Consider the following 246,787-nt stretch of genomic DNA (forward strand, 5'->3'; position numbering starts at 1 on the left):
TTCCTCGAAATTTGTATCAATATGCACCAAGTGTTCAAAATTACGCATTTTAAAAATTTATTTAAATTAAATATTTATTCACAAAATGGAATCAAACTCGAGTAACACAAATGAAGAAGGCTCTGTCTAGGAGCTTTTAGGGCTCAGTTAGGTCTAAAACACCAAATATCGTCCATATGGCTTCCAAACGCAGGTGGCTTCCATTTGTGGCTTCCATTTGGTGTTAATGAAGGAGGTTAAGCAAAGATTTAACATCTCCTTGAAGGAACCTTCTTCATTTGTGTCGCTCGGGAAACCCTAACAGGCAAAGAGATCGCTTTTAGGTACCGAGTACCATGAAAGCACATTCTTTGCTTGTTAAGGAAAGGGATAGGCAATATTTCTATTTGAACCCAACAATTCGAGGCTGTTTGCCAATTTTATTGCAATCTTTAATTAAGTTTCTCATAGAAAAATATTAAAGAAATTATTTTTATATCCACAGAAGCCATGATTCAGATAGAATACTGTCTATACCTTGAATATAAATCACTATGTGGATATTAAATATGAAAAAAAGCTTTTATGTGCATTATTTATTTTGTTATAATGTTTCCTTAATTGTTGTTTTGTTATGTTAAATAAAACGAATTTATAAGTTTTTTTTAAAAACTTTTTTTTATGAAAAAAAATGGAATTGCTTAAAAATTTAATCAAAAAAATAGTAAAATCATGCAAATTTTTTTAATTCAGAGACTTATTCTAATAAGTTAACAACCTTGTGGTGGTTTATAAATAAGCTAAATGAGTTTTTAGTGCCGTATTAGTCAGGGACGTCTTGAAGGAATAAATGAAGGTAGCAATTCTGCAAGAAAATTTCAGTTACATCCGTACGGCACAATGTAAAAAGTTGGCTGTAATTGTTCCTGACACCGAGAACGGAACTTCACAGACAGTAGGGACCCCGGTTAGGATTGATCAAGGGTAGTTTCAGTTTCGGTCGTCGGGAAATCTTACTTGCTACCATGACGACCCGGTGGTAGTCTACTTAGAACCAAGTATATTTAGAATGAGAACTCAAGTTGACTCGAATTCATATGAAATTTAGGTCAATCAAGTCCTGCTTAGAATTAACCATTTGTAAACTTTGGCTGTTTTTGTCGAGAGGCTGTCTAGTAAATATGCTGCGCCTCATCAACGAAGTACCAACACTTCAATATAAGCCTATCCAGACAGTATTTAATGATTTTCAATTTTCTGATATAGCTTCTGTTTTATGGCACTAAGTGTTAGGTATAAAAATTGAAGGTTTAATTTTATGTCTTTATTACTTTAACAACAATTTAAGCACAGCAATAAAACTACCAGAAAATGCAATAAAATTGAAAACGATAAAAATTTCACTCATATAGATCAACAGCCCACACTTAACAATATTGAGACATTTATTACTAAGTAGAAAGGACTAAGGTTTCTCGACTCAGACTTACTTGACTCTAAGGGTGTCAAATGCCGAGACCAAGACTTCAGGTCTTGGTGTGGATATCAAAAAGTGGATATCAGTGAACAAATCCTGCTATAATAGCAAATACAGCTCCTATAGAAAGCACATAGTGGAGCAACAATGTAATAAGTAACATCAAGTCTTGGGGTCTTTACTGGTAGTCTCGGTCTCGGTCTCAAGAATTTTTCGAGACGAAAACTTCAGGAAACCTTACTTGTCTCAGCCTGAGATCGGATTTCATCAAATATGCATAGGAGTCAGAGTCAACCTGACCCAGAGCTGAATTTCCATTCCATTTCTCCTCCATGAGCTTTCAGGGTCAGAATCAACCATTAATGACTCATACTCTTAAATCCACGAATATTTTTCCTTAAAAGTATCCCAAAAAAGGAACAAAACTGCAATAAACCTTGTCGATATAATGAGCTGCTACAAGTACAAGCCATTAAAATTTGAACTCAATAAATTATAGAAGTTAAGAGACATTACAATCAGATATTGTCAGGCAATTAGCATATTGTGGCTCAAGAGAGTAAGTATACGCAAAGTGTGCTAAAAATATCTCGAATTCACTAATTAAAGAACACATTTTATGAGTTTGTGTCTGTTATATTATTTTAAAAAAAATGTTAAGTAATCAAGGTACTTGTTAAGCATAAACTTTTACTTTTTACATGTTTTTTAACGCGCTCGAACATTTGATGACAATCAATCCGCATGTTTTTTTGTCATTTGAATAAATTTTCAATTTTCAGCCATCGTTGCATGCAAGTTCTAGTGCTTATGCAATTCACATTTCGAAGATTATGCATTTATTTTACTCATTGACGCCAAACACGGATAAAGCAGCTGCATACGATGCAATTTATCATTTATTTATATTTGTCGTACCAATCATGTTCTACCTTTAACGCACATTTTTCATTTGCGAGATAATAAAATTTGCAATTAATCATTATCTACTTTATTAGATTATGGATTGGAAAGATTGATAAGTTTTGAGATTTGAAAGTATTTTATTGGATTTTTTCTTGGAATTAAAAGCAATTTTATTATGATTGATTAAAATTGATATTTGGTTTGCGGTGGAAAATTGCAGGATTGATTGGTTTTGTGGCAGAATTGGGAATTGGAGCTTGAAGTTGATTAGGAGCTAGAGTCAGACACTATCGTGTCTGGTGGGAATTTCGAGTAATTTTTGCTTTTACTTAGTTATGGGTTGACATCAAACAGTTTACGGCATAATACTGAGTCAGTCAATCTAAATCCCGAGCCATACATTAGTGCCATGTCGCAATGTTGCGTACGAGTCATATAATTTCATGCATATTCCATGTTGCAGTAGTGGAAATCATTTGCCTTGGAGGAGCCATGAGACCGGTATACTTTAAAGCATATAGCTGCCAAATGAAAATTGATCATGACAATCGTGTACCAGATGATAGTATCATATGGCTGCCATCGTCACGATGAGCTTCTCGGAAATCAAATCTTGGTAAAATTCATCTTCAGTTGAATCCGTATCATTCTTCTAATTTGTAAATATTCATCAAATTGCAGTCAAAAACTTCTTAAAACACAACAAAATCCACAAGACTTGAAGCAGCGATATAGGAGCAGTGGGGTAGTGGCTAGAGTGTTGAACAATCGATCCTAACTCCCCAAGTTCCAATCTCAGAGAAAGTCTAGTTGAATTTTAGGTGCTTTTTCCTTGTTCTAGCCACGCCAACTCTATTTATGTCATTCACGACGCACAAAGGTTGTGGCTAGATACATTGTATTGATATACCCTGTATCATGCAACATACAAAGTTGGGAGTTTATCATCTCCAAAAAAGCCACAAAACTCTACATCAGCCTATCCAACCCTGTTCTCAATTGATGGCGCTTTTGGTAAAAAATAAAATTTTTTCACCTACAAAACTGAACAAAAATTTTCAGGTCAATATGGAAAGAGAATCGACATTGATTGAACAAGAGAACTTGAGAGAATTCAATCTGATGTATATGAAAAAAAAATGCAATTCGAGGACATCGTCATAAAAGAAAATACAAAAACCACAAATTAGGCATTCTGTTTCACGCTGCAATTCTATTTAGACTTTAAATCTATGTGAGTCAGCAAAAAATTATTTATGGCAATTTTTCGCATTTATTACATTAGATGAATGGATCATGTTCACTTGCGCGGAGGCTTCGTGGGAGTGCCAAACAAAAAAATGTGTTTTATAGCCGGTGGACATATATGAGTTGCGTGACATGAGTAGCACAGCCGCACAAAATTTTTATCTCATCAATAATCGTGTTGAAGGTAATACGATATATGTTTATGATTAAAATCAACAATTAAGAGAGATTATAACAATGCAAGGCATTTAGCAATTATCTCATTATGTTTATAAGACACGATAATGTCGCGGCATGTTGTTCATTAATCATAAAATTCATTGAGACATGGATAATAAATTCAAGGAGTAAAGTTATTTGAATAATAATATTATATGATGAATGAAACAGTGGGTAGCGATCAAACAGTAGTTAGCTGCTTAACACTGTACATATTTAGCATAGTAACAAGACACACGAAAAAAATAGCTTCATGCTATGCGTTGATTATGCATTTCAAACATTTCAATTAGTCAATGAATCAATTAATGAATATCTTTGCTGCTCTGACTCTTGTCTTTACGAGTTTGATGTGATAATTCAGGGTTGGGATGATGTTTTGGGATGATACTGTTGGTTTTTTGATGATTAAGTGACTGCATCGAGTGTGACGATGAAGCAACCTGCTGTTTAAAAGATTTCTATTCCCAGCGAAGCAGTCAAAGTTAAATTCCGTCCGTTTCTCATTGTTAATGTTTCAGTTGTAAATGAGTATCAGTTAGTGACATTACAAGTGCCACGTAAGCTAGCTTGGAGCTGAAGTTGCCAGCTAAGACATCCATACACGTCTATAAAGCCATCTCCATTTGTTCCAGTTAGAACAATCATCGGGTTCAACCGCAAGAAGGTCGAAGATTAGCACTTAGGTACTAGAAGCTATTTGCAATTGGCCGCATCATACCATTGGACTCATACTCTTATAGATTCTAATAAAAGCTCCTCGGAAAGGTGTGACATCTGATTGTAATCAAGAGAGATCTAGTTCAATTCTCACCTAACTTCATGTGATGCATATTAGGAAATTTGATAATAAAACCAATATTTTGAAGCATTCTGGCTGCTAGGAAGACGTGTGTTGTAGCCGGGGATTGAAACATAAGCTTGCTTATACCACCAGTCTGAGTTAGATGTCAAAACTGAGAATTTGTACAAGCTTTGTGACTCGGCCAGAAATAAAGTCAGATAGAAAGCCTTTTGCAGCAACATAGACTCCAAGTCGGTCCAAGACCTGCCAAATTCAATTTTAGATCTCACCAATTTAGCAAAATTCTCAATCATATGTACAAAGGCATCAATTAAATCTTAAACAAATATCGACTGCTATTTTCTTGCGTATCATTTTAATTACATGGATATCAAAATGGTATGCACAAGTTTTGACTCTCTCCATATCCATCAAATAATTACATAATAAAAGCACTTAATTAATAAGCATAGAAAAAAAAGTTTGGAATGCAGTCATAAAAAGTCCTAAAACAGCAACTCTGCTCCCACATTTGAGCAAAATATCAATTAACGTCGAGATATTGGAGATAATGCATAGCTTTTGCTCGCTCATTAATTTGTCCCACATTTTTTGAGATATTTTTTTTTAATTTTACAGTGAGGGTCTCGAATTTTTCTCATATTTAATCAGCATGTAATGAAACTTTTTTTTTTGTGCTGCAAAATTTTTAAAGGCTTCAATTAAGCCGCTTAAATATTTTCCAAGTATTGTCATCCATCAATCATAAGTTTATGCAATTTATCATCAATATATCACATTTAAAGTGCCTTAAGAAAGATACTTGAGTATCGGTACGAATGCACTTGCTATTGGTAACGCACATAAAACAATTTGTTACATATATTTTTAACACATTTTAGAGATAAAACTGGATTGTTGGCAGTATGTCGGTCTGTATGGGTGTTGGTCAGTTTTGAGTATTTTGTTGTGCATTTATTGGTCCATGTTTATGTCAGGCTGTACATTTTGTGTCTTTTTGAGTCTTAAGTTACTTGATGCTACCAAATCCGAGCAGCATAATGCGACAAATTGCATATTTTGCGGTAAAATAGCTCAAAATCCACAGTCACGGTGTCATCAGGGCATCTAAGCATCTTTCCGCTAATACAGCGATACATCGGTGTCCTAGCGAATACGATGTGCTGTTTGGGTAAGTTCTGAATATGTAGTTAGGTACCAAATGATATATTCACACCGTGCCATAAAAACCCTCCATTTGGTACAAATTTGAGTATTCAAGCTCTGTGAGTAGAATTTGTACAATTGGCATTAACTCGACTTCATCGACTAGCCTTACCCATGGTTGCTGCCATGCAAACTCAAAAAGCTCATCAGTCATGCTTTGCTCCAAAATCACATAAAAGGGAATTATGCGCCATCATCACCCACCAATGATCAGTGCTGTACTAAATTTTTATTTCTATAGGTTTCTATGTCATAAGCAAAGAACCCATTTTCAGTCACACACGATTTTGCTCTCTCTTATAGTCAATTTTCATTTTCATCTCATGTTTGAATGCAAACAACCTTTCAAATAGACTTAAAGATCGCTTACTTTTTTATGTTGCTTTTAGGGATTGGTCAATATTTTTATGTGAAAGAATAGTCATATAATAATGCTTAACGCGTGATAACTTATGGTTCAATATGTGCTTTACGTTATGTCAGTGATGGGCAACCTTTTTGATGCGGTACGTAAGTGGGAAGACAAGATCTTTTGAAGATGCGATGAGCTCCGTTTGTGGTCTTGGTTGAGGCTAATAATCAAGGTATACCCCGACAAATTACAGGTTGTCCACCCCTGCATTATATGTATGTAGTTAAAGTTAAACTTCATTTTCCAGGGACATGCAGTTTGCTCAAAGAATGAATTAAATGAATTTAGAATTAGCAAAATAAATTAAGTTGTGATGTTGTTGCATTTATCACGAACTCTTAAGGTTAATTATCAACAAAATGTGTCATTTCGTTAACTTTTTCATGTAGAATTTTTAAACGCTTTGATCTGTGAAATATTTACAACATAATTTAAGGAGACTTGACTATCATAAAATATGAATTTATGTGCGTTGAAGTGAAATAAATTATTTATTAATCAACAGCTCGAGGGGGGCTTTGGGTGATTGCTAATTACCTAGTTGAAAATAAATCTTTTTATTTTCATGCAGTTGCATTAATTTACGTTTACAGGTACAGATTGATTTGCTACTGGGTTTTTAGTTTTAGAATAATTTAGATAGATTCTTACTTCATAGGAGCTTATGTATTAGTGTTAAAAATGAGAATCTAAAGCCCTGCTCATCTTATATGGTTGCTGTTTCGGGGTGTGCTTAAGTCAATCGGCGGTGTTTCGCCTTAGTAAGTTAGTAATTGCTGCAAAATCTATGAAGGGTTCAAGACTAGAGATGAAAGATTACCCCATGATGCTTTTTTGAACCGTATGAACTGAAAACAAAGCTCATAATCTTTCTTAATAGTAGTGGTGGGCAGCATGTGTGTCGCAGACTTTATAGCTGTGACATCATCACTGATTTATAGGATAGAGTCAGTAATAACATCAGAGAGGATGATCATAATGTACTATAAGTTCAACTGGAAAGCATATGTGGAAACGTTAGAAACTAGATTGTTGATAGACAGATATGAAGTCGGACTTAAATTAGAACTGAATCGAATAGCACAAATAGGCTAAACAAATAAAAATCCGACTTCAGGATAGGATGACCCTGTCGTGACACCTGATTCTGTTTAAATTTTGAAATTGTGGATCAATTAACTGATTTATTCAAAGAACTCTTGGAAGTAAGCTGTCGATAGAGACAGTATTGCACTTGGTATTGGAAATTGATAGACGAAAACCAGCAATAGAGTCAGCTTTAGGAAACATCTGTGGGAGGCCATGGATCATAATTGACTTATATGACCAGCGAGGTAAGTAAATAAGTAACAAACTGATCAAACTGTGACTTTGAACATTTCAGAGCTGTGACATTCGAGAATAGATCAAGGTTTAATCGTGATAACTTAACAAAGACTTACAAACACTGGAATTCTTAGGAATTTGCCACTCTTTAGCTTCGTGAAGAATTTGTTCAAGCTTTGTGATTTGGGCAGCAATAAAATAAGATAGAAAGCATTATGCAGAAACCTATGCTCCAAGTCAGAGCATGTTTCCAGTAAGTAAGCATTCTTTAACTTCAAATTGAGAATATTTTAAAATTAACAGTTACGCGACGTATAGAAAAGCAACATAACCTCAAACTCGAAAAGGGATAGGTCATTCTCCTACATATTAAACAGCACTTTTAGTATTTTGAGTATGTCAATAAGAAAAAAAAAATATCTTAAAAGACGACAAGGTATGCATATTTGATTGCACTTTCCCATTCATACACAATTGTGCACCTCATTAATGAAATTAACAAGAAAGCAAGTAATTGTCACACGATTTGATATTTTTCACATTATCAAACAATATTACGCATTTTTATAGTACAATGTAATGTGCTATTACAAAATAATCAATCCACAGTGTCGATTGCCAAGTATATTATTGAATAATTCAACATCCTGAGCGTAAGAGTGAAAATAGTTTACGTTTTGTTATCTATTTTCTCATGGTTACCTCAATGACCCAAATTGCAATTTTTTCTTTCTCCATTTCCTCATATTGATAGTCAATGCAACGACATCCAATTGAGTTTATTATTAAACATCACAAAATTATTATGCAATTTAATTTGACACATATTTTTATGGAGAAATATATATAAAAAATTGTATATGTAGCTGCATGTAAGCTACTCGATATTTAAAATTAATAAATTAAAATGCGTGCATAAGAGACACTCTAAGATGTTGAGCTATTGAGTGAAGGAAAAAAATATCGCGTATTTTTCTCATAATTTATGCTGCTTAATGTTATATATTTTTCATATTTCTTTTCTTTTTTTTTGCTAGACACAAATGTTGCAGATACTATTATTAAAATACCTATATCTACTTTTTTTGTGCTACACCATGCAGATATGATCACGATTGATAGATAGATCGATTGAGAGATAAAGAAAAGGCTTGAGAGATTGAAGTGTCACGAAGTAATTAAATTGATATGGATCATAAATGCATTAAACTGTGTGAAATTGCCAAGTGTATTTGCTGTCTTTCTAAGATGAAAGCAAGATGTAAGTTGGAGTCGATTGCTTATGATGTCAATTTATGTGTACGAACCAGAACAGACATGAATATGGGCATAAAATTGAGGATGCTCAATTAGATTGATTGGGTATACTCAAGAACTCCTGGAATGAAGCTATCGATAGAGACAGCATTGCATTTATTATTGACAATTCGCAGGCGGAAGCCGGCGAAAGAACCAGTTTTAGGCGACATCTGAGGGAAGCCTGGATAACAGTTGATCTGTACGGTCATCGAAATAAGTAAGTAAGGTTAAACTCAAGAGAACACTCATTTTGCTCATTGTCTGTAGGGGAAAATTTGGTTTTCATAACTTTTCAATCAAATCTCTACAAAAGGCATCAAACTGTAATGGATATGACTCATGACATTTCCATAAATATTTGACTCCACACAGATTAACCACCACTGCTTTGGAATCTTAATATCAAAAAGTATGAACAAAAAACCAGAGTTGCAAAACAGTCCAAAATAAGTTTTTCTTCCAAAACCGTACAAATCATCAAGTATTTGGACGTTATTTGCTTGTCATAGGCACCTGTTTTGCAACTCTGCAAAAAAACGTTGCGACTAGTTAATGTTAAGTTAATGTCCAATTCAACCATATTATTGTCCACTCGGATGCTTGCTGAAGCTTAATGTTTACCCTACTTCAATAATTAGCTGTTGCTACATCAAATTATAGATAAATTAGATAAATTATAGTCAAAGATACATCAAACTCAAACTACCAGGTTAATCAGTAGGCCTAGATTATAATCCCGAGCAATGCAATGCGACAAACTGCATCATTACTCTGTAATGGGCTGAAATCAACCGTCAGAGTGATCATCAGTTCCTTCATATTTCCACATCAAATCATTTCAATCGCTTACAAAAAGTCAATCTCACCTATTAGAAGAAATTTATAGAGGATATAAAGCTTTTAATCTACATTTCATAATTTACTGTAATTAAATTGCTCATGTTATGCTTAATTGCGTACACCAACAAGTGATAAAAATGTTAAACTTTAAATTAATTACTCAACTTTTTTTTGCGTACTTTATGAAAATGAATTAAGTCCTTGGTAACCTGCGGTTCATAATTAATTAATTAATTTGTTGAGTCACATTGCCATAAGGAAATCTTGTTGCGCTTGAATAACACTTTGGAAATTGCATTTGAATTAGTTATTGCTAATGCTCGTGGGTGCTTACGTTTGTATTTTGTTGCTGTCTGTGTACATGTTGGGTTCGGAGATGGTAGGTTTTAAACCTTTCCATTCGTATGCTGATTGTGAGGCTGCCACCTCTCATTGGATTGCTGTGTGACCAATGATGCAAAAGTGCTGAGAATTAGAAACTGGCAGAAATTATCTAAAGACAGATCCAGCTTTCGATGAATTCTAAATGCGGCAATGGACTTCCGTGCACCTTCTCCAAGGTACAACAGCGAGGCTGTCACCATGCATCATTTTAGGTACAGAACTCGGTCGACATCGATGCAGCTTCGGTCAGCTTTGGCTTCCCCAATTCCTAGTTCGTGAGTAAGATTGGTTTTAAGTTGGTTTAAAGCACTAATAAGGCAGTTCTGACTAAAAGGATGGATTTTAAGGAAGTTCAGACCAATGTTTAGTGTTTTAGTCTAAAGGAATAAGGATAAGAAATGAAAAATAACCGAAAATATATCTTAAAATGTATTAATCACAGCAATCAATTAAAGAAACCATCAATAAATTTTGAAAAAATTCAAACTATAGAAATTTAATGTGAATTTTATTTAATTTTCAATCATGGAAAACGATTTAGTTCCATCAACAAGCAGACTGTATGATCGCCGAAATCGAAATCAAGAAAATGGTGAAAATAGGACAAGAAGGAACCGATCAAGTAGACGTAATCGTTCTCGTGCTCGTCGTCACCGATCATTAATGTCACGTTCACAATCATTATCGCGAGAGCAGTGCCAAAGAATTGCAAAACCATCACGAGAAGAAATTCGAGCCATTGAACAGTGTCCAATTTGTTTAGACAATTTGACAGAAAGTCAAGCTAATCGAAAGTTGATTTGCAATCATGTTTTTCATGAATCATGCATCTTCCCATGGGTACAGGGAGATATTGGAAATTGTCCAGTCTGTAGACGGAATTTGATGTATTCTTATTGAATGAAGCTTTTGAATAAAGGATTGTGTAAAGAAAAATTGCATGTGCATCATAATTTAGCATCTCCGCTAAAGCGCGATTTCGTTATGACGAGAGATATAGTGACATTTTATAGGATTAACCTAGTATTGATGGAAATTATATCATGAATCTAATGGAGTAATTTTTTTACACCTTTTTTTGCAAGCTGGAAATATTATTTCGATATTGTAATGCAGTGCTGTCTAATCTGTGTGCTGTCGTACACCAGTTTGCAGTAGAAATTTCCTGGAAATGCCATTAAACCCATGCTGTTTGTGGTATCGGTCGTGACGTCCCACCAAACCTTGAACTCGACTCAAATTTCATATGAAGTCAAATCGACTTGAGCCGACTTTTCCATAAAAAATCCAAGTCTTCTTTGAGTTCTGCCAAGTGTGCCGTGACACAAATAGAGTTTGTGCAACACTGATTTATTGGATGACTTTAAGCAATATAGTTAGCAGTTGCCAATGACGTTTGATGGCGGATTTATGAGCATGACTAGCACTTCATAAACTTAAAAGCATTGCGTTGCATTTTGAAGAGTCATTTTTCAGCTTTTTTAACTTTTTTCGACCTTTTTCTGAAAATTCCAGCTCTTAAATTCACCATCAATTCCATTTTCCAATCTAAGCTTATAATTAAATTCAAAATCTCAAATATTCCACACCCGGATCAGAATCGATCATTCATTCTACCTCGTTATTCGTCAAGGTAGATTAAAATATCGAAAAAACAAAGCTTAGAGTGTATAATTTTAAGCAAATAATTCAAAATCTTTTTGACAGAACTTTGCTTATAGCACCTCTTCAACTCATTTGTCGCCACCTCCTCAATAATAGTGCTGGGTTCAATATCAATTTAAATGTTTTTAATATTTATTCTTTATTGGCTTCAACTTTACATTATATTCAATTGTTATTATTAATAGTACAATGTTGTGTGCTTTTGACTTAAATTAATGGATTTGGATTAAAGTTAGAAATGACTTTTTAGAAACAATTTTCAGTGTTTGTTTCTGATTTGAATGCTTAGTCAAGCTAAGCTAATGATCAGAATATCTAATGATTTGATGGAATTGAGAATCAACTTTGAATCCTTTTTCCAAGTTTTAGGGACAGGAACTCTTTCAATATCAATTCTAACTAAATTTTCTTTCAAAATCAACTGAATTAGTTATGAAATCCAATCCAATTTACAGAATTTTGTAACTTTATATAATTATAATTAGTCTCATGAGTATAAATCCACTTCATTATTGACAATTCCATACTTAGATGGTCTTCTGGATATAGCAAAAGACACAAAAACAAGATCAGTTTTTGCGTGTATGAAAGTAAAAATGGTGTAGGATGATTAATTAGTCTGATCAAAACAGTAAAATGAATAATGACCCATTGTATGACAAATGTTGAGTCAGAACAAGTCAAAGCAAAGTCAAAAAGTAAATCAATGAAATTTAAATAAATTCACAGATAATAAAAAGGCAAAAAAAGGCAACAAAATATGCGCATATATCACATGACAGCTTAAGATTAACTCTGAGCCAATAACGTTTAATACTTTAATGACAGAAAACTACAATTCTTTCATGTTTCTGTACCGACTGTTTCTCTTACATCTCCGATTTCATATTTTTTTTTTCTTCTTAATTTAAATACACAACGAATATATTTAATATAAATGTGCGATTCGATTGCCAATTATTTTCACATTATCAGATATATGATATTGAAATTAAATGCGAAAGAATCCACGCATCCTTTAAGATCCGAGTGAAAAAGAAGAATAAACAACGACAGAATCGACAATAACGACCGGAGTCGGTCGACGACAACAACGAAATGAAAATAAAAGCAAAGATATGCATTACTGAAGGACGTTTGTCTGATTAAAATGAAACACTTTTATGTTATGGCAATTGCATTATCAGCTTACATTTAAAGAACTTAAAGGATTGAGGATGAAAAAGTTGAATGGAATGAGTTGGGCGCATTTTAAAAAATTTAACATAAATTTAGAATTTGAACTGAAGATGCGAAACATTTGTGACGTTTCGCATCATTTTAAAGGCAATTGTAGCGTTTTACTTCAAATGTGCAAATTTGATAATTATTATTTAAATATACAGTGAAATAGAATGAATAAATGTCTAAGTAGGTGAGTAAACAGTCAATTACACACGTTAAGTTATGTCAGAAGTGAATAATAAGGAGTTTGAGTACAAAGTAACTAAATATTTACGGAAAATCAATCAAATCACCATTTTAGAATGAAATTCAAAAAACAACCATAATTAAATCAAGATGCATCCATTTCACAAAGCATGTAAAGCTCCACTTAAGGCAAGAAGAATTCCCCAACAAGTCACAAATGCATGTGCGACACATCATTTTAGGAATAAAGTTACAAACTATGCAGACTTGATGATTTTTACAAACAGAATTGATAAAAGGTCAGTGACGAGCGACGAATGAAGGAAGTAATGGAAATACACAAACAGAGAAGTCAACCTTTAACTCCTTATTTAATTTTTTTATTTTTCCTTCTTCACGCTGTTATTTCTGTTGTTGATTTTATTGTTACGACATCGCGCGACTCACATTGTGAATCAAAACAAAAAGATAGAATCAATTGTTATTGTTCTAGATTATTTTCAGCTATGCTAAAGAAATTGTCCATAGATATGTATACGAGCAAGTTTGTTGCATACATTGCCATGTGGCTTGTTAAAATAATAATAATAAGAAAAAAAAAATTGCACAATTTCAGGTCATGGTCATGATTAAGGAGAAAGAGATCGAATTAATTAAATGCAATCATATCTTTATGCTATAGTAAATATAAACTAGATTAGTTTCGGTATTGCTTTTATGTTGTTACTTGTTGTGCTGCATTTACGTTACTTATAATGAATAATGATAACGTGCTAAAAATATTGAGACAATTTTTTTTTTTTTTTCATTTTCGCGGTAATATAATTGAATATGAAAACGCTTCTGTAAATTCTCAACTCTGTTCAACATTAAACATGAATATATGAAGGCGTCTGGCTGTTGAACTCTTCTCTGTTGTGCTCTCTTTCCTTCTCCACCATTCATATCCTTTCACTTTCGTTGTCAACATGTTTTCTGCATTTATTTACCTATAAACCATTGGAGTACTTTTTTTTGTGTTTTCGGACCAGCTACTGTTTATTTGCACAGCACATGAAACAAAAAAAAAAATTGATCTTGAAATGAGATCAGCTCTTTTTTTTTATTTCGACGCTGTTGTTTCTTACATCATACCTGATTTATTATCAATGACTCATTTGTCGTAATTTCTCATTAATTGACATTTCTACCAAAAAATTAATTCCTCTTGACTTCTTTTTACTCTCGTTCTGTCATGCTGAGGTTCGATTATTTATTGGAATTAATGTGATATAAATTTTTTTTATTTTTTTTTTCGTAATGTGAGGACATTTGTAAGTACATAAATGAGTTCATGCTACATGTATGCTAAAAATGGACTTAACGACAACGAAATTATTTTAATTTGTTATAATTCTGTTATCAATCAATCAAGTTAGTGATATTGATGACTGTGAGGAAAAACTTACAGGGGATGGGAACTATTTAAGAATTTGACGAGGTTCGACCCTTAATAAGTTTTGATTTGTAATGATTTACAAGATCTATTAAAGAATTTCTTGGAAGTAGGCTATTGATAGTGAAAGTGTAGCACTTGGCATTGGTAATTGGCAAAGGATAGCGAGCGATATAGACAGATCGAGATAAAAACTGAGAGAGGTCATGGATCACAGCTGATCAGTGCAGCTAACGAAGTAAATAAGTAATTATTGACGAAACTTGTGTGGATTTAGGTTACAGATTTCAGTCTTCTGGAACCTTTACCTCTTGCTTATCTTCTTCGCAACCCATAAAGTGATTCATGACCTTCAAAGGATGTCATCTGAAGCTAATTCTAATCACTAACTACGTAAAGCTTTCAAACCAATCTAAAAACTACTCTTTTATTGACATTTCTCTCCATAAACTACAATTACCAAAAGATAATACGTCTAATTCCTTGAATAATTCAGCATATTTATTACAGGAACTAACACATAATAGGAAATGTAATACCTTTAATTAAAGGTCTTAGAAATATTCATGAATTTTTTCTGACGTAATATGACTCATAAGATATGAACTAGATTTCAATTTCAAGGAAACAAGCAATAGATCCTGTTAGCAAATATGGTAGGCATGGAAAAAATTCTTTATGAAACTATTCATAATTTACGGATCTTAGGTGATTCATAAGAATTTTGATAGAATTAGTAATTAGCTTGGTTGAATAGCACAAGTTGGTTAAGCGTTGGCATGGTGTGACCCTGGCATGGTGTCGACCGGATTAATACTGAAATTCGGCACCAGACTGGCCTCGTACTGATCAGATTTTTGATCTATTAATCGATTTGTACTATTTTAGTTATTAATTGATAAAAATGTAAGTATCAAAAATTTGTGGAGAAATTAGAAAGACAAGATCGATAATTTAAGTGTTCAGAATTCTAGTCCAACAAAAGGTATCAGAGAAAGATGTTGAAATCATGATTTCTGTAAGGAAATTAAAGTATATGTTGACCAGGGTTACAATATTCTAAAATATTTCCAAACATTAATTCCTTCAAAACTTGATCAAAAGTGTGGGAATCACATCAAATTCTAAGTAAAGTAGTAAGATAAAGTTAGACAATCTAAGAATAATAAATTAATGCAATTGATATTATTTTGAGTAGATCTTGAAATCGATCCGAATTTCGTATGGAGTCGAGTTGACTTAAGTCGACTTTTTCATACAAAATCTGAATCGACTTCGATCTCTGATTCTGAGTTTCGATGTCTGAGTCTTGACCACTGAGTTGTATCAAGCTTAATTAATCCTATATTAACTTGTCAATAAGCCAAATTCTTAATTCCTTTCAATTATCTTAAGAACCAGCTTATTCACACCATCAGCGTCAAATTCCCGCGCGAAACAACAAATTTGCATCGCTTGAGAATTTTCTTTCTTCTGTGATTTATTGATAAACATTTTATTATTTCTTCTCACTCATGTTCATATCAGTATTCGCATCATATAAGTAAGCAGCATTGACTCTAATTATGATTCACATATCCTTCACAGTTGCATTGATAAATTTTTTTTTTCTAGATTAAATTAATTCTCTCTTTTTTCAAATATTTTTTATTAATTTAATACTTCATATTCGGTAAATAATTATTAAATTGCTTGAGAACTGCCAACTACACTTTGCCAAGCAGAAAAAATATTTATTTTTAAGCAGCTCAATAAGCGGTCGGCTCGTCAAAGTTGTTGAGTTCGACAGACACAGATAATTAAATTGAATAAAAAAAAAAAATGTGTATCAAATGGATAGAAATGAGAGACAAACACAAACACTTAAAGGTGTTTCAAATAGTGTGCAGCAACCACCCTAGCTGCCTGCAAAAAAAATTCATACATACGAGTACAACGCGCGTACATATAATAATAAAGTGGGGACAATTAAGTGGACGGTGTTGCGTAGATTGAACTTAACTTGCTTCATACAAACAGGCATAAAGAAGTCTTATTTTTTTTTGTGTCTTTTTTTTAACCCAAATGAGAAGAAAAATTGTAAGAAACAAAAAAAAATATGTGAATTGATTTACTTTTTCCAATGATACAATAAATAATTGCTTATAGTATGAGTGAGTAGAGTATCTGGGGTCATATATGTTTACAAAAACCGATCAACACGGGTATATCGGATGGAAGAAAAAAAAAAGCATGTTTTTCATGTGAGAAGTATACTTACTTAGTGGTTTTAAACAATATTTTTGCTAAATAATATATAAGAGTGTAGAATTTAAGCACTCAAAATATCAGTCTCGTGATTTTGCTCTACATTAAGTGGAACTTTAAAAAGCTTGGTGCATAGCGTAAGTTCACTTATTGTGCGTTTGGTGCTTGAACAACGTTGACGATCTTAAATTCGCGTCTAGCTCGAGAAAAATATAAAATAAAATAATTTGCAAACTTATTTAAAGGATAGAAAAATAAATTAATAGTGAAAAATGAAGGTGAGTTATGGATGTGAAAATTCTGTGAATTACAAAAAAGGATTAAATGCTTATGGACACTTAAAAAATATATCAAAATGGACTTAATAATATCGAGTGATCTAATATCAAGCTGTTTATTGAAAGTGAAATTAAAATAGCCAATAATTAAATGAGACGGAAAAAATCTAGTTATTTTACCTACATTTTATAAAGTTGAATAATTATGCAATATTGCATCATATAGCAATAAGAAAAAAAAATAATAATAAGAGACTGAATGAAAAGTTGACAGTGATTTAAAGAATTTGATGAATATGACAAGACATGTTGCATTTTTGTGTCATGCGTAGTTATGAAATTCTCGCGAGGATTGCAGAAAAAGCTTTAGCTCGATTTCGGAATTTGTGTCTGATTTTTTAATTGAATTGAAAATTTTGAGCACTTATAAGGAATAATAAATGATTCTGATCAAGATTTTTCTAAATCACTACAATGAGGATACTAAGGCAATTTAAGAATCATACTTAATATGGACTAGTCAATTTAATACTCGATTAAATCAGACATAAGAAGTATATCTAGGCAATTAAATTCTAGTTTCTAAATTTATCCAAGTTTAATCAAGAATAATTTCATATTTTTCGAGATTCTGACTTGAATTCTCATTACATTCACTATATAATATCACCTATATCAAGTATCCAATATTAGCTTTTGTTGGAGCTGTTCATAATAGATATAGATCTTATTACGCCTAATACAGGTGTTCAAACTTCTAAAAGTCATCAACCAATAATATTACTTAATCTATAGCTTCAAAAATCCTAAGAATTACTAAGCGATTTATTGTGAAAGTATAAATCAAACCTAGCAAACACGGAAAAATGAGATATTTCTAAAATTACAGTGTAAAGCTACTTACGTCAAACAACTCCCATGCATTTTCTAAAACTTAAATCACTTCCATTTGCGTGGAGGTTAGAACCAAAACAAGCTACAGCGATTGAATGAAATATTTTTTAATTACAGACCGTCGCTACATTATTATTTGTAGCATGCGCCGTTGTGGCAGTCATGTCAGCACCTGATTGTCCACCAGAAGGTCATGCTTATACATATGAGGCTCCAGTTGCTGCTAAATTTGTAGCACAACCAAGTGTTGCTTATGCAGGAGATTCATATGGATATGCTAAGACATACTCAGCACTTCCAACTGTAACCAAGGCTGTTCTTCCATCAGTAAGCTACGCTGCTCCATACAACTACGCAGCTGCTGTTCCATCATACTCAGCCGCTAAAGTTGCATATGCTGCTCCATCAGTCTCATATGCTGCTCCAGCTTACACAAAATCAGTTGCCTATGCTGCACCATCAGTTTCATACGCAGCTCCAGCCTACACTGCCACCAAAGCCGTTTCATATGCTGCCCCATCAGTTTCATACGCAGCCCCAGCCTATGCTGCCCCAGCTTATGCTAAATCCGTATCTTATGCTCCATCAGTCTCATATGCAGCCCCAGCTTATGCTAAATCAGTCTCATATGCTGCTCCAGCAGTCTCATACGCTGCTCCAGCTTATGCCAAATCAGTCTCATATGCTGCACCAGCAGTCTCATACGCAGCTCCAGCATACACTGCCACCAAGGTCGTTGCTCCAGCCGTTTCATATGCTGCTCCATCAGTTTCATACGCAGCTCCAGCCTACACTGCCCCAGCTTATGCTAAAGCCGTATCTTATGCTCCATCAGTCTCATATGCTGCCCCAGCTTATGCCAAATCAGTCTCATATGCTGCTCCAGCAGTCTCATACTCAGCTCCAGCATACACTGCCACCAAGGTCGTTGCCCCAGCCGTTTCATACGCTGCCCCAAGTGTAGCTTACTCAGCACCAGCATACGCAGCCCCAGCTTATGCTAAATCCGTATCATATGCTCCATCAGTCTCATACGCTGCTCCAGCTTATGCCAAATCAGTCTCATATGCTGCACCATCAGTTTCATATGCCGCTCCAGCCTACGCTGCCACTAAAGTCGTTGCCCCAGCCGTTTCATACGCTGCACCATCAGTCTCATATGCCGCTCCAGCTTACGCTGCCACAAAAGTCGTTGCTCCAGTTTCATATGCTGCACCAGCAGTCTCATACGCCGCACCAGCCATCTCTAAAGTCGTAGCTCCAGTTTCATATGCTGCACCAGCAGTCTCATATGCCGCACCAAGCTACCAAGCATATGCTGCACCAGCTGCCGCTGTTTCATACGGACATGCAGGATATGCATCCCCAGCTTACTCAGCCGTACCTTATGCTGCCGGATATGGAAGTTTCGGAGTTGCCGCACCAGCTCACACAATCGTTAAAGCTGCTCCAGCTGTCCTCAGCTCAGTAATCAGCAAACAACACGGTTTATATGTAAGTCAGTCATTAGTGTCTAAATTGCATGAAAATACATATTTTTTAATTCCCATAGGATGATCATGGAGTCTATGCCAACTCATACGCTAAATATGCTTTCGAATATGGTGTTAATGATCCAACAACCGGTGACATCAAGCATCAAAAGGAAGAACGTGATGGAGATATCGTACGTGGTCAATACTCACTTGTCGAGCCTGATGGTAAGTCGCTAATTAAATTTGAAAATAAAATGCGAATTAATCAATTGAATATTCCAAAATAGGTAATGTAAGAACTGTTGATTACTACTCAGACGAATGGGGTTTCCACGCTGATGTCAAGAACTCAAAAGATAGAGCCCATGCCTAAATATAAAAATTTTGTATAAAAAAAACAAAAAAAGTTTTTGAGACAACACCAAAATGTTATTTAAAAAATAATTCTATATCTCACAAATTAAACTCTATCTACCCCTCCCCCCTCGAAACGATACTGAACTACTATTTTTTGAGGCAAACAACTTGGATTTTCATTAGATTATTAAGATCAATCATCACAATTATAAATATGATATATATATTTTCTCATGTTACCTTCAAACAAAATGCTCCACTTTATTCATCTACCTTCTATATTTTTTTTTTGTATGTAAAATTTCTTTGTGATACAAGAATGTGTTAAATGTGTAAAAAAAAAGATATGACGAGGAAAAGAAATAACAAAATGTATTTAATTGATCTTGAAAGAAGAAATTAAGATAAATTTTTTCTACTATTTCCTTAAAACGAAACAAAAAATACGACAAATAATTAAAAGAAAAAAAATAAAAAGAGATTTATTTTAAAATTCAATTTATGTCATTTACTTTTCACTTCTGTTACAGTAGGAAATAAATTAGCATTAAATGTGTTTCATGTCTGGAAGGCTTGGTGCCCGAACTGTGCACTTATTAAGATGTATTAAATACTTATTGTCATTAATATTCAGAGTCGGGCTGGCGATTCGCGACTAATTATTGTCTAATGAGTTAGGGTGCGTCAAACCTCTACACTCATAAGTTTAAAGTAGGTATTTATAGTAATTAATGCAGAATTCTTTCATCAGTATACGCATACTTGCATGCAATTGTCGAACCCTAGTTGAAAGTAAGATCAGAATCACTCTTTAGACGACATTACTGTCTGGAGTCTACAAAGAATGGTTGAAACCCACGTTTCTATTACATATGATTCGAAAAAGGACAAATATATTCAACCGAGTCTTAAACTCATGATTACAGGGTCGACATTGAAATAATTAGGCACCGAAGTACTAAAACATTAACCACTGAGCCACTTCGACTAACTCATATATAATCTCAATATAAAGTTTTCGCATGCGCCAGTTATACATAATTATGTCCTTTTTAGCTTCTGCAGCAGATAAAATCTTTATGTACTTTTAAGTTCTTTAGATATACTTTTCAGCAGAATTAATTTTAGATGGAGTTAGAAACTAGAACTTTTCCATATAAAAAACTCAACACTAATTATTAACCTTAATTCTTTCTGGATGTTAGATGAAAACTTTTAATTAGACTCAAATTTCTTTTAATTAACCAAATTAACAATCGACGTTTTATATTTACTCACTTTCTCTTTGCTTTGCTCATCTTTAGTGTCTTACTGTTCTTACTTACTTAGTATTCTTAACACTGTAATTGATCAAAATTCACTTAAATGTTTAAAATTGCTGTATTTTCTTAATTTGCAGACTGAAAATCTGGATCAACTTGAAGACTTCAGAAGTTTCGATAAATTTAACGAAATAAAATTTAAATTTCTAAAGATCGTTATCAATTTTCATTTTCTTATTCTAAGTCATTAAATAGAATTTCGATTTAAATTTCAGTTCATCAATCAAACAATTTCTGTGTACATGTACACAGCAAGCTTACCAAGAGAAGAAATGCAGCACTCGGGCAATAATTTTATTCCATACCGGTTAAACTTCAATTTCGCAATATTTTTTACGTGCATAATATTCATTAGATATCTCTTTGTAAATACGTGCGTAATAAGACATCTCTTGCTGGCAATTTTATAGCAAAATCTACATTTTCAATTCAATTAAGCCATTTTCCGCACACGTATTTTTGTCATCGATGAATGAGCTTCTGTTTCATAATAATCATGATCAACTGAAGAATCCTTGTCGTCAATAAACAATGGAACGATGACACAAGACTATTGAAAGTGAAATTATTTCTTCTTTTCTTGTACGCGCCTTGTAAAAAAGTTTCAGTTTCGTTTTAGAGAATTTAAAAAAAAAAAAAGTAAAACAAGTTCAATTGGTAAGCTGAAATGGAAGGTCACGAATTTTAAGTAAATCAATAAATGAATGAAAATAAAAAAAATGGTAAATAAAATCACCACACCATGACGCTCGTGCCGTGAAGTAAGAAGGCGACAAATATTAAAACTCGTAAAAAAATCTCTTTCAGCATAATTAATTGGGCAATTAAAACACTTTAATGACTTGTTAATTGGTATGTATGATTTTTTTTGTGTAGGTCAGGAATAAATATTATGCTTTTTTTATGGATTTTTGAAATTTTATGCTTTAATCTCGTGTGGTTTTTAGGGGTATAAAATAAGAGCAAAAAGAATTCAGTTTGAAAATTTCGGATTTTTTTGAGTTGCAATTTTCAAGGTCATTAGAGGTATCAAGGGTAGCTAAAAATGAATCTAGAGATATGTTTATACATATGACCAGAATTAGCCATGGCTGTTGACTTGTAGGATACTCTTCTTAGTATTGCTAGCTCGGAAACCACAATTCATAGAATTGGACGAATGTGTGTCTAGAAACAGCGAAAAAGGACGCCAATTTCACTAGACTTTCTTTCATGAAAACTTGCGCTCACCCTGGGCCAAATTCGATGATTTCCGACCTCAGACGTTTTTTTGCTTTCGGGTATTCTTCAATGCAATTCTTCGGGTACTTTGACCTGAGGGCAGATTTCATTAAATTTGGTCTAAGGCGAGAGTCAAGTCCACATGAGGGGAAGTCTAATGGGATTTGGGTACTTTTTCGCTGTTTCTAACCACATCAACTCGATTTGTGTATTTGCGACACTCAAATTGTGACTCTCTATGGAGTCATACTCATCCCCACTAATCTAACAACTAACTAGCTAGAACATTTCCTATGCTTCATTTGGTTTCTGAGTTAAGAACTCAACTAACTTAGATGGAGTTAGCTAGAAGAGCAAAAGAATTGTTCTCGGTCATAAAAATGCAATTCTTTTGACAGTCATAACCAACTCCAAAACTAGACAATGAAATCACAATGAATATCAAATCATTCCAACCTACAAAGCACTTCATATCCCTCCATCTAAAGCAATATCTGCAAATATCCTTCAATATATCATAAATAACTCCAAAATCAATACTCAAATCGCATTAGATAACTTTCTACCATAAGTATGTCACAAAACATATAAAATTCCTTCAACATTCTCAAATTCACAAACATAAACCATAATTAATGTACGCGATTGCACATAATTGTATACTTTAATTTATTATTTTCATAAAAAAATCCATTTTCATTGCCTATCAATGGGCAAAAATCAATTTTCTCATTGAACAAACTCTGCAGGTTATGTTGATTTGTGCAGCATAAACCATAACATTGTAAGGCATAAAAAAAAAGGGGAACGAAAAAACAGAACCGTCACACGACGCATATATAAATATTTAATATGAGGGAATATGCATAAATAACTCAACTCTACATGGAAACATTCCATTGCGATGAGTTCCTTGATATTCATGCCTACCATACTCTTGTTTGATCGATAGACCTTTATTTTTCTAGTTCAGTTCTCGTCCCAAGTTGAATCGGAGTTGAACACAAATTTTTCATTATTAAAAGTCGAATCTTTACAATGGCTGCAATACAATCGGTTGTAACATTTGAGAAACCACTAAAGCATCTCTCGCTCAATGATTGGAACCTGAGAATCGCACAACTAAGCAGTAATTCTGAAACGAAACGTTTTGATGCCTTCAATTTAAGGCAAGCATCGAGAAATTTAAGGAATGAGAGTACTGTCGAATCCTTCTGGTCAACATACTATAATAATGAGAGATTTGCTGATCGTGTTGCTGAACTTGATCGTTGGCATCAAACGATGGTTGAGTGCTATAAGCGTATCCAAAAAGAGATTAAAATGTTGCAGGATGAAAAGGAGATGACCGAGAAATGTTTGGAATCTCAAATTACACCACTTATTGTGGTGTCGGAGTGTATATCACAACGTGATGTTCGTCTACCACCTGAACTTACTTATGACAGTGTCGATGAAGAATTGCAAACGGAATTGTGTATTGTGGAAAGCAATAAACGATTATTAAGAGATCAGTGTCAAGCAGGTTTGCTAATTTGCTTTTTTTTTTGTGAAATTATCACTGGTTGTCGTGTGAAGCTTAAGACGCCCACAAAAATAATTACTTAATTAAATTGTAATGAACTGTCCATTTCTCAATAATAATTTTCAAGATGCCCGAGCTGTACATGAATTTTTTTAAGGGAATTTTAGTTGGATCAATAATTTTATTTAAAATTATGGCAGTTGACATCAAATGCTTGTACTTATTATTCGCGAATAGCACTCCGAGTGGACAAAAATTCATTAGAACTGGACATTAACTTGCCATCATCCAGTTATAACGCATTTTTGCCCACTTGGTTACAAATCAGTTAATCGATCAAAAATCCGGTTCAAGGTCGACGTGACTCTTGAGTTGGCTCAAACTTGATACCATGCCAATGTTACCCCGACCTGGTGCCGGATGTTGCACCGATTAACCAGCTAGGGATACAAAATTTGTTTGAAAATTGCAATTGTTGTTCATAATTGGAATATGATGATGATTTCTTGTTTGGCAGCTTTAGAACTTGCTTAGTCCTTCCTTTAATTTACTGCATCTGTGGTGAAAAAGATGAATTCATGATTATTATATATGTAAATTCTTATAGAGTGAATAATAACTTAACAAATGCAACTAACCTAAAGCAGAGCTTAAGCAGGTTAAGAGTAAGAGGGTGTGGTGTCTAAGCAGAGTGGAATCTGGGATATCAAACTATATAAAGGCAAATCTTCCAAAGCGAGAGTAAGGTCTTAGTTGTCGAGAAGTTAGGTATCACACCGGATATATGTATGTTCCACTCTTTTTAAACGATTTTTATTGAGTTGCTCTTGTTGGTTGGTTGATTGGTCATGATCAAATCTTGCGATCGATTTTTCTACAACTTCTATTTAAGAATTTATGTTGGATTCTCACTAGAGATCAATATTTGAGTTATTATATAAAGGAGTGTAGGGCAACCTGTATGTCGGCACGGTGTGTTGGAAACGACATGAATCGGAATGCGTGTGATGTTTCGATCATGGTTACCACCACCAAGGTGCGCCGAGGAACAAAAAATGTTGGACAATACTGATATAGAGTATTGTTGATCTGACATGGATTCACATAATGTCTACGACATCACCAAGGATTAATATAAAGCAAAAGATTCTCAAAAGTGAATGCAACTAAGATAAAACTTGTCATTTCATAAAGCACTTCTCGGGTGACTTGAAAAATGCGCTAAAAATCTACTGATTAGCTCAAATATAGACACATTAAGCCATTAAATGAAACAGAAATCATTAATAAACTTGGAACGAGATAACGAAAGTAGCTTTTTAGCCATTTTTGGATTTTTTTTTTTTTTGCATTCACTCTCCTCACCGACTTATTTCTTCACATTACAGTCAATTGGCACTACATACCAATGCAATTCAACCATAAAGATCATTCACTCCCGTGTGTCAAATTTGCTCTCATTTATTTTCATTAAAATTTATTTATTTACTTACTTCTTTCTAGCATGGAATAAATTAAATGAATTAATTGAAGTCCGTTTCAAGTTAAATATCGATATAGAGGATAAACGCGAGGCACACGACATTGACAGTGAACAAATGGCATTGAATAAGGAGTGCTCGTCTATTACGTATAAAGTTGATCCATTGCGAGTTCCTCGTAATGCCTGTACATACAATGGATGGCTTGAAAATTGTAAGGAACTAAAGCTCTTATCCGACAAAGAATTAAAGGAATCTTACGCTGTACGTGAGTCTCTGTTTGTGGCACGAGAAAAGGCTAAAAACTTGTTGCATGCACAACAGGAAAAGACGGAGCATACAATTCGTAGGCGCATATTTGAAACACAACGTCAACGTAATGAATTGCAATGGCAAAAGAATAAGGTATGCATTGACCTTGGACTGAAAGATCTTTGTCATCGACCGTATGTCAATTAATTTAATTTAATTTTTTTTTTATTTTTATTTCTTCTTTTTTAATTCAATTTACTTCCGTACATTGACAATTTATTTTATTTATATCTGTCTATGTGACTAATAATAGACCCAAGATGAATTAGAAAAGGTAGCACGAGAGATAAGTGACTTGCATGAAACGCTGAGAGTCAAGGACAATGCTTTGAAATTAACTGAGACACGTTTGGAAAATAGAACAAATAGGTACATGAAACTTATTAATTAGTCAAGCTTTATACTTGAAATTGTTTTCCTTACGATTTTTGTTTGGTGGGTGAGCCAATGGATGGAGGTTGATATTTTTTTGTGAATTTATGGAGTTTTTGGTGGATTTTTTTAAAGTCTTATGGATTTTAGCCTCTAGGTCAGTGGTGGACAACCTATGTGAGCTTATAGGAGCTTATACGAGTTTCAGGATCTTGTCCATCATACTTTTGTGATTGAAATAAGTATTGGAATTGAACTCAATCATTATTCTTGTTCAAGAAGGAGAAACTGGAACTCTATGACTTGCTCGGATGTCAAATGGCTCCGAGTAATTACCTGATGATAGTCTTGTACCAACATAAATCAAGCTTGTTCCCAAATTTACTTTTCATGATTTTGTGTTGTTATTGGTCTGTTGGCTCACCCTTGAAAATTGCTAAAATATTCAATTTTTTTGCAGAATTTTAGCCATTTTTTCCACTTTTCTCTTAATTCTTTAATTTTGGTTAGTCTATTGGCTCACCCTCAATATTACCTAATTCCTTATAAATCTATTGACCTACCCTAACCTCAACTCAACATATCTGACTCATTTTCTATCACTAAACTTATAGATCCGGCATGGAACTTGTCCTAGACTCCGTCTATGATGGCTTATGTGACGAAGTCGTACAATTACGTGAAATTCGTAAGGTATTGAAGGAGAGAATTCTGAATGCCAAAGGTATGCACAACTATTTGGAAATTCAACTGGCTAAAATTGATCAAGATCTACAAAACAAAGAACATTCACTTGCCACTGATGTTAAAGGCCTCGACATGAGAATGCGATTGAAACAAAATTCCTGGAATACTTCAGATCGTGCCATTGAGTTTAGTAATGTTGAACACCAAATTTCAAGAAATTGAAGAGAAAAAAAAGCTTTTAATTGATAAGGAATTTTAAAAATCATTAATATTCAATTTATGTCTAACTTTTAATTAATTTATCATGTTTTTATCTATCTAATTAATTTATTCATGAATTGGTCGCGATATACGAATTGTTTAGTGCATATTTTGCAAGGCAACTGCAATTCCATGTTAAATTGTGTGCTATAGATGGGGAATACTGTGACATCGATGTCCATTGGACATAATTAAAAAGTTTATTATTTTATGGGAAATTTAATTAATTTAAAACTATAAAATGCAAGAAGTTGCTCTATGGCAACGACTATGATGTCACAAGATTAGATAATTTAATTAATTATTGAATTGATGGCATTTTTAAGTTTTAACGGCTTTTTAAATTTCAAATTAACAGTTCAAACTTTGAACTTTGATTTTTAAATTTCAAAAAACCGTTTAAAACATATATTGGAATTCAAAGCAGCAAATCAAGTTTATTGCCCTTAAAATCTCTCATTACATTCGCATGTTGCAACCAGTTCATTATATACACCCAATAAGAAGAAAAAAATAATTCACTGCCAATGTATTTTGAAACAAATTTTTTCTTATCACGATCTTAAATCTCGTCCCGAAGTCAATGGCACAACGAAATATGAATAGCACATAGTCTAGTCAATGAATAAAGAAGAGTGTGAGTGATTTGTGAACAAAAATTTCCTTTCCTTTCACCTTATTCTGCCCACATGTTTACAAAACATTGCTTCATGACACGTGCTTTCACTTCCAATGGAAAGCTTTCTTCCTTACGTCGACGTTGTTTTCCGTAATGGGAAAAGGATTTTTCATTTCCAGGAAAATTTTCACTGTTGATGAAAAAAAAAGCATTTTTAGAAGAAAAAGTTGTGTTTATGTATTTTTTGTGGCTATTTTGAAGCTTATATTGACTTTTAAGTCTTATTGACCAGCTTTTTACTCTAATTAATTCTTTCGATTGTAAAAGTAAAAGCTTTCAAGCTTCAAAATGAACTTTTCAGCTTTTGGGAGTTTTCCGTCGATTCACCATCAATTTACGACAGCTGCAGTGACCTCAACTCCCTCAACGCAGGTAAATGACTTCATTCTATCCATTTATTATAATTAAAATATTGTTTTCATTCAGGAAAATCGATATACAAGCTATCAGGCGCCAACATCATCGTCTACAAATCCAGTAAAGTTTCGTGCTGAGGATATGGCATCAACAAACATAAATAAATACGTCACACACTATCCAACAACATCAACAACACATTTACAATATGGATATAATACAAATCAACAACAGGCTGAGAATCCAAAGACAAGTTATGTCCATACGACGAGTGCACCAACGTCATCAATAACAACATCACATACGACATCAGAATTATCACAAGATATTACAAGTTTGTTGCTTAAAGAACAATCAGTTGGAAATGATTCGACTAAAAGAGTTTTACAGACATCATCCGTTGCTGACTATTTAAGTCATTTGCCAACACTACATCATTTCCTTAAATATTCAGCGGAAACAGCTGCAATTAAGAAGGAAAATGTTAGTACGGTGAGTATTGAGCTTACTTCCATATAATACCACTCGAATCCCTCAAAAGAGCTCAATTTTTCAGACGCAGCCTGTCTCTTCACAGAGCTTGAATTTAATTCCAACAACGTCATCAATCGCTAACATCATACAGCCAATACAGCAGAATATTCAAACAAATCAGCCTATTATCCAAATTCCTACTCAACCTCAGCAAAATACAGCACCTCCAACAGGAAATACCACGACGTCATCAAATCCAACAAGTACAAAGAAGAAGAAGAAAAAGAAAGCGCCAAAAGAGAAAAAGCCACGACCGAAAGCTGGAGAAATTCGATTAAAATTCGCACTTGATGGATCCATGCTTTTTGTCTGTCCTGAGTGTCAAGTTGCTTATCCGGAGAAGTAAATTTGGATTCTTAATTTTGTTGATTGTTGAGTTAAATATTTTGTTAATGATTTTTAGGGAAATTCTCGATCAGCACATGATTGGACACCAAAACATGGAAAGACGCTTTGTGTGAGTTTACGACTTTAATTACTTTAATGAGCTTTTACCACTTTTAATCTGTAACGGATTTGAAAAATTCAAAATGTCAACGATTTTGTACTATTTGAATTTCTATCGGTTTTCAAAATTTTGAATTTTGGGCAGTTTTCTAAAAAGTTGAACCTGTAACGGATTTCTTAATTTTGAAATAATCCACAATTCCATTAAAACCTTACAAATCCCAAACAATTGCACAGTTTTAAACGTTTCGAAACTTCACAATTCCATTTGAATAATATAATTTGTAAGGTTCTCAATCACATCTCAATTAATTCTGATTGTAATCAAATTCCCATTACAGATGCGAAATATGCAACGCAGCACTAAAACGTAAAGATCATTTGACACGACACAAACAATCACATAATCCGGAACGTCCTTATTTATGTCATTGCCTCAAAGCATTCAAAAGAAAAGAACAACTGAGTCTTCATGCTGTTATACATTCCGGCAATAAGAAGCATTCATGTAGTGAATGTGGCAAAGGATTTTATCGTAAAGATCATCTACGTAAGCATATGAGATCGCATATTGCGAGACGATTAAAAGCTGGTAGGTGATGTGGAATTAAAATTTATGACACTTGATTCTTACTGGATTCCATTTGCAGAATTATCACAACAAATGAGCCACAATCAAAATAATTCACAATCAAATGGACAGGATCAACAGCAACAGCAGCAACAACAATCGGAAGCACCAGGGCAATCACAAATCATGCAAATTCAACAAAACTGTTAAGTCACTAAGATATACATTATTAAGGAACGAATCTCATGCCATATCGATGTAATAAACTCTTTCATCCGCTTTATTTATGTTTTTTTTACTTTTTTGTCCATTATTATCATCCATGGAATGGATACTCATATTTAAATTAATTTAATATTATTATAATATTCTCTTCTCAATTGATCTTTAATGAATAAAAAATATGAGAAAATCTTGTGTTTTTTTTTAGGAAAATTAAAATTGGATAATTTCATTTCATTTTAATTAAGGATTAGGTTTATAGGAGTCTTAACAAGAAACACATACAAAAAAAAAGATATTATTTTATATGAACTTAAGCTTTAGTGAACTTTCCCCAAATGTGAAGCATGAAGACGGAAGCAATGAACAGTAGTGACATCACAAGTACTGGAACTGGTCCACTGCAATATTAAAGTTATAATTAGGTCAAATTTATAGTTTAAGTCATTAGATGTGTCATCTTACACTTTAATTCCGGGGCTATCGTCAGTGTAGAAACGCCACATACCACCAGCAGATCCAGCAGTTCTATTGCTTCGTGGAGCGGTGGTTGATGATGTGGATGTTGTTTTTCTCTGTTTTAAGTTTCCTCCGGAACTTGGTGCACTTCCTGCGCCTCGTGGTGCTGCGGATTTTGATCCTACATTAGTGTTTGATGCTGCTGGGCCAGCCTATTGATGACACGAATTCGAAAGTTAATTGGATTTTTGGCTAAATTGAGCAAACTTAATATCTTGTGAAATAGGCAGTACTTACCATGTCTATTGATTATTTATTAATGGAATTAACTTCACAAGACAGTTAAATGCGAGTTTAATAAATGATTCTAATGGTTTAATTTAATATTTCACGATTGAATGTTCTGCTGTTATTGAGTGACAAAACTCCACGTCTATAAGCGGGGTAAAGTACTTTGTTATAATTTTTTGAAAATATGCCGTTATGCATTTTTCTTGTCAGTGATGTGTTGATGTTTTTGGTTTTTATTCAGTAATTTCTCTGTTTAAATAATAATTGATTAATTGTGGAAGTTTTTCATTAGAATTGAGAGCAAATTTATTGTTTGTGAGTAGTTTAATTGGGTTATTCGATGATTTTCATTGAATATTTACATTTTGTTTCATTTTCCGATAGAATTTTACGTACGTAAAACGTTGATTTCCCCTTACGTTTTTATTTGTTTTTAGCATTCTAATCGTAATGCTACGATTTAAATCGTTAAATGTCTGTCTGTCTCTGAAATTTGTTTATAAAACTAAATTTAATGTGAAAAAAGAGCTGTGTTTGTAGACATAATACTGAATTTTAAGAGATAGCATTAGATGGTCGTGAACAGGACACGTAAACACATTGGATTTTTAAAAAATGCGCTTCAATTTTATAATCAAGTAAACGTTTTTAACTTGTTCAATATTTGCGTGGGAAGAATAAGTTTTGTTTTGAAATATTTTTGTCTTAATTAACTTAAATTAGCGTAGTAGTGAAGTGAATAATGTTATTAATGTGTTAAACATATGGAATACTATCATATAAACATAAATCAAATTAAAATCATGAAGCAACAAGTGTGAAAAATACAAAAATATTCAAAAACTAAATTGACAAGAAATGAACTCAGCGAAATATCTTAATTAATTACACTAATACAGTGATTTTGATTCAATACATCAAACTGTTATGCATAGATGAAAGATAACAATGTAAATGAAAACAAAAGAATTTGGATTTGCTGCAAGGGCTAATATTGGAAATAAAAACATTTTCAATTAGTTTATAAGCAAAATAAGAATATCAAAATTACATAATTAATATGTATCATTGTGTAAATAAGAGATAATTACTGAATAGCCTATATAGTTCCCAATCGTATCCTTATTAAAAAATATTTTTTGCGTAATCCAGAAGGACAGAACTAAGCAAAAAAGACTAATTTTGCAAATTCATTATTTCCCAATAAGAATTGACACAAAGTTGTTCGAGATAAATCCAACAAAGGAAATTACACACAGCAGAACATGATGACGGAACTTGGTGAGTAATAATAAACGACATTCTAATTAATTTAACATGTCTGGATCTTTCAAAAATTAATATTTTTAATAAAATTATCTGTTAATCACTTTTGCAGACACAAGAAAATCTGAAGACGTGAAGAATGAGCAAGAAGAGTAAGTATATTAGTAGACAACACAAAAAATATATTACGTGATATAAAAAGATGTAAGTGTGTCCAATACATTCGTCGATTTCTCTTTCTGCACAAGACTTTACCACTCAACTTGTTTTTCCTGAGCTATGCCACATAAGTCAAGGCAGTTTTAGTCATTTCTAAGTTTGAGCGAAGAGCGAAAGCAGAGCAATAAAAAAGTAAATCAGTTCAAGTTGGCGCTTTTAACAGATTGTATCGTGTTGGAACTGACTTCTTGGAATTCCAATATAAATTTGTGGATAGTTCCAATGCCATTCACCTTCCTCATCAATCATAATATTGTGAATTTAATTGAGATTAAAAATCAAAAATCGTGAGAGAAATTAACCCGAAACCTTATCTTATCAGCTGTTTATAGTGCCTACAAGCAAAGGAACATGTGAAAAATAAAACAATTTTGAGTGACTTTAGTTTTTTTCTCTTCTCGACAGTATTGATTTCGTGTTCGGTGAATGAAAACGTTCAAATTAAGTGCGGTACTTAAAAGTAATTTATATTAAAAAAAAAAAAACAAGCATGAATTCAAAACAAGAAGAAAGGGAATTATTGTTGCATCGGTATGTTAGTTTTTTGCTATACTTTCTCTTTTCCTCGTTCTCTGCTTACGTCAAAATATGTTTTATATTTTTTGGAAGTACCTACGCTTAATAATGCAGTTATTGAACAGTATACGAAAAGTCTCACGTTCATAAGACGAGTGAATGAGGAAAGCACTCTAGACATTTTTTTGTTATCGGTATCGTTAAGAATTTATATCATTTTAAAATCTCTATTTGAGGGTATAATGTCTGATAAGTGTCAAACAACATCAATATTTAGTGATAAGAGGCTCTTTTTCGTGTCAATATAAGACTTAGATATTGCCAGTCAATTTAAAACAATATTGCAACCGTTCTCAGGCTATTTCTTTGTTGAATGGAGTTTTAAATACGGAACTAAATTAAATTGCATGATGTAAAGCAATTAATAATGTGATTTGTGTGAATTATGCAAAGTTCTGTGAAAAATCTTATTAACGGATGAAATAATTTTTGAAAATCGTAGCAATTTTGAACTTTAAGTTCAATTTAGTTTGTTTAAAATCAAAATGCCCGTTATTTTATTTAAATCTAGTACTTCATTTTAAATTCAAAATTTCCGTTATTTTCTTACTCAACTTTTGAACAACAATACAAAATCAAAATAACCGTTATTTACCAAAATTCTAGTACTTCAATTTAAATTCAAAATAACCGTTAAAATTGACCTTTAATTTAATTCAATTCAAATCTATTTTTCAGAGATGCAATGGAAGAGAACCAAAGTCTTTTCGATTTCAGCGATACAGCCACAACAACGATCAGCATATACGGCATGAAATGCAACAATTGTGTGAAAAAAATCGAAGAAAATATGCGAAAAGAACCAGGCGTGCTAAATATCAAAGTGCATTTAGAGGACAAACAGGCAAACATCAACTATGACTCACACGTAACAAATCCATCACAATTAACAGCTGCGATTAAAAAATTAGGTTTTCATACAAATCCCGATGATGTAAAGAAAATTAAAGAGACGACCGTGTACATAAATGGAATGAAGTGTAATAATTGTGTTAATAAAATAGAATCAAATATGAAAGAAAAGAAAGGCATTGAAAGTATAAAAGTTGATTTAGCCAATAAGAATGCCTTAGTGAAATATGATGAGGCAGTAACAAATCCTGAAGATATTGTATTAAAAATCATCGAATTAGGATTTAAAGCAAGTGCAGATCCATTTGATGATAATAGCCATAATGATTCAAATGGTGCTGTTACATTTTTACCAGTGGAAACGACCGGTAGCATAAATAGTAGAATAGTTAAAAAAGGATATTTTCACGTACGTGGAATGACATGTGCAAGTTGTGTGTCGGCAATTGAAAAGCATTGTATGAAAATTATCGGCGTTGAGACTGTGCTGATATCACTGTTGGGTGCAAAAGCTGAGATTGAGTATGATGAGAGTCTAACAAATACAGATGAGATTGCAACATCACTAAATGGCCTTGGATTTCCGACAGAAGTAATTTATGAACCCGGATCAGGATTAACAAGCATAGAAATTGAGATTCAGGGAATGTCATGCTCGTCGTGTGTCAATAAAATAGAACAAGCCGTACTTGGAATTCCAGGCGTAACAAAAGCCAGTGTAGCGTTAACAACACAGCGGGGAAAGTTTGAGTACCGAAATGATGAAACTGGACCGAGAGAAATTAGTGAAAAGATCATTGGACTTGGATTTGATGCTGTTGTGATAAGCAATCGGGACAAATTATCTTACGGATATTTGGAGAATAAACTTGAAATTAAGAAGTGGCGCCAAACTTTCCTATTCTCATTAGCATTTGGTGGACCGAGTATGATTGCAATGGCTTATTTCATGATTATGATGGAAATTGAAGGACATGAGAGTATGTGCTGTATTATTGGTGGATTATCATTAGAAAATTTAGTTATGTTCATTTTGTCAACGCCTGTTCAATTCATCGGTGGATATCACTTTTATGTACAAGCTTATAAGGCTCTAAAACATGGATCGAGTAACATGGATGTGCTTATTAGTATGGCAACGATAATCAGCTACCTGTATTCATGTATTGTCCTAGCTATTGCTATGATTGAGCAACATCATACATCACCATTAACATTCTTTGACACACCAGCTATGCTGTTCATTTTCGTCTCACTTGGTCGATGGCTGGAAAATATAGCGAGAGGAAAAACGTCTGAAGCATTATCAAAATTAATGTCCCTAAAGCCAGTTGATGCCATTATAGTAACATTAGGTGAAAATAAAGAGATTCTTAGTGAGAAATTAATATCCGTTGACTTAATTCAACGTGGTGACTTCCTTAAAGTTCTACCTGGTGCTAAAATTCCAATTGATGGTAAAATCATATCTGGATCGAGTTCATGTGACGAAAGTTTAATAACTGGTGAATCAATGCCAATTTTGAAGCGTGAAGGATCAATTGTGATAGGTGGATCGCTAAATCAGAATGGATTGATACTGATGATTGCTACGCACACAGGAGAAAATACAACATTAGCACAAATAGTTAAATTAGTTGAAGAAGCACAGACGTCAAAAGCACCGATACAGCAATTGGCTGATAAGATTGCTGGATATTTTGTACCATTAGTTATAATTACATCGTCATTGACATTACTTGGATGGGTGATTGTCGGATATATAGACGTAAATTTGTTGCCAATATCAATGCACGAAAAAGGAGATTTTACAAAAATGGAAATTGTACTGAGTTATGCATTTAAATGCGCCATAAGTGTTCTTGCTATTGCTTGTCCATGTGCTTTGGGTCTTGCTACTCCGACTGCTGTGATGGTGAGTTATTGATTGCCATGATTTTTGTAATCCTAAGAATAAATCTCGGGATTAAACTTGGGATTAAATTTAAATCGTAAGATTAAAATCTAAATTTTCTGTTAAATTACAGGTTTCGACCGGAATCGGCGCACTAAATGGAATCTTAATCAAAGGTGCAGCACCATTAGAAAATGCTCATAAAGTAAAGACAGTAGTGTTCGATAAAACCGGCACAATCACTTACGGCAAACCGATGACATCAAAAATCGTCATGTTTGTAAAACCGAATTTATGTTCCTTAAAACGAGCCTTGACTGTAATTGGAGCAGCCGAAAATAGCTCCGAGCACCCAATTGCACGATCTATAGTAAATTACATCCGCGATTTCTTACAAATTGACTCATTCGGCACGTGTGTTGATTTCATGTCCGTACCTGGGTGTGGAATACGCTGTACAGTCACAAACTTCGATAATTCACTTAACAAGGCTTCAAGATCTGAAAAAGTCATTAATTTTGAGAATGCATACGACAGTAACAGATCAAATGAGAAAAATATGCAGACAATCAACAACGTTATCTATGAGGAGCATTTACCATCCAATAATCATTTGTTACTCGAAAATGAAACAAGCAATTCCGAAAATGATAATTTGAGTAAAGTCGTAAGTTTATCTCAATTACACGCCTGATTTCTTTTTTTTATGGCTAATTGTTTTTTTTATATATTTTTTTTGTGTATAGACCAAAGTGAAAGTACTTATTGGTAATCGCGAATGGATGCATAGAAACGCTATTATAATACCCGCAGACATAAACCAAATTTTACTTGCTGAGGAGTGTGTAGGTCATACAGCAGTTCTTTGTGCTCTCAATGACATTCTCATTTGTATGATTTCCGTGGCTGACATGGTAAATATCCACTTATATGCTTCAATAATTTTTATATGATTTATGGACATTAATTATTCATTTAGATCAAGCCTGAGGCACAGTTGGCAATTTATGCACTCAAGAAAATGAATATCAACATAATTTTATTGACGGGTGATAATAAGAATACAGCAAGTAGTATTGGTCAACAAGTTGGTATACGAACAATTTATTCTGAGGTACTTCCGTCACATAAAGTAGCCAAAATTCAAAAGATTCAAGAAAATGGCATTCGTGTTGCTATGGTTGGTGATGGTATTAATGACAGTCCAGCATTGGTACAAGCTGATGTTGGAATTGCTATTGGAAAAGGAACTGATGTTGCTGGTGAGTTTTGTGAAGTTCGTTAAAAATTCAAATTTTAAACTTTCGTTAAAAAAATTCAAATTTCAAAAGTTCGTTAAACATTCAAATTTCTAAAGTCCGTTAAATTTACTTTAAAATCCCTTCTTTAAATGCAGTCATGACATTTCACACGGTCTGATCACGACTATTAATCGATTCTATTCTGTATTTTCCCTACTCATGATTCATATTTGTTTTCATTTTATGGCATTTTATAAGTATTTGATTTCAATATGCAAAATTTATTTACGTATCTTTTATTATATTTATAGCTGAAGCAGCTGACGTTGTACTCATGAGAAATGATCTTTTGGATGTTGTTGCATGTTTGGATTTATCAAGAAAGACAGTCAAAAGGATTCGATTAAATTTCCTATTCGCCAGTATGTACAATCTTTTAGGCATTCCAATTGCAGCCGGTGTTCTTAGTCCTTTTGGTATTTTATTGGAGGTAAAGCTTGATTTTTTAAGTTCATCTATGCATTTGCTAAAAAAAAATATTAATTTCTAGCCGTGGATGGCCGCAGCAGCAATGTGTGCAAGTTCAATTACAGTCGTGTGCTCATCACTCATGTTAAAATTCTATCGAAAGCCAACAGCTGCATCGTTAACAACGCCTGAATTTAATTCTTATCTACAATCTCTCAGTGACCTAGATGACATATCTATACATCGAGGTTTAGACGATATTCCACGTCCCGTGTTCAATAGATCAAATAGTTCAATTATCTCAAGGTGACATAAAATTTTTGATTATATTTTTGTAGTATAATTAATCTAACACAAGTGACGAAAACTAGAAATGCAATTTCCAATGTGGAAATATTATTGTGCATTTATGCTGGATTTACAAACTAATCGAGTTTTTAACGGTTTCCTGAAATTCAAAATTCAACGGTTTTTTTGAATTTCAAATTTGGTTGAAGTTCAAATTATCCTTTTATGAAGCAACGCTTTAATTTCAAATTTTAACGTTTTTCAGTTTTTGATAGAATTTCTTATAATCCAGCATAAATGCACATTAAATAATGTTAAATGGTTCAAGTCTATATCTATATATCATGCACTGGATGTTAATTATCGGCGTAAAAAAACTTATTATTTAAAACCAAAATTTTTACTTTATTTTCAGTTTATTAAGAACCTCAATTAATTAAATGGCATGTAAATACACTCAAGCATGACTAACCTATGTATTATAAGAAAAAAATCAAATTGGTTTATTTAAACACAAACAAACAAATTAGTTAATCTAACTTAATTTACTTACTCATAACTGTTATGTATGTATTATTATTATTTGATCTCATTTAACTCACATTATGCTTTAACCAATGCACCTGCACATGTTTTGTTATTACGCTTATTGCTGTTTATCATCAAAGTGGTGGAAGTGCTTGTTCATCAAAATCTTCCATTTCTTGCTACTTCATAAATAATTCAATTAACCTGAAAAATTATAAATTAACCTCAAAAATCTATTTTCCCATCCCAGAATCATCACAACTCTCAAAAACAATAGCTCAATGAAGGACCTCGAGTACGATGCCAAACGACAACGTTTGCTAATCAGCGATGATGACGATTTAAATCTTAACGCGTGATACAGACTTTGTAGTCCAACTCTTATTGTTTATTGATATTCCATAGTTTATTATTATTTTATTTTTTTTAGTTAATAAATTTGTTTATTACTTATATAAATTTTTATAAAGAAAAAAATGTTAGTCTTGTCAGAGAATTTTACATTCAATGGACCATGATATGAATTTATAATAAAAAAATGACCATATTTGCAATGCCAAAAAAGGTTACTATTTGGAATTCTGTTTATGGCTTATCAATGATTCCTAGACGGCGAATTTGGTATGACCATTATGCAATCTTATGGCCTTTATCTATTTTTACAAGAAGTGACGAGTTGAAGGTTTAAATCCGCAAAGTTCAAACTAGTTCAAACCCTAAATGCACTCATCGCTTGCTCGGAAGCTTTTGGAACTGCAAATCTCTTAGTCAGCAGTCTCTTGATGGCTTTTCTGAACGGTATTTCAACGAACATATAAAGGAGAATCGCGCACTCAAATGATAACATGAAATCGCTGACATTATCGATGTACTGTGGAGAAATGAAAAGGAAAATTTAATATATTAGGGCAGTATTCATAAAGGTAGGTAAGATATTCATATTCAAGGCTTCCAATTGTCCAAAAATAAACATTTGTTTGTTAAAATCAACTTCATTGTTCTTAAGTAAAGTTCTACCTAGAATTACAGGTCTGCATCCTAGACGGCAGGCCTTTAGTTTGCGGGCGTACCTAATAACTCGTCCAAGGCTGCAGGCTTTCAATCTTGGACGAGCTCCGATCTTAAGCTGTAAAATCATTTTAAGTCAGATTCAACGTTATCGAATACTTACAATATGAACCATATCAAATGTCTGAGGTTGCTTCCGTATTACTGTGCTTGCGATAATCACTGCTGAATGCACAACATATAACGATAGTCCAACATTATCAATTGCCACCCATATTTTGTTTGGTTTTTTGGGTGCTGATTTTGAGTTCTTTTTGCCTGAATCCCAATAATTACACAGAATCAGAACACTTCCAGCGAAAAGGGCAAGGAGAAGACGATCCGTGGTGAACAAGAAAATGCTGGGTTTTAAAGGTCCAAACACAAACCTCCATCCAAATAGTTTGAAGAACATGAAGATTATGAAGGAAAGAAGTGCTGATTTTATGAACTAAAATTAAAAGAAGCTGATTAAGGCTTGAAATTATCTAAATTTGAATAAATTACCCAATTCAACTCAAGCTTCTTATATCTATGGAATATAACACCAACAAGCATGCCAATAATCCAAGCTGACGCTAAATAATGCGAATGTAGATAATATTTGGCGAATTTTGGATCAGTTATTGCGAAGCTACAGGAATAAATTAACCATAAATAAACTGTCTACAAATGACTATTTTACGAGTCTTACAAATTCATCTGTTTTAGGAACTGCTTGTGCTCCATCGCAAATAAGTAGATAATTCCTTGAGACATGCCTAATAGTGCTGGGATTATGAAATAGACTGACTTCTTCCACTTCCATATTGGATAGATGACCAGGGGTGTTAAGAGGAAGAATTGGAAGTTTGCGCTAAGGAACCAACATTGTGGAAGGCACTGGAAGTAAAATTTGTCAATTTTTAAAGACTTTTGAAGATGTCTTGGACTCACCATTTGAGAGGTCGTTGGATGATAATAATTTGAAATAAACAGCAGTGTCGTCCACCAATATTCTCGACATTCTTTAGACTGCTGATCAGGGAAATAATAAGGAGCCTGATACAATTCCAATCCATTAACAAAAATATTCACAAATACTAAAGCTGCAACCACAATAACTATTCTGGTATATCGATCAATCAGCATGAAGATAAAGTTGAAAGACTTCCTGGAAATAGAGTCCAATTAGACAGATTGCCTGAATATTATTACCAAACAACTTACTTGTCAAGCAAATCAAGTATCTTCTTTGTAGTAAGCACACTGCTGATTACGAAAAATCCAGTAAGTGCGAATGGAAACGTAGATACAACTTTTGAGTACGAACCTTCCTCAAAATTCAACATTTTCTCGGAGTTGCTTAAAGGGAAGTAAGCACGAACAAAAATTGAATGAAATAGGATCAGTCCCATATAGAGGATAGCTCGAATAGGTTTTAAAAAGTAAAATGAAGAATTTTCAACAGCAAAAAGTGATTTTAAGCTTGACGAAAGTGAGAATGAGGATAAAAGATCGTTGTTGGACTTCCTATTTTTCGTCTTCCATGTAATGAACAGAACACCGAGAATATACAGCAACATTAAAGATCTAAAATTGATAGGATTTTAAATGGATCTGAAAAATTCAGGAACAACTCACATTAGTATGTAGTCACCAAGTTTGATATTAATTGACTTTTGAACTTGACAGAAATCTTCTTGATCATAATCAGTCGACAGCTTTAAGCTTGTTCCATTGAACAATCGGTCTGTTATAGTTCTAATTGTATCACTTCCACACTGGTTTGGTACACAAACAGCACCTCCAAAACTGGTATCAATATTCTTCCATTTGAGATTCCGTAGACTTGAAGCTAAAAATAGTTGTTTTGTTAACAGAACTGCTGGCTTGAACTCAAATGCAACAAATTGTACAACTTACGTGGATTGACCGGAATCGCATTTGGAGACTGAAATTTGATCATACAATGCTTCCCCACAATGTTTAAGTTATCGTCTCTTGTTGATATGCAACTGTCAAAATCACCAAAGTCGTACGAGTTTCCGTACACAAATTTCTTGTCAAAATTCGAAAATGAAGATCGCACTGGAATTAACATTTAGAAAATTAAGAAGAAGCTGCTGATAAATATTGGAATTCTTACTTCTTTGTATCCATGGATCACCATCGTCAGACAAATTTTTGTAATTCTTAATGAATAAGTCACAAATATCCATTTTTCTTAGCTTACAATAGATCAGCTTCCCGCGAAAATCAAAATGCAACTGATCATATTTCCAACTAAGTTTGTCAGTGAATCTTCATGTCCAAAACTTTATCCCACAATCAATATGCGTTGAATACATTATTAATTCATAATTGGGCACTAACTATATTTGGCACTAATCATTTTAGAAGGAAATTAGACCGAAATATATTTGGAATGTCTTCGAAATTTCACTAGGTCAGTTATTGCTGAAGGTTATTAAACAACTTTTTAAACTAAATCAATAATAGATTGAGTGCAAAAAAACAGGTCAGCAAGACATCAACAAGGAGATTAAGATGAGGAAGTATTGTTGTATTAGACACACGCTTCGTCAAAAGAATGTCAATGCTGGGACAGAACACACAAGTTTGCTATATCTCCCTTGTTTAGAATCCGCAATGGTCAAGACGACCTGAAGCTCCAAAAGCTACATCGCGCAGTACGGAGTTATGCAAGAATGTCAGCTCTACTTGATGATTAGTTCCTATTGATCCACTATGAATCGTATGGTATCAGCTCTACTTAAGGACACATAATTTGTATGAACTAGGTGATAGACTCTGAGTCTAAGTTCCACAAAAGAACATGGTTCCAGTAAGCAAGACAGTAAGTAAAAAGGGTAATTTCAGTCTTGATTAAATTTTATTGATAATATTATAATAAGTCCATTAGATTATATAACAAATTTCAATTATTAGCTTCAAACAATTATGTCTATTTCCTTTATTCATATGCTTTGTCCATATCTCTAACAATATTCCTATCACACCTTTGGTTCAATTTTATTATTGGAAAAATTTAAGTTTAAAAATCTTTTCGTGATGTTTAAAAATGGATTTTCAATCAGGACAAAAAGAATACAAGCTAATATCAGTGACAGTAAGAAGTCTCCGAATGCAGTTATAGTCTGAAAGGCAACATCAAATATTAAATTAAATCATTCATAAAACCAATTAAAAATCTTACAATTGGTATTATATCAAAAGTCATCGGTTGCTTAAGAATCACAGTACTTCCAATTATAACTGCTGGATGTACAATATATAATGATAAACCAACTCGATCAATCACAGACCACAGTAAATTGATCGGAATGTTGGCTGAAAGTTTTGCTATTTCAAATTCTCCATGGATGAAGTTGCAGAAGAAAAGGACACTTGCAGCAAGAAGTGATATCAACAGTCGATCAATTGTAAACAAGAAGATGTTAAATTCAGGCTGTCCAAAAACAAAATTCCATGCAAATATTTTGAAGAACATGGAGGCAATGAAGGCAATGAGGAAGACTTTGAGGGTCTAAAATGTTGAGAAAATACATTAATTAATCATTTTGGATATACAATTCAAAATAAGCTACCCAATTCATTTCAAAGTCCTTGCACTTGTAGAATATGTAGCCAAGAAGTATGCCAATAATCCAAGCGGATGCCAAATAATGTGATTGTAGGTAAAAGCTCGAAAAATGATTATCAGTGATGGCAAAGCTATGGAAATAAAAATATCTAAATTATCAAGTGATTTGCTTAAGGAATTGACATTTCCAGATTAATTTTGAGCTTCATAAGCACATCCATTAGCTCAAGAAGATAAATGCAAGATACTCACAAATCAGCTTGCTTCAAAAAGCTTTCATTTTGAACAGCATATAGAAATATGAATGCTTGAGATGCAGCAAGTAATGCTGGAATTATGAACCAAATTGATTGCTTCCATCTCCATATTGGGTAGATGACTAATGGTGTCAAAATAAAGAAATGGAAGTTCGCACTAAGGAACCAACATTGCGGAGCGCACTGGAATGAAAATATAAATCTATTTATCTGTATTCGTCAACGATATAGTCAATCCAAACAGCATGAATCAGCAGATTTCATTTTTTTGCCGTCAAAATCAGCTATCTTGTCTGCTGTCAATTTATGGAATTCTAGCAACTACATCAGTGTTGTCCAAACACCTTATTGGTAAGCCTCAACCGAAACTGCACGTGGCATAAGATTCATGTCTCGACACTCCGTTTGGACAACACTGAACATCATTGTGCTGCGTGCTGCTCAGACTACTTAAATCTCAAAACCCTCACCATTTCCGCAACACCAGGATGATAATAATTCTGAATGAGCAACATTGCCGTCCACCAATACTTCCTACATCCTTCAGATTGTTGATCAGGAAAATAGTACGGTGCTTGATAAACATGCAAATTATTAATGAAGATGTTCATGTAAATAACAGCAGCTACAACAAACATAGTTCGAGCGTATCGTTCAATCAATAAATTGAAGAAATTGAATGATTTCCTGTAAATGTTGACATTTAATACACAACAATATCAACAGTACTGAATTTCATACTTATCAAGTAAGCTAAGTATCTTCTTAGTAGTAAGGGCGCTGCTGATGACGAAAAATCCCAAAAGTCCAAATGGAAACACTTGAACAAATTTTGTCCAAGGACTTTCCATAAATTTAAGCATCTTTTCAGAGTTACTCAATGGATAATAAGATCGTAGGAAGTACGAGTGAAATGAGACCAATCCAATGTAAAGAACAGTTCGTATTAAGCTTAGATATTGAAGTGATGAACTTTTGACTTCAAAAAGTGACTTCAGATTCAACAAAATTGAGAATGATGAAAGGTATGAGCTGGATATTTCCTTTACACTTCTCGTCTTCCATGTGATTGCAAGTATAAACAGTAAGTACAACAGAATTATAGACCTATAAAAATATTTAATTACTATTCCCTTAATAGAATTTCTAAATTACTTACATTATAATATAATCACTATAATTAAAATTAATTGACTTTTGCACTTGACAGAACTCCTCTTGGTCGTAATCAGTCGATAGACTTAAAGTTGTTCCGTTGAATAATTGATTTGTTATAGTTTCTATTACATCATTGCTGCATACACTTGGGATACAAATTGCGCCTCCAAAACTTTCATCAATATTCTTCCATTTGAGATTGTGAAGGCTTAAAGCTGTAAAATATTAAATATGCATATTTTATAGGTATTGCCATAAATCTTTAACTAATTTCATTCTCACTTGGAGGAACTGATATGACGTCATCAGAACGATACTTGATCATGCAGTATTTTCCAGTAACGCTTGATTGCTGATCGATCTTTGTGGCTAAACAGCTATCAAAATCACCAAAGTCGTAGGAATTTCCATAAATTAATTTTTTGTTGAAATTAGAAAATGATGATTGCACTAAAATTAAATATAGTAATTAGGTATTTTACAAGTATTTTATAACAATTAGGTATGAATCATGCGTGTTTTTAAGAATGTGAAGAATCTTCAAATTGATAGATTAAAAGCCTTCATTTAAATCAGTATTGTCCAAACTTTCTAGTCTTGGATATCGCACCCGGCATACCGTTCATGACATTCACAAAGGATTTTGGTGGTATACAGTTAAGAAAACACCGATTCCAACAAATAGGTGTAAAACTAACTTAAGATTAATTTGTTGGCACTGAATTAACGAACATTGTCATAAAAATTGCTGGAAATTCCCTAATTTTTATAGCTAGCATTGACATTTTTTGACATTTTTTTTAAAATGACAAACAATTATGATTTTAACAGAGACAAACTTTATATTGTGATTTTTATTCTTTTTAGTAAGAGGACATTCATTTATTACGTAACACTTTTTGACAGTCCTGAACTACATTCACTTCCCCTCCTTTGCAACAAAATTTTGATGAATTATTGTTTTAATTTTTCAAGCAACATCAAAATTCCTTCTTTATTAATAACGAAGGAGGTTTCCGGTGATACGATATGGAACTACACGAATCCAAAAACCGAAGCATTCCTATCCCGATTCGCACTACGTAATAAATGAACGACTCCCAAAAATAGGTTCTTGAAGATGAATTTTGAAAAAAAAAATCGAAACTTTTAAACTTCCGATCCCAAACAGTAAACAAACATGATCACATGGCCATCATATGCGCGTGCTACTGTAAATCAAAAGTCGCAGTATTACAATTCAAAGATTAACATTTAATAAAATTTCAAGTCATGATTGGGGTGACCATCGTTGTTATTATTTTGAAAGAATCAAGATACACAATTTTAAAATAACCAATTTTAAATTTTAAATTTTGCAAATCAAAAATAGAATTTTTGAAATTTTGACTAATTAAGCTTAACAGACTTATTAGTTTCTTCACTAATTAGCACTACAATTATAGCACAATAACACTTAAAAGAAAGGAGATGGACACACTAAGCATGCCATTAATCTATTTTTTCTTCTCCTCTGCACACGCTCTTTTGTCTCTTAATTACTTATTTTCATCCATTTTGGGGCTTCCCTCGATGTATTCTTAAAATTCCGAACATAATACTCGCAAATATCCATTCTGCTTATTAACAATTTTTTTAAACTTCTTAAATTTTCACTATTTATGGATTTTGTTTATTTTTATTAAAAAGTCACTTCAAGTTCATTGCTTCTTCACATAAATAAATTAAATCGATTATTCGGGTTGATGCAGAACAAAAAATAATTAATCCTTTTTATTTCTCTTTCACAACTGAAACTTCAAGAACTTTGAGTCAAGCTATCAGTCCACACGTCTTTTCTCTTAGAACTCAACAAAACTAATAATTTTTTTTTGCTCATTGCATCTTAATTTTATATCTATTGAGATTGTTTGACTCATTTAACAGTTCTACTGTATATCTACTGTTGTATTTGATTGAGATGATTTCTCACATGCGAGTGTTTTTGTTTTTAAAACGCACATACTTAGACATAGTTATTAAGGAAGTGCCTTTTTGTGTTATTCCCTGAAATGTGCTTTGATTGACACACCCGAGCGATGTAAATGAAGAAGGGTATATGGCCACATGGCTGACATATTAAGATGTCAATAAAAGTGTTTAGTGCCAATAAAAGAGCATGAACGCAGACTTAAATGCTCCATGGCGGAGCTTTCTTCATATGTACTGCTCGGGACAGAACTTAGATGACAAAATGTTAGAAAATTATTTATTGAGCAATTTTTGTTGACACTGGGAAAGAACCGGTTAGATGATACTATTGTTATTTTAAGGGTGTTAGTTCCTTTTGCCTAAAGCACTTTAGCTATATACTATAGTTCTTTTTAGTTTAATAGGAATCAAATAAAAAGTGTTAAACTAACAATTTCGCATTTGTATGAATGAATTTATTATCCCTCACGGGTAGTTATACTTAAAATGTACATAAAGTTAAAGTAAATAATAAAAACACAAAGAATACTCATAAAAAAAGCAAATTAAAATTATGCAAAATTAAAAAAAAATAAAACAAAATAATTATAAATTCAGCAAATTAGATTAGGAACCGTAATAATAAAAATTATGAATATAATGTACGTACGCGCACATCAATATTTGAAAATCTAGCAGTAAAGTGAATAACTATCTAATAAAATTTAAAATTTGGCTTCATTTCATGGAAATAAATTATTTATGTTCAATTAATTGCCCCTCAAAAAAATTTGTTCCTAGAAATAAGTATTTAATTAAATTTTGAATACTTAGTTCTAGCGAAAGTTGATTGTAGGTCATCGGACTACTGGGGTAAGCCACTCCAATTATAGCTAGGGCAATTGTTGCTGATTTGGTGTATAAATCCTGAAATTTGAAAGATCCTGGATAATAAGACATGGAAATGGTCGAAAATCGGGCCGAAGCAAACTTTACTTTCACCTTAGATCATATCCAATAAAATCCGGTATCAGGTAAGACTTAAATCGGTTTGACATCTAACTTGACAATCTAATTTACCAAAATATAAACAAGAAAACTATCACTTAATATAAAATCACCAAAAGACATGACAAACACTCATAAGTGGAGTGAAGCAATAAACTTACTCAAATCGAAGATGAATCTGTTCTAATATTGATCTTATAATTATTCTGTGGGAAAATAATATTCTGAGTAATTCAATTTTAGAATGGAAATTCCCATAAAAGTTGATCTATTGGAATTATATGACAGATGCTGACAGATGATGTGTAAAACGTGTAATTGTAGATAATAAACTAATTAATAAGCGCGGCAAACATGCCTAATAGTTATTATTAATAATATTGCGTAATTTTATCAGATGTAAAATTAAGGGAATATTTTGTTTACAAGATCGATGAACTCTTAGCCAAACATTGAATGTTCCATATGCTGACCTTGTTTACCATTATGACAAAAGAATTTGTCTGGAGCAGGAAATAAAATAGAATTTAATTAATGCGAAAGATCAAACGAAAATCAAAACATTTGACAAATAATCGATCGAAGTAGGCCGGTCGCCGAAGACACCTGCCACTCGCCGATGTCTGTCGATGGTAGTTGATTAGGCAAGTTTATGCCGACTGTCTTCGGCCAGCATTGTCAACTCAGACAGAATATTACAAAATCACATCATAAAATTGATTCAAATCTCATTTCATAGAAATTAGATTTTGAGTCTTCCAGAAAGAACTTAATGATAGAGAGCAGATCGTTAATCGGTTTATAAAAATTACCTAGCTAATATTACAATTACGTAATGAAATTACAACTTTCTCAGACAATATAAAAGACGTTCTAAACTATGGAATATTTACTGAATTAAAATTACAATTTATCGTGTAAACAGTTTAATTATCTGTGATATTCGCAGTTGCTTCTACATATTAACAAAACGAATGTAAATTTTATTACAAATTAAACAAATAATTATCTTTTTCTCATATTGTCATGATTTGATGTGAGATTAAAATTTTAACAATAAATTGTGCTGTCGATCATGGAATTTAGTGATGATTGTAAACAGCAGTTAACAGGTTGACTGAATTTTACATCATAGGCATAATAAGCATATCATCAATCTAAAAGAAATTAGTCAAATTAAATTGTAATAAGCATTAAGTGAAAATTGTGTACGAACCCTGACACGATCCGGTGTGTTAAGCACATACTTAACAGCTTCTGTAACATCTTCAACCTTTAACTTTGGCAGCATTGCAACAAGTTGTTGATTAAATCCAGACAGAATTTCAGTTTCAACCATTCCTGGTGAAATTGAAGTAATTTTGATTGGAAGCTTTAGATAACTTAATTCCTGTCTTAGTGACTGTGCTAATGCCAAAAGTGCATGCTTAGATGCTGGATATAATCCAAATGGTGGTCTCATATTTGGTGGAATGTCTGGAATTCGATGACCTAACATGCTGTTCATAATAATCACATGACCCTTGCCAGACGTTACTTTCATAAGATTCACAGCTTCCTTTAGACATACACAAGACGCAATAACATTGACTTCAAATAGCTTACGAATATTTTCCGGATCATCTTCAGTTATAAAGCTTGTCATGAGAATGCCGGCATTATTTATAAATACATCAAGTCGCTCATATTCTCTTCTTATCTGTAACAAGTAAGGCATAAGAATGTGTTGGAAATGAAATTGATATGAAGTCTTACAAATGCAAATGCCTCTAAAATTTCATTCTGATTCTCAACATCGCATTTAATGCCGACGATTTTGCCAGTAGTCTCATCTGTTAATCTGGTTGATGATTTTACAAATTTATTAAATTATTTACAATACCTGATCGGCACTAGATTTTTCATAGCAGTCAAATGGCAGCCAAATGAAATTCAATCCCAACCTAATATGAAAATTGTCAACTTGACGCTACATAGCAGCCAATTGGCTGCCATGAATAATTTGTGCCGACCGGGAATAATTCAAACAAATTCCAAACCTTTCATTTAATTCCGTAATTTTGTCAACACGCCTTGCTAATCCAATGACAATAGAGCCATTCTTCGCCAATTCTACACATATATCAGCTCCAATGCCGGATGAAGCACCAGTGACACAACTAAAAATAATAATTTTTCATCTTTTAATCCGACAAATGTCAGAACACAATTTACATACACAATCTTTCCTTCCATGACGCTGCGAGATGACTGAATTGATTCCGAATAAATAACAAAAGCAAACTGAAATGAAAATTGATGCATGTAGTACTTTTTATATCGAGAAATTTAATATGTTGTGAAATAAGAGTAATAATGATCTTTTGTTGTAAATGTAACAAGAATCAAGTCAAGTGGAAGCCAATCGTATTGCTCGACTAATTTAAATCATCTACTCGACGTCACTGGGTGCATTCATACCGATTTAGACAAACTAAGAGAATATAAAGAACTTGCTGGGCGTACAGATCAATTGTGACCCATGTTTTTCTTCAGATGACTCCAAAAGCTGGTCCTTTTGCTGGCGTCGTCTGACAAATTTCAACACTAAGTGCTGTCTCTATTGATAGCTTCTTTCCAAGAGTTTTTTGGTCGTCCAACAGATAAAGACGTGTTTAAAGCAAAATCCATACTGACTATCTCAATCCCAACTCTGTACTTCACATTCAAGCGAATTGATAAAAGGGGTTAAGTTTCCTTTTTGTAAGATTTATGCAAATTGAATGGAATAAAAGTCAATATAGATATTTAAACAATTTGTGGGAATGAATTAATTAGATTATATCAATTGATCTCTGAGGTTAATTCTACTTTGTCGTTTGATTGCTTACTATTTTGCAGTTTACAACCAAGTGAATTTGAGTTTTTATGAATTAAATCTTTGTTTGTAAGAATTTTGCTTGTGTGAATATTGTAATCGCTTCTGCAGCTTGTAAATGTAGTATCTAAGAAGGAAGAATTAGATGAATTGTGATCTTTATTGTTTGAAATTAGTAAACAAAATTAACTTAAAAATTGAGGGGACTAACAACCTTAAAAGGGAGAAATCAACCACTTGAAGTTGCATTCATAATTTGAAAACAAAATAACCGTTGACATATTCTTAACAATGAATCTTTATTGGTATAAATTTATTCATCATCACTGATCTATGTCAACAAATAATTTGAAACACACTCTTTCAAAATCAAATGTTTAATCATTAATCTTCTTTATTTCTTTAAAAATATTATAGAAACTTCAAAATATTCATTTTTATCCTTAATTATAATTCAAATTTAATTCCTGAAATAAATCTTAATTCAATGGAAAGTCATCGCTGGGCACGTTTTCAACCTTAGCATTTGATACAGGTTTTCCTTCAATTTTAGCCAAAATCCTTTTAGTAAATTGAATAAGTGGTTCTTCTATGATCAAATATAAGACCATTGCAAATACTATAGATGATATTATATCTCCAATAAAGTCGAGGAACTGAAAATTGAGAAAATATGTCAGAAATTTAGATTCAACAGAGCTTAAATCACTTACAATTGGAAATGCATCATAAGAAATAGGCTGCTTCCTAGTGAACATTGCATTGTATATAATTGGCAGTTGAATAAGATATAAAGACAATCCAATACGATCAATAATAATCCACAACAAATTAACAGGTGTTGATTTTTGCATTTCCTTTAACGTATCATCAATGTGCATGTAATTACACAGGAACATGATGCTTCCAATAAAAAGTGATATTATAAGTCGGAAGAATGTGAAGAGATAAGTGTTGAACTTTGGCGGTCCAAAAATGACATTCAGAACCATGAGTTGAATGATCACATAGTAAATGAAAGCTTGAAGTATTATTTTTACTGGCTAAAATGGAAACGATTATTAAAAATATTTGAATTGTGTGTTGTACTGAAAACTTGCCCTGCTTATGTTTATTTTCTTGTACCTATGGAATGTTACTCCTAATGCCATTCCAACTATCCATGATGATGCATGATAATGTGTTTGAGAATAAAAATTCGTAAAATTTTTATTCGATATTGAGTAGCTGTGAAATGATATTGTAAGATTATTGAGATTATTTTCATACTAAATACGAGTCGATATCGAGCTGTTCTGCTTGATAATTATCCAATTAGGGCGACTAGGTTAATTGATCAAAAACCCGGCTCCAAGCCGATGGACCTCTGATATGTATTTGGTATGAATTCGATGACATGCCAGAGTCAAACCAGCCTGATGCCGGACTTAGGATCGAGTAATATTGTCGACTTTGAGCTATACTTACAAATTAATATGCTGCAAATGAGCTTGATTATCCACAACATAGAAATAGTTGATTACTTGTGCACCGACAAGTAGTGTTGGAAGAATGAACCAGGCAGATTTTTTCCACTTAAAAATCGGATAAATGATGAGAGGAGTAAGCACGAAAAAGTGGAAATTTACACACAAGAACCAGGAATGTGGCAGGCACTGTCAGAATAAATTAAAATTAGTAAATTTGTAATTAAAATTTAAAAAAAATGGTCCAGCCAAGAAACGCATGGTGACATTTCCAGCGTCATAAATCTGCATGCCTACAGCTTTGGACAATACGTTACAGTTCGTCCAACGCTGCAAGCCTGCAGTTCTTGACCGAACTCTATAACAATTACAACTTACCAAATTCTCTTCCTCATAATCATAATAGTTCACAATTAACAGCAATGTTCTCCACCAATACTTCTTACATCCGTTAGTCGTTTGATCTGGTAAATAGAACGGTGCTTGATACAGCCTTAGATGATCGAAGAATAGTGAAAACAGCATCACAAACAAAAGTACAAACATAGTTCGTGCATATCTTTCGATCAACATCGTGAGGAAGTTGAATGATTTTCTGCGAATGTGAAGGAAGTTTAAGCTTAAAATAGTAAATTCCTTAATTATTTTCATACCTTTCCAACAATACAAGAACCTTCTTTGCAGTTAATGCACTGCTGATTATGAAAAATCCCAGCAATCCATGTGGCAATACCGATATCAAAGTCGTAAGCGGACTATCGAGGAAATTCAACATCTTTTCCGAGTTCTGCAATGGATAGTAAGCACGAAGGAAGTACGAATGGAAGAAAATCATTCCAGTATAAAGACAAGTTTGAATAAGGCTGAAGTACTGGAAAGATGCATTAAATGACGAAATTTTCACTTCAAAAAGTTTGTCGAGATTTTTTCTGACTGAGAATGCAGACAGAAAGCCATTGGATTTCTCATCATTTCTACTGGTTTTTAGAGTGCACATAGTAAGGAAGAGCAGGTAGAGTAGGAATATAAATCTGCAAAATATTGATTATTAAGACTTGACTGTCCACAAGCTTGTCTATAATCACTCACATAACTAAATAGTCACTAAACTCAAGTGGAAATTCTTTTTGGACTTGACAGAACTTTTCCTGCTCATAATCAACTGAGAGCTTCTGATTAGTTCCATTAAATAGTTGATTTGCTAGCGATGGAATGATGTCGTTGCTGCAAACATTTGGAATGCAAATAGCACCGCCAAAACTTTCTTCTGGTTTTGTCCATTCGTGGCTATAAGGGCTTCGATCTTTAAAGAAATTATTGATTAATTTTTAGCCATAAAGCTACTTAAATGTTTCATCTCACATGGTGGAACTGGAATTACGTCATCAGATGTGTATTTTATAAGACAATACTTTCCAACAGCATTTGAGCTATTGATTTTTGTCTCTAAACAGCTGTCAAAATCACCAAAGTCAAAAGAGTTTCCATGAGTCAATATTTTGTTGAAGTTTGAAAACGATGAACGCACTAGAGTAGAATATTAATGATAAGATTTATAAGTTGAATTTTTCTAATTCAGCTAATTTGGTCTAATTAACGAATTCTAGTTGAATAGCTCTTGTTTTGCATTATTTTTGAGAATAAGCTATCAAAAATTGAAAACCAAACATGGTCAGGTAACGATTTATCCGGTGATGTTACGGTACCGGGTGGCACATTTCGGTATATGTATATCACTGGGACGGTGCAGTAATACACTTGGTATGGAAAAGTGGCATATCTGCACCCTATCATTGTTACACCATTGATAAACCGGTGCATTATTGGTACAGTGTAACAATGGTGTATTACTGAACCGTCCCAGTGGTATACCGCGCTGTGTTTTGTCAAACCGTATTACTACCGGAGAAATCGATCTCAGATATAAGCCCAAATATTAATTTCTATCAGTTTAATATAAATATACCAGTTATAGGGTTCATAACATTTTGTTTTATTGATTCGATGCTGTTACAGCAACCGATCGAAGCATCTTTAACATTTCCACTTGACGCACAGATATTTGTTGATATCTGTAGGCCCTTACGTTGTCGTAAACAACCGATATTAATTAAATTTGCATAACTTGAATCAAAACCCTTCATGGTTATGTAATGCCCTTTAGTGTTACAAAATTCAAAAGAATCAAGTATTTTTAGATTTAACATTACTTTTTTGCATCCATGGAGCTGTTCCTGTTGATAAATTTTGGAAATTTTCCACGAAATATTCACAAATATCCATATTTGGGGATATTTAAATTGTTTTGGCACTTTAGGATTGACTATTTCCTTATTTTTTTGCACAACTGTTATCCTAATTCCCGAAATTATTCAAATTTTACAAATTTTTCTGATTAAGAACACATTGCTGTACATCTAGTTAAACTTCATGCACTGAAAATGCCAATTTATTGTCACAAAAGGTTGAAAAAGAAGATGCCAATACGTGTGATCACTGAAAACTCAAGAAAACTAATGAAATATCAAGTTTTGATCAAGTTTAATATTTTTTATATGTTTTAAGCTATTGATGGACCTAAAAGAAAAACTGAGAGTGAGCGTGAATCAAGAAATCTCTTAATTTTTGTGCATATTGATATTTATAGATTTATGTTTGACAAGGACGATGATACTCAACAGATTCGAATAGAATTTTCCAAAAATCATAAATTTAAATCAACTAGCACCTGATATCCGGAGCGATACAAATGAAGAAGGCCCCAACACGAAGTGCTCCTTTATTAGCAAGCTATTAATTATTAGAAGTTAAAGCTTCTTTATTAGCAAGAAGGCATATTTTCGATCCTTAAATACTAAGTTTCTTCGGATTCTTTTTCAATTGTGTCGCTCAAGAAGCCCTAGTGGACCCTTAAAGGATCCATAACGGAGTCATCTTCATTTGTGACGCTCGAGATCGAATATTCTGTTTTGCGACAAAAAACAATGAATTTTATTCAAACTTGATACAACAACCTACGAGTCTATAAATAAATCATAACTTTATAACCGTGCGTGACATGTTCGTCACTAAAATACCGGTTTCTGAACTAAATCTCTCAAATGTAAGAAACATTCAATTCAAACACCAAAAATTTTACATAAAAAATATTCAGACATAAATAAAATTATGCAAATGATGATCATCTTCTTAACAAGTCGTCACTGGAATCCCCATTGTATCCACAAAAAGTTATTGTCGTTGGTCATGAATGAACTTCATTTTATAAATCATATGATTCAAGTTTAATGTTTCCTTGAAAGGTTATTGATTCTTATTTTTAACATATTCAATAATTGATACGGAATCAAATCATACAACATGTGGTATTGTCATTAGTCTAAAATAGGGCAATAAATATGTATTAATTATCGTTTGTTCCATTTTCACCTTGACTTACCTGATTTAAATTCATTAAAAATTCCAAGCATATTTATAACATGATGATAAACCAGCTGGTTCCATCTATCGACTAAACCATACATCAACATTTACATTCAAATCTAAAAAGTTCGTTGAACAAGTTCCAAAATAATCGCTTAAAAGTCATCAAATCCTTAATTTATTCATGCAATTTACTAGCAATTACAAATTAATTGAATAGATAAGAACGTTTTATGGTGCTTATAAATGGACATGACGTTACAACATTTTATTCTAAAAATATTCAACCAACAATAAACAATTTATTTGCAGATTTTGATTATCGTACTTATGATGATAACGTAAAAGTACCCACATAATTGTTTTGAGTCAACCACCACAAAAATCTTTAGACAAATTTGTGTTTGTTGTACTTATCAAGTGTTTTGAAAGATCTCATGTTGCACAATAGTGGATGTATGAGTTTATGGTTTAACACAATCAAAATTCTCTCATTCCACACACATTTAAGTGACAAGTTCATTTTAATATTTTAAAAAAATTTATTCAGTCTCTTTTTGTCATTCATTCTGGTCAGCTTTCGCTCAATTCCTCTAAAAAATGGCTACAATAATTAAGAAAATCATCACAACCGCAAAGGCACCACTTCCAGTCGGTCCATATAGCCAAGCTGTTGTTGTCGATCGTACAGTCTACTTGTCTGGTGCATTAGGAACTGATCCAGTAACTGGCAAATTAGTTGAAGGCGGTGCAATCCCAGAAGCAGCAAAAGCACTTGAAAATATCATTGTCCTCTTAGCTGCTGCTGGATCAAAGATTGACAATGTCATTAAGTGTACTGTTTTATTGAATGATATGGCTGATTTTGCCGGTGTCAATACGGAATATAAGAAAGGTGAATATAGGAAGGGGTTATTTGTAAATGCCGTTTTTAATGAAGTTGGAGGTTTCAAACCTGTGAATGTGGTTGAGGTACACAGTACTCATATCCTAAAGCCCAGAATCACCTCTGACTTGAATGATTGACGTCATACTCGAATAGCTCTCAAATTTAATCGAATCCATAACATTAATGATTAAATTTCCATTAAATATTGCAGTATTCACAAAAGACCTTCCAGCCAGAACCTGTGTACAAGTCGGAAAGCTACCACTCGGTGCCAATGTAGAAATTGAAGTGATTGCTGTTGTTGGTGACTGTACAGTTGAACATGTAAATGTTGACTAATTAAGTGATCGATCCAAATTATGAACTTCCTATGCATTTCCACTCAATTTCTCATAAACGTAAATTAGAATCATCCAAATGTTAAAATTGACTGCGACTGACTGAGAGCATTTAATTTATTCAAATAATTTACAAGCCATTACTAAGTAATTGAATTGATAAAAGACGTTTGATGATGCTAATAAAGAACTATTTTGTCATAAAATTGTGTACCAAAATAATCGATTAACAATAATCAATTTATTTGCAGCTTCTGATTATCGTACTTATGATGATAACGCAAAAGTCGTCCAAATATTTATTTTGAGTCAACCAATACAATAATATACAGACGTATTCGTGTTTGTCGTACTTATCAAGTGTTTTAAAAGATCTCATGTTACATAATGAAGCATGTGTGGGTTTATGACCCAAACACAATCAAAATTCTCTCATTCCACACACATTTATTTGAGACATTTTTAAGCTTAATTAGTCTTTTGTTGTCATTCATACCGGTCTATTATCTCTCAATATTCTCCAATTAAATGGCTCACACAACCAAGAAAATCATCACAACACCAAAGGCACCACTTCCAGTCGGCCCACTTAGTCAAGCTATTATTGTGGACCGTACTATCTACTTGTCTGGTGCATTAGGAGTTGATCGAACAACTGGTAACTTAGTTGCAGGTGGTGCAATTCCAGAGACAGCAAAAGCACTTGAGAATATTGCTGTAATTTTACAAGCTGCTGGATCAAAGATTGATAATGTCGTTAAATGTACTGTCTTGTTGAATGATATGGCTGATTTTGATGGTGTCAATCAGGAATATAAGAAAGGTAGGATATGCTAGGGAATTCTAAGTCTAGGGATGAGGGTGAGTCACAAAATGGTCATATCCAAAAGTCCAAGATCTCCTCAGACTCGAATATTAGACGTCATACTTGAATAATTTTCAAAAATTACCAAAATCCATATCCAATAATCCATAACTTTCATTCAAAATTTACAGTTTTTACGAAAAACTATCCAGCCAGAACATGTGTACAAGTCGGAAAATTACCACGTGGTGCCAATGTCGAAATCGAAGTGATTGCAATTGTCGGTGACTGTATAGTTGAACATGTCAATGTTGATCGATCCAAACTATGAATTTCCTACGCATTTCCTTTGTACATACGTAACTAAGAGTCATCAATAAATTATTGAACAGAAGTAATCTACTTCTCGATATATGTGACATGTAAATGTTTTCATAATTGATTATGGATGAATGAGAGATAAATATGAATTACAAATAAATTATATTTTGAATACTTTAGATTATTTTTTATTGCATAACATTTATTGGTTGATTTATTAGAGTTGAGATATTGATTTTGTTATTTTTAGAGTTGGAAGACTTGAATGTACTATCAATTCTACACTTGTAGATTGGAGAGATTATCATTCTAGTAAGTAGTAAGGAGGTTTATTGTGTACTGCTTACTACTTCATTCTGATTGAATTTTGGAACTATTTCAAATGTTAAATGTAAGGATGGAATCAGAATAAAAACCCAAAATCCAATCCACAGCTCAAAGTAGACTCGGATTTTGTATGAAAAAGTCGACTAAAGTCAACTCGAGTCCATACAGAGTTCGACTTCGAGTTCTGATCTAAACAAACTCTAAAAAATCCTTACTTACTGCTGACCGTACAGATCATCTGTTGCTTCTCTCAGTTGGCGTCTTAAACTGGTTCTAGCCCTGGCTGCCCTTTGGCAATTATCAATATCAAATGTTTAATTGTTTTTATTCCTAACAGACAAAGAAACTGGTTTTAGGTTCCGAAAAGGTCTTACTGTATCACGACTCTTAGCCTGCATCAATAGGTCAGGCTCATATCAATAGATCAATCCCTCTAAATATTCTTTGACCGCCCTCGTGCTCCGTTACCATCTGCAATCCAATTTGCGAATCCACCCTCAAGAAAAACAATTTAACTTCAATCGATTAAGTTCAAATGATAATCAAAACTCTTTAAATATTATGACCTTAATTCCTTCTTATTTTTTCAATTTTTATTGCGTGCAAAAACGATTTTTTCTGTTAATTTGTAATGAATCAATCAAAGAAATTCGATTTATATTCGATATTATACACCCCTATGCCTCTCTATATTTACAACCTGAAATAGAATAGACTAATTTCTTTCCTGTACGTGATCACAAAACAACGGCCATTCTTATCATGATAAAAAAAGAAGGGAAAAATATGAATAAAAACAGTCAGTCCTATTGGGGACATGAAAATCATGGTAATTATGTGAAAATAATAATTTAGCATTGCAACACTAGTTCATTGGCCGTATGCGTCTGCTTATTCCATCATTGACCTCTTTTTCCCTATTGCTCGGTCGATTCCTTTTTCCTTTTGTACTTACATTGTTATTAGCAATAGCTTTGGACAAATTCTGTATGAAAAATTATTGTTTGCCTGTGAAATCGATTTAGATGGAAAAAAATTCATTTTGAGCGTGTTTTTGATCAATAAGTGGTGTTTTGATTCTTCCAGTTGATGGCTGGGTCGTTGACATATTTGAATTTGATCCTGTTTTTTATTGACTAGGGAGTGAGATTGCTGATCTTACCTTTGAAACGTCGACTTAACCGTGTCTTGTTCGGGAAAATCAATTCCTGAAGTTTTTATTAGTGTCTATCTGAAATCTGGTTTGATGACTTGCACGCCCTTTTTTATCAACATGACTAGTTGATCTGATGAAGTTAAGGATATAGCTAATATCAGAGTTCAAAATCAATTTGACTTTATTATGGAATCGAGTCGACTTGAATCAACTTTCATACAAAAAATTGGAGGCGATTTCAAGTTTTCGTATCAAATCCATCCTTAACTTCTCCACTTCAACCCTTCATGTTGATGAAAAGTGCGTCTTAGTCTTCAACACTGCTTCAATTTCCTAAAATTCCACTTGAAAACATTCGAATCACGATAAATATTTACCTGCAAGAAAAATACTTGACAGAACGGCAAACAAAACTGACTGAATAGGAGGAACAAAAAAAAAAAGAACTTTCTTACTCTTCACTTGGGTTTTTCGATACATTTTATTCAACATAACTTAAACAAAAAAAAATTTCCTTCTAAAACATTATTTTGTTAGTTCTTTAAATATTTTATATGCATGTCAAGTGGTGTGAAAACATTATTTTTTTTTTCATATATTTTCTTCAAGTTGCACAATAATTTTTTTTTAATAAATATTCAAATTTAGTTGTTTTTTTTTATATGTATGGTAAATCCTTAGCTCTTAGTCTCAGTGTGAATCGTGTAAAACATCAAATGTTATGTTTAAACATTAAAGGAATTATATTTATATATATTTTTGGATAGTTGCACTTTGATATTAAAAAAAATTCTTTCATTTTAAGTGGAAAATATCACGTAACATTCACTTTTCTTTTTTATATTGGACGGTTATGATCAAAAGCTACTCATTGTTATTTATACACAAAAAAAAAGAATTTTACATCGAAAATGAAGGAGTTTCCCTTGTTGACTGTGAAAATTCATGATAAAAAAAATTAATTACAGTTGTTACGAATTTATTGTGTTAAAATATTTCTTATTTGCAGACATACATGCGACTAGCTTAATGGATTTTTGTAATTTATGATTGAGTTGGCTAAGCAATCATGCAAAATCTGATTGGCTTTAAGAAATCTAAATTTAGTATTTTACGGATTAACATAAACATTTGGTGGCTGTCTGCTGGAGTACTTGATTATGACTGAGTATTACATTTTGAGGGGCCATTTGGATGTTGAGTAACGGTTTAAGAGATTTAGTTGACTTGAATGGACAACATGACATATTGTCTAATTAATAACTAGATCTTAGGTCAACTAATGATATTTTCTTCAGAACGATCCATAAAATATCCTACAAATTGACTTTAGTTCTATGCAGGATTCTATAAACTTATTAATTGGATATGTCTTGTTGTCCACTCGGTTTTGTATCGCTTTATCTGAATTTTTGGATTTCTGATAGATCAGATGGACTTGGAATTGGAAATTTTAATAAAATTTTTTTCTTTCTGATCCAGAACGTAATCTGACCTACTTCATTTGAAACTTGATATTTCCAATAAAATCTTAAAGTAAATCGAACTAAAAAACAGTCAAATTGACCCATTTTTAACGCTACATACTATCCAAATAACCCCACACCATTCTTATGTTAACCATCAACCTACAACTTCTTTAGAATCTTAACAGACTTATTTTAGTTCTATATTTAACTTTCATGCTAGCAGTTGTCTGCTTAAAAAGAAGTAAAATCAATTAAAGAACTTGATACAAAGTAAACTCTTTCATTTTCGACTTTTTTTTTGTTGATTTCAAATTTAAATTTTTAATTGCACTTCTTATGCCTTTTAAAGATAAACAACAGACTTCAATAGGAAGTCTTAGTTATGGTTAATAAGAAAATATGTTTCAACTTAATTTGATATGAATTTGAATTGTTGATTATTTGTTAATTTCTTTTTCTCAGAGCTCGAAGTTGACTCGAATTTTGCATTGAAATTTCGACTTAAGTCGACTAGATTTCATGTAAAATTCGAGTCAACTCCAAGCAGTGCTTGAAGAAAAAGTTAATATAAATTTCTGAAGACAATAGGAATTCTTAATTACGTCATCTTTAGATCAATTAAGTAGTTGAGAATAGTTAATAGAAGTTTGCTTTCTTATAATAATTATGGATAACCGATTGCTGTATGTATTTATATTCTAATGTAAAAAAAAAGTTCAATCACTGTTTTGTAATGTTCAAAGTACTTTTAATTTCTGCTCAAAAATCTCTAAATCTATGTCAAATAAATCTAAAAATTATTAATTAAATTTCAATAATAAGAGAACAATTTGATAAAATTTCAAATTCAATTCATTGCCCGAGCAGCACAATGTAGTCATTACATCGATTCGTTGACGGCAAGACATCAAAGTGCCATGTCGACAACATAATGTATCGTGCTTTTCGAGTTACATTCCAATTATTATTCAACAAATTTAAAAATTAAATCCCTCAATTTTCATCAGCTTCAGAAACAATCGGAACTTCATCATTTGCTTCTTCCATTTTAACTTCTTTCTCAATACTTTTAATCAATTCATCAATCATTTCAATTGTATCAGTTGAAGGTTCTTTACGAATGGATGGCATGCGTTGAGGCTCAGAAGGTGGTGTTGATGGTTTAGCCTTATTGCTATCCATCTCCTGATACATATTTGATAGATTAATTCTGCAATCTTCTTCATCCTCCATTAAACTTTCAACACTTGCATTTAGTGGACGTGAGAATCGCTTCCTAAAGTATATGTCATGCATCTCTTCCCAATGTGTTTTGGGTGCATCATCTTCCTCCTTTGTTTGATCTTCACTGTTGTCTGATTCATCATTGGAACTTTCTTCATCAACTGCAAATGATTTTGCCAATTTTTTGCCAATTTGTGATGCGCTCGAGTCATTCAAGCTCCTAAATATATTTTATTATATTTCTTGTATAAAAACCTTCATGAAAATATAATTTTCTGTACAATCTTTACAGCACATTTTATAAGGCAATCAATTTTCCAGTTTAATGATTCATTTTATGTCCATTTTTGTATATACAACTTTAATTTTCATTATTTTAAGGCATTTTTAAGTTTTTTATTAGTTTTAATATAATTTAGCGTAATTATGAATCTACGTCAGCTGTTTTTTATGTATTTATATCAGGCAACATGTCAATTAATAAATAATTCATGTATAGTAAGCTCTGCACTATATATTGAATGAAAATTCATGTATATGCAACTATTTAATATCAAAAATCATTCAATATGTTCTGTACATGCACTATTAAAAACAGGAAATAGGAGCAAAAAGCGATAATGAAAAGCTCGTTAAGGTAAAGTGAATTGTTATATAAAATTGGCATGATTCAGAGCACAAAAATAAAAATTGTCATGTCGTCATTTTAAAATAAATAAATTTTAATTGTTGTGAATTTATGGACTTAGTATGAAAAATATTGTGGAAGGATTTAATTGAGGGAATGTCACTTGCTTGTGACTATATAAAATTAATTCATAATGTTCATGACTCATGCCATTGATTTTTACTGTATTCTTATTCTGATTTCATCAAATGCCATTTCAGAAGGACTTTATGTTGATGACGATGAGGTTCTTGACCGCGATAGGCCTAAACACAACAACACAGCTGTTTTGGTTGTGAATATTACAGCTGAACTTTTCATGTCGGCTTGTGTTTTAGTCATAAATTTATGGAAAATTCGAGTAGATTGATAGGAAATTTTCAAAAATAAACTTAATAAGAAGTTTCATCGATTCAAGTTAGTAATTTGTAACTTTCTTGAGAAAATGTAAGTTTCTTGTCACATGCTTACTAGAAAAGGACAATGACCTACTTAAATCGTAAACGTGGACATTAATAAATTAAATGCTTGTCATATACAGTCAATGATCTCCTTAGTAACAATGATTCAAACAGACAAGAAGCATGTTTGTTCATGAATATGCTCAATAATATTGATTGAGTATGCTTATAAACATGCTGATTTCGGTGAGTATTCTCATTGTATATTAGGGTGAATTTACGATTATTAGATTAAAACTACCTACAGTTGGCATTTGACAAGCTTCTTACAAGACACGTGGCGTAGAAAAGTCAAAAAATCTTGATCTAATCCTCGCGTGAGTCACGATGTCCTGACTAAACTATTTGGTATTTTCATACCGTGTATCTTTTAGTATTTTAGCTTAATTTTTAAGATTTTGGTAACTCGCGTCTGTTTGATGTGAAAATTGCTTTGAAAACTTTTAAATATAGCTTTGCAGTTTTTTCAATGAAAATTCTTAAAGGACATCAACAAATTTCTTAAATAAACTATCAATAGTCTGCAATCATGTTTCTATGTGGAGCTTAGGTTACAACAGAAGGCTTTCCATTTGACTCTGTTAGTCTAGTGACATTCCCAATAATTTCATTTGATGATTTATGTATATCTTAGCTGAATTTCAGAGCTCGAAGTTGACTCGGATTTTGTATGAAAAAGTTGACATGAGTCGACTCGAAAGCATACAAAATTCAAGACGACTTCAAGCTTTGCTGAATTTGTGCATCTCTACAATATGGTTAGTAAAAAATCTGGTATGTGTGTTTGAAATGTTTTGTTAATGATTGATGAAAAAATGAATATATATTTAATTTGGACATGATGTTATTAAACCAAAAGAGTAACCCAGAAAGCACATGACGTTCAAAAGGTTAAAAATCTGGCCATAGGTCGACTTGACTATGACTTGAAGCTGAATTTAACTGAATCTAAATTCGCGCTATATTCACGCTATCCTGAAGTCAAATTTGCAACTATTTCTATGTCTTGTGCTTTCCAGGTAAAGAGCTTATATCTGAAAATCACAACTTAATCACTTCATCCTGTATACAGTTCCTTAATTTATTTGAATTTCATATGTTTGTGCAAATTTTGTGAAGTAATTTTTTTGTGTGAATTTTTCTTTCGTTAACATTTTCAACTTTTTTCATCATTTTTTGTATTTTTACATTTCTTACAGTTCCTAGTGCTTAATTTAAAGTTTATTTTTAATTATTTAAGGTTTATTTAATAATAAATTACACAAGTTTAATGTTAAAAGTAAGTTTTTTTAATCCATATATGGAGAAGTTTTAAGGAATTTCCCATTTTTATAGAAACTTTCATTTAGAATACTGCTTATTCACTATATTTAGGTTAATTATTTACATTCGTATAAGTTAATTTTCTTTGTTTTTTTGTTAGTTTTTATTCATTTTCATATTTTCATTTAATCTACATTTTATGATCTATAATATTCTGTAATATTAATAATAAAAGGTAATAAAAAAATAAATAAACACAGGTGGTTCATTATGTAATGGGAATTCTAGGAATGGACATTAATATTACAGTTTATGAAGAGGGGACAAAAGGAAGGAATATCAGGAGGATATGGAAATGTATTTTGATGTCTACTGGAGTTATTGAGTGTTGGTTTTTCAATGTTATCAATGGAATCATGTCTCTTTTAGTTCAAGTAATTTTTTGATCCAATAAAGACAATATCATGATCAATAGTGAATTAGTTAGAACCCGGTAAGCTTAGAAGCAGTGGTGGTCCAGTTGTTTGCCATGACACATAAGTACGAAGTCAAAAATGGCTGGAATTGCTTAGAACTGCATGTCGTGTGTGGTTTCGGTCGATGCATTTTACTAAGGTATGCTGCGACAAATAAAAGGTTGCGCACCACTGGTTTAGAGCGCAAGAGCGTTTTCGGGCGAGTGTTAAGGGATTCTTCAATTTACTGGCTTCATTCCTACGCTCAGGTTAAGTTTCAGAGGGAATTCTTCAAATCATAGCTTGAATTCAATCTGAATTTTGTATGGAATCGAATTGATTTCGAGCTCTGCTTCCCCTAACAGGCAAAGGAACCACTTATAGGTACTGCTGTGATCTTCTTGTGCCATGAAAGCATGCTTATTGCCTGTTAGGGTTCAAAGACCTGAATATGAACAAATCAAATTGAATTTTCAATAAATTCAACATCCACCAGTAGACATCAAAACACTACTAAATCTATTATTATGAGTATATGGAAACAAGTAAACAAATTCATAGCATTTACATATTGCAATTATAAAAAATCCTGTAATGTGCGAACAGTTGATGCGGACGTTGATTCGAAGAAATTTGAATCATATTTCGAATGTTTTTTCGAAAAAAATCCGCCATCTTGAAAAACATCAAAACTTTTAAAAATTTTAGTTTTTCATGATTTTTAGCTTGGTTGCTTCATTTAAATCAAGATAAACGATTTAATTATGTTCATTAAAGCTTTTTCAATCATTTAATCGAAGTTTAAAGCTAAACTAATCAGGTTTAAGTTAGTTTTTTTCAAAAATTATTCCAAATTTTTGGTTTTGTTTTCATTGTTTGTTTACAAACATTCTAAGAAAACAATGAAAAACTTAAATGTTTTTAATTAACTTTTCTTCATTATTTGAGACTTTTTCTTTAATTTTTTACAATTATTTAGTTTAGTTTAAGCATAATCTTGCTTTAAAATCAATAATTAAACGCTAATTTAGAGTTTTTTTCGTTTAGATTATTAACGTTCATTTGAAATTTAAATTTGTTTCCGAAAATAAGAACCATTCGAAATTGAAATTCCGAAAATAAGAACTCGTTCGCACATTACAGAAAAAATCCTTTTCAATAATCTTAATTAATATAAAAAATTGTGAATTTATAATTTATTTTATCCATTTTTATTCAGAAATTGTGATTTGTGTATTTTCATATAACGACTGAGGTGCTGATTACTATTACTCACTCGTCTGTTGATTTGATGTCTTCCACTACGAGATCGTCTTCTTGTTTCACCGGTTCGGGTTGTTCGGGTTCCGACATTGATGGTTCTGTCACTGATGGTTCTTTCACTGGTGATTCTGGCATTGATTCTTCGATTGGTGGTGCTGATGGCTCTGATTCGGGTTCTTCTGATGGTTTACTGTCTTCCTCGTTGCTGAGATTTTCAAGTTCATTAACGGTTGCCTCTGGTGAGACTGGATTCTCGTCTGCATCGCCATTTAAAAGCTTCTCAATTTCAGGCTCAGCTACAGATGTCTTTAAGCTGTCTATTGAATGTGTTGGTGATTTTGATTTAATTTCATCCATAACTTCCTCCTTCATTGCATCCATTTTCTCCATCATATCATTCTTAAGATCAACAATACCTGTCTCAGCATCACGAATCACATCCTCTGTATCTTTGATTAGTTCATCAGCAATTTTATCAGTTTCGTCAACAACATTTTGTGCTTTTGACAACATTTCATTCTTTAAATTCTCCAAATTCTCCTCAATCAAATGATTTTCACTCTCTTCATCCATTTCAGGATCTTTGAGTGGTATTTTTGTTATTGCTTCATCCTTTTTCTTCACAACACCGTTAATAGACTCAACAATTGTATCCTTCGTTTGTGTCACGGTCTCGGCAATATTTTCTCCGACTTCTATAATTAATGAAATAAAAGAAAAGGAAATAAATTTTTAGGAAATGAATATACAAAGAAGGAAGTAACGGAAAAGTAATAAGTTAATGACCGAATGTGTATGGAATAAAAGAAAAATGCGAAAGAAGTAAAATTGTTTTCCATAATTTCCGTTCGTAAGTTATTTATAAATTTGTAGTTGAATATGTTTGATTGTTGGTTAGTCTTTTTAGTGAATTTTTATGAAGAATTTTGTCAGACTGGCTAGCTTGTGAATGGCAAATAGTTACTTGAACTGCCTCAACTTGATCATTGAGTTATGCAAATTTCTTTTTTTTAGATTTTATGAATATTTTGGAATATTTTTTAGTTTAGGAGCATCCCGAGAGTGAAGAAAGCCACAGAGCTTTAAGGGCTTCTCTAAACTGGTTTAGCCAGCACCTGCAGCCATATGGACGTCAAATTTAAGCAGAGCATTCTTAATTTAAGTCGCTTGGGCTCTAATAGACATTTGACAGCTTTGAACAATGATGTAAATGACTGACTCGATGAGATTGAGCCATATCCATCCAATTGTAGATCTTATCTAAATTGCATTGATTTTTACTAAGAGCATACCCAAGCGACACCTCACAGAACTGTTAGTGATCTGGCAGCCATATGACTGCTGTTCCATGAATGTATCAAGGCAATTTTAGACGATTGTTAAATGGCTACCCCAGGGTATTTTTATGCTGCTCGAGGTTGCCATAGTGGAGAGACTACTTAAACCAGAGTAGTGCCGCAATTTACCAACAATTTACTGTCATTTTTTCCCCTATGTTCTACATTGTAAGCTTTCTAGTGCCCTAAATAAATGCTTTAGCTATTGTACGTGATGAAATGCAATTTTCTTTCTTTTATGTCAAATGATAGAAAAATTATTTTTTGCATGATAAAGAAAATAACCGATGATAATAATTATTTAGGCTCACGAAAAGGACATTGTCCTTTGTTTTAATGTTCGATGTGAACTTTTACGTGTTTCATATTTTTTTAAAAATTACTTCGCTTGCCACTTTTAATCAATAAGTCAAACCTAAAATACTGTTTATTCATCCACCAAAAAAAAGAAGCAATTCTCATGAGTTCATTTACATAAAATAATTTATTTTGGCTATTTTTGATAATATTCTAAATATAACTGTTTATATGAGTGTCTGGATGCCAAAAAGCGTGGCATGTCTACATATAAGAAAAAGAAAGCTTTAAATGCTTTTTTCCGGTAACATAAGAATAAATTTACATTATAATGTTCATGTGCTGTTAGACATTATTCTAAAATTAAATAATTTCTTCCCTTCTGAATATGCTGATGGGATCCACTCAATTATTATTAAGTTACTGTTACTGACGGGAACCTTGAAGAGGCAACAGTCGTAATTTTATTGATAATAATCTACATTATACAAACAATTTTCACAGTTTTAAAACTTTTATCGCTTTCATAATTTTTAGTTCAGAGAAAATTCATATTAGGGGGTGATCGGAAGTTACGTGACACTTAAGGGAAGGACGAAGGGTCTCAGATTTACCATTTTAGTTCATAATTTAGTTCCAAAGCGTTACAATTGAGTGATAGGATCCAAAAAAGCTATTAGACACATAATTTGCCAACAATCCCTTCCATATAAGTGGATTATAAAGAAATGAGTGCCTTATTGTTTTCTCTATAATTTTAACCTATAAAAATGACTTACTGACTTTAATCATAGTCATTCATACCTTCACTCTTTGAGTAGCTTTTGTTATAAGAACAACATTATTATTACTTAATGCGTTATATTTGAAAATTTCTTTATAAAGAAGACAATGAATGATTATGGTGGTTCTGTGCTTTATTGAAGGAATTCCTCGAAATTTATATTTGAAGGACTTTTTTGTGAAAATTATTAGGAGAATTGATGAAGCATAAAAGAAGTGTAAATTTATATTGCTAGAATATTCAAGGTCTTTAAACTTGAACGGCACGTGACACGAAACACGAGCAAAACAAATGAAGAAGACTCCGTTAAAGTCATATGGGCACTTGGCTGCCAAATTTAGGTCTATAAAGTTCCATTACTGAGCCGTTTTTATTTGTGTCACTCGGGAAATTGTGGCTGTTGTGAAAGTTAGGTTCAATTTATTCTTCAACTGTATTAAGACTGATTATTTTGAGGAATTGGGGAAGCTGAAGTCTGACTCCGAAGCTAAACAGATGTCAATTGCATATATTCACAAGGTATTCTCTAATATTGCTAAATACATAGCTGGCGATCGAGCTATTAGCCAGAATAAGTACATTAAAGGATAGATTAAAAACCTATCTAAAGCACCATGTGTGAAGGTTGGAAGCCCTACAATCAGCCTATTGATGGTAAGGCTTACAATTGGCCAAATCCAATATCAACTTGTCCAAAGAAAGCAATTTAAAGTAAACAAGACTAGACTAACAATGAAGACCCAACGGAAATGATAATATAGACTGATAAGACTGTGTAAACACAAGATATCACATGATCAGCTAAATATGGCGTCATTAAGTCTAATAGTCAGCACAGTAGACTAAAATTCAGTCCGCTAGCCATGCTAACTGATTTCTTGCATGCTTGACACTCAGCTATCAAATACCTTTTAATTACGATTCCAGCTAACAAAATAAAGCTTTCAAAGCTTTTTTTAAGAGTGTCCAGACAAATAAATAATAATATTTTTCCTTTTTTCCCAAACATTTTCTTTTTTTGTTATCGACATTGCTACTTCTTATTCCATTTTCATCTCAATTTAGTAAATGTACTTGAGCGGATGTTCGAGCAACAAAAAAGTAATTCTAAATATAGAATATGAAAATTTTTTTATGATTCAAGTCTGTAATACAACTGAAAATTAGCCACAAAGATGTTTGCATGCAATTATGAGAGGTATAATATAATTTTATAGCCTTCCTTCAATCAAAGCATAGAATGTTTGCGAGATTGAACAGTAAAACTAAACCACATTCATTATTTTACAGTAAACAGTATAATGTTTGTATTATTGTTACTATGAAGGATATTCAAGGATGATAAGAAGACAAGCAACGCGCGAGGAGATAATGTGCGTGAAGTGGTGCGTGCATAACTGACAAAAAAAGTTTCCGGCCATAATAAGTAAGTTAAATACAGCAAAATAATCATGCAAATTAATTTTTGATGGTTTTGCCAAAAATGTGTAGTTTTGTGCCTAATACTCATATTAATTACTCGGAAGAATTAACAAAATAGTTTCTGAATGTATGATAAGTCATGTCGTTGAAAGCTGACTCGGAATTCATGAGGACATTCACATATGGAGAGGAGCTTAAAGCTCTGTAAGCTTTTTAGGGGCGTTCCAGCAGGGGTAAGGTTAAGGCAGTGGTGGTCAACCTTTTAATTTACGCGGCACACCTTGGTGATCGCCATGAACTTCGACAGAATCCCACACGACATACAGTTCATGGCATCACATTTAATATTTCAGAGCAAACTAGTGGATCGCGACACGTGGGCTGGACACTACTGACAAAAGGAGAGGAGTCAAGAACTCTGTACGCCACATAGGAGTGTCTAAGCAGCAGTTTTTCTATGAGTTTAAAATTCAATTATTTCATGAATGGCCCCATTAATAAGCTTTACTGTAAGATTAACATTTTATTTAGGTTGGTCGGTCAAATGAAGATTTTTGACCCCCAAAACAGGACATAATAAATCAATTTACAAATTGTCACTTAGAGAAATTATTTATGTATAATAATTAAGTCTCACAAAATGAGGCTCTCATGTATACAATTGTATTTAAATAGCATTTAATGCCAATTACTTATTCATTTATTCAATTATTCACAACTGTTTCATTAATTATCGAAACAAACCCATTTTTTTCCACACTCTAAAAATGAGGAATAAATTAAATATGAATTTGAATTGGGAATGCAGTAAGGATCTTCAATTTTGTTAATGTAAAGTACATATTTGAATTTAAATTAATGTTTTGGGATTTGCGGTAGTCATAAAAATGGCAATTGACATGAATTGATGACATGTCTATGACCGAACGATGCAAATGAACAAGGCGCTGCCATGGAGCTTTTAAGTTTCTGTATAAGCTCATTTATTAACATCAAATTGAAACAGCCCCTATGTGGCATCTGAAAAACTGTCCTAAAATATTCACGAAGCCTTCTTCATTTGTGTTGCTCGGGTCCCTACCTCTTTTTTAACCCCAAATGGAAGCCGTCCTCAAGAGACATCCAAATGTCTGTCCTAAAAGATCCTTTGCAGAAACTTCTGCATTTGAGTCGCTGGAGATGTCTACGTGACGCGATGTCGGATGACTACGTGTGTCTGTTCAAATAAGCCTCGCTTAGAAGGCAACCGCCCTCTTTTAAAGCATTGCATTTAGATTAATTTGTAAATAATGGAACTGATAATGACTTCAACTCATACAATTGCTATTACCACACGAATCCCACCGACTAACTATGATTTTAATCTTGACCAAGATATATAGATGTGTACATACAAAGTATACTCGACCATACTCGACCATACGGAATTTCGTATACTAATGTAAACAATAACATTTGAAAAATATTGTAAAATTTCATTCAAAAATTTTCAAACAAATATAAAAAGATACATTATTTTTGAGCTTGAGTCAGTTAGATTAGCATATAATAAAGCATTTACAATGCTTCTGTACTAACAAAACTCATCAAAAAGTAGAAAATTTTGCAAATCAAATTTTTATAAATTTTAGCAATTTTCTTTCGTAGTGTTAGTGTTTACAAAAAATTCAAATTTTTGACCGTTAAAAACGACCGAATTTTTATATGAACACATCTATATATCTTGATCTTGACATATAGCAATCATAATTAAGATGTGCCATTTGGATAAATGTAAATTTTTGCTGTGGCTTCCACACAAAAAAAAATCGATAAAATAGAAATCCTCAATTCATTAGTATTACTAATGGATTTCATATGTTATTATTGGCATAAATTACAGCAAATGCTTTTTGGTGAAATTTTTTTATGACTGTTTTATCAATGAACAAACATATGACGTTGGATGAGGTGCAGTAAATGGAAATTGCTGGAAATATTGCTTTGTATTGATGGAAAACTGAAAGTTTCCGATTTGTTTTACAAAAATCAGTGAAAACTTGATCCAAACAATTTTCAAGGTTCGAGGAACAATAGCAAAATGTTAATTCAATTCTACTTCCTCGCGTGATGGAATCATCACTAAACTTTATATCCACCAATCCATTAAATGATCGATGCCATTTGTGAATCTTTCTGAAGGATCCAAATCAGTCTAAGATTAAGTTTAATGCAAATTACAAAATGATTGAGAGCAAAGGTCAAAAAATGTCCGTTAATCATAACATTTTCGCTACCAGTTGACATTAAATAATGCCTTTTTGATAAAAATCCATCGAAATTTTTCCATTCTATGGCGAAATATTCAAATCACAATATGAGGCAATATGAGGCAATATGGTCACTAAAATAAAATGAATGGAAATCATTAATCAACAATATATTTTAATAGGTGGCATGGAAAATGTCCAATTGAGCTGACAAATTTACAGAAATTGACATAATAGTTGTGAATTTCTGAGCAACACAAGCAATTGAGGCAATCAACTATGCTTGACTGAGTTGCAAACCTCCCTAAAACTGACGAACTAGCAACAAAGAATGAATAGACTGCCATCCATCAGACAAGGTGCTTTTGATGGACTTTTACTCTATTCTATGACGTACCTCTCCGGGAACAAACATAATTGGGTTGCTAACGCTGATACAGAAATCTGAAGATACCACGAGAAGGTATACACTTGACATTTGGCCAGAGTCGAGGTTAGACTTCGGCTTTCCTTATCTTACATTCACCGACACCATTCCGGCATGACTTTGGCTAAGTCACAGATGACGATCAGTTTTCGATCGATTAACAAAGCTTTGCTCCTTATTTGGGTGTCCAGTTCTATCGTATTTTTCTCCATTTAGGTGTTATTAAGTCAAACTTATTTGCTATTAAAAGCTCATCAACCTAATTCACCTTTTTAATTACCAGCTTCAAACCTCCAAAACCACAAAAGTCAGTCTAACTCTCCACTAATCACCATAAACCACATTAAAGCTCATTTGAGTTCATAAAGCATAACAACGCGAATAATCTGAGCTCGCCACAAAATAAAAATGTTCCACAGAAATGCGTGCTTATAAACATATTTACAGAAATATCGCAAAGAACAAGAAAAAAGCGATAACAAAAAGAAATTGATTGTCGTGTGTATGTAGATTGTTTTCTTTCCATTCCATGTCGACAAAATCCCGAGCAACATTTTTTTTATTTTTTATTTCATTACTTTCATTTTTTGATCACGAAACATATTTTAACTTTTTTTTATATTCATGCTTTAGTTCAGAGTTGGACAATCGGGTGTCTTTGGGCATTTTTTGAGATTCGGTAGTCAACGGTGATTGTCTGCCAGTGGTAGCAGATGTGAACGGCTGCCGGCAGCAAGTGTCAACGGCCGACGATCAACTGCTTGTAGCAAATGTTAACGGAAGCCGATCAACTGCCGGTAGCAAGTGTCAACGGCTGCCAGTCAACCGCCGGTATGAGGTGTCCCGGTCACCGGCAGAGTTCAACGGCCACTTGATGCTCTCCGTTGACTGCCAATAGTAGAGCTTTCCGAAAAGTAACTGATTGGCGTCAATCAATTGCCAACTCTGCTTAACTCATAGCTTTTTTAAAGAGCAAAACTTGCTCATACTCAACTTGAGTCACATAAAGCTCTTTCTTCTTACTTTCACAAATATCGATTAATATAGTTTGTAACTGGAACTGGAACAACAAAGTTTCGTACTTATTGTTGTTGTTACACATTCAAGTAAATTATTTACGTACTTTAAAGTGTACAGGAAGAACAAAAAAAAATTGTTTTATGATTTATGTATGGCATTTGAAAATTTATATACAATTTACCATTTATGGCCTTCTCTCCCGTATTCATAATTTCTGTTGCTGCTGTTTTTGCATTCTCCACAAGTCCACCTGGACCTCCATTTACTGTTAATGGTGAACTGCTTGCACAACCCATTATTACTTTTTTTAATGATTTTATTACACTGTATTTAACTTTAATGTTTTTAAGCTTTTTTTTTTTGAAAAGTTTTTTTCACTCAACTTTCACTTGATTATTGCTTATTTTGTAGCAATGTTGTAAATTTGTTGCTGTTTACGTCCTGTGAATGAAAGGGAAAATAGTGAAAAATTATTAAACAAACTTTTTAATTTTTGTACTCAATTAAAAAAGGCAACAAAGGATTAAAGTAGAACTCAACATGATAATGAAAGTGAAGTGAATGGAAAAATTTTGCATTTTTCATGATGCAGCGCATTTTCTAGAAATGGGTTGGGTTTGATTAGAAGCTTTGTAAGCTAGTTGATATCTTTGGTAGAATTGCTTGATTTATTGAAGTAAATTGATAGGTTTGATAATGAAAATTGCAGAGGTTTGGTTAAGGAAAAATGTAAGGAAATATTTAAAACCGATTAGATTATTAAGGAGAATATTGATTTATTGGATACAATAAAGGTGCTTTATAGCAATTAATCCTTCTTTCAGGCTTACATGCTTTTGAAGTTATTACTGAAAAATATCGAAAGGTCAATGGAATTTTTGCTGAAATTTCTAAATATTTCATAAATGTTGAAGGATTTCCTGAATTAAACAATCCGGTACCGGGCAGGCGTGATCACCAAGTCAGAGTCATATCGGCCAGAGGCCGGATTTACGATTGATTAACCGACTTGTGCTTTTCGGGTTTCAGGGAATCTGACTGCCATTCTATCCCGAGTTACACAAAGAACCGAACAGACAGAAATCATGCCCATGAGTATGCTTCCAATGTTGAGCATATTTAAGTACACTTGAGAACGATTCTTGTCTGTTAAGGAGAAGAGCCCAAATGATGATAAGTTTGGTTTCGAAAAGCCTGCAAAATCGAGCTTTTGTATTTCAGGATCAAACCACCACAGATCGAAACTGACTCTAATTTAGTATACAGTTGAGTAGGATTTCCTTAAGTCTCGGTTTCAACAAATCTCGAAATTGAGACTGAATCTTTAGTTAATTTTAATCAAAATAATGCGGGATAATGCTAAAAAATGCGCTAAAAATTCCTCCAGCATAATTTAAAAATCAAAAACTTTCTCATAATATTTTGAAGGTCATTGATAATATTTTGTGCTATGCTACGCTATAAAAAACTGAAACAACAAGAGTAGCAAAACTATAAATCAACGTAAACAGCTCATTTTAATTCAGAACAATGGTATATTGATAGAACTATTCGTTATTCATTGTGAATGTCTTTTTTATGATTCCTTGATGTCTGCCTTGTGTTTTTTATTCAATTACGTTACAAAATACACACAAAACACATTTTTTTCTTGTTATTTTAAAGGATGAATAAAATGAAAAACTTCCTGACACTGAAGCTTTATTTTTGGAACTAAGAACAAAAGAGTTTCACTTTATTAATTGATTTGTTGTATCGCAACAAGAAATTTCCTTTTTGTTTTATTTGTTACGAATGAATATTGAATATTGTCTATTTATTAATACATAAAAAGCAATCGTAAAGGTACGAAATATAGTTTGAATGTAGACGATCAATAAAATTTTCCAATTGATATTTTTTTTCACAGCAACTAAATGTGAGGAAATACAATTTTTTTATTATATTTTATTCTCTCTCGTATTTTTTGAACTAAACACCTGATAGACCCTAACATTGAGGTGTGATGGTCACATAAAAGTCGTACTTGATTCGTTATTTAACAAATAAAAGAGTGAAGCTGAAATAATCGATAGGCACAATACACATATACACATGATTTGTGTGCGTTGTCACAATTATTCTCTAATTATTTATATAAGCTATTATCAAAGGGGGTTGGGGTTAGATGGAAAATGAGTTTGTTTATGGGGATTTTTACGCGTTAAGATTTTTTTGTTGTTCAAAGTGATTCTCATCACGGAAATTATAGTGTAGAACTAATCAGAGTTGCATTAGGGGAAGTTAGATTATGAAATTGTAGAATTTAAGCTTCGTTGAATAATCTTAAAATGGGAAAGACCCATTTTTAAGGCACAATTTGACTTCAATCCGATGACGCTTTGAACACCAACATGATTTTAGACACATAGTTTCTCAAGATCGAATTTCAGACACTCTTTAAGCTTATCAATGACTCCATTAACGTCACTAATGATCCTTATTAAAACCTAATTATCAACCCGTTAACTTAACTTTAATTAAAATTTCAAAAATGTCCTAAAATTCGTTTTTAATGAAGTTACATCCTAATTTCTCTTATTATTTATTCAATAATACTTTCGTAATCGTATACCCGAAAAGCACATGTGTTGAAATGGGCGGAAATTGAGAGTCAGGCTAGCGTGAACCTGACCACAGGCTAATTTCGACTAAATCCAACCTCAGGCTAGAGTCAAGTTGACCTGGATCTTGATTTTGAATCATTTCTAAGCCCTGTGCTTTCCAGGACAGCACTAGTTGGGTTATCGATCAAAAATCTTCCACCAGACTGGCGTGACTCTGACATGGTGTAGGGTTCGATTTAAATTCTTCATCATACTAAGGCAATTTTAATCGAATCCTATAATAAGCCAGAGCCACTTCGATTTATGATCAGATTTTTGAAAGATTAACCGATTTGTGCTGTTCAAGAAAGCTTCAAATTCCTTTCAATTCCAAAACTCTGTCACAACATTGCATATATATTTCTTTATGTTTCGTGTATATTGTTGCTCATCATTTAATGATAGATGCAACACAATATGGTGACTATATATGCATTATGAATATTTTAAAGCACTTTTGGTGTTGATTAGATACAAAAATCTGAGTATGGGATAGCATGATGATGAATCAAGGGTAAATACAATACAAAAAGTTGGATATGAAGAAGAATTTTTGGATAAATAAAATATTTTTACTAGAAAATTGATATATTAATTGCCTAGCAGTTCCTAGTTGTGGAATTTTTGGGAAAGAAATATTTTTATATTTATGGTTTGATATATTTAATGGAATTTTATGTGTTGAGGTTGGGTCGGGATTGTCTGTTAATAGAAAAACATTAAGTTGATTTGGAATTTATAAGGAAGAGTGGAGTAGAGTTGTTTTGGACTGGATCTTATAGAATTGAGTTAAATTTGAAGTTTAGATTTAATTACAATTAATAAAATGGTTCGACTAAGAATCGCAGGCTTGTATTTTGGAAGAGCAGCCCTCGGTTGGTATATTTTGAATAGATCTTTTAAGGCCGAAGGCCTGCAATTGTGGATGAACTATAATAAATACAAAGAGGATTTTGGTTCAAAATATTCTTTAATTCAAAAGATTTGAGATATTCAGAGGTTGATTTATCGATTGTAAACTTTTCATACTATGGAATGAGTCTCTGATTAAGTCAAATAGCATAACTAAGAGTTAGGAGGAATGATGATTCGAAAAGAATACTTTAGAATTGAGATCAAAGTTGACTCGACTAAACTGACTCGGACTGAACCGACTAAACTGCTTCAGAAAAGTTGATCTTCTATTCATCGAATAGATTTTTCTACATTTGAACTATATTTTACCTTATAATTCAATAAATTGTGTCCTTTTTCAGCTACTTTATCTCCACAATCAAAAATTTAAACATTTTTTTTTGCACTTTTCAAATTTTTATTTTTAACTTTTTTTTGTTAATATTTTTTGTGTTTATTTCACAGTTTTTATGATATAATGAACATCGTGTAATAACGCAAATAAAGCGAACGGAAAAGCCTATAAAAACTTTTAAACACTGTTCGCGTCAAGGTAGCAAGGGCTGTTGTTTTTACGTTCACTTTATATTGTTCGAATTCAAAATAATTTTCAGACAATCAAAAATATATATATCCACAAAGATTTTTTTCTTTTCGATAAAACGTCGAGCGAGGGCAGAAAAAATAAATTTATTGAAAATTCATTCGAGACACGTTTTTATTGAAATTTTTTCAATAGCTTCTCGCTGCTCATCGATAATTTTTTCACACTAAGTTGAATTTTATTTGATTTATTTCACTCGAAATTTTAAAACATTTACTTTATTTGGTGTTAATTTGATATTTTTAAATAGCTTTAGTTTCACCCTCAACTCGGCTATAGCTTTTGAGTTTTTCCAACCACTTTTCGCGACAGCAAATGTTTGACTGAATATGAAGCTACAAACTTAATATTTTTCCTTTCCACAAAAGCACTGTAGTTGTCGTATTATTAAAAAGAGAAGCAATATCAAGTGACCACCACTCGTCAAACGTCCACACTTGTAAATGAGTAATAAAAAAATTTTTAGAAATGAGCGCGAGAAGGGAAAATTTTATTAGAAAAGAACCTTTTTTTGTGTAGTTGTTGGAAGTTATTAATACAAGCATGCAATAGACTTTCTCCAGTGATTCTCAAAATATATACTTTGTGACGTCACAAAAAGGATTTTCCACCTGTTCTACATGCTTTTCTATGTGTATTTTATACTTTTTTTTTGCATAATACAACTCAACCGATGTTATTTTCGTTGGTATAACAATAAAAATAGCAGCTATAATGGTAATACATAATAATGAACATGATTTTCATTATGAATTTTATTCACAACACACATAACATCGTGTACGGGCCGAGCAAAAAATTATTATTCGGGTATATTGCTGAAAATTACTTTGCTATTTGGATATAAACTTCATTTGTAAATGAGAAATTATTCACGATCTATTTAAATAATTTGCGTGAAAAATTGAGAATTTGTAGTAATAAATTGATTTGTAGAATATTTTAACGGTCATTTTGAATTTGAATTGTGGATAGTTGAATTCCCTTCAATTATTTCATAGCTGTAAACCCCTTTCATAGAATGATTTGTTTTCAATCAACAAATGATAAGCATCTGTTTGTTAAAATCAACTTCATTGTTCTTGTCTATGCTGTACAGCTTAACAACTGGAAGATAACACCAAATCCAACAATTTACAATGCTATAATTTAAACAATAAGTAATAAAGTTCTACCAGCTTACTACAATGTGTGATGAAATATTTATATTTTCCGATCCATTCCTTACAATGTTATTTAAATAATGAAACATAAAATGTGTGTATAAGTATGATGAGACATATCAAGGCATTTTCAATGATTTTATTGTGATGATAAAGCATATAATTTATTGCATTGCAAGTATACATACATGTTGTTGGATTATTATTTATTTTCAATTTTGAAATTTACATTTGCATGCAATTAAAAAGGATTTCTATTAAAATATCAACAATTTGTTAGTTTTAAATGTGATTGTAGATGAAAAATCTATTTTATTGAAATAATTCAGTGCTTAACTTCCAGATCCTACAAATACAGACAAAAATTCAAGCTTTATCTCCATTTTCCTTCTTCTTTGAAGGACTTCGTCGTCTACGAGGTCGTCTCCTTAACAGCTTATTGTCATTAACAGGCTTCTTCACCTTCTCCTTATCAGTTCCCATAAGCTTCGCAATAATACTTGTTGTTGATTTATTTGATCCATGTTCAGGCGCTTTCTTTGGTGCCGCTTTTATTGGCACACGCGCGAATAAGTCATAGTTAAACTCGTTACAAGTATTTCCTAAGCAAAATTCTTCGCCACATTCAGCACAAGTCAATATGCGTGTCTCAATTACGCCCGCTTTATTCTTAAATTTTCTCATCGTACTCGACGGTGCATTCACCTTTTTGTCAATATTTTCTGTTTTAATTTGTAATTTTCCCATTTCAATCAGCCTATCGAAGTAATCTTCATCGGCTTTTAATTTTGGACGGAGGGTCGTTAACATTTTCCAATCAATAGGCACAGCACAAATTTCCATGATGACAATACTTCTAAAAGTGGAAAGAAAAATTACAAGGATTTGAATAAGTAATGGAATAAGTGTGACAGCTGTAATTGAGGAGTTCTTTAACTGTTCACACATTGGAATTTGGGTTGTAGAACTTAGATGTGAGGACATTTGTACTTTTTGTAGGTTAGGAATGAATTAGTAGAGATTGACTCTGATTACTGTCATTTGGAAGTTCAAGTGCAACTCGAATGGATTCCATATGACTGTCTTTACATCCATTGGACTGTTTAGCTAACCTAGATTACAATCAGATCCAGAAGCCTACAACCTTTATGTCACAAACAATAACTTTACGTAATCTAACCTCATTTCAACTGGAATTGGATCCATATACACATACTGACGTTCTCGGTCACCTTGATTATTCCTCAAATATCTCAGTTCCTTTTTCGACAATTTGAATTCCTTGCATTCCTTTTCCTTTATCTTAATCTCTTCTGGACGAACTTTTACAGGACGGATTTTAAAATCAGGAACTTTTTCCATAAGTTTCTTAAACTCATCCTTTGTTGTTGCTGTTGACTTGCTCAAGTCGAGAACTGGAGCTGCTTCCTTCTTCTTATTGAAGAGATCCTCAAACTTACTCATGACGAATGGAATTAGAATAGCAAAAGAAATTCCAAAGGTTGTGGCTAATTGTACATAAAACAAAAATAAGGAAGGCAGATAAAAATTCCTTCAAGGAAACTGAAAAAATATCAAAAAATCAACAACCGTGAAATGATTTCCATGACAACAACAATGCTCAATAGTGCTGAAATGTATTTATATGAACATATACATAAATGTTAGAATTGATGACGTCACTGTTATGCTGAAATGTACTATTTTAAAGGAACATTTTGAAACATAGTTATATGACATGCAATTATGTTGAGAAGCTTGCACTTCCAGCTATGAAATAACAGTGACATGCCTGAAGGCTTTATTGCATCATATACAGTTCTTTATGTCGTATGTAGATAGTTTTATAAATGGAAAACTATACCTTTGCATGCATGGAATACTAAATTAGACAAATAAATAAAATTTTAAGAATAGAAATTCGAATTACCATGAACTTTATTAAATCTCTTTTACAAAATCATACATAGGGAGGTATTTACGATTTTAACCATAAAATTAATTAGGTATTTTTACATTTATGTCATTTTTATTGCTTTGAACTTTACAGCTTTTGAATGTTGTAGCTATTTCTAAAATTAAGATATTCATAACTGATCATTATTACTGATATATATGTTTTGTTGTGAACTTTCATTAGCAAAATGTTTGAGAATCACTGTTTTGAGGTGTCATTCACTTATTACGGTCACTTATTAGGGGAGAGGACATACTGCGATTTTGTGATTATTCCGAAGAACGAACCCAAAGTGGGACTCGAGCAAGAGTACTACAATTTCCTATCGCATGCTCCTACCTTTGAGCTGCCATGGGTTACTCGACTATATGGCAAAGAGCCGTGTATAAATTGGATTAAACCTTTCAATGCCCTGCTCCTTCTCTTGCTTTCCTCTTGTAAAATTGGTTATTGATAAATTATGCTGAGAAATTTCTTGACTTACTAATCAATTAAACTAACTTCCATTTTAAGGTTTGTAAGTGCTGTGCTTTCTACAAATAAATCAATGAAATAGAAAATAAAATTTATGAACCGATGATAACTGCCGTTTTTTTATTTGAAATCATTAACGTATTTTAGAAATTTGAAATTATTTAGCATATTTTTGCAGAAAACATACAGCAGTTATCTAGTCTTTTGACTTTCAGCACGAATGCGCATTTTCTCTATCACATGTTCATCAAGTTATGTTCAATTCTAGTAAAAGCTGGATATTTATTGGTGCTGTATTCATCAAAATTAAATTTCCTGAAATTTCAACAATATATGTGGCAAATGCGCTTTAGTCGGTCAATTACAATTGCTTCTTCACTAATTTATAAAGGATTCGTTCTCTAATGACGTCTGATAGATAAAGAAGGAGGAGTTAGAGATTAACAACTTATTTTATGCACTAAAATGAACAAACATTAAAGAATGAAAATTAGTGTCATGTGAGAGAAGTGGCAGAACAGAAAAGAAAACGTCATTTGGGAATATTTTTTCATTTCATTTTCTAGACACACGAAAACTCAAATGCTTTCCGACCGTTTATTTAAGTTTTTTTTGCTTACCTTGTTCATTATTAGACACGTTCTAATTTTTGTAAATCCTCGTAGCTATTCTTAAAATGCAATCATGGATGATCTTATTAAGATTTAAACATTTAACGGTTATGAAAAATTCAAAAATTTGAACTTTAATTTTGAACTTCGCAAAACTGTTAAAAAATTGCGGGAATATAAAATAAATTTTATTCGTGTTGTGACTTATATTTATTTAACTAAGACGATTTATACTTCTTAAAATGCTTCGTTGTAAGTTAATTAATCAATAGTTATGTATTGTACTGGAATTACTCAAAAAAACTGTTTAATTAAATAGCAAATAAGCGAAAACTTCGATCTGAAACAATGGGACATAATAAACGTGTAAAATACAGCATTTCAACAAACAGAGGATCCAGGAGACCTAGAACAAGCATTAATGACATACCAAATGAGATTTTAATTAATATTTTCACGTATCTTGGACATAAAGATATATTAAAGGCCACTTTGGTCAATAAGAATTGGAATAATTTGATCTCGAACACTAAAAAGATATTTAAGAAGGTTAATAAGCTTTACATCAATGATCAACGCATGGCATGTGGAATTCCGAACTTCACTAGGAAATATGAAAAGATCCAGATTGACGACTTAACTGAATGGGACCCTAAGTTGCTTAAATGCTTGAGAAAAATTGGACAAGACACCAGACTTGTGATACTTGATCAATGTGTATTCTTTGATGAAGACTTTAAGAAGCTTTTGGAATGCTTTCCAATTTTAGAATGGCTAGAGATTTATGATTGTCATCCAGGAATATCACCACTAAGAGATCAACTATTGGAACAGAAAATAAGGCTGCCAAGTCTTCATTCTTTAATTGTTAAAGGTGAGCTTCATATTTACTGGATGTTCTAAAAAGGTAATGAAAGATTTTTCCAATTCAGGATATTCATGGCCACTAAGGTTAATCGAGACACCGAATTTGGAGCATCTAGAAGCAGATTCATTGACATTATACGACCAGGAATGGCTTATAAATTTCTTAAATCTTCAAAGAAAATTACAAAGCCTACATTTGATTGCCATCTTTAACTTATTTGATTCTCGTTTTGGATTTCTTGCACCGAAATTCCACCTGAATGAATTAGCACTTTACGACCTTCCTGACCTTGATAAAACTCAATTGATAAGACTGCTAAATCATGTAAAGTCAACAGTAACGACACTGGATATTGGATTTGAAATTCGACGAGATATTACCGAGTATATAATTAAGAACTTTACCAATTTGAGAAGCATGTCAATCGATTGTAACTGCTTGCCAACATCGATGCGATTTTATCATGATTTAAGTCCAAATGTATCATTAAAGAATCTCTCAGTTTATGGATGTTTAAAGAAATCTCAAATACTTATACAGTTCCTGAAAAAGCATCCAGGAATTCAAATATTAAAGATGAAGGCATTAAGCAACGTCCAACCATCTCGATTTACATTTTGGAGTGAATTTTCAAAAGTGACATCAAATGTTTGCTGCCTTAAAATTGGCAATTTAGAGTCATACAATATGGTCTACATGAAGAGTAAAAAGTTGTGTCATTTGGATGTTGATTTTATTGGAAATACTAATGCAGCTGCCTGGATTCAATTCTGTGATAACAATCCAAACATCGAAGACTTTCACGTATTTAAGAAGCATAAGAGCATTAACACTGACATTGAAGCTATAATATTTAAACATTTACCTAAACTTAAGGATTTATATTTTGAGAAAAATTCCAAATAATTTGGAATTAATTTATATATTTTTTTTTCATCGATATTTGAGTAGAACGTTATTTTTTTTTGTTATTTAATTTTCCATGAAAATTTCCTGGTATTTTCAACTATGTTGATTTTCATGTCTAATCACAAGAGATTCTAAGTTTAATTTATTTTTTTTTTTTATGTACGTCACAAGAGTTTCATTAATATATTAATTTACTTAAGTGGTTGGTTCCGATGAGTTAGTGTTTGTTGGGATTGACTGACTAATTTCTACTTAATAAAGTTTAAAATGTAATGGACAGTTAGCAAACGATATATACTTGATATTCATACTTTCTTTAATGACTGTAAAGTTTAATTCTGACCTATACAATTCGCGATTTAATTATGATAGAAAAATTTTAAAATTTAACGGCTAAAAAATATTTGAATTTCAAAAATTTTATTTTAACGGTTTTCTTTAAATTTCAAAGTTTTATTAATCATGACGTTTTTTTACTTAATATTGTTAATTCCTAATCCATACCAAATATTTTATTACCAAAAAAGACAAAATGTAAATTTTTAAATTGGGTCGTTCACTTAGTACGTTCAATTTTTAGGGGGGAGGGGGGATCTAAGAATGTTTTCTTTGAATGGAAATTTGGTAGCAATTGATGGGCGAGGGGAAGTCTAGAAATTCGGTTTTTTTGCATAACATAATAAGTGAACGGCCACAATATGAAAGGTTTTTTATGCAGATTTGAAAGGTTTAAGTACGTTTCCACTCGGCTTTTTCCTTTTAAAATAAGAAAATACTCGGAAAATACAAAATAGAATCGGAGCATAATAAATATAATAACATCAATAGTTAAATCGTAATGTGATAATTAATTGTGAATCCACACTGACTGGATCTCTTAGATCTTCAAATTTATCGTTAATCAACCAAAATTCAAATTCCGCATGGCTCAACGGCTTCAATTTTCCAATGAGAAATTCCTCTCACAAAGAGAAAAATTCAATGCGGTGAAGCGATGATCATTGGAATTGAGAATAATCAACAGCGAGAATTTAATGACGTCATATTGGAAAATTGGAAGTGAAAATTTTATTGATAAGGAAAAACTTTTTCTCTCAAATTTTCTCATTCTCTTCAATAATTTTTCATTCGTACTTCCAATATTTTGTTATATGTTATAATTGAGGAAGGGAAGTTAGCTATTGATGTGGATTTAAGGATGTGAAGCACAAATGTCAACAATTTACATCAATTTATAAACTTAAATCCAACCACAACATGAATTTACATTAATGACGTCACATCAACGGCAGAATTAAGCTCACCTGTTGTCAACAATTCTCTCACATTTCCAATTTGTATTGCCAGATATGTCCGTCAACAGCACGTACATTCAAATGTACTCTCACAAATTCTCACATTTCCCAATTTTCGAAAAAGAATCTTCTGCATTAATTCGAACATTTTCTCTGTCAGTCTTCATTGAGTTGAACGACTTATAAGACGTCTAACGGACCTGGTCGCGCGGCGCTTAGTTCTAAAGGAAGGAAAAAAAGAAGAAAAAATAAAGAAATTTCCAAAAAAAAAAAATAATAAAAAGAAAATAATGGAAAATTTATAAAATAATTTTGTGAATTAAAGCAGTAAAAGATAAAGAAAAAGAGGAGAAAATGTGAAGTCTGTGACAAAAAAGAAAAGAAAAAAAATCTGTGACGAAAGGAGTAAGAAAAGAAAATTCACGGGCAAACCTTGATAAAAAAAAAAATATATAAAATTTCTTGCTTTTTTTTTCTCTCAAGTCTGTGTTAGTGATCATGCATAGTGGAAAATATTGATACCTTGTTGTCCTCTGAATTTCCCACTTATCTCTTTGGGATTTCCGTTCGTTCTCATGAAAATTTTAACTTCTTTTTGAGTGACTTGCACAATTTTCATTTGAAAATCGAATTATAAATCATTTGAATTTTTGTGTCAAGGAATGTCAATTTTGTGACAAGATTTAGTATTGCCAATTTAGATAAAGTCTATCTACCTAGTTGACAAATGAAAAATCAATGATACAATTTAGAGATTTTGTTGTTTTATTTGAAATTTCATCTCTTGATAGCCTAGAATAAATATGTAAAATTGGATTCAATTTGTCAATGTTATTGCATAGTCAATAGAGAATAGTAAACACATAAAATATATGGCAAACTTAATAACAAGATATACGTAGAGAAGATGTATCATATCTATAAAGCAATAATAGTGGACACACGAAATAAATCAATAACAGGAACAAAAAGCTTTGCGCATTAAACCTTAAAAATAGTCGGGAACAATACTTATAAGAAATTGGATGAAACTTCCTGTGAGGATTTCAAACAGAAATTATCAAAGTTCGAAGATGATTCATATTTGGTATGGAAAATTCGACGAGTTTTGTGTTGTTTTTAGATATTAAGCCTTAGAGCAGTGGTAAAATTATGACAAAATGTATCGAGCCGTCATGGTGTTCCTAGTGGATAACTAACTCCCTAACCACTAACTTCGCCTATTACGGTTATACAGCGACGTAACAGTTCCACAGCGAATAAAGGGACGTTCAGTGCTTCTGAAAACTCGTTTACAATAATTTAATTATTAGTGAATTAAATCAAAAAGATAGAAATGAATAGTCGCCATTGTTCCATCAGGACATTCTACGTCTTGCTGTCAATGCGGCAACCTAACTATGCTATCCTGTCGACTATATTGTGCTCCTCGGGAATTTTCATTAATATCATTATTTATGTGCAAAATCAATAGTATGCAAGAAATCTATTAAGAATTTATAAGTAGAAACTATGAATTATTCCAGATTAATTAAGCAGTCAAGCACAGAAAACATAAAGCCAACCTTTCTTAACAATTTCTCAAATTTTAATTGTAACTTTACCTCTTAAAATTACAAAGAAGATTTTATTCCTAAATTATTTATCTGCATCGCTCATGATATAGCAGCTTTGCAGCACACAAATCCATATAACTGCATAAAATAATTTCACATTAACTTTATTAAATGAACAAGAAATTTTTCTACAATTTTCTTATGTTTTTAAAGCTCTCGAGAGTAACTTTCTCATAGTTTTATGCTGTGCTTATATGAATTCTTGTGCTGTGCTACATTTTCATATTTTTGTGCATCGAGGGGCTGTGTGGGAATTACGTCTAAGTGAGAAATAAACTTAAAAATTATTGGAGTCGATTCGACTTTTCCTTACAAAATCTGAACCGACTTTGAGCTTTAATTGAAACTGAGTTGGGGATTCCATTGAACCTAGTTTTTAATGGACGTCATTTATGAATAATTCTTTAATAGAAAATTGTCTAATAAGCACAGGAATGAAATGATTATTTTTGTCCTTGAAAAGAACAAAAAGAAAATGGAGAAAAATTTCATGTTGAAAAATTGTCCACCTGGATATTTCTTTTATCTTCATCTATATTATAATTTATTGTTCCTTGTAGCTACAATCGGATGTCAATTCTTACGATATTTTTCAATTTTACATTCGTGAAAATCAGGATTTGTACAAATTTGATAGGCAAAAATTGTTGAAATTATGAGTTTTTAATAGTTACGTTGGTGTCTGATCTTGGTCGGAAGTTAAACTTTTAGTTTTGGAATAAAATTATGAACTTTAGAACTTTTAATTTTCAAAAATTTTGAATTCTAAATTTTCAAAATTTGCGAATTTTATCGATCAAAGTAATCTTGTTGTAATTAAAAAGTAAGTGAATATTGCGAAAAGTTTATTGTTTATTTACTTATATCTTATGTTAATTAGTTAGTGCTTGATTTGTATAATTTCAATTTAAACAGAAAACATTAAAACTCTTCATATTGTGACTTACCTGCTTTAAAATTTCACAAGAAATTTAATTCAAGAAAATCTCAATAGTAAATTTTCCATCATTCAATTTTCATTTGAATTTTCCTCTACGATCATTCAAATTGCTTAAGGTAAATTATTTAAAATTAAAATCAATATCGGGAAAAAGTATTAAATTAAAAACTTTGTTTCTATGAAAAAAATTTCCCATGTGTATGTGGAAATTACTGACTGGCAAGTTAGGGTTTGGTAGCCTAATGAGAATTATTGAAAATTATTTTCCACTTTTTTGCATTTTATTTGCTCAAAATGAATTTTAATGGAAAAATTTAGTGCCTAAAATGATATACGTTTCATTATAGTTGGCAATTTGTGTGTTATTTCATTATTTTGACAGACATAAGAATAAATTTATTGTTGTGGAAAATTCTACATTATGTCGTAAATTGCTTGTGAGTTGATGGCGTGTTTAAGTGATGGAAAATGGAAAAGTGTAACGGAAATAAATGTTTTAAAGCGGTGTGGTTTATGGTGGAAGTTTTTCATATTTTTATGGTTTTAGAATTTGAAGCGAAAAATTTGACGATTTAACGAAATTTTCTATTTTGAATTCCAAAACCATACAATTTTTATTGACAAAAACATTTGAAGGGTTTTAAATGCTATAATGAACCCAAAAATAATTTAACGGAATTTGAAATTTTGAATCTTAAAGCCATGCATCTTTAAAAACATTTGTAAGGTTTTGGAAATTTTAAAGCTTCTTTGAACTCAAAAAAGGATTTAACGGACATTTTAAATCTTGAAACCTTTGAATTTTTTTGAACTATTAAAACATTTGTAAGGTTTTCAATCATTTCTATTTTAAAAGTTACCCGAAAATCAATTTTTGTGATGTTTTTGAACTAAGAATCCTAAAATGAGTAGTAAGGCTGACTCAAATTACAGTACAAAATAATAACCTAATAGATAAGCTCAAAACATTCATAGCTAATTACATGAAACTTTATCTACAACAATTTTTCTCATAGTTTTTCCCACAAGAAAAGCCAATAAAATTCTCAAGATATCTCTAAGCACACACTTAATATAAAAATAAGCTTCCATTTAAAAAAAAATTTCCTCATCGAAAAACTTAAACTTCGTAACTATTACGTGAAATTTCAAGATACGTGTAGGCATTAATATTGTACGAGTGTCATACATAATAATATGAATATTTAAAAGATGTAAAAGTTATAAAAACATTAGAAAATAGAAGTAAATTTTGTCAATAAAATATTTAAAGATACTTTAATGCCATCTCCCCCCTTATCATTAAAAGACGTAAGAAGAGAAACTTTATTTCCGTTCCAAAAAAAAGTACGCAAGTAATTTTATTCGATAAATTTTCGGTGGGTGGAAATGAAAATGCAGGATGAAAAAGAAAGGCAAGAGAAAGAAGAAAGTCAATAAAAAAATTAGTAATAGAGTTTGAGAATGTATAGGCTTGAAGAAAGCATTTTTGGAGCTTATGAGGTTGGCTGCTTGGTATGTTATTGGGAGCCAGTGATATTTAAACCTCAAATATCAATTAGGTCCTTTATCCCAGTGTTGGGATGTGATGTGGAGGCATCTCCACTTGAGTCTGGACTCTTAAAATCCTGTTAACTATTCATTATACTTATTGGGAATAAAAAGCCATTTGTCAAAATTGTATTTAAAGCTCTGAATTTAGAGCATGGACTCCAGCCGGATCATCGCCACGTCGGCAAATTGAAGGCTGTTTTCTGTCCATTTGGATAGCGGGAAATAAAAATTTGTCACATCGATCTATTCAAAGTCCTTCCTTATAGTGACTACAGTCGTTCATTTCCTCAGAACCTTGCAATATTTTCTTTATATTGATGATAGAGGTCATATCGAAACGAAATATTGTATTTGGACTGACATATATTTTGATTTGTAGACATCCTGTTCGTTAATACAACTAGGGTTATTTATTACACATTGCTCATGGTATTAGGGCGCATTTTGGGGATAGAAGAGGGGAAAAGCTTATGGCTACACCCCAACATTGCAGAGCTTTTATCGTTGAATGGGACAATGGCACTAAATTCAATATAACCCCAAATTTTGTAAGTAACAGACTGACAGACATAGTATGTCCAACACCAACTCTTCCCATTTCGATTAACCGTTCAGAAAATGTCACTGAGTCATATACAACAGCATCTCTTATTAATAGCATTACTTGGGAGAAAGAAACGAAAAAAAAAGATGAAATATTCGGGACCCATGTGTGGCACAAATTCTTCCACTGTGCATGTATATTTATCCAGAACAGAGAGAAGGAAAAAAAAGAAACCTTTTTGGCTGTTATTGTGTCAATGGAACAAAAAAAACGATTTTAAAATTCAAAAAGTGTTTTTAAATGAAAATTTTTCTTGATTTTCTTACAGGAAGGAAATTTTTTTGTTATTTTTTCCTTTAATTTTTTATTTTTTTTTTAATGGAAAACTTTGACTTTCCATTTTTATTTTTAATGATGTGTATTGTGGGAAATTCCTAATAACCGTGGGAAGCTGTTTGTGTACGAAATAAAAAAAAACATCGCCTTTTGTGTGGAATTTTCTTAGTGCTGTAAAAATAGCTGAAAAAGTGATTATAAACAAGTTACGTCAATCAAATAATTATTGTTGATGCAAAAAGGACATCAAAGACATTTGAATTGTGTACGAGGAAGTGAAATAAAACATTTCAGCATAAAGGTAAGTCCACCATGTCTGCGGTATAAATTTTACTTTATGTGTGCTTTTTACTATTTGGAGAGGACATAAGAAACTTTTTTTTTTCTCGGGGTAGCTTTTTCTTTCTTTTTCTGTGTATCAAACTTTTATGGTTACAGTTCTATGTGACCTAAAAAATATGGAAAAAGGAAATAAAGTTTAGAAATTGATGTAAATTTGTTCGCTCAAGCGCATTCTTCATTGTAATTTTCACTTTAATTAATTGGTAAATAATTGGTAGATAACTTGGGTTTCTTATTTAATTGTGTAAAAAGCATTAATCAGGGTTGATTAGAGAGGATTTTTGGGAATTAAATGGTGAATTTTTAGTAAACTGCCTTACGTAAAATTTTGAATTACGTACGTATTATTATTTACGTACGTTTTTACTTACGTAAGTATTTTCATTTACGTACGTAAATTTAATTAGGTACGTTTTTTTAATTAAGTACGTAATTCAATTTACGCACGTTTTCACTTACCTACGTAATTCAATTAACGTACGTTTTTATTACGTACGTAATTCAATTTACGAAGTTTTTTACTTACGTACTTAATTCAATTTACGTACGTAATTAAATTTACGTACGTTTTCTTTTACGTACGTAATTCAATTTACGTACGTTTTCACTTACGTACGAAATGAAATTTACGTACGTTTTTAATTACGTACGTAATTCAATTTACGAAGGTTTTTAATTACGTACTTAATTCAATTTACGTACGCAATCCAATTTACGTACGTTTTTATTTACGTACGTAATTCAATTTACATATCTTTATTTACGTACGTTTCTGATGAACATAGTTGAATATTGACTTAAACAACACAGGTTATATTGGAAGTAAAACATAATTCTTAAGTCTGACAAACGCTGTGTAGATCATCCTGTTACTACATTCCAACATCCTTCATTAAATTCTCTAAAAAAAACAAATTCAAAAAGATTGGCAATTTCTCATATTAAATATGAATTAAGGTAAATGGGATGAACATGAACAGTCATTGTGCATATATGCATATAAGATATATACGAAAGAATTGAATTTAACCATGATTCTCATTCCACTTCTGCAGCACAAAAAAATATAAAAATTACCAATTTTTTCACTCACAAACGACGTCATTAATTAGAGAAATAAGTTAAAGGAAGGGAATATGCTGGTTGTACATATTAAACATAAATTTTTACGATAAACCACTTTGCTTTACAAGGAGGAAGTAAATAGTTTGTGCAATGCATGTATGCATACAGTATCAAGGTTCTGTGTTGTTAAAGGCGTCAACTTTTTTTTCCTCATTTTCTTACCTTTTATGCTTATCGTTTTCCAACTTTTTCCTCTCTCTACTCTCTCCATTTCACTCTCTCATCCTATATTTTATTGCTGACAGCAAAGGAAAATTTATGTCATAAAATTATTGGCACAAATTCGCTACGCTTTTTGTCATAAAAGGATGAATACTTCTCTTTGTATGTGTGTTGTGCATGCTTGCGTTCCGCAATAATTTTTAATTAAAAAAATTCTTTGAAACTGAAAAAAATGGGAAGTTAAAAAATATGTATGCTGATTGGATCCTATGAGGAGATCCTTGGAGAATATTGGCTGGGAATGAATATTACTTCAATGAAAAAAAAAAGTAATTTGGATATCGGGACTGATTTTTAAATAGCTGGATCTTTGAGAATTTGAAATATATAAGTAAAATCAACATTTTGTATGCTGGATTATGTTAGGAAGCAGATGTGTAAGGATGGGACATAATTAATTGGGATTATGCATTTTTAAAGTCGATTTTTTGTCTCCTTAAACCAGAGATAGGCAACCTTTTTTGTGCCTCGGCACATTTTGTTGGTAAGCTACGATTGAAATTGCACACTGTATGTGGTGAATGACATAGCAATTAAAGCATTTTGAAGTGGTTTTAAGCTACTTTTACAATCGATTAGTCAGGACGATTTACAATCGTACGTTATAGTTTGAAACAGAGCTCGAAGTCGAGTCGAGTCGAGTCGACTTCAACCATATCGATTTCGAGCTCTGGTTCGGAGCAAATGCGTCAAATAAAAGTACTCTTAGATGTCTAGTTGCTCATTTCGCTTCTTATTGAGCAAATCAATCAATGTAATTTTGTAATAATACGGTATAATCTAGCAGAAAAAGCCATAATAGCGCAAGCCTGAATGGCAATGCATCAAAGTTACGCCAACTTGTTGTCGATTGCCAATTCCAATTGCAACACAGTCATTATCTTAAGCTCCTTAAAATACAAAGTATGTTGAATATTTTTGATTTTAAAGATACATGCGCCATATTCGTATATTAAATGACAAGAACAGCTTCAACTTCACATACAGTAACAATATCCTTATCTAAAACAAGCACCCTCCAGTATGTATACCTGAAAAACTTTTATGTATCACCAGAGAGCAGAACACAAAATGCATCTGAAAAACAACAAATTTCATTGACAAAGATGCTAGCCCGGAAAAAAAGAGACACAAAGGAGTGAAAAAAAAAAAAGTTTTGCACATTCAATCACGAATCGCGTCATATCATAAAAAAGGAGCTTCCACACTGCACGGTGATAAATATTCATGAAGGCAAAAAGCAGAAGCTGAGGTTGTGATGAAAATATGAATTTTCATGTAAGAGAAAGTGAGATGGAAAGCATGAGATGTAGGAAGAGTAATTTTTTTTGTGCATAATATGATAGCAATTATGATGAAAAAAACTGTCATTTTTCTTACTCAAGTCACTTAAGTAGACAGACAATACTTCCATACGGAAACTTGTTCTCCTTACTTTTTTTTGCACATCCACTTCACATAAAGGTATACTTCCCTGTATTGTGTATGCCATCTCGTCATTTCATCCGATTCTCGTGACCCAATTTTCTTCAGCTCTGCATCATTGCTGGGTAGGTTCTCGGATATTTAACAACATCAGCTGCGGTACATGAAAAAAATAAAAAAACTTTTTTTTTTGTTCCTTTTTCCTCGTTTTCGCCTTTTTTCCGTTAATTCGCTATTCTGCAGCGGTTTTTACACGAAAAGGAATAGGAAGTAATAAAAAGTTTTTTTTTCTTTACTTCTCCTTTTTTTTTTTGGACGAATGCCTTGAATGAACATCCTACACATTGCTAATGAAATTATTTTACTTTTTTGCTTTATAGTGACGTAGTTTTTAGTTTTTGAGTAGAGAAAAAGTTTTTGTGGCCAGTTTTTGGGGACATTTGCATAAGATATTCATGTCAGGAGTGGGCAAGCTTTTGATTTTTGTGGGACATACCTTGCAGATAAGCCTATATCGAAATCAGACATTACTTATGGTTCATGACATTTCCAAATATTTTTTGCGGCATACTAGAGTGACACGGCACTTAGGTTGCCCAACACTGGACTATATTATGATACATATAATCAGTCAGATTCAGTATTCTGAAATAAAGACTCCATACTCATCTACAAACTATATTTAAGGGACTGGTCGCTCTTTTCGTTCCACCTCCAGATGTCAGTTTGATAATTAGTTCCTAATGATCCACAGTGAAACGAGATAGGGTGTTAAAATGTCAGTTTGACTCAGGTCCATCGAATTACGAGCGCGCTGCAGCATAGTGTTTAGTGGTTAGAGTAGTGTTGAACTACCTGTGTGACGTGAAAATTTCTGGAGTTCCAGGAATTTATTTTTTCAAAAACCCAAAAAAGACGAAGTTTTTGGTCATCTTAAGTCAAGTTCTGACTTTTAGGATCCGAGTAGATAACTTGACATAGTGTCAAGCTTGTAACTAGAACTACGGTCGACTAATGACATATTTTATGGGACGTTTCGAATTAAATGCCATTGGTCGAGTATAGGTTTTTAACCAGACATTATGTCAAGTTGCCCAATCGAGAGAATACCACTACCATCCCCATCAAATCTTGCATTACACCAATTGCATGTAAAACCTGATAATTAGGTCATATCCACATCATTTACATTAAACCCCTCATTTAAATTCCACTTGAAAATAATAAAATTCAAGTGGATATTCACAAATACTTTATTCCTCGTTCCTTTTATTACGTTTTAACAGAAAGCTTATGTTCATGAAAAAAAATAGACAATATTTATTCATATGGAGGTGGAGTGGACTTTCCATTCTTTATTATATGCTATAAGCTTCGTTGGCTATTCAATGCATTACTATGCAATGCTTTCTTTTGGGAATTTTTTTTTTTATGGTGCTTTTTCATGGGAAAATTTTCTAAACGATCTGAATAGATTAAATTTCTATTATAGATAGTGGATTGAAAGATGTAGTGACCGTGGAAGAATGTAATAAGCCATATAAGACTTATGGCTCGATATCGATTTAGGGTGAAGAAGGTTGTGGTTTAGATCAGTTTTGATCCATTTTGATGAAAGGTAGTCAATCATGGAATCATTAAATTACACTTTCAATAGTTTTTGACGGTTCTGTAGGACATCAGTTGTCACAAACCCGAGCTTGGATTAGCAGCTTTTTAGAATCCTGACAAAATTTGGAACTAAGGCAATTTCTTACCGTTTTCATTTGATTAACCTGATCCAATACAACAATTAGAGCTGTGCAATGAGCACAAGACAATCAAAGCAGATTCAAGTATGCTTTGTGCCGCATCCTTTAACAACCTTCGGTAGATCAGTAGGGAAGAGCACTTGACATGCAATCAAGAGGGTGTGGGTTCGAGTCTCACTTGGGCTTTGTTATGGGGAAGGTGTACATTTTGCTCTTGAATAGTGGTAAGCACCTGTGTGCGGCGATCCGCAATATAAAAGTTACCCACTACCTATCAATGCTCTTGAACCTTAACTGAAGTAAGCTTCCGATCAAAAACGTTATCTTCTTTTAGTTTCTCGGGTAATTTGCTCTAAAATGGGCTAGGATTCACATATTTGACTTTTATAAACCTTAAGTACTTAAGAAAAATCTCTAGACTGTCTTCTAATCCAGTCTTAAATCAGGATCTCCATATTGATTTGACATGTTTTCATATAAATAATCCCACAAATAATACACACAACTACATTTATTGTCACATCCCAAAAAGCCATCTTCTAGCTTGTATCCAAAGCTTGATAGATATCCATAGATATAGGACTTCATTTGACATATGCCGTTCTGTGTATGAAACCATCCCCAAAACACACAGCATCCCTTAACTTGAACTATCAATATTCATCGCAAAGACATTTACAGAACAACAAGAGTACTAGACACAGAAACACAATTTACAACCACTCAATAGTCTTGAGCATACAAGGCACAATCTCAACATTTCTTGCTCGTTTTTCATTTTCATAGATTTTTCTCTGGTAAGCAAAACGTGCTTCATTAATCTTGTTCTGATAAGCCAAACAAAACCCAAAATGCATTTCGGTCACCTGTCTACAGTGTCTTACAGCTTATGTAATCTTAAAGTAATTGAAGCCTCGTGGTGGATAACCAAATATCCATTTAAACTAAATAGTAGTGAAATTTGCCACATCAGATCCATTGCCAAAAGTTAATTTTTCTTCTATTTGAAGCAGCAGTAACAGCTGTTACTTGATATTAGTATTATTATGCACTACACGAGTGAATCTTTAGAACAGAGTTGCAAAACAGGCAAAAACTGCACAAATTCTTGATAATTTGTATGGTTTTGTAAGAAAAACCTTACAAATTATCAAGAATTTGTACTGTTCTCGCCTGTCACAGGCACTTGATGTGCAACTCTGCTTTAGGACACACTTGAGCACATTGAAATGAACTTGAACAATATCAAAAAAAAAATTTTCAATATCGATTTTCTAATCAACTTCTTTTCCGTCTCTTTTTTGGCTGTACTTATTTTCGATTACCCAAATTGCTTGCTTATTGTTCTTCTTCTTATTCCAATCAACATTACATTACGACGTAATATTATATATTTCATCATTGTACCTTTTGAATATAATAGAGAGGAACATAACAATGTAAGGCGGAAATAAAAGAAAGAAGTAAGTAATAGATGAATTACTGCTTACCGTGTGGAGGAGGTCGAATAGATCATGGATAAATTGAAATTGATTGAATCTTACAATTTTTTTTTACATATATCAAATGCTCTATATCGTTTGTTGGTATAAAAGAGGTGGTGCCATTTACAGTGATCTATATTGGAATGAAAATGTAAAGCAAAGTAAGGAAGAAGTGGAATTGGGTAAACACATGAGATTCAAGAGTGTGGTTTTATGAGGGATAGTAGGAAGGCGCATTATTACTACTAATAACTAGGGTACAATCCCGACAAGCATGACCTAAAATAGCGGAGCACAGAGTGAAATGGAAATAGTGTCAATGGCCAAATTAGTAGCGTTGGCTTGAAGTGACAAAGATCCTGGGTTCAATTCCAACCCATGTCTAGTTTTTGAAGCTTTATCAGCTCTATAGTAACGAAGCTCTGTTCGTGTGTGACGTAGTTTTGAAGTCTTGTGCACATAGTGTCTCTCCACTGCTAGGTATACACCGAGAAATTAGTATCAGGTTGATTTTCTTGACGTAATCTTGAACACAGACTGGCAAAGTATGTGCATAGCTTGTTATTGGTTCGGATCCCACTATACACGGAGCCTCCAGTTCACATAAGGCTTGGTTCTTCAACTAGTAATGCTCTTAAGCAATAGGAATTCAATAATTTAGCTTTATGATAAAACTAAGGCAACATGGATCACAATTGATCCCTACGGTCAGCAAACTAAGTAAAAATTAAAGCAATCCTCAAATTCTCCCATCTCCTCAAATTCATTACATCCAATCCAAAAAAACAGCAATTTAACATCCCAAAAATCAAATAATTCACGACCCCTCTCATCTAGTTTACAATATTTACAAGCACTTCTAAGAGTCAATAAGACAAAAAAGAAAGAAAGTTACTACAACCGCATTATCATCCTTAGAGTGTACTCAATGAAAAAAAAAGCTTTTAAGAAGTACTTCACACTTTACACATGCTCAACAAATCTATTTCTGTAAATAATCATCTTATGAATGTGATGAGCATCAGCATAACATCAATATAAATAATAATGAATAAGTGCATATTTATATCGCTTTAAGGTTATTAAGCCTTTATTTATAGAAATAACATGATTCAACCCTGACATTCGTACTATCATTTATTCATAGTCACATATCAATTGTGATAAGATAAGGAATATTTAGAAATGTTTTGGTTGAGTTGGTGTATGCCCGAGTGACACAAATGAAGAAGGGTCTAAGGAGCTTTTAAGGCTTTGATTTGGAGCTTTTAAGGATCCGCTTTAGAACTTTTTAAGGCTCCGATTTAGAGCTTTTAAAGGCTCCGATTTAGAGCTTTTAAAGGCTCCGATTTAGAGTTTTTTAAGTCTCCGCTTTAAAGCTTTTAAAGGTTCCAATTTAGAGCTTTTAAAGGCTCCGCTTTAGAGCTTTTAAAGGTTCCAATTTAGAGCTTTTTAAAGGCTCCACTTTAGAGCTTTTAAAGGCTTCGCTTTAGAGCTTTTAAAGGCTCCGATTTAGAGCTTTTAAAGGCACTGCTGTGGAGATTTTTTGACTCCTTTTGGCTTCCAAATTGGCTGCTCCCATTTTGTGTTAATAAAAGGGTTTTAGCGGATCCTTAAAAGCTCCCAAGCGGACTCTTCTTCATTTGTGTCTCTCGGTGATGCTATTACGAAATGGTTATAGTGTTCGGTATCTTTGGTTTGAGTTTTAAGTATCATTTCATCTATCATGATGTTAGAAATGTATTAAATATTGTGACAACGTGCATTCACAACGAAAGATTTATTATACAAGATTAAAAAAAGATCGTAAAGCGCCAAACAACCGTGAAAATAAAAATATATATATAAAGTAGGATGAAGTAAGAAGAAGTTATAAAAATTGTTAAGAGCGCCCCTCGCAGACGCGCAACGACAGGAATAGCAAATTCGTATAGAAAAACCGTCAGCTGTCGTTTATGTTAGACGTGTGTGCGTGTGTATGGTGTGTATGGAACTAGAAGTTGGAATATTGATTTTGATTCTTATCATTATTTTCAAAAAAAAAAAAAAAAAAAAATATATATGTAGATTGTGTCGAAATGAAAATGTCCTGGGGCCTCTTTTTCTCTCTCTATTTCCACGCACGCATCATCACATTGCATGTCTATTTTTATAAAACAGGGGTGGGCAATCTTTTGTTTTTCGCGGCACACTTTGAGGGGAGGCGTCGATTGAAACCTCACAGAATGTACGGTTCATGGAATTTCAGAGTGACACTAGTGTTCCGCGACACATAGTTTGCCCACCTTGATGATAAGCCTCGATTGAAACCATACAGAATGTACAGTTTCCAAGTGACACTAGTGTGCCGCGACACGCAGGTTGTCCACCTTGATGAAAGGCGTCGATTGAAACCTTACAAGATGTACGGTTCAAGGCATTTTTAAGTGACTCTATTGTGTCTTGTCACACAGGTTGTCCACCACTGCTATACAGCATAGAATTAAAGAAATAAGAACGATACTGGAAGGTAATTTACTGTTGACTGTAAATTATTTAGTTACTTTTTATAGAGCGCATTTTATTTATATCAAGAAGAATTTGTCAGTAGCTGATGTTTATTAGTCTAGAAAGGCTGTCAGTTTTGATGATGAGGCATGTGTAGGTTGGAGTAAAAGCACTCTGTTCATAATATTCTTAGAAGACATAATCCTACGTGAGAAAATTCTCGCAGGCACAATTTAAATGGCTGCAGCATCTAAAGGTCACTGAGATGTACATAGAAAAAATTCATAAGATTCTTGATTAAATTACAAAAGAAGTTCTATTAATGTAAATAGAGCTGAACTTTGAATAGAAGATCAGACAAAAAAGTCGCATGTGTTGGATTAAAAGTTAGACTTGAAAGTTCAAAGATACTCGAGGGTGTTTCATGTCCAATTAGAATAATTAGGAATAAATTTGTATGTTTTTTTTGGATATAATCCAATATTTATAGTGCATTAGATACTGCTTTGTATGGAATTTAAAATTGTATGTGGTTAGGCTTTTGGGTTGTTCATTTTTTGGTGACTATACTTAGTTAATTTATATTGAGGTTACTGAATGTGAATATACATACTTTGGATTACTCTATGGGAGCTTTTAAATGGAACTTCAAGGGCTAGACATATAAAAATTGTAAAGATTACGATTTATTCTATTTTTACGATAGAATTTGACTCTGAACTCTAACAGACAACAAATGCCCTCACATGGTACCATGGTAGCATCATTATACGCTCTTTGTTCGTTAGGGCTAGCCGTAGAGCTGTCTAGAATACCTCTATATGACTCTGATTGGCGATGTTAACTAGATTACTTACTAACTGTAGCACAGATCCTATGTGAAACACCAGTGGAACTTAAGTTACAACAAAATGCATTTCATCTGACTTTGTTGCTGGATCTGTCACACTGTTTGTGCAAATTCTCTGTCCGTACATTAAACTGACGTAGGATTTTCAATGTTGTGTGTCATAGAGCTCCAGGACGTCTTTTTTCTTGCGGGATCGAACCAAGAGTGGTGTAACAAACTTGTGTTTTTGTTCCAGCATTGACATTGTATTTGAACTCTACTGAATGGACAACTTGTTGTAATTTCTAGTTAATGACTAGACCTAAGATCGAATAATGACAAGTTTGACAGAATATTCCTTAAAAAATGCTATTAGTCGCCTTAGGTCTCGTTATTAACAAGATAATATCTCAAGTTAATTTGTCTACCTAGTTTTCAATGTATTGTCCATCTTTAGATAGTTCTGGATTATCCTTAACCCTTAACAGACAAGGAGCATGCTTTCATGGAACACAATTGCCACTACGGTACCTAAAGCGGTGTCTTTGCCATTTAGAATAATCTTCATTGAACAATGATTAATTTCCCGATCCTTAAACATCATAAAATCAATTAATTCATCTCTACAACCACAACATCCTCCAATAATCTCCAATTTGTCAACTTTCAAAAAACATTAATTCTCTGCATAATTGATAATGATTGCACATAGACGTCAAAATGAATCTGATAATACAAATTATTTTTATTGAAAATCACCAATTTAACCCCTCGTTCCGATAAATGCGAACAAAAATCAATTTGGACTGATAAAATTTTTTGCTATACGGCAAGTGAGCTCAATTTCATAAATTCAATTAGGTCAGAAATTGAGAATATAGCTGAGATTGAACGGATATTTTATGTTGAGCATTTTAATAGCTATAGTATAAATTTGGTGACTGACTGTGTTTGCATTAATCAGTTTAACAAACATCGAAAGAAAGAGAGAGAAGGAGATAGAGACATTTATGTCAAACATATCAACCACAATTTCTCATCAATTATAATACATACGTCTTTATTTAGCTTTTTTTGGGATATACTATAATAATTTATGAATATACTTATTTTGATGTTTATATCAATATATAAGAGACATAAATGACGATGATATACACAAATAAATTTATTTGTTGCTATACTTTATGACTCAGAAAAAATTATTTACTTACACATGTTTTTTAGAGGGATACTAATGGGGGATTTAATTCAATTTGACTATTGATGCATAGGAAATATCATGATCATTAAATGACAATGCAGTCATTTGGGAATTTAATTGCTGACTTTTGTGTTGTTTACATACTAGAGAGTTGCTTTAAGAATGAGTTGGACAAAACCTGAGTTGGTTTGGTGAGAAGAAACCCAAATCTGTAGGTTTTTTGAAGGATGAGGATCGGGTTGGATTTTTTGCAGATATGCGCAGTACTCCTGTTTTTGGCCGAACCCCAGTCATAAATTAATTATCATCTATACTAACTCAATTTTGAACAAGCCCTGATCCCGAATAGCACAATTCTATTAATCGATCTGATCAAAATCTCACATTAAGCCGGCGTAACTCTGACATGCTTTCGGATTCGCTTTAAAATCGTATCAGAGACATTCCGGCTTGGAAGCAGATTTTTGATCGATTAACTGATTGGTGCTATTCGGGAACATAATATTTGAAAGAAAAAAATAGTCAGTTCTAGGTTCCACCATGTAATAATATGGATGTAATAACTACCACAATTACAGCAGAGCTCATAGTCAACTCAGATCAGATGAGTTCTTCAGATCAGTGAGATCCAGAGCTGTAGGATGTTTCGCGGAGAAATGTGTTGGTTAAAAATGAAAAAAGGCGTTCAAATAAAATTTGGAACGAAGCTGACGATCTTTTCTGCAAAGTTGTTAAACAAGGACTGACAGACATATTAGTTAATTGAGATGAAACTGGATTTTGGATGACTTAGAATGGTTTTATGCAAAATCATAGTCCGTTTCCATCTTTAATCTCAAGTAACTTTGAATCCAACTTTAAACTAAAGATTAAGGCTTGGATGAGATAGCTTGTCCCTCACTCAATAAACTATTAGTAGCCTAGTCTTATTAAACATTCATTCCACAGCTCTGGATCTGTCTCAAGATCTAAACAGTTAAATCCTATTTTCCAAAAACATCTAAAATTCGTCATCCATAAAAAATACAAAAGAAGGAACAAGAAGAACATCAGTAATGCTAGAAAAACAACACACAAAATGAAAGGAAATCGCTCAATTTTCAAAATGCGACACATTGAAACGAGAAATAAACTACATACTGAATAGAAATTTTATATCGTTATTTTTTTTTCACCCTGTGCCTGCTATAGCATACAGGCAAGTGAGCATATTGTTGTCTTTTGAAATTGTTATGAACTCCGATCGATTTTCAATTCATTTCGTATTCAATAACACAAAAAAATAAAAATTTCTAGTTCCTTTCTCACTCACTCTCTCATCGAATGTATTTTGAATGAATAATGGACTTTATTGTCGTGCAGGACAATTTGTGACTATATACATATGTGTGTGCTGTTGCTATTTGATATGCTGGAAGTTTTTCCTTTAACATGTGAGACATGAAGGCATGAAAAAAATTTAAATCAAATTTTTAAGGAATTTATTGTGTCGTAAATCTCTTGGCATTTTAATTTTCCATCCTCATTATGACACAAAAATGGTATTAAGTAAAGCTTCATCATAAAATACTAAATTGAGAATCGAGTAAACGTCGTCATACGTCGACTTCCTTATTTATCAAATTTGTTTTGATATCATAAAGATATATTAATGTTTATTGAATAGTATGGGGCAGGGGTGGGCAACCTGTGAGTCGCGAAACACTAGTGTGAAGCCAAAACTTGTTTAAAATGCCCAGAACCGTATTTAAGACTCGAATTACTTTGTGCGGCTTCAATCGACGCTTACCACCAAGGTGTGTCATCAAAAAGGTTGCACAACCCTGATATAAGGTACGAGAGAGTGAGAAAGAGATAGAATAAAATATAATATAATTTATGAAATTGTCTTTATACACATTTTCATAAAATTTATGTCAACGAGACTCTTAGGAGTAAACGACAACGCAGTGAGTGTATGAAATTGTAGATATAATTTTTTTTTATTACCCCAATATGTTTAGCTTTCTTTTTGCCTTACTTCTCTTTCACTTTATTTGTGTATTTATTATGAAAAAGACATTAAAAAAAATCCTATTGATTGCAGTTTTATGAACATTAAAATTATTGTTTACATGAAATAGTTAATTTTTGCTTGATTTTTTTTTTGTAGTAAAGGAAGTGATTTATGATGAACTAAGGTTTGATGATTTCCTTTATAAATGCTGAACTTCAAAGCAACTTTAGCATCTTGACAGATGGAAATTTATTTCAAAGTCCAAGCTTTCCTGAATAACACTAGTCTGGTAATCGACCCAAAATCTTTCGTTAGGCTGACGTGACTCTGACATGATGCTGGGCTTGAATCTAATCGGGTACCATATTCGATTTACGCTAGTCTGAGCTTGATTTTTGGTTGAGTATCCGCATTGTGCAATTTGGATTATGCACAAGCTTAATTCATATACACTAGTTGAATGTAAGCATAGTAATAATGCACAATGCAGCACAATGTGTTTGTTAGGGTACCCCTAAGTAAGGGGTGCGGTGCATTTCGTAGACCGAATGTTCTGCAGAATTCTGTAACACAATTCTGTAGATTTCTGCAACAAAATTCTGCAGAATTCTGTAGAATTATTCCACAGAATTCTACAGAATTCTGCAGAATTCCCCAGAATTTTTGTGGTTGAAATAATATTTTGTTGCATGCATGTTGTGCGACATTCACCAGAATATTCTACAGAATTCTACAGAATTCTATTGAATTCTGCAAAACTCATTCTGTAGTTCTGATTTAAACGGGAGAGATTTTTTACGTCGACAGAAGTTCTGCAGAATTACGCAGGATTTCTGCAGAACTTCTGTAAAAATTCTGCAGAAACTTTTCATAATTATCATTTTTTATCAAAAAAAAAAGTTCGCTCATACCAAGACTTGAACTCATGACTTTCATGTTACAATAACCATAACTATAACCATTACGCCACCAAGACATATTATTTCATATTAAAGAAATGGCAATTTTTCATATATAAAGATATATAAATATTTATTTGATATTATATTTTAGTTATAATAAATATCAAAAAATTTTAATTTCCTTTCACATGATTAAAGAATAGATTTTTCGTAAATTTTCATTATTATATCAAAAATTTTGCATGAAATTATAAATTATATAATTTTATACAAAATTCCGGAGAACCAGACTCTTGTGAATTATCTATATTATAAACATCCACGGCCTGTTTCACTAAAGTGGATTATCCTCGAAATCGGATTATCCACTTCAGTTTTTTGGAAATATCTCCAACATTTTAAGAATTTTGAAAGATAAACTATGTGATACTTGTAGAGTACACTTAGACCTATATTTTCGTATATTTGGAATTTTGGGTTCTCAATTATTGACAAATTTATAGCAATGATTGCGGGAAATCTAGTAGATTTGACTGAAAAATTGAATAATTAATTGTTTGAGATATTTCCAAAAAACTGAAGTGGATAATCCGAAATCGAGGATCCTTTGCTGATACAAGAACGGAAGCCATGTGAAGCCATTTTGTGTAGCCGGAAACTGAGGGGTATCAGGGGGTATGGGGGGTGTAATGTGATGCCACATGAAGCTATCCTCTGAAGATGAAAATTCTGAAGATGGGGCGCCATGGGCGCTCCCGATACTCTAGTATAATTTAAAGTATAAAAGAAACACAAAAGCTATTTATCTCTTAAGTGGGTACCCTTTAAAATAAGATTATCCCTCACCAATAGAACCCTAAAATTCCACCTGTCTTCTTTAAAATATTAAAAAAATAAAATAATATTTTAAATAATACGAAAAATGCGAATATCCTATAATATTTGTATCCGTACAGAAAAAAGTATAGTTTAAATCAGAACTACAGAATGAGTTTTGCAGAATTCAATAGAATTCTGTAGAATTCTGTAGAATATTCTGGTGAATGTCGCACGACATGCATGCAACAAAATATTATTTCAACCACAAAAATTCTGGGGAATTCTGCAGAATTCTGTAGAATTCTGTGGAATAATTCTACAGAATTCTGCAGAATTTTGTTGCAGAAATCTGCAGAATTGTGTTACAGAATTCTGCAGAATATTCGGTCTACCAGATGCACCGGAAGCCTAAGTAAGATTTCCCACGAAGCCCGACTACGGTTTTCATCAATTTTTCCTCTTAACTCTTCTAAAAGTTCTTCTAAGTCAACTTTTATATGGAATTGAGTCGGTTTAAGCAAACCAGAGCTGCAAAACAGACACTTGTAACAGGCATAAACCGTATAAATTCTTGATAATTTGTATAGTTTTGTAAGGAAATTATCAAGAATTTGAACGGTTTTGTCCTGTGACAGTTGCCTGTTTTGCAATTCTGGAGCAAACTTCTCAATGCAAAACCCAAGTCGGCTTCAATCTCTATTACAAAAACTAAAAAGAATCATAGCAAATACATAAGCGACATGTCAAATTAAAAAAATTATTCCGTTTGCCATCAAAAAATAGAGTTCATCCGCAAAAATAACATAACCTCTAAACGAAACATTTATTGATGAATTATAAGATTCGAACTTTCAGAATTTCTAATTTTTATAAGAATTTAATTTTGATCATTGAATTTCAGATCGCAAATATCCTTTATATTTCCATTAAAACACTACAAATCTACTCAACTTCTTCAACATCCACAAATAAATACCCCTAATCATATTCCTCAAATTTGCTATTTTTCTCTCATTTTAAATTATGAAAATTTACCTATCTTGTACTTTTTTATCTCCTTCGTTCATCATCCATGGTTGTGTTTCGTATCAAAAATAATAAATTTATGCTTCTCGTTGTTTACTTAAAAATATTACAAAAAAAAAAGTTACGGTTGCTGACTCACATTGAAATATTTTCCATTAGCATTCCTCAAACATTTTTCCTCATTTCATTCATTCATAGCAATGAATGTGAATTGAAGGAGATGTAGTTAGCAGATAATTTGTTGAAGAGATAACAAAGTTTTTTGCGAATATGAGGCGCAATAGGATTTTTGGAAGATTTTGTATTGTTGATGGCTGGGCAGAGCAAGGCTCAACTTGGCATCCTTTTGTGTGTCTCACGGAATGCATAGTCAAGCTACAATCGACCACACAGCATAGAAATGGTCGAAAATCCATTCTTATGTCGACTTGACTCAGGCTTGAGGTCAAATTTAATCGAATCCAGATTCGGAACCAGAGTCATGCTGGACTATGGATTAAATCACGCTAGACTGGGATTGGATCATACTTGACTGGGATTGAATCATGCTGGACTGGGATTGAATCATGCTGGACTAAGATCTGATTATGCTGGACTAGGATTGGATCATGCTGGACTGCGATTGGATCATGCTTGACTAGGATTAGATCGTGCTGGACTGGGCTATGATTGGGTTTTCGGCCATTTTTACGCCATGTGCTTTTCGAGATTGATGGATATGCTTGCCTTCCACAATAGAACAGGCTGCGAGATGTCGACTTACACATAACGAGATGTCTACTTACACATAAACTGAGCACTTACAAGCCTACCCAGTCACAAGTCAAAACAACACCATTTAACACATAATACCAAAAATAAGAGCTTCCATGAAGTTGAAGCATAGAATAAAGTCTAAAATAAATAATAAATAAAAAAAGATGTTGTTGATTGGCAGCAAAAGCAGCAGTAGTAACAGCAACAACAATGAAAGATGGTAGAAAAAGGTTAATTCATGATGAGAGCAAACATTTTCATTGTACTTGTGATGTGATGAACTGCTAGATGCTCATTTATCATGGAATTATGAGCTTCCTTTACATCTTCTCCTCCTGTGCCATTAATTTGCTGTGTTTTTTTTGAGAATTATTTGTTGTGTACGAGAGAAATTCTTGTATTTTTCGCATTATTTTCATGATTTTACTTGAACCTTCTTACACCTGGTGATGATATTTATTACATCAATTATTTTAAATAGCAATTGGAAAGAATTAAGTACAATTAGATGAATCAGTATTAGTATTGGACACAGGATGACTACAGCATTTTTGTGTAATCAATTATTTCCTTTCAATTTGATAGAATTTTTAATTTATTTGGGAAGCAGATGTTGATTTGCGGTTTGAATCAATGTTTGATCTATTTGTGCCACATTTTTGAGCAATGATCTGATCTATGAAAATCTTCGTACTTCTCAAGAAACTGCAGAAAAACTTTTCGAAGTGAGAAAATTTTGAGAAAAATCAATATTCAAATCTTTGAAAAACCGTTAAATTTGATTATTCTGAATTTTGCTTTGGTTTCTTTACCAACAGCAATTTTCTTCCTCATTTATTCAACATTCATGTCTAACTGCATGGTATACTGTATAATTTATTAATATAAACACATCTATCGAGAGAAAAAAAAATGGGCATAAAGATAGATACAGGATAAATTTATGACTAACTACGGGGCTATGCATATACAAAACGAATAAATCAGAATTCATTGAATCAATGAGAAGTGCCCTGCTTCATTCTCACTTATATCTCAAGCCTTCTCATTCACTTGCTTTATATATCATATAAATTCTCATTTCTTATTCGATCGGAACTGAGCAAAATGTGAAGATAAGAAGAAGCAAAAATAAGAAAAACAGATCGATAAATATTTTATGAATTAATTTCATTTTGTTGTTACTTTCTTCATCGAAAAAGATATACTTATGTATGAGCAAGAAATAAGCAGCAGTGTGAGAATAAAAGTGGCTGATCGAAGCACATTTATGAATACTTAAACAAGGCGCTGTTTATAGTCCAATGTGATGGTGTTAAGAATGAAGAAAAATATATGCTTGTGTTCGTGATTGTGAAAAATAAGGAGCCAGCATAGAATAAGAAGCATCGATGAGTGGGAGAAAAAAAAACTATCTCATTTATCTCGCGTATCATCGTACATCCATTCATTCATTTGAAGCGTGAAATAAATTTTTATCATCGACATTAGATGCCATGCCAATGTACGATTGAAATGGACTGTAAATTTATAGATTATCAAAGTCGTATATCGGGAATAGGGGCACTGATTTTATTGGAAATTGAGGATAATTTGATGTTTTTGATTGTTGTCAATGGATGTGCTTCCTTTTTGCCATCTTTTTGAAGATAATTGCAGTTGAATTTTCATGAAAACTCTTATAGATTTTCCATAAATTCTAATTAAACTTTCGAGGTGAGAAAAAAATATAAAATGACGGAAATTCAAATTTCAAAATCTCGTTAAATTTAATAAAAATCTGCAATTCATTTGGAACCTCTAAAAATACTCTAAATGCATTATCACTTCAACAATATCACTCTAATGCTCATTTAAGAGCCATCATCTCAATCCGAATCTTTATCACTTTGACAACAACAACATTTCGATTTTTATAGCCATTTTAAAACAATGAGAATGAGATAAACATCAACTGAGAATTTGTTAGTTCCTCATATTTTCATCCGAATGTTGTGAATCTGTGAACAAAATATAGATAAACAAGATTATTAAAGAGGAATGAGGGATAAAGAGAGAAAATGACGACATTTCAGTGGATAATAAATCAAAGTGATTTGAAAGTAATTGACAATTTGTGTATCTCATATTGCAAAAATATTTCAAGCATAAAAATTGCTGCTTCTGGTTATAGAGTTATATAAGATGGAAGGAAAAAAAATTTCATATTTTATCCAAGTATATAAGCACAAAAAAAGCACTTCCTATAGCTTTCCCATGCACAGCTGAATTTATAGGGAATTATTTGTCGTAAATCTAAATAAGATTAAGTTTTTTCATTCCTTTTCCATACACCATACAGTGATTGTAGAGTGCACCAAATAGGATATCCCCAAAAAAAAAAGAAATGACAAACTAAGAGGAATAATAAAAAAAGCTTGAAATTTTCTTTTTGGAAGCACATCAAACTATAAATTTGTTATGATATTATTTTATTTCATATTATACTTTGCTTCCTTTTGTTCCTTTTTTTTCTTCATCTGCCTCCAACTGGCAACATTTACATTAAATGAACTATATTCTATAGATGTACATAATTGTATATAGTAAAGGAATGTCATTCGATATGAAAAAAGGAGCGTAAGCATTGGAATATGCCAACAGCAATGTCATCTTCACAAGCTTTTTCCATTTTCTTTTTGTTGGACTTAACGCATCTTTCACAAAATGAAATATTGATGATTGTCTTATTCTCTCTTTTGTGAGATAAGTGAGATAATTGAGACATTGTTGTGGATTATGCTGTGGTATTTAGTGTGTTAGATGCTGTAGTATTAAGTTCTTTGTTAGAATTAAGTCTGAAAGTGCTTTTTGTTAGTTTTTCGTCTAATTAATCAAAGTAGAAGATTGAATTGACTTAGTTTGTCTGTTAAACTAGTTGTAGAACTTGTTTAAACACAATAAACTACAGTATTTAATGTCTAATAATTAAATTAAAAAATTTTGAGCTTAATTCTCAAAAAAATTTTAAAAATGTAAACAACAATCAAAGGGCTTGCAACTACGACAGAAAATTCGAAATAAATTCGACCGTTAAGAATTTCTCACTCAAAATTGCGCTCAAAAGCTTCAAAAATCTTACTTGACTTGTCCCCTTTTCTTCCTTTGCATCATTCCTTAGCTAAAGTTTATGATTTCTTTTCTGTCCTTATTTGCTTCATCTCAAATCCTCGTTTTCCTTTCCATTCTTTATTTTTTCGTCTCTTTATTTTTCATGAATAAAAAATTTAAGCAGCACAACAAAATTCTCATGTTTCATTTTGCCATTTTTGGATGGTTTGTTGTGTATTTGTATCGCAGCATCAGTAACATGTAACTGAAGCATAATGTTATATATATATAGCATCAGGCTATAAGACGAAGTAAAAAGAATTATTTTATACACAACGACAAATGAATAAGAGAAAAAGAAATATTCTCATTGAAGTAAAGGATGAAGCTCCTCGGTGAATATTAAGAGACACGAAATGTGAGCGAGATGGAGACTGAAAATTGATGGAATAAAATGAGATGAGATTTGTTATAAAAAGCAGTAAAATGCGAAAAAGGAAAGAAAGGGGTAACTGAAGTGAGCGACTTTAGCGTGCTTTTTGCAGTCAAAGAAGTTCATTTAAATGGATTTTAACGGTTAATTTTGAAAATTATTCAAAATAAAGTTTCTAACGTATTTTCGAAATTCAAAAATTTTGGAACTTTTTTTAAAAAATTTTCTTGTCTTGTTGAAAAATTCAAATAAATTTTTGCTGCTAAATTCAAATAATTTCTTACCGTTAAACTCATAAAAAGTTGAAATTCAAATAAATTTCAACCGTTAAAAGCAATAAAGCACAAAAACAAACATATTTACCAAAAAACAGCGCTAAAACGAGCACGAATGAGAAGATAAAGTATATTGTAATATTAAAAAATATTGCTCAACGTAAAAAAAAGTCTTCTTTATGTTCTTCCTTCATTCTTTTTTCCTGCTTTTGCCTTTCAACGCTCATCTCCATTATCAAATAATGATGGCACAAGTACTTATTCATTCTATGCTGTATTACTGCTGACGCGAATAATTTCTTGGCATGAACAAAAAAGAAGGAAGCAAATGGGGGATGAAAATGTAAGGCAAGATCCTTCAAGCATGGAATATTATTAATGCACAAGCATTAAAAATGAGCACAACACAAACAATTTTCATATTATATATTTGGGTGTGGTTCCACTATAAGATTTTGCTCTTTTTTCATGCCATAACAATAATAATAACAAGTCAGTAAAAGTGTTTGTATTACAATGAATATTGAAAAGATGCGAGAAAATATTGAAATAAATACAAATAAAAATTCCTTTTTGATGGCATAATTTACAGCACGTGCAGTTCACAAGATATTTTATTGCTATTGCCTCTCACTTTGTATAGAAAGGAAATTTCCTTTTATTCTCGGTTTTTATACAAAATACACACAAAAAAGCCGTCTATAGTTCTGCTTCTTCTTAAAAGCTGGAAATAATAATAATTTCATACAATGAATGGGAAAAATAGAAGCTGAATTTGATTGGAAACAGTTCCATTTAGTGTCCCGAGTAACACACAATGAAGAAGGTTTCGCGATGGAGACGTCAATATACTTACTTATTTCCTTGACGTGAGACCATTGCCGCGCGGAAGTTCTCTATTATTCGAGAACTTCTGGGAGTTTGGAATGTTAAGGATTTGAACGTCCTTTTCTACAAATCTAATTCAGGCGTCCATATGGCTGCCAAAAATAAGCTTGCTTCCATTTGGTATTGTCATATGGCATCTGCTGTATTTTTGCCCGGGCGGGATGATGCATCTGCACTTTTTTCCCTTGCTGTTGTGTCCCGACAAAGCATTAAAAGCTCCGTACCAAAGCCTTCTTTAATTGTGTCACTCGGGCATATCTGAGGTTCAAGCTAGTTTTATGTTGTGTATATAGTCGATATTTTTAGCTACAAGTCACGCATCGAGACGTAAATAATCAATGCTTAATTACACCTATAACTAGGTGTTGTTGATTAATAAATATTGATAACTCCAGCCAACCTCGAATTACTCTTATTATCTTGTTCTTGTTCTTGTTTTTTTCAATAAAGTTCGACGCGTTTTGGGATCGATAAAATGATGAGAAGTAAAACTTAAAGCTTTCGGCTGCTTTAATTAGTTATTAAAGGTGTTTGGTGTTAGAATTTGGTTCGTTTGTGGATGTTAAGACGTATGGATATTGATTTATTGGGTTTGATATGGCTTACATGCTTACTTTAATGGCTAAACAGATCAACTGTGATCTGTAACATCTCTTAGTTAACGTCTGATGCTGACTCTATCGTTGGCTGACCTATGAAGCCATATACTAGCATATACTTGCATTTGGGGTCATAATGTTGCATAATGGGCCATAACAGACATGATTCATAACATAAATGAGTGCTTAAACTCCTCAATTTATGGTCTGCATAACGTAGCAGACACCAAAACGCTGCAATCGGTGTTAAAGTCAGTTTTAAGCTACACCTGACCAGAGTTGGTGACAATGATGTTCTGTAAATATCATGATCTGTACGACAAGCAAAACAAGTAAGTAAGTAAGTAAGCAGCAAGTAGCTAACTTCCAACAAGTACAATATAAATCCAGATATTCATTCATAAAGAAAACAATTAAAAAAACCACAGGAAAATTAAAACATTCGCAACTAATAAAATGCATCAATTTTTATTTGCCATAATTTCGTGATGTTTTGATTATTGACTTTATTTTTAAACTAAATCGATACATTTATTGCTGCTCACAGTAAAGGAAAATCCACTCGGATGCTAAATTTTTGATAGCGGATTTAATGATATTTTTTTTGCTTATACAAAATGAATTTATTGTGATAATTAAACTTGGATCTACATATATGTAATAAATTTCTTTATATCCCCCACTTAATCATTAATTATTTCTATCGTTTTGGCTTAAAAGAGTGTTTGAGGAAATTGCTATCAGATGTCTTCTTTGTTTATGTACATAAAACTTGACAAATGACTTCCAGCTATTATTGGTTGATATTGGATGATGCGAAGGGTGTTTTATGAGAGTTAAGTGGAATATGGAGTTTTGAAGATTCTGACCCGATTGATTGACACATTCAATTTGTTGCCATCATGTCTATTAGATGACAGGATACTAAGAAATCGAGGAGCAGTTAATTGACGAAATTTGTGACAATATTTCAATGAATTTTGACCATGTTACTTAATTTGCTGTTATAAAAAATCTTACTTACTTATTTCGCTGGTCGTATAGCCTAATTGTGAACCATAAGCTCCTTCAGATGGCTCCTAAAGCTGGCTCAATCGCTGGCTTCCGTCTGACAATTTCTAATAACAAGTGCAATATTGTCTCTACCAACAGCTTCCATCCTAGAGTTCTTTGGCTTTCAAATATCAATTCTGATCAATCCAATCACTTCACAGAAATTCTTCAATTTGCCAGGATTGGTTCAAAATCTACCCTCAAAATGTTTCTGGCTACACCTCTGTAACCTCATATTTAAGACTTAGTTATCAAAATTGGTATTCTTGGAAGAAGGCTGTTGATGAAGACAGTGTAGCACTTCGTATTGGCAATTGACATAGGGCAGCCAGTAACAGACGTCAGTTAGCTTTTAACGGTAACTGAGAGAGGCTAGGGATCACAGCCGATCTGTACGACCATCAAAGTAAGTAAGAAAGTATCAAAACTGAGTCTCTGGTAAAGACGTGCTCAACTAATCTAGACTACGCCTTTGACTACAAGGGATTATAGCTTAGTCACAACATGACTTCATCAAACCAATAAATTAATTTTACAATTTCACAGCGATCACTCTTAATGACATCATAATTAACTTTTTAATATTACACGTAAATACGAATCCCAAGCTGCTTAGACAATAAAAACGTTATTTGATCCTCTCACGAGAAGCATAATTCACAACGCACAATAATTTAGTTCACACTAGAAACACCTGTTTTTAAATGCCGAAAAAAGTTTACACAAAATGAGCAAAAAGTTCGAAAATTTTGTTACTTAACTTGAGAGAAAGAGAATTTGTTTACTTGACATACTTTCATAAATCACAGATCTTTACACTTGACTCAATAACAATGAACAGCAATTTAATTAATAATAGACTTAATTACAACAATATCTTTTAAAAAATTCTTGATGAAAAGTGAAAATTTCTTTTTCTTTTCTTTTTGTGAAAATTTATTGCCATTAACATGAAATAAATTGACTCATCGACTCATTCATTGTGACGCAGCCTTGAGAAAAATGTGCTCGAAAGATTTCTTTTCCCATTAAGATATTTTTCAGCACATTTTTGTGAAGACCCAATCTTAAGAATTGTCGGTTTTTCTGTCTGAAAATCTGATTTACATGCTTTTTGAGGTCATGCAGTTAGGACAAATGGCAGAGTTTAGTGACAACCTCAACATTGAGCTCTAGAACAGGGAGTGTGATATCGTAGTCGAATGGAATCTGAGGTATCAAGCCATATATAGGCAAATCTGCCATTTCAAGAATTAGGGCTCTGTGGCCGAGTTACTAGACAACAGACCGGAGGTCTCTTTCACTCTTTGCGATAACGTGGGTTCGATTCCTACTAGAAACCGATATCTCTAACCAATATTAGAGTGCTGTCGATATGACAAGGATTCTTACAGAGCTCACGATATTACAGAGAGAGTCAGGAATTGTATGAAATGCTGATCTCAAAGCTCTTTTTGAACTTCAGGGGGCATGCAACTATACCAAACTTAAAGAATCTTTTGCTGTGCCGAGGTTGATAGTTAAGTTTGTGGATTGTTGCAATATTCTCCAGATAATCTACTCGATTGGACAGTTAAAAGCAAGTTAGTGTTTAGTTGATGACTATTTCAAATGGGTTTTTGTCCACTAAGGCTAATGTTCCTTGAAAAGCCGGTTCCATGAACACGAAGGAATAATTTCTTTACCTAGAAATGTAGTCTTCATCAGCTGTAGGTTGCATGTTCTTGATCTTTATCTTTAAATGTTCTTGATCTTCTAACTCTGTTTGAAATCAAGCATTATTAACTATATTTAGACTTATTGAAGTAGGTCGTGGATCGCAATTGATCTGTACGGCAAGAGAAGTACGCTAGTTAGACTATGTCAAGATATGAAACCTATCAAAGACTAGGACAAATAAGACTTTCTGGATCGAGATCAGCAAATAATGCGCTCCGATGCTCTAACTCACCCAGAATAATTTTCCATTATTTACATTTTATTTTCTTTCTTTTTTCATCATCAAAATATAAAGAAAAGAAAGAAATAAAATAAAAAAAAAATTCAGAAGAGAAGCACTTGCGGCAACTTTTCTTTCTCATCTTTTTTCTATTTACTACCGCGATGAAATTTCCATTTCATACATAAAAGAAAAACAAATTTTCCATTTCAAAGTCACGATCATGCGATGATGATGGTTGTGAGGAAAGGAAAGGAACGAAAATGAATTTTGGATGAAGTCATGAATCAGAAAAAGTGTTAGGGCCAAAAAAATTGATGATGAAACTGAATTTTCCTCAAGGTTGTGTCGATAAAAAAAAGAAATGCCGCATGAAGGCGCGGTGACACAACTATTGGGAATGGGGAAATTTACTTAGTGACGAACTTTTATAGCACGTGTGGCATAGAAAAAGCATTTACACGAGATTATTGGTTGATGATTGAATTTATGGTCTTGTAATTATCAACTTAATTACTTTAACATATTTTCTATACTTATACCTTATTTTTATGTCGTAGCGGCAAATATTTATCGTCTCATTTAGGTTTGGCACAATATTGCGACGCATTCTGTAATAAAAAAATTTATTTGCTTATTTTCCAGATGTTCTTGATATGAATGAATGAAAGTCTTTAAATAAAGTCTGATTTTATGGATGAAGAATTTTAATTTTTATCGTGGGAGGTGTTTAAAATTATTAGAGGTATAATTCATAATTTATGTCATGAGTGTGCACTTGGCCTATTTTTTGCTGTTCATTTGAACATTCTGTGTGTTGTTTTAGTATGTAGAGTCTAAAATGAGACAGATTCGTAATAGAATTGTAATATTTTACACATTTTAGTAGAATATTTGTGTTTACAGTCATATCCGAAAGGTATGACTAAGTCTGAAAAAGTCGGAAAATAGATTCTCCGTGCTGGTTTATCACTAGGTTCAGTTCTCTTTCTACAAAATCTACCATTAGGTGGGAGTAATGCTGGGATCGAGCTCGCATAATTAGGGTTGGTTAACTGACGCTCTATCCACTGCGACACTGCTAATTTTTCACCTTCTGCTGTTCTGGAGACCGTGAAAAATTCACCGACAGTGAAAAGTCGAGTGAAATTTTTCCAAGCTGTCTGACTTTCAAGAATAGATTTTCAATTCAGATTCTAGACCAATGAGCTTTAAATTTTCGTAAGATATCACATTCAATAATGAAAGGTCGTGGCCAAATGTATCCAAATGTACATTTAGACATGGATAACATTAGTTCAGGAGCATATCTAAAGGTATTCAAAGGCCACAATTGCTTTTAATGTATATTTCCCTTAAAGTCCTTTGTTTAATTCAGTTAACAGGGATTTCCATGTTTTCATAATTTTCCAGCCAAGTCGAGTTTGTTAACCATTTTAATTCTGGCAACTGATTTAAGTTATGATACAAACTACCAAATTTAATTGATTTTTATGTTCCTCATATTCAATCCTGCAATTCAACAATTTTTGAAACAACACGCAAAACCGCATATCAGCATTTAAATATTTCTCTCACATCTCTTCCCCAAAAAAACACAAAAAATATCCCAAAAATATATCAGCTTATCCATAGATCTCAGTTCTATTTATTTCAGTGCTGATTCAGTCTTAAACAAATTTTGATAGTCAATTGAAAATAAAAAAATGAAAAAAGCAAGGAACAAAAAATAAAAATTTGCATGTCATCAAGCAACGAGTCACATACATACACAGCATGACCTCATGAGCCATAAAAAAAAGCACTGTGTATTGAATAATTCATATAATTTCGATACTATCACTGCTTCCCTCGATCTATGTCCTATTATTTTTCTATACTGCAATCTTCATCTTCAATTCATTTTTATGCTGATTTTTATTATTTGATTCCCAATATTCGGCAGTCATGGAAATGCCAATGTCCAACATAAAAATTTCACAATATTATGAAAATAAAAATAAAGTCATTCAGCCTTTATTCCTCATCTTGTCATCAAGTGCATTAGATATAATGATGATGTTGATGAAAATTGCTAACGGGAATGAAAATTCTTAAGGGAAAATAAGAAAAAAAGAAATTTAATTAAACGAAATAATATTAAAAATAAATCCTTGCCGGCTTGCTATTTGTGAATCTTGTTTGTCATATTTCTCATTCAATTTTTTTTTTCATTCGTAAAGAGATCAAACGGCTAATTGGGGTTGGTCACTTGCTGGGATTGAGGTTGATGTTCTTGGAAATTGATAATTGTAGGATGTAGGGGGTAACGAGGTAATGACTGGTTTTGATGGTATGGAATCAGTGGTGGGAAACTTGTGTGTCGCGGAACATATTAGGGGGAAATTTCTCCGGTCTTGGTACGGTATGGGAGCATATGTTGCTACAAAAGGCTTTCAATCTGACTTTGTTGCTGACCAAATCACAAAGCTTGTACAAATTCTCAGTTTTGACATTTAACTGGTATTTTTTCATTGCCGTGCTACGTCATGTTGCTTACTGGATGCTTAGCAGTACAATGGTACACCTCGTATGGCATGATGGTATACTTGAACCGTACCAATGAGACACCAGTGATATGAATCAATCGAACACCCGATGGAACGGTTTATTTTTGCGATGGTACGTTATTGGCGTATCATTGTATACGATACAGGTGCACGGAGGTAACGGAAACACAGTACGGGATTGACCATTAGCCCTCCTTGAATGCGTCCATGTCCCTGCCTAAAGAAGTCGACTTTATTGATTTAGTATAGAGCATGCAAAAGCTTTGGTAGGATAGCATAAACTATATTGGTTATTGCATCTAAAATAAATGCCCAGCAGTCATCCCCTGAAATCGTCCATAACTCAATAGCACACAGTCTCACATCCCATTTGTCACATTCCTAATCACAATCTTCGTCAAATACGTCAACCATACAATATGATGAATCTTTTTTGACGAGATTTTTTAAACTAAATAAACAATTGTAAAAGACTCAAAAAATTTGTTTCCGATCGGCTTTTGTGTCATGTCGCGCTTCACAAAACATTTTTATCGTAAGCATGAGCGTCAAGTCGCTCGCTTGATTCATATGTGAACATTTTATTTAACGAAAAATGATGAAAAACTAAATTGGCATTTTTGAAATTCACATTTGTTGTTTTCATTTCACATACACGAAAAAAAAAAATTAAAATACGAGAATTTTCATCTCTTCGATGTTGTTTTCATTTTAAGGAAATTCCTTTTCAGCATGTAGAGAATAACTCATTCGAAATATTTTGTATTTTGTTGCTAGGTTGCAAATATTTTCTGTGTGAGATGATCAAAATTATTTCATATTTCTTGTTATATTGTTATAATAATGAAAGTAGGAAGTTGATAGGAAATGGGTTGGGATTAAGCGACGTTTTTGATGTGTCGAGAGTGTGTCGGTGGCGGTAAGGCTTGTTAGTTTGGTACCAAATTATTGCAATATTGATCCTGCGGTCATGGGTTCGAATCTAGGCAGGACACATTCTTCAATTGTCATTTGTCATTTTTCTAATCATATTTAATGGAATCGCGTCTACAGGTCTTCCTTTTTTGGCTGTAGGCAGTAATGTCATCAAAGAAGTGGTTCGGATCCCACTTTAAACTGTAGGACTTGGTAAAGTGGTCTGGCGCATCCTCCGTTTTTTAAAAGACGCGAAACGTCCTTTCTTATCTTAGAAAAGTCTGACTTATAAGGGCCATTCAGACTTTTTCAGGGTATTTTGAATCCAACCCACATAAATCCAAACCCCACCTTCCCCAAAAGCATCACGTAATTAGTGAATGACTCCATAAGTGTCTGACTCAATATCTGCGACCAACCATCCACAGAATATGATTAAGTGTTCACCAACATCATCAATATTTTCATCACTTTAATTATGAATCTAAAATTCCAAAAACTCTAACCACAACTTCACTAAATAGTAGAATAACAGTGCCTCTCTACAGTCTACAGTCTACTCGTTATCATCATTATCACAAAACTGCAAAAGAAAATCGATGCAAGCACTTGAACTTTCATCCATACCATTACCGCAAAAAACAAAAACACCCAAAAGTGTCGCATGAACGAGAATTCAAAAGCACTTGATACTCAGTTTATCATTGATTGCCGAGAATTATGAGCGTAAAGCTTTCCATAAGGACGTCCTAGACACCTGAAAAAAGCTTTTATTAAATCGAACAAAATTGTTCAAATCAATTTGCAGCCAAAAAAATAAATTTTCAAGCAAGTTTAATGAACTTTTGAAAATTACAATTTTGCAGTCATTGATGCAGCAATTTGAATGCTTGATATTTTATCTAAAATTAAAATGCTATCAAATTATAAAATAATAATTGATTTTGATAATTCCATCACAATATTCATTAAGAGCTTAATATGAAAGAGGATTGATGCGCAACATATGAGATCGTAAACGCACAAATGATTTTAATTATTTTAAATGAAGCAAAATATAAATAAATAATTTCAAGCTCACTTAAAGTGAATTGGAAAGGAAATCAGAATATTTTGTTGGAAGTGAATTTTGCTCCACTTTTTCGATACAATTTTTAGTAAGAATTCTTAAAATTACGATGTAGTTATTATTTGCATAACCTAGAAACTTTCTAGTGAATTTAATTTTGCTAAGAGTAAATATGTGAAGCTTGCAAGAAAGTATTTTACTACATCCATATGCAGTCAAATGGTTTTGTTATGATCTAAGTTTGAACTTAGTTGAATCGAGTGAAATAAAAATTGAAAAAAATTTAAATTTATGGGTAAATATTGCGGTTGTTATGTTTATTGATGAAGATATCATCAAACCAAGGATCAGACACTATCCCACTATCACAAATTCAAATGACATCTACAACTTTTATATGTATAACTTTTGTATGGTTAGTGTCTGGCCCTGGCATTACACAGAAATTTCATGTCCTAAAAATTAGTTAATTTTAAAAAAAGATAATTTCTAGCCATTTTTCTCTAAACACAGAAAATTCAACGACTTTTTAAAATTCAAACTAAAATTTTGGACATTAAAAAAAGTTTTATCACTTCGAAAAGTTTTTTTGATTTAGTTTGAAATTGAGAAGAAATTAGGAAGTAATTTCTTTAAAGTAATGATAAAAAAAAGTGGCAAGAATAAGTTGTGATATTAACATTAACAAAAACATGTTAAAAATTGAAAAATTCAGATTAATATTTGGTAAAATTGCAGGTTAAGTGAGACTTTGAAGTAAAGTTTGACCAAGAAGCATTGAACTGCAGTTTTGGACTTTGTTTTTTAGTTCGTACATGTCTGCAGACTTGTAATATTTGTTCTGTATTTTTGGACGAACTCTATTTTTTATTCTTTGTTGCTCCATAATCACATAAATTCGCCTTAAATCCTTTAAAAACTATCTTATTTCTTCTAAATAAAATCCAACTGCATCATCAATTCATAAAACTTCTAAAACTTGCTGCAACTCACTTAACTAAATAAGAAAATATTAAGAAATCTACAATAAAGTTTCCATCCACCATAAAAATTTTTCCCGATGACTGTCTTCACATGTATTATATCTTCATCCTCTTCAATTATATTTATAAAGTGCATGCAAAATTTCACTCAGGAGAGAAAAAAAGAAAGTATGGAAAAAATTATTAATGACATAAATTTTATGACTTGACATTAAATTATAAAAATGCCATATGCACTTACGGCATGACATTCATATATGTGAACGGTGGAATAAAATAATATGGTATCAGCCATGAAAATGGAATGAGAGACTGAAATATATACAGCAGGGGTGGACAACCTTTTATTATTTGGAGGCACACCTTGGTGATAAGTCTAGACTGAAACTTGACTCGGTACACGGTTCATGACACTTTCAAGCGACACTCTAGTGTGTCGCAACAAATATGTAGCACACCACTGACTTACAGCATGTAAAATTGTAATCATTACTGCTGATGATGCTTACGCTATGTTGCCATTTAAATTTAAATTGAGCGAGATGATATTTTTCTCATTAGAATCAGTGCTGATGATCTCTTTTGTATCTTTACATCCCAATTCTCGTCGTCGTTGTCAAGTTGATGATCTCAAGTGAAAAAGCATGTCAAACTTGAAAATTGCATTTTAAGTTAACCGAGGACTTTACATTGAGATCGAGACACGTTTGAAGGTTCTTTTTTACGGTGTGTAGTCAGCGACTCAACTCCAATTTTTTTTCTTTACTTACTCTCTCCACCTCGGCAATCAAAATCGAAAAATCTTATTCTCTCATCATTTCGCACACGATGCGACATGCGAGATGAGTAGTTTGTAAGTAAAGAGAAAAATCGGCAAAATAGAAAGGAAGAAAAATCGCAATCTATTTTTACCATAACATTTTGTTAACAACAGTCACTATGTATATCAATATTCTCTCTATTTCTCATCCTCATCACAATCTACGAGAAAGATGATAGAGCATCGAGTGAGATGGAAACATTGTTGTATTATGGGGAGAATAACTCATCTTACTCTAAACGTGAAGTTCACACCAAGTGAGGATAAATAAAGTTTATAATTGAAAATATTAAAGAAGAAAGTAACTGATGTGCGAACTTTGTTGAATGTGAAGTTTTTAGTACTTCAAAGAGTTTTTAGTAAAAGGTAATAAAAATTCCGGAATGAATTTATGGAACATTTTATTTTTTTTGAGGTTGAATGAACAAATTTTTTGGGGTTTACTGGACTGAAAAAAATTTGTTAAATATTGAATTTTTGAAATTTTCTTCAATTTTTGGATGTTTCCTGAGTCGACGCAATTCTGACGCAATTTTCTGAATCTATCTATTTAAATGTTTCTAAAATGATATAAATTGTCAAAAAGGCTAAGTTTTCTGAGAAAAAAGGACTTCCAAGAAGACGAAAAATTTCTGAGAAGATACAATTTCTGAACAAATGTTAATGAATTTTCTGAGAAGACAAAATAATTATAAAAACGTCTAAACAGAATGTTACCAAGATGATAAATATTCTCAAAAAATAATTTCCGAGCAGGCAAATGAATTTTCCGAGAAGACGAAACAGCCATTAAAACTACTGAACAGACAAATTTTTCCAATGAATTTTTTCTTAGAAGATGAAATTTCCGAGTATAACAAATTTTGATTAATTTTCCGAGAAGACACAACATCCAAAAAACTACTGAGCAGACAAAATGCGTCCAAATGTTGAAAATGCCAAAAAAAATTTCAAATGAATTTTCGAGAAGACAAAGCAAAACTGAGTAGACCAAGATGATAAAAAACCAGACGAAAATTACTGAGAAACTGAACTTATGAACTAATAATAACGAATTTCTATGATGATAAAACTACTGAGCAGACAAAATGTTTCAAAGATGATAAGAACCAAAAAGTATTTCTGAGCAAATAAAACCGAATTTTCTGAGAAGACAAAACAGCTATAAAAACCACTGAGTAGACAAAATATTTCCAAGATGACATAAATGGTTAAAAAATACTTCCGAGAAGGCGAAAAATTTCTGAGAGGATACAATTTTTGAACAAATTTTGATAAAAAGAAGAGAAAACAGCCATAAAAAATACTGAGCTGACAAAACATTTTTAATCACAAAAATTAGTACAGTTTTAATTAAAATTTACAGAAATCTCAGTGGAAAACAAGGAAATTAACACATGTTACAGCAAACGTTTCATCGTACGACAAACGACAACAACTTTTGAAATAAACAACATTTCATTTACAAGGTGAAATACAAAGATATTTATTAAAAAATAAACAAGAATAAATCCGAGATGACTGAATTATTTAGTTTATTAATTTCCACGAATCATCCAGTCAACACACTTTAAAGTAAAGTGTCGATTGAACAAAGCATTCTTTCCATTTCAAAATAAATCATTAATTTCTTTTCCTTAATTCATCATGAGAATGAGAAATTAACTTTCATTCATTAACCATCATTCAATACACATTGTACATATTGTGTTATTGAAGAAGAGACTGAAAGATTGAAAGTAAAAAATAAACGACTACGTCGCCATAAAGCCGAATTTAAAAGAAAAACGAGAAAATTCTCATTTCAAATTTTGAGCATTTTAAGAATAGAGTCAGTGGATTACAAAAACAACAACACATGTTCATTAGACACATCATCAGTATGACTTCACTAGTAAATCTAGTTTTGTTCATCTCTCTCAGTTTGTAATATGCACTAAAAGGAAAATTAATGGTTTATTTGAAATAAATTTGAAAAATTTATAAATAATCAGCAGTGAAAAAACATTTTTTTTTTGTGTATGCGGTGAGTTTTTTTATGAAAAAAGAAATGAAAAATTGGAAATCAGAGAGGATTTTCTTTTTCCTCTGTTTGTGCGTTGACAGTGTTGTTAATCTATGTGGATTGATCTTTTTAATGTTTATAATGCTTATAAAGCTTCTTGTCATTATGAATTTTCCACAGGCTAAGTTAATTGATCAATAATCCAGCCTCAGGAGACTTGACCCTGACTTGGTATTGGATTTTGGATTCAGTTTGAATTCGGAACCATGCTAGAGTCACGTTGGCTTGTTTTCGGATTTTGAATCGATTAACTGACATTAACACTGACTAGTGCTACTCATTCATGGCTTTTGATTAGGATTCAACGATTGAAATTGTCGAACTACTTTTGAAAAATGTGTTGAAGCTTGCAGTCTGACTTTAGATAGCCTATTGATTCAGAGATTTGTAAACTTGATCCAAATCATGTAAAGTTTTAAAGGTTTATATATCACGAGCTTTTTAATGTGGCATTCTAATTCTCTAGACCGAGACTTACAAGTCTTAGTGTATATCCTTAACAAACAATAGCTTTTTACTCTGAAAGATCCAGAGCTTCGCGCCATTTAAGACTCAGATCTAGTTTATCGAGTGATGTATTGATAAACCACCGCACTCAAAACCAGATCTTCAGTTGTAATTGAGAATCGGAACCACTTCTTTAAACTCATTGCATTTCCAGTGCATATGATTCGAAAAAGGATATGAAAACAATTTCCCCTGCCGAGTCTCGAACCCATGATCACTTTTTTTTTTTAATGATTAAATCCCGAAGAACAAAACCACTAAGCCATCGACCAAATTTTAATCACTTAACCCATGTAACCAAAATGTTCCATATGTATAAAAGTTCTTGAGGAATACATATGGAGCATTTGGGTTACATGGGAAGTGAGTATAGATAAAGTCACTCTAAACTAAACATTCATCGTGATAACAACACTGGCACTCGATACATGTATACACATACACCTATATCTGTATTGCTTTTGTGCTTGTTCACGTATGTGCGATGCTAAGCGATGCTTTCGACCACAAAAAAACCACCTGATCAATTTTATGATTTTCACTATAAAAATCCGCGACTCCGAACATGTTATTCGATAATATCACTCTCGAGTATATTTGGCATTTGCGGAAATCTTGCAACCCTCAAAAAAAGAGAGTGCTATCTCGACTTGCCATCCTTCCTTTATGTGTTTATTTTTTGAAAATTTTTCATCAAATCTATTTGATTTCAGCAATCATAACTTAAGCGCGTGTATATTTTGCGTATAAATGCTGTCGTCATCAATTTCTGTGTTTTCAGTGCAGAAAATTTATGGCAGGCAGTAAAAAAAAACGTTGCTTCTCTCTTCTCTCTTTACCCACTGACTTTGCCATAAACAAACAAACGGAGCAAAAAAAAATTATTCTCGATAAAATAAACATTCATAGAGTTTATGAAAATATTTTTCTTTTTAAGAAAGGAATGGAATTCCTCTAACAGTGAAAGTTATGCTTCTTTGTGCCTTTACAAACATATAAATTATATTTTTAGTCATAAAATTCTCAATTTAACCACAAAAAGTATTTTTAATCACATTCATGCCGTGCATCAATTGCACATTAGATGCTTAATATTGATGATCTAATTGATCTATTCTCGCTCAGTTCTTCTTATTTTTCGTCATCACCATCAAGTCACACTTGTGCTGTTCATGATCCACTAATTGTTTTGTGTTTGTTTGAGTAGGGTAGTAAATAATACAGAAAGAGATGGAATATGTTAAATTGTTTTGTGGATTCATCTTGAGTGGATTAAAATACGGTTGAAATAGACATTGACTAGATTTACTTGCCATTAGTTAGTTATAATGAATGTTTGTCCACTCGCGAATATATTGGTAGTTGATTTACACACTTTAAATATAAACATAAAGCTTTTAAAGTTGTTTAAAGAATCCACATCGCTACGGGCAACTAAATCTAAAAACCCATGATCCCTGTTAGGTGCCTTTAGAAAGCTGAATACCCTAACAGTCTATCCTAACCAAAAGAGACCGCTTTTAGGCACCTTAGTGGTCATTTGGTACAATGAAAGCATGCTCTTAGGTCTAGTTTTATCATAGTAACATGGGAGCTTCACCTTTGTCTAGACAGTACCGTTTGTATTAAGATCATTTGCATTTACAAAAGGCAGTCCTGCCTTAAGTTAAGGGAAGCTACAGAACAAATTTTTAGGATGAAATTAAAGAAATTTTGCTAATTTAAACTTTTTAGTGACATTTTCTCACTCATGGATTTGCCCAGGAGCTAGATGTGTCTAGAAATGATGATCAGCGCCAAGGCAATGCCAAGCTTTAGGTTTACCTAATCAAAGACAGAAACAGTTGCCTAAACAAAGGCATTGTCAGTCATAACGTAATCGTTTGTAGGCCATTATTTATCGAAATTCCACAATAAGCCACTGGTAGGCAGTAATCGCGTGGTTCTAATTAAACTGTCTCTTTGACTGTCGAATGAACAGCATTTTAATGTGTCCAAATTGTATAAAATTCAAAAAATGCGCCTTAAAATCCAAAAATTCTCTCCATAACTTGCCAACTTTAAAATTTATTTAAAATAGCTGCTGTATATTGCATTGTGTAGTTAATGATGATGAAACGAAGTAAATGACTGTGAAGAAAAAATTTTCCTCACCAGCAGCCACACGACGACGTCATGAAAAAAGCGATGAAATAGAAACTAGTACGTCAGATATTTATACCAGATGATTTCCTAGTACATCATTTAAAGAAGAGCTGATAATTTATTTACATAAAAAAAAGAAAGGAAATCTTGAGAGTCATAAAAAGTCAAAAAAAATAAATTGTAAACTTTTGAATTTCATTTTAATGATCGGCCATAAAATCTCATAAAATATTTTTTGTTGATCTCAATTTTCAATTTTCCACTGACATTCAATATTGAGCGATATAGACAGTCGAACATCCACAAAATGTTTGAGTGGTTAATGAAGTATTTTTATGAGCTTCGACTATGTAAACATCAATTAAAGGGAACAAATGCTTATCGATTGCTTTCACTCGATCAATTTTGATAGCTACGATTCCACTTGAATTGGAATTTTTTCGTCTTTTTCTTCTTAAACGGCCTTCCTTTCTTGAATTAAATTCCATTCTCATTTCTATTTTTCTTTTGTCCTTTTTACTTTTGGTTCTGTATTACATTAACCCGGAAGATACATGACGGTGTGAAGAATTTGAAGGTCGATAAGCATTGTTAGAGGTTTTTTGTGTAATTTTGACTAGGGGCCGTTCACTTATAACGTACGAAGGTGGGGGATTGTGTAGGAATATATTATTAAACATCTGAAGTTGGGTTACAACCTATTTTACTAATAGAAAACCCAAGAATCTTATCTTGCCTTTGCTGTACAAATTGATTTCGGAAATAATCGATAGACAAGCCTTCAGTCTTTAACTGATTGTGGGACTGGATCACAATAGATGAGGAATTTTCGATAACGTAAGCATCCCCACATATAGTCCTAATATTATCGGTCTTATTAGCGGCAAAAAAGGATACCACAAGAAAGGATACAATCAGGGATACATTTTACATTTGGTCAGCTTTGATATCAGACATGGGCTTTCTCAATTCCTCAATTTTTGAAAAATTAAGTAGTATCCATCAATATCCTGGCACTATACCGTAATGTCAATCCCTGACAGGCATAAAGACCGCTTCTATATATTGTAGTGGTAATTCTGTACCATGAAAACATGCTTTGCCTGTTAGGAAACTAGAGTTTAACTAGTAAACCTTAGCAGATGAATAATTAGAGCCAATAATTTTGTGAGACTCTACCTACATGCCACATTTTTGATCATCTTGGTGACATTTGGCATCTTTATTGTATTTGCCAAGTAAATGCATCAAAAGTATTAATTAAAATCAGCATTGATAGGTTCGGCAGTAATTTTTTGCTCCTAAACATTTGCCGTCTATATCTCCCTAACGCAATGGTGGTCAACCTCGTCAGACTCGGCAGTCTCGTGTGCCGTCAATAAATTTCGGAAGTTTAATGAACTATCTGCAGTGTGTGGTTTTAGTTCAGGCTTACTTTCAAGGAGTGTCGCGTAAAATAAAAGACTGTTCACCTCTGTTCTAACGGCGGTTCCTCATCCGAATATATTTCCCGGGTTTGAGGTATACAGTTCTAATAAATAACATCAAAAATGAAGAAGAAAAAATTTCCTAAATCAGTGAATAAGGTTCAGTCAATTGAATCGAGTTATTGCCGAGCATTTTTTTTTTTTGCTCATCCTTCAATATCAAATAAACGATGATGACAGAAATTATTGAAGGTTCTATTGACAAAAAAAAATTTTATTGGGGATGAGAGAGAGACAATTGTAAGGCATTAAATGAGTTAAACTATTGCTATGGATTTTATTTTATTGCGGTGGATTAGAAATGGATTGTGGGAACCATGAAATTGGGTAACTGTAGGTAACAACATGGCAATAAATTTTGATTGTTATTTTGTGGATATAATCCAAGGTCGACTTTGTGATATTTAATGGAGATTATTATTGATTTTTATGAGAATTTTGATCTTTTTTAGTCATTTGAAGAATTGATTGTGCGGCAACGTAACTTTATCGACTGTGCTTTATCTAAAAATAACAATCAGAAATATTTTGAATTTATAAATATTAAAAACTCAAAAATATAAAATTGGCAGGTTTTCTTCTTCCTGCAAGTCAATCAAATTATAATGTAAAGAAAATTTGAAGGTTTATGTACACTAAAGATGATTTTTGTATTAGGTTTAGGTAGTAGGTTAAGCAGCAGACCATTAACGAAGCAGTCGTTGGTTTGTCATATGTATGATGTCTGCCGGATTGGACAAAAAGGTCATTTGACTAGTTAATGTCATGTCCTTCTAATTAGACTTTTCAAAACTTAGTTTTGAGAAGGACAAATCAAAATTGACAGTGTGAATATAAAGCATCTGTGATTAAGAATTTCGAATATTCCTGAAATCTTAAATCTCCTCATCAATTTGAGGAGTTTACACTCCTTAATATTTCATAATTAGAGAAGTAGTTGTAGGATTATTTACTTTAGTGCAAGACTGCACTTCAACTTGCCTGTGACTCCGGCTCTAGGTTGGATTTGATAAAATCCAGACTCAACTCAGAATCAAATCGGTCTGGAGTCTGATTTTTGGTCTATGCCGTTTGCTTTCACGCTCTAACAAACAATTGATTGAAGTTTGCAACTACTATGACATAACGGCATCTATATTCTAATAACCCAGTAACTGGCAACTTGTGCGTTGTCACTATTATATTCCCATCTCCTTCTATCCAGCTGATCTCATGTTCGAATCCCACGAATTAATCAAATGACACCATTAAAATGTCTACCATATCCTATTGTTAATCATACAATATACTCTCCTAAATTCACAAGAAAACTGCTGACAATCCACGAATAAAATTTTGTCATACAACATTTATCATTCTTTAAATCGAATGACCGATCAAAATTTTCCATCGACTGAGCAGCAACAAATAAATTAGAAGGAAAAATTATAAGCCAAAAAAAATAGGAACAACAAAAGGCAAAAAAAAACTAAACTAATAACAGAATGACATATAATAATCGGCAATGACAAAAGAGGGAAGCCACGAACAACTATCACTTGTTGGTTTTTAATGATGCCTTTATGTCCCATATACTAACCACCACCGCCTGAAATATTAATGAATGCAAATCATTTTCATTGTTATTTGCTTATTTTTTTGTGACTATGTCATATTTACTTATTATTCTTTGTGAATATGCTGTACATTCATTGTGTAGCTACACGCCTACCTCCAAAAAAACCTACTCAGTCTTTTCTATAATTTTCTATCTATTTATCATCATATCAGCAGCGGCGACAAAAACACTTTCAATACGCAAAAATGATAAATGACATTGGATGCTATATTGAAAATATCTCATTTTTCTTCTGCCTTTATGATTATTATTATGACGCTCATATGTACAACAGCGCTTGTTGTTGTACATGCTCTGCTCATATGAAATGGAATCGCGTCAATTGTTGAGAATGAGAAGCTTTTAGTGAACATACACATACTCGTATGGAGATAAAGAGGGAACAATACTATATAGACGGCAAATTGTGTGTAAGAAATGTAAATGGAATGAAATTGTAAACAAAAGTAGAGGAATTTGGCTTTAATGAGGGAATTTGAGCGCTTTTCACGAATGACACAAATGAAAAAGGTGCCATTGCAGAGCTCTTTAGGTTTGATCATTAAAAAAAAATTTATACGCAAAGATTAGGTTTTTACAAAGCTTAGGGAATTGAACCCAAGGAATGAATTCCTGTTTTATGATTTTTAAATCTCAAAAATTGAACAATTAGCATTTTTTGACTAAAACGTCATGATTAATATAATGAATATGACATCATTAATATGCCAAAGTCTTGTCATGTCATGCTATGTCAATGTAATGTCATGTCATTGTCATGGCAATATAACGAACTGCATTTTCCATTGTCACAGGGCCTATTGGGCAGCTTCGAGTTTTGCCGATAAAATACTGACAAAGTTGTTTCTAAGCTAACACGTGGTGTTTGGGTTAATCAGAGTGGACAAAAATACGTTTGGGCTAGACATCAACTGGTTATGTAAATCTGAGTAGTAGAAAGGCAGAGTTTCGTTTTTAGTAGGTATCATCTAACAACTATAAAGTACAGCCATAAATTGAAGCACTATGCATCTAAAATGCAGAAAAAGCAAGCCTGTGGCTCTTGTTCGATCTCAAATTTTTAGGAACCATAAGATGCCAACACATGCACTTCTTAAGCCTAAATTATTATACATCCATAGACCTTGTATAAAACTGCATATTCATTATAATTTCACTCAGTCCTAGACCTCCATACAGTAAAAATAATGACACAAAGTGTACCATTTTCATAATAACTCGAAAAAATTTGCGTGCGCTATTTACGTAAAGGAGGCACAAAAAATGTCTTATCACATCACTTGATTTATGCATCACATATGGAGATCATAAAATTTATGAAGAGGAATATGAATACGAGTTGGAAATATCAACAATCTTTATGCACACCTGTTCACATGTAGCACACATCCTTACCCAAGACAGTCTTATAACAGCAAGCAGCAAGTATTGTCAACGGGGAAAAAAGAGAAATATTATCAATAAATGTACAGGGAAAAAATAAAATTAGGGTATGGGTTAGGTGAATAATTCAATGTTGGGAAAATGGGGGATAAGGAAGGAATCAAATAAAGGATTTGAAGAAAACTTACAGACATCTTTTTTATCGTCTCCAAAAAAAGTGAACAATGACATGATATTCAGGAACATTCTTGACAAAAAAGGAATATTTCATTGAATTCGTGAGAAAGTTTTAAATACGTGAGAATGCACATGAGGATGAGAAAGGATGCAGAAGCGCTATAATACATAATAATAGAATAAACGAGCTTGTATGTAAATATATTCATGAGAATTTCGTCTATGCTGATATCAAATTTAGATATACATGAAAAAGTTTTCCATTTTGGGATCATCTTGCTAGTTTTTTTTCTAGTCGTTTATGTATACAGGGAAATGAATTTTTAATGATGATAGAATGCTTATTTTTTTTGTTATTTAAAGGGTTCAGTTGAATGCTCTTTAATGCTGTCAAATTTAAAGTTTTGCGTCATTTTTTAGAAGATTTTTAACGTGTTTCTGATGGTTTAAAGCAGTGTTGTTCACACTGTGTACCGTGGTACTCTAGCAATTGCTATAAACCTCATTTAGGGTGCATCTTCGGTCGTATCTTACCACTAAAGTGTGTCGTGGTACAAAATAGTTTGGATATCACTGATTTAAAGCCTAAATTTGACAATCCCGAATACCACAAACGAAAGAGGCTCTTCTACTGAGCTTAAAAGCTTTCCACTAAAGCTCTTTTATTAGCATCAAATGGAAGCTGGTATGCTTTCTCGTTATCAGGATTGTGAACGGTATATCCCGGGAAATTCGGAAAATTTCAATCAAAAAACCGGGATTTCGAGAAAGCACAGAAGCTGCTTCAGTTTAGTTTCCATATGGATGCCAAATTCAGGAATACATCCATATCAATCCACATTGAGGCGGTTTCCATTTGGTTTTAATAAAAGAGCTTTTAAAGATCCTTAAAAGCTCCGTTGCGAAGCCTTTTTCTCCTAACATGCACAAAGACCGCTTTTGAGTACCATAATTTTATTTCTGTACCAATTCAGCATGCTGTATATCTGTTGGACCTCTTTAGTCTCCCTCGGACTAGATCAAATTACTTTAAATATTTTTCTTTACTCATCAAACACGTCCTTTAATACTACATGACCTAGAATTCATCTCAAATGGAAGTAACAATCCAATAAAAGCAAACGATTACAATTTTTTAAACATTTTTTTCTCCCTTTTTTGTGCTAAATGTGAAGAAGATGAAAAACAATGGCACTTTTGAGAATCCCATTTATGCGGTATAAATTCTCTGCTCCAGTTTCCTTCATTTTTTTTGCTTCTCACATAAAATAATATATTTTATTTATAAGACACAGCAAAACAAACTCGTTCGACCGTCCACAAAACAGCTATCTGTTCTATATTTGTTAACTTTAGTGGATGTGGACATGAAGAGTTTGAGGTGGATATTGATAAGGAAGTGGTTTTTAGAAGGTAGCATGGAATATGTAATTTGGAGGTTAAGTTGAGTACGTGCTCAATTTGCAGGCCATGTGGACCATCTGTAAGCCGTGGTGTCTCTCAATTCACGTCTGAAACTGCCTCTATAGGTGTCTATCCATAGTCATTAGCCAATTACAACCAGTTAACTTAAGAACTTAAACATTTAACCACATTTTATTCTTGACATCCCTTAAAAGCTTACTTAAAAGCTCCACATGATACTACTACCCTTAATTGAGAACCTCATAACCAAATTATTCCAAAAAAACTATCGAGAAAAGTATAAAATTTAATAAAATTGAATCCAGATTGTGCATCACAGCCGTCTGTACAAAAACTTAAATTTAATAAAAAAGCTCACATTTATGTGTAACATTTACTTAGTTCCTATATATAGTAAGTGCCAAAATATTCTCATGCAGAGTGAGATTCATTCCAAAAGAAGCAAAAAAAAAGAAAGTTGGAGAAATGTCGAGAAAAAAAACTTCTAGATTATATTGATCACACTGTGTCGCATGAAAAGGGTGCAAACAACATTATGCAAATTTATGGCCATTGTATTGACACAGAAAAGACAGTTTTTTACTCATTTTACATTTTAATTTATGGATCTTTGTGGTTTAATAGCTGAATATGAATATTAAAGAGTAATTTAATGTATAAACAGCGGCGGAGACAAGAAGAAGGCAAGATGATAACGACGAGACATTTTTCGAGGAAACAGTAAATTGATTTTGTGCTTGTTAAATTTACTTATTTCTCACTTGTTCCATTAACGTCAACTTAAGTTTGGGACAACCCAAATATTCAGACAATTGCTTTAAGAATTGTCAATTTTTTGATTTAAATATTCAAGAATGAGAGTTTTAGAACTGTTTTTTTTCAATTTAGAAGCTAGATTGTAAACTCTTTAGAAACACTGCAAACTCAAATTGTCCTAAAAATAAATATGAAAATAAATCATTTGAAAAAATAACGGTCAAAAAAATTTCAAAAAAGTATTTTAATAAATTGTAGAAATTTCAAATTTCAACAAAAAACCGTTGCATATTCTAAGGGGTCTCAAAGTCTTGGATTTGATGAATTTTTGATATCGAGACCAAGTCCAAAAGCGGAACCGAGACTATAATTTTAACAAAGCTTGAGACCCAGTCTTGGATGTCTTGGTCTCGGTCTCGCTTTAGCTTTTAACGTTGCAGAATTGAACAATGAATTAGTCGGAATTTCCATCCCTCCTCCCTAAACGTAATAACTAAACGTTCCATTAGTACATTCTTGAATTTTTCCTACCAAAAAGCTCAATTTACTATTAACTAAATCACATCAAGTTCCACATAATTTATCAAATTCGCCACGCACATTACATCACCTTAGTCACAGCAAGAGCGAAAGAACTTACATATTATTTTTATTATCCCTAAGGTACAAGAAAGCAATCAAAAAAAGCTACGTGACTCATATTAATTGAGTCTAGGCTATTTTCAAGTAATTTTGAATTTTAATGGTCAATCATCTGTTGTGTCTAAAGTCTTGACATGCAGGAGCTTTTGAGGAGGAAATAAGAATTTTTATAGAATATATTCATGGTGTGAATAAATGGAATTAAATGTCATTTAGGCGTTGTTGAAGTTTGAGAATTAAAGTGGATTTTGAGTTAAATTTGGTATTATGGGCTTTCAATTTACGAGTTTGTGAGTCGACTCGGCTCCACATAACTTCGAATACTTCTAAACTCTTGCTACCATGCTTAATGGGCTTTTACTCAAATTATTGCATAAAACTAAAGCAAATTAGATTTAATTTCATAACATTAACTAATTTATTCTATTTTTCTTATCTATTTCCAGACATAAAATCAAAAGTAGAACCAGATTTTGGGATATTTCCTTTTTAAGGTGAGATTTGTAAATTCAATTTATATTTCAGGATGTTATCTTAATTGATCTTAATTCCCCTGGTGGACAAAAATACGTTACGATTAGTTGATGGCAAGTCAATGTCTAGTTGATAGCCAATTCTAGCGTATTTTAGTCCACTCGGAATGGCGTTGCCTTAAAATCAGACACTGTTGTAACAATGATGAGTTTTCAATTTTTCAAAGGGATTAAGTGCTATTGAAGCCCTGGTTTGATCACACTAGTAAAAATCCTGCAAGGTACATGACGTGGAAAATGCTAAATCTCCAATACCAGGCCAGCGTGACTCTGATTTCTTATTAGATTCGCTGTAATTTAGTCTCTGACGAGTGTCTTGAAACCGGGCTTAGAGCTTTTTCTATGCCATGCATTTCGGGAATTCAATTTTTAAATTAAAAATTTAAAAAATCTCAAATTTTCACTTTGAGTCCGTTCTTTTTTTTACGTAATGCTATAAGAGGTAAATGTGTTAGGGTGGAAAAGGGAGAGAATGGGGACGGTAGAGGATGTGGGTTGGAAAAAGGCAAAATATGGTTACAAGTCGATTTGTCGAGTTACGTTTTAACTCAGCCCGTTCAGTTTACTACACATTAACTAAACATTCAACTAAAAATATGAAAAATCCACGTCAATCTCAACAGAAAATTTCCATACATAAATACAATGTAAAATGAAATTAAGTCAAAACGTCATGTAATCAATTTAGAAATTTACTCTATGTGATATAATTTTCCTTTCATAACAAAAAATTCAATTCCATTTTTATTTCCTTTCTTTTTCTTTTCCCTTTCAAATGTTCCTTTATGTTGGGTTCTTTAATGACTTGAAGAAATGCGATATTCAGAATTGTAAGCGACTCCGTGGCAACGGTTAATAGTCTAACTATAAATAACGATTTTACTTCACGATTAATCAAACGACCATAAAAACACAATCTAATGAGATTTTTTTGCTTGACCGAATGCCTTATAATTATTAACAAATTATGTAAATATGTAGCTGTATATGTGACATTTTGTGCTGCGTAAGCAAAGCTCTAATCCTTAATTTTCATAGTTTTATGTATGTGTCAAAAAGATGTTGAGGCATAAAAGGCATTATCGTAAAAATATTTCTGTGTATGCCTTGATCACATTAATTTACAAGACGAGGGTAGATTTCATCAAACTATCTGGATTTTTATAACTTTTTTTGCGTTAAGAAAAAGTTCTGTGTAGGAAACAAATTTGTATCATTTAAAGTTCATTTTGGGTGACTTGCTGTACGTCATTTGAATGAACTTTAGAGAGTGTTAACTTTAAAAAAATTGAGATCACGAGATTGAACTTTATGAATGAAGTGTCAGTGGGGAAACTCCTACAGAGTGATGTTTTACAACTGGAAGTAAATTATAGTATTCTGGTGAAATGACGTCATGAATGGAACAAAAGGAGCAGTCTTTTATGTTCTTTTGTTCATCTTAAGCAGAGCTTGAAGTCTACTAAAGTCTTTTTCATACAAAATCTTGAAAAAATCCTAAAAAACTTCGAGCTCTGTTCTTAATTGGAACATGATATGAAGCCATAACTTACTGTAACCATGTTCTTTAAGCAATATACCGTATGACGGGAATGAACGAATGCTAGTTAGATGTCGAAATTGAGAATTTTTACAAGCTTTGTGATTCGGTTTGGATTCGGCCAACAATAGAGTCAGATGGAAAACCTTTTGTAGCAACATAAGCTCCAAGTCAGAGCATGGCTCCAGTAATTAAGTTCATAGTAAGGAACCATGCTCCTATGTGAAGCTCGGATTGCAACAAAATACTTTTCATCTGACTCTGTTGCTGAATCTGTCACCCATCTTTTACAAACTCTCTGTCCACAAGTTAAGCTAAGATTATTTCATCAAAGTGCTGCACCAAATATCTTTTGGAGCTTCCGGTTGCCGTTTTCCTTGCAGATTTCAATTACGGATGGTGTAACAAACTTGTAGCATTAGTCATTGGCACGTAATCTAGTGTTTAACATTTTTTCAAGTCGACTTGAGGTGCCTGAACATCCAAGTCTATTCTGACCTTAAACTCGATCTGGACTGTCTATTTCCAGCAATCAAATTTGATAAAGGCTTGTAAAATCCAGCTCCACGTCAGTCAGAGGCACCATTTTTCGATTTTTCTATGACATGTTCCTCTCAAGATTACCATATCCTCAAATAACACTCTAAATCTCATCCAAAACCTCAAAAACAGCGCCACAATTCCCCTCTCTAACCACAATGTCAATCTGATAACTTTCCTCACATGAATCTCATGACGTCAAATGAAATAAAAAGGAACGAAGTTGAATGAAAAAGTTTTTCTTTTCACTCATTAAACAGCCATAAATACAGCAAATGAGAACTTTTTTCATCCTCACACCATTACTTTATTTCGAATTTCATAAACAAATGTCGAAAGTGTGTATATGTTTTTGTTGGAATCATTTCCTTTAGCAAATATCCAATTTTAATTTACAACTACACGCACATATGGGATATGCTTGACTATGTCCCGCCAAATGAAGTAGAACGAGAGTATGAAATTCTTTATTGAATCTCGTAAATCTCTAAATGTTCCTTCCTTTCGATTATCCACACATCAGCCTTTAACTACACTCCATGTGGATTTTATATGCGTTTGTATGCGTGCACGGCTACTCTCAAAGCAATCATTATAATGGTCAAAAGAAGGAATTGAAAATCGAAAAAAATAGAAAATTTTTTTATTAAGGATATTGCAAGGATGTAGATTGGGAATAGAATTGGAAATTGTTTTTATGGTCTTGCGTGCCTACTTGAGACGAAAACGAATTTATATTCACAATTTGCAATCATAATAATACATAAATTTATGATTTATGCGTGATGAAGATTATGGGATGAAATATATGAACAGCTAATGACGGACTTGGCAATGAGTGGAATTTTTTAAAGAAGAAAAATTTAAATATTTTATAGGAAAAAAAGTTCTTCTTTAAGAAGCTTTTTAGGATTTGTGGGTATTTCTTCTTTGTGCCTTTTGATGATTTGTGAAGTTTCGATGAAAATTTGTGGTTGGAATATTTGACTTTATAGAGGCTTTTTGTAGCAGAGAAGGAAATATTTTGGAATACTTAAATTTAAAGCAAAAGTTTGTAAATTTCATACAGCTGGAATTGGCAAAAATACTAGTAGTGATCTATCAAATTATTGTCTAGGACTCTTCTATAGAGTATCAGTAAAGGACTATTTGTCAATAACTGTGTCTTTTGCAAATCCTGGATGAATTCGCTCAGTTTTACCGTACAACAGATTTTAAACATCAATCTTAGATCTACCCAAATAGTACAAGTCCGTTGATGATTAGTTTCTATTGATCAACCGAGAATCGTAGAGCTTTAATCAAGCAGTTAAACAGATTTCTTTTCCTGGCCAAAACGGCTACTTCTGCTAGTTTCTTGTGTTGTTGCTCTAAGTCGACTAAGTCGACGTGACTCTAACATGATGTAGGATATAAACCGAATTTAACAACAAGACTACGTTTCGGTGTGGAACTGGAAGTGGGTTAGAAGCAACATATAGTTTGCTTTTTTGAATTACTTACTTATTTCCTTGGCGACAGCGCACAGGGACCTATTGCCGCATTTAGAATTCGTCGCAAGCTGGATCTGTCTTTAGATAACTTCTGCCAGTTTCTATTGTAATTAACAGCAATTTTGCATCATGAATTAGAAATACAACTAAAAGTGTCTTGAAAAGTGTCTCAATTTATTAGAGCCGTGACATCGAAATTACTGGACATCCTGGATTAATAAGCTACCCAATTTAAAATTCCTTCTTAAAAATTATATAAAAAGCATCAATTCTACAAATTAGACATTCACTCCTCTCCCCCAATCCTCAAATCCTCGATCCCCATAAAAAATAATTTTAATACATTAAAAAACTTCCCTAATTTCTCTATCCACTAAATTGAAAACTTTGCATTATCAAAATTATGTTAAAACAACCAGAACAAAATAACATAAAAAAGGCGAATAATGGAAATAAAAAAATACAACAAAAAAATGTCCACATCCAAACACAACAGCACACAAAAGAATGATGATGAGAATGAAAATAAAATAGGAACAAGCGAGAGGCATGAAACAAAAAAAAATATATATTTTCAGTTGGTCCACATCATCAATTTTATGATTTTTATGCTTTCGACATGACTTTCATGTAATCATTTTCTTGGATGTTGTTGTTGTTGCTTGCTGTTAGGAAGGAACATCTAAAAATGTACATTTTTGTCCACTTTAAAAAAAAGCTTTTCCTCATCCTTGCGATAGTTGCCTTATTTTTGTATGTATGTATAGATTGTATGTATGTCTATCCAGATCCAAAAGTTTTTTTGTTTCGCTCCATTGGAAAGGTAAGACATAAAGCATGTGCGCATGCGAGCATAAAAAAGAGAAGAAAAAAACAATGACGTCATAACAATAACGTCGCAGTCAGTAAAGGAAAAATCTTTCGCTTTTTTTTATCGCCTTTCTCTGCACAACGAGAAGCACCGCCAGAGAACAGCAGTGTACGAAAAATTTTCTCCACCCTGAAAAAAAGTATAAAAAATTTTGGTTCAAAGTGGCATTTTTTTGGCAATTGATAAAGTTACAATAGTGTACAAAAGTTGGTCATTTAATCAATTATGGACGTGAAAATGTTGTGGATTAAACTAATTTCATTTAACTTTATTCAAATTTCGTCCATAAATATTTGATAAGAAGTGGAAAAAAAATTTTTTTTAGTTCCACACCAAAAAAAAAAGAAGAAGAAAAGAAAATTGGAAAAAGTGGAAAATTATAAAGTGAAATTGTGAATGTGAGAGAGAAATGGAAGTGAAATTTACAAAAAAAGGAATAGAAATTGTCATAAAAAGCAACTAATGAGAATGACAATGGATGTGCAGTAATAAAATAAAGGAACGAACATAACAATGGAAATTAATGTTTGAGTATGAAGTAAGTTGACTGAAAGTATGGCAACTTTGGGGGTGTGCGTGAGTGATGGTCGTGGGTATGTTGAGTTTTTGTTGGTTTTGTGACTTAGTGTTGGTGAATTTGAGGATTAAGTTGGCTCTAGAAGCCGTTACTTGAGAACGAACCCCTTAAAAATTTCATATTAAAGTCAATGACGCTATATCGAGTTTCTGAGGACGTCACTTGTGCACGACCCCCTCTAACTTGCTCAACAAATTTCACATTAAAGTCAGTGAAGCTGTATCGAGTTTCTGAAGCCGTCACTTGCGCACGATCCCCAAAACTCACTCAACAAATTTCACATTAAAGTCAATGACGCTTTATCGAGTTTTTGAAGCCGTCATTTGCGCACGACCCCCAAAACCAACTCAAAAAAATTCACATTAAAGTCAATGATGCTTTGTCGAGTTTCTGAAGCTGTCACTTGCGCACGACCCCCATTCCTTGCTCAACAAATTTTACATTAAAGTCAATGACGCTACATCGAGTTTGTGTAAAATTTAAAGCTCAATTACCATAATCAAGTCATTGTGAAATTGAGGAAATTCTCAAATTTGATACAGCAGTTGTTCTGGATTATTATGGACCTAGAATCAATTGATGTAGAAAATTCTCTATTAATGTGCTTTTGTGTATGTGGAACTCAATAACGCATCCAAAAGGAATTGAAATTCACAATAATTTGGGGATTTTTACATGTTTTATTGGAGTTCTTTTTTTTCTTGGCATAAAAGCTGTGAACTTTGTGAAGCTCTGTGGTTTTATGATATTGTTGGTGATGAAATTTATATGATGGTGGATTTTCCTACAGAATTTTAAGTGACTTGGATGTACAAGAAGATGGCAAAAAAAGATTTTTTTTAATGAAGACAAAAAAAAATTTTAATTTCGGGATTTTTGCCTCTCTGAAGAGGTTTCTTGTTGTTGATCTGGTGCTGTAAAAGTTTTTGGCAGGAATAATTTAAGTTAATTTTCTGGAACGGGAATGATAATTTTTTAAAAGGATTTTTTTATTCTTTTCAATTTAAAGAAAATTTTTGTAGCTTTTTTTGTTTTAAAGGAGAAGTTGGATGAGGAAATTATTTACTATGAATGGAATCTGGAAAATGCTTTTATTCAAATGTTTTTTATGACTTTTAAGAAAAGAATAAGTTTTTGTGAAATGAAAATTGTTTGAATTAAATGAAAAGTTAATGCAAACTTTTTGACATTTTCATTTAATTTTTAAGATGTTAGATTGAATGAAATCTTGAATTAAAACAGATTTAAAACTTAGTGATGCTGAAATTTTTTTAAATTTTCGAAAAAAAATGAAATTTTTTAAAATTAAAGCTTGAATTTCAACCAAATTTAATATTTTGGCTAGAATTTTTAAAACATTTAAGTATTAAAAAAATTAAAATTTACAATTTAAATTCAAATTTTTCAATTGGAGTTTAATATTTGTTTCAATTTTCATATTAAGCAACTTTGTTCAGAATTGTTCTTAGAATTTCTTTATTTTTGTAAAGAAATTTTAAAGTCCAAAATATAAAATAAGAGTTTTTTAGTGAATAGGTAGTTCTATAGAAATTAAATAAATTAATAATTAAAGTATTAAACAGTTTGAATAAACTAAAATATGAAACTTAATCGAATAAATAAAAAAGTGTAAATTTAAAAGTTTTCTTTAGTGCACCAAATTTCTTTTAAAATTATTGGAATTTATAAAATCTAAAACAAAAATTTATAAATTATAAAAAAATTAAGCAGAATGAAAATCGAAGTAAAAATTTAAACTTGAACTTTAAAATATCAAAGAAATTTTAAAATTTTAAAAAAAAATTTAAAAACTTAAAATCAGATTTCAAAGTTTGAAAAAAAGTTCTAAAAAAGATTTATTTTAGTTTTAGAAAGTATATCACTTTCAAAATTTTAAAATTGATTTTTAAAACAGTTTTTAAATTCTTTCAAGAGTCAAGTAGTGGGGACCTAGAGTTGGATTTTCGAAATCCAGACGGACTTTGCTCTAAATCGAAGCTAGAATAACTAAACCTCATTCAATATTAATAAATTCAATAAATCCTAAAACACATTCAAGTCCAAATCACAAATTCTGACTCTAAATTCATTAAATTCTGCCATAACTTTGCCTAAGTACCTGACTCAGCATACCCTCACTCTAAAAAGATCCAAAAAAATTTGTATATCAAATAGCTACCCAAATCACATAATCTCAATCGAAACATTTTCCTTTTTTCCACCATTTTCTTCCAAAAAAGAAAAACCTTCCTTCATTTCCTTTTCACAATAGAAAGTCTAAGTGCATGAATTAACAATAATTTTCCTACATCGTTCTCTTCACACCTATTTCTCTTTTGCCTATATTTAGAATATTTCTGAAGAAAATAAAAAAGCATTTCGAGAAAATCATCACATAAGCATTAAATGAAAGAAATCCACTTCAAAGTCATTCTACCATCATTCATTTTCAGAAGAAGGCAATTCAATGTATGTACATATACATAGAAAATACACAAAAACAACAATGTAGAAATAAGAACAAAAGGAATTCACTATAAGGCATCCCGAACAGCGCAATGCGATTGCTAAGGGTCTGCTGCGTCGCTGTTAGGGTTTTTAATCCATAATAAGGAATCCCGATGCCGAAAACGAGACTGAGACTTGCCGAGTAGTCTCTATCTCAGTCTCAGTCATATTCTCGAGACCGAAACTTCGGAAAACCTTAATTTCTAACAATTTCGGAATCGATTCCAAAACTACATACAATTCAATCCCGAGTCAAGTAGAGGGCAACCTCTTAGTTTTTGCGGCACATCTTGGTAGCAAGCATTGATCGACACCGTACACGGCATTCAATTAGCCCATTATTCATAGTCCGTGTATTAACAGTAAGACGCGAAGTTGCCCTGTCGACACCGTGTCCTAACAGACTATGAGCATAATCACCTAAATGACCTACCGATGACCATACCTAATCAATATAATTGAACATATTCATGAGCATGATACTTTCCGTTGGGGTCAATGGGGAATTTCGATTTTTTTTACAGCAACAACTGTAGTTCCTCGGATTGTGTCATTTGGGATCATGAACAAAAAGCTGAATAGTCAACCGTGTTCGTTAATGTACCATTGAGTCACTACTAAAGATTTCTGCCTAAAAATTACAATGTACTGAATCCCAGACTAGATAAAGTCCAGCAAATTAGTGTTCTGCGGCACATAAGTTGCCCACCACTGCCGTAGTCGGTGTGCTAACTGTAAAACACTAAGTTGCCCAGACGACACCGCTAGGACGCTTTTTGGTCCATTTGTATGGCAGCAATGACTATTCTCCTCATTGTGTCCCTCGGCATCATGAACATAAAGGTGAAAGAAAGTCGAAAAAATGTAAAAGATTGATTATATGCGAAAACTTTTAATTGAATTTTTGTTTCTTCATCGTAAGGCATTTTTCCAGCCTCAGTTACAATAGTTGCAACCTTTCTGATAAAAAAAAAACTTTATGTGATATTAAATATCATAAATTTTTTCTGAAATTATTTCCTCTTTCATGATTTTGTGCTATTACAACCCGAGTGTACAAAGAGCACGCTAAGAGCATGCTCAAATTTTCGCTGAGCACGCTAGTGTGAGCATGCTCTTTCATACAAAACCTGATGCCACTACTTTACGCCTCTGAGCACGCTCAGAGAGCATGCTCTTTTAACGTGCTCAGAGCACATTGTGAGCATGCTCTGGAATGTGGTGTGACATGAGACATTTTTTGAAAAGTGTCATGTGACATAAAGTTGAGCATGCTCAGAGCATACTTAGGAGCATGCTCAATGAGCATATTTAGGAGCATGCTCACTGAGTATGCTCTAGAGCGTGCTCACTAAGCATGCATAAATATGCAAAATTTAAAAAAAATTAATTAATTTTCACTTATGGAAGAGAGAGAGAGAATGTACTTTTTTAATCCTATAATATTAGTAGTATTAGAAAATGTTATTGTAATAAATCCTGTTTAATTAATAAACTGAAAAAACCAAAGTTAGAAAATTTCGCTTTTACCTGGATTCGAACCTAAGACCGCTTCGTTGCTATTTGAGACCATCGCCTTAACCATTACGCCACCGCTGTATTTTACCTAATAATTTATATTTGGCAAAAACCATATATAAATGTTATGTATTTTACTGATTAATTTTAAAAGTTTTTTGGTTATTTTTTTCGGTGTTTCACTGTATTTTCAGGTGGATAATTTTCATAGATTTTTCCAAGATTTTCCACATTTCCACGTTGTGCTCAGAGTATGCTCTTGAGCATGCTCAACGATGTGCTCAGGTGAGCATGCTGAAATTTCATAAACCACATTTTCTCGTTGTGCTCAGGATGTGCTCTTGAGCATGCTCAACGATGTGCTCAGGTGAGCATGTTAAAATTTCATAAACCACATTTCCTCGTTGTGCTCAGGATGTGCTCTTGAGCATGCTCAACGATGTGCTCAGGTGAGCATGTTAAAATTTCATAAACCACATTTCCTCGTTGTGCTCAGGATGTGCTCATGAGCATGCTCAACGATGTGCTCAGGTGAGCATGTTAAAATTTCATAAACCACATTTCCTCGTTGTGCTCAGGATGTGCTCTTGAGCATGCTCAACGATGTGCTCAGGTGAGCATGTTAAAATTTCATAAACCACATTTCCTCGTTGTGCTCAGGATGTGCTCATGAGCATGCTCAACGATGTGCTCAGGTGAGCATGCTGAAATTTCATAAATCACATTTCCTCGTTGTGCTCAGGATGTGCTCATGAGCATGCTCAACGATGTGCTCAGCTGAGCATGCTGAAATTTCATAAACTACATTTTCTCGTTGTGCTCAGGATGTGCTCTTGAGCATGCTCAACGATGTGCTCAGGTGAGCATGTTAAAATTTCATAAACCACATTTCCTCGTTGTGCTCAGAATGTGCTCAAGAGCATGCTCAACGATGTGCTCAGGTGAGCATGTTAAGTTATTAAAAGAGCATGTTAAAATTAAATGTGGCGTAATACACGAGCATGCTCAAGATATGCTCAGAAGCATGCTCAAGAGTATGCTCAGATGAGCATGCTAATATTTAAAATGCCATTTTGCATGAGCATGCTTAAGATGTGCTCAAGAGCATGCTCAGTAGTGTGCTCAGGTGAGTACATCAAAATTTTGATTTTGAGTATGCTCATGAGCATGCTCAGTTGAACGTGCTCACCTGAGCACGCTCAAAAAAATTTTATATTTTTCGAGAGCACATTCAGAGTGTGCTCATGAGCGTGCTCAGTTGAGCATGCTATGGTGAGCACGTAAAACGATGAATTTGAGCATGCTCAGAAGCGTGCTCAAAAAACTGAGCACGCTCTTTGTATACTCGGGCAAGTTTATTATTCGAACACAACAAAAAGTCACTTGGTTATGGAAAAAGTTTTTTTTTTCCTTTTTTTGTTGCCGAAATAAATAAAAATCACAATATGAGTGGAACATCATTCATCTATTGTATTGTATCGATGTGAAATGATCGAGAGAGGATGAAAAAAAAAAAAATACGACAAAAATTATTTATTTCTCGTTTTGCTGTTCTTCTCTGCTTTTTTGGATGTGGATTTGTTTTATGGATGTAATGTGATGGGTTTTTGGTCAGTTTGGGTTTGGTGAGGGAAAAAGCGGTGGTGGCCTAAATGGTTTGAAAGTCATGCAATCGTCTTTAAGGTTCTAGGTTCGATCCCAGGGAAAATCTAGTTGAAATTGGGAGCTTTTTTGATGTTCTAGTCACTACAGCGTCACTCGGTACTCTGCATTGATATACCCTTGGTCATGCAGTGTATAGAGTCTGGGACAGATAAACGAGGAAGTTTGACGAAAAATAAAGACTGTCTTATAATTATCCACAGTGGCACACCAAAAGATCTTGAAAATTCACAATAATTTCACCTGCCAAAGAGCGTATTCGTCACTAATACCCAAGATGGAACATACTTTTCCATTTATAGAATGCTAGTCTTTAGCAGTGCTGTCCAAACTATTTGTCGCACCAATTTGGTGTGCCATAGAATAAGTTCAAGTGTACTGCAAACAATATTCTACAGTCAATGTGTCCCGTGGCTCTTTAAAGCTTGGACAACTCTAGCCTAAAGCTTCAATTCAAATTATTGATGCTTACCTTTACAAAACCCTCTAATTTCACTAATCCCACAAGCCGTACACATCAGAAAATTGCCAATTGAACCCATCAAAAAAAGCGCCCCAATCCCATCAATAATCACTGACTTTATGACTTTACCGTTCAATTTTCTCATTTCCCAAAAAAATTGCTCGCCTATTCATCCCTCCATCCACAATGTGTGCCGTTTCTCCTATTCCTCAAATTTTTGTGTTATGCCATTGCCTTTTATTGTTGTTGTTAGATTTACATGGTTCAAGATAACAAAGTGACTGTATGGAGAGAAAGAGGCACAATACACAAAAAAAAAGGTCAAGAAGATTAATCGCATAGATTTTTTTCAGAGACACAAGAGTCATTTGCAAATCCGATCAAATAAAAAGGCACAACAGCAACAGAACGAGAACTAGAATGAAAAAAAAATTTGTAGAGCAGCATGTGAAAAAAATAGCAGAAATGAATGTATACGCAGTATCAGAATTATCTGGATAATGTTAAAGCATCAACATGAAAACTTTTTTTTTTCTGCTGTCGCTGCTGCTTTTTTGCAGAGAATTTTTCTTTTTTTTTTTGGCACTAATGCTTTTTGGATATTTATATACTTGAGGAATTTATTTGTATAGAATAAATTAAGAAAGTGCGGACTTAAGGAGGAGGAACTTTTTTTGGAGAGGGAGCAATTTTGTGGTTCGTGATGTGAGACAGTGGAAAAATTAGTTTATTAGAGGAGAATGACACATTTTAGAGCACTGAACTAAGGTTAAATTACATTTTCTATCCATAAACAAATGTAAGACCATATTATGTTCAATAAGTACCTTACGGTACCCATTAGCAAGCTCACTAGGAATTGTAAGATACTTATTGAGTATATGCTCGTATGTTAAGGTATAAAACTGAGGCACCAGTCAGTGCTGTATACATTTTGATGGTTTGAAGGTCAATTTAAATTTACAGATTGGTTTCCTAAAGTATATCTTGAGTTTAACTAGGAATCTAACACTTAGGACAATATTCAGCCTCAATAAACAAGCGTAGTGAAAACTAACTGCTAGCTAATGATTAGACCACTGTTGTCGTAACTGTGTGCCGTGACACACGAATGTGCATCCGAATTTTATGGAAATTCCTTGATTCTCATGACTTAAGAGACTTCGGATAAGGCTTATAATCAAGGTTTGACGTGACACAAAGAGTGTTGACAAAACTGGGCTAGATAAAGCAGCGAAAAAAGCGACAATGATCTGGTTGGCTAGGAAGTTAGGAATTTGATTCAAAGGTCCGGAGTTCGATCCCAAGGAACCAGTCTAGATGAATTTGGGTTGCTTTTTCGCTGTTCTAGTTACTTCAACATGGTTTGTGTTAATCGTTGCACAAATTGTGGCTAGGTGTGTTGCATTGGTACACCCTGGATCATGCCACAGTGCAGAGTTGGAAGAAAGCAAAACGTGCATTGGACAAAAACCGTCGACACGACCAAAAGACAACAAATGACATAAATCACATAAATCTGCATGATGCAAAGAGCTTGAATTTTTTACCGGATCCAATTTTCCGTGGTTCCTGGCTATGACACTGTTATGTAAACTCACGTTACTTACCTTACTAGATATTACAAAAACATTTCAAAAATCCATTAAAATCCATTCCCACAATCAACCACCAGAAATTCCTACAATTTTATAAAAAAAATTAGTCAAAAACAAATTTATCAATCACTTCCATTCAGCATAAGGACATGACAAAAAGAAAAGTTCATTCCATTTTTCATCGTCGATGACTTTTTCCAACAATTTTTTTAATCTCATGAAAAGCATTTGACCGAGAAATTCAACTTTTGCAAATCTCTGCATCCTTTCAAGTCAGCAAATGCGAATGAAAGAAGGAAGAAGGAAAAAATGAGCATTGGATGCAGTAAGCAATGTGAGAAAATTTATTCATAAAATCATTATTTAATGGAAAACGGAATCGAAAAATAAAAAATCAGAAAATTGCGGTCTAGAATGGAAAGGATTTATCTCAGGCGCACAATTGAAGTGTGTGGATGTACCTGATGATTGGCTTTTTATTACAAAAAAAAATTGGATTTTTTTCATTTCTGGACAGATTTTCATGCCATGTCGGAATTCAGGTCATGTTTAAACGGTAAACCGCATTAAGATGAAAATGGTGGGAAAAAAGTTGTTCTTAGCATCCAGCGATGATTTCTCTTATTTGGGGCATAAATGCTCACTCACATGGTTGTATGTATGAAAATATCCACATGTGAATATGACATATAACGAAAATTAATGTGTTATGAAAGGGGGGGATTGGTGCAATTCTTATTCCTTGATATGTGTTTTGGGTCAATTTTTTTTGAGGTTATGTATTTATTTTTGACAGATTGACCAATAAATTTTCGGGTGTTTGGATTGAGGAATTAGTTGGATATCAATAATTTATCATGCTTACAATGGATTATGTGGTTTTGTTGAGTGGAAATTGATCAATGCTGCATGTCAAGGTGATTAATGAAACTTAAAGAAAGTTTCAACAAAATTTGAGTTTACTTCGATTTCTGATTTGAAGAGTCAAATTTCGTTATTCTTCAAATATAATAAATCCGTTAATTTTAGTCGTTATTTTTAAATTTAAAACTGCCGTTATTTTTCAAATTTCAAAAGTTTATTATTCTCAAATTTAGAATTTTTTGCTTTTAAATTAAAAAAATAAATTTTTAAATTTTTAGAATCCGTTATTATTTAAATTTTAAAAAGTCGTTATTTTTCAAAGTTTTTAAAATCTTAAAAATCCGTTATTTTTCATAAAATTTTCACAACTTTAACAAGCTTTTACATAACAAAACTTACTCCCCCCACTTTTATTCCTTGCAAAAAAATCACATCCAGCCATTATTGAAGCATGACTCTTCAACTATCTTTGACATAAATGTGCTGCGGCTGTTTATGCCACTCATTCCTATTGGAATAAAAAAAAAAGTTCTTCTTTCATATTCTGTTTCTTTTTTTTACGATAACAGCTGCCATTTACCACTTGTTGTATGTGTTCTATACACACTCGAGTTACATCTTCAACTAACTTTACATCAAAAATGGAAAGAGAGAAGAGCAAAAAAAAAAAAATTCTGCAATTTTCTATTTCGTGATAAAAATGAAAAGTTTTACTATGGCTGTGTAATGGCAGTAAGCATTCGGGGAATTGGAAGTAGAATTTTTTTTGATACATTTTACAATGTAATCTGATTATAGACACATACTGTGCATGTTTGTAGATATAAACTCTGTTGAAACGCTCCTCTGGTGCTGATAATTACAAATTACCCTAGAAATTCTATCAGCTTTATTGTGAAACTTTGAACTGCATCGTCGTTTGGTCATCATTGGCAATTTTACACAATTTTATTTTTTGTTGCCTCATTCACTCGACCAGACATGCTGGCAGTCAATAAACTTTATTATAATGTTTGTAAAGTGAAAATCTAATGAACTTTGAAGGGCGGAAATGATGCACAACATGAGATTTTTTTCTTTTCATACTCAATTGCTTGTTTTATGCTTATAATTTCTGAATACAACAACAACTACAATATAATAATAAAGAATCAAAGTGAAAATGAACAAAGGAGAAAAGTGTGTTAGTCAATGGAGCATGGCTGCAAATATTTTTCTTTTAATAATAATTTGTAAGCAGGTTGGGTTTGATTAATGGTTTATTTGGGTTATGGGTGATTATACAGACTTCAATAGGGATGTTGATAGGAAATGAGAGGAAAATGTATCCGGAATTTACCAGAAAATGCTAAGAATACGAAGTCAAATCTGGTGAATTCTAGAAAATGATGAAAAATCAAACCGATAAACCTTTTTTATAAACACCAAATGGAAGCCGCCTAAATGTGGCAGCCAAATATACACATGTACGCCGTGGCGGACCATTTTTATTTGTGTCGCTCGGGATAGCAGTGTCAAAAATATGACATCAACTTGTCTGTCAACCGACACATCCTTCCATCATTTAAAGTAATTAACTACATGCGCGACTATGTCCTCAAGCTAGATTTGAGCTAAATTCGATTAAATTTGACCTCAGATCAGAGTCATGTCGGCCTGGGGCCTGATTTTTGACCATTTCTGTCTCATGTCTTTAGAGTTGACAGCTACAAGTTTGCAAACGAGAATATATAGCAATGATGTACTACTACAACTGTAGAGAATATATAAATTTTCGTAAATTTTTGCTAAATACTTCAATGTTTAACTGGTCGTAAAGAACAATTTTGGTTAATGGGCTCCTTTAGATGCCACCTTAAGCTGGCTCTATCCTTGGCACGGGAGTGACTTTTTACGTCGACAGAAGTTCTGCAGAACTTCTGCAGAATTTCTGCAGAACTTTTGCAGAATTTCTGCAGAACTTTTGCAGAATTTCTGCAGAACTTCTGCAGAACTTCTGTAGAAATTCTGCAGAAATTCTGCAGAATATTTTTCATAATTTTCACACTTTATCAAAAAAAAAAGTTCGCTCATGCCAAGACTTGAACTCAGGACCTTATGTTTCAATAACCTTAACTTAAACCATTGCGCTACCAAGACATATTATTTCATATTTGACTGATGGCAATTTTTCATATATATAGATATAAAAATATTTATTTGATATAATTATTTTAATTATAATAAATATCAAGAAATTAAAATTTTTTTCACATCATTAAAGAATAGATATAGCATAGATATTATATACTTCACAAAAGGGTAGTTTATCAAAAATTTTGTATGAAATTATATACTTCACAAGAGGTTATTATTTCGTAAATTTTGTATGAAATTATATACTTCACAAGAGGTTATTATCTCGTAAATCTTGTATGAAATTATATACTTCACAAGAAGATATTTTCTCGTAAATCTTGTATGAAATTATATACTTCACAAGAAGATATTTTCTCGTAAATCTTGTATGAAATTATATACTTCACAAGAGGAAATTTTTAAGGTTTTAACTGTAATTTTTCCTTCTACAAAAATTCCTCTAGTGAAGTATATAATTTCATACAAAATTTCTGAAATAATAATGAACATTTACGTAAAATCTAGGGTTCGACAAATATGCGCATATGCATGCGTATCTATATATATGAAAAATTGCCATCAGTCAAATATGAAATAATATGTCTTGGTAGCGCAATGGTTTAAGTTAAGGTTATTGAAACATGAGGTCATGAGTTCAAGTCATGGCATGAGCGAACTTTTTTTTTTTGATAAAGTGTGAAAATTATGAAAAATATTCTGCAGAATTTCTGCAGAATTTCTACAGAAATTCTGCAAAAGTTCTGCAGAAATTCTGCAAAAGTCCTGCAGAAATTCTGCAGAAGTTCTGCAGAAGTTCTGCAGAAGTTCTGCAGAACTTCTGTCGACGTAAAAAGTCACAATCTTTTTGCAAACTTAAACATTCACATATTTTCCATAATTACCTCCACATCCACAATCTATGCCTCCCCATCAACCTACCTCTCTATTGATTTTTCTCCCATCTAGTTTGATTGACAGCACGATTAAAACAGCCAACATTATCATTTAATTCTTCACATATACTCAACTTATTTTATAGAGGAGTTTAGTGACTTTTGCATGTTTTCATTCAATGAGATATATCTAATTATACTAGCATTAATATAAAGCAGCTCTCTCACTCTGTAATTTGCATAAATAACGATACCAACATACACACATTCGCAGCAAGCTAATGATGACTGAATTGAAAAAAAAAGAAAAACTTTTTCTTCCTCATCAAAAATGCAATTTTTTTTTTCAGCGACAGAAGTGCAATTGCATTTGAGGAATTTTTTCGCATGTGAATTTCGTGATATGCACATGTGTAAAAAAAAAATAAAGTTGTGAAATGTCTACCGAATGAATATTTCAGAAAGGAATGGGAATAACGTATTTGAAAATTCATCATATTGTTGCTGCTGGTGCTGTTTGTATAGCCAAAATATTTGAAATAAATCAAAAAAAAAAGTTTCTCACAGTAAAAAATTTATGGTTTGCTGAATCATTTAGGAAAAAAAGTTGGAAGAAAAATCGATAAAAATTCAGAACAGAATGCTGAAAAAGTTGACTGTATTAACGTGTAGTGAATGCTTGTTTAGTTTGTAGTTTTTGATGGTTTATGTAGGGATAGTGATACAATTTCTGAGTCTCATAACAAATAAAGGCTATCGAGACCGAGAACAAGAGTTTCCAGTCTTGAGTTGTTGCCCTACAGTCCCAGTCTCAGTCTCGGACTCGATCCTGGCTTCAAGCTCATTCACATTCTCGGTTTCTACCTTGATTTCAGTTTTGGTTCCGGCCTCGGTCATGTTCTCTGTCCTGGTCTGTGTCTTAATCCTGGTTTCGGCCAAAGTCTCAGTCTCAGTCTCAGTCTCAATCTCAGTCTCAGTCTCAGTCTCAGTCTCAGTCTCAGTCTTAGTCTTAGTCTTAGTCACAATCTCAACCTCAGTCTTATTCTTATTCTCAGTCTCGGACTCTATCCCCGCCTTAGTCTTAGTCTCGGATTTGACCTCGACCTAAGTTTTGGTTTTGGTATCAGTCCCGGTAACAATAGCTCGTCGAAACCGAGACTTCGGGAAGCCCTAATGACAAGGGGTAGAAGTCAATTAGAGTTCTTTTGAAAACATTTGAAAATATTACTGTAAAGCTCTTTAAAAGGTCGCAAATTACACATAAGATTACACGAATCTCGACCTTAACAATTCACGCCCTCTTTCATCCTCAACATACCTGATTAAGAATTGGAAACCCCCCAACTTCTTATAATTCAACATCAAAAGCCAGTACTCTCTACCCCACTTTACCCCTACTACCATAACTCTTGATAATGACAAAGACAATTATGGAAGTTCTCCATCTAAAAACTAGTTGAATATTTTCCACCTACTTGAATATTTTCTAGACAACAATCAGCAATTTGTCAAGTCAAGTACTGCGAATTTTCTTTATGATATAATTGAATCATTTAACACAAATTAATGTCATTATGACTTTGATTCATAAAAATAAATATTAAATTTCGCAGACTTTCCTTTATTATATATTTTCTTTAAAATTAATAATGATTGCATGCAATAAAATAAATGTGCAACAACGAAAGAATAAAGGAACTACAGAAATGCTATTAACATTAAAGAATTACAAGTGGCAGACATCTTAATATGAAGAAGGGTGAATGAAAATGAGTATTTTTTATAAATCGACATTGAAAAGTATATTCAAAAGAAATGTCGATTAATATGAAGGAGAAAGGTTGGAAGGAGTTTTGAGTTTTTGAGGTTAGGCTGCACATTTGAGATATTCTGATTATATTACTGAGTATTGAGTTTATTTTCGTCAAAAACTTCTTCAAATAGCTTTTAGGAAGCAAGCTGTTGAAACCGCCATTTTGTTTTTCAAGTCTTCCACTTCGAAAAGTTTTTTAGCCATAACTTTTGATAGAATTAGAATTTTATCGTGATTTTTTTACGTTTCGATGCAAAAAAGTGGCAAAAATAGTATAAACAACAGTTGTTGGTACTTTTCTATTTGAAAATGCTGAAAAAGTTGCAAAAACAGCAAAACCACGTGTTTTAAAAAATCTACAAAATCACGTGTTTTTCATAAACTTCAAGCCAAACCGATTAATTCAACAAAGTTAATCGCTAAAACTATAAAAATAGCAACATAAACTATCAAGAGCTTATTTCCTGTTTCAATAAGCCTTCACTCTGCACTTAAACACGATTAAGTGACAGAATAAAAGAAAATAATGTAGCGAAAATATTTTTTTCCTTGCCTTTATATTAAAGTGCGCGATCATGGCGTGAAATGATTTGATGAAAAAAAGTGAATCATGCAACATAAATAAACGCTTTTCATTCCTTTCAATTCACAGTTTTTCTCTATTAAAATTTATTTTTTCATGCAATTTATTCGTATTCATGTCATCAGTGGATATTCATTTAAGCTTCACATAAATGTCCACTTTTGACTGTATTTTATTGTTCCTCCTCCTTCTTTATGTCTGTCGAGTTGGAAAAACTTTTCGAATTCAAAGCATTTCTTTTTTTCCAGTTTATTTTATGCATACAAATGTGAAAATTTTTTCATATGTCTCGTCATTCGCCAGTCATTGAACGGACCTGCAAATTGTTCTTTTCAATTGCCTATTGTCCATCATTGGAACTATTTTTTCTATTATTGCTTCGGAGAATTGATTTAAAAAAATCAGAATTTTATGGAAATATGAAAATGGTTTAATATGCTATATAAGTGAATATCTAAGGTATCCCGAGCAGCACAAGTCGGTTTATGGATCTAAAATCTTACACCTGGCAAACATGACTCTAGCATGATTGTGGTCATGGTGCCGACCATACCAAACGTGCCCTCAAGACAGAGCCATACCATATGTTCGGACTTTTGATCGATTAACCGATTTGAGCTATTCGGGTGTATCAATTGAAAACTCCCATATCCAACAGTTGCATGGGTCACAGACATAAATTCCATTCTCTTCTTCCCAAAACAACTATCTGAATTTTTATATTTCTGTCTATTTTAATCCAGACCGACACAATGCGTCGAACTACAGTTTTCGCCATAAAAATTGATCCAAATCCGTCATAGTGCTGTCTGGGCATCTTCGCATCTTACTATTAATATAACAACGCAACGTTACCCTTCCAAACACTCTATGCTGTTCGGGTTCTATCTATTTGTGGCATTGGCCACGGGAAATTCTCAGTCTGAAAGTATTAATCGAAATTTATATGAATTGAAAATTCAAATTGTTGATATTATAGACGCAAAATTATTTTTGATTATCGTTTATTGAGAATGAAATATGATAAATGTATTTATGGAGCTTATAAGCAGGTATTTTATTGGGATTAATAAAGTATTGGGATGCATTAGGAATTTTGATGTGGAATTTAAATTGTGATGAAATTTGATATGAAGTTTGGCAATTTTGCAAACTGTTTTGAGGTATTTTGGAATGATTGGATGTTTTAGAGAGTAGGAACATGTTGAAATTAAATTTTTAAGATTCTTTTCGTAGCCATTACTGATAATGGCTGATATGTAAATGTTGATTGTTGGTAACAAACCCGAATAGCAAGTCGATCCAAAAACTGGCAGATAGGCCAGAGTCACGCAGGCATTTGGCCCCATTTTTGATCGCTTAACCCATTATTGGGCAATTTGTGTGCGGTTTCGGACCTAGCTTACTACTATAATATGACGTGACACCAGAAAGGAAGACTGGATGACCAGATTTGTGCTATTCAAGATAGCTCAAAACTGGCTCAGATTATGTATATTTTAGTATGGAAACATCGAATTCAAGCTCTGTTTTGTAGATTGCAAGCTGAAAGCAGATATTTCTCGGTAGAGTAATCAAGTCAGAGTGTGAAAAATCAACCAAACTTTGAAGTTGTCTTGGATTTTATATGAAAAAGTCAAATCAATTCCATACAAAAGTCGACTCAACTTTAAAGTGGATGACACACCTGAAATCTTGTCGCGATACAGTTGTCTGTGTGTCGCAGAGCATATCATGAGAAACATTGACCTAAATTATATTCCAGATCCCCCAAAACCAACTCAAACTCTTCACCTCTAGACTCTAATAACACCATGACTCAACAAAAAAAAAGTTTAACAACCAACAATTCCCTAAAAAAAAATTCCACAATTACAATTTCAATTAAAATTTTATGAATCTTTTAGCTTCCTAGTTTCCACCCTCAATATCCACAATCCAAACTCACACATTTTTATGAAGTATTTGTCCTTAAAAAAATTACGAACAAATTCATTATGTAGGTTATTAAATTTTTATGACATTCCATGTTGGCCTTCCATCCTTAAAGCATAAAAAGTCATGCAATGTGAAAATTAGGGATAGCTTTGCCTATGAGATGAAAAAAACTTCCGAAATGCCTTAAAGCAAAAATTTTGAATATTTTTTGTTGACATGCAACATGTCTTTGTGATGAATTCAATGGAAGGGGAAGCATGCAGGACAAAAGGCCATGATTTTTTCAGTCCCTTAACAATTTTTTGTCCGTCAAGCTTGTTGCCTTCAAATAATAGCTGAATAAGTTAAGCAAACAGCTATGAATTAGACAATAAGAAAAAGGTTAATAGACTGACATAATTCATTGTGAAATATTGCCAACCTTTATTCCTTCTTCCTTACATTTGTTGCTGTTCTGTCTATCAACTTCGATTTGAAATGATATTTCACTAATATTCAGTTCTGTCATTTTCTTGTTCCCCACGAACTTTTCCATTTTTTGTATGTATGGATAAATCAACAAGTGCCACCCACGTTATTATTATTATGTTCGCTTTCCATTCTATTCGTACTCATTCCTTCATACTTTTTTTTTATATTCTTATCAAAATAAATTTGAATATCTAAACAATTGAACAATATAAAGGAAGAAATGAATAGAGGAATTGAATGAGATGGAAAATAAGAGACTGAAATGAAAATAAGGAAGATGTAAATGAGGTTCTGTAATAAAGGAGTCTTATCAGTGATGATTGACTTTCGGGCAATATTTGATTAAATTGAGGGGAAAATTGAGGAATGAAAAGTGCTGAATATTTGGAGGTTTTTTGTATTGGAGCTCTGAGATTTGAATGGTTTAATGACTTAAAGTAGCTAAGCTAGATAATGGCAATTAGAGTCAAGTTATCCATCCTTGATTGGCACATTTAGGATAAGATTCTCAAATTATGATGGATTTTGGATAAAGATTCAATTCTTAAATGTCCATAGCCATCCATAGCTGTTAAAAAGATGAATTTCGCCACAAAATTGTTATTATTGTCTTTAAACTCGTTAAAAACACATGACTTTGAATTTACAATTAAAAATTTTCGCGCCATTTTTGACTTTCCAGTTTTAGTTTTAAAATTAGAATTAGAATAGAAAGCTCAATTTTGACTTAAAATGTTCAATAAATGTTGCAATTGATTGCTAAAGATGGCAAAAACTACACAAAAGTTCAAAAATTCAGTATAAAAATGATTAAATTGATAAAATACTCAAAATTTAATTTTAATGTTTACATTTTCTGGCGCCATTTTGATTAGTTTTGAGAAAGAATATTTGTCATAAAGAAGCTGTCCTTTTAAATCATGAAATGAATGCATGACTCTAGAGTAGTGTTATTTTAACTGTGTGCCGCAACAAACTAATCTCGAGTTCAACAAATAAAAAAGGCTCCGCCAATGAGTTTTAGAGGCTAAATCTCGATATTTAACACCGTTTTCTTTAATCAATCATGTAAGAGCCAACAATAAATGAGTCGTGCCACATAAAAGTAAGGAAAACACTGCTCTAGCGAGAAAAACTCAAAATTAATGATGACTGCATCAAAATTCTGTATTTTTCCCAGTAAATCGAACATAAAAATTAGGTCATGGACACAAAAAAGAAAAACTCCACAGAGTGCATAACATGGAAGTGGTTAATCGATCGGAAAAATTTCTCGAATAGTTGAAACACACGTATTTTTTGAGTATTTTTAAAAATTTCTAGAATATCCTCAACAGCACTAAAATTCAAATCGATTGAAAATAAATAAAACTCATCACATAATTTATATCCCCCAACCCGTTATCACATTATTAATTATTTGTTGATCATATATGAATAATTATAGATTTCTGTCATACATTCGACTGACAAAATATTTACATTTACTCGTACATTATCTTGATTTACTTCGACACTGAAATGATAATTTAAAATCAATAAATTTTGTTTTACTGTATAGAGTTGCTGATGGTTTTATCTATTGTATATAATATATTTAACTTATGAATGTGAGTAATAGAACTATATATCATGTAGAAAGTCTAACAGGTCAATGGTTTATCAAAATTAATTCAAAACAATAAAGTGCCTTGTGTGTTTGTAAGTGGGCATTTTGTTTGAGGATGTGGATATGGAAGGTGATAAATGATGGAAAATGAGACTACAAACTAGACTTTATCCTGCTTAAGCATGTCTTGTGGTAAAAAGAAGATTAACCTTGTGACATAATGGTGGACTTAATATTGGATGTGATTTATTGTGAGATGGGGATTGAGGTTGAAGTTCATTATGGAAGCGAATTAAACATGAATTTGGAGATTTTTATTTAGAATTGATAGTTTTAAGAAGTTGAAGATTAAGTTTTTATGCATAATGCAGCTGTTTAGGTTCAAATTTTGATTAATATTGTGATGAAAACTTGTTTAGATTCAAAATTAGTTTTAATATTCAATATAATTGAATTGAAAGTTAAATTTTTAATCAAAAGTTCAAAATCCTGCAAATAAAGTTCAAATCTTGATTCAAAATCCAAAACAAAATTGACTTAGATTCAAAATTTGACACAAATTCTTAAAAAAGTTCTGTTAAAGTAAAAATTTTGATCAAGATTTAAAAGGTAACCTTAAAGTTCAAAATTTAGTCCGAAAATTCAAAAAAGTGTCAATTAAAGTTCTAATTTTGATCAAAAAATTCAAATTCTTAACCTAAAGTTCAAAATTTGACCCAAAAAAATCCAAAATTTCAGTTAAAATTCAAAATTTGACCTAAAAATTCAAATACTTTCAGACCAGGTTTAAATTTTGAACCAAAATTTCAAAAAATTTCAAATGACGTTCAAAATTTGACCCAAATTTGAAAATCTACAACAGAATTGTAAAATGTTCACAAATTTCCTTCAAAAATACTAAAAAACCCTTAATATTCTTCAAGGATCACACAAAATATTCTTCATCACAAAACACATCACTTTAATCTTCCAAAGAAGAAAAAAAAGTATCATCTTTTGCTTGAGATTTGTCAAATATTCCCATGTCTTCCGAGAAGTACTCTTGAAGATTTCACACCCACAATGCCTCTTCTTCCTTTATACTATAACCTTATCATCAAAAATAAGAGACTTTATAAATTCACACATGGATAAAATGAAGACAAAAAACCCATGAAGAATCAACATATTCAAATAAAAAGGATTAGTTCTGGCATATGCCTTAATAACAAACATTAAAATGTATCCAAAATTATCATGTTTAGTATGAATAATGAAAATTATAGCTTGACATAAAGAATTTCCTAGAAATCAATTTTTTTACGTGTAGGATATCACATGTAGATTTTTGGTATGGTTAAAAAAGGAGGCAAATAAATTATGTCAAAAAAAGTTTCAATAGTCATCATGAGAAATGACTTTTAGTTAATTTTTAGGGATGTTTCGAAAAAGAGTTGGGGATCATCGATTTTTTTTTGACTCATCATTCCGTTGACTGTTATGTTGTTGCTTCTTTTTGTGTGATATAACAGTTCATTGTGCTGTGAATCATGTAAGTTCGACAGACTTCAATATAGACTTTGGTACAAACTTTTAAAATACACTCGAATAAGTTAACCGAACAAGTTGGTTGATTTATCCATAATCCGGCACCAGGCTGGCATGATTGTGACATGATCTCGACTTGGAAAGCACACTACATGAAATAGCCAAAAACCTAACATTAGGAAAGCGTGACTCTAATCCTTGGCTAGAATCGATGAAATTTGATCTCAGGTCATGATGACGCCAGCTCCAGACTTTCATCATTTCGGCTCGGAAGCATGAAATAGCGTAAAATTCATCTACAGGCCAGCATGACTCTAGCCCTAGATCAGATTCTATGAAACCCGGCTTCAAGCTAGAGTAAAATTGGCCTAAATTCGACCGTTTCTAAGCCATGTGCTTTCCAAGCGAGTTTAAACCGAATTCGGAATAAAGTCAGAGTCATGGTTGTCTAGGACTTTGCCTAATATCCGAGCAGCAAAACTTGGAAGTTGATTTGTCTCCGTTTTAAAAGTTAGACGAGCCATGATGGCTGATTTTAATCCATTTTCACATAGTTCCTCGAATTACACTTGGATATACATATACCCCCAAAATGTAACAACATTACCATTTCCAAGACGTTTTACAAATTTTCCATTAAGCGTCTAACCGACCACTCATTGGGGTTAATAAGAACTCAATCTAGAAAACTGTTGAGTTAATTCAATATTCTTTCCAGCCACAAATCGATAATTCTTTTTTTTTGTTCCTAACCAACAAAGACTCAATGGAATGAAAATCGATCGATAATAACCATACATTTAATGAAAACTATCATACTAATACCATAAAAAAGCATGAAAGTTTTCTTTGTTGAAATTCAATAAATGCGTACCAATATATTATAATTCAAATGAATGTGGTCGTAAAGATAATCATTAGAAATGTTAAAGAGAAGAAATATTTTTGTGGTTGGTGACTGACTCAAGAAGAAGGCAATGCAATAAAAGAAGAGGAAGTGCCTTTTGTTGATTGATATAAAAGAAAATGGAATCTCACTTAGTAATTATATGAGTCCATAACATGCAAAAGTATTTACAGCAATTTTAACGACAATCTTTGTGAGGAAGGCCACATCCATAAATATATCTTATGTCACATTATTGGTTTACATGCTTAAATTTACTTTCCATAATCGATAAAGTTTCTTTTAGAATAAATTAGATCTAAAAGTTCATTAAGAAGAAATTTTCTTTTCTTAATCCGAGACTTTTTTGCTTTCTTCTTCCTTTTTGGAAGTTTTGAGATGTTAAATATTCATAGGTCATGATTGACGAGTTATGGAAAGTTTTTAGAGTGCTTTTTAACAGAAGGACGTTCTTGGAAATTTGATAAGGAGGTATGAGGGGATTGAAATTCAAAGATTGAAGTACCAAAATGGGTATAGGATAGATAGACTTACTGTTGTGCTAATATATTTGTCTATTTAAGATACTTGAAAGGTATAAAGCTTGGAAAAAGAGATAATACTATTTTCATGCCTATGTGACTGACTGGAGGTTTTCCTTAGCTCTTTTCAACTAAATTTCACTAGAATTTCGCCATCATTTCCCCATGCCAACCAAAAAGTGTGTCCTGAAGAAGTAATTCCTCTTTTCCAAATAATCCAATTTTGCTCTAGCGACAAGTCGGCCTGGGGACACTATTTTCCATAATTTCTATTACGTGTGCCATTTGGAAGATCACATATCACATTTCACTCTGTTCTGATAGCAAATACTGAGGGTTTTCACTAGCAGCGCTGCATTTAACTCGGACCTAGTCCTGAAAACTCTATTGTAAGTAATAAAAGTAAGTTAAAACTCGGAGATAATTCTGAAACACCTAAAGAAGGTAATTAACGCAAGCTAGAACAGGACATTGTAGTCGTTTGATAAATGCAATGTTGCCAAATTAAAAGAAGGCTACACAAGCAATCGAAGCTGTGTTCGATAATTTTGTAACAATTATTGCTTTAAATCCATGGCACGAATCCGGCTGTTATCCAGCAAGGAATAACATTCACATGTTAACAAGCATGTTAACCGTTCGAGAAGAAAACAACAGGAACCGTTATTCTGGAACGTAATTAATGAAAAATCCTCTACTCATGTGTGAAATTGAATATTCCAGTCCCGAAACTCCTGCCAATTTTCACAAAGCTTACAAAATCGCCTTTAATGAAAAACAATTCCTTAATTTAATTCAATAGATGGCATTTTGACAAATCTCTTTAACATTTATATCCATTTGATCCATTAATTTTAATTAATCGTGCATCATGCCAATCCATTAAGTTACACAATACTCAACAAATTTCTATGACTTATGTCCTTGTTATCCAAGCTTTTGTCCAAAATCATTTTTAACGTCTCCCACGTCTAAAAATACTCAACGAAATTTTACTTCATTAATTTCACTCCCGAATTGAAAGATAAACTGGATAAACAAACAAATTCAATGGAATCGGAAAGCACACGAATGTAGGACAACAATCATTTTTCATTTTCCTTATCAATTAAAGGAACTTTTCCCTTAAAAATGTCTTTGTAGGACGAATAAAATGCTTACAAATTGGATTTTCTTTGTGTTTAGATCAGTGGTGGGTAACATGTGGGCCGCAGCACGGTAAATTCTTGGAAATGACAAGAACCGTAAGCCGTGTGCAGTTTTGAGGTTTAATATCGAGGTGTGCCGCAAAAAACAAAAGGTTGTCCACAACTGGGCAACCTGTGTGCCACGACACACTAAATTCTTGAAAATGCCTTGAATCGTATGGCTTGTTCAGTTTCGGACGAAGCTTGCCATGAAGTTGTGCCCCAAAAAATAAAAGGTTGTCCATCACTGGTTTAGACAATGGATATGTTTTGATTGTTCCGTAAATTTCCATCAAGGCAGATTGTAAGCATGCTTTTAATGGAACTATAAGTAGTCACAATTTCATTTGAGACCAGGCAAAATGGCGAGAAAGTTTTTATCGTAATTGAAACTTTTCAATTCTATTCATTTATTTTTATGCAGTCAGCAATGCCATAAAAAATTGTCAATTTCTTTGAGTTTAAATCGAAAATATTGCGCATCCTTTTCATTACTTTAATGCCTTTTACATATCATATTTATTCATGTTCCTTCCTTCATGTTTTTTATCTCGTCTCTTTAAAGTAGGCATTCGAATGTCTTTTTATCTTCTTCTTATTCATCTTTTCTTGCCATCACATTTTATTTCACTTTTTTTTTGTCGAACATAAAAATACACAGAAAAAAAAGAGAAATTTATACATGAAGATACCCAGGGTAAACGCATAGAAAAAGTGACAGTTATTTTTGTACGGTTCTACAAAAATTTGTACTGTTTTTAGCATTTGAAATTTGAATAAAAAATTAACGGTAAATACACAAAATTTTTAACGTTAATATTAATTGATATTTGATGAATTAATCAAGTAAATTGATAATATATCTGTAAATTATGAACTAATTATCAATAAGATCTGAAATTTATGCTCTAAATTCAAGAATAAATTAAGTTTTTTGTGAAAATTTCTAACTGGTTTTCAAATTTCAAACAAAAGTGCTAAAAGCAGGACACTGCTAAAATATGAATGCTAAAAGCAGGACACTATCCGTTTACCCTGGGAAGATACGTTATGTTCAATTTCAAGGGGTGAACAGATGGGGTTGAATGTTAAGTGAATGGAACTTAAAGCTTGCTGGATGTTAAATTTTGTGAATATATTTGCAATTTTGATACTCGATTGAATTAAAGTGTGGAATCTAGATAATGAATTGGGTTTGAAAAATTTAGCTTTCATTGAGTATTGTCGTGTTTGATTGCTAGCCTGACTTGAGTCTAACCATTCCTAGTCAAGTTGCCCGAGCAGCTTCACGGAGGTAAAAGGTTCAGCCATAGAGCTTTGAAGACTCTTTTATTTACATCAAATCCGCCTCCATGTGACTTCCATATGGCTGTCAAATGGCATAGACATATTCGATATGTTCTTCTATACAGACATATTCGATATGGCTGCTAATTGGGAGCAGCCTGAACTTGGCAGCCTTATGGAAGCCACAAAAGGATGACTTAAATTTGATGTTAGTAGAATTGCCATTCTAGAGCTTTAAAAGTTTTGTAGCCGAACCTGCTTTATTTATGTCATTCTGGTTGCCAGATTTTCATCATGCAAGCCAGGTGGACGATGTTCCTAGTTTGCTGACACAGTAAAGCTTAATTCTAATCAATTTCCCATAACAGACAAAGAGCATACTCACAAAATTGAATATGTTCACTTGTATTGACTGAGTATACTCAAGAGTTCACTTATTTAAGTGAATATCCTCATTGTCTGTTGAGGTTCAAGGTTCAACTCAACTTTGACCATCTCCAGGTCCCCCAAACAATCCAACCTTTCATTTACAAATTATTTTACCCTTGATTAAAACGTATACAGCAATATTATTACATTCATCGTATTCAAGGCAACAATAAAACATCATAAGACACTTAAGGGTGCTATATAGTAAGAAAAATAGCAAGCAAGAATACATTCCTACATGATGCGCAAGAAGGCACTTATTCTTAATCATTCAAACGCGTCGTTGACACAAATGGCAATGAGCGAATACAAATTAGGAAAGAAAGCAAGCGAATGTGTTGTAAAAAAAAAGAGCGAAGCAATAAGCGAGTTGGTTAGCTTTACGATATTCTGAGTTGACGCTTTTTGGTGCCTTTTTATTCTTTTAGGCTGATGGAAAAAATTTATTGAGCGTGAATTTGGATGAATTATTTTGGGGATATATCGTTAGTGGAGCTAATTATATTAAGGCATGTCGAATTTTAGTTTGAGAACTTATGAGGGGTTCTTCTGTGGATATAAATGTTGAGGGGATAGACTTTAATTAAAAATAATCTGGTATAAATTTTGAGGTGGAATTAAATTAATTTCTATAAAAAAATGCTTTGATAGAGTCAAAAGACAATAGAAAATGTCAATCGAGGGGAGACTTTTATAGGCTTTGAAGTTGAGTAAATTGGCAAAATGTTTCTATTGATGTTTTAATTTACTTCCGTAGATGAGATTTGTCTTTATTGTCTTTATTGTTTAAAACTTAATTAATAGAGTTTGTTCGTTGATGATTATTGAAAATGGAGGGGCTGAACTAGCTAGATCAAACTGAAAATGAGCATATTAACCTAATTGAGCTTGCTTATGAGTATTCTTAATCAGTATATTTGAGCATGCTCAATTTTTTACAGTTATGAACATGCTCCTTGCCCTAACAGGCAAAGAGACTGCTTTTAAGATACCGTAATGACATTTCTGTACCAGAAAACACGTTTTTTGCCTATAAGAGCAGTATGTTCAATTAATTACAATTATATTGTTGGCTACCAAATGCTGACTGCGAAAAACAAGTCTCCTTACTTACTTACTTCTATGGTCATTACTGTGATCCACAGTCTATCTCAGATGACGTCTCAAACTGGTTCAATCGCTGGTTGCAATTTGCCAATTGCCAATATCAATTGCAACAGTGTATATCATTAGTGACCTATAGAATAAAGTGGGATTCGAACCACAAACTTTGATTGCAATTTATTGTCTTTAACTTTTTAATGAAGTCTGTGTTCATCATTTCCAGAACCCATATTACAAAAATTAAACAGCAAAAAGGCTTTAATATCAGTTATTGAATCTTTGAACAGAATTAGCAAAATTAGGTGTTTGTTGCTTACAAATCCACCTTCCGCTGATTGCCGTCTGCAGTCGATGGTTCTTTAGGCTGGCTGTTACCTACTGCAATGGCCACTTATACTGGATATCACCTTCCACAGGTTCTCTCTTCTGTAATTAACTGACCGAACTACACTATAAAATCACAACTCTATTAAGCTAGTCCAGATCAACATTCTAAATGCCCCTTTTTAAAATTCACCCTATAATCTTTCCATCCCTCAAAAAACATCTGTCAGCCAGACAAAACCGCCTCAATATATTCCCATTGAATAACTCAACAAAGCCACGATAAAAATTGCTGCAAAGCACAAGAATAAGAAGTAGGAATGAAAAAGAAATATCTGAATTTATTAGAGTATTACGGGAAAAAACCACTTGCTGAAAAAAAAATTTTTTTTCCGTTCAAGAGCTTAAAACCACGAGAAGCTTTCACTTTTCCTCCATTTTTCCACAGCCGAAATAAAGAATTTTTTCCTCTTTTATATAATTTTATTTTTCGCAATATCATACTACACAACACTTTTTTTTTGATATACATAGATTGTGGTAACGAACAGCAGCAAAAAAAATATGCTGTATGGAGGGTTGAAACTTCCGGAGAACATGAAAAAAAAGCAGGAGAGGAAATTTTCATTCATTGACTGTTCTTATTTTTTTTATATTCATTCTCATTTCTGTTCGATATATTTCATATGTATGGAAATGGAAATATTCGTGTACAGAAGGCGGCAATACTCACCTTGAATGAGTCTTCCTTTCCGTCTAACAATATTGGAGGAAGAAAAAGGAAGAAAAAGGAAGCAGAAGTGTATCAAGTGTGAAATGTTGGCAATTGGGTGTGGTTGTGAGACGCATAACTTGCTTATAATGGGTATCAATTTTTAACGGTTTTTTGAAATTTGAAAAAATAACGGTTATTAATAATTCAAATTTTTAACCGTATTTTTGAATTTATAATTTTAAGTCTTCATGAAATTGTGTTAATTTGGACACTTTTTAACTTTTCAATTATTTCAAGAATTTTGAAAAAGAACGGTCAATTGAAATTCAAATTTTTTTAAATTCAAATCTTCATTTCTTCATTAAATTGATTTAGTTCAAGTGCTTTTAGTTATTTTTCAAAGATTTCTAGAAATTCAAAAATTAACAGTCAGTAAAAAATCAAATCTTTAACGGTTTTTTGTTATTTAAAATGTCAATTTTTCATAAAATCGATGCAATTTGGATGCAAAATGTCAGAATGTACTTAGTTGACACTCTAATTGCTAAAAATCATGCTCTAGAACGAAAAGGAAGCATATTCATATTCAAGAAATAGGTAAAGAATTAAAATCGTGGAAATGATGTATACCGTACCTAGAAAAAAACTTATAGCAAGTGGAAAAAATTAAGGAATAGCGTACTAGACATAGAAAATAGAGAAATTGGAAGAGTTAAAGTGGAAATGAGAATATATCGATTGTTGTTAGAATCAAGTAGTAAGGGCAAAAGCCTCAAACCACAGAACAACACAACCACATGAACATGCGCTTGTACAAAACTTACAGAATGCTTACTTTTAGACCCCTTGAAGCATATATACATGTTTCAATACTTCTTCTTTATTTATACTATTGTTTTGCGGCTTTTTTTTATATGCCTTTAATATCGAATGAATTTTTAAAGTCCACATAAATTTACAGGCAAGCATGGAGAAGATGGCAGGAACGAAAATAAATAATGAATTTCAGCTATGAGATGATATTTGAATTCTTTATGAGCTGAATTAAGATTCGTTCACGTTTTATGTTCTCATTCGTGCTTGCTCTGTATTTTTGCACATAATGGAAATAGAGGTCATTTCGTGTCTTTGGATGTTTGTCTAGTTTTCTTGTGACGATGAAATTTTAATAGGGGAAAATTTAATGGTTTTAAAGGCAAGAACAGTTTTAAGGAAAATGAAGCTAATATTGGAAGTTTTGCACAAAATTGTTAAGGAGGGAATCGAACTTCGTCTCTCTTGATTGCCAGTCAAGTGTTCAAATCACTAAGGCATTACGATTACATGAAGTTTGCTTATATAAGTGTGCTTTGAGATTGTAAATTATTCGTTTTTACTTGAAAATTGATGAATTTGACTAAAACTTGATACTGACAAACTTGACCTGATATTGTCTAAATTTTGCCACTTTTTTACACCTAAATCACAAATTATATCAACAATAGCTTCAAAACTGATTGAAATAGCTCAAAAATACTTTTCGAAGTGGAGAAAAATTTCCAAAATGGTGAATGAAATTTTTGAACTTTTGAAAACCGTTAGGGATTTTTTTTGCAATTTGTTTAAGCGTTTTTGATCAATTTTAAAAGCAATTCTATCAATTTTTAATGAAAATAATCAATTAAATCTATTAAATCTTGATCAGAACTCGAAGTCAACTCAGATTTTATATGAAAAAGTTGACTGAAGTCAACTCGACTCCATGTCGACTTTGGGCTCTAATTTTCATTTAAACTCGAAATAGACAATTTAATTCACAATTTTCCATTAACACATTTCTTTCTCCATCTTTTATTTACTTCCAGAAGACATGAATACTCGAAGAATTGGTTCCAGGATGATAAATATTTGTACATATAATTGACATTATGTTCCGCCAGATGTTAAAAAAAGCTCACTCATTGTACAACAATATAATTTTTAGTGGCGGTGGCGGTAAACGAACATTATCATCACAAGACGCGAACGCGTGACAAAGGAAATAGAAAATAATAGATAGCAGGAACTGTGTGTGTATAAGGAGATAACTAAACATATATAGACATAAAGTGCGAAAAAAAAATATTTTTCGAGTGAAAATTAAGTGAGTGTAATATGATAAAGGAAAGTGATATCAGGAAAGGTAGTGGCTGAAGAAGAGATAAAGAAAAAGAAAATTAATTAAATTGTGTATATGAATGTCTGAAAATAATAAATTAGTGTGACGTAAATTGAGAGTTGATAGGAAGATCAAATTACCTAAAATAGAATAAAAATAAGTGAAAAAGCATTTAAATTTAACGGAAAATGAAGATTTAAAAATAGTGAACCTCAAGGAACTTAACATAATAACAAAAAAAAAGCATAAATTTATAAATTAAGTCATTATCCACACACTTATCTACTACTGTTGTTTGGTTGTTGTGGTATAATGAACAGAAACCCGTATGGTGGGCGAACGCGATCGTGAACAACAAGACGCGGTGCGCTGGGAAGAACTTGATGACGCTGCAATCTCAATACCTCCTCCATTCAATCTGTCATATAATGGCGCTGTACACAATAATCATCGATTACATCAACAACAATACAATCAACATCAGCAATATGCAGCAGCAATGCTTAATTCAGAAGATATGCAGAGTCATTGGGATGATGAGCAATTGGGTCTTATGGGTGATTCCATGGCGGGATGTAATGTACCCGCAATGGAAAAAGGTGTTAGATTTCCAATTTCATCACCAACACATGCTGGATATAATAATAATAATACTAATGGTCAATTATCCCAGGCACCGTTACAAAGCGCACATTCCAGGTATTGATTTGGTCCTGAATATTACTGATAAGATAATCAAATTTTACCTTTTTTTGTGTGTGTGGGAAAACTACCGTCAATTGACGGCTTCAGAGAGAAAGAAAAAGGTCTTGGTTATTTATAAAATTAAGGAGCAAAATGGCTCTGTGTAGGCGAACATGATTCATTTTGAGATTCGTTATTAATAACATCAGAGGAATGAAAAAGAGAGAGAAGTTGTCTGTCGGATTTGTCAGAAAGTTTGAAGGAGACTTGCTTTTAAATAAAGACATTGATTTGTGCTTGAAAAATGCTTCTTTAAAGTCATTGAAAAATACTTCAATATGACCTTCGTGTAAGGATATAAAGCTCCATCATGACAAACAATCCCAGATGAGTTTCATCAATATTCCGATAAAAGCTCTCTTTTCACACTCTTAAAAGCATTTTTCTTGTTCCTTTTTTAAGTTTTTTTTTTTGGGAGAGTCGTTCGTAAATGATGTATGGTAATAGTTGGGGTTATTGGATCCTCGTTCACACTATTTTGATATTAAAATGGTCTTTCTAGATGTAGTGTGATTATGGATGTAACTTGTCATACCTTGTAAGCGGTGAAGCCAGGGAATAGTTCTTAGGAACAACCACCTCCTCACTACCCCATTTAATTTGTCATTTTGTATCCACATGATACTGGAGCTTTCTTAATTTGTATCGCTAGAGTCCTTAGTATGGAAGAGCTAACCTCCTGCTTTATATAATTCATGCCTCAATTCAGTACCCAGTACCCAGTACCCAGTACCCAGTACCCAGTACCCAGTACCCAGTACCCAGTACCCAGTACCCAGTACCCAGTACCCAGTTCCCAGTACCCAGTACCCAGTTTCTAACCCCTTCCGTAGGTAGGTTACTGCATTTCTTGGAATATAATTCCTATAATGGTTTATCAACAATATGTCAATGGAAGTGCAGGAGTACAAGAGATTCAGATAATTTATAATATATACATAACATCATGCCTTTTAGTCATAAAGCTCCCTATTACTTAGTGGTTCAGTCCACTAGTAGAGTATGCAACTGAAAATCATTGAACATGGATTCAAGTCCCACTTCGGGACCAGTTATTTGGAACTCTTCCGTTTTCTGTTCGATATGTCATCCCAAAAACGAGCTGAGAAGGTATTTTTAGGCACAAAATCTGACAATTCAGTTTGATTCAGTTCAATTCAGTTAATTTCAGTTCAATTCATTTCATCTCAATTGAATCAAGTTCAGTTTAGTTCAATTTTGTCCAAATCAGCTCAATTCCATCCAATTCAGCTCAATTCATATTTTCATCCCTACCTACCCTTCTGCCTTCTTCAAATCTAAACTTCAGATCCAAAAACTACATTATTTACAAACGACACAATTTTCTATTTTCTTCTACTTATTGACAAACAAAAAAACAGAAATTTCCTCTCTCTTATTCTCAACTCCACACCCTTCTCTCTAGAGCTTCTCTTTAACGCACAAAAAGCTATTTTCCATTAAATTTTTAGAAAGATTTTAAAGATTAAAAGCTTAGCAAAAGAAAAAGATAGAAAGTAAATAGACTGTTAGTGATGATGCTTTTTTGTGTAGGTTTTTTTATTCCATTCTTTTCCTGTTAAAAAAAGGTTTTGTAGCATATGAAAAGGTAGCTAGAGCTGTATAGACGCACAAAAGAAAGCCATTATTGAGAGGCAGAATATAATAAGTAGATAGCATACAGAAGTAGAATAGAAAAGATCTCTTTACCTCCCCTATTTCTAGAGTGTGTGATTTAACAAAAAAAAAAAAAAATAAGAAACAGCTTATGGGAATTTTTATATTCCACCGACTGTATCAAATTTCATACGGAGTCTTTCTTTTATTATTCGCAACTTTTTTTTTATTCATCATGAACGCATTTTTTGCTGTTTTAATGTTTTGTGTTGCGTTCATTTTGATCTGACTTAGAGTCATTTTGGATGTTAATTGGTTAATTTGTCTTTATTTTAATTTAATTCAAGTTCAAAAGAGTTCAATTCATATCCATTTTGTTTGAATTTGTTCAAATTCAACTCAATTCAATTGAATTCAGATCAATTGAGTTCAATGCGATTCAATTTAGTTCAATTCTGTTTGGTCTAGTTCAAATCAATTCAGTTCAATTTGATTCAATTCAGTTCAATACAAATGCATTCAGATCAATCTAGTCAACTTTGGTTTAATACAATTCAATTCAATCTAATTCAGCTCGATTCAATTCAACACAATTAAATTCAGTTCAATCAGGTTCGATTTCGTTCAATACAGTTCAACTTAGTTCATTTCAATTCAGTTCAAATCAGCTCAATCTTCTCAACTTTGGTTCAATTAAGTTCAATTCATTTGAATTCAGCTCAATCTAGTTAACTTTGGTTTGATTTAGTTCAATTCAGTTCAATTTAGTTTATATCAATGAAATTACGATCAATACAGTTCAATTAAATTCAACTCAGTTCAATATAGTTCAATTCAGATCAATTTAGTGAAATTACCTTCAAGTAAGTTCAATTAGGTTTAATTTAGTTCAATTCAGTTCAATTCAGTTTAATTCAGTTCAATTCAGCTAAATTTAGTTCAATTTAGTTCAATTCAGCTCATCTAAATTCAATCAAAATTCAAACCAATTAATTGCAAAAATATCAAATTCAGTACAATATAAAGCAACAAAAATCATTCAAAACAGCAAAAATGCGCTCTTAAAAGTCATCGATTTTCCCACATCATTTTACATTTCCATTCCTTACCCTTGAAAAAAAAGTAAAATCTGAAAACTCACGCATTCAAATATCATTTAGATCAATGTCATCGATACCACCAGAGCCATTTATGATAATGCGTTCAAAAGCGCTCAATCGTCGCGTAATAATAAATGTTGGAGGTGTGAAGCACGAGGTATTGTGGCGTACATTGGAGCGCTTGCCACATACACGTTTAGGTCGTTTACGCGATTGTAATACACATGAAGCTATATCAGAATTATGTGATGATTATTCATTGATCGACAACGAATACTTTTTCGATAGACATCCAAGAAGTTTTAGTTCAATTTTAAATTTCTATCGCACGGGCAAATTACATTTAGTTGATGAAATGTGTGTGCTAGCATTTAGTGATGATTTAGAATATTGGGGCGTTGATGAATTATATTTGGAGTCATGTTGTCAGCACAAATATCATCAGCGTAAAGAGCATGTACATGAGGAGATGAGAAAGGAAGCGGAAAGTCTGAGGCAACGTGAAGAAGAGGAATTTGGCGATGGTAAATGTGCACAATACCAAAAGTATTTGTGGGAGCTGCTTGAGAAACCTAATACTAGTTTAGCTGCTAGGGTAAGCATGAATCCTTTAGACATTTTTTTATATATTATATACATTAGATTTACTTTATATATTTAGGCTAAGATTTTAGAATTAACTTTTTTTAGAGTCTTTAGATCTTCATTGTGGATGCATTTTTGAGGATTCTACGGTTGGATTTTTTGAGGACGTAATGAGTGGAAAGCTTAGAACTTTTTCATTCATATTGAAAATTATGCGAGAAACTTTTTCTGTTCGTTGCGCCTTTTTTAATCCTATTGGTGGTATTTGTGTGAAGTTTGGCTGACTTTTGGGATTTTTTAAGGAAGATTTTCATGCAGTTTTGACTCAAATATTGAGAATTTTATGCATTTTGAACTCAAAAATTGGAATTTTCAAGCATTTTGATTCAAAAATTGAGAATTTCTTGCATTTTGACTCAAAAATTGTGATTTTTAAGCATTTTTGACTTAAAACTTGGGATTTCCAAGCTTTTGGACTCAAAAATTGAGAATTTCGAGCATTTTTGGCTCAAAAATTGAGATTTTCAAGCATCTTGAACTTAAAAATTGAGAACTTTTCATCAAAAATCTCTAAAAATTCAGTCCAACTTCACCAAAGTCCCGACAAAATCCACCCAAAAAGCATTCACAAGAAGCAAAGAAGACAAAATTTTCAGCTAAAAGATCATCAAAAAAAATCTGTTCTTATTTACACAAAAACTCACTTCCTTACATTCTGAAAACTTTCATTTTCATTCCATAAGTACATAAGAATGAAAGTGAATTTTTTTTTATATTAAAGACTTCTTTCTGTCGACATCCTCATGACTTCTCTTTTCCTTCATACCAGTCATTTTTGGATTTGGAAAGAGGAGGAATTTGTGATGGAGATTTGACATTAAATTGTCATTTTTATTTCTCATTTTTTGACTCTCTTTTTTTAAAGAGATTTACTTTAATTTACAACCAACAACTCAAGCCGAAAAAAATAAACTTTTTGTTGTCTTTTTAGTTTTTCTGTTACTATTTTATGATTACTTATTTTTTCTGGGATGTGACATAATTGAGGTAGATTTGATGGATTTTGGATTGTTCTGGAATGGTGCGGAACGATTAATCAATCAAAAAACCGGCCCAGGATGCCGTGTCTCTGACTTTGAACCAGATTCGGTTTAAATCCTACAAAATACCAAGTAGCGTCGTCCTGGTGTTGGATTTTGGATTGAATAACCGATTTTGTGCTATTCGGGGTTAACTTACTTATGAATTTGAATGGAAAAGGCTTCTTTAAGGAACTTTACAGCTCCTCAAAATAGCAGAGCTCGAAATTGATTTCAATTTTGTATAAAGTTGACTCGACTCCGTATAAAATCAAGTCAACTTTAAGCGCTACTACCTAAAAATCCAAAATTTCCATCAACTCAAAAATTGTCACCCCTTGAAAAAAATCATTATTTATTATTTCAGAATAAAACTTTATTCGCAATTATTTTTTACTGTTTATATATGAAATTAGCTTCTTGTTATATACTATAAAAAATTCTGTATATAATTATAAATATATATGTTAAGACGTCTTCTTATGTTAAATATATTGTATATTATTTTTTTGTTCAGAAATTGCTTTAACAAGCAGCAAGCGAAACTTGATATTTAAAAATGACGATACGGAGAAATTTTATGTTTTTTTTTTTATAAGGAAATAATTAGCTAAGCTTATGTTTAAATGTCGCGGACTTTTTATGGATTATTTGTTAAGAATTTCTGAGGATTTGGAAAGAAAAATGACAAAAATAAGCTTTAATTCCAAGATAAAGCCTAGAACATCCAACAAACCTTTCTTGACTCACATCATTATTTTTATGACAATACTTTAATTATTCAATCGTAATAGACCCTCATTAAGTACTCAAATAAATTTTTATGACCCCGACAAGGTCGTCAATTGTCATCTTTTTCTCCTTCGTCAATAAATTTTGGTAGCCTAAAAGCTTTACAAAAAAAATCAATCAAATCTTTTTTGTTGTCATTTCTAATTTACGTCATATAATTTGATCATTAAAAAGCTAAATTTAGCTTTCCCGAGCAGCACAGGGAGGTGAATTTGACACTCTAGTGTCTTGTCCGTGTTCAGGGTTAGGACACTCTCTCGTGTCTTGTCCATGTTCAGGGTCAGGACACTTTCTCGTGTCTTGTCCGTGCTTAGGGTCAGGACACTTTCTCGTGTCTTGTCCGTGCTTAGGGTCAGGACACTCTCTCGTGTCTTGTCCGTGTTCAGGGTCAGGACACTTTCTCGTGTCTTGTCCGAGTTCAGGGTCAGGACACTTTCTCGTGTCTTGTCCGAGTTCAGGGTCAGGACACTTTCTCGTGTCTTGTCCGTGTTCAGGGTCAGGACACTTTCTCGTGTCTTGTCCGTGTTCAGGGTCAGGACACTTTCTCGTGTCTTGTCCGTGTTCAGGGTCAGGACACTTTCTTTTGTTTGATTCGTTCAAATTCAAAACACTCGTTAGGGTCATTTTCAACATGGTTACTCTGCGATACCCCAAAAACTCAAATGCACTGCTCGGGTTAACCTCAAAGCGCTTTCCAAGTCCTCAAAAAGTTTCATTTCTTTTTTTTTGATTTTATTTATGGAGAATTTTTTAATGAACTTTAGCCGAGCTTAAGCATAGAAAAAAAAAATAAAATTGACTACGATGACGACGAAAAGGAAGAAAAAAAAACGAAAAGATTAAGCTAGACCAGAACGAAAAAATGAAGTCTCTTCTGTGTATATCTCTTCTACTTGATACTTATCTACTTAGATATTTTTTACTATCCTACTTCTACCTTTACTTACTGTCTCTTTTATGATGACATTTTTTATTCTTTTTTTTTGGCTATTTCAATATGTATTTAATTAATGTATAAATCGTATATATATTTAATATTGTTTTGTGGGCATTTAATGTAACAAAATGTGCGAGATGTGTCACACAAATATGTTTTATTTTATATATTAACGTGAATAAGACTTAATTTGAAAGTTGTATAATAAAAAGATAACCATTTATAATAAGACGTAAGAAAAGTCGCAGCCTCAGATGTGTATTATGTGTACATATTTGCTAATTTAACAAAAGCTTTATTGCTTAAAATTTGTTTTTAACCTTCCTTATTAAAATAACTTTTTGTTCCTTTGTTCCCTTTCTCCAAATGTGTTTCTCTCTTTCTATCTCTCTCTCTTGTCTGTAATTACTCTAATGTTAAACTCTATCCTTCACATCTACTCTCATTATGGATTGAAATGGTGAAGAATTGCAAAATTTTGAATTTTTAACGGTTTTTAGAAATTTTAATTTTAATAAACTTGAAATTTTGAATTTCAATATTTTTGAATTTTTAACTTTGGTTTTGAAATTTTGAATTTTTAACAGTTATAAACTTTTTGGTTCTTTTTTATGGCAAAAATGAAACTTTCTATTTCTTAATTTCCATTTTGAAACTTTTAATTTGAAAACTTAAAATTTTTTCCAAAACTAAATTTCAAATTCAAAATTTTCCCCAAAATAAAATATAAAAAATTCAATAATATTTTCCTTCCTAAGATCAATTTATAGAACGTAAATTTCAAAAATGTTTATTTTTCTTTGAACGAATTCAATTTACCTCCTGCTGATTTTATCTACGTTTCGTGTTCAGATAGATGAATGATACATTCATGAATCTCAAAGGCAATTATTTTTAACAGTTTGGCAATAAACAATATGAATATCAAAGAGATTTTTTCAGAATTGAAAGAAAATAAAGTTTAAAATTGAATAGAATAATGGTCAATATTTTTAAGTTTTCATAATTGTTTTGAACATTTTTCAATTTTTAAATTTCAATTTTCTAAAGTTTTCAATAATATTTTTGTTAATAAAAATTTTTAAGCTTTTAAAATTTGTTCAAAAGTTTCCAAATATTTTGAAAGTTCAAAAACTACAAAAAAATTTGAAAATTAAAAAATTTTAAAATATTTTAAAAGTTTAAAAATTTCAAATTACGTTGAAAGTTCAAAAACTTAAAAACAAATTATGAATTAAAAAACTCAATAATTTTTGAATTTTCCAGATTTTCAAATTTTGAAATTTTGACCGTCAAATTTTGAAATTTAAAATTCACAAAATCACCACCGAAATCCATAAAAATTCAATAATCCTTTCTATATCTTCAAAATAAATCAAATTTCCTCTTTAAAGATGAAAATTCAAAATAACGTTTAAAATTTTATTAATCCTTTGTTTATATTCCAAAAAATCCTTCGCAATTCCAAAAATATTGTACAAAATTAAATTGCTTAAATTAAAGTGAATAAAAATTTCATATTCCAATGAGTAAAAAGATTTGATAATTGTGTAAATAATCAGCTTAATGTTTCTTATTTCTCATTTCTTTTATACTCATATAATTAGCAAAAATATTTTTAATCTTATCAGCTCAAGTTCCTGTCTCTTACTCTTTCACTTCTCTCTGTCTTATGAGCTCTTAAAAAGGAGATTTTCCTTAATTTTTTTTTGTGTTTCTTCAATTGTGTAAAAATTTTCTTTTCTTTTTTCATTGTAAATAATGAACAATCATGAATTTAAATTTTAGATGAAAAATCTTCTTTATCTTCCATTCTTTTTCCATTCTTTTCACATTAATCTGCTCTCATGATCAAAGAGATTTTTGTTGAGCAATTTTGAAGAATTGAAGGTATTACACGTGCGTTTAGGCGTGGCGATATGAGAATAAAGGAGAATATTTTTTTAGATGTATATATGAATAGACAATTGCTTCAATTCTCCTTGTTATCATTGTCTTTCTTTTCTAAAGGTTTTTTGATAGAGTTTTAGGAATGACTGAATTGCAGTTGTTAGACTTCTTATTCTATGTGGAATATTAAAATGTTTTACTTCTATTTTAAAGTTTTTGAATAGTTTGAGACTTTTGACGATTAACAAATTGTTTTATTTGAATAAAAATTTGACAAAAGTTTTTTTTTTTAATTCATATGAAATTTTGCAAAATTTGATAAAATCTTTTAAAAGTTTTCAGTTTTTAAAGTTTGATCTTTTTTAAAAATCTCAATCAAAATGTTGAAAATCAATTACAATTTGACAAACACTTTGCAAATCTCTAATCAAATTTGTCAATAATATTTTGAAAGTTTTCAGTTATTAAGGTTTGAACTTTAAATTATATATTTTTAAGAATTTTAGAGAATTTAAAAAAAGTCCAATTTTAAGTTTAAAAACCTAACAAAACTTTCAAAATTTCAAAACTCCAATTTTTTAATTTAAAATTTTGGGAAATTTTTTTTCAAAAAATTCAAAACTTTTTCAAAATGTTGAGAATTGTTTGCAAAGTAAATAAACTTTCTCAAAAGAATCAAATATCTCAAAAGATAATTTTTTTTTTAATTTTCTTAGAATTCAAAGATTTTTTTAAAGTCCCAAAAACCTTAAATTTTACAAATACTTGACAAATATTTTATCTAAAATTTCTGATATCTTTTGCTTTTTTAAAAATAATTTTTTTAAACATTTTCAAAATTTAAAACTTAATTATCTATCCGAAAGAAGCCACAAAATTCGAAACTCAAATTTATTTTGAATTTAACAATAAATTTAATTTATATCCTCTCAAAATATAATCAACGAGATAAATTTAACAACTTGACTTTAACATTTAAATTGTTTATTGAAACAACTTTTTCAACATTAATATTCAAGAAATAAAATAAATATTTTTTAATTTTTCAACATTTCCGATGAAATTGTTGCTTATATTTCAAGTTGAGATCAATAGCTCAAAACTCTCAAGGCTTTAAAGAATAAAAAACAGCTGTTGTTTTGCTACATTATAAATTCATGAAAAGCTGTAAGATTTTTTTGTTTTTTGGAAAAACACTTCAAGGGGATTGAAAAAATAAAAATGATCAACAATTTAATTTTTTCTAAATTCAACAATTTTTATTTGCTTGGAGCTTTTAAAGCTTTGCAGACAAGTTTAAAAATAATTTTTGCTTAGTTTTTGCAAATTTTTAAATATTTTGAGGAATTTAAAATCAGAATTGCTTAATATGAAATTTCAAATTTGAGCTTTGATTTGAAAGTTAAAATTACATGAATTTTTATTTTAAAAAATTTGAATTGCAAATTTGAATTTTTTAAATTTGAATTGAAAATTTAACTATAAATCTTAATTTCCAAATTTAAGTTACAATTTTAAATTTAAATTTGAATCATAAATTTCAAGCAACATTTTTTTTTTCAAATTTTAAACATTTTAAATTTGTTTGAAAAAACTTTAAGCTTACAAATTTAAAACCTTTTGACATTTTTTAAAATATTTGCTTTAAAAACGTTTCAATTTCAAAAACTTAAATTTAAATTTTAAATTTTTTTTAAAGCTTTCAGCTTAGTATTGAGATCAAGCTAGACAAAAGATTTATAAATTCATCAATTTCAAATGATTTATAATTTCACAAAATTTCAATTTAATTTAAAAGCTTCTAAAAGTCTATATTTTAAATTAAACTCAGTTAAAATGCAAAAGAACTTTATAACCATAAAAGTCGTAAGAAAAAATGTTAATTTTTAATATTTCTAACAATTCATTTCCTACAGCCATTACGACGCACTTTAACAGCTCCTTAAAAGCTTAAGATCCAAAGAAATTTTTAAGTTTTTCGAATAATTTTTCCCATTTTTCATTTTTTTCATAAATTTTTAAACTCCAATCTGTTGAAAAAAATTATCATGAAAAAATCTTTCATGGCTGCCGTTTAGTCTTTTCAATGAGAAAATGCCTTAAAATTACTTTTTTATTCAAATTTTTCCAGACTTCCTTTTAGCAAATTTTTTTTATCGTCTTTTTCTCAAACAAAAAAATGAGCAAAAAAAGCAAACTTTTTCTTACAAACGACGTGATTTTTTGAATTAATTATTTTTCTTTATAGTCCTTAATCTCTTCCTTTTTTCCATCTTTTTTTTTATTTCATTCTCTCGATTATTCTCTTGAATATTGTCTATTGTCAAAAAGAAAGTTTAATTTGCAAAGTGTGGTAAACTTTTAGTTAAAAAGATTTGGAATTTCGAACTTTTTTTCAAATTAAATCTTGAATTCAAATCTTGAATTTTGAATATTTAAAAAGATTTTACAATTATCGGAGTGGTAGGGGAGGGGTAAGAGAGGGGCTCGTCCATCCAATGACTCCACCTGGCTATGTCTCAGCCAAACTTGGATGACAATTTAAGTGAAAATTGGGAAAAGATGATCAGAAAGCTCCGTGGAGAAAATCTTCAAATTTTCCAAGGTTCCACAAGCTATTCAAAGTAGCTTACCGGAGCTTTTTGAGAATCCTTTCAAAAATAATTTCAGAAAATCACTCAAATCACCCAAAAAACCCTTCAAAATCCATCAAAACCCACCAATTTGTCCACACCTTGTCCACATCTTTCTTATAAAGAATATTCATTCGTATCCCAAAAAAGTTCTACCTTTTCCGTAACAAGAAGTAGAAAACTTTTTAATCAATTGTCTTTTTTTTTTCATCTCCCTCCAGGGGAAAACATTCAAAAGCCTTAAAATGAAATTCCTTTCATTTCTAGTTTGATCGAAAAATGTTCTCTCAATGAACCTTAAAAATAGAAACTTAAGCGACCAGAACTGTGTCTTTAATTCATTTTTCATTCATTTGATTGCCGGGAATGGGGGGATTTACATACTTTAAAAATACATTGACATCAATGGCATTGTTTTATTGCTGTAACATTGAGAATGGTAGATTTAAGTGCTAATGATGATGATTCAGTCAGTTTAAGACATTTCATTTTATAATAACTACAAGTAATGATGATGATGACGACGGTAGAGATTTTATGGATGAAAAATGGGAATTGTTGAGGTTTATTGAGGGGATTTTGGATGTTTTGGATTCAAGAAACTGGATTTTGAGACATCTAGGCTCTCTACAATGCTCAGTGCTGCTTAAACGCCAATCTACATCCAAATTGCATCATCATAGTCCGTCTGACAATGAGGATTATTGCCTAAATGACCGTATTCTTGAGTATATTCAATTAATAAAGCTGAGCATGCTAAAAAGTGTGAGTATACTCATAAACAAGCTTCCAGATATGATCCCTGTCTGTTCGTGATAATCTACATCTTCCATACTTCCCCATACTTCAAACTCCGCCCAAAACCATCAAAACCGTCGCATCTCCTGACAATTTCCAACTGCATTTTAAAAACTTCCATATCACATAACAAGTAATGACATTTGTACTGTATTTTCCATTGCATTTACTGCCACTAGCATCATTACTTTCATTCATCTCATTGACTACAATGTACATAGTATTAAAAATAGCAGTCGAGACGTCAGATTTTATGACGCACCCAGCATTTTAATGATAATGATGTAATAAGTGTAAACATCCATTGAATTGAAAGCATAGGAAGGATGATGATGATGAAAAAGGATGAAAGATACCGAGAATTTACTTCTGTATGCTCTATGCTTAATGGAGACATATAGGAGTTCACTTCCATTATGAGAGATTCTTTCATTTTGATTTCTAGGTAACTTATCATCATCATTAAGATGTGTTATGGATCATTTTTCATAGAAACTTGTATGCGTGCATAAGAATGTCATGAACAGCTCACAAGCACAGCATGCGATCCTAAATAAATATAAATTTTTTACTATGTGTAACGATACACCGGCTTATCTTACATTTGATGTCTATTTTTAGGTTATAAAATTCAAAAAAACGACCCCTTTTTCCATAAAATTAATCAAATGTCACTGGAAGTTTAATGAAATTCATAAAAAGTTTTCTTTAAGAAAATGTTTTTAATGCCTACATGAGTAAGGGGTTATTATTAAAGGAAATACAGTCACAATAAGAGGAAATGAGATTGATGACGTCAATGTTAGAAAATAATAAGCTGCAAGTTATGTGGAAAATGTGCTGAGAAAGCTTGTGAGCTTTTGTGAATGGCAGTTGATTATATTATGCTGATAAAAAACGAAATTGAGGGTGATTTGTGAATGATGTGACGAATTTTTATGGTTTTGGGTTGGGTATTATGAGAATTGATGTGAATAATGGGAAAATTGAGCAAAAAAGTGCGATAGTTGAGCAAATTGAGCAAAAAGATGCAAAATATGAGCAAAATGTGGCTAAAGTTGAGCAAACGATGCTAAACTTGAGCAATTCGTAGCAAAAAATGAGCAAAAAGATGCGATAGTTGAGCAAAACTAAGAAAAAGATGCATAAATTGAGCAAATACTGTGATAGATTAAGAAAACTTTGGGAAAAATTGAGTAAATTATGCTTAGTGTTGAGCAAAACGATGCAAAAATTGAGCAAAAAATTGCTATAGTTGAGCAAATGATGCAATATTTGAGCAATTCGTAGCCAAAATTGAGCAAAAAGATGCGATAGTTGAGCAAAACTAAGAAAAAGATGCATAAATTGAGCAAATGATGCTAAAACTGAGCTAATAATGAAAAAGATGAGCAATAATTTGCAAAAATTGAGCAAATGTCGTAAAAATTGAGCAAAAGGATGCAAAATTTGGGCAAAATGATCCAAAATTGTTCTTCAATTTAAAATAAGGCCAAATATAGACTAAGAAATCCAAAAAACTGCTAAAATTAAGCAAAAATGTAATTCTCAAAATCAACATGTTCCTCAATTTCAATTAAATTTCAAGCTAATTTTCACATTTCTCAATAAAATCAAATTAAATCTGGAACGGAGCCATAAACAAGAGCCATACGATAATATTGACAAAATAATCATCAAACTTAATTAAATTTTCAACATTCAGACATAATTCAATTATGTGAATAATCCAACAAAATTCAATCAAAATCAACGCAAAATGAAACTTTTCAATATTTTATGACATAAGTTTGTCACTTGATTAAATCATAAATCTCGGAAGTGATGTCAACAATAATCATGACAATAGACACTTCATTTCCCTGTAATGCTGTGACCTTTTTCGTCTATTTGACAGACTTTACTGAAAAGTCTCACAATCGAAGTTGATTATGCTGAACATCAGGATACAATATCGACCATTGACATCCAGCTGAGAATTTTTTTGAAAGTCAAACCAGATGCGTAAAATGAGAGGATATAACGCATTAAATAATTGAATTTCCTTTTTGTTACTGCTCAGCCTGCTTTCGTCATCACTTTCTCCATGAACCTTTCATCTACCAATGTCGTTCCTTTTTATACGATTAATAATTTACACTCACTTAATGTCAGATGTAATATAATGGTCAATAACTTATAACTCCCATAATGACTACTTCCTGTTTCAGCGTGGGAAAAACTTTCACATCGTCATCACTTCCTCAATTTTTTTTTTTTTTGCTCAGCACGAGAAAAATAATTTTTCACACTTAATAAAATACGAATTTTTCATTTAATTTTTCTTTTTAGTGCCATTTATTGGCACACAGAACTTCCTACCATATAATTTTTTTTAGTCTGCTATCACGAAATACTTAAGTGGATTTTTTTTTTTCACTTCCCATCCACTTGAATGAATATACTTGAAACATGAAATTAAATAAATAATAAAAAAATAGCAGTACAGAAGAGATACAACAAGAGGCAAGGCAACATCAAATGAGAGGAAAGAAAAAAAATAATAAAATTTAATTACTTGCTCAAAATGTCTTTTCATCAGCGATGTCGATGTCGATGACTATGAGGGAATTTGAGAAGCGAGTGGATGAATATAAAAAAAAAAACTTTCGCTTCCTCGAGATATAAGAAGGAAATTGAAAGTGAACAATCGCGGAATCTGACAATGATGATGGTATGGGTTTTGAAAAATGTGTGGATGAAATGCTCGTGTTACATCCAAAAATGGAAATTTTCTTGATTTTTGATGGGAATAAGCTTGATGTTGATGGACTGTTTGACATAGTTTTGAATGCTTTAGGGAAGAGTTCTTCAAATTCAAAGCAGAAAGCGAAGTCGACTCTGAATTTGTATGGAAAAGTTGACTAAATTCGACTTGACTTCATACAAAATTCTAGTTAATTTCGAGCTCTGATTTAAAGTGATTATTTTCTGAGCAACATAAGAAAGAAGCCATAAAGAGTCTTAATGGACTTCGAATTCTGTGTTGCTATCAAAAGTCTATCAAATGAACTTTTGAGTCGTAAGAGATGGAATGTTCAAAGGAGCTTAACAAAAATTTTGAAAAATGTTCAATTTTATACAACAAGAGATCCTAATTTATGAATTAAAATAGATAAAAATTCAATTTAGCTTCATCATTAGCACTGAATATGAATCTTAACCTCAAAGGCACAGAACATAGAATCTGGCTCAAAGGCAAGAGTTAAATCAGCAGATTCTTGGACATTTCTACTTCGATTACTCGAGAATCATTAGACACATCCTTAAATTAGGCAATTTACCTTTGTCCAGCTAATGAAAATTTAAATCAAAATGCTGTCGAATATTGAATAATTCTCAATTATCTCGATACTTACTAACTTACTGCTAGTTATACCGATCAATTATAATTCATTGTCTCCCTCAGATGACGCCTATAGCTGGCTCTATCGCTAGCTTCCGTTTGCGATGTCAATAATTAAATCCTCCTAACAAGCTTCTCCCCATCAAATGAAATCTGATTAAAATTATATTTTCATCAACTTTCAAGTCAGTTCTTTAAAACCACCCAAAAATGGATGAAAAAAAAAAACATTTTTACGACTTCTTATAAAGATGGATTTAAGGAAGAGAAGAAGTCTAAATCAAGAGAGAACAAAACAGACACAAAGTCAATATTTAAATGTAAATAAATTCAATGATTAATGGGAATCCTCTGAGGACATTAAAGAGGATATGATACATATTACTTAAATTTTTCAATTTTTTCTTAAATTAAAAAAAAGATTTTTTTGTGGCTTCTTTAACGCATGCGAATTTCCTCAATTTTTTGATGACTCTTTCATATATTTTTGTGGAAATTTTCCTTGACCTTTTTTTTACTCTCGTCGGGTCGCAAAATCTCGTCTTTTCGTTTTTTTTTTTTGTCTTTCGAGTGAAATAAAAAAAATTTTTCTTCTCCTCCAAAAACTTATTTTTCTTATTTTTTTCATATCGTCAAATTTTTTCGGCTGGTTGATGCGCGCTATAAAGTATATTTTTGTTTTTATTTGATTATATTTTATGATAAATCTCTCTACTCACATATAAAAAACATTTTTCTTTTCTTGTCTATTTTTAAAATAATATATAAAAAAACGAGAATCGAAATATTGTCGAATGGACAGCATCGAGTTACGATTTTGATGATCCCAACATAAAATAATAATAATATATAAAAAATTTGACAATATAGGAATGGACACATGCGATATGACCATGTGCTGCGATGAAACTTGCGAAAAATTATATAAAAATCTGATCTGTTTTGGTTTACTTTTCAAAATTCGAGATTGGTTCCAAAGAAGTGGATCCAATAGAGTCAGTTATGGACCTATACATAGATTATAATTTCTAATCCATCACTCGACTGAGGATGCACTTCTTGTAGTTGAAATTAATGGAGTTTGAAGTTGAGTTGAATTTAATATGAACTTGAATCGACTTGAGTTGACTTGAGTTTGACTTGAGTTTGATTTGAGTTTGACTTGAGTTTGACTTGAGTTCAACTTGAGTTTGACTTGAGTTTGACTTGAGTTTGACTTGAGTTTGACTTGAGTTTGACTTGAGTTCGACTTGAGTTTGACTTGAGTTCAACTTGAGTTTGACTTGAGTTTGACTTGAGTTTGACTTGAGTTTGACTTGAGTTTGACTTGAGTTTGACTTGAGTTTGACTCGAGTTTGACTTGAGTTCGACTTGAGTTTGACTTGAATCGACTTTTACCATTCAAAATCCAACTCAATTTCTACCTCTGAAACTAAAAATTCACTCATTTGGAATCAACTTTATCAAATTTTCATCTCGAAAAATATTTCACATTTTAACAGCTTTTTTTTTGAAATTTTGAAAATACTTTTACATTATGAACTGTAGCCCATACTAAACAAAATTAATTTAATCCGAAAACAACTGCAATGAAATTTTTTTTAAAAATTTGACATTTAGTTTAATTAACCCCGAAAGGATTTTATTCTTCTCCCTTCAAAAATGTACTTCATTTATTTAAATCATAAAAATTATTTTTCGATAAAACTTTTATTAACAAAATCAAAAAAAAAAAATCGTCCTTGTACAAATTTAAGTCCTCTTTGATTTAATTTTCACCTTGTTTTGTCCATTTTTATATCCAAAAATACCATAACACAAATTGGCTCATATTACCACCCCTTAACACTCCCCCCAGAAACCCCAAAATAAATTTACACACTTTTTTTACTTCCTTTTTCATTCTTATTGATACCAAAAAATTATGCACAATTTCCATTTTATTATATGCACATGCTAGAACTTTTTTAAATCCTTCTTCTGTTATTCTTTCCTTTTACATTTTAATAAGGTGCTTGCTTTCATACAAAAAATACACATTTACACGCTGACTTAAACTTTACTACTTTTATATGCACTAAAGTTTAAAATTCACAGAAATTTTTTGATTCACAATTTGTAAAATACAGGATGTAAGTGGAATTAAAAATATGGAATATGAATAATTTTTTATTTGTGATTTTAGAACGAGATTTATGAATTTTTAAAAATATGGAAAATTTTAAACAATATTTTTTAAAAATGAAATTTTGATGTTTTATTTGAATTTATTACTGATGCTTATTGCTGATTCTTGGTTAGCATATTGTAGAGTAAGGAGTTTTGAGGTCAAAATCTGAAATTTATGTACAAATAAATTAAAGAATACTAGGAGAATTACTTGACTCCAACTAACCTTATTAAAATTGATTTCTAGCTCAAAAATCAATTATATAACTAACTACAAAATAGTTACAAAATTATTTTACAAATTATTCAAATTTTTAATTCCACTTTTCACCTTTCAACACACAAATTTTTATATCTCAATTTACAAATTTTAAAAGTTCATTAAAATTCTATTTACCAAACCATTTTGCTATTCCATTTTACTCCATTCCGTTCAATTCCAAAAAGAATATCCAACATTCAAAAAAAAAACTTTTTTTATTTACCATGTCGTGTGCATGCTTATAATATGTTGTGATGTTGTTTCTTTTCTGTTTTCTGTTTGTTTTTAAACTTAACTTTTGAAAAAAAAAAAAAAAAAATTGGCATAAATAGTTATGTTTCATATTCTTAAGTGCATGTATGAGTTCCATTTCATATGGTCTCACTATTTGACTATTTTGTGTATGCGATGTTTGAACAAACTAAGGGATTTTTTTATGATAAACAAAAAATGCACAACATGTGGTGATGGCAAGAGGTTTAAAATATGAAATGTGGAATTTTCAGGAGCTTTGGAAGTGGATATGGTTATGGATTGTTTGTTTGTGGAAAGAATTGATTGTTATGTATTGTATTATTGGTGATGGAGTGCTGGTTCGAGTTAGAATTAGATTTGAAGATATTTGGTAACTCCTGAACAGCACTAATCGGTTAATCGATTAAAAATTCCGTCCTCAGACCAGCGTGAGACTCTTACTTGATAAGAGATTCAGTTGAAATTTAATATCAAATGAGATTCATGCTACCCTGGTGCCAGAGTTTGGATCAATTATTCGACTTGTGCTGTTCGAGACTAAAGTAAAAGGAGCTTAATCTAAGCAGCGAATCAATAATAACCTACAAAAGAAGGTTGAGAGTCGCATTTTCACTACATATGATTCGAAGCCATGACCGCAAGTTTGGTATTGCCAATAATCAGGTTGATATTTCAATAATTAGGTCCCAAAATACCAGACCATTCCGCCACCGAGCTACTTTGATATGCAAGTCATAAAAGCATAAATAAAGCCATAAAAACACTTTATCAAAGAAATAAAATCGACATAAATCAGGTCAGGTTCAGCAGCATCAGCACAAGGTTTCATGGCAGCCAGGTGGCGGCCACATGTCGTCCAATTGGCAATTTTTATGACAATTATCATGAAAATTGCAACTAAGACGCCATGGTAGCAATTTGTGGCGATACTATAATGTTTCTAAATCCACAAAATTATCGTGACAAGCCTGTGAGTACCGGTAGAACAGCACCAATACAAAACCTAATCAAATCATAGCTCATAACAGGTTGCCATACTCGAAATTTTCCTATAAACCACAGCTTTGAGCCTTAAATAAATACAAAATGTAAAACACAAACCCAGCAAATGCCCCAAATTTCTAAAAATTCTAAGGGATTAAATCCCCTGACCTTAACAATCCACAAGAAAAATCTACGTTTTACAACAACAATAAATAGTCTCAATCCACAAGCTCATGAGAAAAAAGCTCATTCCAACAAGTTCACAAGGCGTAATTTTTCACACGTACGATCCTTTGTTCCATTTTGTAGCATGAACAAAACGCTCAGTGCTATTAGTTTCACCTGAACTGTAAAAATAAATAAAAAAAAAACGAACTTGTGACCGGTGCATGATATGCATATGAATAAGTAGTGTAATGGAAATTTGTCATTGCAAAAAAGTTGAGCATTTTTTGTATTTAATTTTATTGAAATAAATAAAAAAGGCAGCGAATGTTTATGTATGTATGTACAAATAGCAGTATAGCATGACTACGGTGCATTATTTACCTTTTTTTTGTTCTGGTTATTATTTTTATGTACATAAAAAGTTGTTCTCGGTTCAGTTTTTGTAGACGATAAATTGAATTAATTTTTTTTGGTTTTTTTAGATTCCAGACTGCACGTCAATTAAACTTGGTTCATCCAGAATGTTGAATGAATAAAAAATTTCTTATCTTTTGGGTAGAATTTAATTTAAATCAATTATTAGTTCCTTTCCTCCTTTTTCTACTTCCTGGTTCATGATTTTTGTTTTATCTATTTTTATTAGTTGAGTAGAACTTTTTTTCATATGAAATATTAAGCAGTGTGGTGCACATGGAAATGCACTCGACACTTGTAATATTGAAGATTTTCTATTCTTTTTCTATTTTGTGTGATAATTTTAAAGATTTTCTTTTTTAGGTTAGAATCTTTTATTTATTTTTTTTTTGGATAAATTGTGGATTTTGCAATCTGGGAAACTAATAAGAAAACGATCTCGAGCAGCATAATCGAAGAAGGTTCCGTCATCCAGCTTTTAAGATTCCGCTCCTTTTTTATTAACATCAAATTGTAGTTTTCTATTTTTGGGAGTCTTATAGATGCCAAACAGAGATGACTTTCATTTGGTTTCAATAAAATAAATTTAGTGGAACCTTAAAAGCTCCTTGGCAGAGCCTTATTCATCTGTGTCGCTCTGGTATGTTTTCAATGTTTAGATTTCTTATAAAAAGTGACGGAAAGTGTAAAGAAGCCACTACGATGGGTTCGACCTATCGAGAATCGACCAGTGGGTTCGATCATTTGGATTCTTCACAGAGTCTTCTTAGGAAAATTTTCAAGATTTAGAAATTATTTAAACTTTTGTACTTTAACTTTGTATAAATTGAAGAAAAAGTTTAAATTTCTCACTTAATTATTAGATAAACTGAAAGTAATCCCGAATGCAACTTAAATAATTGTTTTTTTTATCCAAGAAATTTACTAGAAAAATGAAAATTGTCAATTTGAGTGTGCCCTTCATGGAGACACTTTCCAAACACGATTTCTGTTTTAAAGTTTAAAAATAATTTTAATAATTAGACTCTTTTTACGATGACTAATGTGATTTTATAAAGCTAATTAAGGGCAATTTTTGAATAATATATTCACTCAAATTATAAAATTTTATGTGAATATGATTTGAATTTTATGAAACAATTAATCGGTTTTTTTGTTAAATTTTTCAATTCAAAGAATCAAAAAGATTCATCAAACTTTATAAAACAACCTCCTTAATAGCTTAAACATCAAAATTTCGATTGCAAAGTTCACAAAAAATTTATCTTCATTTAAAAATTTTTTAATTTAATTTAAATCTATCTCTTTTTCTATCTCTATCTTATAATAATTATAAAATTTTTTATTATAAATCTGAAACAACATGAAGATCAAGATCCTTTAAACAGCAGAATACAGAAATGCAATTTATACACAATATGACCGTCCATTGTCTAAATAACATTAAAAAACACAAAATTCAATTATTAAAAAAATGAAAAATTTGAAAGCAACAACTTTGTAATTTTTCATATTTTTTTGTCTCTCACATTATTTATCAGTTCCTTGATTTTATTATTATCTCATTCAATTTTATGATCTGAATGCCCGTTTTGAGTTTATTTACCCCGAAAATCAAGAAAAATATCAAGTATGTCTGTGTGTGTGTCCTTTATTAAGTCTTGAAAAGCTTTTTTATTTATCATGAGAAACTTTCAACATATTTTTTTTTTTTGGAACTACCGTAAAAGGATATAATTAAGTTTCTCATACCATTAATTCATTATACACTTTCTACTCATAAATGACCGGTTTTCTGTTCTCTCTTTTTTTGAGTTTCCGACCAAAAACTAATTTTTTATATGTTCAGGGTTGGCAATCGTGTGTCTGTGTCTGTTCTATAATGAAGGTTGGAATTTGTGAGAATCTGCAAATTTGTGGTGATCTTTTGAGTAGCAATCAAGGTCGAATCGGTGTGTTGTCGCTGTGATTTTGGTTTATTGCTGCATTTGTTGGAAGATGCTGGACAATCTAAGCATTTTAGCTGCTGTGGTAGTTACTTGATGCTTATATGGTCCAATGATGGCCTGCGACATGTCAAAAAGCCGAAAATCATCATAAATGAACTTAAAACGTCATAATTATGATGTGTATCTCGAGATATTGACGATATTGACGACCACAGTGACACTTCGGCACATTTATACCTCATTTTATGTTGAGTCACAGAAATTGTTAGCACAGACTTAAAAAAAGTCTGTGCAATTGATAAAAATGATCGAAAATAGTCTCAAATTATCAAAAGTTGTCTAAAATTATCCAAAAATCCTAAATTCATAAAAATGTGATCGTTCTGTTCCACTACCTTAATTTCCTCCAGACTCTCACAATCTACCTAATTACAGCCAAACACAGCTTCTACCAACCCTGTTTAAGTTCATTATTTCTATTTTGGGGGGCTAATGAAAAAAATACAGACCATAATTAGTCATAGAAGTATGAAATGAAATATGTAAAAGTTCATGAGTAGTTACCGACTGCAGAAGCCCTTCATTCCCTCAAGTTCTCTTTTCTATTTTCCCATTTTCATTTCATCCAAATTTTCATTTTCACAAAAAATATTTAAAAAAAAAAAAAAATAGAAAAATTTTCATTTCCAAAACACACAAAATAATATAAAACACATAAAAAACTTTTAGTCTTCTTCTTGTCTGTGTCCACTTTTTATTATTTTCTTTCTTCTTAACACCATGGAGAACTATTTTTATGGAAGCACAATCTATATCTATATCTATGCTATTAATTTAATTTTTATTTTCTTTCATCACATTCATCATACGAAAATTTTTATTATACGAGGGATGGTTGACTTTTGGTGATGATTATGGGTTATCTGAACAGACATAGGAGCATGCTAATTTGTCTTCTGATTGTCTGTTAGAGTTGGAATTGGAATTGATAATCTTTAATAGGCATATAAACCGCTGTTAGGTAGGTCAGTGGTATTTCTATACCATGGAAGCTAGTTAGGGAATATTCAGAGTTTTGAAAGTATAAATTGTCAAGACTGGATTTGAAAATTACCTAATAATCTGGGATTAGTTAAGCCAGAGTTAGAAGTCTACCCAAAATTTGATATGGAGTATAGTCGATATGAGTAGACTTTTACTTACAAAACCCAAGTCAACTTCGAGCTCTGTCGAATTAAACAAAGCAGCAGTTCGAAAAGGACGAGGGTTATAGTAGCAGCTAGAATTTCTAACACACAATTAGGTTAGATTCGACTTATTCTCTAGATATTAAAGTGTAGACTCCAAAGTTTGTATAGTTACTGTAGATGAAATTATATTTTGGAATCTCATTGGATATTCGTCTGTTTAGGGGCTAATTAAGGGTAGACTTAAAATTTTTATAAGCCTAAGGTATACGCATTACAAGAGTGTAGTCTAGAAATCCCCCAAAGTTACACAAGGCTACAAGAAACCACAAACTTAATACCTAATTAGATATCCTTAGTTTCTATGGATGATTAGATACACTTAGTATTTTAAAAATCATTAGATATCCTCTGTTAACCAACACTTTTCAAAAACTTTCACAAATTCCAAGTCAATTCCACCATTAATCTTCATCAATCATCTCCAAAAAGTTACCATCCCTTTTAATATATTTTCATTTCCGTCCGTTTCATTTTTCAAAATTATATGATTAAATCAGCTGAAATAAAAGCAAAAATACACAAAAATACAATTTCCAAACTTCAAAGATTAATGCTCTCACCACACACAATATAACCTAATTTGAAAGGAACTGATTTATGGTTTCAAATGAGAGTTTAATGGCATATTAATTGCAAGGGCTCTCATTGTATTCATGTTGGTTATTCATAACATACAACAGACTATATATCCATCAAATATTTTTTTTCGAGTACAAGACAGGCAAAATTGAAATTAATTATGTGGCATCAGTAGTTACTTTAATTTCATTAATTACTTATTGAATTTCATAAATTTATGTTTTGAATGGAATGAATTTTTACCAAAAATTGAAGGAAATTTTATTTTTTAGTTTTTAGTGATTGAAAAATTTGGAATGAGAATCAAAAATTGTGAACTTTTGGTATAGTTAAAATTTGAGAAATCATTTTTCTGGTACTTGATTAAAGAACTTACTAAGCAGACAAGGAACATGCTCATAAATATGCTGGGATAGGAATTTAGCTGGGTTCTACGCAAAGTGGCTATGATCTGTGGTATTCAAATCTACCCAATTTGTGAGAAACTTGTGTTTTTCGACACACGGAGGCTCTGAGGTCACGGTATGTGACACAATACAATTTGTTCTCTATAGACTGTTCTAAATAACTAATTAACAAAGTTTCTATCAGCCTTAAAGCTGTTTCAAGTTGAAAATTACGAAAATTTAGTACACATTAATAGAATTACCTAGAATACGTTCTAAAATTCCCAATAAGTTAAATCAAAATGCATACTTATCATAGCCATGCAATCCTCCTTACCATACCCATTTAAAGAGTCTAAATCATACAAAATATGAAAATTTAACTCAAATTTTCAATTTTTCTTCATTTCAAAAAATTCTATCCATTAAATTCCGTCCAGCACAACTTCAAAAATAATAGTTTTCATAACATGAAATGAGCATTAATTTAAATAAAAATATAGAAAATGTCAAAAACATATTTTTAAATATGAAAAATGTCCAACTTTTATTCATACATAGCCCCACAACAATATTCATAATAAAATGACATTTCCCAGAATTTTCCGAGTAAAAAGAAAATTTTCAAAACCAGAAAAATGATTTTTTTGTTTAATTTGAGAATGCAAAATTTTTTTAGATCCATTTGGGAATTTAATTATATTTTTTTCATCATCTTGAACCTTTTTTTTGTTTCCTGGGGGAATGTTCGGAAGTTATGTCACGGTTAGGGGGTGTTGGGGGATCATTTTGAAGAATGTACTCAAATTTGGGTCATGATATTGTTAAAATTTGTTATAGTAAGGAGACTAGGTCTCTAAAAACACAATATCAAATGTCACGTCATTTCCAAACATTCCCCAAGTGAAAAACTGAAAAAAATTATTTTTTCATTTGTGTGAGAAAATTTTTCTATCAAAAAATAACCTCAAAAAATATAAATTATGAAGCCAAAAACTACACACAAATACACTCACAAAAAATATATAAATCCACAACACGTCAGCAAGTAAAAAAATATCTCTGTGAAAATGGAAGAAAGCAAGACCGACGAGATGGTTTATAAATCCTTTCGAAATGCAAACATGCTGAAAATGCAGAACCGCAATTTACACTTTCTCAACCTCCTTTTTCATTATTTAATTAATTTCTCTCTCTTTCGTGTGAATCTCACTGTGTGAAATTTCCTCTTTAATGAATAACTTTGCCTTCACATATGTATACACACACTTTTTTTTGAAAAATGAGTTGTGCAATGGTCATGATAATCAGTCATCTGATGATTTATAGAGGATGTGGAAAATTTTATAGGAAATTTTTCAATTTCCAGATAGACTTTTTATTTCATGTAGAGATGTGCAGATGTTAAATTGGAAATTAATTTGTTTATGAACATTAATTTTTGTAGTGAGTCTGAGCAATAAATGCAGTTTTGTGAAAAATTTTAGCACATTGTGGACTATGGAATATTGAAGAGAAATTACTAGCCCCTTACATCCTCGCTAGGGGAAGGGGGAGGCCCTCCCCACTGGCTTTACATGAAAGGCTCACAGACGACGTAGAAATTGATCATAATCGAGTCTAGAGGGCCAGTGTGACTCTAACTTCAGGCCAGATTCAACAAAATCCTACCTCAGACCAGAGTCAAGTCAATCTGGATACGAGTTTTTAGACATTTCTAAGCAATGTCAAATGCAAGTCCCAACAGCTTGTTCTGCTTTTCAGAACACCTTATTTGACTGCTAGAGATGCTTCCCGAGGAAACTCCTCTCTATATTTAACCTAGATACCTCTAAGAATCCTCCTTGTTCAAACAAAAAAAAGTCGATTATTAAATCCACAAATTATCATGATTGAAGCTCCTAAAGTCGACTAACATAAAGAAATGCTCTTTTTTTTTATTTATTGTAATAAATGAAACAAAAAGAAAATTTATGATGACAATAATTTTTTGTCATAAATGGATTTATGTGCCATGAAAGCTAATCGGAAAATTTTGAAAAATTATGGAAGCTTTAGTAGAATTTTTTAAATGGAAGATTTTTTTGTGGAGAGAGTATTAAAGCTTATGATAGAACTGGAGAGTTTATTAGTCATTTTTAGAAATCCTCAATTTTGGGTACGATTTTAAATTTTCAAAATTTAAGCATCACATTCCAGAATGTTTGATGATGTAAATAAATAATACTTGAGACAGATACTAAGACTTTTAAGTCAAGGACTTGACAAATCTCGAATCTTGGGCAATCTCCTTGTATTTGCAATCCAGGATTCAGTCTCAGTCCAGGTCTCAATCACGATCAAGGGCTCTATCCCATTCTTGGTCTCACTCTAAGTCTCATAGCTTATTTCACTTTAATTTTGAAGCTATCCTGAAAGGCACACGAAATCTTAGCTCTGACATAAAGTCGGACGATTCAGAAAACACTCAACTCCACACCAAAGGCTTAAATACACTATTTTCTATTTTTTGTTCACCGTGTTCATCTCCGATTCATGATCCTCGAAAGAAACTCCAAGCATCTGTTAAAAATCTGTAAAAAAATATCTACAATATCTCTATAAATCATAATGACTAATTTGCGTGTATGTGTGTGTATGAATTATCAAAAATAAATGATTTAAAGCACAACTTTCAGTAGAATTTTTCATTCACATATCCTTAGTATAATCTTCATCCCATTCTCAGTAGAAAATCTAATAAAAAAATCTTCAATTTGTGTACAAGAACCAATAAATAATTTACATAACCTCAAATATCTCAATAATCGACTCATCAAATTGAGTCATAAAGTCTATATAATGAATAAGAATGATCAATGTCTATATCTCATGTTTCAATAGTCAATTTGTCTGACCAAATTCTCCCATATGTTTTGAAACTTTTCCAATTACAGGTTATTGCGGTGATATCAATCCTCTTCATTGTTCTATCGACAATTGCCTTGACATTAAACACCATACCGTCCTTTCAACCAAAAGATCACAATCATAATGGTGTTGCGGCGGGAGATAATCCCGATCTTGCAATGGTCGAGGCTGTTTGTATAACATGGTTTACATTAGAGTACATATTACGCTTTAGTGCGTCACCCGATAAATGGAAATTTTTTAAAGGCGGACTGAATATAATAGATTTATTGGCAATACTTCCATATTTTGTATCATTATTCCTATTGGAAACCAACAAGAATGCTACGGATCAGTTTCAAGATGTGCGAAGGGTAGTGCAAGGTAAAACTACTCAATTAAACCTTACACCAAGATATATAGATGTTCTCATACTAAACAATTATTGCAGAACTGTTAAAAAATTTGAATTTTATTGTAAACACTAACAAAATTGATCTAAATTCCCAATTATCAGTTGAATTGTGTCAATACAGGAGCATCTGCAGATGCTTCATTATTCACTAATCCATAAAGTTCCTTTAAATTCGGTAGAAATTTGACATACAAATTTCATTGTTTACATTAGTATACAAAAAATCCCGGTATGGTCGAGTATAGTCGAGTGTACTTTGTATGAGAACATCTTTATATCTTGCCTAACACTTTTGAAATCCTAATTGACTCGGATCAATTAATTAATAGAAGTAAAGTAATCAGCATTTTGATATCGAGTTTGGATGCAAAAATGGAGTGTTAAAAATGGAACAGCGGTGGAATTAAGGGATTTTCTCAAATTTTAAGTAATGCTTACTTATTTACTGGTACTATGCTCCGACTTCGAGCCTAGGTTATTACAAAAGGCCTTTGAGACAAATTTTAAGTATTAGCTTGACTTAAAATCTAAATTAAATTTGTCGGTCGGCTGAATTCTTCTTCGTTCAGCTTGCATCTTGATTTGCATAGCTTTAGTCGCTCGACATTTGGTTCTAGGGCATTGACTTACTTACTCTTCTTACTTCACTGACCGTACAGAACAATTGTGATCAATTGCTTGCCTCAGATCTGTTGCTTGCCTAAAGCTGATTCTGACCTCTTGGTCAATGAACTTGACCTAAATGACTTAATGCCTTCTTTTTAACCTTATTCAAATCCATAACGTTATCAATGATATATTTTCGGCATCTAATTGAAGCATTTAAGTGTCTTGCTGGTCAAATAGGTAAAGGTTTTGGCTCATATTTGGTATGATAATCCGAAAGTCGTGGGTTCAATTCCCAACCATATCCAAATTTGTTCTTTTTCGGAAGTTTAAATACTTTGATTGCTTAATGTAAGAGATCAAGCTATAATTGAGCTGCTTGGTATCGTTAGATTAAGAAATGGGTCAGGAATATGAAGTGTAGAGAAAAATTGTGACGAGAGTTTCAATATTGCCTTATGATTCGAAATATTTTCAGAACAGACCTGAAAAGTATCACGTCTCACCTTCAGAAGATTGAACTAGGACCTCAGTTTTTGCAAAACCTAGATATGAAAATTATGCTTGACCCTGCTAAATTTGAATAATTCCGGACGGTATGTCAATTAAAGACTGTTAAAATGTCATTGATACGAGATAGATCATCCACTATTCTGTACAAATAACATTAAAATTTGAGAGAATTTCCACTTTACCATGGACATTTTTAATGCTCTTTACTTTGTGTACAAGGCATTTTGGTATCAAAATGAGATTACTTTACACTCGATGTAGTAAAAGAATTGATCATCAAGCGGTTAACATGACTTCATTCAGATGAAAATTGTATCAATTTATATAAAAATCAATAGTCTACTCTTTACTCGATATCTCTTGGACAGCTTAACAGTTTTGAATGAATTTGGAATTGTTTGATAGATTGAGTAATTAGGTAGAGTATTGGGTATACTATACTTATGGAATATACCAAAAAACGCTCCTAAAAGATGAAAAAAATCATTTTTTCCATAGTTTTAGGTTCTTTTTTGACTATGTTGTCTATGCTGTAGTTCTAAATCAAAGCTAATTACTCAAGCTCTTTAATAATACTAAATTTTAATAAAACTGGTCAAACTGATCAAAATATACAGAGTACAAAGCTCAAAATGACATTTTATATAAATAGATATATATCTGGATGACTTTATGTTAACACATAGGACATAACTAACTGTTTCTTACCTTAAAATACCCTCTAAAAAAATGTAGTTTTTCGGATAATGAGGATCTTACGAATCTTGAAATTGGCCCGACACTCAACGGGCCTGCAGTCGCTGGGCTTTACTCTAAGAAATTCCTACAAAGAACTTGGTTTGCTAATGTTGTTCTTGGCAATGGGCGTTCTTATATTTTCCTCACTCGCATATTTTGCTGAGAAGGATGAGCCCGGAACCAAGTTTAGTTCGATACCTGAAACATTTTGGTGGGCCGGCATTACAATGACAACCGTTGGGGTGGGTAAAATTTATTATTAAATTTTATTATTTTAATTTTTGTGTTCCTTTTATCGTTTTTTATGCAGCACAAATGAAACTTTTTCATGAACTTCCACGCTTTATAATTTTTTGGATGATGGAAAAATGTTCATTTGTGTTGTGCTGATTATTTTAATGTATTTTGTAATATTTTTGTACATAACGTGAATGCTATGTATAAAGATTGTACAAAAAAAAATGAATCTCTGCTTATTGCGCATAAAAAAATCTAAAATCAAACAAAAAACTTATAATTTTATCATATAAAGTATGGCGATATCTGTCCGACAACTCCGCTCGGGAAAGTTATTGGATCAGTATGTTGTATTTGCGGCGTATTGGTAATCGCATTGCCCATTCCTATCATTGTTAATAATTTCGCTGAATTTTATAAGAATCAAATGCGTCGCGAGAAAGCACTTAAGCGACGTGAGGCGTTGGATCGCGCAAAGCGCGAAGGAAGCATTGTATCGTTCCATCATATCAATTTGCGTGACGCTTTCGCAAAAAGCATGGATCTTATTGATGTGATTGTTGATACAGGTAAGACATCTAAGCTTATTACATATTATTATTATTATTATTACACATACAATCTATATCTCTATAAATAAAATATAAAAATGTCAACGAAACTTCCCATTAATGAAACTAAACTTTTTTTTGATATGCTTTATATGACATATAAAACTGTTGTGTTGTTTGCTGGTGTAAAAAAACAGATTTGCATGCATTAACAATTGTTTTTTTTTATTGTTCCGTACTTTAATGCTACTTACTAAACGATATTCATGCTATTTTTTTATATATATAAGTATCATTGTTGCTGTTGATTTAGTGAGGAAAAAGGAAAAGAAAAACATATTGTTCAGCCACGATATGTTTATGTTGTTTTTTTGTTCAACTCAACTCTTTCATATTCTCTCGCTATTCTTTCTCTACGCTACTTTTCCTCATCATCTTTTTCATTCTTTACTTCCTACATTCTATTAACCGCAAGGTGTATGCACTTTACAATAGAGAACTGTGCATTGTTATTTCTTCAATTAGTTATGGAAAGGACTTTTGAGATGAGATTTCTTTTCATCATTTTTCCACTCAAATAAACTTTGAAGCTAAAGTGCTTTTGCGTCAAATTATCACTAAACAAACTTTTCGCATCAAATTTTTAATTGAACGAAATTTTGATGCAACAAAATTTTTCAATGAATGAATTTTTGAAACGATAGATTTTTTGCGTCAAATTTTGTCACTGAACGAACTTTTGATGCAAAAGATTTTAGCCTCAATTTTTCATTGAACGAACTTTTGATTCAGAAGATTTTTGCGTCAATTTTTCACTGAATGAATTTTTGATGCGAAAGATTTTTGCTTCAAATTTTGTCACTGAACGAACTTTTGATGCGAAAGATTTTTGCTTCAAATTTTTGATGCAAAAGATTTTTTGCATCAATTTTTCACTGAACGAACTTCTGATGCGAAAGATTTTTGCTTCAAATTTTTTCACTGAACGAATTTTTGATGCGAAAGATTTTTGCTTCAAATTTTGTCACTGAACTAACTTCTGATGCGAAAGATTTTTGCTTCAAATTTTGTCACTAAACGAACTATTAATGCGAAAGTTTGATGCTTCAAATTTTGTCACTGAATGAACTTTCGATGCGAAAAGTTTTTTGCGTCAAATTTTTCACTGAATGAACTTTTGATGCAAAATATGCTTGCATCAATTTTTTCACTGAACGAACTTTTCAAGCAAAAGATTTTTGCTACAATTTTTGTCACTGAACGAACTTTTGAAGCGAAAATCTTTTGCGTCAAATTTTTCACTGAACGAACTTTTGAGGCGAAAGATTTTTGCATCAATTTTTCTCCAAACCAATTTTTGATGCAAAAGATTTTTGCGTCAAATTTTGTCAGTAAACGAACTTTTGATGCGAAAGATTTTTGCGTCAAATTTTGTCACTAAATGAACTTTTGATGCGAAAGATTTTTGCGTCAAATTTCACTGAACGTACTTTTGAAGCCAAAAATTTTTTCGTCAAATTTTGTCACTGAACAAACTTTTGATGTGAAGTTCATTACTTACACTGCAGTCTCCAAAATAATCGTCATCTACTTCATCTCCTTGGTGTATCCACCTTGTCATCTTTCTCTGCATAATTCAACCTTCAGCCCACTTTTTATTATTTATTACCACATAATGATAAACACCAAAAAATATATCGGCAATAAATAGGATGAAAAAGAAGCCGTGATGAAATATTTTTTATGCGAAAATACGTGTGTGTATGTGACAAAAAGAAGTGTTAAGGAAAAACTTTTCGTTATCTATTCAAAAATACACTTTATTATCATATTTTTCTCCGTACAAGTGGTGAAAAATTTATTCTAAAAGTTTGTGGTTAAAAATGAAATATTGTGTAAACAAGGCAGCATAAGATCGCAAAACGAAAGATGACATATTTTGAAAAATGGATGGAAAAATAATTTTTTAACTGAAATTTACAAGATTTTTACAAAATTTCATGTCATTCTCACATCAGCACATTTTTAATTACATATAATTTAAATAATTTACATACAAAAAGCTACAAATTGTAAGTTAAAAGCAACGACTGCTAGTCATGATACACTTTTATGGCGAGAAACGCTTGTCCTTCTTGTTTCTTCCGGCATATTCGAGAAATATTTTAAGGTGTCACGAGATGTAATTTCATTTAGAATTTACCAGAGATCGAAGCCGCTGAATTTTTAGTCGGCGGCGGCTAAAAATCGGCTTAGCTAAGCGAAAAAGTTTAGCCGGCTAAAAAAACGGCTTAGCTAAGCCGATTTTTTAGCCGGCTAAATATTTCGGCTTAGCTAAGCGGATATTTTAGCCGGCTAAATATTTCGGCTTAGCTTGATTTTTTAGCCGGCTAAAATATTCGGCTTACGTTAGCCGATCTAGTCGGCTAAAATATTTAGCCGGCTTACGTTAGCCGCCGGCTAGGCGTCACTAAATGAATGAATTAATCTCCAAATTAATTGAAATTTATTCAAATAAATTTGTAATTAATATACTATTATGATTATCTTAATTCTATACTTGCTTGTGTATAATTTCATAGAAAAATAATACAAAATGAATTTTTTATCCTTTTTTGAGCGTAAACATTTAAAAAAAATAACTTATTATATTATGTAGTAAGATTGCTGTAACATTTATAAATTACATTGTAACATATGAAAATCTCAAAAAATATCAAAAAAGAGTAAAAAATTCATTTTGTATTATTTTTCTATGAAATTATATACTTCACAAGTATAGAATTAAGATAATCATAATAGTATATTAATTATTGTATTTATTTGAATAAATTTCCAATTAATTTGGAAATTAATTCATTCATTTAGTGACGCCTTAGCCGGCGGCTAACGTAAGCCGGCTAAATGTCTTAGCCGACTAAAATGATAGCGTAAGCCGAATCATGCTAAATCAATCGGCTTAGCTAAGGCGAAATATTTACGCTAAAATATCCGCTTAGCTAAGCTGAAATATTTCTAAAAAATCGGCTTAGCACTTTCTTCTTAGTTAAGCCGATTTTTAGCCGCCGACCTAAGTGACTTCGATCTCTGGAATTTACTGTACTATGGTTGATGGCTAGGTATGGTCATATAGCGAAGCTTGGGTTCACTGCTAAGCTTGATCCCTCAAATATATGCTGAGCGAAGCTTGGCCTACCCGTTGTGCTTGATTCTTCAACTACGTGTCAACCGAAGCTTTGTCTACCTGCGAGACCTAATGGGACGGCGAGGTTATGGTATCCGCATTGGGATTCTACCAAATTTCTTCAAATAAGCTTAAACACACTCTCACAAAATTCAGCAAGTCAACCCTACATAGTCTATCAAATGACGTCAATCACGTTCTTCATTATCAATGTTTCAATCAACTTAGTCAAATTTTTAATGAAGTTCCAATGCAAATGAGAACTCTATCGAGATATTTTGATAGATCCTAAGCTCACAAAAGATAAAATTTCGATAATACACTGGACCTTTTCCCCTACAAAATCAATAAATATGTTCTATCATGTTGAGGAATCTGCTCTAATTCTTTGCTAATATCTGATTATTCAGCAATGAAAATTCTCGTAAATATTTTAAGAATCTTTGTGTCATGAAGCCTAAAAGTTGATGTCATTTTAGTTTATTATGACATTAAACTGATGGAAATTAGATATAGCTATTTGAGAGGCTGAGTTTAATTAGGTTAGGAAAGACAATGCACGATTAGATGCGAATCCGTTGGCTGTGCGTTTTCATTGAGGCATTTAATTAGTTTCAATGCATTCGCTTCGAATTGACTATTAAATAAATTGGTTTGACCACCAAAAATTATCCAGAGTTGGAATCTAAGTCGTTTCTAAAAATATTATTGGAAGGAGGATCTGGGGCCGGTATACTGGTATAATCCTTGAGTATTCTTTCCTCGAGTAACTCTTGTTCTACTCGAATGTACCCATTTTCCTCTGCTCCATCCTCTATCAAAGCAATACACCTAAATCTACCCCGAACAGACAAATATTAAGCTTATGAGTATGTTCACAAAAATTGAGGAAGCTCATTAATATTGACTGATTATAACCATCAGCATACTCATTCAGGTGAGAATGTTCATTGTCTGTTAGGGTACCCTTTCCCTTGATCCTACCCTAAGGCAAAGCCTGTGGTACGTACCAAGTGTAGAAATGGATAATTGTAGGAGCAGGTGGGTACCGAGGAATCGGCATTTGGAGTCAATAAGGTTCAGATCCAATCAAACCATTGCTGTTACACAACTGCGCCGAGTCACTCAAAGAAGGAGGATCAGTCTGCATGGAACTCGGTAAGGAATATTACGTGGCTTCCAAATGGTTATCATATGAAGCCCTGCATCGCCTGAATCCTCAGTCACAGCAACGTTAACTCTGTATCTCTACCACAAATCCCCATGACTACATCCAACAAAACCAATATCACATTCCACTCGATAAAGGTTACAAATCATTATGTAAATTGCAGTAATATCCATGCACAAAAAGATATAAAAATCCATTAAAAAGCCACTGCAAAAAAAAATTATCATTCGTAATAAATCAAAGCGCCCACATTGACCTCACATACATGTCCATATTTATAGGCACAATAAGTCCGAAACAGGAATTTATGCTCATTATAAATGCACGCAAAATAAGGCGTTAAGATATTTTTCCACTTTAAAGTATCAAGTTGTAATACATGCGAAGGTTTTTTGCATAATAAAATGTCTAACAATAGCAAAATACTTCATTAGCTTAAACATGCTTAAATGTTTATACATTTATTTATTTACTTTAAAATGCGAGTCGATGTTTCTATTATGTTCCTCATGCGATGAAACATGACATAGAAGAAGTACACGCAATTTAGTGTAAATATTGCCTCAAGCATTTTTCATGCCTTGCTTTAAATTTACATTTGTTATAAAAAATTGTAGATACTTCCTTGATGATTTCCATCTTTCAAGGGCTTCTTTTTTCCTAGTTTTAAACTTTATGTTCAAATGCGGAGACATAAATCTCGCACATATAAACGCCTTTTATTAATGCATTGCAAATAGGGGGAAAATTTAGAAAAGCAGGCGAATCGTGTTATGCATAAAGACTGTAAAATTATGTGGTAAAATAGCAGGAAATGAGGATTTAGATTGTTACAGTTAGAATGTGTATGCAAGTTAGAAGATTTTAACGGAGAATGCGCATATTTTGTGATAAAAATTATGAATACCAAACTGGCCGAAAGTGATAAACGGCTAGAATAAGTTTGAATAAATCAATAGTGCAGATATTTAATTACGGCCGAAAATTCATAGCTGAGAAATTTTAAAAAAATAATAAACACAAAAAAATCCAGCTAATATTCATGAGAATGGCCGAAATAATTTAAACTGGCCGAAATCGTTAAAATCTAAAATACAGAGAGATTGAAAGTTTTCTGATGAAATGACCAAAATCGTTCCTACTAATCAAAATCTTTGAGTTTATTGAGGCGATCAAACTGACTGAATCTAAACAAACTGTCCGAATTTCAATAAACTGTTTGAATCTTAATAAACTGGCCAAATTTCAATAAAATAGACAAATCTTGACAACTGTCTGAATTTCTTTTAACTGATCGGATTTCAATAAACTGGCCGAATCTTTATAAACTGGCCGAATCTGAACAATCTGGCCGAATCTTAAAAACACCCAAATATCAATGCGCTAACTGAATTTCAATAATCTGGCCGAATTTTAGTGAACTTGTCGAATTTTGACGAAATTTCCAAATGTTTGTGAACTGATCGATTTTCAATCAAATAGTCAAATCTTTACAAACATGGCAAAACTTAACAAGCTAGCCGAATTTGAGTCAACTTGCCAAATTTGAGTGAACTGGTCGAATTTTAACGAACTGGCCGAATTCAATGAATAAACTAAAATTTAACAAACTAGTCCAATTTTTAAAAAATTGTTTGATATTTTTAAAGGTGGTCGAATTCAAATACACTGTAGCTTCCTGAACCATAAAACCCCATTCTTCCAAGTGCACAAAATTTAAAAATGATGCATTTTTAAAGTCCTTTCTCTTGAATAAACAAAACAATAAGCTATAAACAGGGAACATTTAAGCTCAAGCTCTACATACATTCATAAAAGAAGAACAAGAATCACAGGAATATGTACGACTGAAAATGTAATAATCTTAAGCCTTTCAGCTCGCTTTCCATTCGTGACCATTTTTCACTACAAAGAATGCCTGACTTGTAATTACAAAAATTGGATATTTTTTTAGATTTTCTCACATGTGACTGGTTCCTATGCTGAACTTAAAAAAAAGGGTCAAGTTAAAAAGATTACAGCAATTAGGCGAAAAAGTAATGTGCTCGGATGTAACGGAATGGCTATTATTTTAATTATGAAGGGAGACTGTGAATTTATTTAAGGACCTGTGGGCTGTGCTTTTGACATTTTTTGTGGATGTAATTGGGTCAAATTGTGGAAATCCAGAATTTTAATCAGATATGTAAGGATTACAGTCCTGACCTTCCTCAAAATTAACAATTAACCCACATACAGCAATTCACACCGAGGAAGAATAAAAGGCACAAAAAAATGTCCAATCCCTGATACAGGAAATGAAAAAAATATAAATAATGAAATGTAAGCGTGAATGCTTTAATTTAACAATGGAAAATAATGCCTTATGCTACGTTATTTCTGGCCATTTTCACAATTCCTCAACTATTTTTAATAATATACATTGTAACTGACCGAATAAAAGAACAGTCAGCCTTAGCCTTTCCCACTTTTTTATGCCTTTTTAGCTCATTATTCCAACTCGGAAAGAACAGCTTTTTTCCTCTCGTCAATAAATTATTCCGAAGGGAACACTTATGAAGATTAACACGGACATGCATAAAATTATCCGTCATCCTTTTTGCTAGTTTTTCATTTATAAAGTCAAAGCCTCTCATTTTAACGACTATAAATTCTTTTTATGTTGAGCCGGGGGAGGTTCATGAATGACGTCAGGTGAAATATTATTAGTTTCATATGATGTAAGGCTTACTATGATTTAAGGCTTCCCGATCCCGGATTTCGGGAAAGCATAGCTTGAAGGACCCAGCCTTAAGCTGGAGGCACTGTGGTTAACAATCTGTTGTAACACATCCTTTAGAACTATAGTTCATGGTGAGATCCGGACCAGTTGTTAAACCACAAGACTTCCTACTTTGTGACAATTTTGAATAGCAAGACTTTACGCTCGCAGACAAGGCATACCAAACTGCAAACTGCAAACTGATTTAAGCCTCGGAGGCGGGCCGTTGCCCTTAATGGCCCCCCTGGCTACGCCCCAGCTAGCAGGTAATGAACGTGCTCTCAAAAGTAGAGTGAACTGAAAGAAACGCTCATGATCATGCTCATTTGGTGCAGATGTCAGCAGCTGTCGGTCTGCTGCCTGTAAAGGTGTCACTAACCACCAACGGTCATTCGCCGTTATGGCATCGACGATGCAGTCTGTAAATTGTCAACTCTGTATCTAAGTTGAACAAGCTCTTAAAAGGCAATTAGCAATAAGTTGCCAGTGATTGAGCCAACTTCAGAAGCAACCTAAGTAAGGCAATGGATCACAATTGATCTGTGCAGCCAACGAAGTAAATCAAGCTCTTGACAGCATGCTCTCTACCTATTAAAGCTACCGTGACATCATATAACAACCAACCCCAAGCATTCATAACTGGAAACAATATTTATGCAAGTAGCATTTTTTTATGCTGCCATTCGTGTCCTTTCTTTCTCACATAATTCTCATAGCTGAGACTTGTTAGACGCTCGCCTGCTCCACTCATTATTCAACAATGTTTATTGTGTGTGAAAATGCTTTATTGTGTAAATGTGGAGCTGATGAAAATGTTATTGCTTAATGCTAATTAAAAAAAAAAAAAAAAATGCAATGAGGGGAGAAAAAATAAAATTTTAATTGCAAATTATGAAAACTAATGAGCTTTTCATGCTCTTATTCATTTGTTTTGTGAATTATGTAATTGTATTAATTAAAATTTTAACAGAAACAAAATATAAGTCAAGATTATGTAATGGACGATGTGGCAGCTATGTAATTTGAAGCGATTTTATGGACATGATTGGGTGAATTTGTGGGATGAGGGGAAACAATTACAGTGTTTTATGTGAGAAATAACGATTAGATTTTAATGACTAAATGAAAGGACTTGAAAATCAATATTTTATTGCTGTTTGGCTATTGGAATTTAGGTATTGTTGGGTTTAGAACGCTTTGGACTTGCTGAATTCAGCGCTTTTTGGAATTGCTGGATTCAGCGCTTTTTAAGCTAGCTTAATTTAACAATTTTTGAACATCATTCATTTTGAACTTGCTGAATTCAGCAATTTTTGATTTAGACAATTTTTAATTAGCTGAATTTAGAATTTTTGAACTTGCTGAATTTAATAATGTTTAAAGTAGTTGATTAAGCATTCTCTGAACTTGCTGAACTCAGCTCAATCATATTTTGCTGAATTCCCTGATAGTCACTTGTTGAGCTTACTGATTTCAATGCTTTTAGAACATGCTAATTTAGCTGAATTCAGCATTATCACATTTAATTCTCCAAAATTTTTTGAATTGAGCTTTATTAACATGTGGTCAATCAAATCAATTTACATATTTTTAATGACGCATATTGCCCTTCTCTCAGTCACCAGATTTTCAAATCAAATTCATTACAAATTCAGTCCAACCACTCATGTATGTTCATTAATTATCAACAAATTATTATCCAGCCCCCCAAAATAACGTTTCTTAAAACATGTGTGTACATGACTAGCTACTTACAATAATTATATCAATTAAGTAATAGACTAATAATAGTTTATTATGTTGCCAAAATCGACAACAGAAAGAGAGACGATGACAATGATGATGTGTTTGGAGACTCACTACTTTAATCAATAACATTTTTTTGGATATACAGACTCAGTCGTACAAGAAGTGGAAAAATAAATAAATTAATGTTGGTCGCGTGAGAAAATTAATGAAATTCCCAACGCTCAAATTCTCATTAATTTGCTGCATAATCGTTGATTATAAGAAGTAGAACTGACTGTAATAAGAAAAATTTATCGAAAATGCGTGCTGATTGCCATTAACCATTAGATGTAGGCAACTTAATCATTTTCATTTCATTCATTTATCGCAATACTGGCGATCTTACAAAGATATAAATTAATTGCATTACTTTTTACCCATTCACATCGTAAACTCGTTCAATTAATCATGTCCAAAACCTTATTTTTTACTTTAAACTTTTGTTGCAAATTTTTCACAATTTTTTCTTTGTCGCATCATCACATCGCAACATTAGATGATGATATCTTTGTCTATCCACTTTTGCCTATCTATCCCTTCCCATCTATAGGTGACAAATATGATCTCATTGATTCATCATCACCAACAGAGTCAGTAGTTGTTACACCTATCACACCACGTCGTCGACGACAACAACAACAACCATTATCAACGCGTTTAGCCGAATTAAATGAAGAATATTTACTTGATAATCAGAATAGATAGCCTTTAATCCATTAAATATTAAATAAACGATTAAACTCTAACTTGACATTTAAAATATGATGATAAGAACAAAAACAACATTTATTATTGATTTATAAAACAGTTAAATATAATATAACAAAAAAAATCAAAATGGAAATGAAAAATTGTTTAAAAAAGAACTAATTGAAAAAGGAAATAAAATCACTTTTACTACTTACACAAAATTCAATCGAAACTGATTTGTGTACTTCAATGATTAAAACTGAAATCTATTAATTGAACTAAATTTAATTAATATAATGGACTTGGTTAAGAAATCATGTGTTGAATCTTAAAGGAAATGCATAAAGAATAATCATCAGATTTAATATTTGTCACCTATAAGTGAATTCTTCAAAAATTATTGAATTGAACTAGAGATTCTAGGATTGCGTTTAGGACTAAGTTTGCTAGACTCCAATTTAGAAGCTTCCATTGATATCTCGAACTCATAGAATCCTGAATTTTGACTTTAATGAGTCTGAAATTCCGTAATCAAACTCTGAAAATAAAAGAATCACAGAAGCTTTCCTAAATCGTAGATTTGTACTGATATAGAATGAAACTACTTGTTTCCCAGACTCGATTACGATATTTGTCAAAGAATTTCTTGTCCCGAGAATTTCATAGTTAGTAAGTCAAATCGAGGTATTATCTCATACAATTTCAACTTTTAATGATAGATCCATATATTTCTCACACAAATTTAGATTTTGAGTGGATCCGAAGTCCTATGAACTCAATCAACAATGCAATTACTATCTTTTAATTGTTTTTGGGAAGACTCACCATTTTTCTAGTTTTATGATTAATACCTTCGAAATCCGCATTTATGTTATGACTCTTGAGGCACAATTTTGACAATTTGCCTATAATCATGACAAAACCGTGCGCTGCAATGCAGTGAATCCCATTGTTCACACTTAAAATGGATTGAATTAGTCGTCACGGTGCCGTCAGGGCAACTTGGTGTTTTAACGTTAATCTCGCAAAGAAACTTTGTGCTGGTCATGTTTTGACGTTAAAAATTGAAATTAACCTCTTAAAATGCTGCTCAGAAAATTAAAAAAACTATAAATCTTCTAATCTCTAACTTATTAACCTTACAAATTTTCTTCATGAACTTCCTCACCTTTTAAAAAGACATTTTAAACTTTCCAAATATGTAAATATCACATCGGACAAGAAAAATATGCATAATCTCTTTTTCTAATCCAACAAAAACTTACAACTTGTTGAATCGATGGTCATAACACTCATGTATATCCATTATGATTCAACAAATTTTTCTTCTAAAGTCCATAAAAAATTATAAAAAATGTGGCAAAAAAATATAAAAATATTTTTCTAGTTCATCTATATAGTTTTAGCACAAGACAGATCTTCCATGTTACCAATAAATTGAAAGACATCCTTGAAGCTAGATATAATAATAATAATTCCTCGACGTTAAGTGAAATGAAATGAAAATGAAATTTTTTAGCTCAACATGAATGAGATGAGAAGTAAATTCCCAAATGTGCTGTGAATGATGAAGCTCCTTCCATTATTCTTAAGCTTCTTTTCCTCTATTTTCTTACTATTTTTTCTTCTATTTCTGAAGTATTTCAATTTTTCAATTTATTTTCCCTTTTTCCTCATTGAAAAAATTTTCTTTTTTTCTTGTTTTTCCTTTTTTTGAGGATGAAAAAGTTCAATCTATAGAATGAAATGAACATCAGTAGGAATTGAATTCCTCATAACTTTTTTTTTCAACTTAACTTTAAAAACTTTGTTATTTTTTTATCTTCTTGAAATTGCTAGATTCAAAACTAGTCTGACTTTATCTATCTAACTAGTTCCTATTTGTTGACATAATAATATTTCAATTAATAAATTTTCTGGTGTGTGCATTGTGTGTGGCTTTTTCTGATTCTATTTTAATTATCTTTTCATTTTACTCTTTCGTTTTGTGTTGTGTTTTGATATTTTGTGACTGAATTGGCAAGACTTTTATTTTTTATTGTGATCTTAAGCTTTTTCTAAATTTTATGTGCTTAGAACTGACGACGTGGTACAAAGTTTTTTTATGGTGAATTAAAAGATATTTTGATTTTGTGATCCTTGATCTAATAAATTACGATTAGAATGAGAATTGATAATAGAACAGTTCACAGTGTTCGCTATCAACTACATCGAATTTGAAAAGACGCTAAGTTGCCTTGACGACACCGAAAATGTTAAGATGAATTATTGAAATGACTCGATGTTTAAATTTCATATTTCATGATGCAATCAGAGTCGCCTTACCTTCTTGATGAGAATATGAGATGAAGCGGTGCATTAGCGCATTGTACTGCTCAGGATTCATAACTATAATGGACACAAAACCAACTATGACTATTGAAGATCCTTTTCTTTCGAACAACAACTACTGAACATGCTATTGTGCTGTCAATGATCTTACAATAATGTCACCTACTTATCAATCATAATAAGTTTATTATCAAACTAGAGCTTCAGAAGTCGAAATTAGTCGAGTTTAGTCGAATTTATCGTAAAGTTCTAGAGGTTAAACGTGGGTCCAATTCCTGTCAGTTTTGTTAAAGTCAATTTTATTGAATTTTGTACTGGATTTTACAGTCAACTTTAGTCTATTCTGACTACAATATGCAAGTTCAAGGTATCGAAATACGATCTCTGATTTTTATGTAATTTAGTCTATTTCATCAAATAAACCACAATTGGTGTCAGCACGCAAATGATAATTCAATTTTATATTTCTGTATCATCACCGATGACTTGCCGTTGACTAACATTTAAAGTAAACCGTCAATTTTCCATCAATTCAACTCCTAAAGTTGAATCAAATAACCTTCACCCCTTCTTTAGTCTAATGAATTCACCATGAAAAATTTTGTACCGCTCAAGGTTAACTAACCAGACTTGTAATCATAATTAGTTTGACGTGTACGACTTGATTATAAAATTTTCTTAGACCTAATAATAATAATACATAGTTATTCATGTTCATTAATCAATATTAATTCTAATTGTTACTGAATATTCATCACAAACTGTTACTTTAAGATCTTTAATGTTTTCATTTTCTTTCTTAGTGTGTATTTTTTTTTTCGTGTTAAAGTTCAATTAGCATTTCCATAATTAATTTTCTTGTTGTTGATTAATTGATTTATTCAAATTAATTATTGCTACAATGATGAGAGGATTTTATGTTAAATTTTTTTGAATATACACACTATGGACTAATGGTGAATACACTGAAAAGGGAATGGAATTTGAGTTTTGAGTCTTAGTCTGGCTATGTTTCTAGTCTCTGATATAGTGCTAATATTAAATGAGTCTAGTTTTGTAGGTTATCTTCAATTTCAATAAGCATGTGTTCATTTTTGATCTCTTTTACTGAAATTTGTGACTTTTGAGCACAGTCTTTAATCTGACTACATGCCATATTCTGCAATATAACCGGCTCTGAGACTGAAACCGGAACGATCGAGACAAGGGAATTCTTCAAAGTATCGACCAATTTCAGTTGACTAGACAATGACGTCACAGTCAAGTTCTCGAGAATCCTTACCGGATTTCTTAATTAAAATCCAGACAAATGCAAAGAAAAGAACTAAAAAAGATAAAATTTCACATGCTGAATTTTGAACCATGATCCTTGTATAGACATAATAATGGTTAAATACCAAAGCATTAGTCACAATGGGCTCAGGCACACATTTTATTAACGCCAAAAGTAAGCTCCCTATTGACGGCGTTCGTAGAGGAAACTTCTTCATTTGTGTCGTTCGAGTGAATGTCAACATCAACAAGCCTGGATGCCACACAGTGTGAAAAAGTCGGAAAATATTGCCCTGCATGTCTAACGTGGAGCCGGATGTTGGTAGATCCGATTGGAAACCAATGTCAAAATTGTCTGAAGACACTATTTCTCAATTTTTTCACGCCATGTGCCTTTCGGGATGATTAAAATTCAAATCAATCAAATAAAGCTTTTTTAAATTCCTCAAAAATAATTAAAAACTCAAATTAAATTTTTTCATAATTTCCCTCAAAAAAGGCAAGCATTCTGAAAGGTTCACACATGTTTCAACGCTGTTACCATAATAAATAACAACAATAATTAATGCAATTAATGTAGTTTCCTGTGAAAATAAAAATTTGTTCACGCCTGACTCACATTCGCATATTATTCCATTCAGTGTATACACTTGGGTATCAATAAATTGATTGGTGATGAGTCCGGGACAAAAATAATTAACTTTAACATAATTAACATTAATTTATGTTTTTATTCATGATTTTCATCAATCTGACTTTGTTTACCCTAATTTTATTTTAATGTTAATTAATGCACAACAACAACAAAATAAACAGCACAAAGACAAACTTTTGTTGCAACTTTTTTATTAATTTTATTAAATTTTTTTTTTCTCTTTTTTGCAAAACTTTTTATTATCGACTGCTGTTTTAATTTTCACACTGACACGTACATCCATTGCGATTTGGCCTCTCATATTTGCAATATTAATTTTTTAATTTTAACACACACACACACACACACACATATGAAAATGCGTGAAAATTCTTTAATTATTTTTGGTGTGTTCAATTTTCTTTATTACTGAATTGTTTGATTTCTTGATGGGAAACTGAACTTAAAACTATAAAAATTTTAAATCCCCCAAAAAATGAAAATTTCCCCCCAAAATTTCTTGAAAAAAACAAATTAAATTAATTAAACACACAATTCACAAAAAATTGGCATCGATACTGACTCACGCGCGTTACGGGGTTTGTCGATGTCCTCGGGTGCAGGACATAATCTATCGCAAGGCGACTTGGAGTCGGATGGTGATTCGGAGAAAAATCCTGCAAATACTGGAACTGGATGTTATAAGAATTATGATCATTATCCGTTGCATCATCGGAGGAGCAATTCATCAAATCAAGTAGATTTCAAATTTATTTAATTTCATTAATTTTGACAAAATTTTTAAAATTTTCCCATTTTTCATCCAAAAAATCCAGCAAACGTCAATGCCTGAACCAGAAAACCAGCCTTCCTACAGTCCTGTACCACAACGTCGCGAGTGGAGCACAGAATCAAATCAAGATGATATTAATAATGATAATGAGCAATTGATCGATGAGGATGCAGCCGATAATCAACAATTACAGCATGAGAAATATATGAGAGCAACAAAAGCCGTAAGTATGGACGATTTTTGATATCTTTTTGTCAAAATTCCTTTTTAAGTCATTCAAAAAAAAAACAGAACCGACAAACAATCAAACCATTTTCCTTTCAAATCTAATTGTTTTGATTCTCTCTATCGCTGTCTGTCATAAATTTCTCTTGACATTTTTATGAGTTTTGATTTCTTATCGCCGTTACTTTTATCGTTTTGTTTGTGTTCCTTTCATATTTTTTTTATGTGACACAAGAAGAAATGATAGTCTTTTTTGTGATAGTTATGACTTAAATTATGGACATTTTTTGAAGAGTCAGCATTTACATATGTATGAGGAGTATGTTCTTGTAAGGATTCTAGTAAGGATACTTATGAACTCACTGGTCGAGCTCAAGGTCGACTCGAATTTGATATTCCGTTCAGTCGACTACAATCTACAAGACTCCATACAAAATTTGAGTCATCCTTGATTTCTGCTCATTAACAAACTAACAAAACTGACCAGACTCACATCATGTTCTTTGGATAATAAGCTGCTTTAGTCTTGTTGCCCATTAGGATCCAATGTTTAAGAGTTATCCGAGAGACACATGATGTAGAAAAGTCGTGAAAGAATTTTATTGAATCAGATTACAAACCAGAGTCACGTCAACTTAAAGACACTAGATTTAGACTTTTCAATATCATGTGTCTTTAATTTGAGATCAAATTTCGTATTCTCAGAGATTATTTTAGGATAAAACTATCATTGCTTCTTGTGTTTAATACATATGTTTGCATTTCATGTTCCTTGAATATTTTTGAGATGTCCGTGTACTGAGAATAATTTCCGGAAAGCACCCGGTGTAGAAATGGTCGAAAATTCGACACCAGGCCGAGTTGACTCTATCCAGAGGCTGGATGTTATAGATTCTGGCATGAAGCCGGAGTAACGCCAGCCTGAGACGACTTTCGTCCGTTATTACGCCATGTGTCTAAATGATTTCTAATCTCAGTCCTATCTTAAATGACACATCTTAAAAATATCCTTAATACCTTGATTTGAATCACAAATTTTAATCACCAATTGGCATAAAGAACTGTCAAGATAATTCTTGCAAAAAAAAAATCACGTTACATTTTATTTGACAATTTTTGTTGGAATTCTAAGTGGACAAGGATTTTTGTTTGAGAAAGTGGTTGATTCTAGGCAAAGCTGACAGGAAGCAGGTGATTCCCCTAAAGCAAAGCTCGAAATCAACTTAAATCGCATATGAAGTCGAAAAGACTTTACAAGGAAAGCCTTTTTTGACTTCGAGGTCTGCCTTGGAATTATCCACTTACCAACTTAAGTAAACTCAACTCCATACAAAATTCAAACCAATTTTGAGTTTTGTCTTTCAGTAGCCATGTCCACTAAAGAACATTCCATCCATTTTTAGTTTGCTTCATTCGTCTTTTAGTTTTACTTGAAACTTAGTTTCTCTTTGTACTGTGGTATATCATTATGGTTATTGTTTGTTCTCTAATTTATAATTTCTGTAGTTTGACCATCAACAAACATGGAGTAAAGAGGTAGTGAAATAAGAAAAGATCAAGAATGAATCTGACTTAAATTTTTCTTTCAAATTCTACAATTTTTTCTTTTGCACAATTTTTATTAATTTTTGAGAAAATAAAATTTTTTTGATGGATCCAAGGGTTGAGTTTTTGGGAGAAACATTTAGGAAGCTTAATTTTAGTTTAGGTCTTCATCAAGGTCTTCCGCAAAATAAATGTTGGAACCACTGGTTTAGGGCTTCAAGTCGGTTAATCGATCTAAAATCTGGCACCAGACCGGCATAACTCTGACATAATGTCCGTTTAAATCCAAATTGAGCACTTAGTCAAAGTCACACATTCTTGTAGCCAGATTCTTGATCAGTTAATCAATTTGAATTATTTGAGGTAATTTATTCATTAAAGAATCTTGAAAAAATTGTTAAAAAACAGAAAACAATTCAAATTTTTCACATTTTTCTCGTAATTAGTCATCAAAAATACTAAAATCACCACAATGACTCTGTGGATTGTTCACATAATTTTGAAGAAAATGAGCAATAATTTTTACGACCGACCATAAAATTAGTTATAACTCGTAATTTGTATTAAAACAAATGTGTATGGCTATTAAGCTTAATAATATTTATAAGAAGGAGGAGTGATTGAATTAATTATAGATTTTTGAGTGTCGATGCGGGTTTGTTGGATTATATAATTATGGGAAATACTAGTTTTGGCATAAAATATTCTAGTTTCGGTACTGGAACTCCCTTGGATCTAAGAATCAAATTCGAAAAGCATTAATTTGACTTAATTTACTTAAAAATTAATTAAACATTTTTGTTCATAAGTGCAATAATGGAAATATTCATTCTCAATTTGCAGCACTAAAGTTATTTACTCAAAAATAATTCAAAATTCCCTCCAATATTGCACTTAAAAATGCATGAATTGATTATTTCAATAAATTTAAAGAGTTCACGTCAAGATTCAATTAAATTCAATTTCCATCAATATCCACTGAGCTACTCAAGCGAAAACAACTCTTAAAAGTTAATTCAAATGCAAATAGATTTTTTTTGCTGATATTAATAGAAGTGCAAATTCAAACAAGCATTTCCAATCTATTAAATACGAATTCACAAGTTCAAAATACTTTCAGATTTTTTTCATTCACTTTATGCAAAACAATTTTTTATGTACTTCCAAATGCTTTGTTGATTTTTCAAATGTATTCATGTTTGTTTCAATTGCATTTGATGCAAAAAAATGGGGAGAAAATGTTGTTCAAATGATAAGTAAGAAGAGATACAATAGCTGATGTTCAGGTATCTGAAGTTGAAAATCTTAAAATATGTAAATCTGCTGAGTTCATTTGAATTGCTGAAAAATTTAGGATTTTTCTCAGTTAAAGAAGAGAAATTGATGATCAGCTAGATTTTGATGACCATCTGAATAGGATAATTTGGTTTATTGGTTCAAAATCCAACCCTTTGCTGGCGTAACTATGACGTGGTTCAGGATTCAAATCGAATTTGAACCATATACGGTATCAAGTTAGTGTCATGACAGCTTAGTGTCGGATTTTTGATCAATTAACCGAATTATGTTAATCGCTAAGTAGGACAAGTGTCAAGTCGGTCTGAGGTAGGATTTTCGATCATTTCTACGCCATGTCCTTTCTGGGTAAATATCACAAGTCGGTTAATCGATCTGAAATCCAGCACTTGGACGGTGCGACTCTGACTCGTGGTGCTGGATTGAAATCGAATTCAAATCACATTTAGCATCACTTCAGAGTCACTACGACTTGAAACCAATTTTTTGTTCGATTAACTGATTTATGCTATTCATTAGGAAGGTACATGCCATAGAAATGCTCGAAAATTTGGCTCCAGGTGGACTTGACTCTGGCTATCAAATGCTTCTATGCTGTGTGTTTTCCTTGTCGGAACAGCTTGGTTCTTACTAATATATATCCCTAATATCATCATAAATGACAGAGTTTGAGATTGACTCAGATTTTGTATGGAAAAGTTGAATTGACTCTTTATTAATTTCAAATTCAATTCGAACTCAGCTTCTGGATGTATATCCAATTTTTGAGAAAGAGGAAACAAACCCCTGATTCATCCATAAAGGAAATCTTCCTCAAATGAACAAACAATTTCCAAAAATTCTCATAACTTTAAAACTTAAAGCACATCCCCAGCATCAAAATTCCTTCTCAAAGCATGAACAAACATAAAAATCATTCCAGAATAAGCAAACAACATTGCAAAAAGAAAGCAAAGCATGAAGGTCATAACATCAAAGCTGTTTTACATCATAAAATAAATTTCAAACGATTTAGAGTCGAAACAGCACAAAAAAGGAACGAATTTCTCAGCTGTGAACTTTCCCTATTGTTGCTATCTTCAAGTCAAATGTACAATTAACTTTTCTTTTCTGTAGCTCAAATGCAGGAACAGAGAGAGCAAAAAAAAAAGTTCATTGTAAATAATTCAAATGCATTTTTCATTCAAAAGTGTGAAAAAAAAAGCAAAAACTTCTTTAACCCCTTATAAGAATTATATATTATATAAGAATTATATAGAATTAAATGAGGGGTGAAGGAAGTGAGCTGCGATGAACATCACACAATATTCATTGTGTGAGACACAAAAAAAAGAAGAAGGAGTAACTGAAAATAAATTGCATGTTGCATGACTTTTTCTGATAAATCAAAAAGGGAGTAAAAAAGAAGCGAAATGGGAAGCAGGAAAAAAGTTTCTGTTTTCTTGCTTTTTCTTTGCCATACAGTCGACCGAACTTAATTTTTCTTATTGTTGTGATATGCTTTTGTTTAAATTCAATCTTTCAATTCTTATCGTTTTTGTCTTTTTCACCTCGTTGGATTTTAAAACTTATTTTTGAGCGCATTTTTCTAGGAATTCAAATTTTTGAAGGATATTGACTGAGGTTGTGGAATTTTGTGTCAATTACCTTAATAAAACAAGTTGAACAATCTATCCGGCATCATACCGACTGGAATCTGGCGTAGATTGGTGCAATCTTTTAATAAATTTTGACCATTTTTTGATCAATTAAATGTTTTAGGAAGTGATAATTTGTAAATTTTAGACTAGCACTGCATGGGATATCTTTCTTTCTAACCAGAAACACTAGCGACACAATAGAGAAATAGTGATATTTTGTTGAGACTGTTATTAGCAATTTAATACCCAGAATTGTCAGTCTAGAATCGTTTCTTAATCTTTAACCCTAGTAATTAAATTCGCTCCAGGGACATAGTCAGCAATTTTACCAAGAAGGATTAGGTTTGATCTTCAAATCACACCCCTAACTCCTTTGAATACGCTTCTGCTCTCGTCAAGTGAAAGTTTTTGTGTCAAAGACTTAGTTAGTCAAATTCAGTTTTGTATTTAATTGCTAAGAAAATTCTTAACTGAACCTGGTTTGATGTTTATCTCAGGACACTTAGTAATCTGTACCGTGTTATAGACATAAGTGTAGAAGTTTACTCAGATTTTGATTGGAAACTTGTCGAGTCTTCTAGATGTGGATTTTTAAGAAGTAATAAGTCGACTAATCGATTTGAAATCCAGCAATAAGCAGCCTTAACTTTGGCATTGAACCAGATTCAAACCGAATCCGGCAGCAAGTTAGAGTATCGCCTACATGATTCCGGATATTTGACAGATTCAAAATTGAATCCAAAGAAAAATGCGCTAAAAAAATCCTAATTCTTTTTATTACAAAGAGAAATTTTCTGTAATTTTTCTATACTACCTTATTCTCTCGTTTTCCGTTCCTATTTTTTTTCTTCTAATACAAAAAAAGCTTTCCTTATTCTTTTACTTTTTCTATTCCTTTTACGTAATTTTCTTGCAAATTGATTCACTCGATTGTTCACAGTGTCTTAACGTTAAATTTCATTTTTTTTTTCTTTCTTTCTACATCTTAAATTCTCATAAAAAATAGGAAGTCGAGGAGCTAAGAAGAGAAATAGCCATGGAAAATCAGCTTAAAGATCCAAAAGCACCGAAGCGAATAAAGACAGAAGTTGAGATACCATCTGAATTTGAATGCTGCTTTTGTACCTCGGACGTAAGTTTGACAATTTTTTTCTATTTCATTTATTGATAAATTTAACTAATTTAACTTCCTTTTTGGCTTTCCACTCATTAGAAATTCTTTTAATTCCTTTTTAAAAATCCTTGCAAATTCTTCTTATTCTTTTACATTCCTAAATACCTAACCTATTTCTTTCATTATTCTCTCTTTTTTTGTTTTTAAAATCTATAATCTAAATCTATTGACTTGAAGTACAAATTAGTAGAAAATTAGAAAATCACAAGTAATTCTTAAATTTAAATTATTGAATGTGATTATGATTATTATAAACTTTTTTAGGTTAGATTAATTATTTAACTTTTCTTAATGGATAATGTAGTTAGAAAATTTAATTAGAATGCAAAATTATTTCACATTTTATTAGTTAGAAATTGTTTCGTGAAATTTCAAGATTTGAATGATGATTTGTAAGTAAAAATTGACATGATTTTTGAAAATTGCTCGGATTTTGTATAGAAATGTCGACTAAATGTCGATTTTTTGCGAAAATCCTCTATCGACTCTATCTGAGGTCGATCACTAACTCGATTGGACGAAAATACGTTAGAGCTAGTCATCAACTTGGTATTAACTTGCCATCAACCAGTTATAAAGTACTTTTGTCCACTCGGGTAAAAGCTGGATTATCAAAGAACAAAATCTGATCCATGAGGTCATTTCTCAAGCTAATCATCCAAGAAAATTAAAGAGTTTTGATCAGAAAAGGATAAAACTGAGGGGTTGACCAACAAACTCCTTTCCTATTTAATTAGCACCTGGTTAGTAAGTTACTGAGTCAACCGGTTAATCGATTGAGAGTTTGGCTCCATACCGACATCTGGTACCATGTCAAAGCTCAAAGGCGGAGCAAAAAATTTTGTTGAGAAAAATCGGATTGCATTTAAAATTTGTATAGATCGGTAAAACTCTTGGGGGTTAAGGTGGAATTTTTTGAATTTTTCCAAAGGCTTAGTGGTCAAACCTTAATAAGGTTTATCAAAGTCACGCCGGACTGTCGTCAAATTTCGAATCGATTGTGCTTCTCGGATGACAGTAGCAGTGATGTAGTCGATTACATTTGCATCAAATGACCTAAATCATATATTACAAATAATCATCATTCAAATCTTGAAATTTTTACTAAAACCGTTTATTGGAAGACTTGCACTAATTGGATGGTTAAGATATCCCTTATAATTTAGGAATTTATCTTCACTAAATGTTATGCACAATATTCCAAATTTTCATATTAAAATTTAATAGTTTATACAAAATAGATTTTATTTCCCAAAAATATTCATACATTTATTCAAACTTTCTCAATTGAATCAATTATGTCATTTAGAAATTTCAAACTTTTAATTAACATAATTTAAAAATATTTCATGTCAACATAACTATTCAAATTCAAATTTGATTTCTCCATTTATTTTCAATTTCATGAAAATTCTTTCACAAACTATCAAAACTTATTAAACTAATTAAAACTCTTTCCCACTTTTATGTCATCTCACATTACAATTATAATAATCTTCAATGATGATTCTCAAGCTAAATGGAAAAAAGGAAATTCCTTAAAAATTTCCACATTTGCAAAAATGCATTTTCATGTTGTGTTTGATTAAAAAACTTTTTCCTTGTTTTTTTTTTACGATAAGATATATTTTTCAATTCTGTCTAATTGTGCTCTTATAAAAGAGAAAATGAAAATGCAAGCATGAATTTATGAAAAAAAAAGTTTCAATTCACATTCACATGTTGAGTATTAAGTGTAATTACATGATAAAGGAATTAGATGTTGCGCAACATAATCCAGAGTTGTTATAAAGACGTAAAGTGTTGTTTTACTATGGCGAGAGGAATACTTACTTACTAACTGGAACGATGCTCCGATGTAGAGTCAAGATTACTACAAAAGACTTTCCATTTGACTCTATCTCAAAGTTTGTACAACAAGCAGTTACAGCAATGATGAGTTATAATAAGCAGAATAAAGCCACCGATGTGATGAACTTAGAATTCAGGATTGTCAGATTGAAGTGAAATTCACGAAGAAAGCATTCGAAATTTCAGAGTAATCTGAACCAGCTATTTGAACCTTTTTCTGGCTTGGTTCTGGTTATGTCTCAAGAAATTCATATAATGTCTCCGAAAATCATAGCCATGTTGACAGCAAGACATGATGATGACTACACTAACTACGTGATAGCTGATTTCGTAGCAGTTTTACAATAGTCGCTACTGCCTTTTGATGCACCATTGCTTTACCCGACTATTACAATATTCATAATATTGACTCGACAGCTGCGTAACAGTCGTTTTTGGACCAGTTTTGCGACTGTTCATCAATTTTGTCTTCATCATGCTCTTTGATTAAAAATTTCTGATATTGAGAATAAAGTACGCAGATGAGCATCTTACACGATAAGTACGTAGATACCCTAGACGTCGCCTGAATCATGCTCTATCGCTGATTTCCATTTGTCAATTTCCAAAATTGCCGAAAGAAGCACTATCTCTTACTCTACTTGAGTTCAAAATTTGACAAAATCCAACTTTATCATCTTCTCTCCACCATTTTTTGGACATCCATCAAACAACAACTCTGGAAAAGACAAAGAGAATTTTATTCTATTTTATAAGTTCTTCTTTTTTTCAATTTAATTCTTCTTTACATTATCATTTCTATGCTTTTATTTCTTTCCTTTCTTCCTTTCAATCTACCATTCAGTTCCTCATTGTTGTATAATTTAAAAAAAAAAAAAAACATTTAATTAACTAAATTAATTGCATAATTTAAATTTTAAATTCTAATTTTTTCTATTTTTCTAATTTAATTTAAATTTTAATTTTTTTGATATAATTTAGGCCAAAGGTGTTTTGGAGCATCAAAGATCGCATAGCGTTTAATTAATTCCTTTGTCAATTAAATAAGTCAAATTAGAGATTTTATACTTTATGCTTCTTATGAGTTCCATATCAAAAAAAAACAATTATAAAATAATTCTGAAATTCTATCGTCACGTAAAACCTAAATGAATACTTATATGATTGGTTTTATGATTGCCATCAAGGTGAGTCGTCCTGCAAAAAAAAACAATTAATTAAGTTCCATGATATTGCAAAAAAATCTATACAAAGCATATCTGTGCGTGATGCTTACATTTTTAATGAAAAAAATATTTTTGCAAAAACTTACACACATTTTTTATCCTTTTGTTACCATACACAATGCAGTCATAACTGTCTCTTTGTTTTGTTGAGTTTTTTTGTTTGTTTGGATTTTGATTTTTTGTTGACTTTTTGTTTTGAATTTTTAAAGTCATTTTTGTGCAGTTTTTTTGTGTCTTTTTGTGATTAGTCTAATGGAGATAAGCTGCAGTCTGGTCTGAAAGTTTGTTATGTCCCTACTTTATGTGCAATATGAGGCTATCTAGCTGTTCCTGTTAGAGCAATGAAAGGGATTAGATAGTCAGAATTGAACAGTGAAGTCGTTATGGCTCTATGTTGACGATTAGATATCAAAGTGACCTAAAAGCTCCTGTTTTTGGATCTTTTTGATTTAAATAATGATGAATAATGGCATATTTGACACCTGGCATCCATAAAAAGGATTTAGAAATATTTAAAGACTCCCTGAAAATTCAACCACTTAAATCCGATAAAATAAGAAAACCGGACAGCATAACTTCAGTGCCTTCTAGCAAAAATATGCCAAAACGACCTTGAGGTATCCCGAAGAGCGTTTATACCAAAAAAGCTAATTTACCGCAACGTGTCATATGATATACTCCATAAAATAACAATTTTAGTTGCCAATCCGTACACAATTTGATCAAAACGTCTCAATAGTCAAATACGTTATAACTTCCTCAATTTAATCTTGTCTGACTTGCGCGTGCCTCAAACAAATTGAATTCTAGCTATTTCAAATCAAAATACAACTCAAAATTAGCACCAGAGAGCCTTACATCCATGTCAAATTGTCGAAAAGAAATCATATTAAAATTGACAGATTATAAACACACATCTTAGTTCCCTCTTGCCTGGCTTCATCCAAAAATTTCCACATCATACGTAAACTCAATTTATTGGAGATTTGATTTAAAAAATCCATTGGAAACACAAATCTCTAATTTTTTACTTCCTAAAATGCCAAAAGAGGAAACAAAATAATTACCATTGAATTCCCTCTTCACCCTTGGCCTAATGATAATGATGATGATGCTAAAATTCTGTCTAATTCTTATAAGAAAGCGTCAGAGCGTCATTACTGACATTTTCATTATCATCACATCAAGCTTTGCTATGTGCTAAGCCTCTCGCTCTCTCTCTCTCGTTTTTCTTCGACATAATAAATTATTTTCTTGCTTCACAGTATGTGATCATGGATGGAAGGGATTAGATAAGTTCTAGACAGAAAAACGAGAGAAAATTTGTGGTCTTCCATGTAAAGGTCTTTATTGGTTACGGATGTCGATTGATGTGAGATATGTATGAATGTGAGTTGAAATTAAGGGGAATGAAGAGTATTAAGACCTTATGTAGAGGAATCTGGTGATGTAAGAATAAGGCATTTGTGGGTAAATTGTTTAAGGAATAAGCAGAAAAATTTGTAATAACCACCTTATTATTGGGTTAGATTCTCAGTAGAGGCTGGTAATTCAATGACTGAATTAAGCATTAAAGGATATACATACTTACTTACTTCCCTGACCAAACAGTTCAGCTATGATCCATGACCTCTCCAAGTTGGCTTTAAACACTAGCTCTTTCATTGGCTGGCCTTTGTCAATCAGGGAATAAAGCCTAAGAATTTAGGATACTCGAGTCTGAATCTAGAAAGCCTTATTCTCGACGAATTGCCTTGAAGTCTCGATCTTGGTCCTGATCTCGGTATTACTACTTCTTCTTTCCTTAGCTTGGGGCACGGGGGCCGATTGCCGCGTTTAAAGAACGTCTGTAAAAGCTCTATCTTTCGGTACAGCTCTATCTTGGTCTCGATTGGTCTTGAATTTGAGAAACTACAGAGTAAAGCAAGTGGACTCGAATTTAAAATGAAGACGAGTCGACTTGTGCCAAGCTTTCAAACAAAATTTGAGTCTGCATCAAGCTCTGCTACAGATAAGAGACCAATCCAATTAACAGATTGATCCCAAAATACAAAAACTGCTTTCAAAGCTCCAAAATAAAGTATTATTCCATATTATTATTACTTTATTATCCTTTTCATTATCTTAAGTCAATCAATTTATCTTCATTTCACATTTCTAGCATTTTCCTTCTTTTCCATTAAAGCCTTCCATAAACAAAACTGTTTTTGTGTCATTTAATGTTTGGGGAACGTTCGGAAATTACGTAACACTTGAGTAGGGTTTAAATTCTTGTTGAGGATTCTTAATTTTGGTTCACAAAATGGAGAAGGGGTCTAAAAATGCTAAATTGACAATTACGTAACTGCCGAACGATCCCCTTATTTGTTTGATGACCATGATGATAAATTTCGACCCATTATACAAACACACACATGTCCATATATTTCAATTAAGTATAAAAATAGTAAGTTTGAGACAAATTAAACAAAAAACAAAAAATAAGTCTTTTATCAAGTCATAAAATGCACTCAAGGAAATTCTGCAAACACGCAAAAGCACATAAAAAGGCAAAAACAAAAAAAAAATTCTCATTAGCTAAATTTATTTTTTTTATTCTGCTCTTTTTTCATTCACTTTAACTTTTATGATTATCAACATGTATTTATATAAGTCAGTGTGGATAGTTGTACATAAAAAATTGTATTTTATATGAATTGTTTATTTTCGTCTTTATTTACACAAATATAGATTAAGTTTTTTTATGAGCATTAGGGATGGGAATGTCGAGTTTTGGAGATACTGTATTTGGTTAGTCTGAGCGACGTTAATGAGGAAAGCTCTGCAATGGAGCTTTGATGGCTCCCCTAACAAGGAAAGATACAGTTTTTGGGCACCGTAGGGATATTTCTGTGCCATAAAATTATATTCTTTGTCATTTAGGGTCCATTAAACATCTATTATTAACACTAAATGGAAGCCGCCTCTATGTGAAATCCAGAAGCTGGGATATGCCATCCACATGGATGGGCTTCCATTTGATGTTTATAATGCCATATAACTGCCATTTGGATTCCATTTGGTGCCGTATGGCTGCCATTTGTGTTCCATATAGAGACGGCTTCCATTTGGTGTTAATAACAGAAGTTTAGCTAAGCGTTTGTAGCTTCGTGATGGAGCCTTCTTAATTTGTATTGTTCGAATCCTTACTGAAGGGCTGGAGTCGATTTTCTGTCATATTCTGATATGGTATGCTCTATCTGAGACCTCAAAATAAACTTGACTATTGTTTGGAAATGTCGAATTAAGACAACTCGTATTCATATAAAATTCCAGTCAAGTCCAAGGTTTGCTACAGGATAGAAACACTTGTTCTAATTATTGACTTACAATTTTGGACTAAAAGCTCAATTTTTATGACTTAAAGCTACATTTTGCTAGTCTTTCTGCGAGAAACTCTCTTTTATCAACACTTAAAGGAAGCAGCCTACATGTAAATGTCATATGGCAGTCATTTGCATGCCGGCTTTCATTTAGTGTTGATAAAAGAAGTCTAGAAGTTCCTTAAAAGCTCCGTGACAAAGCCTTCTTCATTTGTGTCACCCGGATCACATGTTCTAATATCGAGAATGTTTGAGAACCTCCACTTACCCCAATCATCTTCCCTCGACCATCTACATCCAATAATTGAGCACCAAAAGCCCATAAACTCAAGCTATTAGCGAATCAGACAGTAAAATCGACATGGCCCCTAAAAGTTTCATATCAGACAGAAATTTTATGTCAAAACTCTTGGCATATGAACAACACAAAGTAACGATCCTTATCCTTTAGTGAAAATAAATAAACAGACGGACAAAAGAAAAGAAAAAGCAAGCGAATAAGAAGCACATACACACAAAAAATAGAACGGAAGTTCGCATAAAAAGCAAGAAATAAGATATAAGCAGCAACAGAAGCGATAGAGAATATAAGAGTGGGGGAGGGAGGAAGTAAGAAAATGAAAGATAAGCGAACTATTTATGGGATTTAAGACATTCAATTCCTTTAGTAAAGCAGTCAGCAACAAACAACGGTAATCAATACAAATTGCGAACTTGTTTTGCGGAAAAAAAAGACCTTGCAAATCTATCTGCTGGAACTAAATGTGGATATGATTACATTACTATATATATTGACATGTTGCCTTTAATGCCAAAACTACTGATGCTTATTTCTTCATCCTCACTCTCATAATGCCAAAAATAAATTTTTACGAGCTTTTTTTATCTATTTTTTTTTTTTGGTGCTTAAGCTCAAGTTGGCAAGAGAGGGAAAAAAAGTGTAAAGATTAAATGAGGATTCTATTTCTTTCTTTTGCTGTTCTGATGGGATGAAAGGAGACGATGAGCATTTGGAAAAATTTATATATGTACATATATTCATGCACTGATGGAATGAAATTAAATGAAGAAGTTTCTTTTTTAGTTTATTTTTGTATGTTAATCTTAATGTCATGTTGGGGTTCTTGGAGGTCGAATCTGTTAGAATTTTGGAGATATTTTGGGTATTTTCTAGCATTTACCCCTATTAGGTCGTTTTACCCCTATTAGGCAATGAGCATGAACTGGTTACATATCATAGTTGAGCATGCTCACGAGCATTACACTTGGTAGGTTCTTTGGAGAGGGCGTTCAGTCGTGTATATTTGCGAGGTGTTTGACGTCATCTCTTTGGACAAGCTTTTCAGTTCTTGATCCACACCTGAATAGCGCAATTCAAATAATTGATCAAAAATTCGGCCGATGTGACTCTGACTGAGTACCAGATTAAGCTGAATACTGCCAAAGTCACAAATCCGACCCCAAAACAGTACGACTCTGACTTGGTGTCAAATTCCGTTTTAATCTACCAGAGTCAAACCGGCCTAGTGTTGAATTAAGGATCGATTACCCGAATTATCCTATCCGGGACATCATTGCTTACTTCAGTTTATTCTTGACTTTTTCGGCTTAAAATCTTGTTTAGTTTATTAGCAACGAAGAACAGGAGAAGATTCTGTTTGGTCACTTCAATTGTGAACCATGACTTCCCTAAGCTGAATGCAAAGTAGGATCTATTGCTGGTTTCTGGTACCTTAATGATGACCTCTCCATTCTCGCCATTCAAGTGATATATTTGACAATTCTGACTGGAATTCCATCCTGAACATAAGTTTGTGTGTGAAACCATAACAAAATCATAGACATGACTACAAATTTTGCAAATATCCAAATCTCAAGAATCTCAAGAATCCCTAAAATCTCCCAAAAATACTATTAACTCTATATATCCATGCAAAATAAGAAGACAATTTTGTTCCGACAGAAAATTCTTTCTTTTCTTTATTTCCTCCTCTTCTCTCTCATTAAGATTCATCTGTGTTTTCCTACGTCTTTGGGGATTTAAACTTGATTTGATGTATTTAAATACAAATGGATTTATTTCTTTCTCTTTTATTTCCTCTGTCTGCTCTGTGTGTGACTTTCAATGTGTTTACATATTCCAGTTATTTACTGCTCTTTGTTAAGAGATTAAGAGATTTCCCAGGGGATAATAAATCAATTTGAAAAGTTTTCTTGAGGTTAAAATTGTAAAATATAAAATTTTTTGTGATTTATGAAAAAACCAATTTTGATGCTTCCAAAATCGCCATTTATCAAAATTTTTGGGATTTTGAATGGGAATTTTTGTATTAATCCAGGGGCCGATTTCTCCTGTTCCGTACCGTACCGGGCATTACTTACTCAATTCGCTGAAGAAATAGATCAATTGTGAGTCATGGCCTTAATCAGTTGGCTTCTAACTGACTCTATCGCTTGCTTATGTCTCCCAATTACTAATACTAAGGACAATACTGTCTCTAGCGACAGCTTACTCCTGTACCGTATCACCACCGGAGAAATCATCCACAGGTGTGGACTTCACTTCTATTTTCGAGTTTCAGACCTGATTTTGATTTAACTTGCTTGATTAAATGGCTTAATTATGCATTTCAATGATTTAACAGTAAGGAATTCCATAAGATTAATCAATTGAGTGCTACAAACTTCAGCTACTGCTTGTGCATCATATGCCAGAGTGACACAAATGAAGAAAGCTCCGACATTGAGCTTTAAGGCTCCGCTTAACCTCCTTTATAAACACAAAATCGAAGTCGCCTCTATTTGCACTCTAAGGAGAAGGTTTAGCGGAGCTTAAACCTTAAAAGCTCCTTGCTGGAGCCTTCTTCTTTTATATCACTCGGGAAGAAGCTATAGATACAAATTCCATAATATCTAAACGATCTCTCATCACAGAATTGTATAAATAGCATCAAAATCATCATAATTCTTCAATCTACATGACTAAGACACGATATTTGTTGAATCTTCATTGCCAGAATTTAAATGAATCGTAAATCCATTTAGGACATTTTTCTTCCATTCTTCTTCTACGTTCACAAATATAAATTGATTGATATGAGTAACATGATTCCTTACAAGAGCCTCACAATTCAATTTAATTGAAATCCTTCCAATGCAATCCTGATGAAGGATTTCTTCTTGATTGAAAAAAAAATTCCTTTTCTTTTCGTGCGATTGCATAAAAATTTTCCATTACGAATGCCAATAAGGAATGGACTTGATGGAAACTAATGAATGCAGTAAAGGAGGAATAAGAAAGTTCTTGGCATGAAATACACAATTACATGATTGCTTTTTTTGCTTGAACCAAACCCATCAAGAGTCATTATTGTTTGCTGGGTTAAAGCATTATTGATGCAGCATGAAGGAATGCGGTGAAATTTTTGAATAAATTTTCAATTTTTGTTTTAATTTTCAATATTTTTTGGGGTAAAAAAGCTCAAAAATAATTCAACGACAGCTTTTCCTGCATACCGACAACTATATCCTCTGATTCCGATTCCGTTTCACCATATTGAACATTTCCAACTGTTATTTTTTATTTCCTGGCAATCGGAACCATTTTCACAGATGCATATGTAACGACCAGTTGTGACAATGGAAAGTTTATTGTTCAATCATCGACATCTGCTGTGAATTTTTCTATTTGCTTCATGTAGCATATCATGTTGAGTGATGGAAGTAATTGACAATACTTTCGATATGCTGTTTCTATAAAAAATAATGCTATAAAATAAAAATTCCATTTTGGTGATGAAAAATGAAATTGTTTAAAAAAGCAAAGCTGTGGATTACATTGACATGAGTTGTGGAAATCAGAAGTTGAAGGGATTTTTGTGGAACGGCACTAAGGGTTTTCCCACAGGGATTTTGGGTATGAAATATTTGAACATCATTAATATCAGTTATTCTTTCATATGGAATGTATGTTATGTCCCGAGTGATACAAATGAAGATGACTCCGTTAAGGAGCTTTTAAGGTTCCATTATGAAGCTTTTATGGCTCTTCTAAAGCTCTTATATGGCTGTCTTCAGAGGTAGGGGAGGCTATACTTTCTACTTCCTTGGCAAAAATCGTTCACGGGCCAATTGCCTTGCATACGGAATTCTGGCAATATCGTTCAAAATCTTGCCATTTTGGCGATACTAGGGTTAGGACATTTTTCTTCACATCTTCTTCAGGAATTCACAAATATAAATTGCATTGGCTAGTAACATGAGTCCTTATAAGTTCCATCACAATTCAATTTATTTGTCCTTCCAATGGCAATCCTGATAGAAGGTCATTCTTCTATAATTGCAAATAAAAGAGCTTCGTGCGAATGCATTTGAATTTTCCATTAGCGTATGCCAATAAGGAATGGACTTGATCGGAAAGTATTGAAGCAGTAAAGGAGGTAAGAAAGTTCTTGGCATAATTCGGGATTTGACGGTGATTGATATTTACTTGTAATTACCCATCAAGGTCATTATTGTAATTCTGGTAAAGCATTATTGACTGCAGCATGAAGGAATCGGTGAATATTTTAAAAAATAAATTTTCAATTTTTTGTCACTTAATTTTCAATATTTTTTGGGTCAAAAAAATTCATCGGCAGCGTTTTTAGAGGCTGGCACCGTACAAAGATCCTTGTAAAACGATTCCAAAAGTTAACCACTATTGAACATTTCCAACTTTTACTACTTTACTTTCTGCAATCGGAACCATTTTAACAGATGACCGATATTAACGGTCAGTTGTACCACCTGGGAAGTTTACCTTGTCTCAATCATCTGTCATCTACTGTGAATATTTCAAATAAATAAAGCCCTTGCTTCAGGATGTAGCATACATGTTGACTGATTTGGAAGTAATGTGACAATACTTTCGAATGCTGTTTCTATAAAAAATTCAAAAATAAGCAATATACATTTAAATGTTGTAAAATGAAATTGTTTAAAATAGCCAATCTCACTGTGATTAAATGTGACATGAGTTGTGGAAATCAGACAGTTGAAGGGATTTTTGATCAAAAATTACATTTGACTTTGAAATTTTGCAGTATTGGATATTGAACATCATTAATAAATTGTTTATGGAAATATCCACATGTCCCGAGTGATAACAAATGAAAAATGACTCCTTAAAATATCGTGTTTAGGGTTGGATGTGAAGCAAAAAAATAAATGGCTGCTCTTAAGCTATTTGAATTTCTTCAGAAGTGAAATTCTGTATTGGAAAATTAAAGTTACCGTTTTGCTCTTATAATCCATATAACTGCAACGGTAACGGTTTTACATATTACCGGTAATTACCTTTAACGAATCCTTGTAGCTACAGTGATAGTTGTCATTCGGACCCCTAGAAGCAAGTCAAGATTTGAATCAAGTTGACTTTAATTTCACATCGAGTCAACTTCGGCTGCGAGTTCGAGTTCTGCACTGACCTGATGACATCTACTTATACTTGACAATATATGCATCTACTCCTATTCCGGTCAACTTGCTAATTGCAGCAGGAAACTGTGTCAGTCGACAAAAAGAAAGCATGTTTAAGACAGAGTTGACAGGACTACAGCGGAAGTTCCTTTTTGGAGTTCAAGAGTCTGTAATCCTAAAGTCCTGCCAATTCTGGTTCAAAATCCTATTAAATTCTCAAAATTAATTCCCTTAAAATATTCACAATCACAAAACTTAAATGTAGCACTAAAAAATATAGAAAATTCAAACAATTTACTGTAAATTATTCACAGCACTGATTGCAAATAAAAATTTATCTCCTGCATGTAAGCATTCATTTAAATTCATTAGAGAGCATCCCACATCCAGACACATACAAATTCCTTGAAGAATCTCTTAAAGCTACTTCAATTAAAATTTCTAATAACTCTCTTCATAAAATTATTCACCACATGTATAAAAAGAAGAAGACAATTTTAAGGATCTCAGTACACTTGAAATTACACACAATTTAAAATCAGACATAGCAGCAGGGGAGAGATAAAGTAGAAAATTGTTAAACACTCTTCAGCACATCATTTAATTACGAAACCATAAAAGCTATTGTAACAGTCATGTTGGTCATTGTCAATTTTGCTGTTTTGTGGCATGAAGTCTCTTCAGTCACTCTCATCAGACGTTATCATCATTGCATTTTCATTGTTTCCATTACCCTCGAACATGAGTGCAATTTTCTACCAATTATATTGTCATGTGGAGCTTAAAAAAGTTAAAACTATTTCTGAAAAAAAAAAGAAAATGAACAATTTTTATGGCATGAAGCAGTGGTGGACAACCTTTTTTGGTGCCATGGCACACTTTGTATCACGACACACCTTGCTCTTGTCGTGATAAGCCACGACGTGAACTGGACAAGGTTTTTGGTTCGTGGCATTTTCAAAAGCATTTGACGGTACACTAGTGTGCCGCGGAACACAGGGTACCCAATACTGGCATAGGATGTTGAAGTTGTATACTCAACCCCATCCCTTAACCCCTCCACAACTCCCCAACAGCATGTTAGTAGTTCATTACCGAAACTTCACACGGCATGCGGTTCATGGCAGTTCCAAAGACGCAGTAGTGTACCGCGGAACACAAGTTGCCCATTACTGGCAAGATGACCTCACTTCCTTCACCCCTCCACTATCATCCTAAACCTTCTGTAATGTCTTTACTCTTATCAGTGCCAGTATGCGGTTCATGCCATTTATAAAAGCATTCGATGGTACTCTTGCGTGTCACAGAACAAAGGTTGCCCATCACTGACACAAAATGTTAAAGTTGTATGCTCAACCAAACTCCCTCAACCCCTCTCCAACCCCCAACATCATTCGTAATGTCTTTACTCTCATCATCCACAATGTAAATGTTGATGGCATGTCAACATGCTCTTTACTTGCATGAATGATTGAAACACATAGCATATATACACAGCATGATAGAATGTGATCTTCTTGTTGATTATTTGTAATTCACAATTCCTTACTATGCTTCCAAAAAATTGTATATAAAAATGTAAATTGTGTTTATCTCAAGCTGCGCTTTTGTTAATTTGGAAATTATCTTGGTTGGAAATTTTTTTTGTTAAACTTTTATTTTTTTGTTCTTCTTTTGGCTTCATCTCAGACTGTGAATTTATGTGATGTGTTTGGTGTTTTCATTAACCAACCAGCTTTTTAAATTGTTTGTAATTGCATACTTGAGAGAAACATTATTTAATTAACTTTTTCTGTTGGTTATTTTCTTTAATTTTTTTTATTCCCCATAATTGAGTGATATTTAAGCTATTACTTGCTGTTATGGAATTGTTGAACAATTTTTTAATTGGAACTGATTATTTTTGTGAACTGAAAATTGGGGTATTTGGTGGATTTGATTGGGATTCATTTTAGCCCTTATTTTGAGTTCCTTACTAGTTTACCTAAGAGGGTTCAATTGAGTCAATTTTGGAAACGAAGCAATGGCACAGATCAGAGTCAACTTGAGCTTTGTATGAAGTCGTGTCGACTTTGAGCTCTCGCTTGTTTAATACAAGGATCAGGATCTTGGATTGATGGTAAAAGAAACCCTCATCATTAAATCTGTGCCAGAACCCAAAGTTGACTTGAGTTTTGTATGAAATCGAGTAAACTTTGAGCTCTGCCACAGTTTCAATGATGATGGTGTCTTCTACCAACAACCTAAGGTCCTGCTTCTTTTATCAAAAAACACAACGTTGTCGATACGACACCACTTAGTCACCGTATTAACAGCAAGGCATCCCGAATACTAAAAGTCGTTAATCGATCGAAAATCCAGAAAACAAGTAGGTGTGACTCTGAATTGGAACCGGATTCTATTTGAATTCGAATCATGCCAAAGTCACATTTCCATGGTGCCGAATTTTGGATCCATTAATCGATTTGTACTATTCAGACATGTAGATACTCTGAGGACATCATGACATGTATTTTTGGTCCATTTTTTTGGCGACAACCGAAATTTGTCAATATCATGTCACTTGGGATTCTTATTACTATATTCCTATTGAAGCAATAGCGCATACCTACTTCAAATATGTGTGTACAGGCTCTAATTCTCATGGTCTAGTCTATATCATTAATGCATCATTCAGCCGGCTATAGTATGACTAGATACATTCCCAACTGAAATACAAAACAATCTATCAAATTTTGAGTAATAAAATCATTAAAAATAGTTCCAATAAAAATTCAGTTCAACAATTCCAAAACATTTAAGCTTCAACAAAAAAAAAATCAATTTTTAACATTTTAAGCACATTTTCTAATAAATTTTCACAATTTATTTCTAATTCTCCAAAAAAAAACTCAAACAGGATTATAAAGAATGCATTGATGCAGAAGGTCTAATGCCCCTCAACACATCGGATGTTAACAAAAGCATTTGTATGGAAATGCGAATGGCAAAAGCAATGAATATCCTAAATTTATGTCACGGTAGCACGAAATCGAGTGGTAACTTTGTAACACCACCCGAACAAATTGTTGGACCAAATAAATTTACATTTCCATCAATTGATGGTATAGCCATTCGTACAATACCAACGGTTAATCCGACATGTGAAAATAATTCAAATTTAAATAGTAAATACAGTAGTAGCGCTATGGCTGTCACTTCCAATCCCACATCGAATAATAACATCAACAAAAGTAATTTTAGAAATTCAAATAGTAATAAGGATAATAAAGACAACATAACAAGTTCCAATTTGATATTAAATCAAAATTATAATGTGCATAATAGCACAAATGCAGATCTCGCGAGTGTCGATAGTACCGATACATTTATGAGCTGTCAAACACATCCATTTTTATCACAAGGTGATCTTACGACAGCACCGGATGATGATTATAATAATCTCTGTGATTTCGACATGATTGATGCCGATACTCTTTACTTTAGTTCATCAATGCAACCAAATAATGCAAATTTTATGCGGGGTGGAAGTTTGCATAGCGGTCCAGTTAACATTATCGTAGATAGTAGTTTAAGTGTATCTGGTGGACAAGTTAAGAAGAGTACATCTGGTGATACGGCATTAAGAAGTCTTGCGGCAAGTCCAATTGAGGATCAATATAAGACATTCACAAATGATCGTGGTAGTCGTGTAAGTTTAAATGAAACACCCGTGCCAAAACATAGAAAAACGAGATTTCAGCAACAACAACAAATGCAACAGCAGCAACAACAACAACAACAAAATTACAGCAACAATTCTAATAATAAGTTCAAAACTCGATTTGATGATGGCGCCGGTAGTGAGGAGAGTGGCGTCGAATCATTAAATGCCAATATTAACAGCGGCAACAGCAATACAAAAAAGAATCGTAGAGCTTCCTTTATGCCAAGCAAAATTATTACAACTGCTACAAAGCAGCTCATTAATCAACATCTTTTTGGGCTTCAGTCGATGGGCTCAAAAGGTATGTAAATCTTAATTTTATGTTGGTGTTGGAACTGATATTTTTATTATGCTTGTAACATGATGAATGATCTGACTCATTCCTATTTTTATGCTTTCTCACCATGTCTGATACAGATGGCTCAGGCGAAACGCACAAACGTTCAAAATCAATTCTAAAAAATAAGGCCGATGCACGTTTAGGTTCAGATCCTGAAAGCGAGAGGCTTTTAAGTGATACAGGATCGGGCGTTAGCGATATTAGTGTAATACCTGTAAGTATGACCCCTAAATGGCTCAAATCCGTCAGTTGATCCAAAATCTAGTAATTTACTGTATTTAAACTGGATCTGGCATCAATTCAGAGTCATGCTGGCTTGATGTCGGGTTTTGGATCGATTTTCTGAATTGTGATACTCGGGTAGCTCCCCCGGATACCTCACTTATAATCCTAATCGAATTATAAATTATAAAAAACGAGGTAAAATACTCAAAAGTCATCCGTCATCTTTAACTCCCAACTGACTGTCAAAAACAAAATTCAAACACAACCTTTTCCACTCCATTACCTCACAATTCTAACCTTTAAAAATTCTGTATTTCATACACCTCCGGCAGGCTGATGGAAATCTCGAATTTTCACCGAATACAGTTCATAAATCAATTTCACCACAACTTAGTCACCAGCGTCATCAACGTCTCGTACATCAACGTTCAACACCAGCGTCTTTTGGCCGTACAAAATTTCAGACACCACGACAACAGGATGAGACAATGATGCGTCAAACGAAACCAACACTACAACGTGGATTGGGATTTGGTGGTACGACGCTGAGCGATGCACATGGACGACTTGATTCAGGTACACGGGAAAGTAGTTTAGGTGAGTTATAAGGTGATATTGTAGAGAATTGGTGTTGAGGGTTGAATGTCTGGTATTGGTATGGTACAACTTAAGAACGTAGTCAGAGAGAGTAGATAGAGGTGATAGAAACTTAGTGTCCAGTAATGATATGGTACGGCTTATGATATGTAGCGTAACCAAGGATAGGTTTTGAAATATTTTGTTCAGAACTAAAATATTTAGGAGTTTTGGGATTTTTGGGATTTTTGGTATTTTTGTCTCGAAAAACATTAGCAAAGTGATAAATTCTGACAAAGAAGTAGGGTAAACGCCCATCTCCCTCAACTTTCATAAGCCTCAGATACGGTTCTGTATTAACGCATCACTTGATCAATGTATAGGTAAACTCAGTAGGGTAAAATAGTAAACATGTGAAGCACCTAATCAGTACAGGAGTAATCAACCCCAGAAAAGATTTTTTAAGTACCCTTGAGAGCTCTAGAACAGATTTAATTAGGAAATCATGGTCATATACGCTACTATGACTAAGATAAACTCAACCCAGAAGGCATACGACGTAAAAGAGGTGAAAATCTGCCCCAGACAGACGTAAGTCTGATCTGAACCTGGAATTCATGGAGATCGGAGGGTTTTAAAGTCGTTTGCTTTCTGGGCAGGACATTTACAAGGAACTCAATTTAAGAGAGTACCCTAGATAAGTTCTAACTTGAGGTTACCAGGCTGTATCTAAGAAAAGAGTTCTAGAAGACTAAATTCAATTTTTGATACCAAAAACCTCCTCAATACCTTAAAACAGTGGTGGACAATCTGTGTGTCGTCAAAAATTCTTGTAAATGCCAAAAACCGTATATCGTGTACGGTTTTGGTCGGGGCTCACTTCTAAGGTTTCCCGAGAAAAACAAAATGTTGCCCACCACTGCTTCAAAATGACAGTAAACTATACCAATTATTGATAATAATCTCTTTCCATTTAGATTCAGACAATGCATACTCAACAACATATCCATTAATCGGAAAAGGTGATAGAGAACGAGATAGAGACGAATCATCATCATCAACAATAAAAGCGAGTAACGATCAAATAGCAACATCATCGATATTAGATAAGCATCACAATTCTTCTACTTATACAGGAAGTGGAACATCAACATAGTAAAATATATAAAAAAAAAATATATGAAAAAAAAAGAAAAGAAATCTCTATATATATATATTATAATTAAAATCTACAACCACACCGATTTTTAATGCCAAGTAAGAATATTTTAATAAATTAAAAATTATTTTTAATGCAACAATTACTCCCCCCAACCCCCACCATATGTCCCCTCAACTTATAATAGAATTATGTAAATATTAATATTGAAAAACACACACAAAGTCATTATTTAAGTAAGTGAGTAAGTAAGTTAATTAATAATTAAGGCATGATGCAAAAAAAAGCAGAAATTATGAATGAAAATGTTCTAGTCACGAAATTGATAAATTGCCCCCTAATTATACATAAAAACTACATAATGAATTTCATAAATTTTTCTTTTTTTTATAGATTTAATGAAAAAAACAAAAACAAATTATAAATATTATAAATAAAATTCAAATAAAAAGACACAGACATGAAAAATTCTAACAATTGAATAATCAAGGCAGAATGAGTCGTTGTTGCTTTAATTTCATGCAAGAGATTTGCTGTGGATTTTTGCGAATTTCATAAATTTTTTTGTATATTTTCCTTTTGTTTATGCCTAATGAGCTGAACTAGCGTTAAGCTGAGCGTGAAACCAGAATTTGATAAATTGCTTTCATTATCATGCATAATAAAATAGTTAATAAAGCTTATGAGGAAATTTTTCACTAGATTTTCTCGAATTTTCCTCGATTTCCACAATTTTTGCCTTACTTTCTTAAAGCTGAGCGGTAGAAAATTCCAATTTTTGATAAAATTTGCAATATTTTGACTAATTTCCTCCAAAAGTTCCTAAATTTCAACTTAATTCCATTCAATTTAGAATTTATTTAACAAAATGAATCCTAATTCATACTAGAAATGCCAATTTTGCCTGAATTTTTGAATATCAACAAAACCACGTGATTTTAAAGCTGAGCGTTTGCAAAAAAAAGATTCAAAATTTCAAATTTTCCGTTAAAAAATTAATTTTAATAAATTTGAAAAAATATTCATTAATCTAACCTTGAAGCCTTAATAGATTGAGAATAATCTGCAATTTTGATACCAAAAAAATAAGTGTGAAAATAAATGTAATTAAATTTTAATTTCCATCCAAAAAAATGTGCAAAAATCTTGAAATTCTTGCATTGAATTTTAGCTAAACAACTTGAAATAAAGTCATTCATTTTGCCTTTGATACCTTAAAAAACATCTCTTTATAAGACTTAAGAATGCTTATTTGCTAAACAAAAAAAAATATCGTTTTTAAAATCGCTTAAAAGCCATTTTTTCGAAAGCATTCGAGCAAAAAAGCACACAAAAAAAATCTAAAAAATCACATTTTTATGCGAATATCAAACTTTATTACTGCTGCTAAGAATGAATCATTAAATCGTCTCATTACCAGCTTAGTATTTGGTATAAGTGCCAAATCAGATTAGAAAACTATTATGCATAAAATGAAGGAATGGAAGTAGAACATGCTGTCATTAAGACTTAGTAGCACTTTTAGAAGACATTTTTTTGTTGATTTTTTTATGGATTTTAAGACATTTAGTTTTTATTTGATGATTTTTGAATTTTAGAATTTTAACGGTCATTTTAAAATTTGAATTTTCATTCGTTTTGAAATTTCGAAACTTTTGAAATTCAAATTTCTAAGAACCGTTAAATTTTTAATTTTTAAATTTCAAATTTTTTGTTAAAATTTTGAATAATCTGTCAAACTTTTGTTAAATTTTCAAAAAATCGTTAAAAATTCAAATTTTTTGTAATTTTTTAATTTAAATTTCAAGGTTATGTATTCAAGATTATATAAAAAGTTTAAAATTTTTCGTTAAAATTTTGTTGAAATTTGTTTAAAATTTTCATTAAATTTTATGTTAAAATTGCAGTTTTTTGTTAAAGTTTCAATTTTTTAAAAAAGATTTAATTTTTTTTTTAAATTTCAAATTTTTGATTTAAAGTTGAAATTTTTAAAGTTGTTAATTTTTAAAAAACTAATTTCAAATTTGAAAAGTTCGTTAAATTTTTAATTTTGTAAAAAGCAAGTTTTGCAAGCTTTCAATTACGAATCGAATAAGGTTGAACTATTTGAAAAAGCGAAAAATCAAAAAAGCTCAGATAGTTACCAAAAAAAATACCTACAAAAGTATAAACAAAAATTGACAACATTTAAAGCATAAGATTTAATCTCAAGCTTAACTAGACGCGAACAAAAAAAAAAGAGTAAAATTTCACATAGCATAATAAATTTAACATGAATTGGTTCAATATCCTTCTATCATTATTTTCCACTTCATTATACGAATTAACTAAGGAAAATTTTTGATGCTACAAAATAGGAAAAAAAAAAATATAAAAATTTTTACTCGTCCCTCTCGGTAAATTAATAAATGAAGAAATATATATAAAAAAAAAAGTAAAAATTTTATAAGAATAAGTGATTATAAGTAAATAAAAAAATATCGATAAACCTAACATATATACGAAGCAATAAGGAAACAATTTTTTGAACAAAAAAAATGAATAATCATTCGACAATTTAATGAGTAATGAAACATTTTTAACAAAAAAAAGTAATAAAAATTATCAATTTATTTTATAAATTTTTCTTCATTTTTTGTATGCAAAAAAGAATCTAAAAATGAATTAGAAAAACATTACTGAAAAGAGACAAAAAACTCAATTTTAAACTCAATACAATACTCAATTATTAGGTTTGGGATGCAAAAATAATTTATAGAGCAGGATGCAGCATGGATTTGCTATAGATTTTTATTTCCTTTCACTTAATCAATTTACAAAATTGCAATTTTTTTTAGAGTTTTAATTGAAAAATTGTGAAAGTTACAATTTTAAAGACAGTGTCTAAACCTTGAAATCTTCAATTTTCTTTACCGAGAGTTGTCGGGGTTGCATACATTCCGGGAGCATGTAGTCATACATACTTATTCGATCGAATTTTCTTGTACGATCTTGTCTTCAATAATTCAATGTCGTACTAGCAGCGCTAGGATCGTCTTGATCTCGTTAGCAAGAAGTCGTCCGGAAGGTATATGGCATAGAAAAGTCAATAAATTCAAAATCGAGCCAGCTTGTCCTTGGCTTAGGGCTCAACTTGTTAAACGAACGGCAATATCACTGGATTCCGCCTGTCAACTTCCAATCCAAATTAGAATTCTATCTTTATTGATTGTTTCCTTCCGAAAGTTCTTGGGACGGTTCTGAATTGCTCCTACATTCTACAACTGATCCCCATCTTTCCAGGGTTTTAATATGACTCTAAGGATTCTCCTCTCAAAGATATCGATTTTATATTCATCTGTAGCAGTCATATTCTACCACTTTGAAGCATAAAGACATCAAAGTCTAATAGATCTGTCAAAATTTCCTGTGTTTATGGAGATTCAGATTTCAAGGAGCAAGGGTCCTGAACATAATAAGTGAACCACCCCAAATCAAGCCTCTTTTTTAATTAAAACTGTCATTTTGAGCCAAGAAAAAAAACTCACCAATTCTTATAATTTATTATAAAAATTACCCAGTTGACCTCCATCCAAATCCAACTGCCTGCCTGCCTGCTCCAAATATTTTTGCATCACTCAAACTCACTGAAATGGACATTAAGAAAATTAAAAGCAAAGCACACCATCTCCTCACAGAACAAAAACACACACAAAAGAAAAGCAGCAAGACACACAAAATTTTAAGACAAAAAATAAGGAAAACCAGTAAATAAATGTCAAGACATTCGCATAAAAAAAGAAGCTATTACATTTGCAGTGGACAAGAGAAGAAAAAATAATAAGGAACTATAAAGTAGAGATAGCAAGCAGCAGTAAGAGATTTTTTATTACTACACACAAAAGATGATAAACACTTATAAAAATGCACAAAAAAAAACTGAGAAACTACTTAAAAAAAATAAATTTATTCCATGCCACTGCCAAGTAAATTGAACAAAAATAAAAAAGATGGAAAAAATTCACAAAAAAAAAAGTTTAATCGAGTAGATTATGTGTGCTATTTTATGTTATTAAGGAATATTTAGACAATTTTTCTACTATTTTAATAATCTAAAAAAAAAGTAACAAAAAAAAGCAAAAAAAAAAAAATTATGAAAAATGAATGTTGGAAGCACAGTAAGTTAGGTCATGAATGAGAAGTTGTTGTTAGTTAGGCGTCGTCGTAGAGGAAATAATAATGAATTCTCGTATGAGAATAGGATAAAAAGGTTGAAATCGATAGTCAGAGTTATGAAAATAAATATTATGAAGGAAACTTATAAAACTAATTACAGGACGATTGTTTTTGTATTGTAGTACAAGGTATGAGAATATAAAATTAATTTTTTTTTTGCACACGAATTTTTTCGATTGATTTCTGAAGGGTTTTTGATTCTGGGTACTGAATTTTTGATACCCTACCATACCCAACTCATACAAATTGGGCTATCCTACCCTAGTTCAAGAGTACATGTTAGTTTTGGATCCCGGTTTCTTAACCTACCCGTTTTATTCTAGCATATTCTATCCAAGGTACTCAAGGATAGCCCTACCTACCCAAGTAGGGGAGATTAGTGTATCCTATGTAGATTAAGAAACCAGCACTTGGACTGGCGTCCAAACAAAAACGTAAGTCAACAGCCTTTGACCAATTATAAGTTACACAAATAAAGAAAGGCTTCCGCCCGGAGCTTTTATGGCTCTGCTAAATCTCTTTCATTAACATCAGAGCTCGAAGTCGACTTAAATTTCATTTGGAGTCGAGTTGACTGATGTCGACTTTTTCATACAAAATCCGAATCGACTTCGAACTCTGATCAAAATCAAATGGAAGCCTTCTCAGTTTGGTGTCATTATGGCTGTCAAAAAAAAGCAGCTTCATTTTGGTGTTAATAAAACAAATTTAGCGGAGCCTTTAGAGTTTCGTGGTGGCGCTTTCTTTGTTTGTGCCTCTCGTTAATTGAAAACTGCAGGCTTACACATCTGAAAGGCATTAAATATCTGCCTACCAAACCCAATTTTAAATTAAATCCCAGAATTCAAAACCCTAATTTTCAGATTTTTACCTTGAAATTTAAAATTATACGCTTAAAAAAAATGAGAAAAAAAATTATTTATTATTATTGAATTTTAGTTATTGACAATTAAGTCGTCGTAGAATGATGAGAATCTCATACTTGAGTTTTTGTGATTTATGAAAAATTTTATAAATATGCTTACTGTTTGTTACATTATGATAATGTGTTCCTGCAAACAGCCACAATACAAAATTACTATGTAATTTTGAAATTTATTTGTGAATTATGCGAGGTTTTTTATCATAAAGTAAGTCTTAATCGGTAAAAAATTTAGAGGTTGTCCATGTGGTATCTAGGGCGGTCAATATTAAGAGTTTGAATTTAATTTGAATTCTGTTTGGAGTCGAATCGACTTTTCATAAAGAATTGCAGTCCACTTCGAGCTCTGATATAATTAGAACTAAGCGGTGTCCGTTTGGCAAGAGAAATCTATTCGACAGTCTTTTTGAAGCTGTTAAGATGCTTCTGTGAAGCGGACGCTGGTTGGCTTTCAATATATTGTCTATTTAGGTGCTCTATGAACAACATAACTAAGAACATGCCGATCGAGAACTACCATAACCCAAAATTTCAAAACATTTAATTAAGAAGGAAGCTATGGGGTTGTGTTTTGGTACGTATGGTTAGTCATGAACGATCACAATTTGGTCATTTCTAGTCAATTTACTAACTATCTGTTTGCAATCTAAATCTTACGGCCTGTGAGGCAAGACAGATAAATTGAGAACCATGGCCTTCCTCAGATGACACCTAAAGTTGGCTCTATCGCTAGCTTCCGTCTGTCTATTGCTATTAACAAGTACAATACTGTCTCTATTAACAGTCTCCTTTCAAGACTTATTTGGTCGTTCAAGTTATCATTTTTCAATGTGGAGCTAAGGTAGACAAAAGGTTTTCCATCTGACTCTCTTGCTGGCTCAGCTAGCTAGCTTGTCCAAACTGTCTGTCCGCACCCCAAGACATCCTCATAGCAGATCCAATTCTATTCAGTCTTTTACAATTTATTTCTATTTAAAATTGAGAAAGAAACTAGTCAAACAAAATCTACTTAAGAGAATAAAGGAAATAAGAACGCAACACTGCAAAATAAAATCATCAATTTTATGAGAAAAATGAATTTTTTAAAAAATATAAAGGAATGATATCAAGCTATCAACAATCAAGACAAAACGAATAAATAAGATATTTCATCTTTTTAACTCTTTACTGTCACAGCAAATTATCCTCCTTTTTTTAAACTACTACTTAACTTTGCTACTCTTCCCATCCATTCGTTTTCTATATGACAATGAAATAATTCAATCAATCAAAAAAATATATTCAAGCAGCAATGAGCTTTTTTTGAGATAGAAACTTTTTTAAAATAAAATGTGTAAAATGGCAATCAAATTTTGATTATTTTTTACCAAAAAATGCATCGAATTATGCGTATTACAATCTTTCTTGCATTAATGATTGCGAGTGACATGAAGTTTGACTTTGACAGCTTAACTTGGGTGCCGAAAATTCAATTGAAATCTTTTAAAAATTGGAAAAAATTCAAAAATCAATTGAAGAGTTTTGAAAATTTTTCAAATTTTTATTAAAAATTAATGAAAATATTCAAAATTCTTTTAAATTCTTAACCAATTTTGAACTTCAAAAAATTGAAAAATATTCAAAAAATCAATTTTTAAAATCTCAAAAAACTTCATAAAAATCCCCCAAAAAAATTTCACGTCACTCTAAAAATCACCTTTTCTAGCCTCACAAAAAAACGTCATTTTTTGGCTCTGAAAAATAAATTTTTCTTTTAAAATATCCATTTTTTGCAATTCAAAAAAAAAAACAATTTAAATCACATTAAAAATATAAAATATTTCAGGGATTTATTCATTCACAGTAAATGCATAATAAATTTACAAAAAAAAAATGTGAATAATTTTATAATTATTGCTATTTCTTATTGTTCAATTGCATAGATATCATGCGTGAATCAAAAGCTTTTCGCTGGATATGCAAGACAATTCTTTAAATTTGATTGATTTGGGAGTGAAGTTTGAGGAAGCTTCAATGAGGGTTCTTAAGACAGAGACAAGGAAGTGCTTAGATTTGTCCTGACTGATTTGACCCTCAATCTTCACTACCAAATCATTCAAAAAATTCTCAATAATCAATTTATGAGTCAAAATTTCCTCAATTAAAAATAAAGCTTCATTATCATATGTAAAATAAGCCATAAAACACCCCCAAAAACATATTTACCTGATAGTCATGTCACTATTAAGTAGGATTTCTGTTGACTTGTTGGTGGTCAATTTTGGTGATGTTGTGGTGCATTTGAATTTTTAGAGTTTAAATTTGCCGCAATATTGCTAGAGTTGCATCTGTAGAATCTACTGAGGGACATAAATAAAGATGGTTCAGTCACGGAGCTTTTAAGGCTCGATAAACTTCTTTTATTGACATTAAATGTAAGCCGACTGTTTCTGGCAGCCACATGGATGCCAAACAGAGTCGGTTTAATTGATGTTAATCAGATCTCGAAGTAAACTCGGATTTTGAATGGATTCTGAATTCCATATGAACTTCAAGTCAATTTAGAGCTCTGGCGTTAATAAAAGAGCTTTAACAGAGCCTTAAAGGCTTCATTACGGAGCCTTCTTCATTTGGTTGCTCGGGGTCTCTTAAATCCCACTTTACAGCGACATGTCTTTCAGTTAAATAATTTAGACAAGAAAAATCACATGCAAAAAATCTTCAAAAACTGTGAATAAAATGAACTTTTATAGCTCTTCTATTATAGCTTTTGTTACAGTAAAGGGTTAAGTCTTAAGCAAAAAAAAGTAAAAAAATAAGCGATATTCTCTCATTCATTCGAAATATAGCAGGGAATGACATATGTACGTATGTAAATCTCGTGACAAAAAAAGTATCTCAAATTCTTATAAAATAATGAAAAATCCTTGACGAAAATTCCCTGCAAATAATTGAAAGAAAAAAATTTAAGGAATTAAAAGAAAATTATTAAAAAAAAATAGTTGAAACATTTATGAATCAATGTTCAAAAACTCACTCACATACAAAAAAAAAAACATGGAAATGAATCAGAAGTTATTTAAATAAATAAAATAAATAAATTGAAAAGAAAGTAAAAAAATGATATAGAATTAATGATAAAGAATATGACTTAAAATTGTTATAAAAATGCTTTATATCTGTGATTTTGATTAAATAAAAATTATTGATGAAATGAAAAAAAAAAAATTAAAAAATTTGTTTTTATTAAATTTTCAGGTTTAAAACTTTCAGCGCTTTTCAGGAAGGTTTGCTTGAATTTGTGTAAATTACAATAATTTTTTGGGGAATTTGGGATATTTTTAGAGAAAAGTTCTACCAAATTAATGATTCTTTTTCAGAAAAGAGGGGTAATTGGATAGAAGGGTTAGTTACTTACTAACTGGAACCATGCTCCGACTTAGAGCCTAGGTTATTACAAAGGGCCTTCCATCGCCACTTCACAAATCGACACGGATCAACCCTGCTGACTGATTATGCCCAGCACTCCTTTGATGGTGCTATTATCAGCTTATTGTCTTTAGCAGAAAAAGAGAGGCTATAAGCCGCGTTTCTACTGCATAAAGAACAGCTGCAAAGGTTTTATTGAAGACGTTTTTTTGCTGAATTTGCTTGGTTTTGAACCAGGTTTCGTAATCATTAAGCAGTACCTTGAGGGACAAAAATTAAGAAGACTCTGCCACTGAGTTCTTAAGGCTCTGTCAAACCTCTTTTATTAATATCAAATGGATACAAGCCCAGTTTGGAAGCCAAATGGAATTCGCTTCAATTTGGATGTCAATTGGCGTCAATAGCCGGGCAGTGACTTGACACACGCATTGAAGGTTTTCATTTTACAGGGACTCGCTGAATTATTACGACTGATACTAACCCTATGAATGTCACACATAAACAATACAGCTTACAATGAGTCATAGATAAATTAGTCGTATATGCTGATATGATGTTGATTTCATAATGTTGTGTATTTTTAATTTTAGATTATATTTGTTTGATTTTCACTTTCACAGTTTAGTTGTTTATAAACATTCGACATTGAACGTTGTGCCAGCGTTATCAGTGGACATTTAAGAGGCTTAATCACTTTAAAAGTATTACAAAATAAAAATGTCAGACAAGATTCAAAAATTGTCCAAATTTTTTAATAATGATGAAGAATTTAAGAGTTTATGGAATTTATATCGCAATACCCTGGACGATAAGGAACTGTTTAATATATTAGCCACAGAAGATGAATTTGAAGGTTTAATTTTCAATATTGCTCGATATTCAAAAGATGAAATTTTCATTTTCATACTGGAAGAATTGGACAAAATACCATTAAGAGATGAAATCAGAAAAATACTAAGTGGCTTTGGACACTGTAAAGAAAACTTATTACAATCAGCATCATATCACCTAAGAAATTTAAATTCACACAAATGTATTTGGAAAATTTATCCAAAATATTTTGACCAAACTGAAATGCTAGCCTTCATAAACTACATAAATAGAGATGACAACAATTTACTATTCGATGTATTAAACAACACAAGTGCTAATGCTGAATATATTTGGAATCAAATGAAGACCTACTTGACCCATGCAGAGCAAATTGAACATTTAACAATGAGAAGATGTGGAGGTTTAAACATAATACAAAGAACTAGTTATAATTCTAATCCAAATGATATTCGAAGATGGGTTGAAGGTGTGTTGCGAGAGTATGGACTTCCAATGCTTACATTCAAATAGAAGGGAAAATTATGATTAGAGCTTGAGCAACGTCTTTATATGAATGAAACAATTATCAAATCAGAATAACAACAGATTTGCGTTGTTTTGTTGTCTTTTAAAGAAAATCCTGAATCAAAGATTCATACCTGCATAACCCCATAAATCAATGCATTCGCAGACGACTCGAATTTGTTATTGAGTCAACTTGACTTTTTCATACCAAATCTTGGTCGACATCAAGCTCTGACCCCAATTTATGAATCACAATTCATGACATCGAACAAGGATCCAACATCCGACTTAGCATTCCTTAAAATAGAGTCCGGATTATTAGAATCAGGCCGTTAATCCAAGCCACATAGTGGAGCGGAGACGAACGGAGCTCTGGTTAAACAGGGTACGTTGGTCTAGCAAGCCACCATCTTTAAATCAAAGCTACGAAACCTAAAGGAAGGACTACCGGACTGGATCTATCAATGACGACTAGGCTAAACAAAAACGGATTAACGATTGTAAGCATTGTCATCCCTAGTACTGGAGTTAAGGCACAACAAGTGTAACATCACAGCTATCCAGGAGACCAAATGGAATGGCCAAGAAGTGTTGGAGTAGCAGAGATTCTGAGTCTTCTCCAGTTAAGTTCTCGAAACTCATCGTCATTGCTGCTTATTAATTCACAAAAAGTACAAGCTCTGATTGTTCGATTTTAAGTCTAGTAACAAACTGGATATTTGTGCAACTTGCTATAGAATGTCTAGTTTATGATTATCCGTAGGGTCGACTAATTACAGCCTGTCCAACCCCGAAAATAATCCTCATTTCCCATATAATTTTAAAAATGTATCATCAATTCACTGCTTTATACCCTAAGACTGCCATCGCCTTAAAGTTAGGCAAAATAATTAATCAAAATTATTAAATAAACTGATTATCTAATCTTATCACCAACAATCTGTACATAAAGATATAACTCAATTAAATATGAGTCAATTTTCATTTATTGTCTCAGTCGCATTTTGTGATTTTTTTCAGCTGCAAGTTTCATGTCCAAAACAAAAAAATAATGAAATCGTCAAGAATTTTCTTGTTAATTTTAATCATTTCTGTCATAATAATAAGTGATTCATCATCCAGCTCCGTTCATGGTGAAATTTGTAGATGTGGACGAATCTACGATCCAGTCTGTGCGAGTGATGGATCTATAAACAAGACGTATGACAATGAATGCATTCTTCATTGTGAGGAAAAAAGAAGTGGCAGAATGGTTAGAAAAATGTATGAAGGAGTTTGTCGAACAGATGGAGATGAAATGTGATTGAACCATGTTATGGAACGTGACAAAATGTTAAATTTTGACTTATGCTTGTGCTAGTTTCCCATTGAATAAAGAAACTTGAACTCTTTTTTTTATATTTTCGGTTAAACGTGATGGACTTTTTTTTTTGTTAGATGAGAACTTTTCATCTCCTTTTTATGGCTGTAATGTATCAAATGTTGAAGAAAGTTCAATGAAATTTTATATTTTTTCGTTTTATTTTTGTTTGCACATTTTTAAGAAAGATTAAATGCTTTTGCTACCTTCTGCATGAAAATAGTTGATGACATTTTTATTTATTATGTTCTATGAGTTTTGTACAATTACGACGACATTAAGTATTTCAGTTGTAGATTGTTTTACAAGCTGTGGTGGACAACCTTTTGTTTTCTGCGGCACACTTCAACGGTAAGCAATGGCTAAAACCACACACGGCATTTGGTTCATGAATTTTCTTAAAAAATTAACGACCGTCTGAGTTTCGGAGCTATGGCTAGCAAGGCTGGGCTTCCTAGGCTTCACGCTCAAAACCGAAAAGTTCCAGGATTGGATGTGTTAATAAGGTCGCTAAAATTCTCCCGAACTGGCCGTAGTTTCCGACAAATAGAGCTGTCTACAAACGTTATCTAAACGCGGCAATGGACCCAAGTGTGCCCTAGCATGAGAAGACACACAGGTTGCCCATCACTATTTTACATTAACAATGATACTTGAAGATATCTATTGACCAATTTCCAATTTCAATTTTATTGCTACTTACTTATTGCAGCTATATTTCTGAGTGGAACTTAAATTTCAACAAAATGCTATTCTTCTGACTCTTTTGCTGTCTCTGTCATATTAATAATTTGTATGAATTACTCTGTTCGTGTAGCATTTGGAGCTTTAAGGCGTCTGTTCTCTTGTAAACTTTAGCCAAGACTGTTGAACCCCTCAACAAATTTACTTACTTACTTTCTTGGCTGAGGCGCACTTAGACCAATTGCCGCGTTTAGAGAACGTTTGCAGACAGCTCTATCTTTTGACAACTTCTGCCAGTTCGAGATATTGAGAACTCAAGCGTCCTTATCATGTAGAGGA

At 32.2% G+C, this 246,787-nt stretch overlaps 14 protein-coding genes and 1 long non-coding RNA gene across 23 annotated transcripts in view; 10 read left to right on the plus strand and 5 right to left on the minus strand.

Moving 5' to 3' along the window:
* LOC139101060 (uncharacterized) overlaps positions 1–53 on the plus strand; it is an 11,795-nt gene extending 11,742 nt beyond the window's left edge. The window contains exon 8 of the mRNA XM_070653928.1: positions 1–53. This exon is cut by the window's left edge and continues 567 nt beyond it. Within this exon, the coding sequence (XP_070510029.1) occupies positions 1–53 (53 nt within the window).
* Positions 54–16,953: 16,900 nt separating this feature from the next.
* On the plus strand, positions 16,954–20,321 carry LOC139085588 (ice-structuring glycoprotein-like). The gene is made up of 4 exons (XM_070633672.1): positions 16,954–17,136; positions 18,148–19,524; positions 19,583–19,730; positions 19,793–20,321. Exons 1-4 carry the CDS (start codon positions 17,131–17,133, stop codon positions 19,876–19,878), a joined length of 1,617 nt encoding a protein of 538 aa, XP_070489773.1. The 5' UTR covers positions 16,954–17,130; the 3' UTR covers positions 19,879–20,321.
* A 3,122-nt stretch (positions 20,322–23,443) lies between these two features.
* Positions 23,444–27,004, plus strand: LOC139101062 (tektin-2). Its single transcript, XM_070653929.1, has 4 exons — positions 23,444–23,930; positions 25,434–25,816; positions 25,977–26,092; positions 26,710–27,004. Exons 1-4 carry the CDS (start codon positions 23,444–23,446, stop codon positions 27,002–27,004), a joined length of 1,281 nt encoding a protein of 426 aa, XP_070510030.1.
* An 866-nt stretch (positions 27,005–27,870) lies between these two features.
* LOC139101125 (uncharacterized) lies at positions 27,871–30,002 on the plus strand. The gene is made up of 6 exons (XM_070654004.1): positions 27,871–28,094; positions 28,149–28,571; positions 28,621–28,955; positions 29,017–29,070; positions 29,402–29,652; positions 29,711–30,002. Exons 1-6 carry the CDS (start codon positions 28,011–28,013, stop codon positions 29,839–29,841), a joined length of 1,278 nt encoding a protein of 425 aa, XP_070510105.1. The 5' UTR covers positions 27,871–28,010; the 3' UTR covers positions 29,842–30,002.
* Sec61beta (Sec61 translocon subunit beta) lies at positions 29,885–30,769 on the minus strand. The gene is made up of 3 exons (XM_070654005.1): positions 30,610–30,769; positions 30,319–30,524; positions 29,885–30,254 (listed from the first exon to the last, which is right to left on the minus strand). The coding sequence occupies exons 1-3, from the start codon at positions 30,610–30,612 to the stop codon at positions 30,167–30,169; spliced, it is 297 nt and encodes a 98-aa protein (XP_070510106.1). The 5' UTR covers positions 30,613–30,769; the 3' UTR covers positions 29,885–30,166.
* A 519-nt stretch (positions 30,770–31,288) lies between these two features.
* Positions 31,289–38,493, plus strand: ATP7 (copper-transporting ATPase 1). 4 transcript variants are annotated; one of them, XM_070653955.1, is made up of 10 exons: positions 31,289–31,884; positions 31,982–32,021; positions 33,343–35,431; positions 35,544–36,077; positions 36,157–36,324; positions 36,390–36,672; positions 36,963–37,141; positions 37,202–37,425; positions 37,823–37,854; positions 38,186–38,493. In XM_070653955.1, the coding sequence occupies exons 1-9, from the start codon at positions 31,869–31,871 to the stop codon at positions 37,845–37,847; spliced, it is 3,558 nt and encodes a 1,185-aa protein (XP_070510056.1). In that variant the 5' UTR covers positions 31,289–31,868; the 3' UTR covers positions 37,848–37,854; positions 38,186–38,493. The 4 variants fall into 4 exon arrangements, with proteins under 4 accessions (XP_070510056.1, XP_070510057.1, XP_070510054.1 ...); XM_070653956.1 differs by having other exon boundaries at positions 37,823–37,850; XM_070653953.1 differs by lacking the exon at positions 37,823–37,854 and having other exon boundaries at positions 38,186–38,492.
* A 3,345-nt stretch (positions 38,494–41,838) lies between these two features.
* LOC139085595 (O-acyltransferase like protein-like) lies at positions 41,839–46,013 on the minus strand. The gene is made up of 9 exons (XM_070633681.1): positions 45,526–46,013; positions 44,266–44,433; positions 43,985–44,198; positions 43,567–43,932; positions 43,296–43,512; positions 42,821–43,008; positions 42,573–42,699; positions 42,182–42,511; positions 41,839–42,122 (listed from the first exon to the last, which is right to left on the minus strand). The coding sequence occupies exons 1-9, from the start codon at positions 45,596–45,598 to the stop codon at positions 41,979–41,981; spliced, it is 1,827 nt and encodes a 608-aa protein (XP_070489782.1). The 5' UTR covers positions 45,599–46,013; the 3' UTR covers positions 41,839–41,978.
* A 554-nt stretch (positions 46,014–46,567) lies between these two features.
* On the plus strand, positions 46,568–53,389 carry LOC139085597 (uncharacterized). 2 transcript variants are annotated; one of them, XR_011543936.1, is made up of 3 exons: positions 46,568–46,595; positions 46,780–51,892; positions 51,949–53,389. It is a non-coding gene; the product is annotated as an uncharacterized lncRNA (long non-coding RNA). The 2 variants fall into 2 exon arrangements; XR_011543935.1 differs by lacking the exon at positions 46,568–46,595 and having other exon boundaries at positions 46,638–51,892; positions 51,949–52,276; positions 52,405–53,389.
* On the minus strand, positions 47,947–49,206 carry LOC139085596 (farnesol dehydrogenase-like). Its single transcript, XM_070633683.1, has 5 exons — positions 49,160–49,206; positions 48,981–49,100; positions 48,697–48,781; positions 48,158–48,640; positions 47,947–48,098 (listed from the first exon to the last, which is right to left on the minus strand). The coding sequence occupies exons 1-5, from the start codon at positions 49,174–49,176 to the stop codon at positions 48,066–48,068; spliced, it is 738 nt and encodes a 245-aa protein (XP_070489784.1). The 5' UTR covers positions 49,177–49,206; the 3' UTR covers positions 47,947–48,065.
* A 1,839-nt stretch (positions 53,390–55,228) lies between the features above and the next one.
* On the plus strand, positions 55,229–56,120 carry LOC139101086 (2-iminobutanoate/2-iminopropanoate deaminase-like). The gene is made up of 2 exons (XM_070653958.1): positions 55,229–55,582; positions 55,788–56,120. Exons 1-2 carry the CDS (start codon positions 55,288–55,290, stop codon positions 55,913–55,915), a joined length of 423 nt encoding a protein of 140 aa, XP_070510059.1. The 5' UTR covers positions 55,229–55,287; the 3' UTR covers positions 55,916–56,120.
* Positions 56,121–56,233: 113 nt separating this feature from the next.
* Positions 56,234–57,219, plus strand: LOC139101085 (2-iminobutanoate/2-iminopropanoate deaminase-like). Its single transcript, XM_070653957.1, has 2 exons — positions 56,234–56,737; positions 56,911–57,219. Exons 1-2 carry the CDS (start codon positions 56,443–56,445, stop codon positions 57,048–57,050), a joined length of 435 nt encoding a protein of 144 aa, XP_070510058.1. The 5' UTR covers positions 56,234–56,442; the 3' UTR covers positions 57,051–57,219.
* A 1,766-nt stretch (positions 57,220–58,985) lies between these two features.
* LOC139085569 (FK506-binding protein 5-like) lies at positions 58,986–77,277 on the minus strand. The gene is made up of 4 exons (XM_070633652.1): positions 76,731–77,277; positions 73,043–73,302; positions 65,339–66,020; positions 58,986–61,436 (listed from the first exon to the last, which is right to left on the minus strand). Exons 2-4 carry the CDS (start codon positions 73,155–73,157, stop codon positions 60,986–60,988), a joined length of 1,248 nt encoding a protein of 415 aa, XP_070489753.1. The 5' UTR covers positions 73,158–73,302; positions 76,731–77,277; the 3' UTR covers positions 58,986–60,985.
* A 1,256-nt stretch (positions 77,278–78,533) lies between these two features.
* Positions 78,534–79,631, minus strand: LOC139101063 (uncharacterized). Its single transcript, XM_070653930.1, has 2 exons — positions 79,348–79,631; positions 78,534–79,023 (listed from the first exon to the last, which is right to left on the minus strand). The coding sequence occupies exons 1-2, from the start codon at positions 79,629–79,631 to the stop codon at positions 78,534–78,536; spliced, it is 774 nt and encodes a 257-aa protein (XP_070510031.1).
* A 1,747-nt stretch (positions 79,632–81,378) lies between these two features.
* LOC139085617 (uncharacterized) lies at positions 81,379–83,068 on the plus strand. Of its 2 annotated transcripts, none has more exons than XM_070633709.1 (3): positions 81,379–81,461; positions 81,529–82,083; positions 82,127–83,068. In XM_070633709.1, the coding sequence occupies exons 1-3, from the start codon at positions 81,452–81,454 to the stop codon at positions 82,981–82,983; spliced, it is 1,422 nt and encodes a 473-aa protein (XP_070489810.1). In that variant the 5' UTR covers positions 81,379–81,451; the 3' UTR covers positions 82,984–83,068. The 2 variants fall into 2 exon arrangements, with proteins under 2 accessions (XP_070489810.1, XP_070489811.1); XM_070633710.1 differs by having other exon boundaries at positions 82,142–83,068.
* A 1,388-nt stretch (positions 83,069–84,456) lies between these two features.
* On the plus strand, positions 84,457–236,127 carry Shab (Shaker cognate b). Of its 4 annotated transcripts, none has more exons than XM_070653959.1 (15): positions 84,457–84,686; positions 89,264–89,572; positions 132,904–132,951; positions 165,895–166,886; positions 169,709–170,243; positions 193,100–193,436; positions 195,322–195,566; positions 195,857–196,130; positions 210,567–210,700; positions 210,780–210,959; positions 216,449–216,574; positions 231,415–232,522; positions 232,639–232,775; positions 233,119–233,383; positions 234,340–236,127. In XM_070653959.1, the coding sequence occupies exons 4-15, from the start codon at positions 166,516–166,518 to the stop codon at positions 234,516–234,518; spliced, it is 3,891 nt and encodes a 1,296-aa protein (XP_070510060.1). In that variant the 5' UTR covers positions 84,457–84,686; positions 89,264–89,572; positions 132,904–132,951; positions 165,895–166,515; the 3' UTR covers positions 234,519–236,127. The 4 variants fall into 4 exon arrangements, with proteins under 4 accessions (XP_070510060.1, XP_070510061.1, XP_070510062.1 ...); XM_070653960.1 differs by having other exon boundaries at positions 165,898–166,886; XM_070653961.1 differs by lacking the exons at positions 84,457–84,686; positions 89,264–89,572; positions 132,904–132,951 and adding an exon at positions 137,848–137,972.
* The last annotated feature ends 10,660 nt before the right edge of the window (positions 236,128–246,787 follow it).

Source organism: Chironomus tepperi, unplaced genomic scaffold (genome assembly GCF_022539635.2).
Source record: "Chironomus tepperi strain 1889 unplaced genomic scaffold, CSIRO-AGI_Ctep_v1 contig_74, whole genome shotgun sequence".
NCBI lineage: Eukaryota > Metazoa > Arthropoda > Insecta > Diptera > Chironomidae > Chironomus > Chironomus tepperi.

Excerpts from the sequence above, each read along its gene's own strand:
- LOC139101125 (XM_070654004.1), top strand. The coding sequence starts at position 28,011 with ATGAACTTTTCAGCTTTTGGGAGTTTTCCGTCGATTCACCATCAATTT. Across the intron at positions 28,956-29,016 it reads CAAGTTGCTTATCCGGAGAA|GGAAATTCTCGATCAGCACA; the intron begins GTAAATTTGGAT and ends AATGATTTTTAG. Across the intron at positions 29,071-29,401 it reads AACATGGAAAGACGCTTTGT|ATGCGAAATATGCAACGCAG; the intron begins GTGAGTTTACGA and ends TTCCCATTACAG.
- LOC139085596 (XM_070633683.1), bottom strand. Across the intron at positions 48,782-48,980 it reads ATTACGGAATTAAATGAAAG|ATTAACAGATGAGACTACTG; the intron begins GTTTGGAATTTG and ends ATCATCAACCAG. Across the intron at positions 48,099-48,157 it reads ACACACCGGATCGTGTCAGG|ATTGATGATATGCTTATTAT; the intron begins GTTCGTACACAA and ends AATTTCTTTTAG.
- Sec61beta (XM_070654005.1), bottom strand. Across the intron at positions 30,255-30,318 it reads GATAGCCCCGGAATTAAAGT|TGGACCAGTTCCAGTACTTG; the intron begins GTAAGATGACAC and ends TTAATATTGCAG.
- ATP7 (XM_070653953.1), top strand. Across the intron at positions 36,078-36,156 it reads ATGATAATTTGAGTAAAGTC|ACCAAAGTGAAAGTACTTAT; the intron begins GTAAGTTTATCT and ends TTTTGTGTATAG. Across the intron at positions 36,325-36,389 it reads TGATTTCCGTGGCTGACATG|ATCAAGCCTGAGGCACAGTT; the intron begins GTAAATATCCAC and ends TTATTCATTTAG.
- LOC139085569 (XM_070633652.1), bottom strand. The coding sequence starts at position 73,157 with ATGGGTTGTGCAAGCAGTTCACCATTAACAGTAAATGGAGGTCCAGGT. Across the intron at positions 66,021-73,042 it reads GGGAGAGAAGGCCATAAATG|AAGTCGGAGAAAATATTGCC; the intron begins GTAAATTGTATA and ends CATTAATTATAG. Across the intron at positions 61,437-65,338 it reads GACATCAAATCAACAGACGA|GAGCTTGAATGACTCGAGCG; the intron begins GTGAGTAATAGT and ends AAATATATTTAG.
- LOC139085595 (XM_070633681.1), bottom strand. The coding sequence starts at position 45,598 with ATGGATATTTGCGAGTATTATGTTCGGAATTTTAAGAATACATCGAGG. Across the intron at positions 43,513-43,566 it reads ATACTTAGCTTACTTGATAA|GAAATCATTCAATTTCTTCA; the intron begins GTATGAAATTCA and ends CAACATTTACAG. Across the intron at positions 42,512-42,572 it reads AGGACTTTGAAATGAATTGG|ACCCTCAAAGTCTTCCTCAT; the intron begins GTAGCTTATTTT and ends TCAACATTTTAG.
- LOC139085588 (XM_070633672.1), top strand. Across the intron at positions 19,525-19,582 it reads GCAAACAACACGGTTTATAT|GATGATCATGGAGTCTATGC; the intron begins GTAAGTCAGTCA and ends TAATTCCCATAG. Across the intron at positions 19,731-19,792 it reads CTCACTTGTCGAGCCTGATG|GTAATGTAAGAACTGTTGAT; the intron begins GTAAGTCGCTAA and ends ATTCCAAAATAG.
- LOC139101062 (XM_070653929.1), top strand. The coding sequence starts at position 23,444 with ATGGCTGCAATACAATCGGTTGTAACATTTGAGAAACCACTAAAGCAT. Across the intron at positions 23,931-25,433 it reads AAGAGATCAGTGTCAAGCAG|CATGGAATAAATTAAATGAA; the intron begins GTTTGCTAATTT and ends ACTTCTTTCTAG. Across the intron at positions 25,817-25,976 it reads TGCAATGGCAAAAGAATAAG|ACCCAAGATGAATTAGAAAA; the intron begins GTATGCATTGAC and ends GACTAATAATAG.
- LOC139101086 (XM_070653958.1), top strand. The coding sequence starts at position 55,288 with ATGGCTACAATAATTAAGAAAATCATCACAACCGCAAAGGCACCACTT. Across the intron at positions 55,583-55,787 it reads CAATACGGAATATAAGAAAG|TATTCACAAAAGACCTTCCA; the intron begins GTGAATATAGGA and ends TAAATATTGCAG.
- LOC139101063 (XM_070653930.1), bottom strand. The coding sequence starts at position 79,631 with ATGAGTAAGTTTGAGGATCTCTTCAATAAGAAGAAGGAAGCAGCTCCA. Across the intron at positions 79,024-79,347 it reads CCAATTCCAGTTGAAATGAG|AAGTATTGTCATCATGGAAA; the intron begins GTTAGATTACGT and ends TTCCACTTTTAG.
- Shab (XM_070653959.1), top strand. The coding sequence starts at position 166,516 with ATGGTGGGCGAACGCGATCGTGAACAACAAGACGCGGTGCGCTGGGAA. Across the intron at positions 193,437-195,321 it reads TGTGCGAAGGGTAGTGCAAG|TTTTTCGGATAATGAGGATC; the intron begins GTAAAACTACTC and ends AAAAAAATGTAG. Across the intron at positions 210,960-216,448 it reads ATATGAGAGCAACAAAAGCC|GAAGTCGAGGAGCTAAGAAG; the intron begins GTAAGTATGGAC and ends CATAAAAAATAG.
- LOC139085617 (XM_070633709.1), top strand. Across the intron at positions 82,084-82,126 it reads TCATTCTTTAATTGTTAAAG|ATTTTTCCAATTCAGGATAT; the intron begins GTGAGCTTCATA and ends AGGTAATGAAAG.
- LOC139101085 (XM_070653957.1), top strand. The coding sequence starts at position 56,443 with ATGGCTCACACAACCAAGAAAATCATCACAACACCAAAGGCACCACTT. Across the intron at positions 56,738-56,910 it reads CAATCAGGAATATAAGAAAG|TTTTTACGAAAAACTATCCA; the intron begins GTAGGATATGCT and ends CAAAATTTACAG.